The sequence below is a fragment of the Crocodylus siamensis genome, chromosome 6 (genome assembly GCF_052110815.1).
Source record: "Crocodylus siamensis isolate JL-2025a chromosome 6, ASM5211081v1, whole genome shotgun sequence".
NCBI lineage: Eukaryota > Metazoa > Chordata > Crocodylia > Crocodylidae > Crocodylus > Crocodylus siamensis.
The window spans coordinates 7,885,016-8,162,880 of NC_143400.1; the positions used below are offsets into that span (position 1 = coordinate 7,885,016).

Below are 277,865 nucleotides of genomic sequence, written 5' to 3' on the forward strand. Positions count from 1 at the left end.
CCATGGATGTCAGAGCTCCCCAACGCCGTGGGGAGGGGGCCACCGAGCTCTGCCATGTGGTACCAACAGCAGTGCAGTGCCGGGCCCGGGGGAGGCCTCCCTGCATCCTTTGTCTGGCCCCAGCTCTGGCCGCGGGGAAGGGACCCCTGGAGCATCACCCCAGCCCCCCCCACCAGCCCAGGGGGGTCCTGTGGGCAGCTCACCACCCCCCGAGCCCAGCTCAGCACCTGCAAGGACTAGGAGAGGGTCAGAGGGCAACAGGGGTCAAAAGGCAACAGGTTGCCCCAGCACAGCCCCCGCCCCAGTTCTGCTCCACCCCACCCGCACATGAGCCCAGGCTCCCGCAAGGCTTCAAGGCCCCATGCCCTGATTGGGGGGCACCACGCGGGAGCACCCTGTGTCCCCGCCTGGCCACCCACCAGCCCACTGCCAATCGCTTTTTTGTTAGAAACCCCCAAAACGCTGGTTTTTGCAGTGAAAAAATCTAATGGGGCCAGGGAAGCCGACAGCATTGGATGAAGGGCTCTGCCCAGGGGACTGCCCCTGCCCCAAGACAATGTTGGCAGCTGGGCCGGTGGCTGAGTCTCTACTCTGTGCCTCAGTTTCCCTGCCCTGCCCAATGAGGCTTCTGGGGCCGGGGGGTGAGAAGTGCTGGCTCAGGGGGGTCTGTGGAGACTCTTGGCACCTCCAATGTGTCTTCAGAGTCCCGGAAAGGCAGGAGCATCACAGTTTGGGGGTGTTTGGGACTTTTCCAGGGCCTGATTCTGGCCTGGGCTTGCTCAAGCCTGGGTGGTTTCCACCCAGCCCCACGAATGTTGTATCCCGTGGGGTTGGCAAAGCACCTGGTGGGGCATCTCCGGCCAGGGAGGGGCCAGGGGGCAGTGTCCCTTGCTCCCCCATCTCCAGCTCTGTACCCACCATATGACCCCCCACCTTTCTCTCCCTGCCTCAGTTTCCTGTAGCTGCTAACTGCCCTTGGCCCATAGATGTCCCTTGGCAGGGATGAGGGGCTTGTGTATGGCCCTCTCTTGCTATGCCTGCCCTTTGTGCCTCAGTTTCCCCCTCTGTCCAAGGCGGTTCGAAGTGCCTGCCTGTCCCCATCCACCCCTCCCTAGCCACAGTGGATGACAACTTCCCCTGGATCCCCCTCCCCTCCCAGCAGCAAGTGTTCAGCTGCCCCCACTTGCTCAGGCCCTGTCATGGGCTCAATGGGGTGGGGGCAGCTCTGAGGAGCCTGGTACACTGGGAATGTGGGGGCTTTGGTGGTGTGGGGTCACCAGGGTGCAGCAGCCACCAGCTGGTGTCTTCCACCATGGCCCAATCCTCCAGGCTTGGATTGGGCCCCGCAGGGCACTTACCTGCGGGGGGGGATCCAGGGCAGGCTGGATTCCCACCCCCCTCTGCCACAGCCCCCTTGGGGGACCTTGGGTGGGGCCTGGAGGGCCTCGTCTAAACAACCCACCCCCTGTCCTAAACAGAGCACGCGCGGTGGACCTTGAACCACCTCCACTGCGCTCCACCCCGGAGCCAGCCACATTCACAGGGCACAAAAGGGGAATGTGTACAGCCTTCCCTCACCTCCGTGGCATGGTGCCCATAGATGCCAAAGCCACAGTAGGGAGGGCCCGGTGCCCCCCTCCTGGGGAAACTGAGGCGCAGAGCAGGACCTGCTGCACTACACAGGCAAAGAACCCAGGAGTCCGGCAATGCGCCCCCATCCATCCCAAGCAGAGGACAGCTATGCCCTCCACCGGCTCTGAGCCCAGGAGGTGAATGAACGGGCCCAGGGTGAGACCCCCCTCCCCTCCACCCCTCCCACGCCAGCCAGACCAAGTCCAGAACAATATGCCGGCGTTTAAATCTGAATGGCAGCGGGACGCTTATTGTTATGCTAATTTCCCCATGATTTAAAGGCAACATTTCGCGGTCTCCCGCCAATCACTCAGCCCCTGGCCGGGGCTTTAATATTTGTAATTGAAGATGATGAGAGGCTCGAGCTTCTGTTTCCACTGATAAAAAAAAAAAAATCCAAGGGGGGGGTCTAAATTATAGGCCCCCGAGCAAAACATTATTAATCACAGATTTGAGCTGTCGCTGTATTAGGGCGCCTGTAAATCTCCCTGGCACGAGACATGTTTCGAAGGTAGCTCTTGCCGGCTATTAGGAAATAAATCCAGGCCGGCCCCTTTGCATCCCACGCGCCTCTCCGCAAGTCAATTAATCCAGTAATTGGATTTGAAAAGATGTCAAGAGATTACGGGCGAGGGAGAAGGAAGGAGGATTAGGGTGGGGCGGGCAGGGTGGGCTTGGTACGAGGGACGGTCCGGCCAGGATTTTCACGGGGGGTCGGGAGGCATTTGGGATTTATTTGGAAGTGGGGAGAGGGGCTGGTTGTGGCCTGGAAGAGATGGATGCATGCATGGAAGGATACATGGAGGGATGGAGCACTGGTAACAGGACCTCACACATGACAGTCGCACATGCATGTGCAAGCGAGTGTGCAGATACACCCGTGCCAGGCTCTCCAGGACAGCCCAAAAACTGCTGGAAGCCCTCCTGCTTGAGACCAGGGCAGGAGGCTGGGAGATGAGGCTCTGGCCGGGAGGGAGATGCCCTCTGATGGGCAACACTGGCATGGACAGCCCTGCTTGGAGCCACCCAGAGCCCCCAGCCCTGAGCACCTGCAGGGAGCAGAGGCCTCTGGGTCATCTCCAAAGTGGTGCATTCTGGGAGTGGGTCCCCCCCACAAGCTGAGATGCATGGAGCCAGGGCTCGGGGTCCCTGCTAACATGCACACGCTGGAGCACCCATATGCTCCCTGCTCTCAAGAACAAGGATACGGGCGTGCATAAATGCAGCCTCAGGCTTGCACATGTAGACTGCATGCGTGTCACTGTCATGCACACACACTGCGAACTGGCACCCAGGGGGTACCAAGGGTGTACGCACCGACCTGCTCATGCTGCACGTGCCAGGAGTACACCGGTGTCACTCCATGCACCACGCCGCAGCCTCTTGTGCCTACACATGTGTGATGCATGCCCTACGAGACATGCGCTTGCATGGCACACACGTGTGTGCATGCCCGTGGGCACACGCGCGCTATGCTGCTAGCTCTCAGTCCCCACTTCTCTCTTGCAGGCTGAGAGCTGGGCAATGCCCCCCGAGCCCCCACCCAGAGCTCAGTGGGGCCTGATCCTGCCAGGGGCTGAGACCCTCCTGTCTATTGCAGAGTTCAGCATTGAGCAGGCACTGGAGCCAGCCCTGCCGCCCCTGCCCCAGCTCCATCAGGCCGTGCGGCGCAGACAGGAGGCTGGGGGGGCTTGTCTTTCTTCCTGGCTCCCTCCAGCCCTGTTTGGGGGTCCTGAACCCCCCACAACACAGATGGGAAATCCATCAGGTCCTGCCCAGCCCCGCTCCCCTGGCAGCCCCCACCCTGGCCAGCCAGGCGTTGTCATGCCAACCCGACCTCTGACCCCCTTAATGGCTATTTCAGATGGTTATTTATGGCAGCGATTAGGGCCTGGCCAGGATTTACGGCTGGACCCCACCCTCCCCCGCGGGCCCCCCAGCCTGAGGCCTCGAAGGACGTCGGCTAAGGGGGCAGACAAGGCCTCTGGGAACGGCCCCCGCAGCCCAGGAGGAGACGGGACCGGCTGGCATGGGGGTCCCCGGGGCCTGGACAACGCCAGGGCCCCTGCGCCAGGCGGCCCCCCCACCCCAGCCTCCCACGAACACCTGCGGGGGGCAGGGCTGAGGGACGGGGGGGGCAGGTCGGGAGTGAGCAGCACCAGCAGGCTGGGGGGCAGGGGGCTGTGGGTCGGGAGTGAGGGGCACCAGTGGGAATGGGAGGCAGGGGCAGGGGTGAAGGGCACTGGTGGGGCTGGGGGCGGGCAGGGGACTATCGGTCAGGAGCAAGGGGCACCTGGGGGCTGCAGGTCAGGAGCGAGGGGCAACTCACAGCCCTCCTGACCCCTATGTGTCGCCCCAATCTGCCAGCTGCCACCCCCCCAGCTCTCCTGCAAGAAGAAGAGCTCCTGGCCCCACCGCTCTAACCACTGCCCCCCACACCCCTCCCAGAGCTGAGAACCCAGGAGTCCCGACTCTGCCCCCGCCATGCTCACACCACTAGGCCTCTCCTCCCCCCCAAAAAGTGGAAGCAGAACCCAGGAGTCCTGACCACAAGTGTGGGACAGATGAGCCCCGCACCCCAGCGCCCTGCTCTAACCATTGCACCGCACTGCCTTCCCCTGCCAGACACAGAACGCAGGAGTCCTGCCTCTGCTTAGGATGGACAGACAGGGACCCTGCTCCCAGCCTCCTCAGTAGCCCCCGAAGCAGGAGGGCTCATGGAGCTTGGTGGTAAGCGTGGGATCCACGGTGTGCGCAGGCTCCAAGCATGTGCGTCAGGACACGGGGCCTGGCGTATCCTTAGTGACCTCCTCACCCAACTTGGGGAGGGGCCCAGATCCACCGGGGCCCAGCCCAGCTGCTGCCCCTCTCTGCATGCCACATATCCACCTCTGGGGTGGGGTACGCTCCAGCTGCCCCAAGCATAAGCAGCAATGTCCTGGGTCTAACAGAAGGGGCTGAGGCCTGGCACCCCCAGGAACAGCACCCCCTTCCCACACAGTGGGGAGAGAGCATGGCACCCCCTACTGGCCCCCCAACAGTCCAGCTTCTCCCCACAGCGGTCTCCCATCCAGGCCCACAACAGGCCTGGCCCTGCTTAGTTGACACTGCCACCAGGGGAGAGGGCTACTAAATTCCCTGCTTCCCTCCCTCATCCCTGCCAGCCCCACTGGCCCCAGTCTGGGCCCAAACAGCTTGGGGGTCCTCCAGATCCGAGGGCTGATCCAGCATCGGATTTTACAGCTACCCACCCCAGGCCCTGCAGCAGCCCTGGGGCTGCTCCAAACTACTCCGGCCATACCCCCTTCCAGGACATGGCCCTCAAGACACACCCTTCCCTCCAGCCCCTCCTGTAGGGGTGGGGCTTATAGGCTCTGTGGAGTTGGGTGGAAAACCTGGCAAAGGATCTGGATGGAGGGCATGCAGCCGGGGCAGCTCCCCCAGGAGGAGGAGCTCTCCTGCTGAGTTGCCCCTCGGGGTACAGCCCTGCTCTTGCCCACCCCCGAGCACTCCCCAGCCATGTGAATGACCCTTCCTGCATCTTCTTCCCCCTCCCGCTTTGGCCCAAGGGCTGGGGTCTGCTCTCACCACCCCAGACCCAGCCGCAAAGCCAACCCAACCTGCCCCCAGCAGCCTCTTCTGGCCCCCAACCCCCTCCCCAGCTCAGTGAAGCAGCCGGGAAGGCCACGGAAGCGCCATCAAAATGCAGATCGGGGCTAGGGATGAAATAGCGCGGCGTATAAATCCCTCTCCGGCGGGTCGCAAGATGAATCGGCCGCATTGAAATTCCACCGCAGCGATAATTAAACCCCGAGCAGCTCGGCGCTAAATTACATGCCAGGCGCGTGGGGCTCCGGGGCCCGCCAACGGCTCCCCGGCCGCCAGCCGTGGTTTTATCGCCCACCTGGGTGTGACTACGGCACAGGGGTTTTTTTTCTTTCCTCCGAGACCGTAAAGCTGCCCCGGAGATTTACAGCCCCCTGCTCCCAAATCCGATTCGAGGCAGGGTTTCTGCAGGGGCCCTGGTCCCAGCTTCCTGGGGAGGCAGGACACGGGGGACAGGTACAGCCTCATCTGTCCCCCCACCCCCACACACACACACACATGCCTCCATGGCTGTCTGGGGAGTCTGGCTTCTACCCCGCACTCCTACACCAGTATGGGACCTGCCAAGCCAAGGTTGGTGGGGGTGACCTCCAGCATGGGGGCTTCCTGGCCACCCATGAGCCTCTATTTGCAAGCCAAGGGACACAGGAGATCAGGAGAGTGGGCAGATGATGTCTGGGGGGGTTGGTCTGCCTTAGCCCTGTGCCAGCCTGCCTTGGCAAGGGGTCGGGGCATGTGGTAGAGATGCCCAGGTGCCCTGGAGCCAGCAGCAAGGGCTGGCACAGGGCAGAGGGAAGGGTCAGCTCAGCCTGGCCCCCGCAGCGTCGGTGTTCACCCCAATCCCCTACAGACCACCTGCAGCACCCGCCTCCCTCCCACTGGCTGGCAGGACTCAGCACCATGGGTATGAGCCCACATGTGTGCAGGTGTGTGCTTCTGTGCAAGCACGTGTATAGGTGTATACGCTCATGTGTGCCTGCAAGTGCAGGTGTGAGTGTGCATATGTATGGGCGTGTCCGTGTATGTGCCTTTGTGTCCATGTGTGTGCTTGCAAATGTGTGCTTCTGTGTGTGCACATGTAGGGGTGTGTATGCTCATGTGTCTGTGCTAATGTGCATGCATTCTGTGCGTGCATGTGTGTGCACATGTGTATGTATGAGCCTCTGCGTGCAAGTGTGTCTCTGTGTGAGCACATGTATGGGTGTGTGCACCCATGAGTGTGCTCACATGCATGTTGTGTGTCTGCATGTGTGTGTACATGTATGCACATATGCACCAGTGTGTGTGTGCAGGTGTGTGCCTCTGTGTGAGCATGTTAGTGTGTGTGCACTCATGTGTCTGTGTGTGCTTACGTGCATATGTTGTTTGTGTGCACGTGGCCATGTAAGTGCATGTGTGTGCATGCATACACACAAGTAGTCCTGTCTGTGTGTTTGTGTCTGCATGCCCATGTGGGGAGCAATGCACACGTGTGTTTGTGGGGTGTTTGCACGTGTGTATTTGCACGTGCATATATTCCTGTACGTGTGTGTGCATGTGCATGTGTGCATTCGTGGGGCATTTGCATGCATGTTTGCATGTATGACGATTCCTATACATGTATGTGTGCATGTGCACATGTGCATTTGTGTGGTGTTTGCCCGCAAATATTTGAACGTATGAAAGTTCCTGCACACATGTGTGTGCACACGTGTATATTCATGGGGGTGTTTGCACATACGAAGTCTCCTGCACGTGTATGTGTGTTTGCACATGTGCATTCATGGGATGCTTGCACACGTGTTTGCACATATCAAGGGGTGTGTGCGTGTACACGTGTGTGCTGTGTACCTGGGAACCTGCCTCCCCCGAGAGGCTGGACACGGAAGCACCAGTCCTCCTACGCCTCCAGGCGGATGAGCGCCCACGAGCTGGCTAGGCCGTCGGTTGTTTGCATTCCAAGGGGGCAGCCACAGTGCCCCCAGACCCATTTGGTCCCCCAAGGCAAAGCGTCCTCGGCGACTGTCTTTCTCCAGAGCCTTCGTTGGGCATCTGAGTCCAGTGCAGAGAGAGATCCTGGCCAGTCCTTGCCCATCATTGCTCTGGGCGTGCGGGGGGCGAAGGCTGCATCAGTGGGGTGACTTCCAGGCTGGACCCCAACCCTTTGGGGTCCCATTGCAGGACCTCCGGGTATGAAGTACCTGGGCTGTGCTCAGAGCGGAACAGGCCCAGGCCAGACCCAGACATGGAAGGGCCTAGTTCAAGGTCAATGGCACAGCTGGGTGCCTCTTCCTCTGAAGGTGGGGGGGCTGCACCCCCACCCTGCGTCCCCTGAAGTTTCACCTCCCGCCACCAGGCGGCGCTGCCTTCCCCCGGGCGGGGCCCTGCTGGCGGCGCTCTGCTGCACTGCCTCATCCACTCCAGCGGGGGGCGGTGAAGACGCCGCGGCCGCCCTAGCCGTCGCTGGCCTGCCTCTATGGCTCTTCCGGCTTGCGGGTTGCTCGCCGGGGCCTAGCTTCTGGTGGCGCATGCGCACAGGCCCTTCCCCGCGCGCCTGCTTCCCTGCGCGCCAGGTGGGGCGGCCGTGGGCTGGGCTTGGGCCAGGGTCAGGGCCCGGCGGGGTGGGGGAGCGGCGAGGGGACCGCATTTGGGCTGGGACTTCGGTCCCCTGGGAGGGACCCCATTTGGACTTGGGGGGGACTCGAGCCCTCCTTGGGGGAACGCCATTGGGGCGGGGTGACCCCCATTTATGCTGGGGGGCCCTGGACTCTCTTGGGAGAGAGGTGGGGAACCCGATTTGGGATGGGGGCTTGGACATGGGCCTCTCTTGGGGGGAAGGGTTGCGGGGGCTGGGACCCCGGGGTGGGGGGAAGGAACCACATTTGGGCTTGGGGGGCTTGGACCCCTTGGGGAAAGGGGCTGGGGGATCCCCATTTGGCCTGGGGGGAGGGGCGGGCTGCCCCCCACCCTGGCTGCAGGGTGGGGTATCTGGCTTGGGGCTGCATCCCCTCTCCTGACCTGGGCTTGGGGACTCCAGGCAGCAACTCCCATAGGGGCTGGAAGGGGGTTGTCGTGTCTCATCTTGTCCTGGGCATCCCTAGCCTGTCTTGGGCCTTGAGGGGAGCAGGAGTCTCCTGGAGCCGTCCCAGGCTTGTGGAGGGCCAGGCCTAGTCCCCAGCGCTGCTCCTATGGGGCCTGGCCCAGCTCCGTGCAGGCCCCTTGCAGCTCCCCCCAGGGAGGTTGTGGGTGTCTGGTCTGTGGGAGCCCCGTGGCGCTCAGGGATGCAGAATTAGCAGATGCTCATTCCCCTCCAAGCCCTGGTGTCTGCGGCCCCAGCTTGACCCTCCCATGCCAGAGCCCCTCCCTGACGTAGCACGTTGCTTTCTCTTGCAGTCCTCACGTGTGTCACCCCGACCGCCCAACCATGTACACCTGCACCAAGCTCATCACTCTTCCTGTCCTGGTGAGTACTGCCAGCCACAGCCATCTGGAGAGCCCTCTCCACAGCATCGGCCCGTCTTCCCAGCCTGGTGGAGTTGGGCTGTCAGGGCAGGATCCATCTGGCTAAGCCTCTCCAAGTGCTCAGACCTCCCATGAGGGAGCAGAGTGTGCCATGATGGGGGATGTGGACTTGAACCCCCAGTGTCAGCTCTAGGAGCCCCTCTGTGCTACTGGCAGGCCACAGCTCTAGTGTGTGATTAGGGAAGCCAAGGCACAGATGCCTCCTGTCTTGCCTCTGAAATTGGTGGTAAAGCCCAGCTGGGAACCCAGGAGTCCTGTCTCCATCCCTGTCAGGTAGATTTTAAGTCAACTTCTCTTTGCTTATTGTGTGGTCCAGGAGCCAAAGAAGGGGAACATTGTGAGTACTGGAGCCCCTAGGCGTGCTGGGAAATGCAGCCCCAGAGCCCCAGGTGCCTGCATTGTTGCAGCTGAGCCAGTCCTGGGGAAGGCACCCAGGCAGCACCTCTACAGCATCAGCCATAGGCAGGACCCCAGCCCCCACACTCAGCCCAGTTCAGCAAGAACTGGGAGGGGGCAAAGGGCAACAGGTTCCCCTTGACACAGATACCTCCCAGCTCTGTTCCACTCTCCTCCAGCCACTCCTCTCTCCTCCCCACCTGCACATGAACCCAGGCTCCCCCCAGGGCTGCAGGACCTCATGCGCTGACCAGGGGGCACCATGCAGGGCACATGTCCTGGCCTGGCCATCTTCCAGTCCCTTTTTTTTGTTAGAAACCCCCAATACACTGTTTTGTGCAGTGAAAGAATCAAACAGGGCTGGGGGGACCGACAGCATTGTGGTTAAAAGGCTCTGTCCAGGGGCAGGAGTGTGTGTATGGGAGGAGTTATTGGACTATCAATGTTCCAGGACACCTGGGTTCTGTTCACAGCTGGGCTGGTGGCTAAGTACTTTGTGCCTCAGTTTCCCCCTTTGTTTGCTGTTCTCTGAGGCCATGTTCCTGTCTCCAGGGCTTCAGTACAGCTGCATCCTGAGCCAGTGGTTTGATTCCAATTGGCCATAGTGAATCCACAGCCCTGCCAAGCTGGGTGCACAGGGCACTGGAGCTTGGGGTCTGCTTTACCCATGGCCAGGGCACCCATGTTCCAGGAACTTGTATCTGCCATGTGAGTTCCTGCTGTGCTGCCTGGCTCCCAGGGAATGCAGCTGTCAGGCCAGCTCTGGGGGCAGCATAGTTGGGGCAGATGCAGCATTTGCACAGTCCCCATTTGTGCCCTTTTGGCACAGTCCAGGTGGGAAGGGACAGGAGAGCATGGAAATGTGCTCCCTTTTAGAGCTGCAGGGGTCTGGCTTGAGCAATGGTTTTGTCTTTCTGCAGGTGAGGACTGGCCCCAGGCTGCTGTACAGACCCCTCTCTGCCTCCCTGCTGAGCAGGCCTGAGGCCCCAACACAGGAGGTAACAACCATCTTCCCATGGACGGGGGGAGGGTCTGTGTCACCCGCATGTGCCTGGCATGCCAGCAGGCTGACCTCGGAGCAGGGGTCATGGCCCGGCTGCACCAGGCTGGCTTGCCCCTTCCCTGGGTTAACCTGAAACCAGGAGGGGCTGGGGTCCAGCAGGGGGCACTCTTCCCCTCAAGCCTGAACCAGCCCTCCCCCACCTAGTGCCAGGGGGTGCTGGGCTCCATGGGCTGGTTTCACCTGAGCCTCCAGCACCCCGGCGACTTCAGCAAGGTCTAACTGGATCTGTGGGGCTGGGCTGCTAAGCAGCTCCTGTGTTTCACCCCAGCAATGGCTGCATTTCAGGGAAGTTGTAGAGGGCTTCCCCTGAGGTTAGATGGTGAGCAAAGCCCTCTGGAACCTGCTCCTGGTGGGGAGAGAGTAGGCAGTGGGCCCCTTTTGTGAGCTCAGGACAAGGCCCAAGAGGTGGGGGACCATTGCTGGGACCATGGGGATCCCAGGTCCGTGGCCTGCCATACAGACTCACACTGCCTCCTCCCCTCCCACCTCCACCTTCTGGCCCAGGTTTGTTGTCAGCTCTCATATAGCTCATCTTGTTCCTCCTCCTTGCCAGCTCTTCCCAATGCCTCTGAGCTCCCCGCTCCTCCAGGCTGCGCGCCGGGAGCTGCATGCTAGCGCTGTCTGCAGGGACATTGACACGGCTGCCAAGTTCATCGGCGCTGGTGCCGCCACCGTGGGCGTAGCTGGCTCTGGTGCTGGCATTGGCACTGTCTTTGGCAGCCTCATTATCGGCTACGCCAGGTGAGGAGGGGGGCTCTCTGCCACCAGTCCAGTCCTGAGTGGGGCTGGGTTCTTGAAGCTGCTGTGGGGAGGCAGCTGGGAGGAGCTGACCAGTCCTCCTGGCTGCTGCTTGGCATAAGCAGGAGAGGCCAGGCCTTAACCCAGGCCCCAGCCTGGCACTCAAGTCCAGCCTGCACCAGAAGCTGGTGAGATGGGTCTGGTTTATGTATTTAATGGGGTGGGCATGTCCTATGAACCCAGATGGGTTTCCATAGAATTGTACTCCTCCCAGGGCACTTATTGCTAGGAGATGGGGTGCTGGGAGTCTGCTCTGGTCCCCACTTAGCCATATGGACTGTCCCGTGTGCCTCCATGGGTGCCATCTAGTGGCTGCAGGCAGCATTATGTTGTCCAGTCCATCCCATCTCCCTGGCTGGGGGGGGCCTGCAGCCAGTCAACCTGTGCCCATCACATATGGAGCCTGAAGCAAACCCTGCTGGGTCCTGGAGCCTAGCCCCCCCAGAAGTTGGGGCTGGCTGAGGTATCCCTTGTAGCCTCCCCACCAATAGCCTGGGCCCCCCTGATCACAACCCCCCAACAGGAACCCATCGCTGAAGCAGCAGCTCTTCTCTTACGCCATCCTGGGCTTCGCACTCTCTGAGGCCATGGGGCTCTTCTGCCTCATGGTGGCCTTCCTCATCCTCTTCGCCATGTGATGGGCCAGCTCCGCATGGCCTGGGAACATCCCCCTGCGGGCCACACCCCTCAGCACAGCCGTCCGCTGGTGAGGGGGGCAATAAATACTGTACGGAAACCAGCCATTGTGCGGGTGAGTTCCTGGTGCCCTTGTTTGGGGGGGGGCTCTGCCATGAGCTGTCAGTCCCTGTGGCCAGGGAGCACAGCCTGGCATGGAGGGGCCTGGTGATCCCTGGGGTGATTGGGGGCAGTGAGTGTTCCCTTGCAGCCTGAGGCCCTGCCCTATACTGGCAGCTGCTGTCCCTGGGTCTGGGCTCTGGCTGCCCCATCAAGGCATCTGGACATCCCCTGATATCCAGGTGGTGACTTCAGCTCCCCAGTGCAAGCAGTGCTGACAGTGAGGGAAGAAGGGTCGTGCTCTGCTGGAAGCAGGGTAGTTCTCCCTCTTGTCTGACTGTCCCCACAGTGAGGGTCCCTGCCCAGCACAAAGAGGCCAGGGATACCATTCATAGGATCCAGCTATGGCTCCAGTTCCAAGGCATCTGTGCTGACGGAGGCTATATTGCCATCGGTCACTGCACCCTGGGCCTGTCAGCAGCTCAGGCTGTGTCAGAGCAGCCTCAGCCAGAAAGGAAAACACTCAGGCAGGGCCTGGCTAGAGAGGGTCCCACCCTACACAGCCTGGTGCCCACGCTCAGTCTCAGACCAAGGATCAGCTGCTCCACTGAGACACAAAACCAGCCTGACTTGGGCCTGCGAGGACCAAGTGGAAGCAGGCTTGGGGAAATCCCTGGTGGGGTGCAGGGAATCCAGTTGCCAGGGGGGCTGTGCTCTTCCAACCAACACTCTGATGCCTGCAGGTTTCCCAGTTGCTTGGCACAGAGCCTGGGTGGGTGGTTGGTTCACACCTCGGGTTGACTGGCCTCTGCCCTGAGGAACCTGGCTGTCAGGGACAGGGCAGGAGGCTGCTCCCATCAGAGGGAGCAAAACTGGTGCTGGGCTGTGGCCTCTGCAGCCAACCTGAGCTGTGCCAGCAGGGGTGCTGGGAGGGTCTGGGGCAGGCCTTTTCCATGGGCATGTACCCCCCAAGCAGCTCCTGGGTGAATTCCAGCTGGGTCCTGGAAGCCAAGCAGTCCCGGGCTCCTAGTAGCTGCCGGTACCCCTCTGGTTGTGCTTCTACCACCCTCTGGTGACAAGTATGAGGTCGTGGCCTGGCTGGGTCTCCAAGGCAAGGGCAGCTCCCCGCCTGCAAGAAGGAGGCTGCAGGGCAGGGGATGTTGCATATCCTTGTGGTTTGGATTAGGGCTGAGCGGAGGCAGGCTCAGCAGCGAGGAGCTCTGTCTGGGAACCTGATGGTAGGTCCCTTTAGGTGGGGAAACCGAGGCACAGAGAGTGTAAGCTCGGGGTCCGGATGCTGCCATCCTGATGCAGACAGACAGGGTGAGTCTCACTGTCTGCACAGCTCCTCTGTGGCAGCGCCCAACTCCCACTGCTGCACACGGACCCCCCAGGCCCTGTCCCAGGGATCCCAGTTGCTCAGCCCTGAACAGGCCTGGAGGGACGGAGGAACCCGTACATTGCTCTGTTCCAGGCTGTAGGAGCTCAGGCAGGCAGCCTTGACTGTTGGAGCAAAGCCAAGTCGTGGGCAGCAGGAGCAGGCCCTAGTGCATGTGGGGCATCCACACTGGGTTTGTACAGCGCTGAGCACGGTCGCCTAGCAACAACTCCTGGGCTGTTCCAATGCCAGACCTTGTGTGGGTCTCACAGGATCTGATCGGGGCACCTCCTGGGACCCATGGAAGTGCACCAGTCCCAGGTGCAGGGGGGGGTAAACTAAGGCACAGGCTAGATTCACCCATGAAAACGGGTAGGAGCAGACCCCTCTTCACAAGCCCCAGTCTGGATGCCCACCCCCCCACCTTCCTCCATCAGGCACAAACAGCGTTGAGCCCCACCCCCCTTTCCCCTAGCTGTCCCAGGGGCCCTCAGGAGCACCTGCTGCTGCCGGCAACCCCAGCCAGCCATACGCCTGGTGTGGACGTTGCTAGGGAACAGGTGCGGGTGTTTGTGACAGCTGGGCCTGTGTTGTGGAAACCCAGGGCCTGTGACAAGAGCCCCCAGGCTTGAGCAAGGGGCGCTGCAGGTCGGGGCCCAGCCAAGTTGGGAGTCAGATGGGCAGTGCCAAGGGGGAGCTACACCCTAAGTGCTGGGGGGTATTGGGCAGGCCCCAGGCAGGGGCAGCTGGAGTTGACCTCTCCGTGGGGCTCAGCAGCGTGCACATATGCTGAATCTCAGCTCCCATCCTCCCTGCATCTGTGCCAAATGCCTTGGGGGAGGAAGGGGGAGTATCTAGGGCCCAGCCTAGCTCCAGTTTTGCTACGATGGAAGGAATAAGGCAGGTTCAGAGGCTCTTGCTGCTGTTCCAGCCAGTAGATGGGGAGGTGGGGGGAAGAGGAAAGTTGACCATCCTCCTGATTCAGAGGCCTTGCTGAAGGCTGATCTGGCCCTGATCCTCTCTGCACTCCCCCCGCCCCCAGTGAAACGGGATTAATGATCCACCTTCAGCATCTGGGGAAGCTGAGGCACAGAGCAGTCAGGTGACACAACCATGGCCACAGCATGATGGCTTGAGCCTGATTGTGCACTAGCATCCTGTCTCCTGCACCACCTCTCCACCTTGCTGTAGAGCATTCCAATCCCCGTGGCCAGGACCATATTTTCTGCGTACCACGTACCCCCCGTGCTTTGTTTTTGCAAGACAGGATGAAGAAAAAAGATCTCCCTTGAAAACACTGGCAAGCGGTAGTGGGTAGCAGCCTCTAGACAGCATTACTTCGGCTTCCACAGCTGAATGCCAGGGCAAGAGGTGTGAACTGATCTGTTCCCACAGTTTTTTCCAAGGAGGATTGTTCTGTCCAGAGCTGGCTGGCACTGGTGCTACTGGATCTAGGTGCAAGGCTCTGGATAAGGTGGCAGTAGGCAGCTGGGTACAGTCATTAACTGAGGTGCACCCAAGGACAGGTGATTATGAGAGTCCTTGGTGCTGTCAGGAGAGTGACTGCAATACTATCATAGAATCATAAAAAATGAGGGTTGGGAAGGGACCTCAGGAGGTCACATCTAGTCCAATCCCCTGTACAAAGCAGGACCAGCCCCAGCTAGATTATCCCAGCCAAGGTTCTGTCTATCCAGGGCTTCAAAACGTCCAAGAATGGAGACTTCACCACCTCTTTGGGTAACCTGTTCCAGTGTTTTACTACTCTCCTAGTGAGAGAGCTTTTCCTAATATCCAACCTCAACTTCCCTTGCTGCAATGTGAGCCCCTTGCTCCTTGTTCTGTCATCTGCCCCCACTGAGAACAGTCCTACTCTGTCCTCTTTGAACCCACACTGCATGGAATTGAAGGCTGATATCAAATCCTCCCTCAGTCTTCTCTTCTCCAGACTAAATAAGCCCAGTTCCCCCAGCCTCACCTCACAAGTCCTATACTCAGACCCCGAACCATTTTTGTTGCCTTCTGCTGGGCTCTCCAATGTGTCCACATCCTTTCTGTAGTGGGGGCCCCAAAATTGGACACAGGACTCCAGATGTGGCCTCACCAGTGCTGAATAGCAAGGAATAATGACTGCCCTCGATCTACTGGCAGCACTTCTACCTGTGCAGGCCTGTATGCTCTTCACCTTCGTGGCACACTTGGCTCATTCAGTTTATTGTCCACTGTCAACCCCCAGGTCCTTTTCTACAGAGCTGCTGCCCAGCCTGTTGGGCCCCAGCCTGTACTGGTGCATAAGATTGCTCTGTCCTAAGTGCAGGACATTGCACTTGTCCTTGTTGAATCTCACGAGATTTCTTTTAGTTCAATCCTGCGATTTGTCAAAGTCTCTGGATCCTAGCCCTACCCTCCAACATATCCACTACTCCCCACAGCTTGCTGTTATCTGCAAACTTGCTGAGAGTACACTCTATCCCATCTTCCAGGTCACTGAATAGAAGCAAGAGGCCTCACAGAGTCTGGGGCCCAAGGCTGAGCTGGCTCAGCACAGAGTATTTGGGAGCTAAATCTATTTGAAGCTGAGTATCTTTTTTGTTAATAAATGTTCTATGGCAGTGATGATGGAAACCAAACTCCAGCCCAGGAGAAACCTGAAGGAATCCCTCAATCACAGCTTTGTAAAGGCAGCTTTGCAGCAATCATTCTATCTATGTTACCTCCCAACAATCAAAATGATTCAATAAATAAATGTAACATTGAGTCCTGTTCACTGATATTCAGTCTGGTGAAAGGCTCTGGCTTTTGACTTGGCTTCTGAATAGGTCAGGAAGAGAATCTGCATCTGTGTATCTTATATCTCCTTCCTGGAACTAAAAATCTGAATGTTTCAAGGCTAAATGAAGGTGAAAGTCAGCAACTTTCTTTATGGAACTGTCTGAATCTAACCAAAAGAAGAGGCAGGAAATTCCCATTGGTGTGGAATTGGGGAATTTTTCCACCTACCGTGAGGAATCTGTCCTCAGTAGCGTTCTCTGTGGAGCTGATACAGTGCATAGCCAGGGACAAAAGCAGGCAGTGGTTTCTCTCAGAGGATCGGTGCCGGTGGATGCATCATCACAGACAGGCAGGGAGCAGAAGCGGGGCCTATAGCTGAGAGCCAGTCAGGTTTGGAGCCCTCCAGGCCCAGATCTCCTGTGTTGAAGCTATCTCGTGATGAAGCAGGACAAGAGCATTCTGCTGTGTGACCTCAGGGCAAAACGCAACTCCATCTCTGTGCCTCAGTTTCTCCTCCTGTCCCCACTCAGCCACGGACCTCTTCCATGGGGCCTGCTTCTTGTTCTGTGTCTGTGCAGTGCCTGGTGCCGTGGGGTGCCAACTCCAGGCCTCCTATCAATAGTACCCAAGAGCAGCCCCTAGGAGGGCCCAGGCTCCCACGGTGTCAGATGCTGTACAAACTGAACCAAAGGAGACCTCCCAACCTTTCCCCTCCACCCAGGTTCATGCTGCTAGTAACACTGTGCCAAGCCTTTCCATCCACCCCCTTTCTCCCTGTGCTATGTGCAGGACCTGGGGACAAGGGGCCAGTACTGAGCAGGTCTCATTAAATGAAAGGAAGCGATTGCAAGCAGCATGAGCCCCGTACAGATGAGGGGCTTCATCTGCTTCAGTTTGGAGCCTGCTGGTCCCAACACAGGCCTCCCCATCAGCATCACCTCTGATGTTCAGGAGGTGAAGAATGGGCCTTTGTTTTGCTGGGTCAAAGCCTACAGCCACATTTGGTTTGGCAGATTCTCTTGCTAGGCCCAGACCTCCCCCATGCCCCATCCCAGAGGCTGTTGGCTGCAGGGGTTGAATCTGTGGCCCACAAAGCTAAAGCCCCTGTTGCTTGAACTGGGGAATCCAGGGGTAAGAAAAGCGTGGGGCTGTCCTGGATGCCATTAGTAGGGGCAAAGTGCCACTTGGCATAAGTGCCATGTGGCTGGCATAGGTGCCATGTACTACAGCCTCCACACGACAGTGTGGGTGGAGAGTAGTCGCATACAGTTGCTTGTGTCCCCATAGCATTGAGTGGCGTTGGTGTGAGGCCCAGTGCACCACAGATGGGCATCCCGGTATTCTCAAGGCACACAACACAAGACATCACATCCCAACCTGCCACAGGTAAAGCAGGCAGATGGCGGCCACCAACATCCTGCTTCTATAGAAAGTTGTTCATACGCGCTTCTGCAACATGGCTGTGCTCGCTGTTCTTGGTCGTATTGCTGTTTCACAGCCCCGCAGACTGGTTTTGCTCTAGCTAAAAAACCTTAACTCAGGTGTGGTCCTATCAGCTTGGGTGTACAAATGATTGAGAGTGAAGGAGACACTGCTAATCAGCTCCAGAAGGCTATCTGGGGGCCTGCCACTGCCCCTGGGTGTGGAAAAGTAGGCTGTCATTCCCCCCTGGGGGTATGTGTCAGGGCTGCCATTACCCCTGGGGGCATCTAAGCTCTCACTGTCCCCTGCGTGCATCTGAGGCTTGCCACTGCCCCCTGGGGGTGTCTAGGGGTTTGTCACTGCCCCCTGGGGAGTATCTGGGGGCTGTTATTGCCCTTGGGAGGCGTCACTGCCTGCTGGGGTATGTGGGGACTGCCATTGCCCTCTGGGGAGTATCTTGGCGCTGTCATTGCTGCCTGGGGGGTGTCACTGCCCCCTGGGTGGTGTAACTTCCCCCTGGGGAGTGTCTGAGGCCTTCCACTGCCCCCTGGGGGGTATCTGGGGGCTGTCACTGCCCCCTGGGAGGTGTTATTACCCCCTGAGAAGTTTCTGAGACCTGCCACAGCCCCTTGGGGTGGGTATCTGGGGGCTGCCATTACTCCCCTGGGGGGTATCTGAGGCCTGTCACTGTCCCCAGGGGGGTGTATCTGGGGGGCTGTCATTACCCCCTGGTACATGTAAGCTGTCAGTGCCCCTGGAGTCTGCGGGGGTGCTAAAGCCCCCTGTGGGGTGTCACTATCCCTTGGGGGGTATCTGGGGTCTGTCACTGGAGGCCCCGCCCCGCCCGCTCTCCTGCCCCTTCCCTTAGCTCCGCCCCTTCCCCTCCGCCGATTGGTTCTCCGCGCCCCCTCGGCTCCGCCTCCCCGGCAAGTCTCGCGAGAGCCCCGCGCGCGGGGGAGGGGGGAGGACACCCTCAGCGCGAGACCCGGGGGCGGCTGGACACGGCGCTGGCGCGAGGCCCCGGTGGCGGCGGCGCACGGCGGAGCGTGGCGCTGAGGTAACGCGGCCCCGCGCGGGGGCACAGGCCCGGGCCCCCCGGCCCTACCACCGCCGCCGCCGCCGCCGTCGCAGCCCAGCGGGGCCCCCGCCTGCCTCCCCGCCCGGGCGGAGGGAGCGGAGCCCGTCCGCCCCTCCCCCTCCGGGACGGACGCGCCGCGCGGGCCAATGGCGGCGGGGCTGGAGGCGGAGTGACGGGGCGCGCCGCTAATAGGGAGTCGGGGACAGACTGCAGGACACGCCCTTAAGGGGAGTGGGTGGAGCCAAGGGGCTGGGGGGCTCCGAGGCAACCGGGCGGTGGCTGTTGGGGGGCTGAGCCCCTTGGGGGGGGCTGAGCCCCTTGGGGGAAGTGATGAAGGGCCAGGGTGTGGGGGTCTTGAGCCCCTGGGGAGGGGGGGCTGAGTCCTTTGAGGGAAGCAGTGAGGGGCAGAATGGGGGATAGGGCCTGATCCCCCTGGGGGAGCATGAGGGAGAGGGCGGGGGGGGGCTGAGCCCCTTGCGGGGATGAGCCCCTTGCGGGGATGGGGCAATGAGGGGCAGGGCTGGGGACTTGTTTCAGGGGGCTCAGCCTAGGTTAGAGGCTCCCTGGTCATGGGGACTCGGGCTTGTGGGGCACAGGGCCTCTCTGATGCAAGCACTCCTGGGCAGTGAGGGCAGCTGTGGGTGGCTTGGGGGGATCTCACTGTTTGGGGCTGGGCAGTCCCTCCCCATGTGTCCCCACCACATCTCTGGTGCTTCCGCCACCCCTTTCTCAGCTTCAGTTCAGGGTTGGGCCAGGACGTGTGAGTTCGAGAGTTTGACCCATCCCTGGGTGCCAGCCCATCTCCTCGTTCAGCTTGAGGCACTCGCTGGGTCGCTTCTGAAACGCCTGTTGCTCCCCCAGCCGATCCCGTTTCCTTCTGCCACTGTTGGCAGTAGCGGAGTGGGGAGGAGCAACAGGATGCTGTGCTACTCCTTGCCTATCAAATCGTCTTATTGATGTTCGTTATAATCACCCTAGATCATGCAGCAGCAAACTTAGCGGACCAGACTGTGCCGTGACCCTTTGTGAAACCCAGCTGACTACTAGGGACACTATCCTATACCTGATTTGTTTTCTCCTCTAATGCCGTCTGCGTCTTCTTGACCACCTGCATGCATGGAGTGTCATCTCTGCCCCTGTTTGCACTGTCACCATCTCTTCCATATTCAGGTCTTTCCCCAGCCTTAAAGACCAAATTTCAGGGTGATGCTGAGAAGTAGTGAACAAGAATCACAGGTGCGTGTCCCCCTTTGGACTTCCCTGTTTGTTTGGTCTTATGGGAACAGTGACACTCTAACAGGGTGCCTTTGCAGCATTAGCACTATTAGGTGTGCAAGCTGGATTCAGAGATAGCAAATAGGAATCCACTGTGTTAAAAAAGTTCAGACCTCTCGTGATCCTTCTCAATTCTTTGCACTAGAAGAATTGCTGTAATTTTTCTGTGCTCAAAAAATGAGTGAAAACTAAGAGCTGGCATTTTCCGAGGCGTTTCTCAAATCTTTTGAGTGGTGCCTAAAAAAAGCTGAGAAGCGCTGTATTAACTCAGTGGGGCAGGGGCACTCCCCCTCCCTTCCCTGCCCCCCCCCTTAGTATTTTTCTAGTAAAGCGCCCTGTCAGCTGTTATCAAGTAGTACTGCCTAAAAGGATTGTGTGGTATTTTACAAATGACTTTATTATTGCCCATTCACTTATACAGAGTCATTTCTGGACTGGAATGCAGCAGACGTTGCGAGCCACCAACTTTGTAAAATGGTTGTGTTGGGGTTTTTTGGTGGGAACTAAGAATAATCCACCACTGAACACGGAGGGGAAATATTGGTGAGGTAGAATGTATAGCTCTCCAAATTGGAGTCTGGATGTTAGTGGAGTTAACATTTACACTCTCCTCCCCACCCCCCTTTTTTTCCTTGTAAAATGAAAGAAATCATACTTGACTGCTTTGACATGAGTATGCAGTAATCGTTCTTCGTTCTTGCCAACCGTAATCAGTCTCAGGGCTGAAGCGTAACTGTTGCTGAAGGACTTGTTTGCTGTTAGTGTATGAATGGAAAGTTGAACTGGTGGAAGAAACTTGCCAAAAATCTAGATACAGAGTCTGGCATGGTTAAGCATACTTGTGTCTGCAGTAGTCTCTTGTAGGTGGAGAGCGATGGGTCTAGGACCTGCTATTTGCAATCCCAGAATCTGGTTGGGAGAAAGAAATGGAAAATGTTTCCAGTACCCAACAGCTTTCATTGTTGCGCATCTTTGTACTTGGCCAGAGTTTTCCATTAACTTCATTCAATTTTTTTCTGGTTATATACCTACTTGTACTATGCTAACCATTTCCTCTCTTTCATTGGGATTTATATCCACCCTAGTCGCCACACAGCTAAGCCACACTTGAATCTTTCCTTATAAATCAATCTCCTCTAGCAGTTTAATATTTGTTCACGAATGTCCTTCCATTTATCGACTGCTTTCTGATACCCAGTAGCTTAGATTTGAATCCAGTTATACTTTACAGATCAGAATACTGCCTCTTTGCTCTGTGTGCAGCCTAGAAGTATATTAGTGGATTTTTTTCCCTACCGTGTCACATAACAAACTTCTAACATGCACATGGGGCCATGGCTGACAGACTGTCTCCCTCCTGTCACTGAGTTTATTCTCTCCAGGGTATAAAATGCTTTTTTGTTTTAAGATGCATCTCTGTTTCTTGCCTATAGTTGTAATTTTACTAGGTTTATTTGTTTTTCAGCCCTCTGTAGTGTTTGCAGCATCTCCTGTTTTTAAGGGGGTTTTAATGCTATAATTCCTCCTCCAGCCATGATTGAGGATGTCAGAAGAAAATCAAATTCATATTGAATCTTGCAGCACTTTCACTACTGTGGCATGCTGCAATGCTCATTAGCATTTTTAATCTGTCTGAAGGGCTGTAACAAGTCCATGTGACAGTGTCCTTATCAAGTTAATTTGGAAATGCTGTACAATCCTTGTGGCTTGACTCCTACTCTGATGGCATTGCACGAAACATTGAATCAACATGTTGAACTGATTTGTACTGTCAACTTAAATAATTAGCAACTGGTGGTGAGCTTCATTGCTATGACACATGGCTATAAATTCACGCGTGGGAAGGAATGTTTAGAAGTTAGGACCTGGACTATGAATTTGAACCTCTGGGTTCTATTTCCCAGCTTGACTGTTCTTTTCCATGTGAGATGAGTCATGAACTATGCAAGCCTCAGTTGTTCTGTCTGTAAAATGGCTATAGTAACCTGGCAAAGTGGCTTTTAGAACCTGAAATGAAAATGGTAGTAAGTGCAAACTGGTATTTAAAAAGCTAAAATGGGGAGAGTGGGGATATTAAACCCAGTACTTTGATTTAAAGCTCCATCTTTGGATTGGACTTCTTTATTTTCTAGATCTTGATCTCCCTTAGGCCTGGATTGGTGGAGGTGGTGGTATGGGAGGCTAGACTGGGAGCATAATCTTGAAATGGATGAAGGAAGTGGGCTAGAATGGGTCCACTTAGGGGCATGAACTTTCCCTCCTGTGTTGCTCTGGAAGGTGGGGACATGTGGGAGAGGAAGCACAGGGGATGGCTGTGGGAAGGAAACTGGATCTCTGCTCCTAGCCCCTTTGGGATGGAGGAGGTAGGTTATGAGCCTTGCTTGTACTGAGCTATAAGCTGGAATATTAGCTCTTAGGAGAGCATGTAGCTGTGATCAGAGTAATACTCAGCATATGTCCAGACTGGGGTCTGTAGCCACCTCTCTTTGGGGAACAGCCTTGACACCTTTTTCACTTCTGCAGGTGAGGACAGCTGTTTACAGGTAGCACGTGGTGTGGGTTGTTTGAGTAACTGCAAGGGTATTACTGCTGCTTCTGCTGGCTTCTGTTCTGCTATTAAAGCCATTCCTTTTCTCATATTTTCTTTGAAGGAACTTGTAATACAACAGGCAAATGCTGAATAAGTTTGAGTACTGTAAACAAAGGTAACGGGATTCCCCAGGGAATTAGAAAGTAATAACTGTTCAATGTAAGATGCGTGTGGGAACTGTCTGTAAGGAATAAATCAGAAGATCAATTATATTGCAGCCTTTCGTTTGAAATTGTTCCTAGACTTCAGTTCCAGTATTTTATGGTTGTTGCTAAAACCTTAGATCATGGTATCTGCACAGAATTGTTGTCTTGCTGACAGATTTCCTATGTCGTGTCACTTAAACGATCAGCAGTGAATCAGTAGTACTTTTGTTCCACCCTTCCCCATTTCTCCTGGTGGTTTTGGGCTACGTCTGAAAAATAAAACTTTGTATGATGAGTTCTTCTGCTTAAACAAAGAGGGGATTTTTAAAAATCAAGTTAGTTAAACCAATACGAAAAGTTGTGTATATGCTTGAAGGTATAGGGTCCCCTAAGCTAAAATGGTTTTTACACAGAAAGTTAGTACCAGATTAACTGAACTGGTACAAATTTGCATGTAGACAACCCCTTAAAAATGGTGTGATAGAGTGAAAGTACCATAGAGGACACTGCATTTCACAGGTGCTAGGCTCATAACTATTAAACGTTCTTGTTGCCAGTAGCTTTATCTCTGTCCTAGTGGCTCTGTTTTTGTTTGTTTTATTTTATTTCCTTTTTTTAAAGGATTGAGATGGGATAACTCTCTTTAAATTTGGAACCTGGTCATTGGCTTTGCTGCAGTCTCTTGCCTCTTGTAAGAGAGAGAGAGAGGCTTGGCTTAGGTTTTTTTCCCTCCTGGAAGTTTCAGACTGTGGTTCCTCGCATCTCTTGCCGAAGCATTTGGTTGACAGAACGCTGGCCGAGATGGGCCGTTTGGGTGCTAACATGTGGCCATTTCTCTGTAATTGAGCACGTGCTAAATGATACAGAGTGTTTTAAGAATCAGTGGCTAAATTTGAGATTCCTCTGACTCTAATGCCTTGAGCAACTTCAGTGGAGTTTCACCAGGGAGGAACTTGGCCCAGAGAGTTTTAATGGAGCTCATGGAACTCGAACTTGGACAGCCTCCTCCTTCCCCCCCACCCCAATCCCTCTGTATTGCTCCAACAGCATGTAGGCATGGTTGATATACTGCTAGCCAAGAGTGGTCTCCAGGCAAAGGCTTAGCATAAGGAGAATCACAAGCAACAATATGCCACCCCCTGGAAAGGCACAGCATACTCTGGTGAGTATATCTCACCCTGGGCTGACGGGGCAGTCTGAGAGAGGCTGTCATAACTCAGGGTAGTTGGTGACTCTAGGAGGAACAGTGGTGCAGAATTGAACCCTCAGTATGTAGAAGCTGTTTACTGCAGCTCCCTAAGGAAGGCAAAGCTATGCAGTTATACAGAGAACATTATGTGGATTGCAGATAGCAAGTAGCGCCACCGCTCATGTTTCATAGACGGAGATGCAACACTGTCAGGAAAGCAGTGCAGGAGCCTGGAATGTAACTCTGCCGTCCCACCCTTACATGAAAGAATAAAGTGGTGGTAAAGCTTCCCTGCCAGCCATTACAAGCTGATTCATGAATAAACAAAGGATTTCAACCAGTTACAGGCCCTATTAGCTCCTGGCATTCTCTTGCCGTACATAACAGCCTGACGTTGAAGATCTTCCACGGATCTGCTGTGCAGTCTTTTGTGAGGTGAAAAGGATAGTGCTGAATAAAACCTAATGTCCTGGTGACCCCTTCCCTGACCAGAAGGACAAATGTTCAATTTGCCTTGCTCCCCAATAACTGCCTGTGAATGTAGTCCCAGAAGAAAGCTGAGCCTGAAATTTTCCATTTTGCTGCATTTTGAGGATGTGCTGCCACCAAAATGGGATTTTCGGGGCTGCTTGAAAGTTCCTCTTCTACTTTGTTTTCAGCTCTGTGTTGGCTGATGCTCCGCTCTGAATGCCGTTGTTGCCATAATACATACCTGCTTACTACCAGACAACTTTGAGGTAAAAAAACTTTTCCAACTTTTCTCTGAGCCTAATCTGCGCAAAAGGAACTGTTCTGAACTGGAGACTTTACCACACCTCCAGTGCTCCTGTGAAATATGAATTTTCATTTCTGTCCAAGATAACTTTTACAATCTTTGCAATCTCCTATGTCTGATGAAGGGTGCCTGTGCCCAAAAACTTGCAAATAAAAACTTTTTTTTGAAAATATCTAGTTGGTCTAATTAAAGATATCACCTCTGCCACAACTTTTGATTCTCATTGTTACCATAAAAAAGCTGTCTCCTTTCACAATTTTAGTCAGGTGCTTTCTGCACAGTAGATCTGATGCCATTAGAGGGAGAAGCTATACCCAGCTAGGTATACTCATACCTTTGCCCACGCTAGGGATTTGTACCACTTTAACTGTACTGGGGCTTCGGCAGCTGGTACTTCGACACTGATAATCAGCTTTTACACTGGGGTAAACAAGGAAGCAGATGATGTATGGCCTCACACTGGTGGGGTGGGGGGAGGGGCGGCATTTCAGTAAAAGTACACTTGTGTAAATTATGCTGGCCCTGGTTGCGTCTGTCTGTGTCCATCCTGGGGTAGCTGTTACTCGGGGCAAACAGGATATTACATGCTCCCTGCCACCTTGTGGCAAAACTGTGTGATAGAACATACTGCAGACAGCTAATCCAAATGGCTACTCACCTGTCTTTCAGTTGTGTGCGAGGTACAAAACTGACAACAGTCACAGCAGGGTAATGGCCTTGTGTCTAAACCAACCATTTCTAAATCTAGCAGACCAGGTGTAAGGTGAAATGCAAGCTTCTATATGTGGTGGTAAGCATAAGATGCTGAAGGTTGGAAAACTGGGAGTCATTACTGTAGCAGGCATTATAGACAGGCTTGGTTTGGGTATTTCAGGTTCACATGATTGGGGTTGTACTAGAGATGCTATTGAAGGGAGTAGGGGTGCTACTGAAACAGCACCCAAGATGTTGAAATTTGTTTATATTTGAACACAGCTTTAAGCAAGTGAGCTGCTCCCAGTAAGTATGTTTGTCCTAGCAGCAGTAATTTCACCGTAGGGGGATCTGAAGTTTGGCTTTACTCAGCATCCCCCCTTTACATCACTCTGTGTTAGATTGAGGAGTGTGGTTGTCTTTTGTTTGCAAAGTCGTGTAACATTGAACTAGAAAAGGAACGGGTGAAATCAAATGCAGCCTGTCACTGTGGTGTTCGGCCGACTAAGTTTTGCTGATGTTACTTGCTCAGTTCTTGGGTCATGAAAGCTGCCTCCGCGTTTGTCGCATGTATTCTCCAGTATACCTAAACCAATGATGGTGGTTGTCAGGGAAGGCATGAACAGGGTGTACCCTGGTCATATGCTCTCCCTCCAAAGCATTTGCTGATTGCAACTATAGGAGACAGGATGCTGGGCTAGATGTGCCATACTGATCAAAGCAGTAGTCCAGTTTGTCTTTATTGACAAACTTTGAAGGGAAACTGATCTATGTAAATCCGTTCTACTCCTAGTCACTGTTGCAAACCCAACAGAACATCTTGTGTTAAACTTTCCAGTTCCCTTTATAGACTTGCTGTCCAATCTAGTTTCACTCTTCAGACTGAGCAATGCAATGAAACCTGTGTTGAATATAATTGAAGGACATTTTTAACTCACCAGAGGTAAAGCTTCAATAACCTAGTGTGGTATCAGTGTATAACTGTGGGTTCTCTTCATAATTAGCTTGAAATTCGATGTGATTCAATCCTCTTTAATTGGATGTCTGCACAAACTTCTGCACACGCGTCTGCACCAACCTTTTGTTTTAAACTCAGGTTTAAAATCTGTGCATTTATAACATCTTATGGAATATGTCAGCATGTGCAATCCATATCCAGCATATCTGGAAGCTGGTGTCTTTCAAGTGTACAAGGTTTTTAGTGCACTGAGCAAATGCAAAGATGCAGCAACTCATTTTTTCAACACTAAGGTGAAATGGTGCGTTTTAGAAGCTAACAGCCACTTGAGAATTGTTGTCTGTGGGCACTTCCTACGCCTCTATCAGCTCTAGAGAAAACATGCTTGCTTTTGGATTTTAAACTAATATAAATGCTCACATTTGGTATAAATAAAAACATGTAGGACAATATATTTTCACTTTGCTGACCACACAAAACTGCTTCTAACTGCATGTCTGTACTGTTTAGTCATCCTGTCTTCAGATGACTTGCCTGTAGTTGAGACTTTTGCCAATATTCTGTTCTCCACTTGTGGGGAAAAAGCAGAGGCCTCACAGTCTCAACAGCTGTCTTAAGGTGTGAGTGGTGGTTTTAATCAAACAGTGTTGTTCAGCATCATGTTTTCCAAAGCTTCTAAGTGCCATTAATGAAAAGCACTTGTGCATGCGCTCTCTCTCTCCCTCTCTCTCTAGATAGATAGATATATAGATAGATATAATATATATCTATATATATATATGAGATTGCAAAGGTCATAAGAGTTCTCCTAGGTAGAAAGGAAAATTCATATTTCAATGTGCTGGGACATATATATTTTTTTTTTTTGCTGGGGTGGGTGACTTCTTGGTGACTAGTTGAGTTTTTGAAAGTGGGGCTCCTAGGGCACCTCTAGTTACTAAATAAATAAATAAATTACTGGGTTTATATAGCTTCTTAGAATCAGGCTTGGGAGGGACCTCAAGAGGTAATCTGCACCATTCCTAATGGTGCCTATGTCTTGGAAAGCATATTTATTTGATTATTGAAATCAGTAGCATAATTATATCTTAAGCCTGCTGGAAGCGGCCCCACATTTTCTAACTCGCTGAAGTCCTTGTTTAGTGTGCCTTCTGCTTAAGGTGACAAGGATTCAGTGAAGTGGTGTGCTGACGATTTGGAGTCTGGTACCTAACACATGATAGGATAATCAATAATATAACAAGAAGCAGGCAAATCAGTTATTTAGGTTTTTAGCAACATATTTTGCAGCTATATTTTCATCACATGTTGGATACCAAGATACCCTGCATCTCCTCAGCCTTTCTCTCTTTGGATTAAGGCTTGGGTTCCATGCTCATTCATTGCTTTGGTAATTGAACTTTATCCTAACTCCAAAAATTGGATCTCTGCTGATACAGATTTAGCTTCAGTGTACAAAGTTTGTATGGTGGTGCTGCCTTGCCTGTGTCCTAAGAGAAGAAAATGGGTTTCTTTCTTTGGGACTTCTGAAACAGCCCTGTTGCTGGAACATATTCTTCAAACTAAAACCTGACGCTTGTTCCATGGGTTCCCTGTAGCACTGATGTCCCAGCACATTGAAATATGAATTTTTCTATCTACCTAGGAGAACTCTTATGACCTTTGCAGTCTCCTATGCCTGATGATGGGTGCCTGTGCCCGAAAACTTTCAAGTAAAGAATTTTTTTTTTTGCAAATATCTAGTTGGTCTAAAAAAAGATAACATCTCTGCCACCAGTTCTGATTCATTGAACTCTTCAGCACCGGTATGCAATCAGAAGTGTTTTGAGCTGAGTCTCTCTGGCTAATGCACAGGAAGCTGCTGGCAGGGTGTTCTCTGAACTGGTGCTCCGAGTTGGAAATACCTTGAATTTGTTGCTCTGTGGGGTGTGCTGCAAAGCCTTTCATTCCTTAGGATTTAGAGGGAGGCAGGAACTTGAGGTCTGGATAGATGTACTGTGAATGGGGGCTAGAGGGAGGTTTTTCTCCCTTCTGGTTTGGGGAAATTGCTGAGTTGCTGGCTTAAGTTGGATTGTATTTTTATGTGTTTTTTCAAAGGCTCCTAGAACCTTTGAATCCACGCCTCTTTTTAGAGAAAGCTAAATATCTCTTGGCAGTTCTGTGGGTTAGGTAATGCTGCTGTGCTTATCTCTCTAGGCGGCACGTTTCATTGAGGCCCTGTGGGAACTCTGAATGTCTTGGAGGTACTGAACCTGCGAGGCCTATGCAGGCTGCTTGCCCACCCTGTATTTGCTAGCTTTAGCAAACGTGTCCCCTGGAGATGGTCCAGTTCGTCCCAGCTTGCAATATGTTCACTTGTATTATGGCTCTTCCTTTCCTTTTGTGTTTTGTCAGTCTTCTGGCCAATTTAGAGGAGAGAACCCATCACCACAAACCTAGATATTCTGTACCGTTTGGTGTCCGGACCCTGTTCTGGCTCTGGACGTGTTTTACCATTCCTGCTTCAAAGTTGATGCTTCCTTAGCAGGGAAATACATTTGCCACTCTTGGTGGGTTCTTTAACTTGGAGAACTGATGGCAACTCAGTGGGAAAGCACTCTTAGTCTGTCATGGTTGTTTCTAAACTGGGAGGACTTGCTGATGGCAGTACTTTTCTAGCATGTACAGTAGATCCCAGATAGCTGATGAGCCCAGCCTGTATCACTCCTTTCACTGGAGCTCTTCTGCTCTTGGCTGAGTGTGTTATACACGTCTCCCCTCCTTGTACTTCTGAGAGGACAGGATGGAGACAAGTTTCTTAGCTGTTGCACTTATGTAGGGATTGATGAAGTTGAACACTTCTCCTCGTACAGGCCCTTTAAAATAGACTGAATTGTACTCTTGGATTATTATCTGATTTTTTTTTTTTATTATTATTATTTTTAAACTGAGGAGCACTGCTTTTTTAAGATGCGCCATAACTGTGAGCTCTGGATCTGAAAGATCATTGTCTTAGCAGCAATGGCTTCAGCATGAGGGGAGTTCAGACCCATTTTATTTGAATTATTCTGAGCAACTGCTGGTCCATGTAACCTACCCTCCAGAAGTAATGATGCGGTTCCGTCTCAATGCACCCGTCCTCCTGACGTCTGCGCCCTGAGAAGGGCTTCACAAGCTTGCAAAGGCTTCCATGTCAAAACATAGGAAGTTTTGGTGCTCAGTATGGTGCACAGTAAAGCAGAGTCTGCTATTAAATTGTTAGACTCTGCATTTCCTCCTGCACCATAGGTTAACTCCAAATGACTGGTTAAATATACTGTGTGTGTTGGAGTTTTTACCTCAAGTAAGTTTCTTGCCAATATTCCAGTTTATACAGTTGGGTTTGCTTTATCAAGCTTAAAGTGTTATGCCTCTAAAGCAGTTTTTATAGTGCTGGCTTTGGGTTTTCTTTCCCAGATGACTGTTTGAAACTTTCTTGACAAAGCAAACATTCACATTCCTTCCTCGTACCCCAAAATAGCTCTAAATTGGAAGTGTGGTGCCAGGTGGGGTCTGTACAAGTTTTACCTTAAGTTCTGAGAGAGGATTTTTCACAGAAGAGCTTAAAAGCTTTCTGAGGGTTGTTCCTGGGTGAGAGATAAAGGGCTCTGGTTACATCTTTAGCACCCAAATCTCTGTAGAATCTTGTAGCCCTATTGGTCTAGAGGCCAAAGGACTTGGAACTTATGGTAGAGGTGATATCTTTTATTAGACCAATGAGATTTTTAACACTATAATTCTAGTTGGTCTAATAATGAGTTCTCTGCTATGAGTTCTGATTCCTTTTGTACACTGTCCTTTTTGTAAATGATTTTCTAGGAAGAGCACAGACCATCTGCAGACACTTCCTCAGCCTGACACAGAGTGTTCGTGCCCAACAGCTTCCTAAGAAGAATTTTTCCAACTATTTGAGTTGGTCTAATAAGAGATATCGGATTTACCCAAAGAACCTTGTCTGCATGTTCCTGGAGGAATTTGTGTGCCTACCTCCTTGTTGATTTGCACAGGTACCTAAATTATCTTTGGCCTGAAGATATGCTGGATAATAACCTTAAAATGGCTAGAAGCCTGAAGCCACATCTGTCTGACAGTGATTCTCAACCAGGGTGCCATGGCATTGAAATCCTTTCAAGGGTGCTGCAGGATTGCCACACAATGTTAGCACAGGTGTGAACACCCGATCCCCAAGGTAAACCCAGAGATTTCAAGTAGGGATCCACAGTGTTAAAATCATTCAGGCCTGTTGTGGTCTTTCTGAGTTCTTTGCAACAAAAGAGTTGCTCTGTTCTAAGGGGTGTTTTGAGTCTATAGAGGTTGCATCTAGTCTGTTGAGAGGTGCCTTAAGCCTAAAAAGGTTGCGACCGTGGGTTTGGTGAAGTTACCATGTGCAATGATTTTGCTGACAGCCATATGGGAATTTGGACAGGCATGGGAGTGAAGCTACAGACAAATCTTGATAAGGCTTGTCTGCCACTTACCTGTATTTTTGAGTGGATCAGCTGCTTGTTGCAGCTGGTTTTGTTGCCCCTTTGCTACCAGGGTATTTGGGGGTCTGATGCATTGAACAGTGTTTTCAGCCCATCACAATGGACAGGCTTTTGTGTATGTGTGCACGCGTTTTTAAAAAAAAAAAGCTCCTTTCCTGAAACTGTCTCAGAGCAACATGTTTCCTTCCTTGCATTTTAGTGGGAAATCTCTTACTATTTTTGAAAGCTTGGGGGGAAGTGTTTTATACTTCCTTCTTTTTTGGATAGTGAAGTAGAAATGCCTGTTTTTATTCTTTTCCTGCTTATTATGCAGTAATTCCTCCCTGATTACAGCGAGCCCAATCTTTTCCACGTGCTAGTTCCCACTGGTAATTGTGGGGTCTGCGTTGGCTAAGAGGCTGCCTGCATTTCTGCATATCCTTCTGGTGTGAGGGTATGTGCCACCCCGCAGATTTTGTGCCGCCATCTATAGTAATCTAGCTTGTTGTGGTTTGTCTGTTCTTCCCAGTAGCTGCGGACTGTCTATCCTTAGGGTTTGGCCTGGTGTCTTGAGCATCATTTGTGTTTGAATAGGCTTGTTTGTATCATGGATCTAGTTGTTAATGGTGTTGGCACAGCTCCCAGGTCTCAACAAAGTTACTGAAATCAAGCTGGGATGGCCTTGCGACTCGTTAGGCTGTGAGAATTAATCCCGCACTGCTCAGCCTCATGAAAAGTTAACTCCTCACTCAGTCTCACGCTTTTAGTGTGCCTTTGTAATATAGCACAGTGGTGAAATACAGGCCCAAGTTCTGTGGTCCAGCAGTATCAAAGCCTAGCCTGCCCCCCTCTCCCCCCCAGTTTCATCTTTTTTTCTACTCTGTGTAGGATCTCCGTTATTTTCTAAGAATCATTACGTTACTTCAGGCAGGCTGTGTTTTTGTGCAGATAACGTTGCAAGATCGTTATTTCTAGCTCTCTCTTCTGCCTCTGCTGTTGCGAAAGCTCATCTTTTAAACCCCTCCCGTATTTAGTATGAAAGCAGTTTCTGAGAAGCCTTTGTATGGAAGAGTGGCCTATTTAAAGCATGTGTAGCAACTGCAGATGAGTTCTGTGCCATGCATCCATTGAAAGGCATCTTCCCTATGAATCTTCATTGCAAGCAACGGAGGAAAATTCCATGTCTGAGCTTAGCTCTGACGTGTACCTGCCTACGTCTGGTGTCCATAATGGCTTTTGAGTTTTAACTACAACTGCTCTATTTATACTTTTAAATAAGTCTCCTGCATAAACCTTTGTTCATGCTAGTACATATCCTACAGTAACACAGGAAGGCATAATTGTACTATATAGTTTGGGCCACCTCAGGCTGAACTTGCCTCTGTTTGCTTGTTGCTAGCGTGTGTGTGTGTGTGTGTGTGTGTGATCTCCCCAGCCATTGCTTTATTCCCCTGTTTTTTACATGCAAGTTGTGCCTCATTTGGAAGGTTCTCCATATGCTTCATAAACTACACAGCTCCTAGTGAAATGCAGCAATCTCTGGGGGAAGGAGGGTAGCAGGCAACTGGCTCATGCTGTCCAAGACAAATAGTGTGGGGAGGGGATGTTTTGGCAATGATATCTCAGCAACCCCTTACTTCTAGCAAAGGTCCCTTCTGGTACTTTGCGTTAATGCTAAGCATGCAGATCTGGTCCTCTACAGTCCCCTTCAGTTCCTAGGAAGGATGAAGAGCTGAGTCTACTCTCCTCCATCACAAAACCATCATAAGCGAACCTTTGGTATTCCAGGATCAGTGCTTAAACACCCTGTCCCTTCATCGAGGGTTGGAGTATTGTCCAAACTCTGAGGATCAACAAAATGCACAAGAGACAAGTGTACTTTTTGTAGCATCTTTCATTGAACCAATTTATTAGAAGGGCATTTGGTGCCCAAAAGCTTGTCCAACATCTCTCCCAACTATCCAGTCAGTCCAGTAAAAGAGATCACTAAAAAACCTCTTTGCCTCTGGCACGTTTTGCCAAGGTAGTTTTCAAGCACCCACAATTGTTCTTGCCCTCAGCTTCAGACATGCGTGCTGTAGAGAGCGACTGCCATTCCTTCCGCACCTCATAAATTTGTATTAAAATAGCAGGCTTGCAGCTGCGGCTCTCAAAATATCCTTTTATTTAAAAAAAAAAAAAAAAGGAAAGAAACATGGCCTTAGCTAACATTTTTGTATAGGAAGAGAATGTTGAGGAAGAAGTTTCTACTTCCTGCAGTGAAACCCGCATGAGTGGCATATTTTGATCCAGTCTTGTTCTTGGTATGCCCCCAGTTTTCTTTCCCTCCCCGCATTTAGATGTGCGTTTTGCACCTCATTGTCTTCCCAGATCTTACCAGCTGATGTAAATACTGGCTTCTTAATAATAACGCTTTTGGCAGCAAGAGTGCCTGCAGTTTGATTTTTGGGGCTGGTCAGAGCTCCATTTTTTGGTATTGTTTCAGTTAGGGGTTGTGTGGGGTTGGTTTTTTTTTTACCAAAATAGTTTAAATGATACCACCTCTAGAGTAGATGACCTACACTGATGTAAACATGCTTTATTTAGTCCCTAAATTTTACAGGAAGAAGCACCGTTATACCAGCATAGCTATTTTCATTCACCGTGTTGGGGTTGCCATACTTTTGCTGTACCAGTATGTCTACAAGTACAGGCTTTTGTATGTAGACAAGCACCTACTGAAGCAAAGAACCTCTCAACTGAAGCCTTCCGAGCCACACACAGTGTGGAGAAGTTGTAAGGTACAGCACACGCAGTGTGCAGTCCAACAAGACTAGTTTTAAAAAAATTTTTATAGAAGTTTTCTCCCTCAAATTTTCTGTAGGTTGATGAGGCATGAAAGAGGGAGAAGGATGCTTTCAGTGAAGACTTGTTGAGGTGAAGAGATGCAAGGAAGCTGTCTTATCTACTGGTCTAGTCAACTAAAAAACTTATTTCCAGTAGGGCTAGATTGTAGGCAGAGCTCAAGGTTAGGGCAAGATGGGCAAGAGCTAAGAAAAGGACCAGGCCAATGTAACGTTAATGCAGTGATGAGCGGGGTCCTGGTTTTCTTTGATTTAAAAAAAAATAAAAAAAATCCCCAATTTTGGGGTTAAAAAAAGTAACCCCAAAGCCACATTTTTCAGTGATCAAAATGAAACACCACTCTGCCTGTCTGCCTATGATGTTTCATTTTAATCGTGGAAAAATGTGGAATTTGGGTTACTTTTTTTAACCCCCAAATTGGGGGGTTGTTTTTTTTAAATCGGAGAAATCCAGGATCCCTAGTGATGAGCACAGTAGGAACCTGAGTGCCTTGCACTATACTAGGCAGTGCGACTGACTGGTTCTCTCATCCTTCCCCTGCGGAGGAGAAACGTGCGATGGAGGCTTGTTTTGGATTGCTTAATGCACGCATTTTGATGCGATAAGGAGATGAGGTAATACCAATGGGCACGCTTACACATGCGCTTTTAATGCATATTAGCTTATTTTAATGGGCATTAAAGCGTCACAGAAAACTGTGCTCTTTAGCCAATGTGCGTTAAAATAGGCTAACACGCATTTTTTTCTAGTACCCTACAATGGAGGTACAAGACTTAATGCGCATTACCTAAAGTGCATTCATTGAATGTGTAAACGCGCCCAGTGTGTCCTGTGTTTTTAGAGCAACAGGCGGTAGGATTTGTGGTGGCCCCTTTTTTCCCCATAGGGCTCCGCTGGTTTGGGCCAGCTCCCAAGAAAGATTAGTCTGTACAAGGGAGACTTTACCAGCAGTGTTATGCCAGGGGAGCAAAGTTGTTGGTGACAGTCTACATCTTCTAGATAACCCAACCCCAGATCATTGAGCTCCATCTGCGGGACTTGGGTTTCCTATAAAATATCAAATGAAGTTCAGTGTAGGGAGTGAAGTATGATGGGTTTATGGTTATAGCGCTGCTGAGTTGCACCTCGCCATTCTATACCACGGTCCCTCCGCAGTAGTGATCTGGGATATTACTAACAAAATGACTTGCTCTGTGTGGATTTGGACAAATTCCCTGCCTTGGTTTCCCCACGCACAAATCTAGGGTAACTGAAATCCCTTTGAACATCTTGAACTAAAGAGATTGTAAAACATTTCACACTTAAAAGAAAATACAGCAAGGCAGACCAGAAATTGTCTTCAAACAGGACTTTTTCTTAAATGGATTCCATCAAGCCTTTACTAAAAGAACATTCCTTGTGCCAGGCTGGTCTTTCATTACTGCTGTCAAATGCTGCACATCTAATTCTGTGTGAAGTCCTGCTTAACTGTTGCCCTTAGGAGCCTGTCTGGTCTGGGACAGTGTTTGGCTTTTTTTAATGAATTTAGCTAGTGCAGTTTGGGACCACAATAGGGACTGAAATGCAGCAAAAGAATTAATACTTTAACGCACTAATGTCCGAATTTATGGGCTGATTTAATACCTGCTGAAAGCATTAGACTTAATTGCTCAGACCTGAAATAAGGAAAACTGACTCATCGCATCAGTCTCACAAGCAAAATCCTTCTCAAAAAGGAGTCCTAATAAGCCTTTCAGTTTGCTGCACCCTTTTCCCTCTGGTTGTGACAAGTAATGTGCAAAGCCCTCTTTGTATGCAGATATGTATGTATTTTAATTAGATTAGCGGTAACTTAAATTAATGAATTAGTGGTATCAATTCCAGCCTCTCCCTGAGATCTGCAAGGTTAAGATGCAGTCTAGGTGTAACAATCTTTTTTTGTAGCGCCTCCAAGACCAGTGTTGCTACCCATACAGCAAAAACTGCTATCTAGGTTCTTATCTCTTGACTCGTGTATTGCAGCCCTGTATTGCTGATACACATCCGGGCATTGCAGCAAAGATTGCTCTCCTAACCCCTTGCTTTAAGCATGTCGCTGCTCTCTCTTCATCCCTCTGCATCACGTCTAAGTTACTTATCTGTGCAGCACTTTGGCACTCCCTGTGTCATTCAGCAATGAAGTCAGACTCCCACCACTGACCCGGCTATGATGCTGGCTGCTGCCACCGCTGACATGAAGTTCTCCAAAGCAAGCTAGGCTGCGACCTGGCATCTTAACCTGTATTGTCTTATGGATCCCTTGCACTCCCCATCTGTAACTTCATCCACGTGTCATGTCTTGTCTTAACCCACAGTTTGGGAACTGCTGCTTTTTGACCCCAGATGGGGTTGCAGGGGTTGGGGGCTGTGGGTTGGCAGTGAGAAGCCATGTTGAGGAAACGGGGCCATAAATGGGGTCATGCTGAGGAAGTTTGGGAAACAGTGTCTTAAAGTTATATAGTTCCTTTGCTAAAGAACTTAACAATCTTTTTCTTGTTTCTTTTGTACAGCACCTGGCACAGTGAGGTTCTCTTCCATAACTAGCACTTCTAGTTCCTGCAGTAATACAAATAATAAACTAGGTTAACTTCATTGTCTGACAAATCTGTTTGAACTGATCATGTTTAAAGTACAGAGCCAACTTTTAGAGTGCATGTGCTAGCAACCAAATAGCTGGAGAATGGTTCTTCTTCTGATACGTGGCAAGCCCCAAGTCACAGGCACTGAAATGGCCAACAGACATTTAAATGCCCATTGTTCTTATGTTTGTCCACTTGAATTTGACTTGTTCAGGTGCCCTGCCTGTGTTTCTATTCCTGAACAAGGGCCTGCTGCTTTTGCATTGTAACCTTTTCACTTCTGAATTTCCTGAGTGCTAACACCTTGGTTTTTTTTGAGTAATTACAGCATCCCTTTCCTATTTTTCCCCCTTGCAATATGGATCTGTGTTCTCAACCCAAACTCCATCATTTACATAAATGTTTAGCTCCAGTCCCCTTGGTTTAATTAAAAATAAAACTTTGTTGTGAACACAAAAGAAGAAACAAAAAGGTAATGCCACACATTTGATGACATGAAGATGTATATCATCAACTTTAGAACTCCAAGAGCCGGATTTACTGGTGTGAGCTGAGTGCCAGCTCAGCACCACCAGTGTTTGAATCCCGGAACCATAGTTGGAAGAAAATAGTGGCTGAGCAAAATTCAGGCTGGGCAGTGGGGTAGAGCTGAGATGTAAAAGAGAGTGATGGGGAGAAGTGTCTGTGAGGGGATCAGTGTGAGTAAGCAGCATGTGTGCGTCAAGGGGAGTGTCCAGCACCAGTTGGAGAAAGCCAGGTGTGAGTATGGGGCCTATGCAGGGCTGGGTTCTGTTTGGCAGAAATGAATGCTGCAAATCAGGACAGAGCCGCTGATAAAAGGATCCCAACTCCTTCCTTGTCTATATGCCTTACTTTCACCCTCATTTTCCTCCTCACAGAACCTCCTCGGCACTTTCCTGTGCTCTGGCTGCCCTTACAATGTGCCTTGCGTGTGTTTCTCTGCTATAGGAAAAGAACAATTAGCAGCAGCAGAGGAACCGGAACCAGTATCTGAAAATCTGAAGTGCATTTCATGCCCTGGGCTCAAGTTGTACTGTAGCCCTTAGATCTGTTGATTGTCACTTTTATATAGATGAATCGCCTCCCTCCTGCAGCTGTCTGAGAGCTGCTGGTTGTGCTTGTGGTTGCACCACTAATAAATCGCTTTCATTTGTGGGTACCTCTGGTGATTCTGAAAAGATCTCATTCCAAAGTAAGTTTGTTGGGTGCAGAACATCTGCCTGGTTGATGTTCACTGATACTAATCTGATACGTCAATTTGTTTGAAAACTTTCAGTTCCCAATCTTTAACTTTGCTGGCAGAACTCACCTTGCCTACATTGCTGTTGGGTTGGGTGACTGAATTCTTTAAGGAAGCTGCAGTGGGCTTGATACAGGTTAGATGAGCAAAATGGATGCAATTGCTGCTACCACATTCAGACTTTTTTTTCCTGAGTCCTCCTGAAACCTAGCTTAGCAGATCCTTTAGTTTATTGTCATTCTGCTAATCTACAAGCTATTAATTCCCACCAAAAATAATGGATACCACAAATACAATGAAGAATGCCTTCCCCAACTATCCCAGCTGTGCAGTTGGTCCAATAAAAGATATCATCCACAAGAATCCTTGCCTCTTGCATAACTCCTGACCCATCATGGCTACAGCATCACTCCAGCATTACAAAAAAATATAATGGCTATTTCTTGCAAATCTAATAGCAGTGTTTTTCAAGAGGGTTGTCTCTTTTACTAAGCCTTCCTTAATATGTTAACTGGTGCATTCAGGAGGCTTCTTTGGATGGTATGTGTCAGACTACTTGAGCAAAGTACATTTTAAAATGCAGTAGCCTTGACTTTATTTATCATCTTAGCTTTAAAATGTGCCTAATATGCAACAGATCTCCTGATTAGGACTTGTTGAACTGGTGAAGGTTTTTGTTACGGAGACAAGGCTTAGAATTTTCTTGCTATGGTATAAGAATTGCTAATGTAGTAATGCTGCTCATAATATATAAAGGTAGACAGAAAGCAGGGCAAGGTAGCACCCTAGAGACCAACTCCTAGGCAAACATCATCCCTGTTAGCTACAGAAAATAAGACACACAGTGGAAGTGATTTGCCTACTGTCCTGAAGCCAGTGGCAGAGCTGAGAATAGGACTCAATTATGAGCTCGTTTTGCACTGAGGGTTGTTTCTGGTTCAGTTGAAGGCTGTCCACGCACAAATTTTCTGGATCAGCCTGGTGTCTAGTGGCCCATCTAGCCTTCTGGCAAGTGCACAAACCATTTTATCTCAATCTTATTTATATCCATGTCAAAGATAGCAGGAGGCGAGAGCCCCTAAGAACAGCGAGTCAGATTCACTACAGAAAAAAATGTCCACTGTTGTTTTTTGCCAGCACTGAAATCCTTGGACGAACAGTGTCACAGAAAGGTGAAGTACAACCATTGTCCAGCCTCACAAACTGCTGTTTGAATGGTCTGGGTGCAGAAATGCTGTTGCTGCTTAAGTTGCTGACTAAGTGGGAGAATAAGCATCTTTAAGGAGCACATGAACTCTCCACAAACAAAGCTCCTTTTTTATGTGTTATAAGGGAGGTGGAAGACGGGAGTAAGAACATACACCATCTGAAAACAGAATCTCTTTCCCAGTGACATTTTTTTTTCCTCCTATGTGATGGCAGCTGCTCTTCAAATCTGCACTGGCAGAACTTTTCATGATTCAATAATCTGTCTACATTTCTTTGCATCCCCTTGCAGTTTGCAGCATGCTAAAAATCATCAAAACCATAAAATATTATCTTGCAGCTGGGGTGGCGAGAAGTGGTGTTCTCCCAGTATCCAATCATCTGCTTATTCTGCCTGTTCTTAAGAATAAAATTTATTGAAGCAGTTTATCCTGGCTAAATGTGGTATAAATCTGTGCACATATATGTACCACAAGTCATGTTCTGTAGTGAATGAGTGGTTAAATGGGTCTCTCTAAAGACTGAATCCTCTTGAAACCTTACAAGATCAGTTAGACTGCAATTTTCAATGTGCAAGCCCCACATTTTTTAACAGATGCCTGTTACGCCTTCAGACATGGCTGGGTGGGCAGTCTGAAATGCACCCTCTCCCCTTTAAATTAACATTATCAAAGCCAAAGAAGTAACAAATGACCTTTTGGTAAATTTTGCAGGCTGTTTTAATATGAATTTGAGGCATAAATGCCAAACAAGGGAAGCCCCACAATCTTAAACATTGGTGGAGGCATCAAACTGCTTAAATGGTAATATTTAAGGGCAGTTCTCTTCTGCTTTGTATACTAAAAGAAAATAAAGATTGCTGCTGTATAAAAATAACTAATTCCCTTTTATGAACATTATCCTGCATGTTTAATAATAGCTTATCAGTAGAAAACAGTTTGCTAGCTAAGTACCCCACACAGTATGAAACCCCACATTATTAGATTTCTAAATTTTCTAATACTCTTACTCCTTTTCCCCAGCCCTGTAAAGTCTAAGGATAACTTTAATGCCAATTTTCTTCCAGTTAATCTGCCACTTTTCATGTTATCACAGTGACATAATTCTTAATCACTTAAGTGGCTCTAAGACCTTCTGTTTGGAGTAGGGGAGATTTTGCCATAGGACTGATGGGACTTTGGTCACTGGCTGCCTCAAGAAGAGGCCTACTGCCTGGGGAGTAACACCACCCTTCCCTCCTTGTGATTTGCAGTGTACCGAACACCCAGTACTGTCTGAAAAGGGAGCTCGGACTCTGTGACCCATACAATCCTTGGTGCTGAGGTTGCCAGCTGTAAGACTTGGCACTCACAGCAGTTTCATCCTTAAAGTGCTGTTCTGACATTAATCTGCACAGACACGTTGTCCTCGTTTTATAGCAAGAGAAACGTGTGCATGAAGAGAGGAAACAACTTGTCTAAGACCACACAAGTCATGGGCTAAATGGGTTAGAAATCTGGAACAGTAGAAACCAACACTGATTTCCCCTCTCCCACCGTTCGGGCTGGGAGAATGGACTAGATGACCTCTACCCCTTCCCGTCTGATTTTTTTTTTTTTTTTTTTTTTTCCCCCCTCCCTGTGATTTTGTAATTGCTCACCTAGGTTGTGGAAGTGCTGAGGAGCTTTGGCATGCCCGTTAGTCCAAAGTCTTCCTTTGCCATTAAAAACAAAATGGAAAAGTAGGACAGTTGTAGGTTCAGACTTCCAAGGGCTTTTTAAGTAGGCAGTTGTGTTCAGTCTCTACTCGGTGTATCTTCTGTTGGTATCACATCCCACCAGAGACCTGGAGAAAGGATCCTGATTTGGTGCAGCATTGGGCAGAAAGAAAAGAAACTGATTACTCTTTTAGATATCTTGGTTTCCTTTGATGCATCTGAGTGCAAGGGTTTGGGTAGAAGGTTTTGATCTTTAGCTGCTGTTGGTAGATCTATTTAGAATGCCTTGCTCAGCTCTCTCAGAAATTGCAGTTATTTTCAGGAGCATTTGTTCTTTTCACCCTTTGTTTTCATTGAGTGGCACAGTAAGCTTATGCACTCGGAAATGCGGTATGTGGTGCCGCAGGTGCCGCACGTTGCGCTTGCAGGTGTTCTCAATGCTGCAACCTTGCAGTGTGGGGTTTGGTTTGGTTTGGTTTGGGGGGGGGGGGGGTTGACCCTGGGAGACCCAAAAAAACCCCCTACGCTTAAAAAAAAAAAAAAAAAAAAAAAAAAAAAAAGTGGAGCAATACATATGGCTACAGTGCACATTGCTGGCCAGGCTTCCTGCCATAGCTGTAGCCCCAGATCCTGGACCCCCAGGATGCCAGGTAAGACTACTGGCAACAGCACAGTTGCCAGCCCCAGCCTCACCTACCCCACCCAGGGTAACCTGCCGCATGCTAGCGCAAACTTGCACAGGTGTTCTCCGGGGACAGGTAGCAACGACACAAGGTGTGCCGCTGCTATTTATCCCCGAGGAAACAAATGTCCATGCTTGTCTGGATGCACCCTCAGTGTGCTGGTGATAACCAGGGATCCTGGTTTTCTCTAGTTAAAAAAAGAAAGACCCCCCGCCCCCAACAATTTTTTTGGTTAAAGTAACCCCAAATCCACATTTTTCTGTAATCAAAAGATCTCTCTCTCTCTCTCTCTCATATATATATATATAGATAGATAGATATGTATATTATTAGATAGATATGTATTAATGATGTTTCATTTTAATCGTGGAAAAATGTGGATTTGGGGTTACTTTTTTTAGCCTAAAAATTGGGGATTTTTTTTAAATCCGAGAAAACCAGGATCTCTGGTGATAACACCGTGCCTGGGATCTCCATTTTGCTGGACTCTTGATTTATGTAAATAGGTTTCCCCCCATTTCTGAATGAGGCTGGATCTCGGCTGAGGATTGCCCAGTTGAGACTCATTCTGGAGGAGCCCAGGTTGATACTGTAGACTCTGGTTAGACATTTGGAAAGAGTGGTGTGAAACTCCTCCAGCTCGATGGAGAGAAAGCATTTACTTTGTTCACAATTTAGGATCTCAGATTGAAAAAGCCACATTTAAGTTTCTGTCTGTCTGTGCTTGTCAGGGCTTTAACCTCTATAAGACATTCATCTTGTTATCGACCATGCTTTGCCATCTCGGACTAAAGCCCCGTAATGAGCTCTCTAGGGCTAATCTTAAGAGCCTTCAGGAAACAGGTGCCTCAAGCCAAAAGCAACTACATGTGTGTCCTGGGACCTGCACTAGTTTTATAGTAAACTTACGGGCAGAATTTGAGGCTCTGCTGTTAACTTGGTTGGATCCTGAGTACTTTGCTTCCCAAGGACCTGTCTTTGCGGGGGTTGTTATCAGAGACCCTTCAGCTAGATAGTCTTGTGGTTTCGGAGACTGCCTGCAAGCTGGACCCTTTCCATAAGGTGCCCATGGCATCGAGACGTTTCTTGAAACCTTGGGCTTTTAGTGCTCTCAGTAAGGCCCAGCTAACTGAGGCTGGACTTGATGATCCTCTGGGGGCTGGACTTGATGATCCTCTAGGGTCCCTTCCAGCCCAAATATCTATGAAATCTATGAAATCTATGAAATTCCCTATAGGTTTTCTGGAAGGATTGGAGGCTGGGGCTGTGAATTGCCTTATTTGCTCTTCAAGCTTTAAAATTATGCTTGATTGTGTTAACAAAGCATCCTGGTTACTATTCTTTATTTTTGTATGAAGGCTATTTGTCAGCTGTGGTTTCATGTCTGCATAGGCCCTCGATCTCGCATGCAAATCTAAACATAGTTCAGTACTGTGGTACAAGTTCTTCAAGAGCCACATTGCAATCTACTCGTAACGCACAACTAACGGGCTACGAGATGGCACCCTGCCAGATTTGAATTGGCACTTTAGAGGGGAAAATGTCCACATCTCATCAGCTCTTTCAGCTTTGCAATTGCCCTTCTGTGCTGCAGTAGAAAAAATGAAGTCACTTAAAAATAACCTTAAAAGAATCGATGCCTTATGAATTTTAATGAGCTAAACATGTCTGTCTTTCCACAACGCACATGAATGTGTGTATGCACATGGGATGTGCACGTGCATACTTTTGCTGTTTGCTGCATGCCTTGGAGCACATTCCCAGATTAGCTCCTAAAAATACCAGGTTTCTCTGCCCTCTCAGTCCTACCATGTGGCTTTTTTTTTTTTTTTTTTTAATGGCTAGAAATATGGAAAAGCTGATCTAAAAGAGCTTGTATCTTTGTGAACCCGTTTTGGCTACATTCTGGTTCCATTTCTGCTCTTGGCTTGAACAATGCAGGCTGGCTGGCTCACCACGGCCAAATGCCGAACTTGGAGTAAGTGAGACTGGAGGCAACACGAGCAGCCAGAACATGCTCACTCAGTAAACCTCCTGAAGAGATAACATTTGCTTTATTATAGCTTTTTAAAATCCAGCCATAAAAATATCAGTGGGTGGATGGAACCATTATTCCTAGAATTTGAGGTGGTGGGGGTTACTTTATTTACTCTTATTTTTTATTAATAAGAATAGCTTCACTTGTAGTATAATAGGACTGAGTGCTTTGTTATCCTTGGCTATAATCTGTGATAAACTATCCCTGCCATCAGCTTTGCAGTTTACCCACTAGGGAGCCGGATTATTGCCTTGTAAAACGGAGCACCACTCCTATAATCCCTTAATTAATTAAATGACAAATTTTAGTTCTCTCCCATTGAAAATATAACTTGTGCAGAGAGCAGACTTGGATTTATCTCAGCGCTTCTTGGTTGCCCATTCTTTCTGTCGCGTGTCACTGTCTTGTGTATGCGCGTGTATGCTTTTTTTACTATATTAAATAGTAAAAGAAAAACAAACCCTTGAATTAATACCCTGTCCTTCTCCAGCACCTTCTGTTGGAGAGATTTATTAAGCCTGTGAAATACGACAGAATTGTCCCCATTTTGCAGATGGTGGAACTGAAAAGCAAAGAGTGGAAAGTCACTTGCCAAGGCCAGACAGTGAGTCGTGATTGAACCCAGGAGTGCAGACTGCATAGCCCTTGCCCTGTTAGCCCATACTGCCTGGAGCTGTCACAGTGCCTAATGAGCTGTTTTAACAACTGGCCAAAACTTTGTCTTTGCAAAATGCAAAAATTACTGGGTCATTTGAAATCTAATTTAAACTCTGACTGGAATTCCTCTTCCCTACTTGTGACCTAGGGGCATAGAAGAACCTTCCTTCCCCATATCATCCGCGCTGATTAATTACGTTCCTATAAAGAGCTGCTTTTCCTCCTGATATTTTGATTTTTTTTTCAGCTTATTTAACAATTTTTCCCCCTCTTTCCTTTCTCCTCAGCTTAGCAGAGCTGCATGAAATATGGGAGACGACAGGCCGTTTGTGTGCAATGCCCCAGGCTGTGGACAGGTACGTTTACAGTATACTTTATTGTGAATGTGTCGTTGTGAATCAAAGTGGCTGTTTTATCGCTGAGGCAAAGAGTTTAAAGCTGGTGTTTTACGTGATCACTGGAGGTAATCAGATCGGAGGATTTGCAGTGTGTAAATCCAAGTTATGAGCAAGTGCAAGCACTCCAAAGTAATGAAATCTGCCTGCCTTTGTGCTGGATTGTTATTCTGCTGGTGTTTTTCACAAGACCCGCACAGCCCAGAGAAAACATGCTGATCTCCAGTTAATGTTTTCTGATAGCATTGCTCATCTTCTTTCAAGGCTGTTTAACCAAAGGACAGATATTCATTCTCTGTCAGGATGAGTTAGCTGCTATAACATGTTTGGCAAGGCAGCTGAGAATGTGACAGTTGATGGTTTGTGCTATGTGAACCCCAAACTGCTGGGGTCTATTTTGAGCTTACCAAAAAAAAAAAAAAAAAAAAAAAAAGCCAACCCCTATAGAGAATGTCTTCCTCCAGAGGCTACCTGCTAGGGGTAGCTGTGAAATTCTGTTGTGCTTGTGTGCTCAAGACAAATGCTACTTTAAGTGAGTAACAGCCTCTTTCTTCATGATAAAGGGCAGGTGAGTAGACCCATATGTGAGCTGGTAAACTTCCACCACGGGTATTTTTGCAGCTCAGTTAATGCTCCAGGAAAAATCTGAGAAGCATAATCTCTGTGAACAGACAACACAGCTTCCCCTGCATTAAACCAATGCCTCTTCTTACAATCCCACCTTTAGGCAGCTCACATGCTCTCTCCTTTTTTTTAAAAGGGGAAAAAAAAAAGGAAGAGCGAGACACACATGTATTTGAATGATCAAGCTGTTCCATTGGGGAGAATTGGTAAATTCCTACAGAAATTTCATACCCTGATGACTGAAAGCTAATGAACTAAAAGCCCATGTGTCTTGAAATTTTAGTACCAGAACAGTTGAACAGGCCTCTTGGTGTAAAGGTTTTGTGCTGTGCTTCTTTTTTTTTTTAGATCTTTAATGATCCCTACATGCTTCACTTTTCTGGCTGTGGCTGTTGGATAGCGGGTTGCCAAACTGTTATGGCTATGGTGAACTTGGGAGCCATAACTGATTCCCAGAATGCTCACCCAAAACAATCTTAATGTTTTAATGCCTCTTGTGGGTGTCTCAATTAAAAAGGATAATTCTGTACCCTTGTACAGGCTTTAAGACAGCACAGGGATTTTTTTTGGTTGGTTGGGGTTTGTTTTTTGTTTTGTTTTTTCTTTTTGTGGGAGAAGGGGGTTGAGATTCATTATTTGTGGAGTGGAAGAACTGATGAAAGTCTTATTAACCAAGCATTCTAACTATTTAAAAAAGACACGGCTGTTTGGTTGCTTCAGATTATAATCTGCAGCATTTTCTGCCCTACCTTGGTAGATGTGTGGACTTGTTTGTGTAGCCTGTTTCATCTCAAACTCCTTTGCTCCTGAAATTGTGCAAGTCATTAAAAATGGCACGTGTGTCTGAGAACCTAACGATATGAGGATTTCAATCCTATACCTCTAAATCAGACTTATAAGTAATTAAAGCAAACCAGAAATTTATTTAAATGCAACTTTTAAACAACCTTCACCTATGAGAGATACAAGCATCTGCTTCTCCCTTTTGCTATTTCAGACTTTGTAGGCACAATTCTGAAAAAATGTTGATTTTAATATTCCAGTGTTAGACTCCAGGTTGTTCCCACCAGCTTCATCCATAGAAGGGACCATTTGTGATCTAGTCTGGTCTCCTGTATAACACGCAGGCCATAAGATTTCCTGGAATGAATTCTTGTTTGAAGTGGCGACATACATTTTTAGAAAAAAATATAAGCCCGCTTTCATGGAGAGCCTATTACAAGTCTGGGTAGATTGTTCCAATGGCTTACTGTTTGTCCAATTCCCAGCCGTAGAATCACAGATCACCACCCCAGCTGGATGGTAGTAGGCCCCTTATTGCCCATTTTCAGGTAAGGCCAAGGTTAGATGGGGAGAGAGGTGTTCTCTCTGGGCCTGGTAGCTAGGTGCACTGGTAAAGGAAGACTTCTTGCTGCAACTTTTCCTCCATATCTATCAATCTCACCCTTCTTGGAGACCCCACTACATGCTTACGTGTGACGTGTCAGGCTGCAGCCCCTTTCTAGGCTTCTCCAGAACTCCTCGCTGAGTTTCTAGTTGCCCTTCTTTCCACGTATCTCCCTGTATGGTCACTCCTGTTCAGAGCCTGACCAAAACAGCTATCAGTTGGGAGAAGGAAGTTTCACCAGGGAGGATGTGGGGCCTACTTTTATCTCCTGTTTCTGGATAAACTTCCACCAAATGGTATCTACTGACTTAACAGACCTTGTCATGGAAGAGAGGGCACCATTCCTTGGTGTCTACTCAGTGCCCCTATTGGTTTCCCTTATATTAATGCTTTGACACACACTCCCATTCCTGTAGGTGGTGGTGGTTTAATTTCTGTAAAAATAATTAAAAAATAATAATAGAAAAATGCTCTGTTACGAGACAGTAGGGGGGCTGGGCACCTAAACTAGATGAGAAGCTCTTGCTATACCCACTATATAATTGAAGCTAGCGGGCTTTCAGTAGGTATGTAAACATGTTTTGGTTGCTAGGTCTTTAATGGCTGTTATTTTTGGATTAAGTACACGATCACTTCCCAACAGTGAGTCTGATGCGACACAGCTGAGTTCTAAATGTACTGCATATACTTTTTAAAAAGATTCTTCTGAAGGTCGTTTCAGCGGCTTCTTTTCGAAGAGGACAGATGACGTACTTTTTCATTTTCCACCCCGCCCCTGCCCCCCAACCCCCTGTTGCTGTGGAAGGAAAGAACTATTCTCCAAGCAAGAATACATGTCTTGGCCCCACCACTCTGTTTAAAGGGAACGAGGGATACGGAGGCATGCTGCTGTACTGAAAGGAACAGATGGACAGCCATGTCTCAAGGCTTTTGTTGGGCATGCCAGGTGAAACTGCCCCACAAGATCTTGTTGCTGAAGGTGACAAGCTAATCATTATTAAAATATAACAACTCTATTTCAAAACGCACGCTCACTGATGAAATACACCCAGAGCAGAACTGAATGCTGTCACTCAACTTGAGCATTGTCATTAGAGTTGAAAAGTAATGACGAAAAAAGTTGTAATGACACAGCACTGACTCATTAATGTGGAATAATTAAAAGTGCTGACATCTCGGTTGAGACATTTAGAGCAAAGGTCTGGGAGTCAGCCTGTTCTATTCACAGTGCTGTCACTTAAGTGACTTGCCCAGCATCACAGTAATTTGATATTATTGCCTGTTTTCCCCTCCTATAAAAATGTGCAAGGGTTGGAGGGGGGGGAAACTCCGCCACCTTTCTGAAGTGTTTCAGGATTCTTAAGAGAAAAATGGAATCAAAGCATTGATTGATTTTGCAAAGCATTGTTCTTTGATAATGCAGGGTGGCACCTCCAATACTCATTGTGGGAACTGGACATCTGGAATTTGAGCAAGTGTTTATAGTGAAAGCATTCAGAGGTGTAGGCTGTAGCATGAAATAATATAGAGGGGGGCAACTGTCGATCCTCCTGGATCGTGTTGTATGCATGAGGGCCACCCAGACCTTCAAAGCATATGCCTGGGGCAGGAATTTTTTATTTATTTATGGTTTGAGAAATGGAGGCTATGAAATAATATAATAAAAGCATGTCCCATAGTAAATAAGGTTTATCTGGTATAGTTGCCTAAACTTAGCTGCTTTGAAGGGAGCTGCAGTAATATTGAACATATTCAACAATGAGGATTTCAGCCAGTTGCACCTCCCAAAAACTGAACATTCCCCGATTTTTAGATATATATGACACAAACGGTCATTTGGAGGCTCTTCCATCACTATTTTGATATATACAATTGCCTCACACAGTCCTTTGCTTTTTAAAATCCACCTTTAATTTAGCAATTTACTCCCTTTAAGATGATGCCATTGTGGTGAGGCACGTGGAACATTCAAGAAACTAGAAGCCCAGAAGTTTCACGAGGCCAGAAAATGATTTTTCTTCTTTGTGGTTTATTGTGTCCTCTTATCTTGTCATATAATAGAAATAATGTTTATGGCATTGAAGCTTCAGCATCACTTGGCATTTAACCAACCTCAAAAGCAGTTTATTGCTTTGTATACTCTTCCGCCATGACCATTATCTCTTAAATCTCTATTGCTTCATAATATACGAGGCAACAAATGGCTCCTGTGATTGGTTAAATGTGGAACCGAAGCTAAGGTGTGTTTTATAGCCTGTATAATACAAACGAATATAGATTATTCCTGTTATACAAGCCCGGATATTAAAGAGAAAAAATGGCTCTCTCCTCTCTCCAAGAGTCCTCCCTGTGGCAGGCTGTCCTCAATAGGATCTGTCTTGTGCCAAAACCTCAGCTACCCTGGGAATTGGTCCTGTGATTTCAGCTGTCATGGCTAGCCTGTGATGGAAGCCATCCTTGTTAACAATGCAAACAGTACAGCAAATGGCACCATGCTGGTGCTGTTTGGTTTTGAGTAGGTGAGAGCTACACCAGGTCAAAGAGCAGCTTGGTTTGCTGGTTTGAAAGCTTGCATCAGCCCAAATCGTTAACCTTTACTGAGCCTGAGAATGGGGTGGGGTCCCAAAAGCTTGCAGAAAAATATATTATTTTTTTGTGATTTCTCAGTTGGTCTAATAAAAGGTATTATTTCTGAATCAAGAGTTCTAGAGTTTTGCATTTCTTTTTGTCTCATACCAACATAGCTATCAAATACAATCCTTGTATCGGCCCAGGTGGACCAGTAGTTGGAAATCCCTAGGGTACTCAAGTGTCCAGGCTGTAGCCGTATGGGTCTAGAGGCAAAAGGAATCAGAACTCATGGTAGAGGCGATTTATCTTTTATTAGACCAACGCTGTATTTTGATATATATATATATATATATAATATAATATTGCAAGCTTTTGGGCACAAGGATCCTTCTTCAGGCATAGGAGACAAGATTGTAAAAGTTCTCCCAAGTAGAAATAAAAGTTCTTATTTCATAGGAGAGTTAAAGGTGTGATAAAATCTCCTGTTTGGCACAGTTCAGTTTTCAAATAATTTAAACTGAATTCATACACACAAAGCCCTCCTGAACGACTAAGTAGATACCTTGTGTGCAGTAGCTTTGATGTGAAGGGTAAAGTGGATCGACTCATAACTGGGTTCATGTTTCAGTTCCTTGCTTTTGGGAAGGTGGCGTCAGGCTTGCCACCTGCACACCGCATGACTGACTTCCTCACAACAAAGTAGTATATTAATTTTCTAAGATTTTCCTAAATGCTTAGTTGGGGATGGGGCGGGCAGTAGATGCTCAATAAAAGATAGTTTTATCCAGCTGTGTCTGTGCCTGAGCCCTTCTCTGCCATAAAAACTAATGGGAACGCAGAGGTCTTTGTGGAGAAGAGAGGGATATATATCTGGGGGGTGCACATGCCAGACCTCAGTAACCACACTTGTGGGCACCTATCCTCACCGATCAGTCTTCTGGTTGGGGTTAAACCACCGTGTTAGTGCCAGCAGCACATAAGTGTTTGATTATAATGTCAGTAGCAAAGAAAAACTGATATGACCAGCTTCTTTTAATGCTCCCCGTTAGATTGGTTCTCTGCAGGTTCTACCTGTACTAGATTTTGTGTAGATTTCTGGCCAGTATTATATTTTAAGTGGTCTTTGTTGATACAGAATGAATAGAAAAATCAAAGGATTAAAAAAAAAAAAAAGCCCTTTGTGAAACATTTATGCTGATTGGTCACCTACTTTCAAAGCAAACAGGATCTTGCCTATTTTAAGCCCAAATGTATAACTCAGCTTGAATTGTGTAGTTGTTCTTGGGATCCTACTGTAGTATCTACAGAACTGGGCTTCAAGACGCATCAGATTTTCAAAGGTATTTAAATTCCTAGCTGCCATTGATTTCAACTGAAGGCAGTGGGAGTTTGGAGTATAAGTGGCTTTGAAAATCTGCCAGGTATTGATCAAAGGGAGTGGGTTACTTGGAGAAGGAACTGAAGGGATACGTTTATGAGAATAATGTATGCTCGGTAGAATCTGGGCATGGCAGGTACACCCTTGTCAAAGAAATACCTAATAAAAAGTTGTGGATACTAGTAGTCCAACCAGAACAACACAGACAATTCAGAAGCAAAATGTACTCATCTTTCAAGCTTTTGTTGTGCGTGGACAGATGCCAAGTGCATGCATATGGTTATGAACTGTACTGAATCCCTGCTGCACCTGTGACTTAAAGATCCAAGGCACTGAATGCAATTCCTTTGTTTTTTGTTTGCAAAATCCTCCAAGGAATCAATGGGAGGAAGGAGGAGGGAGAGATTCCTAGTGGGATAAACTAATGTCCATCACGCCTGTATTTGAGGCTGCCATGCAGCTGAATACAACTTAAAGCAGAGAAGCATCTTGGTTAAAGGTCTTATTGCTATATTAGAGTGCAAGCTCTCAGAAATATTTTTTTTCTTCAAATTGCGTTGTTAATGGCTTCAGTGCCTGTACAGCAAGCTCAAAATGATAGACATTATATAATGTAAATGCTTGGATAGCTGTGTAATATATGTCCATAGGAAAATAGGTATCTGTTGTGTATAGTAGCTCCTTTTTCAGCATTTAAAAATGCATTAATTTCTTGACAACCCAAGAGTTACATTTTGCAGCAAAATGACATGTCCCACCTCTTTGCTGAAGGTATTTTTGGAAGTGGGGAGGGGAAAGCTAATTTTGAATAATAAGCTTGAAAAGGCATCTGAAACCTGTAAATGTTTGTTTTTTTACACTCCTATAACTTAAAAACGGCCAAACCAATTTAAACAAAATTGGATAATAAAAAAAATTGCTCCTAGGCTGAGCCCCTCTATGCCAAGTTCTTGCCTAGAATGAATTTTTATGACCAAATTATAAACCCCCTAGAAATGAAGGTTTAAAATGGAAATGTTGACAGACCTTTAACTACAAAAGCACTATAACGGAGCTTCTTTTTTATAAAATGGCTGTTTTAAAATATAATTAAAGACTTAAATATTATTTAATAGCAGCATGTCCTGTAACTTGAAGACTTAATCATCCCTATGAAGTTTGGAGAATACCATTTCTGCTTTACATTTGAAGCACGCTTGTGGTCCTATAGCAGCACAGACACTTGTCTGTCAAATGGAAATGGGCCTGGCCAGCTTTCCAAAATTCCCCTTGTCTAAATAAGAGTGCAGATGCCAACCAGCGAGATGGGCTTTTGCATAAATGCTGCTGAGGGTATGTGAAGAAACCTAAATATATATCAGCCCCCCACCCCCAGTCAGCTTTTAATAAGAGCTCTACAAAATAAATACGAATAGGGTTTTATTTTTGGGAGAGAGTATCTTTCCACTCTTCCCTGGTTCAGCCCTAAGTACAAATGTCACTTTTTAATATGAGGACTGCCATCAACTCCTCAGCATATGCCTTCTGAGCAGTAGCTGCCCTTGGAAAAACTTGTTCACAGCAACAAGCCTACTGATATCAGTAGTCCTGAATCTGAGCCTGCAAGCTTTCCACTTGCAAAACTCCTGGTGAAGTCCGTATGAGTCAAGTGCCATTGAGATTTTGCCTGGTGAGGATCTGGGTTGCAGAAATGTCTAAAAAGGTTTGCATGTCATTAACTCCTTTCTTTTGTCTCATAGTTGCCAAAAACTAGGGTTAGCCCTAGCCCTGTGAATTTTAATGGGGCATATATAGGATTGCATTGCCGTTGAGGCAATATTTCCGTGTTGTTCAGGCTGCAAATGTTCTTTGCATTGAGGTAGATGCACCTACCCCTGAGGTTTCCTGGTGATATGGTGTAGTGTTAACATTCTTCTTTTTTTTTTAAGAATAGACGGGAAAGGGACTCTCCAAAGTGCCACCTCCTAATTCTGCTTTGTGGATTTCTTGGGAACTGCATCATATCTGCAGTCCCGACAAAGCCAGATTCCTTTCTGCCTGGGGCAAGGAGAGAAGACCCTTGCCAGATCAGTTCTAATGACAGAATTGTCATGGTGATGGTGATGGTACTGCATGTAGAGAGAACCTGGCTTGATCTTCAACCTAGGTTTAAGAGGTGATGTGTGTCCAGCTTTAAAAGAGCTCATGTCCTATGAGCCAGCTGCACTGGAGTGTGAAGGGATTCTGTACCCAGGTGGCAACATGAAGAACAAGAACTGGTCTACCTCTGCCCATGTATGAATGGCCAGGTCCATAAGAGCAACCAGTTTCTGCTGTCTGCAGACAGGGACAGGCTGGAGCACTGGTAACCAGAGGTCATGTAGGAAAGTAACAGGCCTCATCCCAAAACTGGTTTGCGAGCCAGAAAGTATCAAGAGGTTTTAGCAGAAAGTCTTTGCAGTGTGTCAATTGTGGCAGAACATAAAACCCAGGTGTTGGTAGCTGTCACCTAGTTTAATGGAGAATGCCACCATACTCCTCCATCGTATGTGTATTCTGTGCACAAAGATGCTTCATAAATGCAATTTCCAATTTATAGTCTCAGCTACAGCATTGCCACCTGCATGTCTGTCCCTTCTGTGGGTTCACCTGCATATGTTACCATCAGTCCTGCTGTTCAAAACAAAGGTTCTCCTGGAGACGGAGCAGATGTTCAGCTTGATGCGGTCTTAGACAGAGCGTTCATTCTAAAATATTAAAAATCACACTCAAAACAGTCTGACGAAGGGTATTTGTGCCCAAAAGCTTGCTAAGAAGAATTTTTCCAACTATTTGAGTTGGTTTAATAAAAGATACCAGATTTACCCAAAGAACCTTGTCTGCCTATGTCCTTAGATCAGTGTGGCTACAACCAAAACCCCTGAAACGGTGTGAGATAGCAGTCAGCTCTGTCGCTATCTTCTAGAGACACACAGGACAACTAAGTACACGGATCTGCTCACAAAAGAAGTTGGGTAACTTAAGCAGTGTTGTTCCTTTCTGTTTTAATGGTTAGTTCAACAAGAATAGAAACTGCCAAGGGGGAGGTTGAGGTTGTTATCTAATCTTGCTACAGATGAGAGAGGAGGCCCTTGATCCTATCACAGCCATGATTTTTATTTGCGGAATGGCTATCTGTGCCAGTAAGCTTTCATCTGAACATAATCCCCCCTTATCAGGCTTTCTCAGCCAGGTTTGGTTGCTGCTGTAAGTTAAGGTTGCGATGTAGAAGTTTTTATCCTGGCTCCCCACGGCTTCTCCTCTCCTCCCTTCTCCATCAGGAGTCTTGGAAAGGGCAAGTTGCAGCTGTAGCCACCTGATTATCTAGAGATGGTCTTTAAAACATGATCTTTTTTGTGGACAACCAGGACTGACACGGAGGTCACAAAGAGAAGGTAAATGTGTTGCACTTGACAGTGGAGTAATTGAGGATCTGGTTGGCTCTGAATGCCTTTCTGTGGCCCCTATTATCCCAAAAGACACCCCAAGTTTCCCAGACAGAAGGGCTATAAAAGATACTGAAATACAGCTACTTCTGGGGTGAAGGAACCAACTGGTACTCAGTATGCTCCATGGAGATGCAGTAGCAATTTAGGAGGGTTTTTTTGTTTTTTGTGGGGGGTGGCCACCATTGCTGAGATTTTTGCCAAGAACAACAAGATAGAGCTTAGCCCTTCATCTTTTCAAAGGAAATATGCTGAGACTATTGTTGGTGAGGGTGAAACTTCTGCTGCTGGGGAAGAATAGATAGATACCAGTCGACCATCCACTCTTCAGCTCCAAGTCCTATAAAAGAGCTAGGTTTTGCTTTTTAGCTCTTGTGTTTTAAATGCAAGGGTATTTTGGCATGTGTTATTATCTGGTCAACTGCTGCAAAATAAATCCTGGCTAGGAACCCTCCTTTCTCTAAATTTTCTGATGCCATCTCTCGCTGTCTGAGGGGCGGGGGGGAAATGAAAGTCTGCTTCAGTAATGTAATTAGTTTGGATGCTGATCAAGTAGAATGTCCCCTGCTTGGAAACTGGGCTTTCCACGACGCGTTGGGCTGCAGATTTAGCAGGCATACTAGCCAATGCATGCGCTTGACTCGGGGCTTAATATTTTAAAGAGGGTATTAACATTCTTCCCTCTTTCCCCCCCCCCCCCCCCGTACAGGGGACTGAATGCAAGTGATCCCACCGCACGCATTTCACACCTGCGGTGCCAGTTGGTCGAGCTGCAAGCACAGCTCGAGCTAATGGAACTGAGTTTGGAATTTCGCGTGTGTTGCCAGGTTTCTGGCCACGTTAATTTTTTCTTACTGAGCCATATCCTTGTTTGTTCTGGTACCAACGTAGCCAGGAGACTGTACGGCGTTTCCCCTGCAGTTGAGTATCCCCTCTCTGTTTGGAAATATAATCAGCTCTGCAGAAACACATGGCAGTTTCACTCTCCGAGCGGTCTCAGGGATGTTTTCTTCAGTGCTAATTTTGAGCAGGTTTCATACCCACTGAGTTTTGCTTTGAACAAACCCCAAATCTCAGCACAAAACGCAATCAAAACCCCCAACAGAGTTTCTCCTCTGGTTCCATATCATAATTGCCAACTTCTTCATATTCTGCCAGTGTGAAGCTGGGTATTTGAGCCAGGATCTCTTATTAGCTTTAGCGGATTGCTCTGAATCTTGAGTTGATAACAAAGCCAGACAAGCCTCTGATGGCTTCCAGTTACTTTGCTGCTTGGGGCTGATACTTTCTGTATTGAATGCTGCTCCTGAGCTTGTTAACCTCATGTGATCCAACTGCAACCTATTCTTCATTCTTGATGGTGGAACTGCTGATCTACCCTAACGAAATCCGAAAATATAGCACCGATTTCAAGGGAGGGCCGGATGAAGAAAGGAGGCTTGCTGTGAAATCACAAACTGATCAAAACTTGTATGATTACTTCTGATATTTATGTTAGCAGGTACCTCTTTCTAGTCCAGATGCAGCTTTGGTTTGGTCATTGTCTTTTCTAACCCAATTGCTGTGGTTACTCTAGAGAGAGGTACTACCTGCTTCCATTGTAACCACATTATTAGATGCTTCTGATGTCTCATCCCAGGCAAGTTGTGGTTTTACCACAACATAGGTTCACTTGGCACTGGTTTTGTTTTCTCTAGTAAAAAATAATCCCAAGGAGAACAGCATTGTTGGCCCACAAATCTCCCCTTTTTTATTAATTGGGAGTGGAAGTCATGGTCTCTCCAGCATCTCCTATCCTGGACTGTAATGGTCTTGTTAGAAGCCAGCATTCTTGCCCATGTTTTGCACTAACAGGAAAATGCGGCTTTCTGGTTATATTTAGCTTCTTGGCCAAATGATATGGTGAGGTTATGGGAGTGATCAGCCTTTAATGTTGTAGGTTCTACCTAGTGTGAAAGCCTGCGGTCACATCACCATCAATGAGAAAGTAAAGCTTTTCAGAGCAGGGAGTTTTAGTTGTGCTATTTTAAACTGGGGGGAAGAGGGCTGTTAAAGACATACCCAACTTAGTAACACTTTGAATAAAGAGCCTTCAAAAGCCCTCTTCATCCTTTCAAAGAAGGTGTCAAGAGCTTATGATAAACAGTGACCTCCCAGGGATTTTCTCTTTCAAATCCTGAGATTTCCAGGGGTTTGTCCTCATTAGGAGCCTCTGCCTCTGGGCAGGCCCTGCATGGCTGCAACTTGAGTACATCATTGGGTTGTTGCCTTGGTGTAGGCATATGGAGGAAAACACTCCAGCAATTTTCTCCTGCCTTTAACTTCTTCAGCTCTTTCTTTGCATTGTGTAGGAAAGGTCACCCAGGCAATCTTAGGGGAGAGGGTTTACAGCCCACCCTTAAAAATGGGGTTGTATCTTCTGACAGCTAGTAGCATTAATAGGAGGAACTTAGGGCAAGGTTCCTAAACCCAGGATAAAGGAGGTACTGGGGGTCTTGGCAGTGGTGTAAAGGACTGCAACAGTGATGCCCAACCTTTTTGCCCTGCAGGCTGGGTGGCTGGTGCCTGGTCCATCCACTGGCCAGATCCAGCTGGCAGACCTCAGTCTGGCCTCACAAAAGGAAGTGGGGGTGTAGCCTAGCTCTGACCCAGCCACACAGAGGTGGGGACATAGTTTGGGAATTTGGCAGTGGAGGAGGAGTGGCAATATTAATTGCCACTGTTCCATCCCCACCAAATTTCCCAACCTGTGGAGCGCTCTGCACAGTGGATGCCATGGCTCCATGAGTCGGATTTGGCCTGCAGGCCAGTGGTTGACCACTCCTGCGCTATAGGGTTTTCCGAGAGTTATAAAGGACGATGCAGAAGGGTTTTGATCATTTCCTCGACGTTCCTAAAAGATTCCCTGCACAACTTCCTGCCCCCCCACCCCAATAAATCTCGATAGGAACACGGCATCTTGTTTATTTAACACCTGCTTCCAGAAACTGCACCACCACTTTGCAAGCACTTGTACCAGCTGTTTCTCTCGAATAATTTTTTATATGCTGGATTAAAACAATAAAAACATTAAAGGCCTAAAATCCCCCCTGAGAGCAAACATTGAGACAATAAAGAATTGTGTGCGCAGAGGGGGTGGGAGAATCGTGCAGCAGCGCAAAACAAGCTATAAATTAATCTAGGCAGTAAAGCTTGCTAAATTAAACCACTTCATAAGCTCTTTCAAACTGGAGAAACTCTTGGAAAGTTAAGTTTTCTGGCTTCTGAACTTCTTCAGGTTATTTATAAATGGTTAGTGCGTCTTGGGTAGTTATGTCACTTACTCATCTTGGGCAGATGAGCAAGGTTTATTTTGGGGAATAAACAAGTGAAGTGTTTATGGTCACTGGTATAATTGCCTGGAATTCAAACCCTCACCTGTTGCCTTTTATCCACTTTTCCAGCGAGTGGGTTTAGTTGGGACTGGAATAGCATGCTTCCCAGGGAGCACAGTAGGACAATGCTGCTGCAAGGTATTGACATGTTCAGGGCTTATAAAAGCGATCTCTTAAAGGACTAGCTTGGCACTGTGAGCTGGACTTCAGTGTGAAATCATGGTGTGTATTCATCTCACTGTCACGCTTTTTTGTCGATTTGCATGTGGCAATCGCTGGCCCACTTGCTTCCTTTTCAAAGCAAGGTTTTACCTTTGATCAAAGACTTTGTCGAATCACGTTCTACTGACGTGGTTCAGGCAGGCGCACAATATGAAGCGTCTACATGGGACTCATTCATAATGATCATACAAGACTCCCAAGCCTTCCCTTCTACTGCCAGCATCCTAGAAAACTGCTAAATGGCCATCCAGCCTGTTACCAGATACTTTGTGGCCTGAAGATACAGGTGCAGTTTCTCCGCTACCAAGTCTCATCTCTTGACATCTTAATTCTGTGCTTTCAGCCCTTAATTTGCAAACTCAAACATTTGCATTAGGGGATATTCTTTCAAATTGGTGTTTGGGGGAAACATGTTTCCTGATCATGTTCTTGCATTAATTACGAACAAATTGCAGTTGTTGTGTTGGCTTGTCTCTATCTGAACACAAGTCTCTTATGTTCTATTACAAACCTAAAATCCAGAATGATTTCACTGACTACAAGTTGTTATTTTTTTTTAAATCGTATTCTGAAGCTGATGATACAGAAACAACTGAGTTTCAGGTCCCCAGAGAACACGAGCAATTTGATTTCTTCTTTTTTTCAGTGACTTCAGCTGTATTTTTCTGTTGCAGAAATGCTACACATTTGGCACTGCAGCTAGGTCATTTCTGCTTAAGAGTAGTTTAGGAACAGAAGTGTGGTAGGCGAGAAGGACTATAGATCAAAACGAACGTGCAGCAGCAAAGCTACATGGAGAAAAGCTTATGCATAACCTTGCATTATGTTAGGCTCTATCCATTCTAATTTCTGTAGCACTTACAGTTTATCCACTTAATTTTTACTAAGGGGTTGCAGCTGGAAAGTTAAATGTTAAAAGGCTTTGCCATTAGGAGTAGCTAAGAAGGCAATTAGAACTGTATGTTAGTAGAAGCCAGCCCCAGATGAATTGCATATTGGGAGTTTGAAGCAACAGACACACACAAAAAAAAGCTTTTTTTTTTTTTTTTGCTTTTGGTGCTTTTTATCAGGTGACAAAGCACATAGCTAGGACTAGAGGAATGGGAGTTCATGAATGGACTTTCCACACTTAATTTCTACTATCTGCAAAAAAGGATTTGCCCAGAGTCTCCTGAAACCTGCAGACGAGCTAAGGAGTGCGGAGGAAAACATGAGAACAAGGAAGCTCTAATTTACACCTGCAAACCTGACTTGACTTGTAGTTATGAGGTTGGCAGCTTTTAAAAGGAGGCTAGATTGCATAACAATTACAGATGACTAATAGAAAGGGCAGCCAGGCTGGACCAAGAGATGGAAAATTGGCTCAGATGTTAGAATGCTTTGGGTGTTTTTACTGTAACCATTTACAAGAGGAAGACCTGGGTGGGGGGTGGGGAAGCTCAGGCTGGAGTGTGAAATCAGTCTGCTGCACTATAAAGTCCTAAAGCTTAAAATACTTAAGACCAGGGGATTCTTTAATCTTGTCATGGTTTAATTCAGAGATCCCTTTAATGGGCCTTCTTAATAGAGAATGCCATGTTCACTGATGCTTTCCAGGACCACCTCCTTTTCCAGGAGCGATCACATAATGCCACAGGAAACACAGCAGATCTATAGGTGGAAAATCATTGGGGGAAATTATTTAACATTTTGTAGCTAGTCGTCTTAAATGCAATTTAGAAGTTGGGAATTGGCTAGCACCACGTAACCGATTCAGTCCATGCACATTTGATGGGTACTGACTGCGGGTTTGAGAACTTGTTGCTACTGATTAAATAGAAGATAATTCCAGATACAGTTAGGAAACAAAGGGTAATTTGTTTTTAATGGGAGATGGATGCAGTGACAGATCCATAACTTCCCACCTGCCATCTTAGTGCAACCAGGATATCAACTGTCATGACAATGGGGGGCTTGGGGTGATGGGTGTGTTCTGGAAAGGAATGACAGACTTAAGGATCATTGCAGATAACCAATTGACTGATGTACCAGGAGATGCAGAATCTGGGACACATTGTTTTCTTCTCGGCAGTTATTTGCAATCCTTTAACATTGAGAGACTAAACCACTGAAGGGGCTTGCTGAGGGGCCTACTAAATTCACCATCTTTTGGACTCTTTATCCTGAGATCACTTGCCTAGAAGTGATTTGGGCTTGATTAGCATTTGTTTGCCATGGAGTAATTCCTTCCTGGAGAGACTGAGCAAAATTTGTTGCCTTTTACTAGGTTGGAACAGCCAGTCTCAGCGATACCTTTGGCCCATGAGGTCTCTGAGGTTGTTGCAAACAGAAAGAGTACTCCAACTCAGGGACAGGTGGAAGTTGGAGATCCCAGGGCAAAAAATAGCCCAGCAGCTTGAACAGAGTAACGTGGGCTTAATATTTTTAATTTTTTTTAATCATGTGTTTTGTTTTGTTTTTATCTTTGATCTCTATTTTCACCTCTGCGGGAATTAGAGAACCTCATCAGTTTTCACTAAGCCTTGACAGATTCCTTCCATCTCTATTTCTTTGTTATCTAGCAGCTCTCCCTTCAGAGGCCAGAGCAGCATCACTCCCTGCAATACGTTGCTTTATTCAGTCCAGCTCTAAAGACCCCAAGCAGCAGGGACTTGTATGCTGACTCTTTGAAGACAAGGTCCCACAGTATTAGCCTACCTTCCCATCCTGTTTTACTCAATTATGCTGCTGCCTTCTACCTTAAGGTACCTTCTTCTGGTATTTGTAGTAGGCCAGCGTGGATCCTCTGGATCATGATGTATACATAGGTGGTCTAGTCAGGTGCCTGATGATGAGCAGGGATCCTGGTTTTCTCTGATTTTAACCCCTTCCCCCCACCCTATTTTTGTTTTTAAAAAAGTAATTCAAAATTCACTTTTTTCCATAATTAAAATGAAACGCCACTAATATACATATTAGTAGCATTTCATTTTAATTATGGAGAAATATGGATTTTGGATTACTTTTTTTGGCTTTTTTGTTTTTTTGGTTTGTTTTTGGTTTTTTTAGTCAGGGAAAACTGGGAGCCCAATTTTGTATAGTCCCATGATCATCACACTAAGACCTTCAATGCATCTTCTTAGGCATGAGTAGGAAGGAGAGGTTGCTGAAGACCTCCTGTCCCCCGTGTAAGACCACTGAGACCGAATCCAAAGGCCAGGCTGAGTCCAGCTGTCCAGTGCCTTGGTGGCTGTAGCTTCTGCTAGAGAGCTATGGATAAGAACTGCCGCTGACTGCCTAGCGCCCCAGCGAGGGCACATTTCTGTTGGGGTGTGATGTCCCTTAGCTTTCTTCCAATCAAGAAGTGCCCATAAGGCAGTGGGGGATAGTAGCCCCACCACATTGCCACATGGCCCTCCAGTCCAGTGCAGTTTTGTGGTCATACTCAGGACCATCTAGTATTTATAGCCTTTTGATAAAAGGATTAATTTTTTCCTCTGCCTTTTTGGCCACTTATCCCTATAGCTGCATATTTCCCTTTTCTTTCCCCCCATCTCTTAATCAGGGAAGACCAGCAAATGCAAATTCCTTCTGCTGTGCCACCTTTGCGCTAACAAGATACCACTGTACATGGCATAGAGCATCAGAGACCCGCAGGCAGTCACAGCATAACACAGTAAAAACAGTCTGCGCAATAATTGATAGCGAGGAGCGGCTGACAAATGCTCAGGATGCTTGCAGAAAGTGGGGGGAGCGAATCTGGCGAGGTGTAACCTTCTGATGCATAAAACCATTGCTTGGGATGTCCTGCTGTTGTTCAAAGGACAATGCTGAGCTGTTTGGAGCGATTACCAAGCGCACAGTAGCATAAGAAATAAGCTGGTAGAAGGAATGTTGTTTTTTTCCCCCCCATTGCCCCATTAGTTTTGTCAAGAGGAGTCAATTTTGAGGATAAAAGCTTTGAAGCAGGTTGCTGATGTAGTAGGACATCGGGTAGGCTTTGGTACGGCGATGAAAGGAGATCATAACCCCAAACCGTGGTGGAAGGACACCAGCTCCATCACCTGCGATAGAAACTTCTACTTTTAGGTAATAATTAACATGATGGCTTGGATTGAAGCTGAGAAGAACAGTTTAGCTCCAGAGCAGCACCTACAGGGTAATGAAGTGGACTGGCTAACAGCATGTAAGAAAGGGAGGGAGCTGGGGGTGTCCTTATGAAGAGCTGCTGGCCCTGGATTTTTTCATTTGCACAAATGAGAGAAAAGATCAAAGGAAAAAGTCAGACTGGAAGAGACATCAGGAGGACACATATAGTCCAACCCCCTGTTCAAGGCAGGATCAGCCCTGTCTAAACCATCAGAAACAAGCATATGTCTATAAATAGTGGTTCTCAGCCTTTTTTAGACTGTAGTCCCCTCTTCCCCCCCCTTGTTTTTTTTTTTTTGTTGTTTTTGTTTGTTTTTTGTTTGTTTTTTTTGGAAAATGCCAGCTTTTAGCTTTCACTTCATTTTGACTATAGAAAAATGAATAGTGCAATCCTTCTGCTATAAAGACCCCAGGAAGACTTTAACAGGGCAGAATGGTTTTACCAGTCTGGATTTCTATTGGAAATCTGGGTTTATCCTGTGAATTATGCATAGGTGTTTGAGAAGCACCTTGTAACACCCATATAGCACCCCAGGGCACTGTAGGGATCACGCATCCAAAGCCTTTGCACTGCCCTCAATGTGCAGATTGCTGCTGATGCTGCTTTCACCTCCGGGTCGAGAATACTGCCCTTGATTCTTGCTCAGGTGCGTGATTGGTATCTTTGGATATTTAAGGGGGAAGGGCCCTAGAGCCTGAGTTCTTGTTCTTGCTCTTTCTGAATCAAAGCTGTGTTTTCCCTTCTCCTTAGCTGAAGAATCCAGCTTGCTCTCCCCACATTGATGAAGGACTTTTTTTGGCTACTGGCTACAGGACTTTTTGGCTGTTTCTGTTAAGCATCGAGGCATCCCCCTCCCAGGTGCAAGTGCCTGCTCGCTACAAAACCCTCCATTGTTACCACGGGGTGAAGCCTTGCATATTGAATGAGTGCGAGCACTTAACTTAAATGTACGGTTTGGCAGGGAATCGGAAAGTCAGAATGACTTGAACTAGTGAGCAGTCTTAACTGCATGTGCTAGCACCTGCTGCCAAAATCCTTTTCTTGCCTTTACATTATTGACAGACCTGGCTACAAGCCAGAGCCCTTTTTAAGATCCCTATGCTGTCTCCCACAGCACAAATCCTCCACCCTGCAGACAAATTAATCGACTCCAGTTCGGATTTAATTATTTTTACACACATTCTTGATTCCGCAGGGGTGGGGGAGAGTGTTGGGAAGGCATTTTTGTTCTTTGCATTTCACTGTATAAATTCTCTCGTCTGCACGCACATCGCGCATAGCTTGCCACCGATGTTGCTTGTTTGCCCAGAAAGATTCTTCAGTTCCAGATTATTCATTCAGGAGCCGTGGAGCGGTCTAAGCAGGAAGTGTGACTCACTCGGTAAACAGCAGAGCCTTGCAGTGGAAGGCGGGCACCCAGGATTGGATTCCTGCGGTAGATTGGAAGGATGGTTTTTTGGGTCCCCCTTTCTTGCCACTATCACTGGGGTCTCATGATGCTTTGCGCTGATTAATTCATGGGGCCCTGCCCACATCCGTGCGATTATACAGCCATCTGCGCAGCCGCATAGTTTACCCCCTTTCCCCCTAGATGCCACATAATTTCCTAAACGATGTGAGAGAATAACATTGCTGTGGGGCAAATTAGGAACTTCATTTAGTGATGTCCTTACATTCCCCGCTTGGAACGCTGCTGCTGTCCCTTTTCTTCATTCCTCACTTACGGCGCTGCTGAGCTTTGAAATTAACTTTAAGTGCTCTCTTAATTTAATGGGGCCTCCATAGTTCCATTTCAGTATTTATTTTTATATTGGCTTTTGTATAATGTTAGTTCTGTGCATTAGCATTTGCACATGCAAATGAATGTAGCACCCTAATGAAGTAGGAAGTAATCTCATTTTATGTCAGTGAGGTATGGAAAGAATTGGTGGTAACCCATGGTTCGGCTGGGATTAAAGCCTAGAGAACAGTAATTTATCTTTTACCATGCTATTGTGCATTTTAGACTAATTTCAATAAAATTAAAGGCTACTGAATAGCCTTTTAATTAGCTTCCATTGCCGAGTGACTTTAAGGTTATTACTTCTTGCATAAAAGTTGCAGCATTTTGCTATAGATGGAGACCTAGCTTCCAGGTGAGGATGCCAGTCCTCCTGTCAGCTGTGCCAGTGACTTGCTGTGCAACTTTGGACAATTCACCATAATCACCACTGTCTCAGCCTTCCCAGCTGTAAAATGGAGTTAATTTGACCCTCCTATATAAGAATGCTTTGGACTCCACAGGTGAAATGTGTGAAGTAGCACTGACCAGGTTTGTTTTGTGTGTATGTATTAATAGGTACCAAGGGTTAGACTCCCAAAAGCATTGAAACAAGAAGCTGCCTAAGGTGTTTATGAACCCAAATCCCTATCTGAATTCCTGGGAGGATTGTGTGCACAGTATGGTAGCAAATCTGTCTGCTGTTGTTGAGCATAGTAATTTAGCAGCCTAACCTTTGTTGCCTCAGCTTGAATATTTTGGCTTGTTTGCAAAATAAGGGGATCTTAGATCCTCAGGGTTTCTGACCTCTCCATTGTTTTCAGTAGGGGTTTGGGTGCCCAAGATGCCTTAATGCCAGGATCTGTCACAGGCCTTACTGCCTTCTGAGACGCTGCTTTCCTTGGAGCTTCTCGAACCTCATTTCTCTTTCTGTACCTCTTGCAGAGGGTAGCAGACTGATGATAATCTGTACTCAAGGCTCCTGAATTCCTTCTTTTACAGGAGAGTCAGTTTAGCAGCCTAAGCTTTGTGCACTGAACATGGGTTCAAAGCCCAATGGTATAGGCACTGTGCTGTGTTGGGAAGTTGCTGCCCTGAGTCTCTGCTCTGATTGCTACCGACATAAGGAAGTGTCAGATGCCTTAAAGAGTAGGTACATTAGCATGTGGCTTTTTAATCAGTTCATCAACTCTCTTCTTAAAGAGCATGCCTCAGTGTCCTTGGCCAGACATTTTCCTTCCTAATTACCGCTACTAGTAGTGTGCTGCAGACCAGATGGTTGCTGCCTTCCTCTAAAAACACCTGCATTTCAATGGAGGCGCACGTATATGGAAAGCCCATGGGGATGAGATAAGCTATAGGAATGTAAATTAAATTATGATTTACCCATTCTCATTCAGAGGCACTGCCCTTCTGGCCAAGGAGGAGATGTCTTGGACTCTCTCCAGCATCTGTTAGCTCTTCTACTTAAGCTTCCGGAAAGTTTGCACTTGAGCAATGCAAGGTATTACGTGTTGATTCCTCCTACTTTGTATTTTTAAAGACTGCCTTTTAAAGGTATTTAGGTGTTCCCTGCTGGTGAATTCAATGGCACTAAGGGCCCCTATAATATATTTTAAAAGATCTGTCCCCTAGGGCCTTGTCTTGACTCTAAAAAGTCACCCTGAAGTAAAAATGCACTGGAGGTGGGGGGAGCCCACACCTTTTTTTAGCAGGGAAGGCAGGGCTTAACTGTGCCACCTCTGTGGTGTTTCAACCTCTGCCAGCTGGCAGAAGGAGAGCTGCTTCTGGGAAGAAACCTGGCTGTCCTCTAGTGGCTACCGCTACCTGATTGACTTCTCTCAGTTCACATCTCAGCCTCCGAGTGCAGCTTGTACAACACGGAGAAGATGCCATGTTGTGTAATACAAATCTAAGAAGCATGCCAAGATGCAGAGCTGCCCAAGGAGAGTGGTACATTCTCTCGGAGTTGGTCGTACCGCAAGTGGCAAACTTCCCAGTTCTTCGCAGATGTTAAACCCAAGGAAAGCAATTTGCTAAATGGCTCTTTGGACATTTCAGACTCGGTTTCCTAATAACAAAAATGAGTGTTGCCTGTGAGCGGAGCCTGAAGTTTCTGATTATTATTATTAAACAAGGAAAGGAACGAGAATTAATCACAGCTCAGGATGTAAGCACATTTTTAAAGTAAAAGGCATATATCCACTTGGGTCCAGGGAGCTGCCAGAGCCAAAAATAACATTTCAGGGTTTAATGTAGACGCCGTTTCAGTGTGTGTTTGTATGTTCTCCACAATGCATCTAACACACTGTTCTCCGAGAAGACTTAAACTGATGGTTGGTTTTTCTGATTATTCATGAGACCCTGCTAGACAGGAAATACTTTGTTCTGCGCTGGTCATTTTAACCTGGGAAAGGTATCAGGTACTTTGTGCCTAAACATCTTGCGGTACAGACATCCTGTAATGATGAAGACAGAAATAGCCATGTTCTGGCAGCAACAGAAAAATGACTTAAATGCATACCCTTGCCTAGACTCGTTTAGATGCTGAATGCATAATTCTGGTCGGCACCCATGCGCTGTGATGCAGCATGAGAAAGTGGGGCGGGGGAGTCTCACGCAAACTTCTCAGCTCTGGGTTCTCATCGTTATTCGCATGACTGATCCTCTGTCAGACAAGTACCGCAAAGCACTTTACAGGCATCATTTACATCTTGCCATAATGCTGTGCGATAAGTCACTGTCCCCATTATACAGAAGCAGGAACGAAGCCATTGAGTAAAGTGACCTTGGATAAAGATTGTGGAGCATGTCAGCCGAAAAGCAAGCACAGAAGGGAACCCAAGTGCCTTAAATCCTCCAGCCCACGCTGATTAAGTTTGCCATGTCTGTCTAGGGATAAGATCACATACAACTCTGTACCAAAAAAATCATCTCTGGGGTGACAGGATGAACCGCTGTGCATTTTGGGAGGAAAATAAGATCTGGCCTTGAGAAATTCCTTTGCAGCTAACCTGGTCCATTTGCACATGCAGACTTCCAAGCTTTCTTTCATTCGCCCCTGTTTCCCTTTGCACATACGATGCCGATCAGTCCATCCATCAAAGTCCCCCCTCCCTGCATTGAGCCAGTCTTTGAGAAGCGCGCCGCTCCTTCCTAAGTGCTCCTTAAAGTGCAGATCAGAACAGCTGTGGTTTTTTAAATGGTTACTTCTAAAAACATAGCCACAAATCTCCACAGGAGCTGCTGGGCGCTAAAAATCCAGCCCCACGTGAGTCCTGCCTGCGAGACTTGGCTGCTACAAACACAGCGGGAAGGAGTTAGTGTGCAAGGCAACAAGCAAGCTCTGCGGAGAGTCTTGCACGATCGCAGCTTTGCAGATCTTACAAGCAGAAAAGAAATATGCAAATAGGCGTGTTATTGTTGATGTAATAAATACCCCGAGTCTTTCCAGCACCGGCTATGTCATTGCCCAAACCCCACCAACTTTGCAATGAAAATGGTGCATCTGGGCCCATGCGTGGTTCCCCGCCCCCCCCCCAGCTGTAACAGTCCCACCTGGCCTTTATATTCCATGAATCACTCCATTAGCTGAGCACTTTGCAAACATTAGCAAACAAATCTGCTCAGCCTTCTTGGGAGGTAGGGAATTCTCCCGGCCGCCATTTTACAGCAGGGGAAACGAAGAGATGCACACTTAAGTCTCAGCTTTGTAAAGAGACTTTGGCGCCGCAGTTCTGCATCGCACCCAGCATTGGCACCGCATCACGTAGGGGAGTTCACCTGTCTCATGACTTTTTGGGCTAAGTTCCTATACTCCTTGAGTAGCCTTTGGGGATTGAGAAATGAGAAACAAAACAGTCACAAAAGACCATTGCTTTGAGCTGGGCTTATCTGCAGGACATTGTGCTTGCAACCAAATACATCACACATCCCTGGGAAGGTTGAGGCATCCCTGCAATTTCCTCATGTTAGCAAGGATTTATTAACTAAGCCATAAAAACTTAGTGTGGGCCACAGCTCTGTACAGATTTTGGCTCCCAGTTCTCTCAACCCATTGAAACTCTTCCAGGAGCTCACACTTGCTGCAAGGCAAAGCCTCCCCTTTTCAGTGTGTTGTGTTTTTTTTTCCTATAGCTTAATTTTAGTGCAGCGTTTGAGCTTACCCTGGTTTTATGTCGAACCTGAATTTTGACCGAGCAGATCATGCATGTCTGGGTTGGCATTTACTTGCTTTTAAAATCTACTCTCAAGGTTGAAACGTGGTGCTCTGGAGCATGTGCTGTAAACATTATTAAAACTTACGGATTGTTGGGTTCACACGTGTAGCCGTTAGACTCGATGCAACAGATTGAAGCACTACCTTTGTGCCAAAAATAGATGGTAGCCACTTTCCTCTGTCGTAGAGGCACGACCCATGCTTTCAGTGGTAGTCTCCCTTCATTTTTTGGCTGAACCCTAATCTGGGAGCCACAGGTTGTCCTTACAAGTGTTCTGTGTTATTGAGCGAAACAGAGGCTCCTGTCCCTTAATTTGCATCAATTTTGGACTTTTAAGTACAAGCCACGAACCTAATCCTCACTTCCCCTCCTTTCTTGTTGGCCAGCAGGAGTTCTCTCTGCCTAAAGATCTAGGATTTAGCCCCATGCGTGTGTTCTCTGGCTCATGACTCCCCGAAATGTTGGATCAGTCCATCTGGCATTTTTGTAGCCTGTTATATAAACAGTTTTAAATGAATTCATTTACCAAAATGTTTACTCCATGGAGCTGCCACGGCCTGTTGGGTAAAGAATGCAAACTTTCCGGCCTCATATGCCCCAAATCAGTCTCCTCTGAAAAGCTGTTAGTGTCTCTTGGGTAAATAAATCCAGATACATGTTTACCTAAACCCTAAATAACAGTTCACATGATAAATACATTGTACCGGAGGCACTGCCTGGTTCTTCCTTATTATAGCCTGCCAAGGCTAAATGCAGCTAGAGGCAGCCTAAAATGGAACCACTCCACGGTCTCTCTCTGCAGTGATTTCGACCTGCTTCTCTCAAGAAGGAAATAAAAACAATAAAATGATGCCTGCATGCATTTATTATTAAAAGTAATTGCCATCTGGGTTAGCAGAGGCCCAAATTTGAAGCACTAAGGGGCAAATTTCTCTCCCCATAATATTTTCCCACGTGCCAGCTCCTCTAAATGCAGGATCTTTGCCCCAAAGAGCTTACAGTCCATATTGCCTTTTTAATATGGAGCAAAAAAAAATGGGAAGCAGGGTGGAGGAGACGCTAAAGTAACACTGGGTAGATGACAGATGCTGATGGAAGGAAATTAAATATTAAAGCTGATGCCTTGGTTCTAACTCATTCTATTTGTTTTTGTCTGTCCTCCCTCACTTTCCCCTCTGTGTGCAAACGGACATGATTTAGGACCAAAGTGCCAGCTTCAGCCTCTAGGTTTTGGTGTATGTAGGAAGATATATTGTGTCTGTGAGCATTTATGTGTAGAAGAGAAAACTACAAAGCCAGCAAGACCCCCATAAAGATGTTAAATAGAGCTGTAACGCAGAACAAAAACAGGAGAAGTGCCCTAAAAAAAAAAAAATCCCTGCAAGGGAAGAAGATGCTATAACAGAAAATTAAAATAAATTTGATGGTTGCCAAATGGCAGAAGTCTGCCCCTAGTTTGCTGATAGGCTTGATTGGCATGTGGCGTGACTTATAAATGGCCACAGAGTTCTCATTACCAAAGCCCACTTTCTTTGAAACTTGCTGTCACAAATCCTTCCTTAATGGGAACTATAGACATTTGGTTCTTGTAGTCCTCTCTCTACTGCCTGTGATCTCACCAAAGCTAAAAATCCCCTATACTTTTATTCTTTTTTTTTTCCCACCTAGCACCAGAACTAGGATTGTTCCTGTAGGTTTTCTTTTGGCACACAAGACAGAAAGGGCGCGTATACTACTCCGATTCAGTACCGAAATAGCACCACTCTACATACGTGTTTGAAACCTGCTCATCTTCTGTGCTCACAAAAAGTGACATCTTTCTGCTTTGACCCACTTGTTTCTTCACACAGTGGCTTATTAGCCTGTGGCCGGGCAGAGGACTAAGACTGATGGCATTAGAAGCACACTAGCAAAAGCGTGCCATCTCTGCCCCCTCAGCTTTGTGGAGCAATGTAAAAAAGAAATGCAATATATATATATATATATATATATATATATATATAATTTTTTTTTTTTTAAGAACTAGCTGAAAATGTCCAGCCCATAGCAGTTGTTTAGCTGTTTAACTAACTGAATGTTTAACTGAATGCTTGCAGCGCTGCTTAGAGACTTAGGTTTCAAACAGGTTTCTCAGACTGCGGGGAGGACACGTAATTTTCTATTAAACTATTGAGCAGTGTTGTTTAACATTCAGGCATGGACTGAATCCTGGGTGGCGAACGGGAAAATAAATAAAGTGACATCCAGACTTGTAAGTCTAATACAGCCATTCTCAACCTTTTTAGACACAACCTTCCCCCCCCCCATGTCAGCTCTTAGCTTGCACGTGTTTTTTGACTGCAGAAAAATAGTAGAACAGTTCTTCCATTGCAAAGAAGTGAGATGGCAACAAGGCAGAATAGTTTGACATTGTGGATTTAATTTTCGACTTGAACCTTCCTGGATTCATCTTTGTGAATCTTGCGCTGCTCTTTATGCACTTAACCACTAATATTGCTTGGCACCCTTAAAGAGGGTGACACCCCTAGGTGCTATGGCATCCTGGTTGAGAATCACTGGTTTAATGTCATGGAATTCCAGAGGAAGCAGCCTACTTCGTGAACAAATGCTTTCTAGCCACGAGCCTCCGCATGTACACTTTTACTGTCCGCAAGCAGTTTGTTCAAGATACGCTTTCCATAATTATATGAACATGGATGCTTCTAGTTTTGTGTAGACGTTGATCTCTGGCTGCTTTCCCCAATAGCTGCAAACTTCCTGATCGCTAGAGCGTCAGCATCCAGCTTTTGAGAGACACATGTTTGCTTGTAAAAGAATCTGGATCCAAATGAGCTTTGGTGAGACCAAGCTCCAGTTTCATGCATTGGCTGGTTCACAAGAAAAGGGGCGGGGTTTTATATAATATATATATATATAAAAACAGAAAGAAAAAAGGAGAATTCTCTGCTGCAGCAGCTCTTTCTAGAAGCGAGAAAATGTCAGAGCCAGGCTGCACAGCTACTGGAAGCATAAAAATCCTGCAGTAGGGCTCCATGAAATGCTCTGAACCTCGCAGTTTGTCGCAGTCTATTTGGAGAGGCACAATCCATCCTCTGGTTATTATTTTTATTTAGCTTAACTTTTTCCTCCCCGTATACCTACCTACTGCCTCTACTCTCTTCGTTTAAAAGTGGTGGGAAATGTGATACGGCAACTCAAAACCGAACTGAGCCTGCCAGAATGAGAGGGTGGGGGGAAATCCCTCTTGCTCTGTTTGAAATGAGCCTGCTGTCTTCCCAACCCTGCCCGCCTCTCATCGGGCAGCAGCACCCAGAAGCCCTTGCATGCATTTTTATTCTGTAATTACGCTGCAGGTGGAATTTAGATGGCATCTTTACGGTGCGTGAAATGCTTCCTCCCGGTTCTGCGGGAGCAGCATTCGCGCAACTGCGCTCCCGGGCGCCTCCATGCCGTTCCAGAGAGCCATTGGGCAGTGATCTCCAGCAGCCCAGCTCCGTCCCGCTCCATAAAACCCGAGCCTGAATTGCCTTGCGGGTGCCAGTTTCATTCCACGCGATCCAAGAAGTTAACTGATCCCCCCCTAATAGTGAATAATTTATCTCTCCATTAGCCAGTAATAAAGCGGCACATTTCACCAAGCACTGCAGCAAGATTAATTTGTATCTCCTACTTCAGTTGTAGCCTCCGCGTGGCCCCCACCATTTTTTTTGCCTGTTTTTGAATTTGATTATTAAAAATATTTCCCCCTCTCCACCAGAACCCAACCTAATGGCTTTTTCATTTACAGCAGTGTGTTCACACACCACTTCTCAAACAATCTGTCCTGCTCTGATTTTGCTTAACACTACATAGCAGCTTCTCTCGGGGTGACTTTCTCTCTTCCCCCACCCCTCCAACACACACTCCCTTCCCGCCCCCATCCCTACTGCAGGATATACCATAAAAAATAAATGCATTTATTCACTTTTTTTCTCCCCCTAAATTGTTTCATTTCAGAGGTTTACGAACGAGGACCACCTGGCGGTTCATAAACACAAGCATGAGATGACATTGAAATTTGGTCCTGCCCGAACCGATTCAGTCATCATCGCAGGTATGTGCAGCTCCATCCAGGTCAGCTCTGCGAACGGGACACATTTAATACAGCCTGACTGTAAGATTGATACCAGGGACCAGATGTACTGAAAAATGTCTCTGCCTCCCATAAAAGCTCTTGTGATCTGCATTTAATCAGGAGGAAAGGAAAGCCAGAGGCTTCCAAGTTTCTACTTTTTTTTTTTTTTTCTTTTAATTTTTTTTTATGGTAGTATCAGGTTTTGTGGGACTTGAAAAAAAAACCTCTCACCCTTTTTATTAAGACTGGAAGATTTACAGACAAAAGGTCTTTCACATTTCTTCATGCACTTTGAGGGCGATGAACAAAAGCTGACAAGCCCAGCTTCCTCTCCTCAGCCCAGGTGTCAGTTTTCTTGAGCTTTTAGGCTGGCAGTTAATAAATTAAAACTCCATCTCATGCATTGGCTACTACCTCCGGCATATTTGTGAAGCTCATATGAGTTGCCGCAAAGGTGAGCAGTCAAAGCTGTCTTTATAAGATTTGGAGAAAAATGTATATTGTTGTCTGGCAGCAGATCCTTGCCAGTTACAGATATTCCCTCGCCTTGTCAATCCTCTAGCATTTTGGTCTGTTAAAAGGGGGCAAGGTTTGTCTCGGCCTTTGAGTGGAATGACTATTGTACTGAAAGCCAGAAGGAAGAGGGAGATCTTTTTTTTTATTAGTCTTAAGAGCCCATCATGAGAGTCCAGCCCCACTTTTCACTGGGCAGAGGGGAGTTCCTGGAAGAGAGGGGTGGACGCACTTGGAAGAGGTTAGTCTCTGGAGTGAATTTGGCATTTCTGCCTCGGTTGACTTAAAGGTTTCAGATTAACCACCACTGAGTGTACAAAGTGCAGGAGGATGCTGCTGTAATGGCAGAAAGTATTTCCTTGTAGAAGATGCCTCAGTGAGGGAGTAATCTTCCCAGGAAAGCAGTGGAAGCCCTGTAGCTGGGGCAGTGGTGAATCAGATGGGATAAAATCCTGGCTGGAAGTGACAAATATTGCAAACACTAAATTAGAAATGGGATCAGATTCTGTGACAGTGGAACTGGGGGCTTTCTTTCCCACCCCATGCCTAAAAGATGGGGAGGTAGCTTCTAGTTTTCATGTGATGGATCTGAGGTCTCATCTACTGAACCTATGCAAACAGTCTTCTGTCACTCTGAGCAATGTCCACTTGTAACATCTCTCTTTCTTGCCTGCATGGGTAGAAAACCAGTGTTGTTCCCTTATGCTGAATTGCTGATACAAGGCAGCCTGAAAAGGGATCAAAGTTACACCTTCTGTAGAAACCCCTGCCATTAAGCTGAAGAGAGCCAACATTTAAACTTCCATCAGCAAAGATGCTTAGTGTTGCATACTAAACTGAATGTGAGCTCCCAATACAACACCGTGGCCTAAAGGGCTTATGCAGTCATTGGATTATGTGAACAGGGGAATGATGAGTAGGGATAAGGAGGTCCTGTTAGGCCTATATTTGGTACCGCATCCCCCTTTCTGCTGCTCACAATTGAAGGAGGAGGTTCAGAGAAGAGCCACGAGAACGATGAATGCCTGCCTTGCAGCAAGAGGCTTATGGAGCTTAGTCCCCTTGTAGAGAAAGTGACAGGATTACTTGATCACAGTTTGACAGTACCGACATGGATAACAGGGATTTGGTAATAAAGGGCTCTTTAGCCAGGAAGTCAAACTGAACGATCACGGTGATCCATTCTGTCCTTAAAGTCTATTAATCTTTCTGCCTGGTGGCTTCAGTCTGGAATATATATTGGTCATAAGATCCAGTCAAATACTGACTAATATCACAAGCAAAAATGACTTGGCTAGATGTGCGCTTTCGGACAGTAGGGAGATTGCACTTCAGGTATGAATCAAACCGCAGTCTCTGTGGACATTGGTCAGGTACCATGTTTTCTAACAACATACTGTTTGTTGACAAAATTGAGCTGGAAATTTTGAGCATGCATTACAGCAAGGAAATACAGCAATAGCAGTTTCTGCCTCTGTTGAGAAAGCAGTGTTGCATGCTGGGCTCCCTAGCTGCTGACTTCGGACACTTTCTCACCCATTCCCTAAGGAAAGATCTCTTCTTCCTTTATTGTGATTGTGGCAGGGCACTAGGTGTGCCTGCCACTTCAAGCCCCTGGAGCTGGCAGCCTCCAGGTGCCTAGTGAGGGCAGCCATTTTAGGCTCAGGGCTGCCTATATAAACGAGGCAATCTGGCTGCTGGAGGGCAGGCAACATCGCCTGGCCTGAAGGCTGCTGAGTTTCATCTGGAGATAAGGGAGGAGCTGTAGGGGATGGTAGAAGGCTCCCAGTCCTGGGTACAACCGGAAACTACACCCTGCTGGGAGTGGCTGGCCTGGTGGGGCTCCCAGTGGCTTGGGAGCCCGCAGGAAATGCCATGCCAGTGATCACCCCAGGGAAAGGCGGGTCGGGGCACCTTAACCCCTAGCCCTCACCTTAGGGTGGGTTGTGTAGTTGTGGGGTACAAGCCCCGAGGAGGACAGGTGGGGGCCAGATGTGGCCAAGGCCGCCTGAGCCCTGTGGGGGTTCGAGATCCCAAAGAGGAGAGTTGGGGCCAAGCACGGCTATGGCCACTTGAGCCCACCTGTGGAGGGAAGCCCCGAGACCCCGAGTAAAGGGGGTGTTACGAGCAGTGTGGAGCCCCCAGCGTGAGGGGGCCAGCGTGTGGAGCCCAGTGAAAGGAGAGGGGGCTCAGCCAAAGAGAGAGAGCTGAGTCCTGACCCCAGTAAGTCCTCCTGTGCTGGGAGGCAGAGCTTGGGTCAAGTATAACATCTGAGCCCCAGTTGAGAGGGGGGCCGTGCTGAGGGGGCCAGCGCTGGGGAACCACAGCGAGAGGGGGCAGTGATCAGAAGCCCCAGGGAGAGGGCGATGTGGAGCCCTGTGAAGGGAAATGGGGCTCAGCCAGAGAGGGTGAGAGCTGAGCCCTGACCCCAGTAAGTCCTCCATCGTTGAGAGGCAGAGTGTGGTTCAAAGATAATGGTTGTAGCACCACGACCTGCTGCCCAGGAGGGGAGTGAGAGTCCCCTGTGAGACCCTGAGGCATCAGTCATGGTGTGAGGTACCCCAGCTCCCCATTTCTGTAAAGGAGCACCCAGAGGGGGGGACCCTGGGAAAAGAGTATGGGTCATACAACGAGGCCTGCCAGAGCTTCCCCTGACTGGCCCAGGCGGGGGCCAAGACCAGGAGGGTCAGAAGGGCAAGGAGGCCCACTGAGAGGGATGTCCAAGAGCCAGGGGCCTGGGGTCCCAACTGGCCTGGAGGTGGGCCAGGGCTAGTGTGAGCTGAAGGCCCCAGTGAGGGGACCACTCCCAAAGGGGAACTGGTGGCAGGGAGATATGTGGCCCAGTATGATGGTGGCAGTGTCCACCTGAAGGGAGGAATTCAGGTGGGGGTCCTACAGCAGGATTCTGGGCCCCATCGTGGGGGACTGGCGCATTTGAAAACATCATGATGTCATCAGCGAGGTTTGGACTGCGGTGCAAGGGAGGAATGGAGCTGCAGATAGCGTACCCTAGCTGCGGGGCAGTAAATGGGCAGCCTCCTGTCTAATTACATCTATCAATTAAGACCAAGGTGTGGCAGGTGGTTTGCCCAAGAACAGGTGGGCGGGCCGCACGGAGATCAGCTCCGGTAGGCCCCCTGTTACAGTGATTTTCAAAAACAAGGTGCATATCTTATTTGGGGGGGTGTGGTACTTGAGGAAATATGGTCTATTGTAGCAAACTGGCCACTTGAGTCCTACAAGGAGATTACTGTACCCATCTCAGTTGGAGGAGGTGACCATTATTAGCACTTCTGTATGTTTTCTGTCCAAGGATCATGGAGAAATACCATTCCCGCTAGTTATTGCTCAAGAATTCCTATCTCGAGGAGGGAATGAAGTACAGAGAGGATATACGACTTGTCTGAGATTATGCAGGAAGTCAGTGGCAGGGAAATTCCTTTAAACTGTCACAATACCATGAGCTACTTCCTCTCTCAAAGTCATATTTCTAAAATCCACTGGCTTGAGGATACTCTCAGTCTTACAGTCTATTTGAACACCCCAGAATTGCAGCTCCTACCTCACAGCAGAAGTTCAATAATTAATATCATTCCAAGAGTTGTGCATCTAAGCACCTTTTTTAAATAAGAGGCCACTGAAGTTATACTTGTCTCAAACCAGCTGTTGTAATCTTGGTGCACTACGATTTTTCATTTAATTTGCAATGTTTGGTGAGAAGACAGAATTGGCAGGAGAATACTTCACCTTTTTTTTTTTTTTTGGATCACATTTGCTTTACAAATGCAAACCAAAAAATAAAATCCCTAGATGAAATGCTTAGTGGAATAACACAGCTGAATCTAGATGTCAGATGTATGTTGTGAGGAAATCCCCCTAGGCCTGCAAGATGATATTTAAAATGAATTCTGTAATGTATCTTTGACTGTTTTGTGTATTGCAACCTGAACAGATCAGACCCCGACGCCAACCCGTTTCTTGAAGAACTGCGAGGAGGTGGGGCTCTTCAATGAACTGGCCAGCTCCTTCGAGCATGAATTCAAGAAAGCCACGGAAGATGATGAGAAAAAGGCAAGAGGCAAAAGGCTACCATTCCCATAAAATCCCAAACGTTCCCATATTATGGGGGCTGGAGAAGGGGGCTCTGCTGCATTGATGAAAGACACATGTTGTAGGATATCAAAACGTTGTCTCGGTTTTGATATGCTCACTTACATGGTACTTAGCTCTTAACTTGTGTGAATTTAGCTGGCCAGCTTTGAGTCTGATGCTGAGTTAGGTCAGATTTTTAAGTTATTGCCATAACTTTTTGTGGCTTGGGGGTGGGGAGGAATTAATATTCCAAGTATCTGATGTGATGCATGTTGGCAAAGATGTCAGAGAAGTATCAAACCCCTTGTTAACTGCTTAGAGCTTGAATAAAAAATCCCTAGGAGTTCTCTTGATCATTTCAAGACCCTTAGTCTCCAGAGCCACAACGTGAAGACAAGAACATGTGACAGTAACTCCTTAACAGTGTTTTCCACTCATCAAAGAGGCTACAGACTGAGCTTTTGATGGGTACTCCATGGAATTAGTGTACATGCTAAGGATGCTTCCTGATGGACTGAGGGTTTTTCCAACAAGGACCTCCACCATATGTGAGCAATATCTAGTCTAGAGTTCCACCACGTATCTCCCTGAGCACATCCATGTGGAAGACAACAGACGCCTGTCCATATAGCAGCTAGTTAAGGGCATTCTTTCCATCCCTTCAAAGACCGAGTAATAGCAGACACACAATGGACAACTGCTTTGGGTTTCTAGACCAGCCTCCAAGCTTGCTAAATGATCTGTGTAAGTGCATACCCATACAATCAGAGCTCATGCTTGGCTCTCAATTCCCTGCCTTTTGTTAGCTGCAGCCCAGAACCTTAATACTACTTGAAGGCAGCTTTTAGTTTGTGGTTTTATATATAAATGGCTGAGCAGCCCACAGTCTAGCCAGTCATTTTATATGTAGGACCACCCATATCCTGTGCTGTGCTCCCTAATAAGCTGTAGCTAGGATTCGTAGACTGCTGGATGTGTTTACTTTTTTTTTCTTTTAAATATGACTGCAGTTAAAATATTTCCGCCATCAGCCAGGAGAATACAGCAACTCTGAGCTTGGGCTGTTTTCAGGCACAGGGAAAGAATTATTCCTCCTTGAACGGCCCTGCGCGCACACACATCATTGGGCCCAGATGGTTTGTCACTCAGTGAACCTAGCCAGAGCTGCTCAGTGCATTTGTGAGATGCTTTGAACAGTTGGCAAAGCTGAGCCCAGTTGCTGCTGTTTTGTTTTGTCCTCCTGTTCCAAGGGTGGTCCTGACACTGACAGACTAATTAAAACCATTGGCATAGTGGGGGCTTCCCAGGAGGCATTTTAAGTGGTTCAGACTTTCCTGAACTCTAATTCCTTCTCCTCTGTGACTACCAGTGCAGCATCCCCGCTGAAGGGAGCAGGTAATTTATTACCTTGTTTATTGAAGACGAGGCTGCCGCATAAACCAGCCAGAACAGAGCTGCTCTGTAGCAAGCCTGTTCACCTGGAGAGCTCTCTTGTCGGCAAGAAGTGCGTTAGATACTCCTTGCAATACTGTTGTCACTTCTGCCCTTCCTGCAATGATGCAGTATCCCACAATATTAGTCTTATTTGTGAATTTGCTTCTGTGCCACTCAGACACAGTCTCTCTTCTCCTCTTCCCGTCTGAAAGGGAGGGAGGAGCTGTTTGAGTTTATTGGCTCAGCTGTCCCCTGCAGTTCCACATAAGAGCTCCTTCTGCTAGTTTTATCAGAGCTGCAGAGCCCTAAGAGCTGTTTTCAAGGTGCTAAGAAGCTGTATACATCTGTAGAGCCACAAATAGCAGACACTGCCTTTTAGACAGTTGCAGCATACACAGCAAGGCCTCCACCTTCCCACACCCAGGCAGTCCACCTTTGTTAGGCCATCAAAGTGCTTATTCCCTCCTGTTGTCCCAGTTGGGAGAAGCTAACAAGTTGTTGCTAATCTCTAGTTAAAATGAGGCCCACAGTGCTGTTGAATACTGGTACGGTGGCAAATTGCCAGGTTCAGGCATATGGTTGGGTTTTATTTTAATGGGGCGCACGTAGATATTTAATAACTTTCATGAATCTTTGTTTGCTTTTGATAATCGGGCAGTAAAATAATTTTGCCTGATTTTATATTGTGCTTTACAGCTCCTCTGTGAACGAAAGTGCCTTCTGTGACTTGCAGGCATTTGGCTTTGTTACCTGTTCTACATAAGAGCTGCGCCTGTTTTACCAAGAATTGAACCTGCATGAGTTCATTGAAGAACTACAAAGCATGGATCCCATGCAGCTGGGACTGTACTGTTTTCCTTTTTGTTCTGTGTCTGAAAAGGCCCCTAAACAGGATAGAAACCTCGTCCCTGACTGGGGCTCCCACAAGCTCCAGTAGCACCAGTCACTAGGTGGAGCTGTGCTTTTGCCCATAAGAATCAGCTGAATGTTTTGCTAGCAGTATGAAATGGTCATCTTAATGCACAGATGTTTTCCCTGTAGAACACTGGACCCCTGGACATGTCTCTGCCTTCAACCCCAGACATCAAAATAAAGGAAGAAGAGCCAGTTGAAGTGGACTCATCTCCTCCAGACAGCCCTATATCCACTCCACAATCACCACAGAATAAAGAGAAGGTAGGGGTGCAGTGCTGTTGCCTGCCTCTGTCTCCAGGTGAATAAGCTCTGAAAGGGAACATGCTCTTTCTGCTCAGGGACAGTCTTTCATGTCTGGGATCAGGAGGGAATTCTCCCCTTATGGTCAGACTGGTGTGGATGGGGGGCGGGTGGAATGCCTTCCTCTGTAGCAGGGGGCAGGGCACTCTTCCTTGGATCTCTAGTGCGTTTTAACAACTCTTTTAACTGTGGGACACAGACAGCCCTTATCCCCCTGCTTTACCTAGGGCAGGTTAGGGTGTTTTGTGTCTTTGGGCAACGTGCTTTGTAGTTGTACCACAGGTTTGATTGTGGAGTTTTTGGATTAGGTTAGACAGGGACTTGTATGGATAGGGCTAATCCTACTTTGAGCAGGAGGTTGGACTAGACACAACCTCCTTGAGGTCCCTACCAGCCTGACTTTGCTATGATTCTCAGATTCACTTAACTGCCAAGACTTGAGCTGAGGGTTCTGAAGTTATCCCTCGTGTTTTACCTGGAAGAACTTATTTTCCTTTAAAACAATTCGTTTTTTAAATAATCATTGTCCTTAAATCTTCACATCAATCCTAATCAATGAGAAAGAAAGCTTTTGTCTTTTGCCTTGATGGGAGCACCCAGTATCCTGGCACTTGGAATCAAGCTGAGAGGGTTCACTGAGTGAGAGAGAATTGTTAGAAGAGTAAAAACCATTTTCAGTCATGACCACTCTGCTCTGGGGATTTCTCTATTGGCCCAGAGCACGCACCTGTAACGGTGTGGGTGACAACACTTCTAGGTGGATAATTCCTCTTTGAACAAATTCCTACTGGGGTTGGGACCTGTAGTCCAAAGAGAAGGATTCAGGCTGTATGATTGCTTCAGGGGCCCGGGAGTTGAAATTTATGGGTTCTCTTCCCATCAGAGCTTTCATACCATTGTGACTTTGGGCATGTCTCTGCCCCTTTCTGTGCCTCACAAATGTTATAGAGGTTAATGAATCCAGTGAGAAAGATGGGTGACAAGGGCAGGTTAGCATTAGGCTGCAAATGGTACTTGTCCTCACTCCTGTTTTTCTTGATTCTCTACAGGAGATTGCTCCCAAGCCGGTGATAATCTCAACACCTACTCCGACTATCGTGCGCCCAGGGTCGCTGCCGCTCCACTTGGGCTATGACCCACTACACCCCACTTTGCCCTCCCCAACCTCTGTCATCACCCAGGCTCCACCTTCCAACAGACAGCTGGGGTAAGTCGGGAGGAAGTGAGGCTTGGACAGAGACCTTCCAAAATTGGTGCCACAAGGCTAGCTGCCTGCTTTGTCCTGAGCTGCCTAAACTGGTTGCTCAGTGGTCAGAGTATCTGAGCAGCACCCACTGATTGCCCTGTTGCTCCATGGTGTTCAGAGCTTTGCTGTGAGCTGTGGGGGCTTTTAAATCTTGGCAGAATTACAGAACATAGGAGCTAGCTGTCATCTTGAAATGTGAGAGCAATGCAAGGAGATCCTGCAACCTCTTCTGTGGCAGTGCTTTTGCTGTCTGTAATGGGAGCAGCAGGTGATGCTGGTGCTTGCATGAATTGTTTTTTATGCAACCTGGTTAAGAGGATGAGCCCTGGATAAAGCTTGGTTATGAAAGGGTCTCATCCCTGAAGGGATATGGGTCCTTCCGAGACAGCGCCTGCTCCTGAAGTAAAACCTCCTCTACAACCTGTTAGCTGTCTTCAAGATCAGGTTTTGCCTCTACTCATATTTCATAGACATTAGCACTGGAAGGGACCTCGGAAGATCATCGAGTCCAGCCCCCCGCCCGAAGGGCAGTAGGTCAGCTGGGGTCATAGGATCCCAGCAAGACAAGCATCCAATTTCATCTTGAAGATGTTCATTGTAGGTGCTTGAACCACCTCCGATGGCAGGCTGTTCCAGACCTTGGGGACTTGGACAGTAAAGAACTTCTTCCTTATGTCCAGCCTGAAACGATTTTGCAGTAGTTTATGTCCATTCAACCTCGTTGTCCCTTGGGGTGCTCTGGTGAACAAATGTTCCCCCAGATACTGGTGGTCACCCCTGATAAACTTATAGGTGGCCATCAGATCACCCCTGAGCCTGCGCTTTTCCAGGCTAAAGAGTCCCATGGCTCTCAGCCTGTCATCGTACGGTCTGTTTTCCTGACCTCTGATCATGCATGTGGCTCTTCTCTGGACTCTCTTAAGCTTCTCCACATCCTTCTTGAATTGTGGGGCCCAAAACTGGATGCAGTACTCCAGCTGCGGCCCCACCAAGACCGAGTACAAGGGGAGAATGATGTCCCGGGATTTGCTTGAGAAGCATCTATGGATGCAAGCCAACATTAAGGCAACTTCGTGAGTAGCTCCTTTTTCCTCTATAATGGGGGTGCCCAAACCCTGGCCCATGGGCCAGATCCAGCTCCACTCTGCCATGTCATCCAGCCCTCAGGGCTCCCCATGGGTCTGTGGCGCTTCCACTAGATGGGGCACTTAGGGTGGTGTGAAGTCCAATCTTGAGACCAGGTGAATGCAGCGTGGGGCCTGTTCCTGGTATGTGGAAGTGACATGGGGCCCCAGGGCCCAATTGCAGCCTGCAGACCCACCCCAAGTCATTCATTTTGTCCACAGTGCCAGAATGTTGGCCAGCACTGCCTTATAACAATCTAGACCTGAGAGCCTATAGCACTCTGGTGCATTGTGGGATGGTCTCAAGCCTACATATAAAAGGAAGGAGTCTGAATGATCCAGGAAATACATTACAATGGGCCCACAAAAGTGGTATATTTAGCCCTTGCTCTATTCTTTGGTGTCAGGATGCTTTTTCTATGCCATGGTTCTGGCTTTTTTTCTAATTGCCGCCTTTGGATCTGACTCTTTGCATTAGCACGGTCATTTTTTGGCTGTCTGTTCGTTATTTTTTTGGTGCGTATTCTGTTTTGATCCCTTGGCACCGTCTCTCCAAACTTCCTGATGGAAAGTTTGAGATCCTGGCTCCAGGCACAGAAAGGGTTAAGGGCTCGTCTTTGTGTGTTCAAAGTGTATTGTGCGTGTACTTTCCATAAAGTAGGTCAGGCAAAGGCTGAGGGATTGTTCCATTCTGGAACAGGGACCCTGGGTACTGTCCTGTATGGAGGCACGAAGAATCAAAATCAGGATAGAAATAAGCTCTGTTCCTCCTGTGTGCGCTGACTGCAGCTGTTAAAGGGGTGCAACAGAATGAAGACTGCCTCCTAGGGCATGAGTGTCAAGTGCAGTCTGTAGAAGGGGCCGTAATGTGTGTCGAGAACCGTTAGTGGGACAGACATGGAGGGTTGGTAGTGACTGAATGCTTAGGCCACGATTTGTCTAAGCCACCCAACAGGTTTGCAAAGCCTGTTTGCATAAGGAGTGAACGAGAGCTGAACCTTCACGTTCCCTGGGCAGCTTTGAAAATTCCACCCTGGCCGTTCAAGTTACAAACTTGGATGTGACCCAGGTCCCTCTCCCTGCTCCCCACCCCACTGACCTTTGCCTCCCATCACTTTTTGTCTTTTATCTTGGCTTTGGCTGCAGAGCTCTGTCAGCTCAGTCAGCCTCATCTCCCCCACCACCCCTAGAGCTAGAGACAGGGGGAAGGAGCCGCTTCTCTTCTCCCCATTTCCCAGATCCTGGCTCAGCCCCAGCCCTTCATTTCCTCTTCTAGCTGTTCTCTCTGCCTCCATTCTAGCTCCCTGCTGCCTTGTCATGAGCATGGGAGGAATAGGAGAAAATCAGGCCTCTAATGCAGAGCAAAGAGCTCCTTTCCTCTCCCCTCTGTCCTGAGCAGGTAAGGCAGATGCAGCTCTTTCCTCCTCTGCCTCCTTCCCTGTCTCTTTGGTCCAGACCCTGGGGAGTTGTGGGGAGAAGAGAGGACATCGCAGCAGGGTCTTTCTGTTGGATGGTGGTGTGGTGTGACACCCGAGGACATACCATCTTGGTTCCTTATTTGGCCTTATGTGAGGAAGCTGTGTGAGCTGTGTTCTTCTGCAGAAACATCTTCTGTGGGGGGAAAAAGCTTTTGGCTTTTTTTATCTGTAAACAGGCTTCGTGTCGTTCACCCCCTTGAGGTGGGCAGTGCTGTCTGTGTTCTTCAAGCCTCTGTTTCAGGCCTTCTGCAGACACAGCGGCCAGCCCGCATCACTGGTTAGAAATGTTTGACAGGAAAGTTCCTGCAAGAACTCCTCTGACATGGAGGCTGCATCACTGCATCTGGCTAGGCAGGAGCTTACCACGTCAGGGGGGTTTGTGCATATACCCCAGCTTGCCTTGTGCTGGTAGGGGATACCAGAACAACAGCCAGACATGATGGACTAGCTCTCAACCCCTGGCCTGCATGCCAGATCCAGCCTGCAGCCCCGTGTCATTTAGCTCTTGGGGCTCCCCATGGATCCAGAAATTTTGGCAGCAGGAGAGTGGTGCCACTGCTCCTCCACCACAAACTTTCCAGACTCCTGGAGAGCCCCTGGCCCTGCCTGTTGGATCTGGCACCCCATCCCAGGGGCAAGGGCAGTGCCAGGCCTCCAGGGACCAATCCTGGTGGGAGGTGGGGCTAGGCCAGGCCCCCAAGGACCAATGCTGGTTTGCAAGGCTGGGAAGTGGCGGGGCTGGGCCAAAGGTGCACAGGGCTCAGTCTGGCCTGTGGACTGGTTGCACCCCACTATTCTGGCCCACAGGGCCAAAAGGTTAAGCACTACTGGACCACCTCCCACGGCCTTTTCAGGTGCCACTGGGCTTGTCTACATGTTCATTGCATAATGAAGTACTAACTAAATGCACAGTAAGTACAGTTGCTACACAGTAGTGCCAATACTGTTATTTTGTAACGCTTACTGTGCATTAGCCTAATAACACTTCTCAGTAACCTATTAGCATGGTTTTTGGCTGCCATGCTACTACTGCACAGAGTTGTTAGGCTAATGCGCTGTAAGCATCTTGTGTAGACACACCCTCTGAGAAGTTCGTTGCTGCCCTGAAGGAGGTGAATAACACTTCAAGGGTTTTGTTTGCCTAGCTGTGTGCTTTGGAGAAGAGCTGCTCTTTGCCTTGGCACAAGAGAAGCTCAGGTTGGTTTTCTGCTCCTCAGTCAGGGAGCCCAGTGTGCACTGTTTCCTTCCCCACCCACCTTAGGGGCATCTTGTTTCTCTGCTTTAAGTGTGTTATGCTTTTAGGTAAGCCAGGCCACCATTTGGCATTGAAGAGTTAAATACATCTCCTGCTAGCACCACAGTTGTCATCTCGTGTTGCCTGGGATGGTTGTCTGTTAGCTAATGTGTCAAGTCTGGTGTAGACAGGGGTGCGTATGCTTGAATTGTGCTAAACTACGCTGGCAAGGTTCTTTGGGCAGATGTGATATCTCTTATTAGACTAACTGAGTAGTTGGAAAAAAGTTCCTCCCCTCTCCTCCCCTCCTTTTCTGCCCTTTGTCTTCCTAATTTCTAGCTATTTACTTTTTCACAGACAGTAGATTTCCAAGATAGAAAAGATGCTACTGTAGAGTCTCCCTTACTCACCTTTGGCTTCCTACCCCCTCGTTTTCCCCTCCGCCTTCCCTGCTCTACCTTTATTTGTTTTCCTAATTTCTACCTATTTACATTCTTACTGACATCCTGTCATACTTTTAGCTTCTTTATGGAGTCTCAGAACAGCAGACTTCCTATGCCTGAAGAAGGGTGATTGAACCCGAAAGCTTGTAAAGAACTTTTTTCCAACTACTCAGTTGGTCTAATAAAAGATATCACATCTACCCAAAGAACCTTCCCTGCCTATGTCCTTATACCAGCACAGCTACAAACAAAAACAAAGCTGTGCTGTACACTGAACCATTTAGCAAACATGGTGGGCAAGATAAACGTACAGATCTCAAATGGGGATTCATAATATTAAAAACATACTGACATGCTGTGGTTGTCTTGCATTCTTTGCAACGGAAGAATTGCTCTACTATTTTTCTATAGTCAAAAATTGAGTGAAAACTAGGATATATTCCAAGGGGTGCCTTGAGTCTGAAAAGGTAGAGAACCACTGTTAGCAGCACCAAGTTGTGCCTATGCTAACTGCTGAAATGTGCAAATTAACCCAGGCTTGTTAACATGTGTGAACATCACACGTGTTGTGAACCAGCTTAGAACTGACCTGTATCTTGGTGGGCTCAGGCAGGGTCTCTAACCAGTGTCATGACTGTACCACATAAACTTGAGTTAACATATGAACACTCAACTTGTGTTTCTCCAGGTCGCCCACGGGCTCCCTCCCACTCGTCATGCAGCTCGCGAATGGACAGACGATGCCTGTCCTGCCTGGCCCTCCCGTACAGATGCCTTCTGTTATATCGGTGAGAGTGGTTTCCAGTACAGCAAAAGAGGGGACAGCTTTTTCTCCTGCCAAACATACTTGGGCGCTACCATTTGCAGAATTAAAATCCATCTACCCCTCTGTGAGAGAGAAGCCTGGAGTAGAAGAGGAAGCGGGGGCCAGGGCTGGCAAGGTAGTCCTCACATGGCAGTCATGCCAGAGGGCAGTGAGGCTGGAAAAAAACAAAGCCTTGTCTGGACAGATGGCTCAGGGCTGGGGATGGTAGGATTCCTGATTAGCTAGTCCATTTGGAACAGAGGACCTGAATCGAAACCGTTCGAGCTTGCAAAGAACATGTTGGTCTTTGCAGGCCAGGAAAGCTGCCCTGGCTTCGGCAGTGAGCTAAATGACAATTTGCAGCTAGTGCTGCAGGGTTTGCTTCTGCGTGTGGAGGGCTGCTTTTTTATGGTACAAAATTCACAAACCGGTTATGCTGGGGGCAGCTTGTCTGTCCTTGGATTGGTTCAGTTACTGCCTGTGCAAACAGTGCATGTTGTGTGCCTCCCCACATGCTCACCCCCAAGCCTGAACAGCTGATGGGCCGTAAGTTCAACAATTGGTTGTCTCTGGCTCTTGGCATTCTTGAAATCAAACTCAGGTTCCTGTTTCTATAGCATATCTCATGAAAGTGAACTAGATCTTCATTCTCCCACTGTAGGTGAGATAGATAAATATACCTGTTTGCTAGATGAAGTAGCTAGGACTTACCCGCTGTGTTTCAGCAAGTCTGTATAGGCCTGGGCATACAACCTCAGTGTCCTAGTTCTCATATTCCCTCTCCAAACCATCAGCACTTAGATCCTGTTAGATCAAGACTTTCTGGCTATGAGGGGGTGACGGGGAACCTTTGAAATTACTTGCTGTAATGAATGCTTCACTTCCTGTCTCAGGCTGCTGGTTGGCTTTGCTGTAATGTGAGATGTGACTGCCTGCCTTGCAGTGACTTGTATGTTATGTCATGCCATGTGTTTGACAAACTTTATGGCAGGGCTTTGTCGAGGCATTTGTATGGAACTGCCTTGTGGAGACCCTTCTGGTAGCAGTGACTCTGCTTCCAAAAACATGTTCTCTCTTCTCCACGTGTAGCTTGCTCGGCCACTGTCCATGGTTCCCAACATTCCTGGTATTCCTGGTCCACCCATCAACACCAGCGGCTCCATTTCGCCATCGGGACTTCCAATGCCCTCAGAGGCTAAAATGGTAAGTTGCATAAGAAGGAAAGCTTTGACCTGCACCTGTCAGATCCTTCACTCATTTGCACTCTTCCCCAAAATGGTTGTGGTGGGATCTTTGTGCCCGTCGCCTTATCACCCTGCTAAGAGATTCCAAAAAATTTTGAACCGAAGGCCAGCCTAGAGCAGTGAGCTTAGACTGTTCCCCTCCCCAGAATCCTTTGCAACAATTGGAGTATCAGTGTGAGTATCGAGAGCAGGTGTTATGAATATGCAAAGGAATAGTAGGTTGCTATTCACTGCCAAGCTGTTCAGCAGTGCAGGTCTGGCATATGGACCATACATCCTGTTGTCGAGACAAAGATTCCCAACCTCCATCCTAAATATGGGACACATTATAAAGCGCTAGATTTCATTTCCAGCGTAACAGATGGGGTGGAGGTGGGCACAAGAAGGGGAAAGCCAAGAGAGGAGATGCTGTGCTCTGTCAGTTGGGCTAGGAGGCCTGGTAATAGTGTTCAGCAGTAAGTTCTTCTAATTATAAGCTTATGAAGGAGTCTCCTCCTTCCCTGGTCTTACCAGAGTAGATCCTCTTGAATGCAAGGAGCACACAGGAAAAGGCAGAAAGAGTCGAGCTGTGTGCAGGCAGATCTTACACAGTATTGTGAGGATGCTGCTGTCCAGTGCTAGAGTGACTTGGAGCTCATAGCAGCCTTGACTAGCATTTCATACTAGTTAGGCTAGAACCCATGGTGGGCTAAGTGGTCTGTTAACAGCCATAACCTGACTCATTTCATGTTGGAGGGAAGTGGTCATATTTCAGCCCATAGTCTTTCTGCAGAGCCTGCCATTTGACCAGCTGATTAGTACCAGCCACTGTAGCAGTTTTGTGGTGTGGACACCACAGGCCTGGAGTGAAGACTTCTCTCTAAGTTTACAGAAGCCAGATAGTAACAAGTTTCAGCTGGATTTGAATCAAGCCCTTAGACTGCGAGGAACATGTCCTCTTCAGGCCCACCTGCCTCCAGTGACTGGAGAAGGCTGATTTAAAAGCATTACCTGTGCAGAATGCAGGGGACTGAACCCAGTTGACTCTCCTGTTTTCTTCTTTCACAGAGGCTGAAGGCCAGCCTGACGCACCAGGCTTCTTCCTCGTTGAATGGAAGCAGCATGGTGGTGGGATCGGCAAGCACAATGGTGACCTCCCGCCCAGAGCAGAGTCAGATCCTTGTGCAGCACCCCGATGCTCCTTCTCCGGCCCAGCCCCAGGTCAGTGGTGGAGGAATGAGGACTGTTGTAGGATGGGTTGTCTCTTGGGGAAGGAGAGGAACAAGCGCTTGAGCTCTGCTTAGACCTCTATGCTTCTCACCAGGGCTGGATTCTCTTGTTAGCCCAGTCAGACAATGCAGCTTTAAAAATGTAGGTACCAGGCACATTTCCTTGACAAGGTCTGGAGCATGGAAAGAGTGTTTTTAGCTATCTTTTCCCTGTTCAATTACGAGGGTTAAACACTCCCTTCTCAGGCAATCAACTCCACTTGCTCCTGCCAGCTAACCAAATGCCAGCCTTCCATCAGAAGCACCACCTGCTCCGTCAGTTAGACAGCCTTCCAAAAGTTTAATATCCATATGCTGCCTGACAGTGAGTAGCGAAGTGTAACTGTGCTTCCAGACTGTGGCCGTGTAATTATAGAGCCTGGGCAGCAAAGCCGACAACGCAGAGTCTGTGGGACAATTTGCCCTTGTTAGTTTTGCCTTTGTTCCCTCAGAACAAAACAGGAAACTGCAGTGCTAGAAAATGCTGCTTAGGTAGGTGCCTCTGCAGGCTTCCGGGCAAGTCAATCCAAATTAACATAGCAAGCGGATCACTTAAACTGTTGTGTTTCAGTCGTCTCTTGACCATTCTTAATCAGAACTGACACAACAGTAATTTGGTTCAGTTTTGGAAGTGAATTAAAGTCACTTTAATTGTAAATGAGTTGCCCGCGTGCGGTTTTAATGCAGTTTTAGCTAAGCACTTTGGATTCACACCTTTAGTTAGTTCATGGGGCCTCCCCTGTGGTCATACCCTGAATTTTTAATGTGTTTGGAGAGCGCAGCTGAAGACCAATCGTGTCCTAAAGGCTCACAAGGGGAGATGCACAGTAGCCTATAGAGATTCCTGTTGGGAAAGATAGCTGTGGGTAGCCAAGCTGCCTTTCTGCACTGCAGCCTAGGTAGATTCTAAAAGGATCAAGCACAAAAGTGTGGTATTGGCTGCTTTACTCTTTGAGGGCAGATGCTAGGGGGTGAATTCTAGTGCACTGGGATTTAGCCTGCAGTGAGTGGATTCAATCCACTGTAAGAAATACCAGCTACTCCCTTCCTTTCACCCAGTGCAATGGCAACCTCCATCCAAGTGATGTGTCTGTTATAAATATTTAAGTTATCATCATGCCAAGATTGGGCCCTGAACCAAGACCACCTTGTGCATTTAACATGCATTGATTGTTCTGTGACAACTCTCTGCCCTGGAACAAAGATGGCAATCGGAACAGGGTCCACACCTGTGAATCAGGAAAGCTGAGTGTCAAACTCCCTTCCTCCTTGGACAAGACGCTTGCTTTCTCAGCTTCATTTTTCTCCTCTAGTTAAGGCTTGACAAACCTATTTAGCACCAACTCATTGGTGTCTGAAGTGCCTGAAGTTGTCTAGAAAATCCAAATGGTGTTTAGCTTCAGAATCTACACCTGAGAGTGCCTGTGCTCTGCATATATCCAGCAATTGGAATTTACTCTTTTTACAGGCTTCTGGCTTTGGTAAACCAATGTGACCAACTGCTCGATTTCATTGCGTGTAGGTGGACTGTTGCTTCAGTAATTCTCTTCCTTCCCCTGTCTCTCACCCCAGGTCTCCCCTGCTCAGCCCACCCCCAGCACTGGGGGCCGGCGGAGACGCACATTGGACGAGGACCCAGATGAGCGCAGACAACGTTTCCTAGAGCGGAACCGTGCTGCGGCTTCCCGTTGCCGTCAGAAACGCAAACTGTGGGTATCTTCCCTAGAGAAGAAAGCAGAGGAGCTCACAACACAGAACATCCAGCTGAGCGTGAGTATGTAAACGGGGAGCCTGGCAAGCCTCCAGGCCAGCCTGACTGCACCACAAGCTCCAGGATGCCTTTTCAAGAGGGGACCAGAGGCCTTGCACACTTAAGCATTGTTCCTTGAAAAACCAGAGTCTGGCTGGAAGAATTGTAGGGTGTTTCTGTAGCCTGTTCAATTTTTCTGTGTTTGATTCATAAGGACTTTTATGGATTTTTCCAGCAATGGAATAATACTTATAAAAGAACAAGTCCTGAATAAGCCAAAGATATCAGAAAAGAGGTGTTATTCCAGTGTATCACACTTCCACCCCCTCACTCTCACACAGTAAATAACAGCCCCTTGCCCACCATTAATGTCTGGGTCTTGTCCTGAATGAGGTATGAGATAAAGGAGAACTGGGTATTGCTGTTTCTTATTTCCCTCCCTTTGCATGGAAAACCCTGCCAAGGCTGCTCCCTAGAGCAATCAGTAGCTCCATCCTACATCTTAAATGTAAATTCAAGAACAGCATCAAGGCCCTGGGGAGCAGCTGTGTTTGCAGCCTTGAAAACTCTCCCAGCCTGAAGGAGAACTTTCAGCTGGTATTGAGTCAGTATAACCAGCCCCTGCTGTATCGCCTTTTATCTGGGCCTGACACCACAGGTGAGCAAGGAAGAGGGGCAGCTATGGCTTGTGGCAGTGCAGAGTCCCCCTCTTCTGCTGTGCCCACCAGAAGAATGACACATCGAAGACTACAGACCAATGAGAATATTTCCACTCCTGTAACAATTCGTCCACTTGTTAATATCCTTAACGGAATAGCTAAGCTTTGAAAGGGTCATGAAGATTGAACTTATGTCTACTCTGGGCATTCTCTCTTGTTGGGTTTCAGTAATTTCTGCAGTGTTTTTTTTTAATAATCCAGTGTATGGTTGTTTTTTTATTCTCTTTAGGTGATAATTATAGCTAATTTGAAAGCTCAGATGACTGCGTTTTCTGGATAGGGGAATCTGTTTTAAGCATTTCTCAAACTTCACTCAAAGCCATCGCCCTTCCCCCCTTCCTCCTTAAAATAGTTAAGGGCAAAAATTCAGTTAATGGCAGTATTGACTTTGGAAGATTTTGAAAATAGAAGCATTTTTCTCTTCGAGTCGAGAGAAGATAATGTAGATATGAAGTGGAGTTGAGATGGACGGGTAAAGTGAGTTCTGAAAGGAGAACGGCACAGTGGTTATGTAGGTGGCTTAAGGGACCAGAGTTTAGTTCCTTGTCTTCTGTCAGACCTCCCACGTGGCCGTGGCCACGCTATCTAAATCTCTCAGTTCCCTGTCTACAAAGTGGAGGTGATTTATGAAGTCCCACGGATGACTAAAGGTCCAACTAGTCTCTAGTCATATACATAACCAATTACTTCACATGTTTAAGACTGGATGCAGTATTCTGCACAGCTTAGCACAAGTCATGTTGTTAATGTAGCCCTTGACTGGGTAAGGATTGGACACCCCAGACATGGTTTTCCCGACTGCTCACAGCTAGATGCATCCTGGATGGCGTTCTGGAGAGAATGTCCTCTGATGTACTTGATAGGCGTCAACTGACTTTTACCTCTCCATCAGGATGTGGGCATGAAGTCTACTCTGTCCAAGTTTGGATGATACTAAGTTGTGGGGGGAAGTGAACACTTCGGAGGGTAAGGAACGATTGTAGGCAGACCTAGACAGGTGGGATAAGTGGGTAGTACACAATAGGATGCAGTACAACAAGGACAAATGCACCCAGAGCCTAAAAATATCCAGCATACCTACTGACTGGGGAATGACCCTCTCAGCATCACAGAAGTCCTAGTGGACTCCAAGATGAACATGAGTCATCAGTGTGACAAAATCATCAGCAAAGCTAACCACATGTTATCGTGCATCAGCAGATGCATGACAAATAGATCCAAAGAGTTGATACTTCCCCTCTATGTGGCATTGGTCAGACCGCAATTGGAGTACTGCATCCAGTTCTGGGTGCTGTACTTTAAGAAGGATGTGGATAACCTCGAGAGGGTCCAGAGGAGAGCCACTCATATGGTATGGGGTTTACAGGCCAAGCCTTATGAGGAGAGACTAAGAGACCTGGACCTCTTCAGCCTCTGCAAGAGAAGGCTGAGAGGTGATCTTGTGGCAGCTTAGAAATTCATTGAGGGGGGCGCAGCAAGGAACCAGAGATGCTCTGTTCACCAGGGCGCCTCTTGAGGTAACAAGGAGCAATGGTCACAAACTGCCAGGGAGCAGATTTAAGCTAGACATCAGGAAAAACTTCTTCACAGTAAGGGTGGCAAAAACTTGGAGTGGGCTTCCAAGGGAGGTGGTGCTCTCCCCTACCTTGGGGGTCTTTAAGGGAAGGCTGGTTAGGCATCTAGCTGGAGTCATCTCACCCCAGCACTTTTTCCTGCCCAGGGCAGGGGGTCAGACTTGATGATCTGTTGAGATCACTTCCGACCTTGGCATCTGTGAATCTGAATCAGGCTCAGAGTAGTACCTTCTGTTCTACTGTTCTCTGCTTGGTGGCAGGTATAGCAGTATGCACACACTTGCATCTAGAACCAGGAGGAAGACCTTTGTCTTCTAACCGGCAGCTCCCCAGCACCTGCCTATGAAGGTGTAGTTTGTGGCAGTCCAGATCTTGGTAGTGATGTGCTGCGAGCTGTAAATTCATATCTTGCTGTTGCTGAGGGTTGCTGTTATGAACTCACATAACCCATAGAAATGTGTCCTTCTCTTCAGAATGAAGTTACACTACTGAGGAACGAAGTTGCTCAACTTAAACAGCTGCTGTTGGCTCACAAGGACTGCCCAGTCACTGCACTACAGAAGAAAACACAGGGGTATCTGGGTGAGTGGAGACTTTCACTGTGGCTGGGCCCTTTTTTTGGGTGGTTCTAAATAAAAGATTTGTGTAGCCTTAGTGTTGATGAAGGGTATGAGATGCAGAGCCATGTGGCCAGGTGTCTTCCCTTCACCACATGGACCATGACAGTGGAGGTATCTCGCAGTGTGATGTATTCTGGTCTCAGAGAGATCCACTTGGAAGTGGGAAGAGGGGAGTTGGAGTGAGGTGTCCTCGGTTTTTCTGCTGACCCGGCCAACACAGAGGCCAATTAGTGCTAATTTCCATAGCAGTTTTACTGATGGGGGGGCTTAATGTCCACAAGAAACTAGACTTGAAGTAGGTACCAGATAGCCGGGTGGTTATTTCTGGTACTTCGGACCTGGCAGTGCAGACCAGCTGATCAAACCCTGCAATATCCATGGCTAGACAGAACCGAAGAAGTTTCTTTCCTTGGTATCTCTGTGCAGGATGAAGTGTTCTGTGTACACACAGAGCACAGACTCTTGTCTCTCCCCTGAGTCTGGCTCTGTTCCTCCACCCTCTCCCAGGCTGCCTGCCAAAACACTAGGTTTTCTCTTTGCCTGCTCAGTGCAGAGTTCGCTGGCAGTCAAAGTCCAGACTACATACATGACATCACAAGGCTTCATATCAGCGTTCCTTGCAATTCGCATCCAATTACCTTCCTTTTACAAGCAAGATTTTTTTTCTTACTAGTATTAAACTTCCTCCTTCACTGTAATCAACTTGGGATCTGAAAAACCCTAGTCTCAGTTCTCTGCCCATTAAGTCAGCCCTGGCAATAAAGATTCTGTGCTTGGGAATTTGTCTGACGGCCTTTGGATGGTGCTCAAGGCAGAATGGGCCTTGGCTGTCTATCCATCAGCAAGCAGCGTCTGCTTTTACAGAGCTAACATGAGCTAGAGACTTGTTTGGATGGAGAAAATAAGATGGAAGGTGCACCGAGCATATAGGAGAAGTAAGAAGGAGCCATTTTTCCACAGCCACGTGTCTGACAGCCACCCCATTTTGAGTCTCCAAAGCACTCTGCTCCTATGAACATGTGCCTTCCAGGGCCTGGCATAGCCAGTTTATTTTCACTCGTTACAGTGACTCATAGCTTGAGTTATGTGGTCATGAAAATCCTCCCTATCCCTCAGGCCTTGCAGACAGGTGTTGTCTCTGTGTATAATGCAGAGAGGCAACATGATTTTTCCTGTTAACTTCCAAAGTTTACAGTTCCTATTATTATTCCTCACAGTCAGTCTGCTATCCAATAATAGGAATTCATCGCACATCTGAATAATAAAAATGATATTCACACCTCCCTCCCCTCCCCCCTCCTCCCTGGCTGCTTTTTTATTATTGAGATTTGTGACTAAGCAGGTCCTTAAACAAAAATGCCAGATTCCCTCACCGGAATTACAGCTGCCTTATGTACAGTTGGGTTGTTTTATTTGTAATACCTTGTAAATCTCCTTTTTGGGATGCCAAACTATTACATGGCTCAGCTCGACCCTACCTCCCACCCCCAAGCCACTTTTAAAATCTGCTGTGCTAGTTGCATCTTTCAGTATGCAAAGTCCTAGCCAATGCCTCACTGATGAGAGGTAAAAGTTATTTGGGGAAGGGGGGGAACAGAGCAGTATGAAAGTGCCCAGAGGAAATCTGAACCCTAAAATACACTCAGCAGTGCACAATGAGACTATAAATTCTTCCCTGATTTTTCTGGTGACAGCAGGCTATATAGCCTTTGGTGTGTAAAAAGTATCCACCTCAGGCTGTTACACAATGCTTCAGAGAAAGGTGACCCTATCTTTGCTGTAATCCATCTTGCCCAGCTGTGCAGGAGAGAGTTTCTGTGTCCTTGGTAGATAATGAGCTTCTGCCCCCAAAGAATTCAGTTTGATCACCCTGTCTTTATTGTGTGTCTGGATTCCCACCTGCAAACAGACCCCTGCACATGAGCTGAACCTGAAGTTGAGAACACCTTGTGTGTGGTTTTTGAGGGGGGCGGCATAATTAGACTGTAGAAAAAGCTTGCTAGCTTTGTTTGCTTCCCATCCCATCCTCCATCATAGCTTCGGCAGGAGGAGACAGGCACAGAACAAGCAAGCAGTTCATAATGCACGCTAATTGATTTTAACGTTCCAGAAAACAATAAGGAGCAAAAGGGGTGATTTGTACAAAAACACAGGGAAGCCGCTAGCTGGTGTTTGCAACAGGGTTTCCATTAGGTACTTTGCTGTGCATTTGTCTGGCGGATGGCAAGGACTCCAGAAGAATCGTTCGGGCTCTGGGCTGAGTGGCTTTGAAACCACACACGATGCCAGGAAGCAACACGTAGGAAAGTGCATTTATTCTACTGAGGGAAGAGATTTAGTGTAGAAACAGTTCAGCAAGCCCTGCCATCCTGGCTTTGAAGTTAACGCTTGTCCGCTGGAAATCGCTTCCGAACACGAGGTCTATAAAATTCCTGTGGTATCTTTTGTAAATAAAAAGGGTTGGGTTAGCCAGGCCCTCGCTTGAGTTGTTAATTTTCCAGCTCCTTAGATTTCCCCCGGTTGTTGTAATTGGCTCCTGTTCCTTTTCACTTCCTGTCCTAACGTGCTGCATCATATTGGTGCGTGACCTTAGGCAGATGCATGTCAGCAGTGGGTGGAAGTTATCCACATAGCCGTTCCTTGAGTGTAAGGCAGCACTTTGTGTTACCTGTGACAAGTAGACTGGGTCTCAATCCCACGGCCCTGTCTAACTGCACCGAGGGGTCTTCTAACCATGCTGTTTTCTTCTTTCCTTGTCAAGCAGAAAGCCCTAAGGAGAGCTCTGAGCCCACAGGCTCCCCCGCCCCCGTCATCCAACACAGCTCCGTGACCGCCTCCCCCAACGGGCTCAACGTCCGTTCGGCCGCCGAAGCTGTCGCCACTTCAGTCCTCACTCAGATGGCAAGCCAAAGGACAGAACTGAGCGTGCCCATACAGTCGCACGTCATTATGGCTCCACAGTCCCAGTCTGCTGGCAGATGATGTCACCGACCATGTGACCTAGAACTAACCCATAAGAACTTGCAGCCGGAAAGACTGATCATAACCAAGTCCCTGATTTACGGGGGGCTGATGTGGATTTTTTAAAGTGAGTTAAGGGCAGCTATGGAGCTTCTTATACTGCATATCCTATACAGAGCCTGGCCCCAATCCATATCATGTGACCACCGGTCCCTGCAGGTCAGCTTCTGATTTGAGGCCTCTCTTGAACCTTTAGTGGTGATCGAGCAACTTGCAGTCATCAGAACACAAAGAGCCTCCCTCCCACAGCAGCTGGCAAGGTTCACGTGCACGTACCGGTTCCATTAACACTAAACCTCCCATGGTTGGTGGTTACTGTTGGCATATTCACCTCCTTGGTTTTTTTTACATTCACCCTCTAGCAAAGGCAAGTAGCTCTGGGGAGGCCATGACATTTCGTGGTGCTGTCATTTTATTTCTAACAGCATGTTGCTTCCAATAATCTCTGTTCTCCTGTCGCCGCTGTGACTGACCTGACATGTCAGACCTTCAGACGTGGAGCCCTGTCTGAGCTTTTGATTCGGGCTGTAGCCGTTAGAAATGTTGAGGGCAGCCCCAGATCTCCGAGATGCCAAAGCTCTGTGTGTTTCGAGCCACTTCCAGTTGCACACAGGTGACCGTTATTCGCGGCTGCCATTTGGGGAGGAGGGGGTTAAGTGCATGTTCACAGCCACTTCTGCAGCAGTGGGACCTAAAAACCTTTCACGTGCTTCTCTCTCTTAATGGGATGCTGTAGCTGCTAGCAGTGCAGGTACCTTCATTCCAAGCGGCAAAGGGCCTGTGATAAATCTTCCTTACAACGGGAAGGCAGGCTGCCCGGGTGAAGCCACTCTGTGCTATGTATAAGATGAGCCGGAGCAAATGCAAGCCGTGGAATTACCCTGCTACAGAGTCCCCTGCATATCTCAGCGAGTTGTGAATTTTAAACAAACCCCATGCATTTCAGAGGATCATCTTGCTTATGTTTAACCTAATGATCTTACCAAGCGGTGGCCTTAAATCATCGTTAGTTGCCTGTTACAAGGGGAGGGAGGGTGAAACAATATTCGCTCTTGCCTGGCTTTTTTACCTCTTTTTCTTAATGGCTGTCTTCTGCTGTTGGTAATGGGCCATCCATTGCTTTTCATCCTGAGCGAATGAAGGATTCATAAAGCTTTCAGTTTCACAGGGTAGGTTAAAAACCAGCCTTGACATTTTAAAGGCACTTGGAATTGTGTCTGCTTATTGCCAAAGCGCGTATGCTTGTTTCCTCAGGCTGTCAGGGACCCTTTGCTACCCGAGCAATAGTTGGAGGTTGTATTTCGGGAGAAAGGAAGAGGTGCCGCGTGAGGTTGTGCTACACCAACAAACCCGTCAGTCTATAAAACTGTCAGCGCTTCATCTTTTTTTTTCCCCTTGAAAGAGTCTTCTCCTTCAGTTGGCCTTTTCCGCATGTCTTCAGGTTGCACTTGCCACTTTTGACCCAAGTTTGTTTGTCAAAGTCGATAGTTTGGCTTACTTAGACTTGGAATACCTTCCAGGGACAACAAAATCCAAACCAAAAAGGGAGGGTGGCATCTGAACCCATAGTGAGAGGATCATTCCACTTGCTGTTTCTCTAATGATGGGGTCTGTCATCTTTTCTCCTTCAGGTTTCTCTAGATTTCTCTGCCTTACTTTCCCCTGGGTTTTCCTTTTAGATGTCCTAAGACAGTGCCCAGCACTCTCATACTCCTGTTATTTTCCCCTCCTGCATTCACAAGGACATTCAGGAGGCAGCAGCTCATTCTTCTCCGTTCAGAAACCTGAAGCAGGCATTCTGGATCCAGTCCTTTTTTTTTTTTTTTAAAGCTGTTTATATATAGAATTTGCATATAGACAGATGCCTTTGGCATTGCTATCCCAACAGCGTGTCTGTTTCCTTGGTGACGAAGAGCTGCGGTAACGTGTGGCAGATTCTTTTGAAGGCCATACAGATGTCAGCCCGATTGGACAAGGTGTAGGGGGATAAGGACCTTTATCCGGAAAGGGGTAGGACAGAAAGAAATAGCGGCAATGTCACGTTACAGGTCTAATACAACAGCAGGAAAGCTATCTGCTTCTTGTTTATGTTTCACTGTGTGGAGAAGTAGTTCCTACAGGCCCCGTGGCTCCTACAGGAAATCATTTGCAGATCTGGGTTCATAGTTGTGACTTAACAGTCGTCAAGTCAAAGTTGTTCTGTGTCTGCTTCCAGCCAGGAGACTTATGTTAGCACTCAAAGCTAGCTGGGTCAGTGCTGCCTATTGATAGCCCAACACGTGAACAGAACAGCCTTCAAAGACCCTCAACTGCAAAGGGTCTCCAACAGCTCGAGGCTGCACAGCTGTATATACCTGGGGGCGAGGGTGGGAACTGGACAAGCATGCAGAGATGTGTATCCATGATGGGTTTGCTTTGGCTTTCAGAAACCGCTTTGCTCCTCTTCTGTGGAGATCAATACAAATCCCCTTCTGTTGTTCTGTGGAAAGCAACTCTGTCCAAACTGCGTCTGCATCACGATCAGGGAATTAACCTGCTTCCTCTTCCTTGCTTGAGGCAGGGAGTTGAAACAATGTACATCCTGGTGTGGAGAGCAAGCAGTCAGAGCCTCATAGCATCTCTTCGCTTGCAAGCCTCAAATGAGCTGTAATGCAGCTGCATTTGAGCACCTTGGACTGGCACAGAGGTTGGTGCAAATGTGGTGATGCTGTTTTGGATGAATTGTGCCCTAAAGAGTTCGTCCAGGAAATACTTGAAGAGGATAGAGATGACACAGCAGCCCACTCTTTTGTCTTATGCCCTATTCTACAAGGCATTTCTCTGCTCTCTGAAGGCAAATAGATTTGACGGGTAGGAGGGACTGGTGTTTTTGCTACACATTTGGTCCCCAGGGGGCTGAGCAAGAGGGGGAAGAGTGTAAGGCTGTAGGTACTCCAGGCTTAAGCTGCTGCAGCTGGAAGCACATCCATCATCCCACTCATTAGTTACTAAAGTGTGGAACGGATTGGAGAGGTGCACGAGTCTGTTCCCATGGACATTGGGACATTAGTGTAAAATCTAGCTGCTGCTTTAACTCTGGATTTTAACCCTTTGGGATTAAAAATTAAGTCTGAGATCTTGGCACTTACCAGCAAGTCCTGGATTGCTGCCAAAAAGCCATGGTCATCAGAGGGGAGCGGTGAGACAAGCAAGGAGCTAAAAGCACATTGCGTGTCGTTGAAATGCTGGCATACAAAGACTGGTTCCCGCACTCACCAAGGCAGCTGACACAGGCCTTAAAACCTCATCCCACCCTCCCCCAGGTTGGGCCTGACTCTGTGCCTCACAGTTTTGAGCTTCCCAAGCTGGGAACAAGAGCTTTCCGCCCCCTGGGAAGAGCTTGCAATTCCAGTTTCCAAATGGTGTATAAAGCATTAATCTTTATGGTGCTTCTCGAGCAGCTACTAAACACCCCGCCAGGAGCTCGGAAGTGGGGAGAGCTAGAAAGGAACTGGTGGGACATGATTTTAAATGCATGCTGCAGGGTTAGTTGTACTGGTTCTCTTGTTACAGGGGGCGCCTCACATTGCTGGGACTTGAAGATGAGAAATTTTTCCTCCCCTCACCCCATTTGTATTTCTCTATTTGGCACATCTTTTGAGTGGTCTGTTTCAGCATTTCTCTTTGTTATTTAGTCAGTTCTCATATATGCTGGGGTCTTCAGCATGTAAATCAGAGGTGTGTTTGGTGCAAATCAGAGCCCACGCCTGTTAAGTTCCCAAAGCTGGCAGGAGCACTGGAGCTGGTGTTAGAAGCAACCCTGGTGGCTTATAGTGATGATTGTGAGGGTCCAAGCTGCCTGTGCTTCTTCAAGGGTGCACGTTGTAGAACTTGATAAAGTAACGTTCACTTTTAAACGTTTTTGTGGTGTTTAAAGGAGTAGCTCTTTGCTGCTCTCCAGAAGAGGCGAAAGTGAATTCAGGCCTCCACAAGAAGTTATCCCATCTCCCAGGGAAGTCCGAGCGTGCAGCTGGTGAAGTCAGAGTCCCTCGTCCTGCGGTCACAGTCTGCTCAAGACTTTCCCTGACCTCCTCGGAAATGGGGCATTCATCACTGGCACCAGCATATGACTCAGGCCATGAACACCTTGAAACCAGGAATGACTGGAGATGGAGTTGTGCTGGTGAAGACTAAGTGCTTTACCTTCCCTGCAAAGTACATATCCAAGGTCAACCGTGCACCCACCACTGGCGCTGGCCTCGCCTCATTCACTGCGCTAAAACAAAAGTGCCTTGTCTCAGCACCATGGTGTTACCTTGGGATTTCCGAGTGCCTTAGTTGCAGCTTTCTGAGCAGTGAAGACAGGGTCCCAGACTCCTGGGGGAAGGAGGTGCAGAAAAGAGTTGGCTCCCTGACTTTACAGGGCCACTCAGATGTGTGCAGGCCACATAGATCGAAACTTCTTTTAATAAACTAGGAGTGACTGTTGGAGGCCCAGAACCTTTCTACCTGCTACTTCTGGCTTCGCTGGCAGGACCAGTACTACTAGTCCCAGCACCAATAAGCCTCCACCCCAGCCATGGCTCCTGAACCAGTTATCAGCATGAAAAAACGATGTTCTCTTCCTCCCCAGGGTCCAGTTCGACTGGGACTTGCCACTGAGTGAAGCCATTTGCTAAGAACTGTTCAACCTCCAGCCCGTCTCTCGAAGTCCTTTGCTTCGATCAGCAGCAAGCTGATCTGAGCCTGGTCGGATGGAAACAGGCAGTGCTGGGACACTTGAGGTTTGGTTGGTCCAAATGGCTGAGTCCCCTTGGTATGTCCTGGGCACGGAGTTAATCTCTCTCCCAAATGAGAGAGCAAAGATCTCTTTAAAAGCTAGGAATCCCCTTGTCCACAAGCTTGAGTTCATTTCACATCCTCCCACTCTCAGTCTCTTGCTGGGAAGCAGCCTGAATGCTGAGCATCATGAGAAGGTTTGCTTCCCTTTGGTTTTTGAACACAAAGCATCTCTAGCCATTGGCACCTTCCTGTCCCACTGCACAGAACACCCGGTCCCGCGACGAGACAGCAGTCCTCATCTGTTGAAGCTGATCTGAGCTAAGGGAGCCTGGCATCACTGTGCCACACAAGTGAACTCCAGCCTCCACTGCCTCGCTCCCCCATAGCAAATCCGTTCAGGCCCCGATGTAGCAGGACAGTGAGCTGCACGCAGAAAACACTTCTTGTGTGAGAAAGTAACTATCTTAGAGGCTTTCCAAGCAAGTGGCTGTGCCGGCAGCTCTTGAGCGTGTTCGTTAATCACCTCAAGGGTTGAAGGACTCAAGTCAGAGCTATAACCTAGGGGCCAGCTGGGGCTCCTGAGACTTGCACAGTTGTGAAAAGCCAGACAGTAGCGTTATGAGCATTTGGGTTGGTTTGGCCTGTTGCGGCATTCCTTCAGTGCTGTTAAGGTCTGCATTGGAGGCAGGGTGGGAGAGATGGTTTTCACCAGGGGCTGCTTTAACTATGGAGGCGTTGGTATTTCTGGGCAGCGCTCGGGGAAGTAAAGATCACAAATGTAATTACAGCAAGCCCACTGGTGAGAGGTGGCCTGGGGAAAACACTAGCCCAGAGCCAAGCCCAGTTAAGAGCTCCTGAGAAGCCTTTATGTCCCTAGCAGCATAATGCATTTCATCATCAGTGAATGGAGAAATGCAAACCACCAGCTTGGTTCTTCCTTTCAAGCCCTCAGCTGCTTTCTCACCACCTGTCTCCCTCTCCCAAAGCAGTTCCATACAGACCTGTTTGGGCAAAGGCTAATAGCTGCAGATGAGGTGCAATCTTTGTATGGTCTGGAGAATTGTTGGTAGCTTGGGGACAGCAGAAGCCCCAGGCCCTGCACGTGGTTCTCGTCCCCTCTTCCCAACATCTTTGGACAGCTTTGAGGAGCTGAGGGTGGATCCTGTTATCCCCCCTCCACACACATACACACAGCTCCCAGGCTTTCAGAAAGGAAGCCCAGACTGGGGCTAGCACCAGTTTCAATCCATCCCCTTCCATCCCCTCTTCCATGCAAGAATCTGTCCTCGGTAGGATATAGAGCGTTGTGGATTGTGCGATCTTTAGTCCTTCTGCCTGGCCTGCTTTATAGTTGTTTGGGGCAACGCTGTTTCTGTGACTGGTTTCACAAGACCGGAGAAACTACAGCATCGAAGGCTGCATTTCAGTGCCAGGGTGAGCAGGGACTAAGCAGACCCGTGCGAGGTCTGTCTTTTCACCCATCGCGGTTTGCTATCAGCTGTAATGGCTGCAAATGTCTAATGAGTGAGCTGTGGAGCAGTTATAGCAGGCACTGCCCCTGCATCCAGCGCCGCGTTCTCAGGAGGAAGGAGCGGGTCTTGCCCTCATGACTTGTTGCAGAAGGAAATGCCTCTGTCCTCTCTCTCTCTTCCCAGCGCATTCCAGTGAAGATGGGCAATCAAAGTTGGGATCGTTTTTTGGATGCGACTGTGTGTCCAAGGTAGAACTTCAGCCAAGAAGGCTGCTTCAGCTTCCCTTGTCGCTGCAACTCGACAAAATGTAAAAATCCTGGAGCACGTCAGAAAAAAATCCCCGGGCGTCCAACAGCTGGCTGCTAGGAAAGGAGCAGGCCCCGTTTGCCTTTCCCTTGGGCTCCCTGTTGCTTCATTTCCTGGTCCACTTTGTTTTTACAGTGCACACGGCAAGGAGGGTAACTTTATCCTTTGTAGCGGTCTTCAGGGTCGGGTTTTTTTGGTTGTGAAATGACAGGCTCATGGGGGGCCTTTAGGGAAAAGATCGCGCTGGGCACTGGCCAGCGTGGATGTGTTCAATGCAAGTGTCCCGGGGTGGGGCTGGGTCAGGGGTACAGCAAAGTCCTGCAACCAGGTAGGGTGGAGAAGTCCCCCACTCAGCTCAGGCCTGTTGGTTCCTGTGTGAGTTCAGGGTAGTAAATGAGATGCCTCAGATCTCAACCAGGTCTCATCCTGATTGCAGTGTAGTTCACAAGGATGCCCTTGCCAGCCCCGTGCTGGCACAGATCAAGATCGGTCCCCGGCAGAGGGGAGATGGGACAGAGGAGGGCTGAGCAAGGTGGAAAGTCTTTGGGGTGGCCTGGGACCAGTTTCTCTCAAACGTGCTGTCTGTTTTGGGGGGTGGGGGACCGAGGCCGGGCGGCTGGGTCCCACATCAGGTGGACGAGGCACTACCAAGTCCCACTGCTTGCCTGGAGGATGCAGCAAGCCATTGCCTTGAGCCACTTCAGAGCCAGGGATGCTCCCACTTCCCTCGCCGCCCCCCCACACTAACCACTAACCAACCCAGCCCCATTTCAAGGGGTCTTTTTGCCCTCCTGTGCAGATGGCTCGTGCCCATCCCCTTGCTCCATGACCTAAACCACTATACAAGGGTTTTCTTTTCCCTTCTGGTATTTTTTTTTCTCCTCTAACCTGGGCTGACATCTGCAGCGAATCTCTGCTTCAGGGACATGCCCCTCAGCTCCAAAGCAGCAAGCTCGAGGGGAGGGGAGGGTTACAGTGAAGGGTCTGGCAGCATTTGCGGGGTCATGAACTGTTTTTTCTCCAGTAATCAGTGTTTCCACTAGTGAAACACCTCGCTCTTTGCCTCTAGTTTCCCTCTCCCCATGGCCTTCAGGTTCCCTAGCAGCGTCTAGATGCCTCAGGCCTCAGTAGGCTCCGGACGGGACGGGACAGGGTCTCCTTTGCCCCATGCAATTGTTTGTCCTTCGGCCTGATTTATCCACCTCTCCTCCTGCAGCAGGTGATAGAGGATCCCTGTGCTGCCACTGCCCTTGGCAAAGGGATGCATTTTTGTTGCAAGGGAGCATGTGGTTGCATCCTGGTGGGATCAAGGGCAGGGGCTCCATCACGATGCTTCTGTTTCCAGCCTATGCTGCGGGCACTTCTGCACTGGAGCAGGCGGTGAAAAGGCAACAGGACCCATCTCCAGCACCAGCTTCATATCTTCAGCTCCAGTGCAGAGCCTCAATGCCTTGGCACAGACCAGGCTGGTCCTGCCCGTGGCCCTGATGCCCCTGCTGGAAGGAGCCTCTGCCGCAGCCCTGTCCATTGCAAGGTGCAGAATTGAGCGGGGAGCAGAGCCCATTTTCCCTGAACTCTTCTCTTGTGGGGACAGCACCGAGGGCACCAGCATCTGGGGCTGCTCGTAGCCCCCCCCCCCCCGGACGTTGCTTTGCACGTCGGGTGCTAGTGCTTAAGGCACAGAAAGGCTCAGCATATCAGACCCAGGGGGATGTCAGGGAGCGATGATGAAGGACTGGAACAACCCCGTCCCCTTTAAACACCTGGGTGTAACGGGTGAGTAGTGTCCATCCCCTTGTGTTTCAATCGGAGTTGCGTCTTAGACACTCAGGGTGTGGAAAGGGCCAAAGGCAGGGCTGACCATGTGCCTTGCATGGCTTTGCTGTGGCTTTTAAAGGGCAGGGAAGAGAGGAGAGGATCGGGAGCTCAGTCTGGCACCGCTTCTTGCAGTCACTGTACAGTAGAGGGTGGCAGGACTGGGAAGAGGAGGGCCTTCGGCCTTAAGGCCAGGGCAGGAGAGGGGCGATGCTTCCACCAGAGGGTAGTTGCATCAAGACGCAGCTGCATGTTGGGAAAGGAATGACTCGGTGCTAATAGGAAACGTGGGTCCAGGGCCAGGTGGGCCCAAACCCCAGGCCCAAAGGGCTCCCCCAAGCCCTGCTTGTTTGCTCTAGCTCCAAGATACTTGAACCCAAACAGCTCCAATGACTTCGCAGGGGAGAAAATCCTCTTTCTGAGCCCCACAGGCTGCAGTAGGGAGTCGGGCTCTCCTTGAGGAGAAAGGCCCAGCCGCCAGGCCCAGGGATTTGGGAGGAAGAAAACCCTGGGTGGAGGAGCGCTGAGCAGGGTCAGAGCTAGGGCTTCACCTGGGCCTGGCTTGCTGGAACCTGCAGCCTCGGGCCTCAGCCTCCGAGCAAAGCCAGCAGCAATTGTACTTGTGGCACTAACCCCATCCGCTCCGTCAGGCCAGGGAGAAGAGCATTCTCGCCTTCTCTCTTAAGGGCTCGGACAAAAGTCCCTGGATCCCTGCCTGCTGTACCAGAGCTGCTCAGGGTGCACATAGTGGGAGAGGAGGAACCAAAAAAAAAAAAGCAAACAAAAAAACTGAAAAAAGGAAAAAAAGAAATAAAAACAAACAAAGCCAAGGCACCCCCCAGCGCTTCCCCGGGTGTAGTATCTATAAAGCAGCCGCATATCTATGAGTATATATAGACTATATAGCCGTATATCGCCTTTCCTCCAGACACACCATCCTTCAGGCAATGGGTGGTCCCCACCGGCACCCAGGCCGCCCACAAGTCCCAGCTCCTTCAGGCCTGGGGTGAGGGGGGACCCGAGCAGACAGACCTCTTCACCGAAGTGCTCCTGTGAGCGGGTCCTCACGAGCTAGCGTGGGGCCGGGAGCCAGGGGGGTGGTCATGGTGCCCTCGGCTGTATGAGAAATGCCCCCCTGCCCCGACCCTGGGCACTTCCCGCTGTGTCCTTCCAGCCACTGTTCTTACCAAACGTATAATGTGCCTTTTATTTATGCTGCAGATATAACATTAAACTATTAACGAGGAGCCACATGGTGCTGCCTGGGTCTGTTTGTCGCCGCCCTTCCTCCCCCCTTGCTTCCCAGTGCCAGGTGTCCAAGGGTGCAGCATTTGCACTGGGGTGGGGGTCGGTGTCTCCCATCCGGACAGGCCCCAACTGGCACGGCCCAGTCTCCTCCATCAGTTGGGTTTGTGGCCTGGATGTGGCAATACCCCCTGGCCAGCAAATGCCAGATGGGACAGGGAAGGTGCCAGCGCCCCAGGAGGGGAGGCAGAGTCTAGTCCCGGGTCACCAACCCGCTCGGGACTGGAGAGGCCCCGGGCACGGGGGGAACTGGGCAGTATCGGGGCAGCTCAGCCTGGCACAGGCTCTAGCCATTCCTGTCTATTTGTATCTTCCATATTAACGTGGGCCTTAAGGTCCACCCAGCTAACTAATAGCCCCTTTCTGGGGCCAAAGGGTGAAAGATGCAACTAAGCAAAAACAGGATAGCAGTAACATGGGGGTCAAAGGGTCAAAATGTGAAGTTCGTGGGGAACACCTAGCAAAGCCCCCCAGGCTGTACCCAGCAGCCCTCAAAGGCATCCAAGGAGCTGATGGAAGCTGCCCACTGGTGCTCTGCCCGGAAACGTGCATGGACAAGCGAGAGGAAAGCGACCCTGCAGCTCCGGGCACCTTCCCGGCCAGAGCCTCCTTCCTGGGCAAGTACAGGGCCCGCTTGGCCAGGGCCAGGAGGAGGTTGAACAGGAGGTCCTAAGGTTTGGTGGAGCCACGGATGGGGTGACCAAAAACAAAAAGGTGGGGGGGTGACATTCAACCAGAACCTCAGGAGGAGGTTCTGGAGGTCTGGCCGCCCCCTGAAGAAGCTGCTGGCCAGGGCGAGAGCTGAGGGGACATGGGCACTGCCACCCAGCCAGGACACAGGCACCTCCAGGAGGGTCCCCGGGGCCCTTGGCCAGGCACGGGCTGGACCGGTCGGCAGCACCTGCTGCTGAGTCCTGGAGCAGAAATGGGAACTGCCAGGTACATCCCCAGGGGGTGGGGTGACCCATGCCCACCTGCCTGCCCTTTCCGTGGGGGGGCAGGACAGGCCCCGGTTCTCAGGGGTCTCGGCAGCCTCCAGCCCCCAAGAAGTTAACTCCAGCTCCGGCCAGGCCTGGGCGCTTGGGGTGGCTTGGGGGACCCCTTGGCTCAGGGGATCCCCTGGTACCATGCACTGCCCCTTCCACTTGTCTCTCGCTGGCCAGGGGGCCTGGCACTGGCATCAGCCCTCCTGCCCCTGCTCCCAGGGGTGCAGCCTGTACCGGGGGGGGCACACGCCTGGCCCTGGGTCCATATACCACCTGGTGTGGGTCAGCCCAACCCAGGGAGCCTCTGCTCCCACAAGCAGTGCTGGGCCCAGCATGGCCAGCATCCCCATGGCAGGATGAGCCCCGCGTGCCACACAGGCTGGGCAGAGCCGTGGGCTAGACCCCAGCACGGTGCCAGGAGCTGGGCCAGCAGCGGCCTGAGTCCGCTCGCCTCTGCCTGGCTGCCCTTGACCCTGGACGTGGCTGCAGGCAGTGGCCGTGGCCACTAGATGGCAGCGACACTCCACCATGGGGGGGGGCCCAGAGCAGGTTAAAAATCCCCCCTCCCCTCCCCTTAATCCTGGGAGGGAAGTGAAGGGACCCCCAGCTCCAGGGGCGCCCAAGCCTGGGTCCACACAACCCTGCAGGATCAGGGCCCCGTCTAGCCCAGTTCGTGCAAGACCCCAGGGGCCACACAGGCAGCTGCAGCCTGGACAGGCATTGCCAGGGGGCCACAGCCCTCGCTGCCCCCCGTCCCCAGGCTTGGGGCCACCTCGTGCCCCTCCATCCCAGGCAAGGCCGGTCAGGGGCTGAGCAGATCAGCGCTCCTGGGACCGGAGTGAGGCGGGAAAGAGGCTGGGAGGGGATAGGGATGGATCTGGAGGTCTCTGCAAGGCCTGGGGCTGGAGAGGGGGCCCAGCCACAGCTCCCAGCCTGGTGCCTGCTACCCTGGGGACCCCCACATGGGGCTGGGCACAGGGCTGGGGGGGGTGGCAGGGAGGCAGCTGCGCTCCCAGGTCCCCACGGCCGCTTGTCGCTGTCACCGCTGCTAAATGGGTTTCATTAAAGCCGGGACAAGGCGCTGGGGGAGACAGGCCCTCCCAGCCCCACTCCCTGTGATGGATGCCCAGGCGCGGGGCAGCCACATCCATCCGGCTGCATCGCGGGGAGGGGTGGGGGGGGGCTACAGGGACCCCTTTCCCCCCTGGCTTCGCTCCGTCACCAGCGTCGCGGGGCCGTCGAGCGGATTTATCCTCGCAATCAGCCGCCACCACGGCCCCCAGGGCAGCACCGCGTCCTCCTGGGGAGGTCTTGGCTGCGCGCCCAGCACCGGCGCAGCCCCCCCAGCCCCGGCGATGACGCTGCCGTCCCCAGGCCCGGCCGCAGCCTGGGCACCTGCGTGCGGAGATATAAGGGCGACGCTGGCAGCGCGGAGGCAGCCGGAGCCATGGACGCCCGCCTGGTGCTGGTGCTGGTGCTGGCGCTGCTGGCCGCTGGCACCGCCCGTGGCCTCGGTGCCAGGGAGGGGCCCGGTGATGAGCTCCAGGGCTACACGGACAGGCTGGGCCGGCTGCTGGTAAGGGGGCACCGGGAGGGGGCCACAGGGCTGCCAGAAGGGGGCGCTGTGCTGGGCAGGGGCACTCTGACTCCCGGGCCGGAGGCTTGGGTCCACCCCCTGCAGCGGGAAAGTGGCCACGAGGAGCCGGATCGCCTGAGTTCCCTCCGGCCTCAGTTTCCCCGCATGTCCAGGCTGCGGCACGGGCAGCACTGTGCTGTGATGGTGCCCTCCTCTCCTGCCGCCCGTCCCCAGCCTGTGGCTCCTTGGCCGTGGGGGCTGTGACCCCCAGGGGCCCATCAGCAAAGCCCACCCTCTGTTGACCTTTGACCTGCTGCAGGGGGGAGGTAGCAATAAGGACCCTGGAGCAGTCTGTGGGGTGGGAGCTGGGGTCAGGGCCCCGCTTGGCCCTAGAGCAGCAGGGAGTGGGGGGGGGGCGGACTATCTCCATCCCTGCTCAGAGCCCAAGGCAGGCTCCTGCCTGCTCCCCTGGGCCCAGACAGGAGCTGGGGGTTTGGGGGGCGCAGAGGAGGTCTCCTGCCCTGCAGTAGTCTCCGCTCCCAGGAGCAGGGGCCGTGGCTGAGACTGCAGGGCTCCGCGTTGGGAAACTGAGGCACGGAGGGACCTCCCTACCCCTAATCCTAATGGGACTCCCCCAGGGCCAGGGAGGATCCCAGGTGTCCAGGATCCCTGGTGTTGTGTGTTGGGCATCGTAGTGCCTCGGGGGGCAGGACTCTAGAGCTGGAGTATGGACACAGGCGTCCGGGCTCAGTCCTCCCCCTACCAGCACAGGGACAGGGCCAGGGGCAGGAGCAGCCCCTTGGGCACCAGCTGCCCCTGAGGGCGGCATGAAACCCGGGACGCAGCCCAGGGAGCTTAGTCCTGGCTCGGAGCAGGGGTCCTTGAGGTTTGCTGGGCGCAGCCAGAGGTACCTGGGCCGGACTGGGGCTTGGCCTCCTGCCCCGCTGACCCCATTAGCACCTGTCCCACCCCTGCCTGCCCTCTGGGGCTGGCACTGCCCTGGCACCACTGGCTGGGCTTGATCCTGCCCTGCCTCCCCTCCTCGACTTGTGCCCCAGGGGCTTCAGCTGGCTGTATTTGCCCCCCAGGACAGCGAGGAGCTGGGGCCCTGGGCACCCCCCGAGGAGCCAGCGCTGGGCTCCCTGCTGCACTCACTGCTGCGTGGCCTGCAGAGACCTGCTCGCAGCCCAGCCTTCCTCTTCCAGCCCCAGAGGTAAGTGCTGCCCTCATCCAGCATCCCCCAGGCCACCCCTGGCTCCCCCAAACTAAGCAGGATCCAGCCCAGCTGCCAGGCGGATGGGAAACCGTACCAGGGGGTCGTATCTATATAACACCCCCACCCCCAGCACTTTTCAAAGCCCCATGAAACCACCGCTTGACTGGAGCCAGGGCCAGGCTGGATGCAGGGCTCCAGCCCATCCAGGCAGCTGCCTCCAAAAGAGCCTGGGTGGGGACTGCCCGAGCCACTTCAGGGGAGGAATAGAGCCCATGGACAGGGCTGGGGCAGGCTCTGGGCCTATCCCGGCGCCCCCATGCTGGGGCGTGGGAGAGACGACACTCAGCCTGGAGGTGGGTGAGAGGGAGCGGTGCCCCCTGCATCCCGGTGTTGAGCATCCCTATGCCTGCAGGTTCGGCCGGGAGGCACGGGGCAGCACAGGGGCAGGGGCAGAGGCCCGGCTCAGTGCGCGGGGCTGGGACTTGCCGGCCCCCCAGTTCTGGAGCATGGCTGCGCCCCAGCGCTTCGGCAGGAGGAAGTGATGCCGGCGCCACAGGACCGCAGCAGAGACACCCCCCACCCAGCTTCCCCCGGGCCATCGACCGCCGGATCCACCCCCTTGCCTCGGATTCATTACAGCTAATAAAGCCGGATGCCCGAGCTGGGAGTGCTGTGCTCTGCTTGCCCTGCGCCATGGGGCCCACAGCCCAGACCCCTGCCTTTGGCGGGGGCACCTGGGTTGGGCTCTGCCCCCATCCCCTTTTCTCCCTCCCCACAAAGGAAGGCAGCTGTGCAGCCCTGTTCCCACCAGGCCACTTTATTTCCTGGCTGCAGACTCGGTTGCTCCAGGGACTGCCCTAGCCCAGCCCCCACCCTGCAGCAGGGTCCTTGGGTGCCTGCCGGCCAGTCTGATGCTGCTGGGGGGGAAGCCCAGCTTGGTGCCCCCGGCCTGGGGGGTGGTTTGGTTCTAGCTCCCAGATGGTCGGTGGCTGCGAGGTCCAAATCCACTCCCAGGTCCCCTGGGCAGGCAGGAGCCACGGGTCAGTCCAAGGGAGGCGGCCGAGGGTCACCCGCACCGCTGTGCCCATGGCTGGAGGTGGGGGGCAGCCCCCAGAGATTTCCAGCGCAAAAGGCAGTTCCTTGTTCAGGCCTATATACTTAGTACCATGGGCATGGGGGGGGGGGGGCTGTCATTTGGCAGCCTGGCACGGCCAAGCCACGTTTTGGGCTGGGTAGGACTGAACTCAGGTTCTTCAGGACAGTCCCCCGGTGGCATCGACAAGAAGTTTGGGCATAGATTAGCTTTGAAAAAGGAACGAGGAGCTGAGAAGATAAAGACCTGGGGATACAGAGCCAGCTTTAGCCTCCTGGGGTGACCTCACCTCGAAGCTAAACCCCTTGTCAATCCAGGGCCACCCCGACTCCAGGGGCACCTTCCACCCCAGAGGTGGCCCCCTCCTCCCCCGAGGGTGGGCCCAACAATAGCAAAAGCAACACAAAACGGACGTGGCCTCCTTTGGAGCTTCCTGTTTCCCAGCTATCACTGCCCCGACAGGGACCAGATCCAGCCACACCAAAGACCGGCGCCGTGGTGCGTCTGCGTAGCGCTGAGCACCAGGCACGGCACTGGGCACGGTGCTGGGGATGTTGGGAGGGGGCCACAGGTCTAACGTTGGGACAGGAATGGGTCTGGAGCGGCAAGGACGGATGGCAGGGGGTCCCTGAGACCTGGGTGCAGCAAGCATCATAGGGATCCCCAGCGCCGGCCGTGACGCCAGCCGTGTGCCCGGTGGAAGTGATGGTGATGGCCGAGCAGCTGCTGCGGCTCCTGCAGGAGCTGGATGACGACGAGTTGCAGCGCTTCACGTTCCACCTGGAGCCCTCGGTCAAGTCCCAGGCGATCCCACGTGGGCGCCTGGCCCAAGCCTCGCGGCTCAAGACCGCGGAGCTGATGCTGCAGCACTACACCCAAGGCGCCCTGAGCCTGGCCCTGCAAGTGCTGGAGCGGATCCCGCGGCTCGACCTGGTCCAGCGCTTTCAGCCCCTGCAGGATGGAGCTGCGCCAACAGCCCCGAGCCAACCCCGGCCCTGGCCCCAGGTGGGTACCGGGGCAGGGAGAGCTGGGCTGCTGCAGGCCGGGGGGCAGGGGCAGCTCCCAGGGACCCCATCCCCAGGAGGGAAGGGCAGGGGCAGGGCACCAGCACCTGCCCAGCCGACTCCAAGCCTGGCTCCAGAGACGGGGCAACAGCAGGGCAGGGGCCTGGACTCACTGCTGCTGAGCCACCAGCTAGAGCAGATGGAAGAGGACCACGGGCAGCAACCTGGCCGAGGCCACGCGAGCGGCAGCAGCAGCACAGGCAGGCCATCGCAGCCACCCACCTTCTCTGCAGCCCATCACCCCTGCAGCCCAAGACCCTGACCTGCTTTTTGGACCAGACCAGGAGCTGGCACTTTGGCTGGGATGACACGTTGCTGTCCTCAGCTGGAAACGGCCTGATGGGGGGAATGGGGAGTGCTGGGAGCCTCCGGAGCCGGGATCCAGTGCTGGTGAAGCCAGGTGGGATGGCGGGGGGGTGAAGGCCACACCCTTCCTCCCCTAAACACCCCCCCTCCCGGTCTGGACTTGGCACCACTGATGTTTTTTTTTTCTCAATAACCACCGGGTTTTGTATTTGCAAAGTTTCTCTGCAGCTTCCCTCTGCGCCCAAGCGGGGGGTCCCATGCTCTGCGTGCAGCCCTGTGTTGCAGGGGGGCACCCGGGGTTGGGCTCTGCTCAGGCAGAGAAAAATCACAGCATGAGGGGTAGAGCCCCTGCCCCTTCCCCGGCCCCCTCTCCTGCCCCCACAAAGGAAGGCAGCCATGCAGCCCTGTTCCCTCAAAGCCACTTCATTTCTTGGCTGCTGACTCGGTTGCTCCAGGGACTGCCCTGGCCCAGCCCCCCTGCAGCAGGGTCCTTGGGTGCCCGCCAGCCAGTCTGATGCTGCCAGGGGACAAGCCTGGCCTGCGGGGTGTTTTGGTTCTTGCTCCTGGACGGTCGGCAGCTCCAAGGTCCAAATCTGGTCCCGAGGCAGTTCCTAGGCTGGGACCCCCACGCCCCCTGGGCGGGCAGGCGCCACGGGCCAGTCCAAGGGGGGGCGGTGCGAGGGTCACCGGCACTGCTGTACCCCTGTGGCTGGAAGTGGGGGGCAGCCCCCAGCGATTTCCAGACATAATCCCAGCCCAAAAGCCAGTTCCTTATTCGGGCCGATATACTTAGTACAGCGGGCATGGGGGAGGCTGGCAGGTAGCAGCCTGGCATGAACAAACCACACTTTAGGCTGGGCAAGACTCTGGTCAGGGATGTCCAGGAGCGTTCCCTGGTGCCACAGAGGTACGGCGCGGGAGGGGCAAGAAAGGATTTCCAACCATAATCCCAGCCCAAATGCCAGTTCCTTATTTCAGTCTATGTACTTAGTACAGTCACTGCGGGGGGGGTTGTCAACTGGCAGCCTGGCAAGGCCAAGCTGCACTTTGGGCTGGGCAAGACCAGTCAGCGATGTCTGGGAGAGTCCCCTGGTGGTCGAGAGTCACGGTGTGGCATGGCCCAAGAAAGATTTCCATCTGTAATCCCAGCCCAAAAACCAGTTTTTCATTCGGGCTTTCATTTCAGATCCTTAGTGCAGTGGCTGGGGTGGGGGCTGTCAGTCAGCAGCCTGGCATGGCTCAGCCATGCTTTGGACCAGGCAGGGGTCTTAGGATCTGGTGGCATTGACATAAGTTTGGGGGGTGGCCCAAGAAGTATTTTGCCCCATAATCCCATCCTAATCTGATCTTTGTTTCAGGCTCTCTGCTTGATGCAGGATATTTTTGTTCATCTCCATTGCTAAATGTAGGTAGCTGGTGAAAGTCTCCCTGTTCAGGTGTAATTCATTAATTACAAACTGTTGTTGGGTGTAGATGAGCTTTGAAAAAGGAACCAGGAACCCGGGTGAAGGAAGCAAGGAATAAGGAACCAACCCGGGCTAACCCCTCGTCAATCCAGGGACCCCCACCGGCTCCAGGGCACCTCCCACCCCTGGGTGACCCCCACTGCAGCCCTCCATGCTGAGGATGCCCCAGAGCCCCCGTTCCAGGGCCCGACAACAACAGTGGAAGGAAAGAAAGAAAAATGAAAGCAGCCTTTTTCTCCTGCGGTTTTGAAACCCCCTTTTTCCACCGACTGCTGAACTTGCTGCTCTGAAGCCAGGCCTGGCCATGCTTGTTGGAGACGCGCGCTGTGGTGCATCTGTGCAGCGCCGAGCACCGGGCTCAGTGCTGGGAATGTGGGGAGGGGAAGGCAGGCATGGGTCTAGCGTTGGGACAGGTGGGGGCTGGAGCACCAGGGAGGGGAATGGGGGCATCTGGGCCAAGGGACACTGAGGCCTGGGGTCCCCAGCACCCCCCTGAGAGCCCAGCCATGTGCCTGGGCAGCGACCTGTTCCAGTGCTTCAAGTTCCACCTGGAGCCCTTGGTTGAGTCCCGGGCAATCCCACAAGGGCACCTGGCCATTGCTTCGCGCCTCAAGACTGCAAACCTGATGCTGCAACACTACCTCCACAATGCCCCAAACAGCCCTGCACATGCTGGAGCCAATCCCCCGGCATGACCTGGTGCAGCACTTCCAGGCCCTACAAAACAGAGCTGCGTCCAGTGGGGCCAGCCAACAGCCCCCAGCCCCTGCCCCAGGTGAGTACCAAGGGAAGGGAGACCTGGGCTGCTGCAGGGCTGGCCTGGCCCAGCATGGGGGTGAGGGCAGCTCCCAGGGACCCCAGCCCCAGGAGGGAATAGTAGGGGCAGGGGCTGTGGGGGAGCCAGCACCCGCCCGGCTGACTCCACTCCTGCCTGCAGCCTGGCTCCGTATCTGCAGCTGGAGCAGATGGAAGAGGACCACGGAGGCAACCTGGCCGATGCTGCGCGACTGGAAGTGGCGGAACGGTCAAGCAACTACAACCCCCCCCTTCACTGCAGCCTGTCACTCCAGAGTGTGGTCCTGCTGCCCAAGACCCCTGGCCTGCCTCTTGGAGCTGGGCCAGGAGCTGGCACTTGGCTCAGGGAGGGCACATTTCAATTCTTGACTCTAGCCAGGCTGACGTGGCGGATGGAGGAGCACCAGATGCCTCAGGAGCTGGGATCCGATGCCCATGAAACCGGGGTGGCATGGGGGGGTGAAGCCCGCCCCCTCCCCCCACAAAAGTCTGGGCTTGGCCCCACTTACGTGTAAAGGTTTTTTATTCTTAATAAACGCTGGGTTTTGTATCTGCAAAGGATGGGGGCATCTCTCTGCACCTGAGCTGGGAGCACCGTGCTACTTGTCCTGCACCATGGGGGCTGCAGCTCAGACCCCTGCCTGCCAGGAGTACCTGGGGTTGGACTCTGCTTGGGGGGTGGTTCCCCACCTGGCCCCCCGTCCCTCTCCTTCCCTCCCCAACAAAGCAAGGCAGCCCCACAGCCCTGTTCCCACCAGGTCACTTTTTATTTCCTGGCTACTGACATGACTGCTCCAGAGACTGCCCTAGCCCAGCCCCCCAGCAGCAGGGTCCTTGAGTGTCCACTGGCCAGTCTGATGCTGCCGAGGGGAGAAAGCCCGGCCTGGGTGATCATTTGGTTCTTACTCCCAGACGGTTGGCAACTCCAAGGTCCAAATCCACTCCCAAGGCAGCTCCCAGGCAGGGGACCCCCAGGCCACCTGAGCAGGCAGGAACCACAGGCCAGTCCGAGGAGGGTGTCCGAGGGGCACTGGCACCACTGTGCCCCTGTGGCTGGAGATGGGGGGCAGCCCCCAGCGAGTCCTGGCCATGAGCTGGGGTCTCCCGGTCCTGCCCCAAGCCCCTCTGCTGTCCTGGGTGGCAGCTGCTTTGCTGGTGTCCATGGGCAGGTGGAGGGTGAGGTTGGGTGGCACTGGGCCTGGCCCCCCTCACTTGCCCCCGGCCATGATCTTGAGGTACTGCAGGGCGTTGCGGGCGGCATCGGCACGGGCAGCGTCGCGGGAAGGGGCTGTGCCGTGGCACACAGTGGTCGGCTGCGTGGACAGCTCCACCAGGCACTGGTACAGGCCGCTCAGGCTCTGCTCAGCTGTGGGGAGAGGCGGCGGGGGGAGGGGGAGGTCAGGGGCACTGAGAAGGGCAGAGATCTAGAGCGGCTGGGAGCACACTGAGCTGGGGAGGGCCCTGCTCTACAGGGGATAGGGCTTAGGAGAAGGGACCCAGGAGCTAGTGCTAGGGGCAGGGATGGAGACACAGCCCAGAGAGGGTTGGTGGGAAGAGAGAAAGGGTCCTGAGGATGGGGCTGGGAGGGTGGGGGGGAAACCTCACCAATGTCCAGGTAGCTGATGGCAAAACTCTGTTCCTCAGACAGCTCCTGCAGCAGCCCGCAGTAGCCGGGGCTGAGAGCTCCCAGCGGCTGCCTGCGCAGATGCAGGATCTTCTCGCCCACTGAGTTGCGCAGCGAGTCCCAGGTGCAGCCGGGCAGGCGGCCCCGTAGCCCGTCCAGCTTGGGCCCTGGCGCCTGGCACAGATAGAAAGAGGGGGGCATGAGCTGCGTGCCCATCCCTGCCCACTACCCCACGCACCCCACACCCTGCACTCACAATGGAGAACTGGTCGTCCTCGGCTTCGGCCTCACTGCCCTCGCGCTGCTCCATGGGCACATTGTGGATCCGCACCAGCATCTTGGCAGCCGCGTTCCTCTTGGCCAGCTTCTTGGAGGTGCCACTCCCTGCAGGGTTGGGGAAGGTGGGGTATAACATCACTGCTGTGCACCAGGCAATGCAGGGTTAACTCTGGTACAACGCATGCGGAAGGCCGGAGTGAGGGGCATCAGCAGAGCTGGGGGGGCAAGGAGCTGTGAGGAGGGAGAAGCAAGGGGCTGTAGGTGGAGAATGAGGGGCACTGGCAGAGGCAGGAGGCTGCAGCTTGGGAGTGAAGAGTAAGGGGCATTGGCAGGGTTGGCAGGGAGGTGTCAGGGGCTGCAGATCGGGAGGGAGGGGCGCTGGCAGGGCCGGTGGGGGCAGAGGGCTGTGGGTCAGAAGTGAGGGGCAGCGACAGGGCATGAGATCAGTACCCACGGGCCCCTAGTGAAAGGTCAAAGGATGTGGTCATCATGGGTGACCTGAACTTTCCAGACATCTGCTGGGAAGAACAGTCAGCCAGGTCCAACCGCTCACGTAGGCTCCTAGCCAGAATACAGGACCTCCATCTAACCCAGGAACTGCACAGCCCCACCAGGGGAGATGCCTTCTTGGACCTGGTGCTGGCCACGGGCAATGACCTGGTGCGGGGGCTGCGGGTGCTCGACCACCTGGGCAACAGCTATCATTGCCTGCTGGAATTCACCATCCAGCGCAAGATGGCAAAGGCCTGCAGCAAGGCAGCAGCCCTAGATTTCAGGAGGGCAGACTTCAATGAGCTAAGGCTAATAGTCAGGGAAGCACTGAGGTCCCGGAGGGGAGGGGAACCAGGTGTCCAAGAGTGGTCGCTCCTTAAGGAGACGATCTTCCAAGCCCAAAGGGAGGCAATCCCAACATGGATCAAAGGGGGCAGGAGGGCGCAAAAGCGCCCCATGGCTCACCAAAAGCATCCGGGAGTGTCTCCTAGCTAAAAGGAAGGCGTACATCCAGTGGAAGGGAGGGGCCATCACTAGGGAGGACTATACTGCAGTTGCTCGGGGATGCAGGGGGGCAGTCGGGGAGGCCAAGGCGGAGATGGGACTGAGACTAGCTTCCTGGATCAAGGACAAGAAGTCCTTTTTTAGATACAAAGGGGGCAAAAAGAAGCTACTGCGTAATGTGGGGCCCCTGCAAGATGCGCTAGGAAATTTGGTAGTCACACCAGACGACAAAGCTAACATATTTAACAATTTCTTTGCCTCCATTTTCCTGAGCAGGGACCAGAACAGTCACCTCCCTCTCTGGGCCCCCCTCAGACCCCAGGGGAGGCGCACCTAGGCCAAGGGTAAGTGAGGAACTAGTTAGGGATCTAGTTCAGACGATCTCCATCCTCGAGTACTGAGGGAATTAGCCGAGGACATTGCGGGACCCCGGCACGACTTTACAAGCATTCATGGTGCTCTGGTGTGGTGCCAGAGGACTGGAAGAGGGCCAGTGTGGTTCCCATCTTCAAAAAGGGAAGGAACAAAGACCCGCAAGCTTTTTGAGAGAATTATTCTGGCACATGACTACGAGAGGCCAGCAGGGGAGATTATGCTTAGGGGCAACCAACACGGGTTCATTAGAGGCAGGTCCTGTCAGACCAACCTTGTGGCCTTCTACAACCAGGTCACCAAATCCTTAGATGCAGGGGTAGCAGTGGACGTAGTTTTCCTGGACTTCCGGAAGGCCTTCGACACTGTCTCTCACCCAGTTCTCATTAAGAAACTGGGGGACTGTGGTGTCGACACCCACACAGTCAATTGGGTTGCCAACTGGCTGGAGGGCCACACCCAGAGGGTGGTGGTGGATGGGTGATTTTCGACCTGGAAGGATGTGGGCAGTGGGGTCCCGCAGGGCTCGGTCCTCGGGCCCGCACTGTTCAACATCTTCATCAGTGACTTGGACGAGGGGGTAAAAAGCACCCTGTCCAAATTTGCTGATGACACTAAGATGTGGGGGGATGTGGGCACTCTAGAAGGGAGGAATAGGCTGCAATTGGACCTAGACAGGTTACAAGGGTGGGCGGATACGAATAGGATGGGATTCAACACCTGCAAGTGCAAGGTGATGCACCCGGGGAGGAACAACCGGCACCATACCTACAGACTGGGGAATTCCCTTCTCGCCAGTACAGAGGCAGAAAAGGATCTTGGAATCATCGATACCAAAGATGAACATGGGCCGGCAGTGTGGGGATAGAGTCAGGAAGGCTAATCGCACCTTGTCATGCATCCACAGATGCATCTCAAGCAGGTCCAAGGAGGTGATCCTCCTCCTCTATGCGGCACTGGTCAGGCCACAGCTGGAGTACTGCGTCCAGTTCTGGGCGCCGCACTTCAGGAGGGATGTGGACAACGTGGAGAGGGTCCAGAGGAGGCCACTCGCATGATCCGGGGGCAGCAGGGCAGGCCCTACACGGAGAGGCTACGGGACCTGAACCTGTTCAGCCTCCACAAGAGAAGGCTGAGGGGGGATCTTGTGGCCTGTTACAAACTAGTCAGAGGGGACCAGCAGGCATTGGGGGAGTCCCTGTTCCCCCGAGCACCGCCAGGAGTGACCAGGAATAACGGTCACAAGCCGGCAGAGGGTAGGTTTAGGTTAGATATCAGGGCGCTACTTCATGGTCAAGGTGGCTAGGATCTGGAACCTACTTCCAAGCGAAGTGGTGCTGGCTCCTGCCCTGGGGGTCTTTAAGAGGAGGCTGGATGAACACCTTGCTGGGGTCGTTTAACCCGAGTACTCTTTCCTGACATGCCAGGGGATCAGACTCGATGATCTGCTCAGGTCCCTTCCGACCCTAGAAACTATGAAACTATGTCACCGGCCTGAGGCCGAGTCGGCCCCCGCACCCCCCTGCCTGGGGTTACCGATCTCCATGAAACGCTCGACGCGGCAGGTCATGGTGAACTCCTTGCGGTGCGCCGGCCCCGACTCCTGCGTCACTGTGTACTCAGGCAGGCGCCAGCCCTTCTGCACCACCAGCTCCTGGGGGCAGGGATGTGGGTGGGGTGAGTGGGCTCTGGCCCCTCCCTTGGACTCCCCCAGCCCCACTGGCCTCCAAGCAGAGCAGGAAAGGGAAACTGAGGCACAAAGACCTCCTTGTCCTCCGGCTCCACCTGAGAGACCATATTCTCTCCAGGAAGGAGACAGGGGAAGGTGTCCCCATTGTCTAGGCCAGGCTGGGACAAGAAGCCCAAGGGGATGAGGAACCCGGGCAGCCTCCCCCCCAGCCTACCTGCAAGGCACCCACAGGGTTACACTCGGACTGCTGGGGCGACACGGGTGCCTTCATCTCCAGCGGGGAGCTTCTGAGCGAGACAAGGGCAGGCGCTGAAGGGGCCCAGCCTGCCCGGGCAGGCCCTTCACCCCTGTCCCGGCAAGGGGCTGCTGCAGGGGTGGGGGACGAGCCCCTATGACAGACCACCAAGGAAGCCCAAGTAGTAGTGGGGGGGAAACCCGGCCCCCTGGAGCTGGGGGTGGGGGGGGGGGGCAGATTTAGTTTCTGCAGTGCCCTTACTCCACCCCTGAGGGTGCAGAGGGGCTCAGCACAAACCCCATGGCAGCACCAGGGGGCGCTGTGCTGCCCAGCCGGCTGAGGGCTGTGCTGAACAAGGGGAGCCTTTACCTGGGCGAGGCGGCGGGCAGAGTGGGTGCAGGGGGGGCCACGGCAGGGTCCAGCGGGGGGAGGGGCTCTAGGGAGAAAGCAGAGCTTCAAAAATAAAAGGTACAAGCATTAAAGCAGGCGGCGACCCCTGCCCCCCTGCCCCCACTTGCCCTCACCTGACAGGATGGCACCAGGACCTCACCCCCGACCCACCCTGGTGCCAGGGACACGGGCTGAGGCAAAGCCCGCTGGCACCCAGGACTCTGCCCACCTCTTCCACCCCCACGTCCCAGCACCACAGCTGGGGAAACCGAGGCACGGGGCAGGGAAAGGACCCATCCGATTTGCCCCCTGGGGCAGAGACCAGCTCGAAACCCAGATGTCCTAGGAACGGTCACCATGGGGCTGTGCTTCTTCCCCCTCCCCGAGACCTCCTGATCTTCCTGCCCACCCCCGGCTGGGTGGAAGGTGCTGGGGGGGGTCAGAGCAGCCCCCGCCCCCCCACAGACCCCTCACCTGGGCTCCTCCGGCACCGCCGGCTCCAGCATGTTCCCCCCTTTCAAGAGCTTGAGGGCCACCTCCGCTGCCTTGTGCTTGGCTGCCTTCTTGCTGGGGCCCTGACCTGCGGAGGGTGGGGACAGAGCTGGGGCGGGGGCCGGCACCAGGACACCCGGGTCCCAGCGCAGCCCTGTGGGGGTCACAGGAGCCCAGCCCCCAGCCCCCAGCGGGGTCTCTGTCCCGGCCAGAACCCCGCGGGCGTAGGCGGGGGGCACTGACCGGTGCAGCCGATGTCACCCACGGTGACGCGGAAGGTGAAGTTGGGCTGGTGCGCCTGCCCCTCGGCCTTCAGCAGGTCGTAGACGGGCGTCTTGCCTATGCGCGTCCCATACTCCTGCAGCAGGCTGATGGGCGTCTTCCCCGGGTTGGAGGCCAGCATCTGCTCTAGGCTGGGGGGCATAGAGGGGTCAGCTGGGGGCAAGATCCTCCCCCACCCGAGCAGCCCCGGGGGAGGCCCGGGGGGGAAGGGGGCTGCCCCAATGTGCCCCCCCAGCACAAGTTAAGCCCCGCCCCATGCTCTGGCCCCGCCCCTTGGAAAGCCTTGCCCTCATCATGGATGCAGCCCCGTCCCCCGTGCTCTGGCCCCGCCCGGGGGCCTCGTCGACCTCAACCTGGGAGCAGCCCCGGCCCCGCCCCCTGAGGACGCTCCGCCCACGTGAGGCCCCGCCCCCGAGGAAACCCCGGCCGGGAGGCCCCATCCCCCTGGGGAGGCCCCGCCCCCGAGGGGAGGCCCCGCCCCCGTACCTGGGGCAGGCGCCGCTGGCGGTGGCGCGGGGCTCCTCCTCCTCCTCGCCCTCGCTCATTCCCCCCGCCGGCCCCGCCCGCGCCGCCGTGCCTGCCCCGCACCCCGCCGGCCCCGCCGCCGCCCCCGCCAGCGCGCGCCGCCGCCGCAATGGCTGCGGGGGCCGGGGCGGGCGCGGGCGCGGGGCAGGCCGGGACAGCGAGGCGTCTTCGCGCCCGGCGGACTCGTCTGCCCGGCATGCCCCGCGCCCAAGCCCGCCGCCACGCGGCATGCTGGGGTGGGGTGGGCCGCGCGACCATTGGCGGAGAAGGGCGGGGGGGAGGGGCTCTCTACCCGGGATGCTTTACGCGGCCGTGGGGCATGCCGGGAGCGGGAGTTCCTCTCAGCCTGAGGGAACGTTGGGCTGTGCTCCCAGCATGCCCCGCGCGGCTTGGCTGAGGGGCACGTGCGACTGCGCTACCCAGAGAGCTCCGCACGCGCCGCCCCGGTGGATCCTGGGAACGGCAGGCTCCGGGTCCGCGAGACTGCCCTACCCACAACCTCCCGCGCGCCGCGGGGCCTGCTGGGAGGACTGCGTTGCCCACAATGCCCCGCGCGGCTGTAGGATGTCGGGATTGCGTCTTTCTTGAGCGAGCCGAATGGGATCGGGACTACGCCTCCCACAGGGCTTTGCGTGCAAGGGGCGGGTCAATGAAGGCGGAGCCTTGCCATTGGCTGCGCGCGACTGCTCCTCCCCTCCCCCCCGCTTCTTCCCCCTTAGTGTCCGGCTTCCTCCGCTGATTGGGTACGTCCCCCCTCGGGCCTCGCCCCCTGCGCCTCCCGCCCTTCTCATTGGCTGGCAGCGGTGGGGCCCGCCCCCTCGCCGCGCATGGATTGGCCGGCCGCGCGGCGGCGCCTGGGCCGCGTCTTGCGCCTGCGATGGAGGGAGCACTCCTGAAATGGACCAACTACCTGTCCGGTACCGCCGCCGTCCCGGCAGCCCCCGCGCCCGTCCCCGACCTTTGACCTCTGCCCCGCCCTCTGCAACATCCCTCAGACGGCCCTGACCCTTGACTCTTGACCTCGATCCCTGGAACTGAGCTAGGTCATAATACTCTGCTGCCTTTGACCCCGATCAGAACATAACACCCCCAACCAGTTCTGACTTCTGACCTTTTGAGTCCTACTGTCTCCTCCCGCAATTAACCACGAGGCAGTACTCCTCCCCTCCTGTCCCCTGACCTTTGACTCCTGCCCCACTACCCCAGTGCACCAGGACACCTGACCCCTGACCTTTGAGTCCTGCCCCCACCCAGAAACCAGGCCGGACTCTGGTGCTCCTTCCCCCGCAGGTTGTGACCTCGGGCCCAGGGGCTGGGACCTAGGTATCCTGGCTCTCTCTGCTCCTGGCCCGGCTCCCCTGTGGGTCCAGAGCTGATGCCCCCCAGGTAGTGTGGAGGCGCTTGGACTCCCTGCACCGGAACGTGACCCTCCTCTGCCCCCTTCCTCCCCCAGGCTGGCAGCCGCGGTACTTCGTGCTGGACAATGGCATCCTGTCCTACTATGACTCCCAGGACGACGTGGGCAAAGGCAGCAAGGGCAGCATCAAGATGGCCGTCTGTGAGATCAAAGGTAGGTGCAGGCCTGGGGACCCCTCCACTATCAGCCATTCCCACTGCTGCAGGAGGGGACCGTCATTGCATGGGGTCTCCTCGGGCTGCCACGTTCCGCCCCCCAGACTCAGCTGCACCCGGAGCAGGCCGCTGCCCCAGAGTCCAGAAGCACTGAGTTGGGTCCGGAGGCTGTCCCCAGGCATCCTGTCCCGTCCCCTGCTTGAGCTGTCCGTCAGTGCTGGGACGGGAGCCATGACCCCCCGGTGACGCCTTGTGCCCCACAGTGCACCCCACGGATGCCACGCGCATGGAGCTGACCATCCCCGGCGAGCAGTACTTCTACCTGAAGGCGGCGGGTGCTGCTGAGCGGCAGAAGTGGCTGGTGGCCCTGGGCAGCTCCAAGGCCTGCCTGGGAGACAACAGGGGCCAGAAGGAGAAAGGTGGGGCTGGGCTGGAATAGCACAGGGGGAAACTGAGGCAGAGTGGGGACATGCACTTGGTGCCTCCCCCTTGGATCTCTTGTTGGGGGGGTGGGGGGTGCTGCAGTATGGGGCAAAGGGGATTGGGGGGGTGCCTGACTGTAATACTGCAGCACAGCAGCAGGGGGTATTGTGCTACAGCAAGCTCCGTCCTCACTTATAGCTAATGAACCCCATCGGCTTTCCTCAATGTGTGGCTGAACTGCCCCCCTCCCCGCCCCTCCCCTCCCCTCCCCAGGACCGTTTCTACCCACTTGCCTTCCCGTTCTGTAATGCACCCCTTGCTACAGTTTGGAGCATTCCACCCCAGAAGTGGGTTCATCTCCACCCCTACAGCACGCCCCCTGGGAGGAGCGGGGAGGGGGGCCAGGCTCACTGTGTCCATCGCCTTCCAGACCCACCCCTGAGCACCGAGTCGCTGGGCCGGAAGCTGTCGGAGCTGCGGCTGTACTGTGACGCACTGACCCAGCAGGTGCTAGACATGCAGGAGTCCACGCGGCCCCAAGACGACGGCACGCCACTGGATGTCGAGGTACCCGGGGGCAGAGGGGTGGGGGCAGCATGCCTGCCACCGCTTGCTCTGTCGGGGTGCTGGCAGAAGCTAGGCCCAGCCACCTATAGCAGTGTTTGGCAGAGGAGCGGAGTATAGTGGCTAAAGCAGGAGTTTCGTGGGGGGAGGGTAGCATCTATTCCTGCTTTGCTCTTGAAAGTGGTTACCTGAGGCAAGCAGGCTCCCCTGCCCTGTGCCTCAGTTTCCCCATGAACAGGGGGCTGGGTTGGGGGTCCGGGTTCCTCTCCACGATGAGCTCTGTTCTCCAGAGGATGAACGAAGCCTCCTCCCTGCTCCGCGCCACCTGTAGCCAGTTCCTGTCCACGCTGGAGGAGTGTATGAAGTTTGCCAATGCTCGCCTGGCCCCCGAGCTGTACCCACCCTCACCCGCCCCCCTGCCTTCTGACTTCGTGGGCACCAAGCTTCCGCACTCCCACAGGGTAAGAGCAGCCCCCCCACCTCCGGGGATAGTTGGGTGTGCTGGGCTTCTGGGAGCAGGGTTTAGTTGGGGTACAACCCTTGGGGGCACTGGGCCAAGCAGTGGCCCACCTGGTTACCCAGCATGCTTTGCTTCCTGGGCAGCTGGTGGAGTTATGGGGGTCTCTCCACCTGCCCTGCAGGACAGAAGTCTCCCAGCAGCTGTTGGGGAGGGTCTTGGGGGGACCTGGATTCGAACTGGGAGGTGGGCAGCTTCCACCTCCCATTGGCTCTGGTCCAGGGTACTGATGGGCTCCTGCTGTCTCTCCACAGGTGCGGCGGTCCCTCAGCCACACAGGCGTCGCATCGCCCGACAGGTGAGAAGTGGGCTGGTAGAGGGGGGTCCCAGAGTGGGCAGCTGTGGGCATGGGGGGGGCGGGGGTTAGCAGGGCTGCGAGGCATCCAGTGGCAGCCCCCAGGAACCACCTGGTCTGGGCATGCCCAGAGAAGGGAGAAGAGCCCTGGAGTGGAGGTCCTGGCCCCTCGCACAAGCAGGGTGGGGCGTGGGGCACCCCAGACCTTTGTGTCCCATGCCTAGCTGACGTGCCCCCTCCTGCAGGGCACTGGAGCCAGCTCGGGCCCGGGCTGCGCCAGCCCGGGGCACCATGACAGTGCTGCGCAGCCTGGAGGAGATGGTGCCACTCCATGCTCAGCCTGGGAACCCCCCGGGCCCCAGCACCAAGGAGTGGGGAGGTAGGCCCCAGGCGTGGTCCCTGGATCAGCTGGTTTCTGACCCAGTCTTGGGAACTGGGGGGCCCTGCAACTCCTTCCCTGAGCATAGCTGCCCCCGGAACACGCTCATCTGTCTCCAACCCCATGGCCAGGAGGGGAGCAGGGAGCCGGGACTCCTGGGGTCCGTGCCTGGCTGGGATGCCAACCGGCTATGAGGCTGTGGGCAAGGTCTCTCCATGCTTCGGTTTCCCCTAGGATGGTGACCTGCTGGAGGCATGGGGGGAGGGGCTGTGCCAGCCCTCCAGCGCATGGGTCTCCCTAACCCCTCACCTTCCCTTCCCAGAAGCTCCACTGCCAGCGCAGGAGACATCAGCAGATGGTGAAGCCAAGCAGCCGTGAGCCCCTGCTGAGGACCACAGGGGTGCTTTTGGCCGCTGCCCCCCTGCCCGTATGGCAAACTGATGACCTGCCCCTCCCCCCAGTGCCTGGGGCAGTGCCAGGGGCTGCCCAGAGTGAGGAAAGGACTCTGTGTGCGTGCCAGAGCGGTCAGGACAGTGGGCACCACCAGCTCAGCGCCTGAGCCTGGCAGGCCCTGCAACCTGGGTCTTGGGGGCACAGCTGGGCCTGGCGCCCAAACGCTGCTTTCTACCTGACCTGGACCCGCACCACAGTGCGGAGGCCTGAGCTGGCTGCAGTCGCCCCCTGGCACCAGCACAGGGCCCCCCAAGGCGCCCAACATGCCTCGGGTGGCAGGGGGAGGAGCGCAGGCAGCTCATGGAAACAACTCCCCTCGCCTGCCAGAGTGGGGCCGGACCCCTGTGAGAGCTCACCTTGGAGCAGCTGGGGGCACCCTCTGCGTTCCTTGCCCTTGCCCCCAGCTCTGCCACCGTGGAGGCCTGGGGAGCTAGCCTGGTGCCCCCTGCCCCCCTGAAGCACCATAGGGTGGGGCCCAGTTGGTGCAGCCTACTTCCAACCAGCACCCCCCACCCAGGGTATAGGGACCACTGTGGGCAGGGAAGTGCCAATCTGCATGGAGGATGGTACCTGCAGGGCAGGGACAGCTCCCAGCCGCGCGGCACCTGCAGCTACAGCAGAGGACCCACCTGTGCATCCTGGTGCCAGGGGCAGGGGTTGCTACCCATGCTCCAGCTCCCTGGTGTCTCCCCAGGGGTTGTCTGGGCACACACAGGGCTGGGCCAGGCCCCCTTTTGCCCAGGGCAAGCGCCCGGGTCTCTGCCCCCAACAGGGCTGCAATAAACCTGGTCTTTGTGAAACAAACAGCTCGTCTCCTTGGTTCCCAGCCGGCACTGGGGCTGTTGTAAGCCCCCGGGGGCAGTCGCTTAGCACGCAGAGGCAGCAACTGACAGTCACTGCAGCTCTGGCGCTTGGCTGTTCCCCCGGGGGCCAAGCCCGCAGCTGGGTCCTCCCGGAGAACCGCGGGGCCAGGAGCAGCTGGGACGCGGGCCTCGGCGCTGTGACCACGAAAGGTTCCTGCTGTTCCCACCCAGCGCTGGCTGTCCTGATTTGTCCCCGGCTGCTCATTTCTACCCAGGATGTGACCGAGGGGCTTTGTGTTGGGCAGAGGGTCCAGGGTGTGGCTTTAGCCCTTCGAATTGGAGAAAGGGGTCAAGAATTTCCCTCTCCCCAGGGCTGGAAATGATCTTTCTGGCCTAGTTTCTGGTCTTGAGGCACAGGCCATGGGAATCCTTGTTCTCCCCTGCTCAGACCCTTCCAAGATGGGTCGTGGCGCTCCCGAGGCCACCCTGCAGGTCTGGTTCCCAGGGAAGGGAAGTTGGTGGGGGGGAGGACATTTTTTTGCAGCAGTCCTGGAACAGAGGTGGTCACTTAAGGGCGAGCCTGGGTGAGAAGCATGGTCCCAGGGCCCCGGGGCGGAGATGCGTGGTCGCTGATGATCCTGTTTCAAAGCAAGATCCAGGAGCTGAGAGCACCAGCGCAGGCCCTCGTCTCCCCAGGACCCAGCGCCTGCCACGTGCAAGAGCAAGGACCTGCGCCGCAGTGCAGCTGCCTTCCAAGGAAGAGGGCAGGCAATAGCATCTGCAAGAAACAGCTCTGTCTGGGGCAGGTGGGGGGCTGAAAGGACTCCTAGAGAAGCAGGGTGGGGAGGGACCCCTGCAGCCTGTCCAGTCTAGCCCCCTGCCCGAGGCAGGATCCGCCTGTCCTAAACCAGCCGGGGCAAACCCATCGTCCAGCCTCATCGCAGAACTATGGTCAGCCCTGGTGCAACACCGGACATCGCACTGGGTAAATCCTGGCTGCCACCCTCCTGCTGCTGCAATGGTGCTTAATCTGCGCGCTTGAGAGAGCCCTGGGCGCAGCTGTGCCCCCACTGCAGAGGAAGGCAAACCCCACAACCCCCCAGTCCCAGTCTGAACGGGGGGAAATTCCTTCCTGATCCCAATGCAGCATCAGTCTGACCCAAAGGGAGACCCTCTCGCCAGGAGCCCCTGGCCCAGCCGCCATCTGCACCCAGTGTCTCTGGGGGAGGCAATAGCCCCCCCCCCCGCAGCAACAGGTGGTGGAGGGGGGGCCCCAGGAGAAGCTGGGGAAATCCCTGTGGCAGCTCATGGGCATAGCTGCACCCAGGCCACCCCTGGTCTGTGCCAGCGGGTGCCCAAGACCAGCTCCAGGGATGGAGATTCCCCAGGCGGCCCCCGCGGCCTCCTGCCTCCAGCAGCAGAGCCCTTCGGTGCCCGAGCCAGGCGCCGGGGGTGCGGACAGGCCCGATGCCCTGCACCCCCGTGGGCCGCGCTCGCGGTGCCCGCTCTGCGCAGGGCGCTGTGGCAAGCAGCAGAGCGGGGCCGGGACCCCCAGACTCAGCCCTGCGAGCCAAGGGCAGGGAGATGCGGGCCCAGGGAGCGCCCCCCCCAGCGCGTGCCGGTCCGGGGGGGCACCCCGCGAGCCCGGGGGAAACTGAGGCAGGGAGCGGGACGGGCCGGAGCGCGGCGCGGGCGGCGGTGACTCAGCCCCGCCGGCTCCGGGCGCCTTTAAGGGGCCGGCGCTCCCGGCCGCAGCTCCGCTCCGCTCCGCTCCGCTCCCCCGGCGCAGGGCGGGGCCGGGCCGGGCCGGGCGGGCCGGGGATGCCGCCGCCGCCGCCGCCGCCGCGCCGCGCCTGAGCCCGAGCCCGAGCCCGCGGGGCCGCGCCGCGCCGGGGACCAGGCCAGGTAGGAGGCGGCAGCATCCCGGGCTGGTCCCCGGCGGGGCCGGGCCTGCTGCCGCATCCGCCGCGCGGGCGGGCCCGGGGGCAGCCGCCCACCCCGGCACGGAGGGCCCAAGGCGGCGGGGAGGCGGCTGGGGGACCCGGTGCCCGGGGCTGCGGTCGAGGTGGCACCGCTGCGGGGGACAGTGATGCCGGCGGCCCCCAGCCCTCCTGGGGCGCTCGGGTGGCATCTCCCGCTGCCCTGGGCTGAAGCCGGGGGGGAGGGTCGGCATGGGCAGGGAGACCCCATTACCCCATTTTGCACCCCCTCCATCCCTGGTCCAGGCCAGCAGGCCCCCATGCTGCATCGCAGCCCCCCGTGGCCCTGGCACAGGCAGCCCCCACCCCAGTGCTCACCCCGGGCTCCCCGGGGGGCAAGAGGGGCTGTGGGATCGGCTGGGGGGTGGGCAACAGGTCTGGGCAGCGGCTCTGGGGGTCACGTTTGGGGGGGACCCCGGAGTTGGAAGGGGTGGGGGGCTGTCCAGGGCCAAGTCCGGGGTCCCCGCGGCCTGCAGAGACCCTGGCAGGGCTGGGGGGTCAGCCGTGGCCCCTCACTGCTCCATCCTCCCAGACAGACCCCCCCCCCAATCCTGCAAAGGATGCTGGGATGCGTAGTGCGAGCAGGAAAGACGTGCTCCACGCTCGCGTGTGCAGCCGCGGCCTGTGCACACGCGTGGGCAGGCAGGTGTCCGTGCACACGTGTGTGCCTGTGTGTGCAGGCTTCAGGGGCATCCCGCAGCGTGCGGGCAGGGGGGCAGGGGCAGAGCGGGACTTCAGCTGCCCCCCAGGCCTGGGCTCAGCTCGCGGGCTGTGTTTCTGGGGGGGCCTTTGTGCCCGGAGCGGGGAAGGGGGGGGGGCAGGAGGTGGGATCAAGGAGTGCCGGATCCGCCAGACCCCCCACCTCCAGCCAGCAGGCTCAGGCCAGCGCGCCGCCCTGGCGTGCCTCAGTTTCCCTCCTGCACCCTGGCAGCCACAGCTACCAGGCTGCGGGGATCGACCTGGCTGGACCACGGGGGGGTCGGCCCATGACTGGCGCCAGCCGGGGGGGGGGGAAAGGCAGGAGCCCTAGGCATAGTGTGGGGGTCCCTGCCAGGGCTGAAACCTCCCCACCCCCACTTACTACAGCCTAGTTTGGGGCGAGGGTGGTCTCTGCTCCAGCCTGCTCTGTGTAGATGGTCCCAAAGCTATTCCTGGCTCCCCTGGTGCGGTACAATGGCCGTGGCCATGTCCCTTTGCCCCTCCCTGCCTCAGTTTCCCCCATGCTGGGGGTGGGGGACACTAGGAGCTGCTGCGGGTGGTGGTGGTGGGGGTCCTCTAGGCCCTGACGTGTGTTGTCTGCATCTGGGGCAGGTTCCCTTGAGCAGGGAGGTGAACTTCAGACCTTTTGGGGGCATCCATAGGGAGGACCCCCAGGCCTGAGAAGCTGCCTGGGGGACTCTAACCCCCCCAGTGGTTCAGCTTGACTCTGTTCCAGGCCAAGCTGGGATTTGAACCTGAGTTCATGGTCACCCAGTAAAGCTCTCCCCTCCCTTCGTGGGCTGGGGGCTCCAGAGCAGGTCCCCCCCACCCAGGGCTGCTCAATGAGGGAGGGTGAGGGGGGGGCTGCTGTATGTCTAGCCCCAGCTTTGCAAAGACCCCCTCCCCTGTCCTGAGCTGAGGCCCCGCAGCACAGACCTGGGCTGGGGGTGGCTGGGGGCACAAACAGGGGTCTGGAGTCTGGTGGGGGGGGCATGGGGAAACAGCTGAGATACTGTGGGAGCCCCCCTCCCCGCCCCCACGCCAAGCCCAGGCCTGGCAGAAGTGCCTGGCGAGTCCCTGGCGCTGCCCATCTGTGCTCGCTGGACCACAGGAGCAGTGGGGGGAAGGGGAAGCCGGCTCCATCCCTCCCCTCCCCCGCCCAGGGTTGGGGGCTGGGGGTGGGGGAAGAGGCTACAAAGCCTAATGGGAGACCTGATCCTGAAAAGCCATTAGCATCCATTAGGGCTGGGGGATGCGGGGCTCCCAGGGGCTGTGGGGGAGGGGGAGGGCTCAACTGGCTTTGGGGCAGCGTGGGCAGCCCCCCCTCCTCCCTGCCCCAGGGCTGAGTGGGGGGCTTTGGGGCAGGACCCCATGCCCGGCCTGGAGCTGGGGTCTGACTGGAGTCTCCCTTGGGTCATGGGGATGCTCTGCGGGGCTGTGCGGCATGTTGGGGAAACTGAGGCAGGCAGCCCGGCCTTCTCCTGGCCCTTCTGGTCCATTCGCATCCCCTCCTCTCCCCCCACATAAGACCCCCATCAATAGGTCTTCAGCAGCGTATCAGTGGGGCATAAAGGGCATATCACTGGGAGCTCATTAGCATCTCGTTAGCATAACAGTCACATCACTGGCTGCTAGTTACTATGGAGGAGGGGGGGAACATGGCAATGAGGTGTCATTAGGATAATGGGGAGCCTTATCAAAGGCCATGCCAGTGGGTCCCTATTAGCATACTGGGGCCCTCGTGGGGTGAGGCCATGGGGAAACCTCCAGCACATCTGGAGGCCAGGCTGGGAGCAGGCATCCACTTCTGTGCCAGCTGTGTGCCAGCTGCAAGGCTGGACACCAGGCTGGGGTACAGACAGGTGGGCAGTGGGTTAGATGGGGCGGTGTTGTGTGTGCACAGGGTGGGTGTAGAAACAGCAAGAGGGTGGGGTAGGCAAGTGTGGAGTGGGATGTGCATCACCCATGGGGTGGATGGCGCTGGGGTGCTGTGTGCATGTGGGTGTAGGGACAGTCGGACAGTGGGATCAATGGGCATGACGGGCCGTGAGCACCATCTGGGTGCAGGGAAAGTCAGATAGTGGTGTAGATGGGCACAGGGTGCTGTGTGCACGTGGGTGTAGGGACCATTAGGCAGGGGATAAACAGGCTGTGAGCACCATCTGGGTGTAGGGACAGTCAGATGGTGGGAAAAGCAGGCATGGGGTGCTGTGCGCACCAGCCAGGGATGGCTGGACAGTGCGATAGATGGGCACAGGGTACTGGGTGCATGCGAGTGTAGGGACAGTCAGATGATGGGATAAAAAGGCATAGGGTGCTGTTAGCACCATCTGGGTGTAGGCAAAGCTGGACAAAGGGAGAAGTAGGCACGGGGTATAGGGACAGCCAAGTAGTGGGGTAGATGGGCACATGGTGTGATGTGCTGTATGCACGCAGGTATAGGGACAGGTGCATGGGCACGGGTGCTGTGCTGCATCCATGTGGGTTGGGGAAGGTGGGATAAGCAGGCATGGGGTGCTGCAAGCACCATCCGAATGTAGGGACAGTTGAACAGTGGGGTACATGGGCACAGGGTGTTGCATGCTGTGTAGGGACAGTTGGATGGTAGGAAAAACAGACATGAGGCGCTGTGTGCACCATCCAGGGATGGCTGGATAGTGCAGTAGATGGGCACAGGGGGCTGGGTGCATGCAGGTGTAGGGACAGCCGGATGGTGGGATAAACAGCCATGGGGTGCTGCGAGCACCGTCTGAGTGTAGGCACAGTTGGATGGTGGTGTAGATGTGCATGGGGTGCTGTGTGCATGTAGTTGTAGTGACAGACGGGTGGTGGGTAGATGGGCACAGGGTGGCTGTAGGGACAGGCGGACGGGGGATCAACAGGTGTGGGGTGGGCGTCCCTTGTCCAACTTGTGAGATGCTTCTCACCATGGAACTGAGAAGACCTCACTCCCCCTCTCCTGCCCAGCCCCTGCGGCCCCCAGCTCCCGGCAGACACCTCATGCTTTCCCGTCGCTGTCACCGTCACCCGCGTTTATGGCCGACTGCGTTTTACAGCCCTGGTTCCCGGAGCTGCCGGCCAGGCTGTAAACCCGGTGTGTGGGAGCCTGCATCTGGGGTGGGGCTGAGCCATGGCATCGCTGCAAGGGAAACCGAGTCGTGGGGCTCCCCTCCTGCCTGCTGAGAAGCTGCCGGCATTTTCTCCACGCCTCATTTGCATGGGAGCCCCGACGGCCTAATGAGAAAGCAATTAATTTCCTAGCGCGCCCGGGCGCCGCCAGCGGCCTCACCCGTCTAGAGAACTCAAGGGCTAGGCAGGGAGGGGGTGGTGCCTGTTGGGATCCAGTGGGATCCACTGGCAGCAGGATCTGCCCCCCCCCAGCTTGGGGGCAAGGTGATCTCCAGCAGTGGGAAGACTCAACTGGGTGATGTGGGGTCCCTGGCATGGGGTGTAGGAATTCGACCCTCCACCGTGCTTCTTGTGGGACATTGGACAAGTTCCCATGCCTCTGTTTCCTTTGTCTGGGAAAGGGGTGCAATCGTCTCCTGCTGCCGGCTGCTCACTGCCTGGGTGGAGACGTACGCCGCCATGCATCGAGCTGGGCCTAAGTCATTACCGACGGGTTTCCAGGCCGGGGAGGTGTCTGACTCCCTCTCCACAAGCCTTGCTTTCTTGACAGGGGAGGAAGCCAGGACGCCAGAGGGCAGCTGGGGTGGCGCAGTGGGTGCAGGAGGAAGATGGGTCTCTGGGCATTTTCCCACCCCATGCCACCCCCTCGGGCCATCTGCTCCCTCGCTCTGTGCCTCAGTTTCCCTGCGTGCCCATAGCCTGAGCATCTGGCAGGGGGGACCCAGGAGTCCTGGCCCTGGGTTCCAGGGGCCAAAGCCGGGCCTGGTGGGAGGATGAAGGGTTTGGGGAAGGGGAACGAGGCCTGCTTGGAGCTGGAGGGAAGCACGGGGGGGTTCGAGGTGTGCGGGCATGGGTTTGTGAGCCCCTCACTCCTGACTCTCGGCCCCCGTCCCCCTGCTGGTGCCCCTCACTCCTGACCTGCAGCCCCCCCCCCCCCCCAACCCCAGCCATGGGGAGAATTGTAGGGGCAGGGGTGGGTGACACTCCCAGGGGTTCAAACCCCTTTCTTTCCCCCCAGGTGCTTGGTGGTTGGCTGCTCCAGTCCCAGGTTCCCCCAGCAGGGGGCTCTGTGCAGGGTGGGGGGGCGGCAGCAGTGCCTGGCATAGGGGAGAGCCCAGCCTGTGGCAGCAGGGGGCACTGTGGAGGGGGGAGACAGCATCTGGCTACTCCAGCCCCAGCAGGGGGCACAGGAAGGCCCTGGTAAAGCAGGGAGGGGGACATGGGGGTGTCCTCGGGTGCCCTCACTGATCCACTTAGCACCCCCCCACTGCGCCACCTGGATTTGCTATAGAACCACTAATCCCCTCCAAGCTGGGGGGGGGGGCGGCCCTTTCATCACTTCCACCCCCCTGCGCCAGATGGGGAAACTGAGGCAGGCAAACAAAGAACCGGAGTCCTGGCAGCACCCTGAGGCAGTGTGGTGGGACGAGTGCTTGCCATGGAGAGGAGCTGAGAGTGTCTCCCATCCTGTCGCAGCCCGGGCTAGACCCTGCTTAGCTTGAGCAGTGCTCACCAGCACCTGCTGCCAGCTGGCACCCGTTTGCCCCCCAGCCTCGCGGCGCCCCCTGCTGCTGGGGACGCACCTGGGCCACGTGGGGAGGGGCGGGCGCGGGAGGCAGGCAGAGGGAGTTGTGGGGGCAGGGAGCCTCCAGCACCTGCCCTCGGATGCCCCCGCCCCGCCGGCCCGTGCCGCCCCCCATGGAGTCAGCGATAATATTAGTGCTGACATCATGCTCCGCGCCTGGATCTGTTGCTACGGCAACGCCGCATCCTGTTCACTATTCATGTGACCTCCGGGAAGAGCGGGAATGGGGACGGGAACTGTCCAGCCTGGGGTTATGGTCCCTGGCACTGCCCCCCCATCCCCACCCCCATCCCCGGCGCCAGCCTGGAACCGGGTCTGCATGAGGCCAAGCCGTTGGGGTGGGGAGGATGGAGTTGTCCCCAGACCATGGGGGAGTCCAGACGTGGGGCTTACCCCAGCGCCTGGCTGAGCCTGGGCAACTCCATGCCTCAGTTTCCCCATTCCTATACTTCATCCCCTGGCCTGGGGGCCCCTGTGGGCAAGGCAGACCCATGTGCACATGCGTGTTGTGGGAAGGTGGGAGGGCACACCTGAATGCCTGTGCCCAGAGGTGTATACGGAGTGTGGCCCCCCCCCATGTGTGCCCCCACCTGCACCGTGGCTGCGAACACGTGTGGTGATCCGTGGCCCTGCTGGCAGGAAGCTCATTGCACTGGTTCCCGAGTTGGTCTCCTGGGGCACTATTGGCAGGAAGCTCACAGCTTGCGGCACCCCACTGGCAGGACTCGGGCATTGCTGAGTGCTGGCAGGAAGCCTGTCATAGTGGTGGGGTGGGGGCAGGATAATAGAGGGGCTCTTGCTTGGGACCCCCCAGCCGTGTCTGGTCTCTGAGCACCCTGGCACCTGCACAGGCCCCTAAAGTGGCGGGGGGGGGCAGTGGTCTGTGGGGCAGGCTGACCTGGCAAATGCCCCAAGCGTGGGCTTCTAATGTGGTAAACCCCCCAAGCTAGCCAGGGAAACTGAGGCACGGGGTGTTGGTAGAAGGTGACCCCAGGAACAGCCCCACCAAGATGGTGCTTGGGCCCCAGGCTGCTCAAACTCAAGTCCTTAGGACTACTGAGGGGCATGACGTGTGTGTGTGTGTGTGTGTGTACATGTATGTGTGTGTACATGCATTGTGTGCAAGTGTATCTATATGCCAAGTATGTGTGGACAGGTGGTGTGTGTATATGTACAGTATATGTGTACACATGTATATCTGCATACAATGTGCATGTATCTACATATGAGGTGTGTGTACACATATGCGTGCATCATGCATGTGCACGTGTATCCACAGGTGGTGTACATGTGTGTGCACATACATTGCACGGGGGTACATGTGTGTCCATGTCCTGTGTGTGCATCTACATGCAGTGTGTGTGTGTATCTGTCTGTGTACTCTGTGTGTGCGTGCCAGGGGGACATGGAGCTGCTGGCCCAGGGGCAAGGCCCTCGCTGGCCTGTTCAGGAAAGCCCCGGGTGCCATGTGGGGGTGCGGGGCAGGCCTGAGCCTCTGGCTGCTGCCCCCCGCCCTGAGCCATCACACGATGAAATCAGATCCGGCAGCTTAAAAGCCGACCCCAGGGGCTGGCTCCCCCCCAGCCCCGGGAAGCAAAGCCCCCACCCCATGATGAAGTCATCTCCCCCCCCAGGCTTCGGAAGTGACCTTTGACCCCAGCCCTGCTGCCGCCTCCACTATGCTGAGCCCTAGGGAGGCAGGATGGCAAAGGAGGGATTCCAGTCCCCCCCCAGCTCTGGTGCCCCGACATAGGGTCCCCTTTGGAAACGGGGTCAAGGAACAGGCGGCCTGGAGGTCCCTGGCAAGAGAGCCCTGGTGCCTGGAGCCAGATGCAGCCACCCCGGGCATGGGGGGCAGTGTCCTCACAGCTCAGGCCCAGCCAACATGAGTTTTGGAGGCTCCGGACCCCAGATGTTACCCCCCACCCACAGAAGAGGGAGGGTCTCCCATCCAGGGAGCAAACAGGCCGGATGCGACTGAGCTTCCAGGCCTGGCAAGGCAGGCGAGGGAGACGAGCCAGCCGGGCCCATGGCCATCTGTTCCCATAGCCCTGGCCGCAGCCACCCCTCCCCCAGTTCGGCGGGGCTTGAGGCTCGGGGCCGGGGGGAGAAGAGAGGAGCCCCCGTGGCTGCAGGATTGGCCCCGCCAGGGGGGCCGAGCAGGGCCCTGATGGGTGGAGGTCCTGTGGGCAGGATGGGGGGTGTCCTGGATGCCCGAGATGGCTCTGATCCAAGCCCAGAGCCATGCCGAGGCAGGGGCAGGCCCAGGCATATCTGGTGCTGGCAAGAATCCAGACAGCAAAGTATGTGTGTGCATGGGTGCACACATGTGCGTGTGCATGTGTGTACCTGTTCACAGGTGTGCATGCATGGGTGTGCTTATGTGTATTTCTGTGCCTGTGCACGCACATGCGTTTGTGCGGACATGTTGCTCCCGCCGTCTCCCCCATGCCGCCCTCGGGCCCTCGCCCATCTCTCACCTGGCACCAGGCCCCTGGCCCCTGGCAGAGATGTTTCCAGGCTCTTCCCTGCCCTCAGCAGGCTGAAGCCTCCGGCAGTCTGGGAGCCTGGGATTTTGGTCATGAGGGTCCTGGATTTGTCCCCGTGTCTCAAGAGGTGCCACTGGGGTCCAGGGTTAAGTCCATGCTTAGTGCTGGGCGCTGCACATGCCCCTCACAATGGCCAGTGCTGGGGGCTGGAGGCCTTACCCGCAGGGAAACTGAGGCGCAAGGTGATTCAAGTGATGTCATGGGGGGGATGTTGTGGCATCCGGCTTCCCCTCCCTGCAGAGCCAGCGGAAAAGGCGGCTCTGGTTTCACTCTGACCTTGATGCCTCTCAGCCCCCCCCCCCCCCAACCAGCTCCGTAATCCCGGCCCCATCCGGCTTCTGCCATATGGCGCTGTCTGGGGGAGCAGTGGCCGCGTGGGCTCGGGGTGGCTGTAGCCCAGGGGAAGGGATGGGGTCTTCCCAAGGTGTCCGTGGAGAAGGACGGACAGATGGATGGCCTTGCTGACTGTTGGAGGGGTGGGGGGGACGGATGCACGGGGAGCGGGGTGGGTGTAATAACCCCGAGCTCCAGCATCGCTTTGCAAAGCTCTCCACAAAAGCACCTGATGTCACTCTCCCCATTTTAGAGCTGGGAAGATTGAGGCACGGGGTGGGCAGAGCTGGGAATCAGGCTGGCAGCTTCTGCCTCTGCATCCGGTGGCAGGGGCTGGCTCTGGGCATGCCTGGGCTTGCGGGTAGGAGTATTGTCCTCAGTCTTTCAGGCTGCTCGGTGAGTGTTTGTGCCTCAGTTTCCCCATCTGTGCAGTGGGAGCATTGGCTCTGTGGGCTGGGGGCCAGGTTGCTCCCAGCGCCTGTGCTTAGTGCTGCACCCCATGGCATCAGAGGGGTTAACCCCCCCTCCCCCCCCCAACACCTTGGCCCACGGTGACATCACGGGCTACCTGCAGCTGAGCCGCCCCAGCGCTGCCCATTGGCTGCAGAGGGGGCATGGGGCGGGGATAGGGTGATTAGTTAACCAAATAAGGAGGGGGGGCGGAGCAGTGGGGACTGCGGCGGTGGGGGGGGGCAGCACGTGGGGTGGGCAGGGGGCAAGCGGGGAAGAGAGGGCTGGGGGGAGAGAGAATCGGATAGAAAAGGGTGGGTGGAGGGGGCGGCGTGGGGGGGGGGTGGATAGACAGCAAAAAGAGGGCGGGAGGGATAGGAGGATGGATGGATGGATGGATGGATGGATAGATAAGGGGATGGATAGATAGGCAGATGGCTGGAGGAGCAGGAAGGAGGGCTGGGGCTACGTAGGGAAGAGCGATGGGCAGCTAGGCAAAGGAACCTGGATGGACAGATGGACGCGTGGGGGTCCGGAGGGGTGCACGGCTAGCTCGGGAGGCAGCTGAGCAGACAGACAGAGGGACGGACCGGGGCAGGGGCTAGTAGCCCCCAGGAGGCCCGTGCCCGGCCACGCCGCAGAGGAGGTAAACAAAGCCATGGCCAGGGGCCACGTGCGGGTGGGCATCACGGGCTGGGGGCACCGGGGGCAGGTGCAGGGCACATGGAGCGAGCGGGGCTCTGTCCCCACTGGCTGGCGGATGGACTGAGGCCCTCCCCCCGGTGCGGCGGGGTGTCCGTGTGGGACGGAGTCAGCTCAGGGCCCTCTGGGAGCGAGCACAGACATGGGGGCACCGGGGCAGGGTGCCCGGGGTGGGGGCTGTCGTCTGTGTGTCCCACCCCATCCCTCCGTCCGTGGGCAGAGCTTTGCCCTCCCCTTTTTGTCCCACTTCCATCCGTCCGTCCACATCAGGGTTAGGGGGTTCTGGGAGTCAGGAGTTAATGAGGGGTGGAGGGAGGTTTATGGGGTGGGCAGGCAATGTCAGGGGGCTGGGTGGGCTGTGATGGGGCCAGGTTGTGTCTGGGGGGGCAGGCGGTGTCTGGGGGGCTGGGCAGCGTTTGGGGGGCCGGGCGTGGAGCCCACAGCTAGAGGGGCTCCAGGCAGCATGTGGGGGGCGCGGGGTGCATGCAGGCCTTGCAGTGGGGAGGCATGGGCAGAGGGTGCCCAGCTGGTACCTGGCATAACCTGCCCCCCCCCCAGCTCCCTCCCCTCGCTGGCTTGTTACTCATCGTCTGAGCTGGTTATTTTGGGAGCATGGGCACCTGGCTGCAGAGAAGTGTGTGTGTGTGTGTGTGTGTGTGTGTGTGTGTGAAAGGGACCCTTGGGGCTGCTCTAAATACCCTGGCTTCCCCCCCCCGAAAGTCCCCATCTTGGCCAGGCTGGACAGGGCAGCCGACACCCCCCAGCTAATGACAATGAGGGCAGCTCCAACCCCCCCCCCCTCCACCACCAAATCCCAGGGCAGCTCTGCCCACCTTGCTCGACAGCTGGGTAAACTGAGGCACAGGCGAGAACCCAGGAGTCCGGACATCCAGACCTGGAAGTCCTGGAGCACCTTCTGCTTGACTGGGACCCAGGAGTCCTGCTCAGCAGACCTGGGGGGTGGGGGCTGGTGATCTGGACCCCCCAACCCACAGGCCCCAAAGCCCCCAGGCCCCTGAGTTTGTCTGGAAGGGCACTGCAGCCACGTCTAGGGTGGGCAGAGCCATCCCTGGTAGCAGGGGGGGCTCCCCTTGTCTTGCTAAGCATGAGCGCATGCACATGGCAATGCACGCACACAGCGACACACTCAATGACAAATGCAAGCACACGCACAGTAACACACACACAAATACACAACCACACAGTGACATACATGCAAGCACATGCACATGCAGACACACCGGCACATTCACCCACATGCACGCGATGACAGTCTCATTCACAGTGACATGCATGCACATACACTGACACACACATGCATAGTGACACTTGCACGCAGCATGACATATACATGCACACACCCACAAGCACAGTGACACATTCACCCATATGCACGGTGACACGTGCATGCACACTTAGTGCACTCGCACATGCATACAGTGACACATTCACCCAAATGCCCTGCCACCTGCACACACACACACACACACACACAAATACACCCGCATGCACAGTGACATGCACACACTGCATACATGCACACAGTGACACATTCAGACACATAGTAACATATGGACATGCACACAAACACATATGCACACGGTGACACGCACACAGTGACACATGCATGCGCACACATATGCACAGTGAAACAGTCACCCAAATACCATGATGTGCGCATACACATACAAATGCATTTGCATGCATGTTGACTCACATATGCACATGTACAGTGACACATGTGCACATGTACACTCACACTCCCAGCATGACCTGCCCACTCTCAGCCTGGCACTACCCCTCTGCCAGGCCTGCAGTCTAGGCAGGCCCCACGTACGGCTATATGCATGTCCATGGGCTCGCAGGCGTGCATGCGAGTTTATCACTACATGTCCATGCTCACATGTGTGTCACCATGTGTGCAAGTGTGTGCCTGTGTACCTGGGCATTTGTGTGCCCATGCATGTCACTGCGTGTGTACGCATGCAAGTGTCACTGTGTGTGCCTGCACTTGCATGTGTATGTCATGATGCAAGTGTCACAGTGTACATGTGTTGGTCTGTATGTGTCCACATGTGACTGCATGCATGTGTATGAATGTGTGTGTGCTTGTGTGTGTGTCACCATGCAAGTGTGTTGCTGTGTGTGTGTCATGATGAGTGCATCACGGTGTACACACGTGCATGCATGTGCAGGTGCGACTCAGCAGGACGCCCCCTCCCAACCCCCTGCTCCCTCCAACTCACCCCTCCCTCCTTCTCCTGCCCCAGGCCCCTCACCTCCCGCCGTGCCCCCCCCAGGGGGGTCCCGATGCTCTGCGCCCGCCATGGCCTGCCTGCACGAGACGAGGACGCCATCGCCCTTGCTGGGCGCGGGGCTGGGCGCGGCAGCGGCCGGCACACCGGAGGAGCAGGAGCTGACGCCCACGCAGTGTGTACTGCGCGACGTGGTGCCCGTGCAGGGCGGCGGGCACAGCCCCACCCCCAGCGACGATGCCCGCCAGCCCTTCGCCAACAGCGTCCTGGCCCTGCACGAGGCTGACGGCGGTGCCGGGGTCGGCAGCCCCGATGGGCGCCAGGGCCGGGCCCAGGCTGACCAGATGCGGCTGCACTGCCAGGCTGGCGGCGGGTTCCTCGAGGGACTCTTCGGCTGCCTCAAGCCCGTCTGGACCATGATCGGCAAGGCCTACGCCACCGAGCACAAGCAGCCCCAGGAGGGTGAGCAAGGAGGGCAGGAGGGGGAGGATAAGGGGTAGGAGTGGGCACGGGAGCTCAGTGCCCACCGCTGCCCCCGCAGACCCGTGGGAGGTGCCCTTCGAGGAGATCCTGGACCTGCAGTGGGTGGGCTCCGGGGCACAGGGCGCCGTTTTCCTGGGCCGCTTCCACGGCGAAGAGGTGGCCGTCAAGAAGGTGCGAGACCTCAAGGAGACCGACATCAAGCACCTGCGCAAGCTGAAGCACCCCAACATCATCACCTTCAAGTGAGCGTGGGGGGCGGAGCCATGGGGAGTGGGCGGAGCCATTGGGTACCTATTGGGGCGGAGTTATCTGGCACGGGGGGAGCCAGGTCAAGGGATAGCACGGGGAGGGCATGTGCATGCCTGTGTGTGTGCCCGCCTGGCAGAGCACTGCGCGTGGCACCCCCAGGGGTTTGCACCCAGGCACGGGGCCTGGCTGCTGAGCTCTGACCTGCGCCCGCGGTCCGGTCGCAGGGGAGTGTGCACGCAGGCGCCCTGCTACTGCATCATCATGGAGTTCTGCGCCCAGGGGCAGCTGTACGAGGTGCTGCGGGCCGGGCGCAAGGTCACGCCCTCGCTGCTGGTCGACTGGTCCATGGGCATTGCCGGTGGCATGAACTACCTGCACTTGCACAAGATCATCCACCGCGACCTCAAGTCCCCAAAGTGAGCACTGCCGGAGGCCGGCACAAGCAGGGGCGGGCGTGGAATAGTAGGCCTGGGGGCACGGGGGAGGCTGAGCTGGGGGTGTTGCCCCACTATGCCAGCTGACCCCGGCCCCCTCCAGCATGCTGATCACCTACGACGACGTGGTGAAGATCTCGGACTTCGGCACCTCCAAGGAGCTGAGCGACAAGAGCACCAAGATGTCCTTCGCCGGCACCGTGGCCTGGATGGCGCCCGAGGTCATCCGCAACGAGCCCGTCTCCGAGAAGGTCGACATCTGGTGAGCGCCGGGGGGGGGGGAGGGGGGTCTGGCTGGGGGCGGCTCATGCTAGGGGGAGGGGGAGCTGGGAGAGAGGGGTCCGCCTGCGGGGTTTGGCTGGGGAGAGGACTCAAGTTGGGGAGCTCGGGCCAGGGCTCCAGCTGGGAGTGGTCTGACCCTGGCCGGCCTCCCCCCTGCCCAGGTCCTTTGGGGTGGTGCTGTGGGAGCTGCTGACGGGCGAGATCCCCTACAAGGACGTGGACTCCTCGGCCATCATCTGGGGCGTGGGCAGCAACAGCCTCCACCTGCCTGTGCCCACCGGCTGCCCCGACGGCTTCAAGATCCTTCTGCGCCAGTGCTGGTGAGCCCCCCAGGGCTGCGGAGAGCCCCCCATGCCCTCCCTACCCTATCTGCAGGGTCTTGCCCTACATGTCTAGGTGGCAGCCTGCAGCAGGGGCCTTGGGGCACCGCCTGCGGGGGGTGACTTGCCCTGGAGCTGGCACACATCCCTGCCCCCCCCCCCCCCCCATGTCCTGCCAGGAACAGCAAGCCCCGGAACCGGCCGTCCTTCCGGCAGATCCTGCTGCACCTGGACATCGCCTCCGCCGACGTCCTCTCCACTCCCCAGGAGACTTACTTTAAGTCCCAGGTAGGTCCTGGCCCCCTCCCACCTCACTACAGAGCCTGTGAGCTGGTGGCACGTTGGGGGAGCTCTTTGGCACCCTGGGGTGGCACTCAGGTGGCACCCTGTGGGAACCCCTGGGTGGAGTAGGGTCTGTGGGGGATGACAGTGTGTGTGTGTATGTGTGTGTGTGTGTCGTGTCCCCCCCCCCAAGGCGGAGTGGCGGGAGGAGGTGAAGCTGCACTTTGAGAAGATCAAGTCGGAGGGGACGTGTCTGCACCGGCTGGAGGAGGAGCTCATCAACCGGCGCCGTGAGGAGCTCCGGTGCGTGCGGGCGCAGCAGGCAGGGGGTGCTGGGGGGGCAGAGGGTTGGGCCCACACCTGACACCCTCCCCCCCGCACCTGGCAGGCACGCACTGGACATCAGGGAGCACTATGAGCGCAAGCTGGAGCGAGCCAACAACCTGTACATGGAGCTCAACGCCCTCATGCTGCAGCTCGAGCTCAAGGAGAAGGAGCTGCTCCGGTGAGAGCCCCCCCAGGGCCTGAGATCCAGCCCCGTGCCCCTTTGCTGCCTGCACTGGGGGCATACACATTGCCCCCAGGCTACCCTGCCCAGCCCTGACTGCTGCCACGGGGCATGGGTGGGGGCTAGCTACTCCATAGAAGGGACTTACCTGGGTTATCACTTGCCCCCAGATCATACCCTGCCTCAGGCTACCGGCCAGGTCGCAACACAGAGGGGCAGGATTGTACCCGAAAGGCTGGCACTGTGTGTTCAGGGTGGTTGAATATCCCCACCGATGATTTGGACTCTGGGATGACAGGTGTGCGTAGTGGATTTGCACCCAACACCAAGCTGGGTGGAGCTGTTGATACTCCAGAGAGCAGGACTAGGGTCCAGGATGGGCTGGAGAGATGGTCCCTGGGCATGAGATGAGATACCACAAGCTGCAGCTGGGGAAACTGAGCCTGGAGAGAAGGAGGCACTTTCTGACTGGGGTGCTCAGACATTGGACCAGGCACCTGGGGGTGGGGGTGTGAGGGGACTCTCCCTCCCTGGAAGTCTCCAAGGGCAGTTTGGGCAGACACGTGGCTGCATGGTTTGGTCAGGGCTGGCCCTGCCTCGAGGTGGGGCTGGGCTAGAGGTCCTTTCCAGCCTGATTTCCCTGGGATCCAGGTTGAAGTTGGGACAAATAAGACCAGGAAGGTTTCTCCCCCTTCTCTTCCGGCCACAAGCTCATCCTCCAGTATTTCTCAGTGGAGGCAGGTGACAGAGCAAGGAGCAATGGGCTCAAGCTGCAGCAAGGGAAGTTGAGGTTGGATGGTAGGGAAACCTTTCTCCCGAAGAGGGTGGTGAAGCACTGGAACAGGTTACCCAGGGGGGTGGTAGGATCTGCATCCTTGGAGGTTTTGAAGACCAAACTAAACAGAGCCTTGTCTGTGATGATGTGGCTGGGGCTGGTCCTGCTTGGAGCAGAGGGTTGGACTAGATGTGACCTCCCGAGGTCCCTTCCAACCCTCTTGTTCTAGGATTTCTAAGAACCAGACTGGCCACTGGCTGCTTCGATCGCCCCAAAACCATGACTAACTCACAGCTAGTTCCTAAATCCCCTCTGCCCCCAGCTACCCTTGTCCTGAAGTCTCCTCCAGAAATGTTGCTCCCTCCAGAAGCACCTGGCTTGCGGCCCAACGGGCACCAGTTATGGATGGTTCCCATTCCAACCAGCCATTCCCCAATATCTCGGGGGTCCTTTTGGCCCGGGCCAGGGCGTGCCTAGGAACAGATGTGTTTATCCCAGAATGGAAATATCCCAGGATTGGCACGTCCACACCAATTGGGTTTAACGAGCAACTAACTGCTTTGCTGCCATGGATCCCAGGAGAATCGTTCAGATGCACTCGGTGACATCCTGAGACAGCTGCGAGCGTGTCTTATCCCCCAAACCTTGCTAGGTTTATCCCAGGACGATGGACGTAGATGCCTGGCTGCACCTTGTCCCGGGATAAAATGGGAGAAACGCGACATGCTTCTAGCCTGAGCTGTCTTCTGTCTTTTCTGGGGGTCGGTGTTGGGTGCTGAAACGGCTCTTCACTGGAGATCTGGCCCTGGCCTCTGACGGAGCTGGGTCCCCAGATTGTCACAGCGCTGACAGGTGGCCTAAGATAATCTGTGCAAGGATCAAAGGGATATGTCCGGTCTGGGCATCGGAGGCAGATGGGGTAGTGAATCACCCTGTTTAAGCAGGCACAGGAGCTGACCCCAGGATTGGCAAAGAGGGGTGTACCCTGCTTCTAGCTGCCCCCCCTCCACACCAGGAGGGGGGGTTCTCACCTGCGTGGGGGACCTTGTGATCCAATATGAAAGGGGGGGTGCAATCCCACCCCTGCCTGACACGCATTTCTCTCCAGTTAGAAAGCAACGACAAGCTTTACTAATCTGCATCATCCCGTTTAAGATCAAAGCAAAACCGATTATAACCTTACTGAAATGTTCCCTCATTTGTGGATCACAGCTTAAGTTTAACAAAACATACCAAAACACAAGAAACTAGGGAAAAAATGGGTCCAACGCTGTTGTTTCATTAGCCCCGTAGTCGTTCTAGTTCATTGCACGTCTCTCATTCAGCGTCGGAAAACCAAACTGAGCCTCCTTGAGCGGCTGGAGATATGCCTCCAGTCCTCCCCTGTCAGCCATTTCTGCACCTGAGTTAATGTGATCACACCTGAGTTCAGGTTTTTTAACTAAAAATAGTCTTCACGGCTGTGAAAGGGAAGAGAGGTGTTACCCAGCTTGGTGAAGAGACAGCAGTGCTGCTGCGGGAGAAAGGAGGGTTTGAAGGGGGCGGGAGGGGGTGTCAAGGCCATCAAAAAAGAGAAAGGGGTGTTAACGTCTTGGAGTCCGGAGAGATTAGCAGGAATCCCTCACCGCTGCCTGGATAGAAATGCCGCTGTCCCTGCCAGGCAGTTGGATTTAAAGCTGGGGTAGGGCGGGAATTGAAGGGGTGGGTTTACAAGATTCTCTGAGGCCCCCAAGTTGGTCCTACTTTGGGGGGGTGGGTCCAGGCCCACAATGCCCCCGCCCCCGACCTTGACATGTTGCTCCGTGTCTGGCAGGCGGGAGCAGGCACTGGAGAAGAAGTACCCAGGGCTGTTCAAACCTCACACACCGCGCGGGCTGCTGCATGGCAACACTGTGGAGAAGCTCATCAAGAAGCGCAATGTGCCCCAGAAGCTGTCACCCCACAGCAAGAGGTGAGGGTGGGGCGCGGGGACAGGATGCCTGGGCTCTGTCCCTAGGTCTGGAGGGCAGTGGGCAGTTTAGGAGCCAGCACACTTGCGTGCTCTCATGGGCTGTGTGATTTTTTTTTCCCCCCCTGGGGAGCTGGGGGGGCATGTGTCCCCCTAGGGCACAGAGGTCTTACCCCACCCCACCCCACCCCACCCTTGCCACTGCCCAGGCCAGACATCCTGAAGACAGAGGTGCTGCTGCCCAAGCTGGATGCAGCCATGGCCCAGGTGTCACTGCCCAGCTGCGCCAAGGGCCCCACGTCGCCAGGCCGCAGCCGGCGCGCCAAGCCCCGCTACCGTAAGGCCAATGCCAAGGGCAGCTGCGGGGAGCTGGTCGGGCCCCCCCCGAGCACACCGGCCTGCCCGGAGCCCGGAGCCCCGAGCCGGGGGCACCTGGAGCCCTGCGCGGCGCTGCGGGGGCTGCAGCATGACCTGCTGCTGCGCAAGATGTCGTCGTCCAGCCCTGACCTCATCAGCACCACGCTGGAGGCCGAGGCCCGCAAGGGCTCTGCACCCCCAGGCCCCGAGTCGCCTCCGGCTGAGCAGCCACGCAGCGACACGCCCAGTGAGGACACGGCCTCCGTGCCCTGTTCCAGCAGCCCCGACTCGCCCTCGACCCGCACAGGTGCGGCTGGACCCCCTGCCCGGGCACCCCCTCCCGGGCTCCTGGGCCTGGCACCGCGGCCGCCCCCAGGCCCCGAGGAGGAGGCGACTGCTAGCAGGGGGGGGCGGGCACCAGCCGCGCAGCCCCAGCATCTGACGCCGGCCGCCCTGCTGTACCGCGCTGCTGTCACCCGCGGCCAGGTGAGCTGGGGGCAAGCGTGGGGGCAGGACTCCTGGGTCCCGTTTCCAGCATTGGGGGTGGGGGGGAGACAGGATCGCTGGGCTTCGTCTCTGGCTGGGGGAGGGGATGGGGTTTTAGGGCGTTCAAGTAGGGACGGAGCAGGACTCCTGGGTTTTGTTGCCTCTGGAAGCGGCATAGAGTCCAGCAGGTTCAGGTTGGCAGGGATGGGTGGTCATGGGCTGAACAGGCCCAGGGTGTCGTGTCTGCCTCGGGGGGGGGCGGCGCGAGGGAACTGGGTGTCCGGGTCTGGGCCCTGCTAATGCTGGTCCTCTTGGCTCCCAGAAACGCGGCGTGTCGTCAGAGGAAGAGGAGGGCGAGGTGGACAGCGAGGTGGAGTTGCCCCCTAGGCAAAGGTGGGTGTTTGTGCCCCTCCCCCGGGGGGGCTGTGTGGAAGCTTCCTGCATGCCCCCCCCCCCCCCCACACACACACACACACACACTGGGCGTGAGGACTGAACCAGCTGGCTGCAGTGTGGGGGCAGCCCTGAGTTCATGTGGTTGGAGCCCTCCACGTTGGCTCCAGGCCACTCTGGTTGTAAGGGGAGGATTGGGAGGATGCCTACACGGGGGTGGGGGGGGGGTGTAATATTGTACATGTGCATGCGTGTGCCTGGCTTGGGGGGGGTAAGACAGGTCTGGATGTGGGGTGCAGGTGTCCACTTTGCCCCAGCAGTGCTCTCTGCCCCCTGCCACTCGGCTTGCAGTGGGGAAGGTGATGGGGGGGAGTCTGGGCGGCAGAGACTGAGCCTGCCCTGCTCCCCTCCCACCCCCCCAGGTGGCCGCAGGGCCGGAGCAAGCGGCCCTCGCTGTCGACGTTCAGTTCGGAGAACTGCTCGGACGGGGATGGGGACGAGGGCCCGGGCAGTGCCAGCGAGGCCTCGCCCAGCGCGACACCCGATGTGGGCAGCACCAACACGGACGAGCGGGCAGACGACCGCTCCGACGACCTGCTGTCCCAGGGCTCCGAGCTGCCCCTTGACCTGCCCCTGGGCCTGTCTGACGGGCTGTCCGAGAAGGAGGCCGCCGTCCGCCATGTCCGCAGCCAGCTCGGTGCCACCGAGGTCAGCACCGCCCTCCTCCCATCCTGACTCCCCAGGGTACTTGGGGGGGGGGGGCGGGGGAGGCAGTCCTAGCACCCCCTGCTGGAGGGTTCAAGCACTTTGTGGGGGGTGGGGTAGCTCCTAATGGAGGGTTTAGGGGCATTGGGGTGTCATCTGGGGGGGACATGCCTGGTGCCTCCTGCTGGAGAACTTGGACCTTGGGGAGGGGTGGGAGCAGGGACACACTGTTGGAATTAGAGGCATTAGCCCCCCCCCCATCCTCCAGGGCTGCTTATGAGGGGGGCATGCACTTCATCCCCTCCTGCCCCCCCACCTTGATGCCTTGCTCCTCACCAGGTGCTGGACGGGGACATGGGCGAGGACTCAGACTGCGACAGCGCGGAGCTGGACCACTCGGGCAGCAGCGAGGCGCACAGAGCAGGCGCCCCCGGGTCATGATCCCCCTCCCCTGTCTCACTGCTGTACAGACCCCTCCCCCAAATATTTATATACATCCTCTATAAAGCTCTATATAAAGCTCTATCACGCAGCAGCACCCCCCCCCAATCACTCCCCTGCACCCAACAGGTCCCACCCCAGCCAGGATTTTTGGGGAGGGGAGTACAAGGAAGGGGGGCAGTGGGGTTCAGTCCATGTGTGCAACACCCACCCACCCACCCAGCCCAGGGCAGCATCTGGGACCAAGCGGGCTGCGTGTTCCTCCTCACCACCACCCTTGATCTTTGCGGGGTGGTGGTCAGCCCCTCCATCTGAGCCATGCGAGCCCCTGCTGGGATCCCCCACCCCAGTCAGAGCCAAACCTCTGTGCCCACCCCCCAAAGCACTGCACTTTTCAGTTGTAATTTATTTCTGATGAATGATGATATGTTGCACTTGTGGGAGGGGGCTGCTTCCATGCCCCCCCCACCAGGTGAAAGCTGCTGGGGAGCAGGTCACTGGGGGACAGTTTTGTAACCCCCCCCCCCACCTTGCATTGAGTTTGTGGGAAAGGGTCACCGCAGACAGCGCCAGCGCCCTGCCCTGCCCTGCAGATTGCCCATTGGAAGTGTGGCTGTGCCCCGCCCCCCCCAGCACCATCATACCCCAGTGCCCCAGGCTGGCAGCACTGGACTCACCAGCACCAAAGCACCCCTGCTTCTTAAAGCATGACCCCCTATTATCCCCAGGAAACCAGGCACAGAGGATGTCCCCCCCCAGTCCTGTGCCCTTCTTCCTGTGGACTGGATGGCCAGTTCGGCTCTGGGGCTAAGCCATACCTCGCAGCAGCCAGGCTGGGCCCCCTGCCTCCTGTCCCCTCCCTGTGGCGCAGCCACGGCTGTACTATAGCCCATGTCTGTAGTCCATCTGTCTGGGTGTCACACTGCTAGCGCATCCCCACACACAGGGTTCGATTAAAGACCGTTTTGTATGGAAAGTGCTGTGGGCCTCATGTGTCAAGCTGGGGGGGCGGATGGGGATGGGGACAGAGGCCAAGCCTCCATCCTCAAGGGGCAGCCAGTGGGGACAGGCCCATGCCCAAGGCCCCACGGCAGGGAGGGTAGCTTGGCCTGCAAGTGGCAGCCAAGCTCTCTGTTACCTTGGGCAGGGGCTGTGTGCTCACCTGCACAAGGAAACAAGGACTGGCACCTGGCCATTTATGTACATAGTCATTAAAGAACAGCCAAAAATTGGGAAGTAGGTTAACCCCCTGCCTGAGGCAGGACCAGGACCATCCCTGTCCAACCAATCCCAACCCTGCCATAGCAGACCCAACAGCCAAACCTGCTGCAAGGCTACCACAGCAGCTAACACCCTGCTGCAAAAAGTGGTCAAGAGATACCATGTAGGTGCCACCCACTTGGCTGCAGCAGAAAGGAAACCCCCACTCTGTGCCAATCTGACCACAGGGTAAAATCCCTTCTTGCCCACAGCTTTGGTGAGTGGAAGGGCCAGGGACTTGCTGGTAGCAGAAGTCAGCCTACCCTTCTTGAAGTCCCCAAACTTGACTATAGCCACTGTAAGGAAAATGTATGTCTGTAAAAAGGAGAAAGCCTGGAGCTCACATCAAGACATGCCGGAACTGAGCTGCAGGGAAGTGTGGATCCAGGACAAAGCAGAGCAGCGCCTCCTGGTGTCCAAGGGGAAGCATGGCTCAGAGCTGAATGCCACTGCAGCCTCCTTCCCACCTGAGCCAAGTGGTGCCCACTCCCCAGCCCCTGCCTGCTCCATGATCACCAGGGGTCCTGGGGTCTTTGAAGCTGAAAGTTAGGGATCTTTTAAAAACAAAACTAAAATCCACATTTTTCCAGTTTTAAAAGCATGGGCCAAGGGTGGGTGGAAATACAGGAGTATAGCTGGGAGGGAAAAGAAGCGAAGAGCCGCTGCTGCAGCAGCAAAAAACACTACAACAGATGAGTGGGTTTTTGTTTAACTGTGTAAAAACAGGCTAAAAACAACAACAGAAGTGTATTATAAAAAAAAAAAAAATTTTTTAAATTACTGACAAGCAAAGTTTATCTATCTATAAAAACTTAAATACTATATAGTATTTAATATTTTTCAAAATCTGCTTATCAATAAGAAGGATGTATTGTATTTTTTTTTTTTTTTTTGGTTACCGACAGTAAAAAGTTTGCTCGTCTCACAAATGTTTTCTTGGGTTGACAGTGCTGCTAATATATATTCATTATAACGTTGCTACTGTATATTAGCAGCACTGTCAACCCAAGAAATGCTGCAAGACAGTAAAAAGTTTGCTTGTCATACACACACACGTTTAATGCTTTTACTGACAACCAAAAGCAGGGGTTGTGGTGTGTGTACCATATATTATTTTTACTGACACTCGGCAGACATGAGGGGACAAAAACCCCCTTCCCCTTTAAAAACTGGCTGGAACAGATGCTGTAGACTTGGCAGCCCCAGCCCACCCCGTAACCTCCAGTTCCCTACTGAAGTTAAGGCCAGGCAACTCCCCTGGGTCTAGAAGCAAGTCAAACCTAGCTTGCATACAGGGATTTACCAGGGAGTAGAACAAGGAGCACCCAAACCCCCACTAGCCACCAGCGGCTACCGAGCTCAGTATCCCACACCCTAAAGAAAGACGGGAGACACAGCAGATCCATTAACAAAATATCCTCCAGGTTCTATTCACAAGGAAAAGCTCCAGTCCATCTTTTTATTTTTTTTTTTTTGAAAAATTTTCCTGACATTACAGAACTAAACGGAAACGTATTAATATTCCACTCGTACATTTCATGACATCAACAGAAAAAAAAAAACCCAAAAAAACCCACAAACTTGGTGAGCCGAAGGAAAAAAAATAAAATAAAATAAAGGAGGGAGGGCGGAAAGCTTACAAAACTAAAGGGATGGATTCTCAGCATTTTAAACAGCTGAACAGAGAGGAATTAAAATGCTGCAATTAAAAAAAAAAAAAAGAAAAAAAAAGGAAGGATCATGAGTGGATGGGGAAAGCGTGTAGGAACTGAAAATTTACAAACTAGTTAAAACCTGGACTCTGACTGTTTCCAAACTACAGATGGATCATGGTGATGAACAGTAGAAGGGGTAATGAGGGAAGCCTTTGCATTCTCCTAGCTGCTTCCCATTCCACCGGTCTCCGAGGAAAGCCTGCAACAAAACAGAGGCATGACGGCCAGCTCAGTAAGAGAGCAAATCAAGGGTTAAAACAGACAGGGAAGCTGATTTTGGGGGCAGGGGCCTTGCCCCATCAGCCTTCCCCAGTTTGTGGGGCCTCCATGGCAGAGGCCAGGGGTACTAGGTCCAATATGGAAAGCCGCAGCCTGGTTAACCCTCCAGGACATGCGCTCCCAGTGTCACACATGGGTCTACACACCTTGGGGGCACAGATGTGGGCGCACTGCCTCCCCACTGTCCAGCTCTAATGGTTAAATTGGCCTCCAGTAGCTGCCCTAGAGCAAGGGGAGCATGGGGGGGCTGGATGAGGCCCCACACCTGCTCAGGGGCAGAAGGACCCTCCCAGGCTCAGTAGACCAGGGTGCCCCACTCTCAGCCTTAGCAGCTTGCCTGACACTCAAGGGATTGAGGGCACAGAAGAATGGGGTTGATGAGGAGCACCCACCACCCTCACCCTACTAAGGGTGCTTGGCTCCCAGCCATGAGGAACTGAACCAGCCCAGCTGTGGGGGAAAAGAGCCAGGGGCAAGGGCTGGGCTGTGGGACCCAGGCCAGCGGCAACTCCAGGACTCACCCAAAAAGCCAGCCACAAGGCAGCTATCGGACCCAACAGGAATGGACATGTGTACAAACAAGACACTCACACCACCCCTTCTCCCCCCCCACCCCCCAAAGACACACAGGAACAAAGAAGCACAAGCCAGAGCTCCCCATCCCAACCCTGCCTCAGCTCCTCCAGCCACATCAGGCACCTGGATCTCACTAGGACTGAAGCCCGATACATTGGGGCAGGGGATCCAGAGCTGCCCTTACCCCTAGACATTTCCTCAAGCAGCTGCTGGGCTCCAGACCCTTAAAAGAAGGCCCAAGGGCCACAGCAGGGAGCAAGGAGGCTGGAGGGGCAGAAACTGAAGGGTCAGTGCCAGGATGGTTCAGTCAGGCCAGGAGAGACTTGCCTTGGCCTGAAGATGTCAGTAGCTGCAACAGCAGCAGACCCCCTTGCCTCCCCTCTATAGAAGCCCTCTAAGGATGGGTGGGGTCTGAAGGGGAAGCCCCAAGAAACCTGCCCCCTGAAGGCCTCATCAAGCACACAGCTCTGCCCTACTCCAAGCAGGCGAGGGTGGGATGCCAAGAGCAGGGGACTCTGATCCATGGGGGCTTCTGGCAGGGCCCAGGCCTGGATGGAGGGTGCAGACTCAAGAGCCCCAAATAGGCTGAACATTCAGCAGCAGAGACCTGTGGGAACAGACCCCCGCCCAAACCACCACCACCCTGAACCATTTCCCATGCCAGCCCAGCCAGCCAAGACACCAGCCTAGCCAGGGGAGCTGGATCAGGAAGCCAAGTAATTTGCCCACGGTTACAGAAGTCACAGGCCCCAGCCCAGGCAGCTGAAGTAAGATTACCAAGAGCCAAATTTCCAGCCCCAGAGGAGAAGAGGGAAGGGAAAGGGACTGAACAGCTAGAATCCTAGCCAGCACTAGTGGGTCTGGAAAGCCACAGTACAAGATAGGACCTGCTGAGCAGAGACCAGCTGTACCCAACATAGACAGAGGGCAACAGCAACAGCTCCACTACTGTAGAAAAGGAGTTTCCAGGAGAAGGGAGGGCTGTACGGGGGGGGGGGGGGCAGGCTCAGCATCTAAGCCAGCAACTACCACCCTCCCACCCAGAACCAGAGCCCCATGCCACTCCACTGCCAGAGAAAGCCATGTGACCCCCACCCTCCATAATAAAAAAAAAAAAATCCTACTACATTGGCTCCCAAGTTGCAATAAAAGCTAGCCAGTTCCAGCCATTTCTTAACTCAGCAGAGTTATCCCTCCTGATGCTGGCTTCTGCAGGGTAAAGGTAAGGGCAGCAGCTTAAGCTACATGATGTGCCCTGGGTAGGGCAGAGGGGTGAGAGAGAAGGGAATCTCTACCTCACTGGGCTTCTGGGACAGGCCCTGCCCACAGCTCAGGGCCTAAAGGGGCACATACCTACACATGTGAGGGAAGAGCAAAAGCTCCCCAGCTCCCCACCCCACCACTGAAGGAAGGAGTCCTACCAGGATGGGCAGGGTTCTGGGGCCCATCTTGGGGCAAAAGAAATGGCTGTGTGCACCAAAAACTGTCCTGCCACCCAAGGGACTGCAAGATGGCAGCTTCCTGGGCAAGCCTGATGGAAAAGAGAGACAGGCACCAGCCCTCTATGGAAGAGCTTCAGCCACACCCCCCCCCCCCCAAACTATTCACAAGCCTGTCAGGCAACGCTGAGCTGGCTCCATCAGGGCACCTGCCTGTATAGCTCCAGCATGAACACAAAGGGCACAGGCAAGAGAAGCCCTGCCCAGACTCTTTAAGCTTCATGGAGCTGTTCTGCTTTCCCATGGACAGCTGCAGGGAGGGAATGGTTCAGGGAGATGCAGGTCACACTGGGCAGAGCCTTTACCTGCCACCCTAGGGAGCAAGCATGGTCAGAGGGCTGGATCTAGGAACCACTGGGTTCCCTGCCACAGAGAGCCCAGCAGCTCTTGCTTTTAGTGGCTGCTGAGACCAGTGGGAAGGAGGCAGTTCCCACCATCTCCCACTGGAGGTCCAGAAATGCCTCTCCACACCCAAAAGGGCAGAGGTGGGGGTGATCCCCATGGCTTGGCTCTACTGGGGGGGGGGTGTCAACAAGGGTTGGCAGTGGGTTCCCTGTCCCAGGGCGAGAATGCCTGGGCTTCAGCCCTCGCTAGTCAGCACAGAGCAGCGCAGATTCTCACCGTGGCAACTTTATTACAAGTACAGACATCAAAAGTGACAGCAAGGCCCAATTGCCCCTTCCGCGACTCGGCCAAAAAGAAAGATGCAGCGACGCGAGAATCATTTATTCGATACAGTCCCCCCACCCCACCCTAAGCTTTAGTCTTCGGGCAGCAAGGCAAACAAGCTACTAAAAGCAACGGCTAGGACTATATAAATCGAGAAGGAATTAAAAGACAGATCACTAGGCTCCAGGACTGGTTAGAATACTTTGTTTGAGTGTCTCTTGACTTACTGAAGCTCACCAGCAAGAGAGAAAGAGACAGAAAGAGAGAACCACTCCATTCTAAAAAAATCACAAGCTCACTTCTGAAGTAAGGAAAAAAAAAAGAAAAAAAAAAAAAAAAAGGCTCTTCCAGTCTCCTCTACGGGATCCCCACGCTGACACCAATCTGCTGTTCCGCTAAGTCACAAGCAGACACTCAGTAAGGAGAGAATCTCTGCTTTTCCGCTTTCAGTTTGTTAGTAACACAGGGCACAGCTGAGGTGGTGGAGGCACCCTTAGCAGCAGACACAACATTTAGAGCCAGGAGAGGGACGGGTTTCATGCCAAGCAGACTGGAGACACAAGGGGCGGTCGGAAGAGGGTTGGGGAGACTGGAGGGTGCGTCGGAGACCCCCGCGGTGGCGAGCGAGGGGGTGGTGGTGGAGGAGGAAGAAGAAGAAGGGGTGGAGGGTTGAGAGAGGTTGATGCTGAGGTGATCAGGGATCGTGACGGAGGCTGTCTGGGAGGAGGGTTTAGCGCTTTCTAAACTGTAACAGAGGAAAAAAGGAACAAAAGAACGGGTGGGTGGATGGGCACAGCACAGAAAAGCAAAGGACAAACAGCTTCAAAAAAAATTGCCTAGCTTCGACAATGTGGGGAGCGGGGCTGGCCACGGCACGACCTCAGCTGAGCCAGCACCCTGCTACGCCCCCACCCGCCCCAGCGCCCCGGAAACTGGGACTGAAGACTGCTCTATTTATTCAAAGTGTCCTCAAAAAGGCAGCAAGAAGTCAGACGGGTTTACAACTGGGAGCTCAGAACGGCAGCTACGCCAAGGCACTGCAGCGTTAACTCAACTGTGCTAGTTACACTGAGGCTACAGGCCCTGCACCTTGCGTAGATTGTCAGGGCAGCCTTACCAAACTACACTCATCTGCTAGCTGAGCAAGCCCGGAGGCCTGTTCCAAGTAAAAAGATGCCTCCGAGTACTTTGCAGGACTGGTTTGGTCTCTGCAGTCCAATGTAGACAGCTTCGGTCCTCAGCTATGGTAATGCTGATCAGCAGAGTAGGAGTAAAGGCAGAGGCATTTGGATAGATTAAGAGCACAAAACAGGCAAGTTAGACTAGGGTTGGTCGTGACAAAACAACCAGGGGAAATGCAACTTGTGGACAGTAAGCAGGACTCTGTCCCCAGAAGGTCAGAGCCCTGTGCACAACAGGGGAGGGAAAGGGGCCACACTGGCCCCTGACTGCCACCTCCAGCTGCCTGGGTACTCTACCACATTTGGGGGATGCGAGCACTGCAGGACACTAGCTAGGCCCGCAATCTAGCATCATGGCCCCTAGAACTCACCTAAGTTTTCCTGGTCAGACATCAAGAATGCACTTAGCCCTCACTGAACAAGGCAGGCATGGGTATTTCAATAGGTTGCTGCCCCCTCTACTTTACAAGCCAGCTCCTAACCCTTTCTGCCAGCTCTCTGACCCTAGTCCTTCTTTTACCCAAAATGGACTATTCCCACCCACGGCATAGCTCTGGTCAAGCCAGGGCTATGGCCTCAACCTGATCACCAGGGCACCTGCAAGTAGGTTACTGCCTTTTGCTACAAATGCTGCTGATCTGGGGAGGTGGAGCACTATGGTTTCCCTCACTGAGGGGAATGCATGTCAAGGTAGCAAGAGGGCAAGAATCTCCTCCAGGCTAGGATCAAAAACCTGGCTAGTGTCATGGTCAGCCCACCCAATGTCACCAACTAAGCCAGGACCCAGGCTACAGTCCACAGAAGCCCAGGAAGAGCCAGGGGCTGGATGGACGCTGCCAGAAGTCATCACTTCAAGCCTGCAGGCAAGAAGCCTCAAAGCCAGGCTCCAATGCTGCCCAGCCAGGCACAAGCCTGCGTTGCGGCAGGACTCCACTGCAGCAGGCTGCGTGGTGGGCAAGGAGCCAGCCAGGCACGCCCCAAAGAGCTGACCTCACCAGCTAAGGGGATGCTTTGCGCCTTATGAGATCACCTGCTCTCCTAGCAAGCTGCGGACAGCACAGCACAGGGGAAGGACATGGCTGGGGAGCCTACAGCAGCCTGCTGCAGCGTGGGTGCCCGCCCACCCAACTGCAGAGCTCAGCAGAGAGCTCATCCCTGCTGTGAGCTTACAGTTTATCATGTGCCTCTCCCCATAGGCAGAGTTTAAGGGTTCAGGGGCCACTATGCAGAGAGGTTGGACTCCACAGCAATACTACAGTCCCTGGTCTCAGTTCTCAGCATTGCTGCCAGCCAGTCTTATGGAGACAGGCAGCTCCCAGGTTCCCCCTATGTCAAGCAGCTACTGGCATAGGACAAGCAGTAGGTTGCTTTCTCAGACTGGTCCATCCTGACTGGAAGCCTTCTCATTAGCCCCAGAAGGCTCATTCTGCCCTAAATTAGACCTCAGCCCTATTTATTAGCTAGGAGGCTAGTTCTCACTTTTTTTTGGTTAAGATTTATGGGACCTCTTGAAAAAAGCATTAGCTCTTGGTTTTCACTCAGTTTTTTGCCTACAGAAAAAGAGAGGTTTGTCACACAGAACTCTGACCACAAGAGATATGGGAGTTTTCATTCTTCTGGACTCCTCTTTCAACCCCCTGGGTCCATCTTGGGAATCCCTTTGCACACCTAGCAATACTAACATTGTGAGACACCCCTGAACAGCATTTAAGGCACCCCAAGGTGCCACAGCACCCTGATTTGAGAGCCACTGGGCTAGGAGGACATGGATCTGGTGAACAACTTTCTCGCAGTGCTCCATGAAAAAAAGCACCAGCTCATCTTAGCCCCCTTGATTCAAATCTTCAATCCCATTTGCTTAGCAGTGCCCTAAAAGGCAGTTCCATTGTTGGGAGCAGGGGGCTGAAGCAGGTGGGTAGGTTAAGGGGTGGGGAAAAAGAACAAAAAAACAAAACAAAAACCAAAAACAGTATGGGGGGGGGCAGGGAAAAAGCTCATCTCATTTTCACTAACATACAAGGAAGACAGTGGAGTCCTGTGAGCTACAGTGCAGCTGGGCGAGCTGCCCAGACTTCAACGCTGCCCTAGTTTCGGCTGCTGCACCCATTAGTCCTCCCCACCCCCCTTCCCCCTCCCACCACATGCACTCCCTCCGGCTACTCGGAGACTTACCTGACATTAATTAGATACTGGGCCAGGCTAATGCTGGCTGCAGATCCAGTTATGGTAACCTGCCTGTCAGTAGATCCTTCCACTGGATTGGCAATTTTGATCTGTGCCCCAGACATCTGACGGATCTCATTGATTTTGGCGCCTTGACGCCCGATGATACAGCCAATCAGCTATGGGAGAGAACACTCCTAGTTAGAAATGGGCACAATGCAGCCCAAGCCACCCCCATGAGAACTTCAGGCTCGCTGCCCACCTCCCAGTAGCCTCAACTTACACCCGGGGAGATGCTACTCAGCAGGGAAACTGAGGCACTGTGGAAGCCTCAGAAACCCCAGAATAAGAGACATGCATCATGTCTTGAGCGCCAACTGGTACTCCAGGGAAGCCAAACCCAACTACTAAAAAAGCTGATGCCACTCAACTAGAGCAGCTGGGCTGAACATACTAGGCTACAGAGGGAACAGTCAATCAACACGATTACCCTGGACACCAAAGAGGAAGGGCACGTTCCTAAATCATCTTGTGCATAGGTAACATGTGCTGTTCCCTCACTTCAGGGCATCAAGTGATGGGGCCCATTTATTTTGGCATCTAGAAGCAGCTGCCAGACTGAACTCTACATCTCCCAGCCCCTACCCCTCCACTCTGGGGTGCGGGGGAAATACTCACATCATTTGGAATGGTGAGTTCATGAGAAGTAGTTTGAGCAGAGGCATCCAAACCTGCTGAAAGACAGAGAGAGAGCAGGACATGCTCAGTGCAACGCAATGGGGGCTGCAGGAAGATGTAGAGCAGACCAGTCGAACCAGCATTTGCCGCTGGCATCATTGCTGAGTTTTTACACAGGAGGAAGGGGGTGGAGGGGGTGGGAAGAGCAAGCAGTGAAAGGTTACTCAACCCCTGCATGAGTCCCCAGCCCCCACCACACTCCTGGTCCCAGAGGTCTGCCCCCTCAGGCTCTTCCTTCCGGTCAGGACAGTCCCAGAGCAGCGCGCCGTTACTGCGTGGGCTCCGGCCAGTGCCCAATGGAACCAGAACACTTGGATTGCCAGCGTTGGAAGCTCTAAGCCACCCTTATCCCAACCTGAGGACCCCAGCAGGGCATCACTATAACGCCAGCCACTCAGACAAGCCGTGTCTTTTGCCTGCTCAGCATGTACAGATGGGGCCAAGCATATCCTCACCAGGATGCCCCCACCCCCCCCAGTGGCTCCCCGTTTGACACCGATGAGGCTAGGAGAGTTTAAAACCAAGCTGCAATTAGCTGTTGCCCTTTGCTACATGGCACTGGGGGAGCTGCCTTCTTAGCTGCAGGGAAATTTTGCTCGCTGCCCTGGAAAGCAACAGTTAGCCAACAAGATGAGATGCAATGGGCCTTCTACTGAAGTGTCCAACTGCGCTCATCAAGCCTAGCAGCTCCTTCAGAACAGCTGTCTCCCAGCCCACCCTCATGCCCTCTGTCCCCCACTTCAGCCCTAACAGATTTGGCCATCTTGAGCCCCCTTGCTTTCTGGAGGAATTAAGACACCAACTGATCGTGTCAAAAGCTTCTGCTCTCCACTGCAGATTCCAGCTGCCTCCATCCAGGTGGGTGCAGTCAAGCCAGTCGGTACCTACAGCCCTTTGCCCCCACCCTGCCACCCCTCATTGCACATAGCTGGCAGCATCTGACAGGACCCGCAGACTGTGTTCAGTATTAATACACAATAGAATACTACAGATTTTGTTTTTTAAAAATTACCCCAATAGCCTTTCACCTCTGGAGAGCTGGAGTCAATGCCTGTTAAGATACAAGTGAAAATGAGTTTGGTGGTCTCGACCCTATGGCCCTAAAATGGATAGTCAGCTACATTTATTACTCTACAGCAAATTTGGCACAAGTCAAACAGTCGCCTGCTCAGGACTGGAATAGCCGGAGGGGAGAGAGAGGGGGCTGCAGGTCAGGAGCTCGAGGTGCATTGGCAGAGCTGTGGAGGATGGGGTAAAGGACAGAAGCATGAAGATCCTGCCTGGTTTATACCTCTAAAGCCCTCAGCTGCCCACCCGGACTGGCGCTGGCGGCAACGGGGGGGGGGCCCCCCCCCCGCGCCACAACAAGCATTACCTGATGCGGGGTTTGTTTGGTTTGGTTAAAAGACACCTAAGTGAAGATGATGCCATGAGGCTGCGTTACAGAGAAGCCAAGCAGCGGTTCCCGGGCTGGGTTTTGGCCCACGCTAGCTTACAGAGGGAATAGCCGAGTGTCCATACCACTGAATCCAGTGTTGCCATGAGACATTGGAAAGTGTGACTGTTGCATTGCCAACTGGTGCAGCTTGGTCAGCTGGAGAGGAGAGAGAGAAAGAAGAGGGCTGACATTAGGTAGGTGGGGACTCAGGGCACACCTAGGAATCAAGAGCATTTCAAAGAGACCCTGCGTGGCATGCAAAGGAGACCCCCCCCATCCCCCCCAGAGGGAAGTTGGGGGGGGGGAGAAGAGGGCAAACAGGAGAGAACCAGGTAAGCAGCCCCCTTCCCAGAGGAGTGGGGTGAAGAAGAGAAAAGCGTTAGGGTGCAAGGCCCAACCCTGGTGCCCAGGAGACAGTGAGGGTGGCTGCATAATGCTAGGAAGGCTCAGGAGAGAAGCAAACAGGCAAGGGGAAAGGGGTAAAGAGAGGCTCGAGGCAAGGGTGGAGGGGGGGGCAGGGCTGTCAAGCATCCACAAGGTAGAGGGAGGTCATGAAGGGAGACCAGGATGGAACTGGGTTCTGTTCTCTAAATCAGAGTAGTTCCTAAGCCAGTCTAGCCATCTCTTGCCTTGCCTAGCATCAAAAAACTCCTCCCTCACTGCTCTAGCATACCATGAGCAGAGATGAGCTTCTGACTAGCCCTGCCTTCAATCACCAGCCCCTGCACCTACAGGTATAAGTGGGGGTGATGGGTGTATAGCCACCCAGGACAGCCCTGGAGCATCCTACAGCCCAGTATGAGCCAGGGTCAGCTCTGGAGTCAATCCCCCTTCCACAAACAACCTGAAACGTCTATGCCGCATCCGGTACCACTGCTAGAGCACGTGGCACTGCTCTTGCCTCTGCCGGCAATGCCAGGGTCTGCACCAAGAACCCCAATGACACAGTGAACCACATTTTGTTCTGCTCCCTCTTTCAAAGGCTTTGCTTCCTAGCAGCTTGGAAGGGGGAGGGGGCAGCCTGAGCTTGTGTGAAAGGGCCAAGCTCAGGGAGTGTGCGCGCATGTGTCCTGGGAGACAGCTGGAAGACTCTGATCTTACGACTGGCTACAGGAAGAGCTAAAGGTCAAAGGGGCCTGTCCTGGTTTCAGTGACTAGATTGGATTTGGGACCAAAGCTGACAGCTAGCTGAGAAAAGCCCCGAGAATTTTGGAAGGGAGAAGGGGATTTCAAGACAAGAAGTGTAAATAAAAATAAAATAAAAAAACCAAACCAAACAAAAAAAAAAACTTACATCTGGCTGTGGAATGGCATACTGTCCTTGAATGGTATAGGCCTACAAAAGGAGGAAAACAGTCCTAATTAAAACCATCGGACAGTCACCCAGTGACAGACAGATTTCAACTAGCCAGGAAGCCAGAGAGCCAAGGTGGAGAACTCTCAGGGGCAAAGGGGCTGCAAAGCTCCAACAGGACAGATCTATGGGAGGGGATGGCTGCCTGTGTTGGCCTTAACATGGAAATAAAAGGAGGGGGCAAGGGTTGAAAATTGAGTGTGTGGTGTTTCCCTCCCCCACAAGAAGAGCAGCAGACAAGAGGTTGGTCTCCTGATGAAGATGTATGGTGTGTAGTGGAGTCAGACAGCGGTTTTAACTCTGTGCACGCCCCTGCCCACCCCCGAGGACAGCTTGGCTCCGCCCACCCCCTCTTCCAGGTCACTGGATGTGGCTTTTAGTTCCCCATCAACTGCTCGCTGCATCTATGCCCACCCGCCCCCCACTTTGCCCATGCACGCCTGCCAGCCCCTGCAGTCCACTCCAACTCTCTCCCTGCTCCACACACCTATGAAACTGCGCTGGACAACCTACTGCTGCTGAAGGCAATGCTGGGAGCTGGCTAACCAAGCTAGTCAATGCAACAAGGCAAAAACCTGACCTGCCGCTTCCATGTCTTGATTAAAGTGGGACAAAAATCAGACTTCAGGTTCCTAAATAAAGCTACCCAGAGTGGGTCAGCTGCTGTATGGAGACTGGCTGGCTAGGGGGGAGGCAGGAATGGGACAGGGGAGAAGGGGAAGTGGGGGAAGGGGGTGGCCTTGGGTTTCAGAGCCTCTCACTTCTAGGTCACCAGGAGACTTGCACGTGGTACCATGCAGTGGCTGCAGGGAGGTGGGGGGGGAAGGAGATGGGGGGAGGGGGGAAAATGGGGGAGGGCTTGATGCAGGTCCCAGCGGACAGGAGTCCGCAGCACAAAGAAAAAAAAAAAAAAGAAAAAAAAAAAGCCACCGCCACAAGCTGTTGGGGGCGGGGGGTTGCCACCCTTGCTGGCAGTCTCAAAGAGGCCAAGGATTGAGCGGGCCATGGAGACTGAACTCCCCTCTCACCTCTTGAGGTGGTCCCTCCAGGTCAGAGTTGAGGCACATTGATGGGGCGGTGTGGGGGTAGCTTGCACTGCCGCTGCTGTACCTGTCCTGTGGATAAATTAGAGGACTTCAGTCTCCAGGGCTGTCAATCCCAAACCTTCCGCTAACACCCAAGGCACATAGACATCGCTCTGCTGTAGAGGGCTGGCCCTGGGTCAACAGGACCCACCGGCAAGCGCAGCACTGCCGCCAGCTCACTGCCAAGGCAGCCCCAGCAGCCATATGGTGCTGGCTGCGGCATGGGGAAGAGAGAGGGCAGGGAGGGAGTATGTGGCCATGGATAAGCCTGCTCCTCACTGCTCTAGCCATTGGGCAGCCTACCTCACCCCAAGGGGTTAACCTCTGGTGACAGGCCTCTGCTTGGAAGCCAGCAATCACAGTGCTTCCTAGTCCCTTCCCCACAGGCCACTGCCCTAGCAAGGAGCTGTGACAAGCTGTCCGAGTCTGAGTGGGAGCAGGGGGCAGGGAGGGGGAGAAGGAAGGATCGAGTGAGGCAAGGAACTAGAACGAGACACATCTGTTCCAGACAAGGGGGAGAGAGTTGCGGGCTGAGGGAACAGCAGGCCGGGCCAGGATGCACGGTCTAGTCGCCTCTTGCTCTGGGCAGTTCTTCCTTGGACCCACTCAGCAGCTGCTACTATCTCCCTGGTTTGGCTAGGGCTTGCCAGAATCCTCTAGTCTCATGGCACTGCTGCTATGTCCCAGCTCCCACTGAGTGAAGAGGCCCATGGCATCAGGGTAGTGTCTTAGCAGACATGGGCTGTGACCCTGTCCCCAAGTCAGCATCAAGGTAGGGCCCAGAGGCAAGCAGCCTAGTCCTGCAAGGGTTATAAACTGTGGCAAGGAATGCCAGGGGCTCCCCAAGCCACCTCCTGGCTAGGGCTCTATGGGGTTTGTCCTGCATGGAGCTACGTGGGTGGCATCCCTGCTAGGTAAGAGCTGCCTGCTCAAAACCACTCAGCATGACAGACATCACAGGAGTCAGACCAGCTGAGGCTGCAGTCCTGTACCTGTAACCAGCAAGAGACCCCATTTCATGGCTATGGGGAGAATCTGGCTATACTGTTCTGTGCCATCACCTGTCCTGCCTTGGGGGATGCTAGGAGGTGGCACTGCACTACTCCATGTTCACACATGTCAGTTTGGTCCAGAAGCCACTAGAGCCCTAGGGGCTGGGGCCTTCCCCACTCAAAGCCCAGCCCTTCGGAGTCCGAGCTCTCCCCTGCAGTCCCACCAGCTGTACCTACAACCCCCTGGCTACTGTGGGGAAACAGGCACTGACTATCCAGCTTGCCACTCCACAAGCACCCTACCCAAAACAGCCTACATGGGCCCTGCAGAAGGTGCCCCTCTGCACTCAACACCTTGCTGCTGAAGGGGTCCTCCTCCTCCTCCCCCAACAACTAGCCTCACATGACCTCTCCCCCACCCTCTGCAATCAGCTTTCAGCACCTACTGGAAGTGAAGAGTCTGCTGCATGTTTGGAGCAGCCTCCGGCCAAACTGACCAAAGCAGCGGAGGAAGCTCTATGCTGGCTGGGCAGGCAGCACAGGTGACAGGCATGCACGGTGGGCTGATGTGTGCTGGCGGTGTTGCCTCCTTACCCCGCCCCCCCACCCCCCACCCCATGCCTGGCAAGCAAAGGAGCAGCCTTACCTGCCCGCCTGCAAAGATGACTGGAGAGCTGGATGGCTTGGGTCGGTAGGGAATGGTGACACCCTTCGGGGGAGACTGCAGTACGGGAGCCAGAGAAGAGAGAAGTTAGATGCCAGAGCCCGGAAGTCCTTCACCGCAAAAGGACACATTCACTAGTGCCTCTACAGGCCGCAGTGAGGCTTCTCTCCCAGCCAGCTCTCTAAAAGAGCTATAAAAATAGATGCCAACAGGCTCAGGCAGCTAAGACTGCACGCTAACATTTCAAGAGCTGCAAAGGGCAGATCAGCTTCTACGCCTTCCAGGCACTGTGCCCAAAGTGCGCCACACGCTCAAAAGGGGAACAGGGAGCTGGCAGGAGTATCGCATGCCGAGATGGGCATGGGTCCGAGGACACTTCTTGGAGGATACTGGAGGCCTTAGGAAGTAGAGCCAGATTTGGAGTAGGAGGTGCTACTGCCTGGCAACCAGGCTTTTCTAGTCTTGATCTAAATCTTCCAGGTTAACCCCCAAGCCAAATCTCCTTCCAGGCCCCTCCACCCCTATAAGGCCTTGGCCTCCATCTTGATCCAGTTCCTCACAGGCTCAGCCCAAGGCAAAGGTTTCTACATTGGAAGACAGCTGGCTGCAGAGTCCAGCACAACAGGAATGGCACCTGCCTTTCCTCACTAGGCTCAAGTGGGTTTTGTCACTTTGGGAGCTGACCCATACCTACTTGCCCACCCGCCGCCCAGAGTTAGCAGGGAGCTTACCTCCAGCATGACCACGCAGATCTGCTTGACGCACTCAATGATGGACTGGGGTATCCCGGCAATAGTGATGGCTCTCTCAGTTGAATTGGGCAGCATGTCTCCTGCCACCTGGACCTGTGCCCCCGTGCTCTTAAAGTTTAGGAGTAAAAATAGCACATCAGGCATGCCAGGCAGGATGACTACAGCCTCTGTTCTAAGTGGTAGGTTCTGCTCTGCACTCCTGCCCCCATCACAGCCTCAAAAGAAAAAAGATAAAAATGCCTAATCCCAGGTGGAAATAAGTTTGGTTATTGGGAACCCAGGGCCAGAAAAAGCAGGACCTAGATTTCAGCTTTCCTTCCAAAAAGAGAGACTCTCCACAGGGCAAAACCATGTAGAGTTAATCTGCCAGCATCCATGGGACAGCCACGGTGCATGCCTTTCTACACAGAGTGCCTTGCAAACCTTAACCCTCACATTCCTGCATCCCCACCCCTCGGGAAAGAGGAAGGTAGGGGTTGGGTTTCATTACCTCCAGGCACTCAAGCAAGCGACAGATCCAGGAGGTGGAACCCAGGAGTCCCAACCGCTCGCACCAGTCCAGCTGAGGGGACTGGGGGGGGGGGGGGGAGAAAGTCATGGACACGGTCTGATTACGCCATGCCTGGCTCCAGACATAGCCCCCATCTCAGTTTCACAAGCACTAAAAATACAAGCTGCTTTCTTAAAAAGCAGCATGATGCCACAGCTCTGCTATGCTTCCTCCAACCCTTGGTGCTGCAGCTGGGGAAGGGCAGGGGCCTGCTCTGCCACTGTTCAAGTGTAGTAGCTGCTCGCTCTCTCCCAGGAAACAACACCCAACCCCCCACCCCATCACAGACCTCTCTTATCTCTTTGATCTTGCAACCTCCTTTTCCGATGAGGGAGCCACACTGGCTGGCAGGTACCACAAGCCGCAGGGTGACTGGGGGCCTGCTTGCAGCTGTGCTGTTGGTCATGGAGCTGCTGATGTCCTGCAACAAGAGGTGGCATTCAGGAGAAACCCCTGGGAACAGCCCACCTACTACAGCCAGAGCCCAGCAGTGAGACAGGACAAGGCTCTTGGTATGGCCCAGAGCATTTTGGGAATAAAACATGGGAGTTACATTACAGCACTGAGGAGAGAAAGGTCTTTTTCCCCTCCATGCCAACAGGGGGTATGGTTTCCCAAAGCTGATGGATCTCTACTAGAAACATGGGAATCCCAACCAGTCACATGGGGCACTGCTTCAGATGGATTAACTACTGCAGGAATCATCCTGGCTTTCTTACTTTGCTCTGCCGGAGGCAATACCTGGCACAGAGGCCACCGCCAGCAGTAGCTGCCTTCCAAGAGCCACCCTGACACTGCTAGACTGTCCTGTCACAAGCTCCCAGCTGGGAACACCATCCTCCAGGTGGAGAGAGGTACATGCAAGGGCTGCTGCTAGCTATAAACTAGCTGGATTCATGGAATCATAGAGAAGTTGGGCTGAAAGGGACATCCTGAGATCAATGTTTAAAGTCCAACCCCCTGCCAGAGGCAGGATTCAGGCAGGCTGCAATCAACTCTCAGCTGTCTGTAGCTGGCAGGGTATTTACTGCTTTGAGTAAAACGGGAATACAATAGCATGTGCCTGAAGAGTTAAAAGGAGGGAATTAATCCATGCAGATATAGATTTAAAGTTTCATCATGAAGCCAGTCACTGATAAGAGGAGAAAAAAAAAAAAGAGTCAAGACCACAGTCCATTCCCAGGACCACAGCTATTCTGGATGAAAGCTACGTGGGGAAGGGGAGCTACAGCGAAGACCACGACTCAATCCCCATGGGATGAAATCCAAAGCTAACTCCAGGTTCAGACAGTGACAGGATAGTGCTTGGCTTTGTTTGTGCACCCTAGATGCTGGGCTGAGGACAGTCCTGTGGCGTGCTCTTTTCTTGAAGAACGCAACCCTCTGGAGGCTTCCCATGAGCTACATCTGACAGTCTAGGAAACTGCTCGGGAGCTCCCACATCAACAGAGCTTTGCAGGCCCATGCCAACAACCCCTGGATGCCTGCACTCCTCAAGGGCAGAGCTAGTCCGGTCACAGCGGCGACAGGCTCAGGTTACCAGCACCCTCCTCCCCTGCCAACCCACTAATGGCTCCAGGCTCAGCTGCATGGTTCAGGCATTGATCCTAAGCTTAAGCCACACTGAGCATCTGCCTAGCTTTGGCAATGCTGGACAGACTGGGATGTGGTGCTCGCTCCCCTCCAGCAGCCCTCTTGTCTTGCTGGAGGGTGCCTATTCCCTCCATTCAGATAAGGCCCAGCAAAGCCTTCTGCCTCAAGGCTCAAGCCAAGTGCAGGATGCCAGGAAGGGATCTCACTTCCTCACAGGACTGCCTGGCACAGTAGGTGTGGGGCTGTAGGTGGCCGAATTAAGTTGGAGCCATTGGTCATTCATCCCCGCAACAGTGGATTCCAGCAAAGCTTCACACTCATCAGTCCCAGAAGGCTGTTCTGATGCCAGTTACCCAAGAAGCCTCTAGCTCAGGCACCCAGCAGTCAACATGAGGCCAAGGAGGGAATAAATGCAGAATTAAGAGCCAATGCAGCTCACCCAGCTGCAGGGTCTATAGCCCAGGACTGAACTAGGGGATTGATTCAACATGGTCCCTCTGTGCCATAGGCCAGACAAGAGCTCACCCCTCTTCCCCCGACACAAACACAGGACCCAACAGGTAATGCCAACTCTGTGCCCTTCCAGGCAGGCACTCATTTCCACTGCCCCATAAAGGCAGGGGGCTGGCACCAAAGCCAAGGCATGTTCTTACCCCTTGTTTCCCAACATGCCCCTCACCCGAGCAAATGTGGTATCCAATGAGGTCACAAACTACCTTGTGACATCAAGCAGTAGGTATTCCCAGCCATGTGGCAGTCAGCCTGTGGTACAGGCAGCTTCAGCATGGCACAGGGCAGGGCAAACGGGGGAAGGAGCAGAAAACAGGGCAGCAAAAATCAGATAAGGAAAAGAAATTGGAGTGGCATCTGAGGACGGTGCAGGGGCCAATGTGTGGCATGCCTGCTAAAGAGACTGCCCCCTTCTCTACAGCATGGGGGCCCACAAATATGGTGCAGAGGCAGCAGTTCTGGCAGGGTGCCAGACCCTAAAGGGTTAATGCCACCTGGTCGGCAGCACTGTCTCTATAGCATGCAGCAGCCCTGATTCCAGAGCCTGCCCAGGAAGGTGCCACACACCTCTTCCAGTTTGTCAATGATCATCGCAAATGCTTTGAAGATGGCGTTGGTGGGCCCGGCAAGAGTGATGATCCGCTCTGGGCAGTTCCCTTCTGAGATGTTGATGCGAGCACCACTCTGGAGGAGGAAAGGACGGAAACGTGAGCAGCCAGGCAGGCGGACAGCATCGGTCCTATCGAACGAACAGGGTCTCTGGATAATGTTACAGCACGATCAAGCGTTTCATTGTGTGAAGTATTCAACACAGGAGAGCCACCAGGCCTGACTGCAATACACACAAACAAGCCATTTCATGCTGCAAAGTCCACCCCTCCCTGCAGTTCTGCTCTGGGCTGGGAGCAGCCATCTTAGTTTCCATCTGCCAGATCAGCTCTGAGATTGGCCAGGAAGAACTACATTTCCCAGCATGCCTTGCAGCCCACAATGAGCTTGTTTGTTTCCAATCCAACCGCAGTCAGCAAAATCCTGGAGTTTAGAACTCCTTCTAAGGCCCCTAAGTTTTGCTTCTTTTCTGCTGTAACTCGATTTAAGGAGCATCTTAACCCAAATTATGGTCATTTGCTGCCCAGAACCTACCTCTTCACGCATCTTCTTTACAGATTCTCCTTTCTATGTGGAGAAAGAGAGGGATTATTACAGCACTGCCGATTCACAGGGGTTCCAAAGGAAGAACAGGGAGTTACCTAGTCACTCACCTTCCCAATGATGCTTCCAACCTCCTAGAAGGCAAACAAGAAGCACTGGTTAGGGGTTTACAGAGATAAGAGCAAACTGGCAACACTGGTTTCTTCCTTTGCCAAGAAGGAAGTTATCCACCATCTCATTCTACGTGAACCCCAATTGGTAAATGCTGACAGTTCCACAATTCTCATATCCAGATACCAGCTTGCAATGACTACCAGAGTACGGAGTCGAAGCAAATTTGAAAGCAGCGGTACATTGTACTGGGGAGGAAGTGATTTTCCAGTCCAGTCCAGTCTTTTCTTTCCTCCCCCCAGTTTCCATGATATTCTGAGGTTTAAAGCCTCCCTTCCAAAGGTCACAAGATACCAGTGTAACCAGAATAGGCCATGTGCCAAAAGTAAATTCCTAGCAGCGAAGAGACTAATGCTTGTATAAACGAGTCATGCAGAGACACTAGGTCCATTTTATTTAGTAATATTTCAGTTACCACACTTCCATTTCAGTCCCAGTAAGAGAAGCCGCCCCAGAAAGACACTAATCTGATGGGACCAAAGGTTTCAGAGACATTCACCGTGACCCAATTCCACCCGGGGTATAAAGAAACAATATAGCAGGTACCTTTCCATGCATAAGTAGCCGAATGGTAAGTGTGACATTTAAACCACCTTCAATCACACCGGTGTCCATCTTGAGCTGTGTTCTGTTGAGTCAGGCTTTGTCAATGGTCAAATCTTTGGTCGCTGGGGGGATAGAAACTGCAACAGAAGAGGGGTTGTCTCAAGTCACGCTGGAAACATACATCCAGTCAATGCCTGATCTTTGTTATTACAACAGCACATGGCATTTCTGGGTGTTCCCTTCTCCACAGGGAAGAGCTGGCTATTAATCTGATTTGGGGGGGAGGAGGTCTTCCGACAAGCTGTCAAAACAGCAGACTCCCATTTAAGAGGGGTCAGCATTCACCATTCAGGACTTTACACCTTACATATGTTTATTCATATGGCGCCGGCGGCTTCCAAATGTGTTCATTTCTACATGAACACTTGCTCAAGCAGATCTGCTGAACATGCATGACACCACCTGCGCTCAGCAGCTAGGCCAACTTCCCTACCCTCTGGCTGCCAGGACCAGAGGTTGTAAAGAGATCAGGTGTCATTTTCCATCCCGGCTCCCTCCCACAGCGCCTGCCAATAGCTTCCATGGCAGAGTGTCCACCTTCAGAGTAGGCTTTGTCCATGTACAGCCTGCACGCCTTTGAAGGCTAGCCTCAAAATTTTAATTCAGATTAAAAATAAGATGGCAAGTTTAAAGCCCAACTGCTTTACTGGGTACGCTTCTATTCCAGACAGAGTGCCTTGTTCCTGTTTGTCCTAATCCACTTTCAGAAGCAGGGCTAATCAGGAAGCTGCATTGCTGATTAACTCTGTGTAGCAACAAGCCCTGGTTTGTTTTAAAGTTCACTTAGCTGAGCTGGCTAAAGACCACACAGGCACACACTTTGATCAGTTTGAGTCGCTTTTGGATTGCAGGCATGACCCCAGTCACCAGACAACACAAGTGTCTGCACAAAGGCTGCCACCAGTTAATTTAGTTGCTGGCTTAACTTTAAAACTAAGTGTGGGTTAAGCTAATGCAAGCAGGGAGCTGACTGGCATGTCACGGAAAGCACAGCGAGTTGGAAGTTGCTGTAGTTAAACTTTGCCAGGAGGAGAAGCAATGACCTGACCCAAGTAGGCGGAGGAGAGTGCACTGAATCCCAAGTCAGAACTTGCCAACTGAGATCCACAGCCACACGGCAAGAGCTGCGCGTTAAAGACAGGTGAACTAGCTGCAAGGCAGCCTCTTGGGCCACAACAAAGAACAAGTGACTTCGGTGAGCGTTTCCTCGCTGCATTCAATGTGCACAGTGCTTTGAGGGCTCCCGAGGTTCAGGTGGCATTCCTACGCTCTACTTTGGAAGGTGGTCCCATGGATCTTACAATCTCTGGGCGAGCTAGTTGCAAAGCCAAGAGAATAAACCCAGGAGCTCAAACTCCTCTCTTGTTTTAACTATACAAAACTAATTTCCCCCCACTTTTTTTTGGGGGGGGAATTAAGAGCCTCATATACTATCCCCCACTTCATAAAAATAAAGGTGTATTTTTCCCCCCCTAATTAAATCCCGACAAGTTGAGTCCCAGTCAGTTCCAGGTAATATGAGTACTCTCCACCCTCCACGCAGCTCTGGGAAATTAATAAACTTTTCATAACTTTTTATTTTTTAAACCAAAAAATAAAGTCTAAACAACCTTTCCCCCAAACCAAAAAAAAAAAAAAAAAAGTCAAAAAACCAGAAACACCCAAACAACCCCCAAAAATGGGTGTGGGGGGGGGGGGGGGGGCGCGGCACGACGGCGCACCAGGAATCAAAGCAACCAGTAAGAGGGGGGAAAAAAAAAACACCCAAAAAAACAACTTAGATTTGGGAGAAAAATTCCTGAGGGGAAAAAGCGCCTCCAACAGCTCTTGGGCAAGACCCAATGAGCTGCGCTGGCGATCGATGATTGGAGATACAAGCCCCAATTACAAGATGGTTATTGGGGGGGGTGGGGGGGGCGCGCAGGGGGGCTTTTCTTTACAGCCCTCCCCCCCAAAATATCCCCACTGCCTCACTTGAGGCCCCCCACCCCGACACACAGATAGAAATAAATCTTTTTTTTTTTTTTTTTTTTTTTAAAGTATCTCTTCAGCACGTGGGAACCCAAATTCGTCTAGTTAATTTATAAAAAAATAATGTTCCCGTCGCCCGTCTCCCCCCCAAAAAAGTCCTGCGTCACCTCCGCTTCCTGCGCCCTCGGGGGGTCCCTCCCTGCCCTGGCGGGTTTTTCCGCCGCGGGCCGGGGGGGGTCCCGTCCCCCCCCTCCATGTGACGCAGCGCCCCCCCCCAGGCCTGCTCCTCCTGCCGCCGCCTGGCTGCGCAGCAGCGCCGCGGCCCCTCCCCCAGCCGCGCGCCGCACCCGCCCTCCGACTAGGCCGCACTAGGCCGCGGGCGCAGCCTGGGGCTCGCGTGATGGCGGCGCCGGGTGGAGAGCGCGGGGGGCGGGGCGCGCGCGGCTACGCGAGGCCGCGGATGCGGGTGCGGGGCGAAGGGGAACTAAAGGGGAGGGGGGATGAGGGGGGAAACTTACCTGGCGGGCGGGCCGCTCGGGGACGGGGACGGGGGAGCGGGAGGAGGGAGGGCGGGAGAACGGGGCGGGCGCGGGGCTCCGGGGCGGGCGGAGGGAGGGAGGAGGGGCCCCTCGACGGGGGGGGAGGAGCGGGGGAGGGAGAGAGCCGGGGCGGGCGGGCGGGAGGCGGCGGCGGGAGGAGGGCGGAGGGGCTGCGGCTGCTGCTCCTGCTGCGGCGGCCTCGGCGGGTCTGGGAGGGGGAGGCGAAGAGCGGGGCGATTTCAACCCCGCCCTGACCCGGAAGCGGACCCCGCCGCACCACCGAGGCGAGCCGGGCAGAGCGTCGCCACGCGGGCCACCATAGAGTGCGCGGGGGAGTTCGTGGCTTCCGGGGGATAGAGCGGCGCCAGGGGGTGGCGGGGAGGGTGGCGCGCGCGGCCGCCCCCTGCAGGAGTAGCGTGGCCAGGCCGCCGCGTGGTGAGGAAGGGAGGAGGGGTACAATGGAGGCTGCAAAGAAGAGGCAGATCTCAGGCCGAGCGGGAGCAGGAGCAATGGGTGCAGGGGAGCGGGGGCTGGATATCAGGGGGAAGTTTCTGACTAGGAAGTTGGGGGGGGCGGTACTGGGACAGGCTTCCCAGGGAGGGGACTGCTGAGGAGAGGCAGAGGGAACTGGGCTGATTGAGTGTGCAGAGGAGGAGGGGGAGTTGAATGTCAGGCTGAGGGGGGCTGGAGAGGGGATGGAGCTGGGCTGTGGGGGCAGGTGATAGATGGGCTCACGTTGCAGCTAGGGAAGTTGAGGTTGGTTGTTAGGAAAAAACTTTCTCACTAGGAGGGTGGTGAAGCAGGGCACCCTGAGAGGTGGTGGAGCCTCTATCCTTGGAGGTTTTTAAGACCAAGCGTTGGCTGGGATGATGTAGTTGGGGTTGGACTAGATGTGACCCCTTGAGGTCCCCTCCGGCCCTCCTGTGATTCTGAGTGGGGAGGGCAAGAGAAGCAGAGCGAGCGGGTGCAGCAGGGCAGTGGCAGGAGAAGGAAAGGGGAGCGGTGATTCTCAGCCGGGTACCCAGAGATCCTTTCAGGGGTGATGCCGCATCATCTTAGCTCGGCGTGATTCATAAGGGAAACCTGGGAGATTTCCAGCAGAAATCCCCAATTGCGGCGTGCTACAGGGCTGCACCTTTGGGATCTTTCCCATTTTCCGCAAGTGGAAAAGAAGGGCTGGTATTTGCTGAGGGGGCTGCGAGTCCATCCAGGGTAGAGAGAAAGCCACAGGAGTGGGATGGAGGAGGCCACGACCAGGGCAGAATCACAGAGAAGTGGGGCTGGCAGGGACTAGTCACGTCTAGTCCAGCTCCTTCCCTGAGGTAGAATCAGCCCAGTCCAAACCATCCTGTGCAATCCATACTCTAAACAAAACAACCGTCAATCCTGACACAACACAAACCTAACACCCAAGCCTGCCACGGGGAAAGTGCTTCTGTAAAGTGTTGTCACTATATCCTCAAATTCATATGAAGGTGATGTGCTCCAGGGTGGGGAAGCCAGAGGGACAAGTCACCACGCACAGGACCACAGCCCCAAAGCCAGCCCTCAAGTGTGGAGAGTCACGGCCCCACGCCTGCCCCAAATTCACACAATCAACTGAAAAAATCATTTAGGTTTTTAAAGTGCAATATGTGTGCCTTCTCGTCTTTGTGTCCTGCTGCCACCTTTCCCATGCCATCACAAGGCAGGAAACATACTTTCTCAGTCCATGAGAGCTGGGAGTCTTTTCATCACACAACTCCAGAACTGGCGCGGGGGCAGGTTAAGAAAAAGCACCAAATATAACAAGTACAATAAAATCCCAAGGGCCAGCATCATTATATGTCTCAGTCCTCCAAGATTCCAGTAAAGATCCCAAAGCACAAATGTACTCTCTTGAGACAGCAATCTAGTGCTCCGTGGCTGCAATGAGAAGGGGTTATTTTCATATTTTATTTTTTTAATTTTCAGTATTCCAAGCCAAATTTGCCAAATCATATTCCAAATCTGTGAGTCCAGAATCATTAAGGGGCCGTGCTACTAGGAAACATCCTCCACCCCCCTCTGGGGCTTCAGATGTTTCCAAATCCTTTGGGGGGCTTCCTACTTGCAGGCCCAAGCCTGGAGGCTTGGGGTTCGGATGTCCCCAAGTTTTTCTTGCCCTCAGCCAGATGGCTGCAGAAAAAAGCTAAGGAGGAGTCTCCCCTTTCCATAAAGTGGGCATAAAGAAAAGATCTTGATTTATATTAGTTTCATATTAAGCCATTGGTTTCTGCTCTGAACTGGGAGAGGACCGGATGTGAGTGTGACAGGCACAAGTAGCTTGAAGGAGAGGGGAGCTCTGAAGAAAACCCATAGTGCTACCAGCAAAGAACACAAGGGGTTCAAATGCCAAAAGGCAGGCTTTCCCCCATCCCCACAAAAACCCCACACCTAAGGAAAACAGGCAAGCAGCCAGACATCCTCAGAGTTCAAAGCAAGCAAGCAGGAGGGTCTTTGAACACCATAAGCTCTTGCAGTGATGGTTTGGAGGAGGCAAGATGATTTAAAGTACTGTTACAAAGAGAATTGATTGTTCCCCAGGTCCGCAAGGAACAAGGAGGGGTGGATATTGGATGCAAGCACGGAACCGGATCTGCTGGAAAAGTGGTAGACTCTCCATCCCTGGAAGCTTTCAAAAGCCGGTCAGGTAAACCCTGGGCTAGTTTAGACAGGGCTGACCCTGGACTAGGTGGGACGTCCCGAGGACCCTGCCAGTCCGACTGATCCAGAAAGGGGACGGACCACTGAGCTGGCACCTCGGACACATGGGTTTTATGCAAGATCTAGCAGATTGAGGTACTTAAGCTGTGTGTATAAACAAGCAGAGCACCTGCCAATACACTGTGGTGCTCTGAGCGGGCTGCTCTGGGAACCTGACACAGCATAGCTATGTCCATGCAGGGTGGTGGGAGAAATGGGAGAGTAGCCAGAGTACCTAGGTGGAAAATCAACAGGCCTGCTTTTGTGGTAGCATTCTTGCCCACCCTGTGGGAGATCTGGGTTTGATCCCCAAATGGATATATATGCCCTATCTCGGGTGGGGATTGGATGAGATGCTCTCCGGAGGTCCCTTCCAACTCTGTGGCTGTGACTCAGACATGTTGCTGCCTTTGGAGATCTGAGCCAGTGGGTTTGCACCTAGTCAAAGAGTCAGGGATGGAACCCAGAAGTCCTGACAGCCACCCCTTGACCTCGTCTCCTTGCTCCAAGAGTCCTTGGATTGAAATAAGCCTAACAAAGTGCAGACAACTTTTCATCTGACAATGGGAACAATGACAGAAGGGGGAGAAAGTCTGGAGGCTGGTGAATATCAGACTAAATTCCCTTCTGAACAGCGCGTTGTGTGGACAACAGGGGCATTTTCAAAAGTGCTCAAGTGATTTAGGAGCCCAAATCTCATTTTCACAAGTGGGAGGCTTAGTGACAGAATTCCCGTGCTACTCAGACCCCTCTGGCCTTGCTTCCCAAAGGCATTAAGGCCTCTATTGAAGCTCAGTGGGAGCAAAGCAAAGCCTGGGTCTAAGCAGGCTTTGAAAATGGGCCTCCATCAGTGAAGTGCTTCTGAGGTGCCTGGTGTCTCCACCCTTGTTTATACTCAGCTGGCTGGAAGCCTTTTGATTCTCCGCAGAGGGAAGGGGAAAGCAAGATGCATGCAAACCACCCTAAGGCATGTGACATGGCTGTGGACATGCAAACTCATTGGGCAAACATCCGTAAGGCCTCGCATCTGTGTCACTGGAGGGACTGTTGATTTTTTCCAGTGCCGGTCTCCGAACAGGGACAAGTGAAAGCAATGTAAGAACAGGCACGGCTTGGCAAATCTGCTCTAAATCTCTCGGCTCTCGCCAAGCTCCCACAGGAGAGATGCTCAGTTTCTTATTTAAATCCAGAATTGAAGCAACTTCACTTTTACAAGGCATCCACAATTCCCCAGTGTAGACAAGGTTTGAGCCAACTACAACCCGCATCACAGACGAGCCCTTTCTCCCTCTCCCTGTGCCCTGTGGCTAATCAGAGCCTGTATCTAGGCCAGTCTGAGGTGCATCAGAGCTAAATGCACTCTGCTTTTCCTTTTAACCCCTTCAGTCCACTGTGGCATCAAAGCCATGTCCACGTCTCCCCATCTAAATAGAGGAAGGAGAGAGGCAGCACCTTGGTTTGCCTTGTACCCTCTCTTTCAGACCCCAAGGCACTCCTTAGACAGGAAAAAAGGGCATTCTGCAAGGTGAGGGCAGAGCTCAGATGTGCACAGACCTGGAGGAGTTTAACACTGGGAGGCTCAGGTTTGTGTGGGTCAGTGAATGTGTCCACCGGTCTATAACACATTCGCTGTCACTGTTTAATAACTGGGCCCTTTTCCCAGGAGAAGAGGGGAGAACTGCTCAAGGAAAGCAGCCAGCTGACATGGGAGATGGACCATGATGACACCAAGACCTTAACTCTTCTTCCTCAGTGATGATGACCCTCATGCCAAGAGACATGAGGTCACGGCCTCTCTGTATAATCCAAACTTGGGGCAGTGCTATCACGGATTAATGGAGGCCTGTGTTACATACTTTATTTTCCAACTGTTTAAGTTGGTCTAATAAAAGATATCAGATTCACCCAAAGAACCTTGTCTGCCTGTGTCCTTGGACCAGCACGGCTACAACCTACACCCCTGTGCTACATACTGGCATTTTATGGGTATGTGTATAGTTAGTTATTCCTGGACAGCTTCCAGTCTGGATACATTTATAGCATCCCATGCACCAGTATGGGCTGGGGACTGACTGTCTGGGCAGCAGCTCTGCAGAAAAGGACCTGGAGGTGACAGTGGACAAGAAGCTGAATAGGAACCAAAAGTGTGCCCTTGTTGTGAAGAAGGCTAACAGCAATCTGGGCTGCATTAGTAGAAGCGTTGCCAACAGATCAAGCAAAGTGAGTATTCTCCTCTGTTTGGCCCCTTCCAACCTTCACGTTCTATGATTCAGTGATTTCATACCAGCATAAAAGGGCTTTGTAGCCAGACACCTCCTATGCTGGAAGAAGATACTCCTGTATGGATTCTCATGCCAGCCAGACTACTGGTTACAGTGACAATGCTTCCTAGAGTAGAAAAGCTAGCGGTAGTTTCCTCTGAAGTGGATTCACTCCTCACTTTGAAGGCTGGATCTGGATGGGCCAATGCCTTTGTGCCAAGAAGTTTCCTTGATGCCCCAGGTGGAAACCACAGACCCGTCAGTCTTCAGCAAGGCCGATGGATTGCACTGGCAAGTACAAATGTGCCCCTCGAGGCCTCAAATAACAGGATTTTGTCACCCTGGGGAAAGTCAGTTTGATTTTTCCTGGGAGAACGAGGGACAAGGACCCAGGTGGAAGACACAGGAGGAAGGAGGGGGAACTTCAGCTTTGTGTCCCAAAGGACTGGGGGCTCCTGCCTTCAGCGCTGGGATGCTCCTAACATCTGTGGATCTCTGAGTCATTTTGCTGTTTATCCCAGCTGATGATCTGCTTTTGCCACGACAAAGGCAGCACCTCCATCCCGACCGAGCAGGGCTGTCTCCTTGGGGAGACCACCCTGCACCTCGTTACTGTTGATGGACCTGACCTGTCCCACTTCAAGCTGTGAGAAGGAGCACCATAGGGTGAGGGGGCCAGAGACAATGGAAGGTACTGCCCAAGGTACTGGGCAAACCTGAGCAGGCACGGGTTGGAGGGAATGATAGCAGGTGTGAGGAAGAACCAGCTGGGGCTGATGTTGGGGCATGTCCAGGGCATTTGGGAGCTGGCCCACCTTGCACCAGGGGATCAAAGTGATTTAGGGCCTGGTCTGTCAGCCCCTGGCTATGACCATAGTCCTGGAGGGAGCCCAGGTGCCTGGTCTAGCACTGGGGGAAGAGTAAGGTTCATGGAACCAGAGTAGAAAAGGAATTGGGGTAACCCAGCCGACCTGTTTTTGGCCTCCTGAGAAGCCCCTCACCCCGGATGTCACGGAGGTACCTGGCCCAGGGGTCCGGATGCCTCTGGAGAGACCCAGCCTGTGGATATGGCCATGGTCAGTGTTGCAGGGCTCTCTACAACACCTTGCACTCATGGACCAGAGGGCTCCTCTCTTCTCCCAGACTCCTGCAGCCAGCGCTCCCCGTCCTACCCCGTGCAGTGGGTACGGCTGCAGCCCGACCTCTGCAGCCAACACCAGCCCACATCCCAGAAGAGCTGCATGTTCCTGCTGAAATAAATTAGCAGGTAAGCACCAGCAGTGGGCAGAGCAGGCAGCTGCCAGCACCTCCCGCCCCCATCCGGCAGTGGGGTCACAGCCCTTCCTGGGTTACGCCAGCGGCAGGTTGACCCTGGAGGTACCCGGGTCCGGCCCCACCACCTGCCCGCCCGCCTCCTTGCTGCAGCCTGAGCTGAGTGGGGCTGGATCTGCTCATTTGCCTGGCTCATGGGACTCCAGGTGCTAGGGATTTCAAGGCAAAGCCAATACTCTGGAGTAGGACAGTCACATCCACCAGGAAGTACTGATCCCACAACACAGCCCAGCCCACAGCGGGGGTCTGGTGCACCTCGTGGGTCAGGGGCTCCGCTGACCATGAGCCCCCCGGCCCTGGACACTGGCTACAAAGGATTCTGGGAAGCCGCCGGCACGATGGAGGCTCTGATACCAGTGGGGGGGTGTTGAAACCAAGAGGCTTTATTGAAAGGCAAGTGCAAGGCAAGCACTGCGGAGCCCGGAAGGAGCTCGCGCCCCCGCTGCAGGTCTGGGGCTGAGAACCAGGCAGGGCCTTGTCCTGCCCAGTCCTGGCCATGAGGCAGGCAGTGTCCAGACTGCACTAGATCACTGGAGTGAGCCTAGGATTGGTCAGTTCCCCCCACCCCCCTCTGTGACCCCCCACCAGGACCCCTAAAAAGGTCCCCTTGACCAATCCAGGACCCCCCTCCCCCCCAGCATCAAAGCAGCCAATCGGGTGAAGCTGGACAGCACAGGGAGGAAAGGATTGGCTGGGGAAGGGGAGTCTGGATTTCCCTCCAGCTTGTGAGCAGGCCCCAAACTGGTGAGGCCACCAGGGATCGAGTGGATCACCCCAGATCCTGGCTGGATCCTGGCTCTGGTGCCTGGCGCCTGCTTTTAGCCCTGATCCCAGCACGGCAGGGCCCCAGGGAGCGGGCTGATCCAGGGGTTTGGCTCTGGCAGGCGGGCAAGGGTTGCGTCTCCTGGCAAGCTGTGGCAGGCGGGCAGGCAGGGCAGGCTCAGTCCGAGGAACTGCTGGAGGACGAGGAGGAGCGCTGCGGGGAGGAAGAACCTGGGTGTGAGGCTCATGGGCGGGAAGGCCAGGCCCCACCGTGCCCTGGGCGCTCCCACAGGCCTGCAAAGGGGCAGGGGGGAGAAACCCCTGGGGGCAGCCAGGCTGAGACCCCTCCAACTCAGCTCATGAGACACCCCACCGCCCGGCTGGGCTGGACCCAGCGTTTAGGAAGGGGCGCTCCCCCACCCCGGGTTGTCCCCAGGACCCCCCGCCCCCTCACCTTCCCATGCAGCTTGTGCGGCTTGTGCCCCTTGTGCGCCTTCTTCATCTTCTTCTTCATCTTCTTTGCCGCTTTCTTATCCAGCACGTGGGCCCCGGGCACCAGGGGGGCGACAACGCCCATCCCCACTGGCACCCCGGGTCCCATCGGGGGGTAAGGGCCCCCGGGGTAGGGGGGAGGCACCGGCTGGCCTGGCAGGTAGGGGGGCTGGCCAGGCCCAGGGGGCATGGGGTAGGAGCCGGGGGGTACTGGGCCTGGGGGGTAGGTGGGATTTGGCCCCAGGGGGTGAGCTGGGATGGCCCCAGGGGGGTAGGCGGGGTTCGGCCCCGGGGGGTAGGCGGGGCCCGCTCCGGGGGGGTAGGCGGGGCCCGATCCGGGGGGGTAGGCGGCTCCGGGCTGGCCTGCAAGGGAAGCAGAGCTGCAGTGAGCGGGGAAGGGGCGATCGGGATCGGGGCCCCGGCCCCGGCCCGCTCCCACCTGCGCTGGGGTCCCACATGGCCGGAGCACAGCGCCCGCCGCCGCCGCCGCCGCCGGGACAGGGAGCGGCCTCCCCCCGCAGGCCCCGCCCCCGGGGTGTTAAAGGGGCAGGAGCCGCCGGCCCCGCTCCGGCAGCGCCGCCCAGTGGTTAGAGCGGCTCCCGGGGGGTCCCCGCGGAGGGCAGGCTTCAGTTGGGGCGGGGGGGAGCTCCGCCCCAGGGAGGAGCCGCTGCCGCCTGCCTCAGTTTCCCTCGGGGGCCCTGGCAGTTTCCCCTGCCAGGCCTGGGGGGAGCGGGGCCAACACCAGGCCCTGCCCAGCTCAGCTGAGCACCGGTGAATTCATTGCTCCCGGCAGCACTGGGGCCACCGGGTCTCTGCAGGTGCCCACTCGGGGGGCCTCCAGCCCGGGGCTGGGGGGTCTCAGCCCTTTATTCAAGCCGGGGCACTCGCTGGGTGACTCGATCGCAAGCTTTTATTAACGAAGGCGCGTCGCAGATGAAACCCGGAGCCTTCAGCTGGCCCCAGTCCTCAAGGTGGCAAGGATGAGCAGTGAAAAGGGAACTGGAAATGAGGAACCGTCTTCGGCCTTGCACCCGGGCGCCCCGCCGGCTCAGGGCCCCCCTAAGGGTGGCTCCGGCCCCAGGCGCTGCAGGCGCTGGTGGGCGCACTTGGCCGTAAGCCGGGCCTCGGGGTCGGGGTCCCAGCAGTCCTCCAGCAGCTCCTGCAGGCAGCCGGGGACCTGGCAGGGGAGAGGGGGGCATCAGGGGCCTCCCTGGGTTTCAACCTTGCAATGGGGGGGTGCAGCCCCTGTACCCGCCCTTGTTCTCCTTACCCCTCTGGTGCCCATCCAGGCCTGGGGGATGGCTGGCCTCCGCTGCTGCTCCACCACCAGCCTCCGCAACGCCATGGGGCTGGGGCTGCTGCCCAGCTCTGCCTCATAGGCCAGCTGAAACTCAGGGACGCTGCAGCCTGGCGGGAGGGCACAGCCAAGGGAAGGAGCCGATTCTCCCGCCAACCCCACCCTGGGCACTGAACGTGCCCCCTGAGATCTGCTAATGTCACAGTCCACTCCATTATGGCTATGCCCCAGGTGCCCGAAGAAGGGGGGGCATGATGACCCCCAGGCTGGGCAATGCCCCCTGCCCCCAACTCAGGGCACTCAGGGGCTCCCATCTGGCCCCTGCTCCCCCTGCCCTGTACTCCCCCCACTGGTCCTGACTGCACCCCCCAGGCTGGGGGAGCAAGGGGTGAGTGTGGGTGCTGTTCCTCTGGTGCCTCAGTTTCCCCTGGTGCCTGCCCCCACCTGCCTCAGTTTCCCCGGTGTCCCCAGTTTCCTCTGGGGCCTGTACCCGGGTGCAAGTTGGAGGCTTGAACCCAGGGCCCTCACCTGGGAAGAGCGCAGGGCAGCGCGTGAGGATCTCCCATAGCACCAGGGCAAACGCGTAGATGTCGGCCTGCTTCAGCGCGCAGCCCCAGCGCCGCAGGTCCAGGCTCTCGTCCAGGATCTCGGGGGCCATGTATCGCTGTGTCCCCAGCTGCCGAAGCACGTGCACATGAGCGCACGTGCACTGGGCTCTCATGAGCACATACACTTGTAAGCGCAGGGACGTGCGCATGTAAGTGTCTGGGCATGGCAGGCTCTCGTGAGCTCACGCACATGCAGGCTGTCATGCACACGCAGGTTCTCATGAGCACATGTGCATGGGAATGCACACACACATGCGCCAGGCTCTCGTGAGCACATGCACATGTAAGTGCATGGACATGTCAGGCTCTCGTGAACACATGCCCATCCCAGGCACTTGTGAGCACATGCACAAGTGAGCACATGCACACACGAGTACACACAGTCATGAGCACACACACACACACAAGCCACATGCTCACGAATACACACCCACACGTCTCAGCCACTTACCCGTGCACATGCCCAGCCCCATACACATGGTATCCCCACATTTGGACATGGCTGGATGAGGGCTGCACACACTAGTGCCAGCCTGGCACACCCCAGCAACAAGGCTTACACGCACCAGAGGTCACTTCTGGTGCACCCTGGGGTCAGGACTCACATGCAGCTCTACCCCAGCTGTGAGGCACATGCCTGGGCTGAGATTTGCACCCACTGGTGCCCATGTTTACAGCTCTGGATCATGGCTTGCACATGCTAGTGCTATGGGCTTGCACATGGGCTCTTCCCTGCCCCGCCCCCTGGCCCCTCTGCCAGCCCCAGTACCTTCCTGATGGCGGTGGGGGAGCGACCCCTGGGCCACGCCTCGGGGCTGGTGGGCAGCACCACAGCCAGCCCAAAGTCAGTGATGGTGCAGGCCCCGTCGTCCCGCACCAGCACATTCTGGCTGCTCAGGTCCCGGTGGGCCACGCTTGGCTTGTACAACCCTGGGGCGTGCGGGGGAAGAGGGGAGGGGTGGTGAGTGGTGTGCCAGAAGTCTCCCGCCCAGGGGAAGGCGAGCATGGCAGAGACCCCCCAGCTCAGCTCAAGCCTGGGCCTCCCTCAGCCAAACTCGGTGTGTAGGGGCTGGGCGGGCAGGTGGAGGGGGTCTCACCATCATGCCACAGCTCATCATGGAGGAAGGCCAGGCCGCAGGCCAGCGACAGCGCCAGGCGCAGGGTGCCCTCCCAGGGGCTGGCATGCTGACTCAGGAAGTACCGCAGGGAGCCCTGCAGATGGACAGGGATGGATGGACCCCTCTTGCTCCCGGCCCCCCGGGGCTGGCAGGGCCTGGGACCCCCCTCTGTCACTTCCCCTCTGCCCACCCACCCTGTCTGCCCCATAACAAGCTCTCAGATCCGACAGAGCCCCCCACCGAGACACCCCTGCTCCCCCCACCTTCCCTGTGCTGAAGGGGGAACCCAGCGTCAAAGCCCATGCTCTAACCCCTGCCTCCGCTCCCAGCCTAGATGGGATGAGAACCCAGGTGTCCTGGATCCAAGCCTCCTGCTCTGGCCACATGGCCCTGTCCCCTCCAAGCCAGGCAGAGAACCCAGGTGTCCTGGCTCCCAGGTGCCTAGAGGCCTCCAGCCCCCTGCTATGCAGCCTGGCCCCCCACACCTGCTGACCCCCGCCTCCCGCCCCTGCAACCCCAGCCTTGCCCCCAACCCCCTGTACTGAGCTCTCACCTGCACAATGGACGGATGGATGTATGGGGACAGACCCAGGACCCCAACCCCAGGCCCCAAGACCTGCCCCCCTACTCCAACCCCCCATACAACCCAAATACCAGCTTTGAGGCTGTGACTCACTTGGGCATAGAGCGGCATGACCAGCAGCCCCCCTCGCCTGCTGGGCCCGTCCCCCCGCCTGGCCTCGAGGAGCTGGACCAGGTTCTCATGGTTCATGAGAGGCCGGCTCAGGACACCCCACTCAGCCGCGAAGTGCTGGGCACTGGCGGCAGGGAAGGCCTTGATCACCACGGGCACCCCCCGCAGGGAGCCGCGCCACACCACCGAGAAGCGCCCGGTCTGCAGTACCTGCGGGCACAGACCCCCTGTTTAATCCAGGGCACTGCTGGGGGAAAGCTTGCAGCACTAGGGGTCAGGCTAGGGCACTGCTTAGGGGAAGCTCCCAGCACCGGACCCAAGCCAGGACACTGCTGGGGGAGGGGAAAGCTCGCAGCACTAGGGGCCAGGACCCTGCACTGCTGTGGGGGAAGCTCCCAGAGCCACGGGGTGTAGGTCAGGGAACTGCTATGGGGAAGCTCACAGTGCTGGGGGCCAGTCCAGGACACTGCTGGGTGGAAGCTTGCAGCATTAGGAGCCAAACCGGAGCACTGCTGGGGGGGAAACTTGCAGCATTAGGGGCCAGGCTGGGGCATTGCTGTGACGAAGCTCACCATGCCAGAGGTGTAGGCCAGGGCACTGCTGTGAGGAAGCTCACAGAACTGGGGCCAGGCTGGGGCAGTGCTGGCCTATAAACCTGCTTCCCCTCCATCCCGCTGGTGCCAGGGGAGGGGGGGACACATGCCCGGGTCAGCCCCAGGTGGCAACCCACCCCAGCCCAGACCTGCAGGAAGTGAAGCGCCGGCAGCTCCCGGCTGGGGGGGTCCCTGGGGAGGGCAAGGCTGGGGCTCGGGACCCCCTTGGCGTGCTTCCCCCGGGCCCGGCAGCTCAGCAGTGTGGAGCAGACCTTCACCCGCCGCAGCCCTGAGGGGAGACACAGGTCACTGGGATCCCCAGCACCCTGGGGCCAGGGCCAGAGGGCCACAGCACCCCAGCCAGGGTTGCAACAACTGCCCCGTGCCCCCGTGGCCCCCCGCCCAGTGCCCATAGCAGCATGGTGCCTCCTCCAGCCCCAGCAACCAGGGCAGGGCTGGCACCCCACTTGCTGGGGCGGGGTGTACCTAGGAGGGCCAGGCAGCCCAGGAAGAGCAGGACGACACCCGCGATCCACAGGGGCCCGGAGGGAGCGGAGGCTGAGGATGCTGCGGGAGGCAGGGAGAGGGGTGCAGAGAGGCACAGCCCCCAGCAGCCATGGCCCCTGTGGCATAAGCATGGATCCCCGAGCCGTGGCTGCCCCCACCCCCTGCCGACACCTCCCCCCCTGCTTGCAGACAGAGCAGCTTGAGTAGGGACGGGCAGGGGCTGGGAGCCAGGACATCTGGGTTCTCATGCAGAGTCTTAGGAGGCAGCTGGTGGGGCCTGGACTCCAGCGGAGAGAAGGCAGAGGGGCAGAGGGGCAGGGGTGTCTCAGGGTGGGAGCCAGAGGTAGAAAGGGATTTTGTGCCTGGGAGGCAGGCAAGGTGGGGGGGGGGGAGAATTAACACCCCCTGGGCTGGCCCAGGCTGCAAGCCTCCAGGGCTACCCCCTTGGGGGACAGACATCATCCCTTGGGGTCCAGCTGGACCAGGTGAAAGCTTCCCTGGAAATAAGCCAGGTGTCTGGCCCCCAGCCTGCAAGAACTGGGAAGAGAACCCAAGTGTCCGGCCGGACCCCCCAGGGCCCCATGGCAGGGGGCTCCATGGGCCAGGCGGGGCTGTGTGAGCACCATGGCCCTGGCTCCTGCGGGTTTATCAGGCTGGCTCAGCCCCCTCTGCCTGGCGCCCGCCCCAAGGTCTCGGCAGCTGGGCCCAGAGCTCAGATGCAGACTCCCCCGTGGGGCAGGCGGGGGCTGCACCTGCGAGGAGGCTGCACCATCCCGGCAGGGCAGAGGGGCCTGCTGGGAGGGTTGTGGGGTGCATGAAGGTGAAGGGTGGGGGGTTGGCAGGGCCTGGAGGCCCCCCCCAGACAACTAAACCCAAGCCAGCCCCCTCTCTTGCACCTCTGCATCCCTGCCCAGAGCCTCCTGTGACCCCAGCCAGCCCCGGCCCCCTAAACAGAGCTCATCTTTATGTGGGACCCCTGCCCCACCCCCCCTCAGTGCCAGCTCTGCCAGGATCTGGACCAGGCCCCTTGGGTGCCCCTTGGGGGGGGGGAGGAGCAGCCTGAGGTGAGAATGGGAGACCCCCCAGATCTCTATAGTAAGTGGGACCCAGACCCAGGCCCACTGTGGGGGCTGGGGGGTGGGGGTGCAGGCTGCTCTCATGACCCCAGGGGTAACCCTGCCCCCCAGCCCTGGTCCAGGGGACCTTCACAGGCCCCTGTGCACAGAGGATCCTCCAGCTCTGCCCTGGGGTGGGGGGGGTACGTACCCCGTGGTGTGGCCCCCAGGGTGCTGATGTTGGCGTTGCAGAGATCGGCACGGCAGAGGCAGCGCAGTACATTGGCGCGAGGGCTGGGCACACAGGCCACCGCCTCGCAGCCGTCCCGGTCGCTGCTCCAGCAACCTGCCCCAGACACACCGACGGACCAAGGCGTCAAGGCACCCCCACCCCCGAACACAACTCTGCTCCCCCTAGACTCCCCCACCTCCTTCCGAGACACCGTGGTTCTCATACCCTGACTGCCTGGTGCCCACAAGTGCCTCCTCTTGGGCACGGGGGTCTGGTAGAGTTGGGGTGGGGGTGCTGCCACCCCACAGCACCCAGCTGGAGCAACCCCCACTTCCCAGGGCACTGTGCACGAGTTCCTACAGCCAGGTCAGGGATGAACCCAGGAGTCTGGGCTCCCTGCTCCTCCACTAGACCCACAGGACCCTGCTCCTTTCCCAGGAGGGAGTCCTTGACCACTGCTCCCCTCCCACAGATGGGCAGAAACCCAGGCATCCCGGCTCCTGGCCCCTCTGCTCTGCCCCACAAGGCAGACCCCGCTCTCCTCTCCATGGTGGAATTTAGAGCTCCGGCATGGGGTCTTGCCACCACCCAGACCATGCTGGACCCCGGTGTCTGGGTGCCTCACCTTGCATGAGGATGTGGCTCTGGTTCCAGAGACCGAAGCAGCATTCGCTGTTAAGGCACTGCACGGCGCCAGGCTTAGTGCCCCTCAGCGTGCGGCCCTGGTGCCGCAGGCTGCCCCGCACACTGGGGTGCTCGTAGAAGATGCAGCTCCTACCCAAGACGCCTGCGGAGACACGAGGCTGGGCTGGGTCCTGGGTGGAGAGACCCCCCAAGTGCCGTCTGCCCTGGTCCGTACCCGCCAAGCCCAGGCTCAGCCCACCCCGTAGGCTCGTGGCCCCGGAGCCCATGGTGGCCCCGGCCCGTGCTCCGTCTCCTGGCACCTAGAGCATGCGTGCGCGTGCGTGTGTGAGCCCACCCTGGGCTGCCTGCTGGCCCTCCCTGGGGGCCGGCACAGGTGGGAAGGACTTGGCCGGCTGCATGCGGGGGCCGGGGCTGGGATGCTGTCAACAGCCAGAGGCTGGAAGAGAAACAGGCAATGGGACAGGCGGGGTACCGCACCCTGGGCCACCTGGTTCCAGCTAAGATGCAACCCCACTCCATGTGCTCCCCAGCTCCAGTGGCTTCTGGATTAGAGTGCTGTGTCTGTGGGGCAGGCAGCTCCCCAAAGCCTGGCTATCCCCAGCTGGGCCCTCAGTGCCATTAGGAGTCTGGCCTCCCCCACAGCCGCAGCAGGATCTGCCTCCCCTCAGCCTGGGCTCATACGCAGCCGTTGATTTGCTCCATCCCAGAAGCAGCTGCATTCTCCCCCACACCAGACACACATTTCAGGGGGAGCTGGGCCTGGCTCTATGTAGGGACCCCCCAGCATTTTACCCGCTCATCTCTGGACCCTTCCCTGAGCCCCTACAGATCTGTCAGCCGCAAGGTCTTGGAGAGCCCGAGCTGGCCCCAAAATTAAGAGTTTGGCTCCAAAATCCTGTGATTTTAGACCACCACCACATCCTGCCCGATACGTTTATGTATACATGTGTATAGATTGCCCGGCTCCAGCTCCCACCTGATGTGGAAGAGCCCAGCCTCCCCCTCAAAGCCCAGGTGGCAGCTAGCTGCCTGCAGGTCCCCCCAGGTTACTGCCCGTCAGCTCCCGATCCTGAGATCCCTTCTGCTGTTAGTCGCAGGCTGGGGCAGACCCTCAGTGAAGGATTTTCTCCAGGTCGTGCAAGTTGCTGGGGTCTGCAAAGCTCCCAGCCCTTGGAAAGGGAGGCAGGTTCTCCAAGCACACAAGGCTCTTTGGTGACTAAGGTCAGGGGAGCAAATCTCCAAGAGACCCCAAGTGATTTAGAACCTGCCTGGCTTTGGGACTCTGACACTGAAGTCAATTCTCCACCACGTGCCTGTTTTTTCTGCTCTAACATGACAGCGAGGACCCAGTCTCTTTTGTAAGGGGCTTTGGGACTGGCCACAGAACAGTGCAATGTCAGAGCTAAGGGTATCAGGACAAGGACAGCAGGCATGGGACATGTACCGGCAGATGGGATTCTGCAGCCAGGACCTCTGGAGAGAGATAGGAGAGACATGTACCTTTGCCTGTCCTCACCTGCACTTAGAGGCAGCACATGAACTCCTTGGAAAACATATCCCACAGGCCCCTAATGTAACTTTGCTTTCCCCTATTCTGACAGCACAGTAAAACAAGGCTGGAGCAGGGCTGCATTTATGGCAGCAACCCGAGAAAAGAAACAGGTGCCAGAGACAACCAGAGGCAAGGACTTGGCTTTGAGCACCCACCTACAAGCAATGAAACAGTCTTAAGTACGACACTGGGCATGCTGGATTTGAATACAACTCCATAGACACTGGTTTATTACCTTTAAAAAAAAAAAAAATTGTCATCCATTTACAAAGGAGCCAAACTACATTTAATATCTAATCTTTGTACAAAAAAAATAGCACTTTTAAAATGTGTTTCAGACATCATTACATCGGCAACTGGATTAAAAAAAGCACAGAGACATCATTACAAGATAAAAGGGTCTTTACATGGATACAGAGGATTATTGCCAGTGTTACAGAAGGTTGCGCGCGGTGGCGATGGGCACCCGGCCCCGAAAACCCCGCCCCGAGGGAAAGCACGGTAAGCGGCAGGAGGCACTGGTGAAGTGTCTCCATGGCTCCTCGAGGGCCCCACGGCAAGGTCCTTCCCTCTCGCCTCCACTTTGTAATGCATAGAAGTAGTGGACACGTGCCTTTTCCCCAGTGGGTGGTGGGAACAAGGGGTAATGGGATTCTGGGAAGATTAAAGCTAGGCCATTCCCAACCATCTATGGCGTCGAAAATTGCTTCGAAAACGAGATGTTCCCGGGACGAGGCCGATTGGCAAAAGGGGACTCCTGTCTGAACATGGCTTTGCTGCGTGGAGCCCCTGTATAAAAAAAGGCACATTTGATCCCGCAGGCACCTGCGGGATAGGGACTATACAGTGCTCCCACAGCCCCGGCCTAGGGTCCCCCAGGCAGCGGCCGGCTGGTGTGTGCTTGAAGGAACAGTGCAATTTAAGGGGAGCAAGACCCTGGCGGCAAAGGGAGGGCAGGGGAACTGGGGTTCACCTACCAGGTTGGAAACCACCGCATCGCTGCCCAGACAGCTCCAGGCCAAACCAGGCTTTTTACTGTGGATACGAGGCAAGGGTCCCCAGGCCTGGTATGGATGGGAACCGGTGCCTTGGATCTTTACCACGGTGGGATGTGGCCGCCTCGCACCTGCTGCAAGCCCAAGGCGGCTGCAGCTGTGCCAATGCCAACAGAACTAGCCAGCTAATACAGTGATGCTAGCAAGAGCTGAGGGAACTAAGCCAGGAGGCGGAAGAAGCCCGGTGCTATCTTCAGCCACGAGAAATCGGTGCTGGCAAAGAGGTCCCCACGGAAAGGATCTCTGCACCTTCAAGCCACTAGAGCCTTTGGTGGCCCAGGCGAGCCCCGCCCCTCTGCCCTGCTCCCACTCCTTGGAGGCTGGGCTACATACGGGTAGCTCAGCTCTGCATATTAGCTGGCCCTGGCATGGACCAGGCTAGCTCTCAATATCTCTCTCCTGGTAGCTGAGGCCGTGTCCTGCTTTTGGCTGGAAGCTGCTGCCCTGAAGCTAGCGAAAGCAAACCCTGGACCGCAGGCCAGACAGATCAGGAGGCTGCTGCTTTGCATGGCACAGGCGCTGCTGCTGGGAGCAAGAAAAGTCTGCAAGGCCCTTCCTGCTGGGTTTGTTTCCATAGGAAAATTAACATTTTGGCAAACTGCAACAGCAGTTCTGGTGCCCCAATGGGCAGAGCCCCCCTCCTCTAGGGCACAGACTCCAGTGCTTGCGTTTCTGGGATGCCACGAGACCCCGTGGGTTCCAAACAACCTCTCCCTCTCAGGCCTTGCTCGAGAAATGCACAATACTGTCCACTCCTTCCTCATCAGATCCCCCAGCCCTGCAAGGGAAAAATTTGGCACCTAAATCCTGTCATGTCCTTTCCAGACACATCAGGCTTCTGCACTGACAAGCTGGGGTGAGACAGCTGCTAGGACGGATGGACGAGGGGCAGGACAACATGCTCTCGCTAGGGACATGGGCTCTCCCAGATGGCACATACTGGGCAACAGTGCTGAATGCCAGCCACACACCATATTGTAACCTGCAAGGATCTCAGAGCGCTCCAAATCCCCCTGGATACATCAAGGCAAGTGACAGGGAGGAGACGGTAGTGCTCTCTCAAGGAGCTGCCTGAGACATAGGAGCTGACCTACCCCAGTGGGGCAGGGAGACTGAACAGTGTTGAAATACTGCTTCCTATCGAACCCGCGAACTTCCCAGGTGGGCGAGAGGCGGAAAGTCCCGACGCACGGGCAGGGGTCTGCGTCTGGGATTCATAGTGCTTCACAGATTGGTACAAAAATACAAATGCTTAACGTTTCCTCTATAAAAATATACAAATGCAAAAAGAGAGAGAGAGAGAGAGAGAGAGAGCGCGAGCGAGCAGAAAGATGTCAGCCAGAAAAATGTACAGCAGGAGTTCTCCCTCCCTCCCTGCAGCTAGGTAAAAAACACTAGGTAAAACATGTTGACACTTCACAGTTTGGCTGGGCTGGGCTGTGCCCACGGCCAGCACCTGCCGACTGCAGCCCACAGAGCAGGAGGTAAATGGATCGACAAGGCATTAAGATCCCGCAGCAGAAACGGGTGGAAAGGGAGAGGGCAGGGTGAGGGCTGCAGAACAGCCTTGCACTGGTAGTTAAACCCCCCCACCCTGCAAATGCACAAGACAGCAGGGCTAATGCTGGAGCCCGCACGGCCCTCAGGGCTAATGCTGGAGCCCGCACGGCCCTCAGCGATCCCTTCTGGCCTTCTGTTCGGAGCCCAGCTAATACCTAGTGGCCAGGATGTACTATAACTCTCACCCCAGCCTGCCTCAGGGATCTGGATCATATCCAAGAGGGGAGCAGAGCTGGACCTCAGAGGAAAGGGCACCGTAGTGGAAAGGGAGACAAGCTGCCCCTCTGCAGCACCAGAATTATGGGGGGAAGAGACAGAACGCAGCAGGGAACTCTGATCATCTCGTCCTCTCCACAGTACTTGCTCGAATCTCTTTGCCTCAAACCAACACAACTCAGCGCAAGGAGCCTGGCCAGCCGGACCATGCCAAATCCCAGAACCATTCTGGGCCCAGTCACTCCCGAGCAGGGCACTGTTCACTCCTGCTGATGGGATACTCCAGCTTCTCCCCACATCCTTGGCCAAAAAGGCTTTACGCCCCATCTCCCCCCATTTTCCAAGCAACAGAAGATGAGAAGCAGCCTGTTGCATTTGGCTAAAGCATCTCTCAGCATCTGTGCCCTGGGGCTGGGTTCTCATCCAGTCAGTTCAGGATTCTCTGGATCTGGTCAAGGATTGCTAGTGAGAGTTAAGATCCTGCATTATTCTTCCTGAGCCTGCTAGAGAAATAAGACGGGGTAACTTTCCTCTGCATGGGAAGCTGATATGTCAAGTCTCCCCGTTTTCCTTAGGTAGAACAGGCCAAACACAAATGCTCATGTGAACCACATGTCAGCATCACATTCCTTTTTCACTAGGAAGAGCCAACATGGTCACCAGTTCTGAGTTAGGGTCTTAGCAAATTTGTTTCATCTAATGCTGTTCGGAGATCTCCCAACCAATCTGTTTTTGCCCCTGCAAGTCCGTACCATGCGCACACAAACCAAAAGCCTTCTGTGGAGTTTTCCCAGCAGAGAGAGTCCTGGGCGGGCAATTTCCTAGAGTCCAACCAGTTCTACCCACGTGCTGAAAAGTCAGTGAGAACAGTGGGACCGGGACATGAAAACACACTGATTCCACTGTATGGATTTGCACTTCCACCTGCAATCTGCTTCTTTCTTCCTCAATCCAAGAGGCCAAATGCTGCCCTGCACAAGCAAACCTGGATTTGGTTTTAATATGCTGTGATACATATTATAAAATTTGCTATAAGCCACAGCCCCACCCCACAAAGGGATTTTGTTTTCAAACTTTTCCAACAGAACTTGCAATATAAATCTTTGTGGATATTATACAGACACCCAGACAAGGGTATTTATCCTATGGCAGAGTAGCTGCAATGCTATCTAACACTGACTCCAAGATTCCTATGATTCCCTGGCATAAGGGCAAATTGAAATCAAAGCACCTGCCTGCACTAAAACGATCAGCACGACAGGGGGCCGGAATACACAGCCATATCTACACTTATTTCTTTTTTATGAAAAAAAATAACACGCCAGAACATCGCTTGTCGTAATTAAATAAAGTTCACTCTACTCCCCAAGGAGTCTGCTGTCTCCTCTCTCCATTGACTGCCTCTAAAGACGATCCACTAAAGAAATCATGAAACACTAAAGGCCACGGGAGAACCACAGAGACGCAGCTGTGTTAGACACGGTAGAGCCCTAGATGCCTCAGGGCAAGGGAGGCCGGGTGATATATGCTACTGCCGGGATCCTTTATCATCTCCTTCCTGCACCAGGGGATCTCTATTTGCAGGGACAACTTGCTCTTTTTCAACAGGGCTCCACAAAGGCTGCAGGGGAAAAGGGAGGATTGTTTTATTGTGGCTACAACAGGAAGACAAGGGTGGGGAGGAAAAGAGTAGGATGTGGTCGCCCAGTGCTGCTTAGGACTAAAAATGCCCCCACAAACCCACCCAGCTAGTTTAAGAGGACTCTGCCCCAAGAAAAGGTCAAGGAAAAGGCGAGGACCTGGGGGTAAATGTCTCTACTTCTAATTGCCAAAAAACCTGTGTCCAGGAGTTAAAGGGGGAAGCCTTTGAGCTCAAAGCCATGTAGTATTGGGGGAAATACCCTGCAAGGCGTCACACTGGTGCCACCTAATGAAGCTGCATGGCTCCTACTAACCACAGTGTGCTCAGAGGCCTTGTCTATGCCCATCTGACTGATCCAGCCTATGGTCTGCCCATTCCACCAGCTCTCTGAGCTGCCCTGCTTCTCAGATGCACCCTGGCCTACAGCTCAGGGATGAGAACAGACACACAGTTCCTTCCCTCCCGCCCCAGGGGGACAGAGTGCTACCTGGCAGTTTTTCTCTCCGGCGCATCATCCACACGCTTGTGGCTTTCAGCCACTTCAAAACCTGAGGTGAAAATGACCCGGGTCCCTCCGACTGGCCCTGGAAGTGCTGTCGCTCATGTTTGGTTTTTAAGACCATGGACTGCTGAAAAAAACAAACCTGACCCAAACATTTCATGTCCCTCTACCTCCTTCCCTGTTTCTACCCATCCCCAAAATGTGAACATGCTACGGGTCCCAGCCCCTCCTATGGTAAATAGCTCAAGTGAACCCGCACAATGACAACAAACAACTCCCCCTCCCCTTACAATCCATTTAACATGTACACATATGAAAAAGCACGGATTAAAATAAGGTGGGAAGAAGAGGGGGACAATTTAAAATTAAAAAATAATCACGGAGGAAGGCAAAGGGTGACTGTTTTACAAACTCACCCAATAATTAAAATAAACCGAGGGGAGAAAACAACAAAAAGAGGGAGAAACCCAACCCATAGAGCCTAAAAGCAAAGCATATGGAACGGCTAAATGGTTTCCGGTTACAATGTAAAATGTAATTCAGCGTCTGAACAGCAGCTTGGGTGCTGCAATGTACAGCACCTTAGGGCGTTGTCTGTTCAAAGATAAGGCATCCAAAAAAGAGAGACCAAAGGAGTTTGGTCGCAGCAATTTCTCTCCTCTTGCCAATGGACATTTTATATTTTATATATTTATATATAATAATAATAATAATAATAATATAGAATCTGATTTTTTTTTGTTTTTTCTTGCTAAAAAGTTATTTCGATGATCATATACATTTAACCAAGGCATGATGGTGGCGCGGGGGACTGACGGCAGGGAACAGAGGGAGGCTGTTTATGGGGTAGGGGCTGGGAGGGGGAAATAAGTTGAGTCAAGATCTCCGGCCTCCCCACATAGTCCTGGGCAGAGGTCTGCCAGGCTCTGGGGGCTGGAGTGCAGGGAGCGCTCCTGGCAGAGGGGAGCTGGGTTTGAGTGCTGGAAGGCACTGCTCCCCCACCCACTCGGCACACCTGGCAGGACAGATTGATCTGCTTCCTCTCCGCGCGCCTCTTGGACCCACGCTCGCTTGAACCCCTGGGTGCGTGCACCGCACCCAGCATGCCGTCCATGCGGGCCTCAGAAGCCATTGCCGCTGATGTTGATGGACTGGAGGTCTCCCACCTGCATAATGCCACCGCCAGCAAGGCGGGCGATACCCTCAGGGCAGATGGCTTCCATGGCCACCATGTTGGTGGCGATGAGGGCAGACTGAGCGGCCCCACTGCTGCCCTCCGAGGAGGCTGCCGTGTCCATGGGGACGCTCATGGCCACATTTCCGGCCGGGCCGCCCTTCTTGTTCTGGTGTGTCTTGATGTGTTTGGACAGGTGGTCGCTTCTCATGAAACGCTTGGGGCACTCAGGGCAAGCAAACTTCTTCTCACCTGGAGGAAGACACAAGAGGCAGGTGGATCAGCTGGGCCAGCAGGGGCTCACTCAAAGCCCCTGAAGGAAAGCCACGTCCTCCCCACTTCCCCGGGTGAGAAGCACCTGGGCTGGGTGGCATAACAGCAAGGGGTGCAGCCCAGAATGGCCTTTCAGGCCTGTCGCAATGCTGAATCCCACTCGCACGAGCCTGGAGGCCCATGGGTTTTCCAACCTTCCTGTTCTTTGTCACAGCCCATGGCCCTCTGGCTGCTGCTTCTAGCACAGGACTTTGAAGATCCTCGGCAAACAGGCTCTCACTATGCTGGGTTCTAGTCTGTGACAAATGCCTTCACGGGATCCAGCAGGAAGGATTTACCTACCCCATAGCCTGAATCTGTTATGTGGAAATGCCCAAACCCTCTCCCCCAAAACACAGTGGGACCGGATGCTGCTCTGTAATACATAGACAGAAGCTTTGCCCCAACAAAACCCCAGATACTCCTCGGCAGGGCTCTGCAGAAAACTCATCCCATTTGTATGTTAGGAAGAGCAGGATCAGGCTCTGGCTCAGTTCTTTGGGTAATTCTACGACATGTGCTCAGATCCGCTCCTGTTAACTGCCCTGCCAAAGTCTGCTCCTTTCATAAGGGCAGCTAAGGAGCAGAGACTACCTCAGCTGAAAAGCCTGGGGAGGACTTGCTGGGTGCTGTTGCAATGGAGCCAGCAAGTAGCAGCTTCGTACAGCAGGTGGTGCTAACTACCCGCAGCCCCCAGTCCAGAGCTGAGCAGCAGGTGAGGAAGCACAGGGATCTGGCCAGTGGGAGGACCCTGGAAACCGTCACAACCAGCTGGAGTGTCACCTGGCCGGTCCTGCCCCAAGCCTACCTGTGTGCGTGCGCTTGTGCCTTTGGAGCTCGTCTGAGCGCGTGAAGCGCTTGCCGCAGAACATCCAGCCGCACACAAAGGGGCGCTCGCCTGTGTGCCAGCGCAGGTGTGCCCGCAGGTGCGAGGTCTTGCCATATACCTTGCCGCAGCCTGGCATGTGGCAGATGTGCTGCTTCTTTTTGCCTGGATCCCCAGAGGCTCTGAAAGAACCAAAGGGACAATGAAAGTGTTACACAGAAGAGCCCATCTGCTCTGGAGATAGGGCAGAGAACAGCCTCTCAGTAAGGAGCAACACAGGCTTACCGAGGTGACAGATCCCAGCTCAGAGGGTCAAGAGCTGCCTCCTGACCAGCTTCTAGGCAACAGGCCTGCTTGGCAGGGCAGTCTAATGGGGAGAGGTACTAGGATCCCTCCATCCTGTTCATGGCTCTGCACACACGTTAGCAAGTTCAGTGAGCCTGAGCTCACTCACATGCAAGACAAAGGAGGCCCCTCTGCCCTCCCTGGAGTCAGGAATCCAGGAGGCATGCAGAAGCTGCCATGCATGATTACGTGGTAAAGCAGCTTCCAGCCCTTTGACAGGCAAAGGTTATAGGGTCCAACAGGCAGTGCGTACTGAAAAGCCCCCCTAACCCAATCCAGGTGGGACCTTGGACCAGGAAGGTGAGGGTACTAGAGGGATTGGATTGGCCGGGATTCAACCACGAGCCGAGGCAGCTGGTCACCGCACACAAACTATCATGGCTGGCAGGTGGACCTGTCCCAGCACCCAGGGACCTGTCCCAGCACCCAGGGATTACGACACAGATGGGCAGAGGTTTCTCCCCACCTCCCTGTTGTAAAGTGGCTGGAGCAGGTCTGGGGTGGCCCTGTCTTGCTCTAACCATTTCCTCTGCCCCGGGCTCCCTTTCCCAGGGAGACCCCTGCATTCAGATCCAGGCTCGCTCCAGCTGTGTATTTAATGAGCCGCTCTCCCAGCAGCAAGCCATGTCTGTGCACCTGACTGCTCTCAGCAACAAAACCGCCCCAATCTGTAACCCCATGCCCATAAACTCAGGTATTCTCTGTCTAGCAGTGATAACAGCCCCTCATTACTCATGGGTGAAAGCAGCTGCTTGATATCTTCCCTTTATGAACGCAGCCTGGTGGGCACTGGAGGACAACAGTGCTAGCTCCAATTGACACAGAGTATGGGGAGACCTAGCATGAGCTCCCCACCCCCAGCCCAGCTAACGCTACCCAGCCTAACATGCATCCAGATCTTAGTTCCTTCTACCCTATGTCAGGTCCACAGGGCACTGACCCAGGCAGGCCAAATAAGCTGTTCCAGCAAACCATGGGCACATGACCCTCAATCACTGTTACTCCCCTGTCTGGCCTCCTGGGAGAATGATGCAAAGTTAGTTATGGCAAGACAAAGCATCCTGCTTCCCTAGGAGCCTGACCTAGATTTGGTTTGGTTACAGAAGGAAAAGGCTCCAACCTTCCTCTGCTCTCCGTGCCACTGAGCCCTGGCAGCACTGTACCCGCCTCCTTATTGCCGCTGGCAAATCCTACCTCCCTTCGCTGTCTTTGCAGTATGGACAAGTGCAGGCTTCTCGCCGCACTCTCCGGCTTTGCTGAGGCTGCGGGTCTGGACTTGTCTCCCCTTCTTCCACAGCGGCGCCATCATCTGCCAGCCCATCACCACCTGCCCCGTGGAGGCCCAGCTGAGCAGCATGGTCACCTGGAGGGAAAGAAGACTCCATTACTACTGGAATCTGCAAGGAAATCAATCAGGAAAGGAATGTGAATGCATGCTCTAATTGCCTCGGGCGCACTGTATGAGGCGGGAGTTTTGTGGCACGCATGACCCGAGGAGCAGCTAGGAAGCAGGCACTGCAGATGACAAGTAGAAGGCAGGTGACAATTCCAGAGAGAAACATCTGCAGCACAGCAACCTGCCTGCGCTCAGCAGATGCTCCGTGCACTGTTCAACGCAATGTGAAAGCTCTATTCAGACATGAACAGCACAACTGAAAGTTCTGCCATGGCTCCTGGAAAGGATTACGAGGATGGGCATCTCGGACTCCACCCAACACTCATCTCCCTGCCCTGTGTTCCTGGGGGCAGGAATTAGCTGCCCCTCTGAGGACCCTTGTTCCCTGGCACAGATAGTCCATGGGAAGTCACTGTAGTCACTGTCCAAATCCAAGACAACTCCCTAGTAATTAGATTCTGGACATGGAAAATTAAAATGTTATAATTTTCCATGCATAGTATCTAATTATTGGAGGATCATCTTAAAGTTGTGCCCTACATGCCTGTGGTGGGAAAAGCAGCAGAAGTGGTAGAGAAGGATGGGAGGGGAAGACAAGCCAGTCCGGGGTAGGCAGCAGCTCTGGCCCTGGGCCTGGGTCAGAGCTAGAACAGGAGCTGCCACCTGCCCTGGGCTGCTGCTCAAATCCAACACAAAGCTTCCCCCTCCACGCTAAAAGGCGCGCAGGGCGGGGGACACTATCTTGGCTCGAATTCAAGTAAATACAGTACTGGTTCTGCCTCAAGCAGCTTTAGCAGCACGAAGCTTCCTCATGCCATACGGTCACAGAGGACGGTGCCACCCCATACTTGCTCCCATGAGGAAGACTGAATAAATTCCTTTCCCTTCCTTTCCCCCACGAGCACATGGCACACATTTACACACTGAAACGGCCTTTATTACCCCGTAGATTTGCCTGCACTATCAATCCCACCACATTATAGTTGACGTGTCTTTTTCAAGGAGATAACTAGTTTAAGGAGTGGGCTGGTAATGGTATCAATTCATCCTGTTAACCAAGAGGGGAAAAGAAACTAAAAACGCCACCAAAGGTGTTGTCCAGTCTGAAAGAACAGCAGGGGCAAAACAAGCTCCATCATCTGAATGAAGTTAATGGAGGCTCTGCCTCTGACCTCACTGGTCCAGACCTCACTCTTGACATCTAGATTTCTGCAGGGGTTCAGACAACTCTCTCTTCCCTTCCCTGCTTGTGAATCTGTCACCCTGTTCTACTGCATGGCTTCCTGTTCCCCACGCACCAAGCCTAGGGCACACCTGGCAATGCCAATCAGTGTCAAGTCCAACCTGAACTTTAGACATTCATGTGTTCCCACCCCAGAGACGATCTACGCTGTTCTAAGGCTATTCAGAATCAGAGGCAACAACACAGTCCTGGATTAGCACAGAGCTCAGGCTCAGAGCACTGAAACGTTCTGCTTACAACAGAAGTGCGCACAGTACATTTGTGGATAGAAAAGGTTCCAGCGATGTTACGTTTATGTGCCAAAGCCTGCGTTTGAGTGGGGAAAAAGGACAGAACCTGGGAAGTTTCACTTGGCACAGTTCTGAAAGGGGCAGATGCAGGATTCATAACCCGCTCTCCACAAACCACAGCCGGCTCCTACCAGGCTGGCCACTTGTACTGGAGGCAGCAGAAAGCCAACCAGGGCATATCAGAGACTGCGTTAGCTCCTCTTCTCACCAAGGTCACTCACATTTATTAGCTTGCATTCCTAACTCCAGCCAAAGGCTGCGAGTTGAGAAATAAGTGAGAGGAGGCAGATAACAAACGTGGATGATTCTCACCCTTCCCAGACAGAAATGCATCTGTTTTTCCACTACAAAGAGGCATTTCGGAGCCCTGCCATGGCCACATATGGGGGATAGAAACCCACATTATTTCAGGCTCTGGCCTTAAAAGGAGCAACAAGGAAGACTGCTTTAGTGCCCAGCCAAAAAGGGGGCCACGCTGTGAGATTTAAAAATAATCGTATAACCCCCAGTTTATCCCAGGCAAAAGTTTCTTGCTTGGGAACTCTGCTCAGACTGTCAGGCCGAACAGAACAGTTTTTCCCCTTTAAGTATCTGCTTAGTTGAAAATAATGAAAGCGCCAATCCGGGAGCAAACCCAGTGAACAGATGCAAAGCCTCCCAACAATAAAACTGAAGCGCAGCAATAAATAAAGCAACCGGGGAGCCTGTCATTCGAGAAGCGTCTATCAGGGAAGATGTTATTGGAGCGCGCTAGTTGGTTAATGACTGTGATTACAGGAAGGGATGTATAATGTTGAAAAGTCATCTGGAGCATTTTGTGCACTGCGTTCCCGCTCTCAAGGAGCGCGCCTAATTAGAAAAGCCATAGGAATTACAGAGCAGCATTGACAAGCTTCCAAACCAGACACACATAAACCATTTGTAAAGGGGGGAGGGGGATAGAGGGGCGAGAAGCTTTTAGGCCTATCGGTTTTCATTTCCGTTTTATTGCTCCACGCTTATGCTGTCATTTAATTGCATCTTCAATAACCTCATCTACACTCCTCAAGTGTTTTATTTCCCTTCAAGCTCCACTGCTTGATTATGCCCATGCTGAAAGCAGTAACTGGTGTGCAGACAGCAGGCTGAGTAATCTGTTTTCAGCTGCAATTAACATATGCCAATAGGTCCAACGACAGATTTAAAATGCATGTGGCTGCGTCAAGACTGAGGTGCGAAGCCCTTCTGGGGTGGGAAAAGCCACCTACAGCAGAGGTAAGATGCCAGTGGGTTTCTATCTACCCCCCTCCCCCCAAATCCATATGGCAATCTGGGACGCTGCTTCAGAGGCCTAGGGGAGTTTGCAGCTCAAGTTTGGGATTGTTTGGTCATGGGGCTGATCAGCTACAGCCATCCTCTGCCTCCCAGAAGCCAAGACAGAAACAGCCCTCTCCCGTTACGTGCACAGGTGCAGATTACGTTGCTGGGCTTCGGGTTAAGCTGCACCTGTGCTAAGTGTGTTTCAAAGTGGTTTGGCCCCATCTATGCTCAGACTGCTGCTGCTGCTGCTTCTGGCACGGGCCTGTAGCCAGCTGCAAATGGCTAGAATTTGAGCAATGCAATGCTCTGAAAAGCCACCCGTCGGCCAGGTGCTCTGGGATGGGATCAGGGCTCTCACTCCCTGCTGGAAGGAAAGAGGTAATGCCATTTATCCCACCATAATCCCTTCTGAAAAAAAGGTGCTGCTGAGGGCACTCTCTTTGAACAGGAGTTAGTTCCAGGTGTAATGGAGGCATCAGGAACCCACCGTTCCAGAGCTGTTTTCCTATCCCTTTCGACACCTGAGGCTTCTGCCACCACAGCTCTGCTGGTCAAGGACCGCCGTGCAAAAGAGGAGGCAGTCCAGACCCCACCTGTGTTTGGTACTCCACTGCGTTGAGTGCTTTGCAGCCTTGGCTGGAGCTTCAAGGCATTATAGCAATACAGATAAGGGGGGGTTGGAAAGGGTTGTAAGTTTTTAGAGCTGGTGTTTGGAGCAAGCATACATATACACACCCCCATCAGGGAACTACTGACCCACAAAACCCTCAGTACATGAGAAGCCAGGCTGAGATTTCTTTGAAAGATCAGTCCTTGCTGTGGGACATGGCAGTCATTGTGGAGAACCAGAAGGACAGAGATTACATGTTCCCAGACAATAAAGGAAGCACCGAAGCAAAGCCTTTATAAAAGCTGTGCTGCAACTTCCACCGAGCAGTTAGTTCCTCATAATTCTCTCTGCAGTGACAAAACTCCTTTGCAGTCAATAATTACAGCGAACAACTGGCAAGCGTTCTCTACTTTTTGATATGCAAGGATCCCCTTGGAAAGGGCCAGCTCGTTTTTTTTTTTAATAGCCAACAAACAAGTGAAAGCTAAGGAGACCTGTTCTGCTGTGGCAAAGAACCCAGAAAGCCCACAACAGCTCAGAATGGTTTTGACACTATGGATTCCTATCATAATCTCTGGGTTTGCCTTGTGAAACTTGTGCTGTTTTCACACTTCAACTGCTAATAGTGTGGGACACCCTTAAAAGGATCTCACCGCACCCTGGTTAAAAAAAAAAAAAAAATCACTGAAGTAAAGCTTAATAAACCCAAGGAATAAAGCTTCTCTCTTCACACCTTGGGGGACCCCTTCAAAGGATCTGGCAGCATTCCAGCGTGTCCTAGCACCCTGGCTGAGAATCACTGCTGCAGAGAGACTGCGTGAAGAACAGGATTTCAACCCCGGCCACTGAGATATTTCAGCAAGACACCCTGAAGTATCCAGATTGCTGCCAGGGCACAGCCACTGGAGCAGTTAGCTGCTGGGATTCTCCAGCTGCCCTGCAGCCCTTAACAATGAGCATCACACTTTGTTGCTGCAGTCTAAGGATGATACTGAGAGGGTGGGAGGTGAGTGATAAACCCAGCTGCCCCTGAATAGCCTCTCGGCTCCTCCGTGGATTAATGGGTCTGCTTTCGCCAGCAGGTGTCGCCCTTCTCCCAAGGAAGTTGCATCAGTACCAGGACGCCTAGAGATTGAGCTAAGAACAAAAGCTGTTAAAAATACCCCAGCGACTCATTTCTGATGTCCAAGAGCAACTGAGGCTTGTTCCATGTCCCAGCTGGGTGCTGTTCCTGTACAAGCTACATGCACATTTGATGGAGGGCAAGAGGCTATACAGAAAACTCTGCCCTACTTTCCTCCCTCTCCTCCACCCATCTCTCCACACCCCCAAGGGCCAGGCCCTGCCCAGGGAGGGGATTGCCCTGATTAAAGCCAGCAGTACAAGCCCAGCTGTCCCTGGTAGAGATAACCACTGCCTGAAAGGAGGGCAAGCACCACCATTTCACATGCTGGCTTTTTCTGTCTGGGTGGGGGGTGCAGGCCAAGTGGCAGGGGAATCTCCCCTGGCTAAGCAAACCCTCTGTTTTCTGGGGCTCTGAGAACCAGAACGGGACCAAAACACTAGCCACAGCCAATGGGGAGGGGGACACGGAGAGAGGGGACCCACTTACCTGACACTTGATGCTGCAGGATTAATGCTTGTTAATCCTTTTTTTTTTTTGTTGGGGGGGAGGGGATAGGGGAGAGGAGCAGTGGATGGAAAAAAATCACAATGTGCTATGTTAAAGGACACGTTTGCCAGTCCATTCATAGCATCTGATGAAGCAAGCTGTCGCCCATGAAAACTTGGGCCTCTCTCAACCAGTTAGTCTCCAAGGTGGCATCTTGCCCAGCCTGTTACATGACCTGGAAGCAACGCAGAGTATAACCTCTCTGCTGCCTGCTTGGGGAAGGCCCCAGGTTCAGCCCTGTAAAATGGGCTGCGATGGACTTACACAAGAAGCTTGCTCAGAGCAGAGGAGAGCAGATGATCGCCATACCTCGGGGACTCCAGCATCCCTCCAGGTGATCATCCCAACAGAGCCGAACAAACCACTCAGCCCCTCTCAGCCATGCCCCCTCCCCCTGTCCCTTTCCCTTCTACAGAAAACCCTTCCTTTTTGGCAGGTCATTGCCAGCATCTGACCATTACATTACTGCTACGAAAACTCATACTTCTCTAAACCAATTTGTTTTTCCAGTGGCATTGTCCTGCCTTCTCTCCCACTAGCATGGCAGACTACCTCTCCATATATTAGGGAAGAGATGGATCCTTCTCCATAAAGGAGTTTTAATTGTGTGCCTTGTGGCAGCATCATGAGTCCCCACGTCATGACTGCACGGCCTAATACTGGACAAACACAGAACGAGAGGATGGAGCTGAGGAACCACATGGAGCTGGTTCCTCAGAAAAGCCGAACCCTCCCTTCCGTAGAGAGATGTAAAACAACTGCCTCATACGCACTTGGGGGGGCGGGGGGGAACGAAGGGACAGGAAATGACAGACGCCGCCCAAGCCGAGTCACTAGGCTGGAGCCAGATGAATAAACCCACATGACTAACCTGTTGGGGGCGAAATGAAGATCTCAGCCATTGTCTGGAACCACAGAAGCCAACTCCAATGCAGTGCTAAGACAATGCGGACGTTTTTAACTATATTTTTGACTGTAAGTGCAGTCTCTTGCCCTAATATGCATCATTCGACTGCTCAAAGCAGCTACTCCCAGGAACTAAGTGCATCTTTCGTTTTCATTTAGGGACTAGTGACCCAGGCGACATCTCAAGAAGCTTTTGGCAACACAGTAATAGAGGGTCGTAGAGTGTCATCGTTGCAGACAGGCCCAGAGCTGCTTCTGAAAGTACAGCAGGTTCCTTAAGGGAACCAAGATAAGCTCTACCCCAGCAAGCAGCCCCCAGCCCCCTCCTCCCAGTAGGAATCTATACTGGAAACCCTCTTAGTATAACTGGCCTGAGTTTTTTTTAATATCAGACCACTTCAAAACTGCCCATTCTGTGACATCAGCTCCCCTATTAAATGCTGCATTTAGATCGGCTTGCTGAAAACAGGAGTGTGCAGACTCTCACCGCTCTTGAAAACCTTGGCTTTGAGCTTCCTGTACCTAGTCAGCCACATCCCAATGCCACGCACAGCGCTCAGCAATTTAGGACAAACCTTTTGTACTACTCTGGCTCTTGCAGCATATGTTTATACTCCAGAAGTAAAACAGAGGGAAATATGGCTCTGTACTTATTTTACTTAAAAACTGAAGAGGGTGACAGCCTGCCTAGTACTGTCTGTACATACGAGAGATTTCACTATTATCTTCTGCGCTGTGCCTAGGAGCTGCTGCAAGATGAGTCAAAATATGCACAAGGGATATGTAAAACAGCAGTGGGACACCAATTTCCTGTCTTTATTGGATTCCTGGCCTTGATTCAGTCTTCAAATACGCAAAAGACTGTGTCGTACTCTTTTCTACTGGTATTTCATAAACAGAAAAAAAAAGCAGTGCTTTTTCTAGTAAACAAGGGCTTGAGTCTAATTCTGGTGCAATTGCTGCCAAAGAAGATGGGCCTCAAAGAAAAGGGCACACTTTGATCTCTGCATATCAGAACGGACTGAGGTCAAACACTAATGTTTCAGTGGGGAATGTATGGGGTGAGGAGGGAAAGCTTGGTAACTTGCTTTTATTGTATTTATCAAATCATTTTGCAAAGCTGCTGCCCATCCTTCCAAGATTGGTGCTGAAGCATGTATTAATAACTATGCTACTGTATTTTCAGCGTAACGGGGACCAAACACCTATGAATCCTGCCGATGTTTCCATGGAAATACAGCTCCGATACCTGCTAAATAAAACTGACCTAATTCTTTCAAGTTTCACTTTGCATCAAGGGCACTGTGCTTTTGTGACATCTCTACCACTCATTCACCTGACAGGGCTGCAGCAGGGGTGAAACGCAAAGGTTTTGCTGTCCAGTGGTGTGAACACGCATGGCTTTCCTCTGTCCTGTGAAGACAGGGCATAACATAGCCAAGCACCCTTTTGCAGCTGCTGAAGCATGAAGTCAGTCTGAGTGCACCACAAGACCAGCTGTAGAATACCTTGACCCAGGTGAAAGCAAAAATCAGAAACAGGCATGAGCAAGGTAAAGATCTCATCATTTAGACAACTGTTACCAAACTATTACCTCTTGGAAGGATCATGAATGAGAAACACAGGCCAATAGGAATTTCTGATGCAAAAATGGTAAATAGCCAAGGCACTGCTTACAGAGAAGGAGAAACTTGTAAGAGCTGTGCTAATTCTGCCAGACTCCTCTTAACAGACCTGAGAACAAGAGTCTTTGGAAGATTATTTTTTTTAAAGACAAAATGTTTTTTGTCTTCTTGCTGTGAGTCTGGGCAAATTGGAGTTTAGAGGTTTTATGGAGGCTCCTAAACCTGGGTAAAGAATGCTCCCAGCACACTAGGCAGGATTATTTTGGAGTCACCTCCCCTGACCTTGGGAAAAAAAATCCACATTATTCACTTCTTATGTAGGCCAGGGACAAAAATACAGCTTGGGTTAACCAGGCAATATTTGCAGCCACAGTCCATACCTATCCTAGTGAAGGGAGAAGGAAAACAACACCCATCTAGGAGAAAAATATTTTTAAACATGCAAAAATTTAAGGGAAAAATACACACAGGCTAAAAATGAAGGAGAAATTATCAAGAGAAAGGGACAACACTGACTGAGTGCTAAAGCACTCAAGAGAAAATAGAAAGAACCACAAGACACCCCCCTCAAATCCTTTTATACCTGCAAGAGTTCTGTTTAAGCGAGTTTCTGTTTGGTCTATGGGTAGCTTCTGAAAAAGAAAAATTAACAGAACCTTTTGTTCACAAACTCAGTCAAGCATTTTCTCTTTCTATTTCTCAGCAGTGATTTTACAGCCCAGCTCTCAGATCCCAGGCCATCGAGCCTTCATTACTTCTCCAAAGTACCATGCTACACAGAGGATCAAGCTAAATGAAGCCCCATTCGCTGCACAAAGAAACAAAGTACATTTTGCAATACAAGGCTCTTGAATTTTATTGTTCACTTTTCTCACTAATTCGCAAAACGCATTAATCTGCAATGGAAGGCATTCATGGAAATGAGCAAAGCTCTATCTTAATAATTCTTCTGAGTTATGGACAGTTGAGCAGGGAACACATGGTACTGGCGGTATAAGTGTGTGCTGTTTCAAAGTTATACTGCCGCATATTGAGTAATTGTATTTTAATTTGGTGTTTAATGACTTGAAGCCATACAGCAAGTTCTACGATATCCTTTAATTGTCAGGGTTTTTATGCATCATATTAAATTACATTTCCTTTTGAGAAAACTTGGAAGTTTGTTGGCCTACCACAGTAGTTCAATCAGTTTTGCTTGCTGCAAGGGAACAAGTTCTCCTCTGAGAAGGCAACTAAGTGATATATATTCTAAGCCCACATTAACAGATGATTATATGGCAGTTTATGGTCAGATACCCTGATCGTTTGGGGAGTTTGCGTATACAGCTCACCACCTCTTTGACGTGGGGCACCTTCTGTGCCACCCTCTGCTAGACTGCAACCCCAGCTGCCCATGGGACTGGTGTGTTGTCCTTTTATAGCTGTGTTGGCTGAACTTCCAAGAAATGGCCTCCAACAACAGAGGATGGGTAAAGATCTAATCACACTGAGCCTTCTCACCTTGGCAAAGGGCTGGCCATGCCACTGGGGTAAATCAGCCTGCTGGGAATGCCACACTTCCAGAGCTAGCTTGGGGTTGTTCTATGCTGCCCAGAAGGGATAGTTGGTGCGGGAGCATAAGTGTGTGCACTGTGCGTGGTGTGGATCCAGAACCAGCCACTGCATGCCGCACATGGGTCAACACAGACCTAGAGACAGCATCAGGGGAGAGATGACAGGGCTCCATGGGCTGTATCATGGACACCCCTGCCTTACACAAGAATCATGTGGTAGGAGACTAGTTAGCTGGGGTGACCAATTCCCTGATGCTGAAGCAAGAGAAAAAAAACTAACAGATAGGGGCCATGTCCCAGAGCAGAAACAGGAGGGCAGGGAGAGCAAGCTTCTGACTTCAGCTCAAAGGACACTCAAAAACCATGAGAAAATTGAGAGAGACACATGCTGGGAGCTTATCTGTCTACCACTATTTCTCATGCTGGCTGAAATCAAGACCGATTGGTTCCTTGAACCCCTTAAAATTCTGCTGGCTTCAACTATCATGTCCCTGAAGAAACGAACAGTAAATTCAGGGTGCCTAGAGCACTGAGACATGGGGTGTGAGAGCTATAGGCCTCAGGGAGGTGGGGTAAGAGACAGGCTCTACCTTGGAGGTGTGTCAAAGAGGGCAGGAAGAGCCAGCATCACTGCCATTCCAACTGTGCCTTCCGAAAGGGCCAAGGGTGCTGGGAGCTGACCAAAGTCACGGGTGGAAAACCAGGGCTTGAAGACAGACCCAGCACAAGGCAATTACAGGAACAATGCAGGGCACTTCTACAGAACAGCAAACCTGTCAAACCAGTACCTGTGCCAATGCCTTCCTGAATCTCACGTCAGACCCAGCAGCTCCAAACAAGGAACAAGCTTCAGTGTGGCCCAGTTTTCAACAGTGATAGCAGGGGCCAGGGCTCACTGATCCACATGGGCCACTCCAGTCCTGTTAAATGAGACAATTCCCAAAAGCCTCTCTCGAGCTCAAAAATGAGCACAGCAATAACAGCCCTAGTTGGTGACAATTACAGCCTCAAAACAAACACGGAGACACTGTTTCTTGCTCTATTTCATGCTACCCTGCCACCTGCACTGGTCCCAAGGCACACTGCTTTCAGCATTTCTAATATACCCTTCCTATTATCAAGGGGTTAAAAGAAATGTAAAGTTGAGAAGAAGCTTCAAACTCTGATGAAGTCAGCTGCCCTAAACCAAGTTTAGCGCTAATAAAGTCTCCAATGCCTGGAAACAGGAAGCCGGGGGTGCTCAGAAGCAGTCAGTCAGTGCAACAGAGATTCCTTCAACTACCCTTTTTTCAGGAAAGTAGAGAGAAAAAAAGGTGACATACTGTTTAGGTAGTGATTAAATTGTGTAATTTCACTATCTCAAGTGATGTAATTTGATGTAATCAAATAAACTAATTACTCTACGTTGAAGAAGGAGCTTGTCAAGGCTTGTTTCTCTACATTTTATCCTGATTCTCTTCCACTGTAAACACCATACAGAAATCTCACTGACTAGATGAAGTTGTCGCAAAAAAAGAAGAAAGAAAAAACATGAATATATTTGCTTCAAGCGCCTAGCAGCTTCAAGGAACAACCCCCCACCTCCTCAAACACAGCCACGGAGAAGTTTAGATAAGTTTGATAAAGAAGGGAACAGATTTCAAGGGGTTGTTTCTTTGATATAATCTTCCCAATTCCATTGCCTGATCCATTCAGAGGCTCTGCTGAAATGCTTCTGATGAGCAGGGATCCTAGTTTTCTCTAATAAGAAAAAATCCCCAGTTGTGTGTTAAAAAAGTAACCCAAAATCCACATTTTTCCATGACTGAAATGAAAATCCTCTAATACACAGATGTATATATAGTCAAGTTTCATTTTGATCACGGAAAAATGTGGATTTTGGATTACTTTTTTAAACCTGGAAAAAAAACAACAACCACCCCCCCCCAGTTAAGTCAGAGAAACCAGGATCCCTGCTGATGAGGAAGGGTAAGGAGGTGTCGGGGGGACTGAAACTGTCGTGGTTCAACTGTGGCTGAACTTGAACACCTTTCAGTGACAACTAAGTACAGCTACCCTGCTAATGAATCCAAAGGAAGTCATGCACTTGGATTTGAAGCCAGGCGTTAAAAAAGAAAAGAAAAGAAGAGATGAGGTAGATAAGGTATAGCAAGAGATAACAAAGAAAACCACGGAGTGAAAACTTGACAAAACCCTTAAGACATTGTACTGCAAGCAGATGATCAGGGCAAGTCAATGTGAACTGTGCAAGAGCACTCCAGTTTGGGAGGTGAGAGGAGAGGACTCTGGGATAACTCAGGACAACGTAATTGCTGCCTGCCGGAGCATAAAGGCCTTTACTTGCACCAGCCCTGCTGCTGGAGCAGGGCCCAAAGCAGTGGCAGTGCCTCCGGCTGAGCAACAGCCAAACCCGGGGTCTGGAAGGGCGTTTGTTACTGAAATGACCTGCTGGGGGATTTTCCTAGTGTTGCTTTTTAAACAGTAAGTTACAGAGCCCAATTTTCCCAAAAGCTGGCAGGAACACGCTCAGCCAGGCAGTTCCTTTGACAGAAATGACCAGCTGAGAGCCCCTGGGCCCATCTCAATCCCAGTCCAACACAGGCTGCTGCCCTCCAGAGCAGTGTTTCTCAACCAGCGGGTCTCAAGAATATAGGGAAGGGTTGCAAACAAGCTTTAAAAATAGATCAAACTTTAAAGATGGATTCTCCTTTAAGGAAGAGAAATGTGGGAAACTGGCTTTTCCCTTGCGGGCTAGCAAAGTTCCTGCTTGGGGCCCCCTGTGACCCACCTCCCTGCCCTACACACTGGGAAGATGGGGCCTGGAGGCAGGAGGCAATGGGTCGGGAGTGAGGAGGACTGGGGCAAGACTGGCCATCGATGTTTACAAATAAGTCCTGATACAAAAAAGGTTGAGAACCACTGCTCATTTAGCTTTGCTCCAGCCCCTGCCCTGTGCTGGAAGCTGGGAAACCCTGGCAGCTCCTCTCCATAGTAGCACCTTGGGTATTACCCTCCTCTTGTGCTGGGCTCCTTTGCACTACAAAAAGAGCTCCAGTGCTTTATCTCAAGCCCTCAATTCAGCTCCTGAATAGCCTGAACACAGCACCTGATGGGAATCCATTACCAGCAGCCTATTTACCTAGCAGGTACTTCAGCCAGGCAGGAGCTTATCCTCATTTTCTAGGCACTCCACACCAAAAGCCACTAGATTAATGCAGTGAAGTGACTGGAGGCAACCAGCTTCCCATCTACTTCACGCCCCTCCTCCCAGATGTTGACAGTTAAGGGCCTCTGCCAAAAAGGCCGATTTATTTCTCTTTTAAAAAGGAAAGAAAAGAGGAAAAGAAACCAGGGGTCTCCGTGTCTCTAAACGTCCTATGGCCCAGTACATCTCTGAGTTCCCTGTTGCATCAGAAAGCGGCTCCCCCCCCAGCTTTGCAGGGGGGCCTCTTTGCAGAGGGGCTGGTGGGAAGGAAGTCTCTTTTGCCAGGCCTTGGAGGTGGCACGGCTGTGCAATGGAAAGCCAAACTGAAAGCACACACAGAAAACCAGGAGAGTGCAACGCTTGGCCCGGATGCTATTAGCACTTGAGCAATGGAGGTAACTGCAGTTCAAGCGAGGCTGTTCCTCTGAGGCACTGCTGCATTCCTAATGCCAACCCTGGCATGAATCCACATGTTCGACCTGGTGCTCTGCACACAGTATCGAGCACCTTGGAGCCAGGGAATGCCACTCCGGAACCCGATTCCCCCGGGTCCCACTGCAAGATTTATCCTCAGAGTAGCAGAAGCCCCACCAGGCAAGCAATATGTGATCGTGTCAGTAAACATGCGCAACGCACAGGCAGAATCTGAATGGCCCAAATAGCTGTTAGAAACAGCAGCAGTCAGGTTAAGTGCTTGACTCGGAACACCAGCGTTATTAAAAAAATGCAAGGAAGTAGCATCCAAAAAACACCCAGAAGAAAAGATGCCTGGAAATTGCATCGTGCACAGCTCATCAGCAGGGCTGGAACCCGGATTGTGAGCTCTACAGCTCAGACCCACATCACTAAGCTAGAGGAGTCCAGCTGAGGGAAGGGAACAGCAAGGATGAGTCATTACAGGGAAATATAGGCAGCATGTTTCCCCAGGGGCCTACTCCTTGATTTGCCAACAACAGTGAAATATTTGGGATCAGTGTCCTGGAATGATTTCCTGCCCTTGGAGATAAGCAAGACCAGTAAAGATGAACAGCCTCACACACTCCCTCCCCAAGGCACCCAGGCTGTTGAAAAGCTTATACTCTGATTCAAAGCAGGGCTATGTCCTCAGCTATCTACAAAGTGATCTTGTGAAACCCCCTGGTTACCTCATCTCCTTCTTGGAGAAAACAAGATCCTTGCTCAACAGCCAGGGCTGCCAAGTGCACAGGATTAGCAGCAGTTCCCAGAAGAACCAAGACAAGAGCTCAGTTTTCCTGCCACCTGCAAGAAAGTGGTGGGTACCTGGGGGCAGGGGCTGCTCAAGCACTGTGGGGAGCTGGGCAGGGGTCAGCACACTGGGTGGGACAGCAGACCCATGAATATTCTCAGCAACAAGCTTTTAAGCATGTGTGAACCAATGCTCCACCTACCAGTGCCCTCTAATTTAGCAAGACAGGGAGGGATAGCAAAAGGCACAGCCCAGCTCTGATCAGCCCTGGCTCTCCCCTGCCTGTTTCTGTTTGATTTTGCTTTCCATTCCCCTGGAACAGCTTTTGCCAAAACTTACAAAAAGATCAGCCTCAGGCAAACGGAGAGGGTGGAAAGTTCCAGCACAAATGGTTAAAGTTTGGCAGAGCTAATAGCAATTGAAGGCAGGGGCTCAATGGAAAGTGTTAGGTAATTCTAGGCGGAGCTGAGAGCAACTCTGATTGTCCATGTACATAATCTCTGCAAAAGCTTGAACAAAAAGCATCCTGACAGTTCAAACTAAATGACATCTGCCACCCTCCAAATGTCCTATAGCTCCAGTTAAAAGCATAAGGCAGGGCAAATCTGCACCTTGAAGACTAACTAAATCAGAAATGTAGCGCATAGGTTTTCAGTGCCAGTCATTTCTGCCGCAGCACTCAGCACAGCAGCCAATTCAGTCGGCATCAAAGCAGTCGTGTCAGCATGGAGCGGGGCTGCAGGGTGAGTGAAAGGAGTGCGGCTGCTTATGACCAGCCCATGCGATGGGAGGCCTCCAGAGCAGTTCCTCCCTGAACCACCCACCATGGGCAGAGCCACCGCATGTTACAGGAAATAGAGAGCATGGAGCAAAGCACGTGGGCAGCTCCTATCTCCACACATTCACGGCAGGAACACGTTGACTCGGCCTGCAGGCAGCAAAGAAATGACTTTGGAAGGCTCCAAATGCCAGAATACTGTACACAGTGCCAGAGAATCTACCAAATCTACCCTGCCAGAAAGATACTGGTAATTTAATCAGAAGCATTTCTTAAAAGACTTGCCCCAGTTCAAACAAGGTATTTGTTAAGGGGAGACCCACAGCCAAGGACAAGTAGGTCAAACAAGATGGTCAAACTGTCCCTTATGGCTTTGTGATCTATTAATACAGAATCACAGAAAATGAGGGTTGGAAGGGAGCTCAGGATGTCACATCTAGTCCAACCCCCTGCTCCAAGCAGGACCAGCCCCAGCCAGACCATCCCAGCCAAGGCTTTGTCTACCAAGGTCTTCAAAACCTCCAGGGATATCTTCCACTTCACACAGCAGTACCTAACAGTTATAATTAAAAACTGGTATGAAAAACAGTCTGAAGACAAGCAACACACAAACCAACATAACAGCAGCTCGGCAAGTTGCAGAGGGCTGCAAGACAATTCCAAGTAAGTGGCTTTATTTGCTTTCAAGGAGGAAACAGAAGTTGAATTGGGTAACATTAAAAACCTTCATTTAAAGAACCCCACCAACTTGAAGGGCTGAATTTTTTAAGGGTGATACCCAAGCAGCCACTCTCAAAAGAAACAAGAGTTCAGAAGCATTGCTTTTGAGCAGTCACTTCTTTCACTTAAAGCAAGTCTCACATTCACAGTGTCAAAAGGGAGAACAAAATTTCCACACGCCCAGACTAGCAATGAGACCATTCACACAGCATTAAGACACCACACAGCCATACAAACTATAGTTTGTTTCTACTGAATCAATGCAGTCTTCTTACAAATAATTGTCTCAACAATCAGCATGCTTTGTGCCAGTTTAACTGTTTGGACCTCTCCAGAGTGATGAGATCAGGACAGCCTAGACCCACCCCTGACTTGATTCAAACAGGCACATAAAGAAGCCAGCATATTGTGCAATCTGGAAATCCCCGAGCAAAGGGGTTGTGCATACATGCATGCCAGTGGCATCAGTGGCAAACTCATCCTCTGGAAGCTGTTGAATTATCTAGGATGCACACTATACTCCATACTGAAAGAACACTTCTCCTAACCCACCAGGGTCCTGCCCCCAGCCAATAAGAGTTTTATGCTACGATGATCAAGAAGAGAATATGGGCTTTATTTAAAATCTGCCCTTACTTGTTCCGTGCCAGGTTACTGTATCAACACTGCTTAGAGCACAGTTATCTTCCTTTAGGACACATGCTATTTTTGCCTTTTCTCACCCTGCTGTTCCTCCCCTTCTATCCTGTCTGTTCACCTGTCCTCTGAATTTCTTTGCCATCAACTCCCAATTCTCAAGGGATTCACTTACAGCTCCCATCTTTTAATCAATTAAAGTCACCAGCAATGAAAGAGTTACTTAGGCTCCTAACTGGAGCTAGAGTTAATGCCTGGGGCAATCAACAGCAAGTTGTTAGTTTCTAGGTCTTTGCAGTCAAGTTTCAGGTCTTCTGCAGGTTTCACTCAGAACCGCTTTAACCCCACAGCTATGAAAGCTAGAAACTTAAAATTTAAAATGGAAACCTGGACTCTTCAAAATCTAAATAAGGCATACGTGCAACAAAGCAGATCTGATGAGCCCTGCCAGCTGTGGGTTTGACACCTCTGTCCTAGCTGGGATCATAGAAAATGAGGGTTGGGAGGGACCTCAGGAGGTCATCCAGTGCTAGTCCAAGCCCCTTCTTAAAGCAGGACCATCCTTAACTAGCTCATTCCAGCCAGGGCTTTGTCAAGGCAGGCCTTAAACACCCCCAAGGATGGAATCAACAGCATGATTTAGTTCAGCCACTTTGGTTTCATAAGAACAAGCAGAACAATTCAGAGGGCTGGTTAACCAAACGTCTCACTTACCAGCAGCATTGGCTATAGCCAGTGGCAGTCCTTGAAGCTGATGGACCTGGATGCCAGATGCTCCCAAAGCGCTGAGATTAATGGTCTGAAGGCCTGGCATGGAGGAGAGCTGAGCGGCATTCACGGTGACAGTACCACTAGGGGCAAGAGTTGTGCTGGTGCTCCCAGTTTGCCCCAGCGATACACCTTGCAGTGGGGCCAAGGTGATTGTCTGAGTGGCTGGGTTCTGCAGCTGAATTGTCTGCCAGCTGACCTGCCCGTTGGGCCCCATGGTCGGTGTTCGGATAATAATTGGCCCAGTGTTGGGGACTGCTTGGAGCTGAAGGTTCTGCAGGGCATCCTGGGAGATGGCTTGGGCAGTAAAGGTCTGGCCAGAGAGTGGAGCAGTTTGGAGGGCCTGAATAGCTTGGCCTCCTTGGACAAGCTGAGGCTGTATTAAGATCTGCTGCTGCTGGGACTGCTGGTTTTGATCAGCCTCCTTCTGCTGACCTGGCTGAAGGGCCACCTGGTTCTGAACAGAGTCTGAGTTCTGATCGCTGCTAGCCCTTGGGGGTGTCTGGACCTGCACATTTGTTCCCATGGTTCCACTGGTGGAAAAATTCACGATGCCCATGTTACTGGTTGTGGTGGTCGTTGAGAAGCTATTGGCATTGGTGAAAAAAGCGCCAGAACTAGTGATGGAAGTGGCCAGGCCAGAAGAGCTGATGGCAGCACCGGAAGTGACTGGCTGGGAGCTGCTGTCTGGAGAACCCGAGCTACTTAAAGTGACCGTCTGAGACGTGGGAGCCAAGCTGGCTGCCACGCTGTTGACAGGCAGCAAGGTGATATTGCCATTCAAAGCCACAGGGACATTGGCCACATACTGTGTTTGTCCCGCGAGGCTGTTATTGCCTAAGCCGACACCCTGGATGGGCACAGCCTGCTGTAAGAGATTTGGCATGGCTGCTAAGATGTTGCCCGTGCCAGCTCTACTTGTAATGATCTGCTGGTTCGTCCCTGGGATGAGCTGAAGCTGCCCAGAGGCATCCTGCTGGACGTTCACTGGGGTCGGAGTGGTGGCAAACTGTAACTGCTGCCCGTCCACAGTTTGGAACTGTGGGATTACCTGGTACTGGATGTTAGGGATCATACCGGGCAAGCCAGTCAACACCTGCTGGTTCTGCAGATTGGGGGTGGCAGCGACCACATACTGCCCAGCACTCACAGGGCGGCTCTTGGATGACGAGTCACTGCCATTGTTGCCGTTGCTCCCTTGCTCCTTAGAGGTGGCAGGCGTTGCTGAGCCAGTGGAAATGATTTGCCAGCCATTGGCGCTCTGGGCAAGCTGAGCAGTGGCAGCTGTGAGGTCCAGCTCGCCCGAGCCTCCTTGCTGGCTCTGGGAGCTGTTTGAGTTCTCATTGGGAGACTCAATCCTACTGCATGTGGCTGCCAAGAGAGCCAAGGGAGAAGGCTGGGATTCCTGACAAGCAGAGAAAGGAGGAGTTAATTCACCAGAACCCGCCTAGTGGGCAGCGCGCATGAGAGCAAACAGGGAGGAGCTGCTGCCCACAAGATAAACACTCCTCAGTGACAAACACCCACCCGCAGCTCCAAAGCACCCCAAGCAGACATGGGCTTGACAGGGCTTAGGGGTTTCTGAACACAAACTGTGGCTTTAAAACTACCTCTGCAGCTCAGCCCAAAGCAAGGGGGTTTCCCCTGTATGAACTGATATGTCCTAAGAGGAAGTGCTGCTGCTTCTAGACACCCATCTGAGCATGCTGGAGGCTCCTCTATTATAAAGATGTGTTTAAAGGAGCAACTGTGCTAAGTATTTCTGGAAGGGGTAAGACCAAGGGTGCCGGATATGACCCTGGCGAGGCAGCCACTGCTTTTTGTAGGCTGTGTTCATACTAGAGGCACCCGTATACTGTCCAGAACTGCTTTAGGCAATGTCTGTTGGGCATTTATATTCTTCTTTCCTCTCCCTGGGGTGACAAGCACATGCAGTGGAGAGCTTGGTCAGGGATTTATTTAAAACTCTGTACATACAGGCTTACACACTAGAGCTACTGTGTGTGTTAGAAAAGGGAGGTCAAGGAAGCAACCAGCAGCCCCAAACTTAAACCTCCTCTCTCTCAATAAGATTCCTAAGCTTGGCTGTCAGAGAGCTACTCATCATGATGCTAACACAGGAAGTCCCAGGACTCAAATCAAACATATCTGTGGGTTCACAGGGCGTATTAGTACTTCAGCAGGGCCCCCAAACGGCTATCCCCTGACAAAAGCAAAGCATGGAGCTAGCCCCATTTGGATAGCTGCCCACTCTCCAGCACGTACCCATGCGCTGCTCACCTGACCCTCCCCATTGCCTTCACTGATGCTGTTGCTGCTGCTGTCACCACCTCCTTCTATTTTCTCAGACTTCACCACAGCCACTTCTTCGGGGCTCTCTTGGTCTACAGAGTGGGGAAAAGGAATGAGGTCAAGTGATAATCAAAGCAAGAAAATGTTCACCAAAAAGAGAATGAGGAGAGAGGCTGAGTAGGGTGACAGTGGGGGAAAGCAGATGCATATTTGGGAATATGGGGGCGAACCCACAAAGAAACTTGTATACCCCCCCCCCGGCCCATTATTTGAAAGGGTCACTATGTGCGCTCCAACAGATTCTGGGGGACAGGGAAAATAGGGTGGGCGGATCAAAGGTTAATGACTGCTTCAAGGGGGAATACTTAGCAGAGCACATCGCATAGCACCTGCTGGCTGGCCCATCCACAAGTCCATAGAAGTGAAAGCAGACAGGAAGGAGGGCGAAGAACAGCAAGAGAGAGGGTTGGGAACGCAGAGTGGGTGGACAACACGGTAGGACCTGCCAGGGCCCAACTCCCTCCATTTGGGTACTTTGGGGCCACAAGAAGGGAAGCAGGGAGATAAATGGGGGGAAGGGGGGCTGGGACACGGAGAAACTGTAGGAAAAGGGAGCTGAGGCTGGAGGGTGGCACAGAGCCCAGAGATCCCCTCCCCCACCCTCCTGTCACTCCTGCCTCCCTGCCCAGCCCTACTCCACCACCCCCCTAAAGCCTCCTTCATTCCCACCCCACGGGAAATCCCTTTGCCCAGCAGCAATTCCAGCCTGTTCCCTTGGGACCTTGCCCAGGAGGCTTCACCCTCCCTCCCTTCCCTGGCACCTCCCTTAGCCCTGCCCTCAGATCTGGGTGGGGGGTCAACCCCTCCCTGCCAGCTCGGAGGGAAGGTGGCAGGGAAGAGCTCTCAGAGCTGTCCCCCACAACTTGCCCCTCAGGGATCCCAGGGCCTTTGCCTCCCCACACCTCGGAGCCCCCAGCCCCCATTACAGGGATCCCAGGCCCTTCCCCCATATTTGCCCTCTCTCTCATGGCCCTCACAGCCCCCCCTCCAATCAGGACTGCAGCTCCTTTCCCTCAGGGATATCCTCATGATGTCTGCCCCGCACCCTCTCCCTTCAGGGATCCCAGGCCTTTCCCCATGATACTTGCACCCCCTCCTCATGGCCCTCAGTTCCCCCCCAACCCCCCTGTCAAAGCCCTTCAGCCCCCCCCCACATCTGTCCCCCTCATGACCCTCAGCCCCTTCCCCCATATTTGACCCGTCCTCAGCCGCCCCCAACCCTGTCAGAGCCTCCAGCCCCTTCCCCCATGGTATTTACCGCCCCATGACCCTCATCGCCCCACCAGGAACCACAGCCCCCTCCCTTCGGGATCCCAGAGCCTTTCCCCGTGACATTTCCCGTGCTCCACAAGGATCCCAGGCCTTCCCCCATATTTGCCCTTATCCTCATAACCCTCAGCCCCCCCCACCCCCCCGTCAGAGCCCCCAGCCCCCTTACAGAGCCCTCAGACCCTACCCCTACGATATTTAGTCCCTCCACCCCTGTCAGAGCCTCCAGCCTCTTCCGCCATGATATTTGCCCCCCCCCCAATAAGGACCGCAGCCCCCACCCCTCAGGGATCCCCGCGCCTTTCCCCGTATTTCCCCCCCTCCTCATGGCCCTCAAGCCCTCCCGGGGGTTCCGGGCCTTCCCCCCGCTCCCCTCAGGGCCCCGCTCCACGAGGTCGCCCGCCGGCCCCTCCCCCGGGCCCTCCCTCGCCCGCAGCCCCCTCCCCCGGGGCCCTCCCCTCCGCGCGGGCGGCCGGGCCGGGCCGGGGCGGGGCGGGGCGGGGCAGGGCCGGGCCCCCTCCCCCGGGCTGGGGTGGTCCGGTCCGTACCGCTCATGGTGGCCGCGGGGGGGCGAGTCCAAGTCGCTGCCGGGGGAGGGGCGGAGGCCGGCGCGGTGACGAGGCAGCCTAACCCCGCCGGTGACCGCCAAAGGGCTGGCGAGGGAGGGAGCGGCGCGACGCTGCCCCGGCCCCGGGCCACGCCCCGCAGCCCGGCCGCACCCAATCAGGAGCCGCGGAGCGGCCGCGGGGGCGGGACGCGCGCCGAGTGGCACTCCAGCCCGCGAATGAGGAAGCGGGCGGAGCCTGAGGGGGGGGGAGAAGCGCGCCCGAATCCCCTGCCCTGAGATACGCCCCTTCGGGCGGCTCCGCCCAATGAGGGAGGGGGGAAGGGGGAGTGACGGAGACGGCGACCAATAGGAAGCCCACGGGCCTCCTCCGGCGGGGTTGGGATGAGGGGGTGAGGCCCAAGGGTGAGTGGCGTAGCGGGCGCCCAATCGACGGGCACGAGGGCTCCCAGGGAGACCCCGTAGGGGCGAGGCTGGGGAAGTGTAGAGGGAGGCAGCGATTGACACCCTGAACAACGAATCGAGATTTAGGCGGGCTTCTAAGACGGCGCCTCGCGGGGAAGGGCGGGACGAAAATTGGATCGACGTCCAGGTTCTCCAGTCAGCTGTCAAGCAGGCCCACGCCCGCTGACGTACGGCAGGCCGGATTGGAGCTCGGCGTGCACAGTGAACAATCTGAAGCCAGGCGACTGGCGAGGCCGCGGATCCCCGGCCAATGGGACAGGCGAGCCCCCTCAAACCGGCCAATGGGACGCGCGAGGAGGCGGTGGGTTACGCGCTAGGAGGAGAGGCGTTGGGGAATGTGGCGGAGCGGCGCCATTTTAGCTCAGTCCCCGCCCCTGCCTCTGCCCCGAGGAGGTGCTTCTGGCCCAGTCGTCCGCACAAGCACCGCACGCGCGCACCGCTCTGGTACCACGTGGCGCCCAGCGGGGCCTGTCGCCACGTGGCCTCCCTCGGGCCAGGTCCGCCCCCTGACCTGCCTATGGCTTGAGCTGCGTCCCCGGACGCGCCGCGGCTTCCCGAAACCCTCCGAGATGCCGTCGTGATTTCCCGCGAGGGGCCTGCTACCACCTGCACAAACGAGGCCCCCTGCCGGCGCTTGCCAGATAGTTGGAGCCTCAACATCTAAATCTAAATTTAAATCTAAACTATTCGAGTTGGCCTAATAAAGGATTTACCCCAAAACCGTGTCCCCTTCTCAGTCATGCGTTTGGCTTGAACGTTGTCATTGCTCTGTCGCCCTGCTCGGCCTGCCCTCACTGCCAACACTGCTGCGGCCACCTGCGGGAGCTCACCGCCATGCCGCCGCGCCCTCAGGAGGCATGCGGCAGCACTCACCGTGGTGGTGAACAGAGGTGCTGTCCTCTATCCTTGAGGAACCTCAGTGGCTTCCCTAGTCCACACCCACCTGGGTTCGGAGGGCTGCTTGCTCTCACCTCAGTCTGCCATCAGAAGCATTAGAAATTTACTGTAAAAACCAGGTGGAAGTCAAAGCTTCCCCTGTCGCCAGGATGTGGGGATGAGCTGATGTCTCCCTTCCCTTTCCGGGCCCCGAGACGGCCTCCGGGCGGAATTGCAGCATTAAAATCAGATCAGAAGCGTTTTACTGGGGGTTTGATCCCACCCCAGGGAGGATCTCGACAAAGGTCATTCCTAGACTCCTGGCAGCCCTGGGTGAGCTTTTAGTATTGGGTCCCTGTTTGCCAGAGATGATGATAATTTTTAAATGACCATTTTCAAGGCCCCTTTCGGTTCACTCACCCATGTCTGGCCCTAGGAATGGGTCAACCTGCACCACTGGAGTGCGTCACCCTGATGATTTTTGCAAGTGCATTTTGCTGCTGGGGCCCATCAATATTAGGAAGCAAATGGGTGGGTGCAAAACACGTGCGGGGCTGAACTTTTGGAGGAGTTTGGAGCCAGGGTTTTGTGGGGACTGGACACTTCTCGAAGTGCCTGGCTCACAAAAGCAATTGTGGGGTGCGTTGCAGCAGAGCTGGGAGCAGAACGATCCTGGATGGGCTCCTGACGGGTTCTCGCGACACTGCTGCAGATGGAAAGTAAAATCCACCCCCCACTGTTGATTTTGGAGGCTGCAGCGAGATCAAAAGGTCGGAGGTCAGAATTCCACTCTGATCTATCCCCCTGGTCCTGGGCCGACCCTCCTGGGGACAGCTCTGAATGCGTTCTTAGGAGCAACGCCCAGTTGCCCTTTCTTTTCCCTCGCAGCAGCTGGAAAATTGTGCCGTCACCCAACACAACCTCCCTTTGCCTCCGACAGAACCGCTTCATTTTTTTTCTCTTCGTTCCCCGAGGTCAAAGAGCCGCAGTGAACCAATAAAGCTGCATCCTGGCTGGCAGGTTTGGAGAGCTTTCGTCATTAAAACAACCGCCGTGGGTTTGTAAAGCAGGATTCCCTCTGAGCAAAACACTCCAAGAGTGTTATTATTCAGAGGGCTGTCATATCAAAGAGCCCCCCGTAGAGGAGAAGGCCCCTCTAGTGCTAGATACTTGCACAGACCCAAAGCAAAACCACATGCTCTTTGCCCGGAAAAGTCTGCAATCAACATGTGAGATCAGAGACATCAGGTGGCTGCCAGGAGCAGCTGGGCCGAAGGGGGAATTACGGGAACTGCAATTTCAGCCTGCCAGCTGCCTTCTACTCCAGGTTTGTGAGCACCTGGGCAGAGGGAGGGATGAGGAGGAGAAGCGTGGGGGAGCCATCCTGGCTTTTCCAGGAAGCTCCTCCCGTGCATAATAGGAGGACACAAGGGTTGTTCAAGCTGGAGTCAGAACAAGCACAGGCCTGGATGGGAGCTTGCAGGTCAGCTAGTCTAGCCCCCCTGTGTGTCTGCTGGATGCGCTTGTCTAACCTGCCCCAGACACTCACCCTCCCACGTCTCCTCCTAAAAAGTTCCTCTTGCATGTCTCAAGTTCAGCAGCACAGCCCAGGACTGAGCACATACCTCCCCCTCCAGAGCCTCCGCATTTCAGAGGGAGTGTTGGTTCAAATCTGGCAGCTGAGCTGCTCTCCACCCTGGGCTGGTGGGTGCGGCACGGATTCTGCTTTGGGGAAGGAATATTTCAACCATGCTCTTTCCCAGCACCGCAAAGAGATGCTGACTGCCACTGCCTTCCAAATAAAAGCTCAGGGTGTTGACAGCCTCCCCAGCCCCAAACCACCCGCAGCCAATGCTGTCCATGGCAGGGGATTGGACTTGATGATCTGCTCAGGTCCCTTCCAACCCTACCAACTATGAAACGCTGATGGCCTGCGGCACCAGAGACACAGCTGGAGCATCTGGAAGTCCTACTCTGGAACTCCACCAAGGTCCTTAACTTTTGGAGCCAACCACCGTGAGGCTGACTAGCTGGACAGCAAATCCAACATCATTCTCCATAACATCCTTCAAACCAGCTATGTCATGGGAGGCCTGACTGCCTTCTGTAACATCCTCTGTTATTTGCATGATAGATAGTTAGTGCTGAGGAAAGGAGGGCAGCAGTCACTGGGTAGGAGAGGAAGTCAGGAGCAGCCTCCTCCCAGCCCTGTGGCATGGCTTGGGGAGCTCATGACATGTCTGTGCCTCAGTTTCCCCCATCTGTGGAACAGAGGAAAGTCACCTGGGTCAGTGGAGGGGGAGGGTCCTGGCCCATCACTGATGTGGCACCTCACTCCTCTTTTGCCCTCCTGATCATGCCCCGTGCCCTCCCTGACTGACCAGCTCTGCCTGCAAAAGTCTGTGGCATAGACATTACCCTCACCCATCCTCCTGCACAGACATGGACTAGTCAGTAACGGGGACAGGGTGGCCTGGATCCTATTCCCAGGTGATCTCAGACAAGTCCCTGCCTCCGTTTACCTGTCTGAGAAGGGAGGCAATGCTGCTGACCCCTCCTGCACAGCACTGTGGCTGCCAAGCCTGGCGGGGAGGGGGTTCTACTGTTGTAGCTGATCTGCAGTATCACCCCCATTAGCAACTGCAGTGCAGGGGCAGAGACTGGCAGGTTCCCTCCCCTACCCCTGGGAGGAAGCCGCCTGCCTCCCCAGGCTTAGAAAATCCACCCTGTCCCTTTAAATCCCAGTGCAATGGGTTGCCACAAAGGCAGACAACAAAGCCATGTGGAGCCAGTCCATCCCTCCCTCCTGGGCCAGCCTCTGGGCTGGGCTGGAGGATGGGCCTGCTGGGCTCTGTGCTAGGCAGGAGCCAGCACTGGTGCTATTGGCCAGGCTCTGCTACTCTGGGTTGCCCTCAGCAGGGCCCTCCTCCTCCTTCTCTGCAGCACAGAAGGGAAACTGAGGCACAGAGAGGGCCAGCAGCCTCACCTCTCCTGGAGCTGAGAAAGCACAGGAGTCCTCACTCTCAGTTCCCCCCCAGTAGGATCCAGGCCACCCTGTCCCCATCACTGACTGGTCCATGCCTGTGCAGAAGGGTGGGTGGCAGGAAGTCATGTCTGTGCCTGTGACCCCTGCCACTGATTCACCAGCCCTTCCCAGTGCTGAGAGGTGAACCCAGGAGTCCTGAATCCCAGGCACTAACCACTAGTCCACCTTCCCTCCAAGCTGATCTGCAGCCTGCCCTGCTGCTGGCCCATGGCAGAGCCCCGCAGCCTGTGAATGGGCCAGGAGCTGTTCAGAGAGGGCCCTGGCTGGGGTGAGCTGGCTGCCGGCAGCTGCCTGGGCCCTGGCCAGCTAAGCCAGGCAGGGAGGGGGGGAAGCCCCAGCCTTCCTGCAGCCTTATCTGCTTCTGCAGCCTATGGGTGTGGAGCCCTCGCCCTCAACTAACTCTTCCTTCCCTCCTAGGCCCCCCCACAAGCTCCCTCTCTGCCCCAGCTCCTGCTCCAGCCCCCCCCCCGGCCTGGCACACACACACACACACACACACTTTGCAGAAGAGAATCAGAGCCAGAGGCAACAAGCCAGATCCCGAGGAGAGGAGTGAGGCGGGGGCGAAGGTTGCTTTAAACAAGGCAGGGACAGAGCCAGGAAGAGAACCCAGGAGTCCTGATGTCTGGTTCCTGCCGCAACCAATAAATATTAGACCCTGCCATGGTAGAACTGGGAACAAAACCCAGGAGTCCGAGTGTTCAGGCAACAGCCCTTCCCCACCCCCTGAACGAGATGGCACTCCCCATCCCAGAGCTGGGAATACAACCCAGGAGTCCTGTCTCCTGCTGGCTGCCCCTGGCAGTGCTTCCACCGGGACAGGCTCCCTCTGCTCTATGCCGTGAGGTGTCACAAGGGGTCAGAGGAGTGGCATGGGGTTGGATCAGGCCCATAGATCTCCCCACCCCCTCGCCTAGCATACCGGATCCGGCAACTGCCCCCACCTGCCTGGGACCCATGCTGCTCATCGGGGTCCCAGACTGGCTGGAGCAGGCAGTAGTCCCATAGCTGCCGGGGCGGGTGCCATGTACGGCACGTGACCTGGATCTTGCCTGTGGGGCTGCTCCAGGCCCTGTGTGGGTCACTCAGACCTGCAGCCCTGGGGGCTGGATGCCAGGGCTCCACGGGGTGTATCCTGCCCCCAGGCTGTCCATTTGATGTCCCTGCCATACTTGTATGCAATGCCTGTCGGCAGCCCTGCAGAGGCAGCAAGCTCCTGCCCCTGATCACACCCCCATGACCCAGCGTAGCCCCTGCGTCCCTCCCTGATCAGTCTGTAGGATGTACCAGGTCCTCAGCCCCTCTGCTGAGCTGCTCCCAGACCCCCAGCACTGGGCTGAGACCCCATGGCTCATTCCCTGCAAGCACCCCTTGGGCAGGAGCAGCCATAGGAAACAAGTGACATGGCAGCCACTACAGTGGAGCTGCAAGGACATGTGCACACCTGCTTTGGCCACCAGCAGGGCACCCAGAAAGGCAGCAGGCACCTGGGGGGCCAGTGGTGGGCAGAGGGTCTGCATGTACCTTGTGCCAGCTGCTGGGTGGTGGCAGAAGCTGTGCTCTGTTCCCTGCCGGTGTGGGAAATCCCAACCCATTGCACAGCCCTGAGGCTGAGGCTGAATGAGGGTTTCCCAGGCAGACAGGGCTCATCTAGACTAGGTCAGGGGCTGGTCCTGGGATTTCTAGAGCTGCCAAAGATAGGTGCAGGGCATGACAGGTGCAGCCCACCCTTCTTCCTAGGCCTCCATGGGCGCTTGTGCATGCGATGGGGTTTAATCTTCACAAGTTCCTTACCTTTCAGTTGGCAGCAGGACAGGCACGGATGGAGCCGGGAGGCAGCAGCCCACAGGGGCTCAGGCCTTTGGTGGGGCATCTGGACCCTTGGAGGCCCTCTGAGCTCCTTGGACCAGACCCTGAAAGTTTTAAGTACCTCGTTCCCATGGACACCCAAGGGACTCGGGCACCTTGACGCCTTGGAGGCTCTGGAGCTAGGTCTGAGCAGTGCCTGCCACCTTGGGGAGGGCTCCCATGTACCAAGAAGCAGCGATGGTTGGAGGGTGCTGGGAAAAGGGCTCAGGCTGGGCTCAGGTGCTGCAGCCTCTCTCGGCCTCACCAAGTCCTTGAACACATTTCCCTTTGAAACCAGAGACAGCCGTTTTGGCCCCCGGCCCTTCCTCATCCGCTCCCCGGATTCCAGGCCCATCTCTCCCCTGCCTTTGATCTCCGGCCTCCTCTGTTTCATCCTTCCCCTGCCCCAGCCCAAGCTGGTGCTATCTCCACATCAGACATGCACTTCAAAAGCAGGAGAGGCCTGGGACTCGCCTCTGGCTCAGCCCTCGTGAGATGGATGGCTCTGCCCCTGCGTCGGGGCAGGAGCAAAGATGCATTGATAGTTCCCATCCTGAGTCCGACGTGGCGCCAAGGATGGGCTCCTCCTTCAGCCCTGCATCTCCGGAGCCTGCAGCCGTGCCAAGAACCGCTCAGCAATAAAGGGTTTGCAGGGTGGACCTTGTCCTGGGGAGAAGCGCCAGATGGGAGCGCAGAGGCCTCCACATAGCGGGGACGCTAGGGGCGGCTGCAGGGCAAACTCCCTGCACCTGAACTCACAGGTCTCCCCTCTGAGCTGCAGGGGTGAGGAAGGGGTCTCCTGGGGGGCAACAAGTGCTCCCTGCACGCCGGGGTAGTGCAACGTGGACACACACACATCTCCAACCATCCCAAACCAAGACTAGATCTCAGCCAGAGACTAGAGAATTTAAATGTCTGATTAGAGACACTTTCAAAGGGCCTGATATTCAGAGGATGGCGGACCCATATCTGGCAACAGCTGGCCTATCATGCAGCTGGGATGGAGGGGAACAGTGGCAGGGATGGTACAGGGGGCTTGGCACTTTCCGTGGAGACCCTGATGCTGGGGACCCATTCAAAGCGAGCCCGGGGGGCTGCCCTTCTGGCAGTAAGGATGAGAAAGGAGCAGGGCTGGCGGGGTGGGCCTGTTTTGCAGGACAAAATCAGATGAAGAGGAGTTGAAGAATCTGGACCTTTATGTGAACCAAAACAGTTCTGTTGCCCTTGATATCGGGCAAAGCAAAGCACAGGTTGCTTGGGGAAAGAAAACTGGGGCGGGTAGATAGATAGATAGATAGATTGAAGTGTATGGCAGATGAGCATGGATTGCCGCCCATCCGGCATTATAATAATACTCTAAATTCTTGTGACTCAATGCACGTTTGCACTTCCCGTGCTGGGAAGGCCAAACCGGCCTGGCCAGTTTCACTTCCAGTTTCTGGGGTAGGGCATGGGGCTCTCTGTTGGGGGGAACATCTTACAGCTGCCCCAAACCCGGCCAGGGACCTGTTAGAGGGGCTTGGGGCTGGGTGGGAGCACGTGTTCAAGTCCCCTGGCAGCAAAGTGGGGTGAGGGAGGGCTCATGCCAAACCAAGGCCACGGGGAGCCAGGGGCTGAGCTGGCAACAGGCCTGGGCTAGGGCTGCTACGTCTCTGGTATCTAGGCCAGCGTTTCTCAACACATGGGTTGTGACCCCAAAGCAGGTCGCAAGAATATATGAAAGGGTCATGGGCAAACTTTAATTCTCCTTTAAAAGAAAAAACTGTGGGAAATGGTGGCTTTTCCCTTGCAGGCTGGCAGAGTTTCAGCCTGCGAGGGGCTGCTTGGGCCCCCCTGCCCCACACACTGGGGGGCTGCAGCCTGGGCGCAGGGGCAGCGGGTCGGGAGTGAGGGGCACTGTGTCAGGACTGGCTGTCCATGTTTACAAATGGGTCCTGGTACAAAACAAGGTTGATCTAGGCAATAATGCAGCTGGAGGGGGTGGGGTATGGTGGCCCCCCGAAAACAGGCTCCTGCTGCCATCTAGTGGGAGACTTCCTCCATAGCCACGTTTTCTGTTCTGTGCTGTTGTCCTCTCTCCCTCTTTCCCTACACCCACATACGCCATCCCCCCAGCCTCCCATCAACCTGCCCATCTTTCTGCCCAGGTAACCATGAGGTTTGGGACCTCAGTCCTGCTCTGCCCTCCTCTGGCACTTACCATGGATCTAGGTCAGTATTGCTAAGGGGAAACTGAGGCACAGGGCAGGGCTGTGACTTGGTCAGCAACTCATCCACACTGCAGCTGTCCTGACCCAGGTGCTCAGTCACACTTCTGATCTCCCCTGCCGGTAAGGTACAAAGTGACCCACTGTCCTGGTTTGCCTGGACCATCCCGAGGCTGTCCCCAGTAACCCCCTGAATTGGGGCCCTGGCCTTGAACTGGAAAACGGCTCCTGCATCAGTATGAGGCAGCATCCTGCTGGGTCTGTGAGGGGATGCAGGGGGTGGAGGGACCCCGGAGCCTCCCCTGAGCCCTAGACCAGAAGCAGTACAGCCACATTCACATGTCCTCTGCCCCTCCACAGAGCTGTTTAGTGAGCAGACACCTTCCCCCCCACAACAGCTGGTGCCACCCCAGAGACTTCCCTCCCATGCCAGCTGGGCCCAGGACAGGCAAATCCCCTTGTGTTTCTGGCCCCGTGACCTGACAGCTGGATGCTGTAACAAGGTGAGACACACAGACAGGGCCCAAATAGACAGACGGAGAAACAGACAGACAGATAGGTGTATGTGAGGGTGATAGACAGGCAGATGAATGCACAGTTGTCCACTCACCAATCCTCTTTTCCAGCAAGATGCACCACCCCAGAAATCCCCCCCACCCCTAGCTACTGCCTGGGCTGGTTCCCAGCAGCGCGAAGCTCTGGGCTGGGCTGGCTCGGGCGTCCACAGGCAACAGCCAGCACGAGGCTGAGGGCTGCCAGAGAGGCAAACCCAGGGAGCATGGGGCTGTGTCAGGGCAGAGGAATGGCAGCAATGCCTGCCCTGTGCCAGAGCCCGCTGGCTGGGGAAGCACCCAGCAGCCAGCTGTCTTCTATTGGGAAAGTGTAAGCCCAGAGCAGGGAGCAAGGAGAGATCCCATCCCTGAGCCCAGCCCTGGGGGTGGGGAAGGGGAAGCAAGGCTGCCTCTCCCAGTGTGCATATATAGCTCCAAGCATCCAAGACCCCATCTGGTAGGGGCCCTGCAGGTATAGGTGTCACTGCTATTGTTATTCTTTGTTCCTCCACTGCAGACTGCTCTGGGGGAGAACACGGCTCAGGTGCATCCAGCACCCACCACGCAACAGGCAGGGCTGGGAAGTTCCATGTGTCCAATGGAGGCCGCTGGGAGGCTATTGACCAGGGCACCTGGGTTCACCCCCTGACTGTAGCACCCAGCTGGGGTATCAGCTTTGTGCTGACTGGAGGGGAGAGCATCACACCAAGGCACCCCCTGGTCCATACAATATAATGCCTCCTAGAACCACGATGTACCGCCAGCTCAGCACCCAACCCATATATGTCTGCGCATACGTGGGCATGTGCATATATGGGGGGGAGGTGTCTCTGCACTTCTGTACCTATGGGTCCATGTATCTGCATGGCTGTGCATACGTGTGTGTGTAGCTGCATGGCTGTGTGTACGTGTGTGTGTGTGTGTATGTGTGTACGCGCACGTCCCATCTGGGTTTGATCACTCCCCGGTTGGCGGCGGGAGCCCTCTCCTGTGGTTTCGGATACGGGAGAAGGTTCCAGGAAGCCGCTGCTCCTGGTGGATTGACTCAGGCAGCCGGATCGGAAATTGTTACAGGGACGCGGGGCCGGCGCCCTGGGCAGCCGCGTGTGCTCCTGCCTGCCTGTGGCCTGCAGCCCTGGCCTGCCTCGAGCCAGCTCCCAGCATCAGTGATGTGCTGCCGGGCTCAGCTGCAGCCTCCGGCCAAGCAAGGCAGGATGGACACAGGGCCTCCTGCCTGCTGCCTGGGAGCCCAGCCCAGCCCAGCCACGGCCATTTATCACTGTCTTAGCCTTGCGAGACCTTCCTGCACTGGCAGCCCAGTTACTTCCACCCTTCCTGGGACAGCGGGGCCCCAGCGGGGAGCTGGGGGATGCAGACTCCAGCAGCATATGCCCACCTAGACAGGGGCAGGGGGGTTCAAATGGAGGGAGAATGTCACACCACAAACTTCTCCCCTCCCCACAATCTCTCAGCCCCCAAATCAATGCAACCCCTGCTGTTAGCTGTAGTCTCAGAGCCCACCCCAGAGCCAGGAGCTTCAAGGGACCCTGCGTGGTGGGTGGCTGGGGTAAAAGTGTGGAGACAGATGGGGATGCCAGTGTACACAGGGCTGAAAGATAAGTGGGGTTGCCCTAGCGGTGGCAGATCCCTACCAAGCCGCTAGAGGACCGGGGGGTTGTCCTAGCCGCAAGCAGGGGTCACCTCTGCCCATGGCTCAGTGAATGCTTCTGTGATCCTGGCAGTGAATGGATCCAAGTGCTGTGAGCTTCCCTACAACAGTGTCCTCCAAATGCCCACTGGAATTCAAGGGCTGGGAGCTTCCCGGCAGCAGTGTCCTGTGGGTAGCAGCAGCACTGTGTTGCTGCTCTCTGCCCTGCCCTCCTGTCTTGGGCCCAGCCCTGAACACCTCTTAGTGTCCACATGCCGCACGGCACCTCCAAGGCATCAGTCGCCAGCCCTCAGGTGAGTCTCTGCTGCTCACTGTGGGAGTTGTTGGGTGCTGAGCCACCTAGCGCTGGGCCCAGGAGGCAGCCCCCTGCCTGGCTAGGGGGAGCAGCGCCTGGGACCAGCCACACGGGAATAGCAGTGGGCAAAGCAAGCGCCGCCGGGCTCGGCCACGGGACTCCCTGCAATTTTGGTTGGGAACCACAGAAATGCAGTGCTAGCTGTGCCAGAGCCGCGCCCCTGCCTCCCCCTCCCCCCCGCCCCAGAGAGGCGACACACATTCACGGACACATGCATATATGCACAGTCATGTGTGCACACTTGCACACACATGCACAGACACAGGCATACATGCACACTAGGGTTGCCTTCATAGAGGACAGTCCAGTGTCCTCTGTCCTCTATTGATACAAAACCTGATGTCTTTATGTCCTCTATTTTTCTCTTGAAGACATAAAGGCATCAGGTTTTGTATCAATAGAGGACAAAGGACAGAGTAGCAGAAAACCAGAATGTCCTCTATGATGGCCACCCTAATGCACACCAATGCACATATGCTCACCCTTGCATGCACGTGCATGCACATGCACACACCCACATGCATTCACACACATGCAGGGCTACCTGCACACCTCCACCCACGTATGCATGCACCACAGCCCCTACATCACCCACACGTTACTCCACTGACAGCGCACGTGTGTGCACCCCCTACCCCGTAGCACAACCAACTTGTGCACACCCTATGAGCTCTGTGTTGCAAGCACCCACACCCCTATGGCACAGACCCTCCACACCACACATGCTAGCACCATGCCTCCTGCACTGTACTGCACTGCCACCAGCACAGACACCCCTTGTGACCTGGGGGTGTGTTTTGCAATAGAAACACAATCCCTAGTGTACACACGCACACCCCTCCCCCCCCGGCAGGGCTAGATCTATCCTGGCATGATCAACTATACCCTCCATTTAACCCCTCCCATGCTCTGACCCTGCCTACTTAGGTTCGAGACCACACCACAAGCAGCTTGGTCATACGTGCTGGGGCCTGAAGCCCCCCATAGTTCCAGGGTTGGGCCTCGTAGCACTTTCAGTAGCTAAGGACGTCGGCCCCATATTGCTCAGTGCTGTATGTACATGGTGGAAGAGGCCCCATGGTGATGCCCAGCTAGAGCTGTGAGCTTCCCTGCAACAGTGCCCCACCATGGCAGCTCCCCACGGGGAAACAGGAGGCGGTTTTGCTAGGCCAGTGGGGAAGATGCAGCAGACACCCATCCTGCCCTAGTGCCAGGGTAAAGCCACTACTTTGCTCCCCAGGGCAGCCTTTTGTGCAAGGCCCAACTCCCCGCTGCCATCTCGCGGCCAAGTTATGTCACAGCAACCGCCGGAATTGGAGTTACTCCAGTTTAGATTCTAGGGTAAATACCAGTACCCCAGAGTGATAGTGTTATGTATCTGCACCCAAAGTGTGGGCAGGGAGAAGACCCAGGGAGGTGGGAGCAACGTGCTCAAGGTCCCGCTAGGAGCTAAGTGTAGAACCCAGGTGTCCGGGATGGTAAGCCATTGGACCTTGTCTGGGGTGACCTGTTTGTTTCTCCCTCCCTTGCTCTCCATGGACCCCTGAGCCCCACATGCTGGGTTGCCTGTCTTCTCCCTGACTGGCAGGCACTGACACAGCTCTGGGCAAGGGAGCTGGAGCCTGTCCTGGCTCATGCATTTCCCAGCGCTGGGAGGAGAATCCCGGCCAGTTTCTGAGATGCCAAGAGGAGTCTGTGGGACCCGGAGTTACAAAATCAGCTGACAATGTATGTAAATCAGGCCTGTGTCCTCCCTGTCTTGATGTTGGTAAAAGGCACTGCCACAAGGAAGTTCACAGCATCTGAGGCCAAGCTGGATACCAGTAGGGAGGGGACTCTTGTGACAAAGCTCACGGCACTGTTTTTTTTGGCTGGGCAGTGACAGGACACTTCTACCAGGAAGCTTACAGTTCTTGAGATCCAGCTGGGCACTGCTGGAGGGAAGCTCACATCACTGTGCTTCCTTCCTGGCATTGCTGTGGGGAAGCTCTTAGTGTTGGTCTCTTCATGGGCACTGATATGGGGAAGCCCGCAGTGCCGGGATCCCCACAGCCATGGGCACTGCTGCAGGGAAGCTCACAGCACCGCCTCCCCCCACTCTCCCCCCCAATCTGAGTCACATGCACAACAGAGACAGTGCCAGAGAAGTGGTCTGGACAAGTGAAACAGGCTCCCGAGGCCTCAGCGCAGGCTGGTGCACCCAGTGCTGCCTGTCCCTGTCACCTACTCTTGCAGGCTCTGCTTCCCTGGCATCAACCTCTTCAGTGCCAGCTGGCAGCTGCCTGCCACAGCACCTCCTTGTGCCTGAGAGTCACAAGGGAGCTCCTTGGCACAGATGGGGCTGCAGGTTGGGGGGGTGACAGCAGCCTGAGTTGGACCAGGCAGAGGCTGCTTTGCCTGGGGGCATAGGGAAATCCTTTACCCCTAGCTAGGTTGTGTGTTTATGTGTGTGTGTGCATATGCGCACACTGGGTATGCAGTGTGTGGTCTGGGTGCAGAGCACCATGTGTATGACATCTGCATGTGTGGAGCACATGTAGGGTGTGTTGTATGTAGGGTTCATTTGGGTACCATGTGTGTGCAGTGTGGGGTTTGGGGCATGCACAGCTGGTGCTGATGTGTGCAAATTGGGTGGGGGGGGTGTGCATTGTTGCGTGCGTGCATGAGTGCTGCTTGCCACGTGCACTGTGGACGTGCAGACTGTGTTGAATATGTGCACTGCATGTGCAGAGGGCTGTGTGTGTACAGGGTGCATGAGTGGCTGGTGATCCTGGGCAGGCACCAGCAGCCGATTGCTGACTGGAGGAGGGGGTCCCCCAATAGCCGATTGCCACTGGTGGCAAACCAAGTGATGGCGGTAAACCTGGAAGTGCCGCTGGCGCTTCTCTCAGTGCCCTCACAATTTCAGGGGGCACCAGCCATCACCCCCCACTCTGCAGCCAGCGAGGGCCAATCTCGGGGGGGTACATGCCCCTCATTTCCCCCCAAACATTGCCTACGGCAGGGTGTGTTGCATATTGTATGTGCAGGCAGTTGTGCCTGTGTTATGCATGCATAAGTTGTGCATGTACCTTGCGTGGCATTGTATGTGCTCTCTGTGGCGTGCAGGTATGTGATCTGGGCATTGTACTAGATATGTGCCTGTGCTTTGCCTTGCCCCTTGGGGTTGCTCTGCGTCCCTTGGGTCATACAGGCAGTGCGACGTCCAGGTGCCTAGGTCCTGGATGCAGCTCTGGGCAGCCTGGGAGAAGATTGCACTGCCAGACCAGTTCTCAGTCCTTCCTGGTGCTCAACAAAGGAGCCCATCCTGCGGGTCCCCTTCAGCACCTCCCTCCTGTTTGGAGTTACAGAGCTGCTGATGTGAGGAGAGCAGCTCTTCTTGGGGGCTGGGGTGGGGTAGGAGAGAGGGAAATAGAGCACAGGAAGAGGCATGTGCAGGGAGCGGGTGCTGGGTGGAGGAGGGATGGGTGCAGGAGGGCTGGGGTGCCAGGTAGAGTAAGGAGGGTGATAGGAGAATGGAGGGGGGAATAGGGGGTGCAATGGGTTGAAGGGTGCTGGGGCAGGGGGTCAGGTACTGGGGAGGGGATGGGGGTGCTAGGGATCCTCTTCCTTGCTGCAGGGGTGGATTCATGGCATGGGCGGGCCACACACTGCTGCCTCCGTGATCCAAATGCAAAGTAGATTTTGCCCTGCTGAGTGCTTATGGGGGGCCACAGGGCACAGTGCCGCCTCGCCCCACCCTTGCCCGCTTCTGCAGCCCTGCCTTGGGGTGTGGCAGGGTGGGACCTGGCTGCCCCCACCATTGCCCCTTTTGGCTTCTCCAGGCTGGTGATCCCGGGTGCTCTGCACTATGGCTTGCTCTCCCAAGTCCGGACGATGGGCCCTTTAGTGCCCAGGCCCTGTCAGCCTCCTGCCCCATAGTGCCCGGGGCCCCCATCGCCCCCGAGCGTAGCCAGGCCTCCTGCGGCCTGTGCGCTGCTAACCACGGCTTTGATGAGGGCTCCCACCACAAGCTCAATCGCTGCCACATGACGTCTGCAAGGGGCTGGGGTTGGGGGGGGGGGTGCAGGAAGGAGGCTGGGGGGGCTCGGGGGGGGGGGGGGGGCTGGCCCAACCCAGCCTCTTTGAGAGGCCGAGGAGCCTCCTCGAAGCCTGGTTGTGTCTCTCATGTGGCTTTCGGCAGCCTGGCCCGGCCTCCGCCGCTCGGAGCCTGCAATTAGGGAGCAATTCCCAGCGTGCGGTCGGGCTGGGACGAGGCAGGAGGAATGCGGCATGGAGCCGGCCTGGGGGTGGGGGGGCAGCCCCTTGGTGCCCCCCTGGTACCCCACCACACACACCTCGGGGACGCCCTGCGGCTGGGGACTGAGCAGAGATGAGGCCAGAGACACCCCCACCCTCTGAACTAGGGGGGGCCAGGCTGGAGAAACCCCCAGCGCCCTCTTCACTTCCTCCAGCTCCTGTCTCCCCCTCTCTTCTTTGCCCCTAATTCCCCTGTCCCATGCCCCCTTGCACCCCCAGCTCTCTGCTCTGCCTTCTTCTCCAGCCTCTCGCAGCTCCCTTCCAGCTTCCCCTGGACAAAGACCTGGCTCAGGAGACAGCCCTCCAGGCCTTACTGGGAGGGTTACTGGAACAAGCTGGTTGCTGAGCTGAGAGCTGCTTCCCTGGCATTAGCGATGGAGATCCTAAAATGACCTTTGCCTCCCATACACCACGGCCCTTGGGTTCAATGCTCTGGGTTCAATGTGCCCAAAAGCTTGCATTTAAAGATTTTTTTTTTTTTTTGCAAAAATCTTGTTGGTCTAATAAAAGATATCATCTCTACTACGAGTCCTGATTGCCGTTTCCTGTAGACCAATATGGCTACACTCTGGATGCCCTGTGACTTGCTTTTGGCTAAAGCCTCTTTTCAGAAGACATTGAAGACATCAGGATGACAGAGACTCCATCACTTCCCTGGCAGGGTTTTTTCTAGTGTCTAAATCACCCTTGTTTCTTCTTTGAGTTTGCCTGGCTGGAGTCCACTCATCTGTCCGAGTCCTTGAGCTAAAGTGCTGCTTTCTAGGGACAGGTGAGGTTCTTTGGGTAAATGTGATATCTTTGATTAAAATTGTTTGTTGCAACATTTTGGGTACAAACAACAGGGGAAAATTTATCCAATTTATTAAATTTATTTATTTATTTGCCCTTCCCTGCAATGAACCAGTGATCCTCCCCACAGCCCTCCCACAAGGCAACAGCCTTCCCTGGAGCATCTGTCGCCCCTGTTATAGCAAAGGCAGTTGCTTTTGCACTTCTTGGGGCTTTAGAAACACACCATCAGGGGGATCGGGGGGTTTCATGGTGGTCAGTCAGTCCAGCAAGTCCACGAGGGCACTTTGTACTGGTGTCCTCACCCCCGGTTGCAATAGTTGCGTGAGGGTCGGTCACAACCGCTGTGCACGCAGGCATCTCCGTCCACCAGCTCCTCAAGCCTCCTCCAGTGTTTTGCAGGCATTTGCCAACTTAAATCACCAACAAGCTTCTCACCCTTGTCTGCTGTTTTTTTCGGCAATCCCCATTGCTGGATACAACGTGCCTGCTCGGACACCCCAACACTGCTGATGTCTGCATATACCACCTGCCCCGAAGGAAGCGCTGGGTGCTGGGCTGGCCCCTTGGCTCTGCAGCCGGGAACACCTGGGTTTCCAACTTCAGATGGCTGATTTCTCAGCTCCATGCCTCAGTGTTCCCCTGTAAAATGGGACAATGGAGAATGTCCATTTCCTGGTGGGGGAGTGGACTGTGAAGGTGAAGGCACAAGCGCGTGTGAAGTGGGGTTAGGGGTGGGCAGAGGGTCAGGCTGCATGAGCTGCTCCTGAGGGGGTCTCTATTACTGATTAACACCCGGTCCACTGGAGGGATGAGGCCTTGGTGACACCACAAAGGACCATGGGGCCTCCTGACCCCACCAAAAGCAGCTGTGTGACATGGGGAGCCCAGTGGGTTGTGACTGTGTCACTGTGGGGCAGGCGGGTGGTGCTGAGGACCACGGTGGCTTGGCACAGCATGGATTGTACACCCTGAGGCTGCCCTGGGCCCATAGCAGTGCTGTCCCCTTGGCAGGACCGGCTCACCCAGTGGTGCCCCAGCTGCCTGACAGGACCCTGGGCCCACAGTGATGCTGTTGTCTGGGACAGGACTCTGGGCCTGTAATAGCACTGTCTCCTCAGCAGGGATCAGCCCCATAGCAACACAGCCCCCTGGCAGGGCCTGGCTCCAAAGCGACACAGACGCCTGACGGGACCCCAAAATGGCCTGCCTGACAGGTCCACAGTGACACAGCTGCCTAACAGGACCTTAGGCCATAGTGACATAGCTGCCTGACAGGACCCTAGCCCACAGCAACGGAGGTACCTGACAGGGCCTAGTCACGTAGCAACGCAGCCCCCTGACAGCACCCTGGGCCATAGCAACAGAGCTCCCTGCCATAGCCCCAGCTCCATAGCAACCCAGCCTGCTGACAGGACCCCGGGCCCATAGTTGACAGGACCCCAGGCCCATAGCAACACAACCCCAAAAGGCCCCTGGGCCCATAGCGGCAGCTGGCTGACAGGACCCCAGGCCATCGCAACACCACGCCCAGACAGAGCACCCCAAGCCCCCAGTGCTGCAGCCCCTGGGGCCGTCCCAGACTCCGGGGTCCCTCCAGCCTCGCTCTTCCTCTCCCCCCTGCCCATCCCAGCAGGGGACCCGTGGGCAGGAGCTGCTCTCGCTATGGGACGAGCCGGCTCGTGTTTCTCATTAGCAACGAGGGTCCGACTGTCCCCCCCACCCCGGGCGTGCTGAGCAGTGCTCCCCTTCGCCACCCCCTTTTCCATCCCCAGGCCTCCACGTCCCATAAATCTCCCTGGGCTTTATTTAAATAACTGGAATGTGAGGCTCTTTGTTCAGAAAATAGCTCTGTGGAGCTGCCCGGGCGCAGATAATGAGCCGGGAGGCTATATCGGTCGGTAACATTAGCGGAACTTTCCATATTTATATTCCAAGCCTAATTATGGTTTGTGTGTGCACTCGAAATGATGATTCATCTAAACCGAGCCCGGGCCGCAGCGTGATGGCAGGGCCGGCCGGGAGTGGGGGGCCGCCCCAGCCCGCTCCCTGCTGCCTCCACCCCCTGCCCTGGGCTCAGCCCTTGGCTTCCTGCGGCACGGCTGCCCCAGCCCGAGGCAGCAGGCGATGGGAACCGGGGCAGGTACTTAAGAGGAGGGTGTGAGAGATGGAGGGAGAGAGGCTTATTAGGAAAAGGGTGGGAGAGAAGTGTGGATGGGGACAGACAGACAGATAGATCCCTCATCTCTGTCTCATCCTGCAGCGCCTTCATCTCATCCATCCCCCACTTCGTCCTGGATCTCTCTTCTGTGATGGTGCCCCTCAGGCCCAGCCTGTGCCCTACAAATCCACCCCTATATCCCCTGATAACCCCTCCACCCCGATCTGTATCCTTCCCAAGCTACCGCAGCCCTGAGCACCTCTACCCCGGCTTTGGAGAAGAAAGTCCTCCACGTCATCTCTCAGCGCAGGGGCAAAACATGGTGTGAGCTCTGACCAATGAAGGTTTCTCCTGATCGCTGCAACCCATTAAGGCTTTCCTTTCCCAGTGCTCCTGGCATCTGCTGTGCTTCTGGCTGCTGAGGTCTGCACCCAGCACCCTCCAGGGTAAAGCCCAGGCAGCCTAAACTCAAGCCCAGGTAAAGGCAGGACAAGAGCAGGGATACAGAGAGCACAACAAGGCCTCTCCCAGCTGGCCGGGACCGCATGGGGAGCTCAGAGAAGACTCGCCTACTCCACGTGGTAACCACACAGCCTGGAAGACCAAACCAGGATGGAGAAGAGCCCTGCACCGGGGGTTATTTTTAGCCAAAGGCCCCTGGAAATGTGATAATTAGACAGTCGGTCAGAAGATAGCCAGCCCGGGGGTGGCCGGCATCGGCAGCTGCAAGAGCGCCAGCTGTGAGGCCCCTGCGGGCACTGCCCTCCTGACCCACGGAGACCCACGTCCCAGCTGCTGAGTCCACTGCCGGCTGAGTTCCTGCTGCAGAGGAGTGCAGCAGGGCCCGGGAGTGTGACTGTTTTGCATCTGCATGCAGCAGTGCTCATCAGGGCTCCTTGGCCTGTGCACTTCCATGTTTCCACACACGTGCTCTTTAGGCCACGCGTGTGCTCCCATGCATCGCAGTCTGGACAGGCATGTTTCAGTGCAGGGAGAGTGGGGTTCAGATAAATGGCCTCTCTCTCTCTCAGGTCCCTGGGGCTCAAAGGGTCACGTCTCACACTCTCTCCTACTGCCCCATCAGACAGTAACATTCACCTGCTGGATCAGATCAGGCAGCCTTTGCAAACCCCAGCCACTTCCAGTGTACCAATTGCCCCACTTTTTCTTGTTACCCCCAACCCCACCTCATCAGAACCTGCTTGCTTTGCCGCAGCTTCATCTTTCAGACTGCAGGGCCCAATGGTTACATACATTTGTACAGCACCTAGCACAACCATCCCTAGTAATGGAGCCTCCTCTGTTGCACTACTTGGGTTAAGACTGCTGCAAACACAGGGTGGGTCAGGGGCCGGAGCACTGTCCTCGAAGGAAAGAGGCTTGGGTTTTGGTCCCAGCTTTGCCACGACTTGAGTAAGTCCCTTTTCCTGCTCTGTGCCTCAGTTTCCCCTGTTACCAGCTCTCTATTAATCTCCAAGCTCTTTGGGCTGCGACTCACTCTCCCTGTGGCTGTTCAGTGCCTGGCATGTTAGGATCCTGACTTCAGTTGGTGTCTATAGGGACCACGAAGACTAAGATTATACCAGACCAATCCTGCCTGTAACATTCAAGCCCCCACACCCAAGTCTGTCTCTCCAGCAATAGGAGTCCAGCTGAATCTACGCACTAGCTGTAGAGCTCAGATCCTTCCAAGGCCCAGCCGCCAGGGGGCAATGATCCTGCATATGAAGCTGGCTCCCAGTGCCGTCCAGTCCTGGGGGCACTGGTGGTCCCCTGGGGGGTGGTGCTATGCAAGCTGCTGTCCAGGGAGGCGACATTTCTGCTGTCCTTATTTTTAGCCTTTGCAGGGAAGAAGCAAAGGGGAAAAAAAAACCCCCTAGGACAGCTAAAAAAATAGAAAATGGCTCTCAGAATTTCCTAATTAGAGAGCGGAAGGGGAGGCAGCTGGGCTGGAGGTTTGGGAGAAGGAGCTGAGCCAGGGTTGGCTCTACCAACCTGGAATGGGCTGGGGGGTGAGGGCAGCGCAAAGGACTAGTGACTAGAGCCCTGGCTTGTGACTTGGGTGCGATGGATTCTTGCCCTGGCTCTGCCCTTTGCTTCCCCTGCCCTGTACCTCAGTTTCTCCCCTTGCTTTTTGCCCACCTACGTTAGAAGCTGTTCAAGGCTGGGGCTGTCGCTGTGTGTATGTACAGCACCTAACACAATGAGCCCCCAACTTGCAACAAAACAGCAACTGGAGAAAGGGACCATGGCAGGGTGGTGCCAGGAGGGTGGAAAAGCATCTGGAGGGAAACAGGTGGTTTTAGATCTAGCCTCTGGTTTCCATCAGCCAAGCCATGTTAGGAGGAGGGGAAAGGGCTCCTGCAGATCTCCCAGAGGATGAAGTTGTGACGGATTGGCTGCGGCAGGTGTCCCCAGGCTGCAATGTTGCGTGAGACATGAGCAATGCATGTCCTTCCCAGGGAACTTCACTGTGCCTTGGAGCCTAGCCTCAAGGCAGCACTGGAAACCAGTTGTTAGCCTCTGGGTTGAGATCTCTGCCAGAGAGGCCCTGCCTGCATGCTGTTTGTGACCACTGCTGCTCCAGGACTGGGGAGGCAGTGCAAACAGAGAAGTGGCAATGGGAAGCCTCCAGACTCAGGGGCCACAGGCTCCTCATGTAGAACGTAGTCAACTTGCAAATTGCTAGGGGTTGGCTTCGACTAACCCCCCCCTACACACACACACACTATTAGAGCACCCTGGCAGAGATTATAGGGATCAATTTGCCTAAGAGGTTTAGACACACTGGCTGCAGGGGAGCCCACCAGGCCTGGGGCACTCTCAGGGAGGGGGGGGCTTTTTTCTGGCAGTGTCACCACCACTCCCCATCCCCCCTTTGGCAAGGGGGGGTGGTTCTGTGTCCCGCCCGGCATGCTTGTGGTGTCCCCTCCGCTCCTCGCCGCTGAGCCGTCTGGAGCCCAGTGGCAGCTGGCACGGGCGAGCCGGGCTTCGGGAGGAGCTTCTGCGAGCCGCAGTGCCGCACCCACACACCCATTAAGGCAGGGTTATTTCAGTGCCTGCAACCACAAGGGAAACATCCGGGGCCGCGGCTGCAGGGATGGAGGGGGAGGGAGCAAGGGGCATGGTGGAGAAGTGGGGGGAAGGAAAGAAAAGACAGAGGAAAAAGGACCAAAAAGAAAGAGAGAGAGATGGAAGATTGAAAGAAAGAATGAAAGGGGGGAAAGAAAGTTGGAAAAGAATGAATGAAAAAGAAAGAGCCAGGAATAGCTAGAAAGAAAAAAAAGACTGGAGAAGTCAGAAAAGTTGAAAATGAGGAAGCGACAGAAAGGAAGAAAGAAAAGCAGAAGAAAGGATGAAAAAGAAAGAAAGAATGAAGCAGGCACTGGGCAGGAGACCTGGCCCATTCCCAGTGTAACTTAGAGCAGCCCCCAGGCTGCACCCATGCCCCCCGGGCTCCCTACTAGCTCCTCTGCCCACCCCTACAAAGGCGCGGCTGAACAGGTGTGCTCTAGGCAATCTGTGTGCTCCTGGTACTGCCATCCATGCCACCCCAGTGCCCTCTCCCTCCTACCCCCCATCCCAAAATCTCTGCAGTGAAGTTCCATGGGCCGCCCCATGCCCAGGGGTGAGTTATTGCCAGCCCCAGAGAAATCCTGCTGGGTATTCGGGGCACAGGTCCACACAGGAGTAGCATGGAGTGGCCAGGGAGGGGGAAGGAAGGTTGTTAACCCTGCATGAATCCAAGGGAATGGAGAGGGGAGCAGAAAAGCTTAATGGAGAGAACTCTGTGCTGGGCAGGTTGAAGTGGGGGGGGTGTCAGTCTGATTCAGTAGGAGTCAGGGAACTATTAATAACTGGAGAATTGTGCAGGAAGTGTCCCTGGAAGCCACCGCAGGGAGCGGGGGAGGAGGGGGGGGTGCTGAGGTCCTATCATGGGGCAGGGAGCACCCTCAGAGGAGCAGGGGGTGGGGGCAGGGGTTGGGTGCCCCGGGCTGGAGCATGGGAAGTCCAGCAGCAGTTCCCTGTACCTGGGTCTCCTGCCAGGGCCTGATCCTCATGTGAGTGCGTGGGGGGGGAGGTGGGAGCCACGGAGAAGGGAAGCTTGGGGGCTGTCAGCGCTCCAGGCCTGCGGTTTAGTGGGGGATGAGTCAAGAAGAGCCCTGGGAAGGGCAGGCAGCGACTGGGCCTGGAGAGCAGGGCTCCAGCACGATGAGGCAGCCTTTCCTATGGGCCACAGCCACCCACTTCCACCCCAGGGAGCAAAGGGGGGAGGGAGGCTCTGTGGGGGCGTGCTTCCGCAGTGGTGTATTTACAGGCACAGCAAAGTGGAGCTCGGGGCACTGCTGTGGGGAAGCTCGCAACACTCAGGTCCTGACTGGGCACTGCCATGAAGACGCTTACAGCACTGGGATCCCCATCACCCTAGCTCAGAAGTGGGCAATTATTTTGAACAGAGGACCGCTTACTGAGTTTTGGAAAGCCATCAAGGGCCACATGACAGGCCACTCAGGGCAGATTAATATTAATTTTCTAAATTTTTTTAGGGGGACCACAGGCCTGATAGAATGGCCTGGTGGGCCACATCCCCCAGGCCTCATTTTGCCCACCCCTGCCCTAGCTCCTGTCCTGTGCCTGTACAGTGGGTGTGCAGGGCACAGGCCAGGGGCACAGCCTGTGGGTTCTGTCTCCAGGATCCAGCAGATTGGGGTTCCCTCCCCAGCTGCGTCTGGGGTGCCTTGGGGATACCACACCCCAAATACATGTTCCCTTCTACTCCCAGAGACTAGTAGCCGGAGCTGACTGATGCCCCTCTGGTGCATTTTGATAGTATTTTGCTAGGCACTTGGTCCAAAGCTCTCACTCCCCAAAAATTCTGTGCCTCTCTACAAAAAAACCCAAATGTTTTTTCCCTGTTTGATGTGAAACTTGCCACCAATTGTTTCCAGTTTTCAGCAGAAATTTTATTTTTGCCAACAGAAAAAAAAAATCCTTCTTTTTCTCCCTTTTTCTTGCCTTTCCTCCCTGCAAGAGGAAGGAGAGGAATGATTTTAAAAGCACCAGAAAGTGGGTTTTGTCTGTCACCAAAATACAATTTTTTTAAAAACTGGAAAATGTTGGGAGTTTTGTTTTTTGTTGAAAATTAAATACTTGGAGCAAAAGGAGTTGTTTTTTTTCAGAGAGAAAAAAGCAATTGCTTTTGAGTAAAAAGCCAGGTTTTCTGTGGGAGGGAGGGTAGGGAGGGCAGAAATATCTCTTCTGTTTAAATAGGTTAACTCTTTTGATGAGGATGATGAAGGGAGACCTCATCAGAGCCATTGTCTCTGCCAAATGCCCTCTTCCAGGCTCATTCAAGAAGCAATGAAGCCCTTTTGTGCAATCAATCTGCAGAGGGTGGCAACCGACCACCCAAGGACTAAATCACTTGCCGGGTCAGAGCTAAGCCCTTTGGGTGGAGGAGGCTCCCTAGATGCCAGTTCAGGGGCAGAAGATGCCATGTGTGTATGTTAGAGCAATGATCTGAGTGCCCTGACCGCAACAGCAGGTCTCTGATGCCCCAGGGAGATGTGTTGGCAGGGGACAAAAGAGGAGTGAGCCTTGACTGGGCAGGCAAAAACCCCTAGTGAAGACAGTTCCAGGCAGTGCAATTGCTGGCTGCACAAGTTGCAGGGGGTGGTAGTAGCCATCCAAAGTGTGATGAATGCTTTGCTGGCGGAGCAGACTGTCCCTGGAGCGTAGATGTAGCCTGAGCGGGAGCTTCTTGGGGACAGAGCTGGCTGGACGGGCAGACTGGGATTGGCCTTTTGGCTCAGATCACATGTAGACCTGAACGGCATTGTGTAGTGGAGGATGCACCCCTGTCCAATGCACTGCAGATCGGACACCCTACGAGAGGCTTTTAATTAGGTTTCCAGTGGCCAACTTCCAGTGGGAGGATCTCAGCTATACTCCCGCTTTATGGAAATGGGGACTGGGACTCCTCCATAGCTTGCGCATGTGGCCATTGGCTAAAAGCAAGTGAGACTCGGGGGCATCCGAACTCCAAGCCTCCAGGCTTGGGCCTGCATGTAGGATGCCCATCAATGGATTTGGTAGTATCTGAAGACTCAGGCTGAATATCTGGGGTGGAGGATACCTGCTGGCTGTAGCACCACATATGCTGTTTGAACGATTGAGTTTTGCTCAGTCAAGAGGATTCGGAACTGATTTGGCTAAATTGTCCTGGAATATGAAAATTTCCGCCCCCCCCACCCAAAACGAAAACAAAACAAAACGAAAAGAAAAAGAAGACTGGGATTGTCTCAGTGGGGAAGCTGCCTGGGGGATGGGACCTGGGGCACATATGCTGGGAAACAAACAGGGCTGCTCCCAGAAGAGACCTCGCTAGCTTCTCCTCCAAGTGGGCAGGACCTGGCATGGCCCTGGAGTCGGGCTGAACATCTGGGCCAAAGTGAGGTACTACAGCCTATTGGACTCTATAGACCCACTACAATCCCCTGCAAAACCCGTCTCACTAATGTATGTCTGTGCTGGGACTCCTAGATCCCACCCTTCTTCCCTCCCCCCCACCCCGAGCCAGAGAGAGAAGCCAGGAGTCCTGGCACCTCCTGCTCAGCCTGCTGGGCTGCTTGGAGCCATGCAGACCCCACAGCTTGGCACCCCCAGGGGACCCCACAAGCGCTGGGTTTGCTCAGTTTCCTTTCCCTTTTTCTTTCCTTCCCGCAATCTTCCTCCCCGGTCCCTGGGCGCGACGCGGCCTGTCAAACCCATCTTGCCTTTGATGCTTCCCCGCCTCACCGCTACCCTCAGCGCATGGCCTGGTCCAGCCCCTCCCGGCGCGCGCTCGCCTCCGACACATGGAAATGATTCCACGGTTTATTTTATTTTCCCCTTTGAAGGGGAAGTGCGTGTGCCTGCGAGGAAATCTGTCCGATCTTTGGCTCCCAGGGGGCATGGGGGCAGCAGGCTGGGGGTCCAACCCCAGGGACGGCGGGGGGGTGCGACTCTATTGTTTTTATTACCTTCGATTAGATTTGCTGAGATTTCCTTGCTCTCTTCCTGCTGCTTGGGGGGGCATGTGGCAAGAGCAGGAGACAGGCAGCCGGGACTCCTGGGTTCTCTTTGCAGAGTTAGGCAGCTGTGTGGTTTAGTGGGGGAGCGGGAAGCAGGACGCCTGCGTTCCCTCCCTGCTCTTGGGGAAGATGAAATCGAATGGGATGGAGCAGTGGGAACTGATTGTCCAGGACTCCTGGGTTTGCTTTCCAGACCCAGGAGGGGAGTGTGGTGTAGAGTAGGTGTGTGGAGGGGGCAGCTAGGACTCCTGAGTTTCTTCCTGGCCCTGCCACTGACTGCTGTACCATTCCTCCATCACTGCTTTAGTGGCAAGCCTGCTGACCGTCTGTCAACCATGGCTGTGATGCCCTTGGTACCCTGGCCTTCAGAGGGCAGCATGGTCTGGGAGTGGAGAGGAGACGGGATCTCAAGAGGGGCCGGGGAGCCTAGTGCCTCAGTCCCTGCAGGACTCAGGAGGATGAGGGACTTCCAATCAGGGAAGTGATGTTTCCAAAGTGATGCTCCCTGATGTTCCCAAACCTTCTGTCCTGAACCGGGACCAAACTATGAAATTTCTGCATTTCCAATGGAACCAAAATTCAGCAAAGCACTGGGGTGGGAACACCTGAATCTGAGCAAAGCCTTTCATGCATATTATATTATATTATATTATATTATATTATATTATATTATATTATAGCATTGTACTACAATATACCAATTATATTTTATTGCCATTGAACTGCCAGGCTTCAATAGTTTTTCACTTCAGATTCTGCCCCAATAAAGACTTGCCAGCAAAGCATTTTGATGCCATCTGAGCCCCGAGGCTCTGCCTCTCCCATCATACAAGCTGGGGCTCCCTGTCTCCTCCCTAGGAAAGGGCTGCCTCTGATGGGACAGCCTGAGTCAGCATAAACAGGAGCCACAGGCTGCCAAGATCCTGCTTGTGGGGGCCACAAGTACGAGCTCTGTGTTTGGGGTCCTAGTTCTTGAAGAACTCGACTGTATCTGAAAAATGAAGGGGAGATATGGGGCCCTTGTCTCCAGCTCAGTGCACCTTGGATTTGCCCCTCATATGCAGCCAGCTCTGAGGTGAGCCACAGTGAGTACTTAACAGCACTGAGCAACAGCTCATCCAAGTAGCCTGCCCAGAGCTACCCAGAGTTGTACATTGGTCTCCTGATATTAGCACCCTGAAGCCCCAGCAGAGACCCTGGCATCCCGGGTGCTGTAGAGTTGTAGCCCTGGGGGGTTTGTGTTATCCTAGTCCCTGCTCCAAAGGGCTGCTAGCCTCAGTACAGAAATGGGGAGAGGTGATGGGACCTGTCTGATGCTGTGCAGCAGAATGGAGACCAGGAGTCCTGGCGCCCCCATCCCCGCCTGCCCGGCTGTGTCATGCATGCTTATGGCATCCTATGGCCCCTCTCAGAGAGAGGGGGGTTAGTGCTGCTCCCCCTGGGACAGATGGAAGTACAGGAGGCTGGGGGACTCACTCAAGGCAGTCTGTGTCGGAGCAGGGGATTGGTGAGTGATATCCTCCCCACAGGGAGGCAGTGGGGAGGATATTTCTTCCTCCCTGGCTGGGCAGCACCTTGTATCAGCTTTTAGTAATCTTCCAGTGCCCTGCTGAGCCTGCCCAAACTCGTGTTATGACACTCTGTGACAGATGAGCAGGAGCCAATGGCGGCCCTGGGCCAGGGATCCTTCTGCAGCCCCCTATGCCTTCTGCATCCCCCCCACCCTCTATAGCCCTCCCTCAGGCCCCAAGCAGCCCCCTGCCGTCTGCTCCAAATTGGATTATGCCAGAAATCTAATTTGCAAAGCAGACATGGCGCAGAACTCACCCTCCAATTACACCCCCCAGGGCTGCACCCTCCACGGCCTGCACCCCCCAGCGAGACAGCCCATGGGCAGCCCAGGGGGTGGGGAAGGGGGATCAGGAGAGCCAGAAAGTAGAGGGAAACCTCATCCACCTTGGCTTTAAAGCTACAGGCAGTGGGGGGGAGGGAGAGACTGAATGCATGAGTAGACAGACCGTCTCCTATAGGACTGCCCCGCACCGTATTTTTCACAGACCCAGTAAGACCCAGTCAACTCCCACTCCATGGATGTGCACCATATCCAGGCCCTGCCTCTGACAAGGAGGGAGGCTAATGTGGATCCGGTGCAGTTCACTTAGTGAAGTCTCAGCAGCATGGGGGAAATCCATGCAATGGTCATATCTTTACACTTTTGCCTTTTCTCCATTCCCCTGGACTAGGCAGCCCCCCAGCCCCCCTGTGCTTCAACATCCATCCTTCTTGCCCATCAGACAGTTTTTCCTCCACTTAGACCAGTGAGATCCTTTTCAGGGAGCCACAGGTTGCCACACAAGATTAGCTTTGTGTGGGGGTGCAGATACCTACACATGATTCATACACAAACCCAGAGGAATAGGATTCAAATAGGAATCCAGAGTGTCCAAACCAATCTGCCCTGGTGTGATCTGAGTTCTTTGCAAGAGAAGAATGGCTCTAGTATTTTTCCATAGTCAAAAAATGAGTGAAAGCCAAGAACCAGCATTATCTGACGGGTGCCTAATGAGGGGTGCCTTGAGTCTAAAAGGGTGAGAGCAGTTGGTTTAAATCAGTGGTGCCCAACTTTTTTGCTCTGCAGACTGGATGAGCAGTGCCATATTAGTCCATGGGCTGGATCCAGTCTATGGGCCCGATTCAGTGCAGCCAGGGTCCAATCCAACCACATGGGGCTTAAAAATTCGGCAATGGAGCAGTGGCAGTGTTAATCGCCCCCACTCCCCTAATGTCACATTTGTGGACCCATTGGGAGCCTGGCAGGCTAAATGACGTTTCCAAAGGGAGATCTGGCTCATGGGCCAGAGATTGAACACCCCTGGTTTAGATAATCTCTGCATCCAAACTTCTAACCTATTTGTCTATCTATTGCTTTTTCAAGGATCCAGTTTCAGCTCTTTTATCAGCCCATCGTTACCATCAGATGTCATCATCAGTTCTCAGCACTCACTGTCACTCACAGTGAGGTTTCTAGACCATGGGCTGTCTTTTGCTCCAGGCTTGTACAGCACCTTGTACCTCTTGACTAATCACCCAAGATCTGGGGTTACACTGGACCGAGCATGTGCAGCAAAGACAAAAGGGAGTCAGTGCTTACAACAACATACTTGAAAGTTGGTCACCTCAAAGTGGGGAGAGAACTCAGTTACATTACAAACAACTGCTATTGCCTTGTGTTACTCCACTGCAGAGCGTGCATGTCCAGTAGGGGAACAATCAGTTCATGCCAAAAAACTAGACCCAGTTCTAAACGATAGCTGTTGTGAAATAACAGGATGTTTAAAGCCAACACCAAAAGATAGCCTGTACTTTCTGGCTGGCATTGCACCACCTGATATCAGAAGAAAGGTAGCAAGCCAAAAAGAAAGATCTCAGCAGATGGAAGACCCCAGGCATCTAGTCCATGGTTACACAGAAGTAACTAAATGGCTTAAAGCACAAACAAGTTTTGTGACCAGTGTTGCAGTGTTGGATGTGACGGATAACAGGGCACAACTGAGGTTATGTAAGGAAATATTACATGCAATCAGATGCTCTGAAATGGACCTGGAGCCCCAGAAGGACCTTCCTAGAGGCGCTGATCTGGACTGGCCAACATGGTGATGCCCGAATCGTCTATGCATGCGAACTGGAAGCATGCTCAAATGGGGCTAGTCTAATGGCATGAATACATGCGAGTGTGGTGAAGTGCAGCCTATGGGGCATCTGCTTGTTTGCCAACTCCTTGGTGAGACCTGTACAAAGGAGAACGTCACTGCAACAATGGAAAGAGCCATTGCTTGTGCGTGATTCTGGAAAAACATCTAGTTTTGTGAGAAAGACACGAGAAGAAGAATTGTGGCACACATGTCTATGTACCTTGTTGCTAATTCATCCCGTGCTCTTCATGAAGTACAGTTTTCCAATCCAATAATCCATTTCTCTCAGGAAGATCAATCAGTGTTTTATACATTGAGCCAACAGTGGTCTCTTATTGCAAAAAAAGCCAGTAGCACGCTGGGCCATATTAGTAGGAGAAGAGCTTTTCTCTGTGGCTGTAAGGGCAGGTCTAGGAGCAACGGCCTCAAGCTGCAGCAGGGAAAGTTTAGGCTGCAGACGAGGAGGAACTTTCTGACTCTGAGGGTGGTCAAGCATTGGAACAGGCTGCCTCAGACCTGGGGAAATCTCCATCCCTCCTAATTTTCAAGAGCAGGTTGGACAGACACTTGCCTGGGATGGGTTAGTCAAGACTGATCCTGCCCTGAGCAGAGGGTTGGACTAGATGTGACCTTGTGAGGACCCTTCCAGCCTGACTTTCCTCTGATCCTATGAGCAGAAGCTGTTGCAAGCATTGATTAAGGAAGCCCCAGAGCCAGCTGGAGGATGTGAGCCTGGACAGGACCCATTGGGTACAACCATGCTATTCCCAGGAGTGTACCTTCCCCCCAGCCCCTTTTGCAAGGCAATATGAAGACATCACTAGTGGTGATCAGCCCAGTCATGGCCCAGGACCCAGGTCACGCAGAACATAAGCTGCTAAAATAAGAGAGCGAATTTCCTGCGTAGCCAGACTCCGGCTCTGCCCTGTAATCAGCACAGACCGAAATGGCGTGTTTATTTATAACCCTTTCATTTCTCCCTCTCTCTCTCCCTTTGCTTGGGTGACCGCAAGCCTTTGAATGGGCTGAAGGGTCCTGCTACCCTCAGACCCATAATCTGTGCGGCTTCCGGGATTAACCCTTTAGACCAGGGAGCCCACCCCAGGCGACCTGTGGCCATCAGGACCCTCTGACGTTGCTGAACAGGCTCTTCCCCAGAGGTGAGTGTCTGATATGATGCATGGATGCACCCAGCCTGCTGGTGATACATGAACTCCATATACTCAGATGGGGGTAATGCCCAATCATGCCTATATGCAGACAGGTTTGCACTGACCCCCCCCCATGATATAACCAGCTTAATGCTGCTTCTGTGTCCACAAGCTGATGCAGTGCTCCAGGAGGAGGCCGGTGCCCCTCAAAGCCTAGCCAGTTTGGGTGTCCTGCTGCACAAGGTAAGAGGCCTGCCCACTTGCTGATGCCCCAGCTTCTTGGAGCCTCTCCATTGGGATCCTGGGAGCAGAAGCAGGCAGTGCCAGCTCCAGCTTTGTCTGGGCCTGCCCGCCCCCTCATTAAGGAGGAATGTGCCCCTTGCAAGCCCCTCCTGTGGGGGCTGACCTTCCCTGGGGAGCCTTTGTCTTCACCCTCCCCAGTTGCAGCCTGGGGATGCCCAGCTGTGCTGGATTCCTCTCTCCTGCCCTGAGCTGGGCTGGAGGGGTGGAGTGTCAGACCTCCCAGAACCCCTGTTGCCATGGTATCGACATGTTGCATCACCATGGAGACCTGGCAGGTGAAGCCTAGGTCTCCTCTAAGGCATCTAGGGCACACTCTGCTGCTTTTGCACAGGGGGAAACTGAGGCAGCAGCAGAGTCACTTGCCTGCGTCCACACCGCAGCCATGCAGCATGGATGCCCCAGCATAGCCACAGAGCCTGCTGCTTCAGGGAACAGCCCCTGCCATTGCAGTGACCCCTGCAGTGACACCTATGTGCTGCCCTGTTGTGCCAGGCTCTGCCCGGACACGTAATGCAGCCAGGGGGATGACCTCCAGCCTCCAACCGAGGTGTCCAGCCTCTGAGACCTCTGCCCTGCACCTCCTGCATCCTTCCCATAACCCTGCAGCGCTTGCTTGTCTTTGTGCCGTGTTGCCAGGGCCTTGGTGGTTTGTTCCTCCAAGCTGGGCATGCTCCTACTGCTTTCTGCAAATGCCCCCCGTCCTTTGCAAAGCCAGCTCTCCCTGCAACCCCCCCATGACTGGGGTATCAATCTGGCCCCAGATAACTGAGTCTATCAGGGATTCTCCCTCCCGGTAACTGCTCTCATTCGTGAACTGCGCCAGTCTGATTCTCCCCCTCTCACAGGCTGTAGGATTTCACCCAGCGATTCTTGTGCTAAGTTCAATCACTTGTGGTTAAGCATGAGCGTGGCGGATAAAACGACATCCCGTCTTGATTAAAAGGCTCTGGCTGACAGGGAATCCGTCGCCTCCCTTAGGAGCCTTGGCTAATTCCCCTCCCTGTTCAAAACCTGCACCTTGTTTCCTTTTTGAGTTGTTCTGCATCCAGCTTTCCTGGATTTTATTCTGCTCTTGTCTGCTGCACCCCATGTCTCATCCATACACAAAGGCTTGTCTAGCTGCAGATTCAAACCGTGGAGTTAAAGCGATAGGGCTTCTCTAATATGGATGCAGCATGTGTATGATTTTACTGGCATACTTCTGGGATGGGAAGTGGAATAAACTATTCAGGTACTAGACACCTTTATGCTGATATGACTGTGTATTTCAGTCCTAATTGATATGGCTATAGCAGCACAGGTAATGTTTGCAAAGAGAAGGAGCAAAAAGGAGTGTGTGCATGTGTGTGTGTGTGTGTGTGTGTGTAAATCTCCATTGAGAGCAATGTCAATGACAGGATGCTGAGGTCTTAAAAATTGTGTCCCGTTGGGAGAGGAAATTACAGGGATGAGATGAGTCTATTCTTGGGTCAGTCCTGTATAGTTGGAACATTTGTACCCAAAGTCCCATTTCTCTAAATCTAAACACAAGAGTAGCCAGCAGCGTCCTTGCTCAGAAACCCCCTGTCTGCTTCTCCAGCAAGCTCTGTATCCAAGAAGCCCTGTCTCTCAGCCCCCTCTCAGGCTATATCCACACTACAGCTGCTGAATCGCTATGGGAATACCACCATACCTGCCAAGTGCTCTAGGATGCATGGGTGCAGTTACAGTAGCATAAGCACGATGGACACCATTAGACAGGCAAAGCTGGGATTTGAAGCACTACAGTAAAACCAGTGGCATTAATAAAAACAACTACACTGCATCAACATAGAATCACAGAGAAGTCAGGCTGGAAGGGACCTCCAGAGGTCATCTGGTTCAGCCCCTGCCAAAGGCAGGATCACGCCTTTCCAAATCATCCTATACAAATCATTGTCTAATCTAGTGATTCTCAGTCAGGGTGCCACAACCCCCTGGGGTGCCTTGAGAGCCTTTCAGGGGTGCTGTGGGATGCCATGCAATGTTGGTGCTGCTAGGTATGTGAGTATAATTCACTAGATAAACCCAAAGATTTTGAATAAGAATCCACAGTGTTAAAAAAATTCTGACCAGCTGTGGTCTTTCTGAGTTGTTTGCAATAGAAAAGTTGTCTTTTATTTTCCATAGTCAAAAAATGAGTGGAAACTAAGAGCTAGCATTTTCAAGGGGTGCCTTGAGTCTAAAAAGGTTGAGAACCACTGGTCTAGCCTATTGGTAAAACTACAGAATCAACTCTGAGACAACCACAAGACACAGCATCTGAACCTGCCCCAGGTCAGGCAGGGGAGCCCCGGTGGCCAATGTCTTGCTGCTCGCTGCAAGGGTTGTTAAAGTATGCTTGAGATAACCAAGGAAGTGAACTATGCAATCCATTACAGAGAAAGGTAAAACCCCTACAGTCTGTACCAGTCTGACCTGGGGTAAAATTCTTTCTTGATCCCAAATGTGGCGTCAGTCTGACCCTGAGCGGAGGGGAAAGACCCCCTAGCTAGGAACTTCTGGGTTTGAGTCCCAGCAGAAGCACTGGCACACCCCAGTCAAGATCCCCAGCCTTGGCTGCAGCCAACACCCAGTCCCCCTGAGGGAAGGTGAACTCCCCACTCCTGACATATCTAGCAAAAAGAGGGGAAAATAATCCCTCCCTGACCCCATGTGGGAACCAGCAAAGCCCACCTGCCTCTCCAGTGGGACTAGCTGCCCAGGGAAGTGCTGGCATCTCCTTCCCTGGAGGTTTCCAAGCAGAGGCTGGGTGGCTGCGGGTCTGGGATGAGTTACAAACAATCTGTGCAGGATGAGACCCACTGACCTTGAGACCCCTTCCAATTCGAGGTCTAGGCTTAACCTTATTTTCTAGCCAAGCTCTGCTGGCTTAGTCAAGCCTGTGCTAGTCAAAGCTCACAGTGAACACAGAGCTCGATAATGGTCTTTGCTATCCTGGCCCTGATATAAACCAATAAGAATGGGAACTACGCTTGATCACACCGGCCATAAGCCCCCTTGGCTGTAACAGCAACCCCTACCTCCTACAGGCAAGGCGCTGCCTTGAAAGAGCGATCACTCTGCAAATATGATCCCTGAGACAGCTTTGTGCACATCCAGACCTGAGCTAACAGCATATTTCGGTATAAAAGAGCATCAGTGTGAACTCACTGCTCAGGGATCTGGCCCCTCCCCGCAGGGGGACCCCAGCAGCATGGTGCCTGGCGATGTGGGGAGGGAAGGGGCATCATAAAGGAACTCAGTACTCTGCGTTTTGCCCCACGCTTGCCCTTCCAGCCCTACCTCTGGTTGGTCAGAGAGGGAGGATCAAACTGAGGAGCAGATACGCTGTGTTTGCTGGCTATCAGCAGATGGGGAAGGGGGAGAAACATGGAAAGACCCCACCCAACCCTGAAACTATCTGGCTGCTTTGGTTATAGGGCACTGTTGGGGGGATCTCGCTTTTGCCAAGAGGGCACATTCAGGAGCAATGCTGCCTCCTAAGCCTCACTAGTCAGATCCAAACTTGCCCAGCCCTGCCCACCCCACCCCCCAGGTCTTAGGGATGCCCATGGGACCGTGGGGTCACTTCACTGAGGTCAGCAAAATTGCTCTGAATTACCCTAGAGCTGGTGAGCTCAGGTCTTACTCACAGCTGTAAGACAGCTGGAAAAGTGTGCCCTGCTAAAAGCGGGCAGCTGGGAGGAAGAGGGCAGAGTAGCAGGCACTTGAGAGGACAGGTTTAACATGCAAAGTGACCTCCATAAATTGAGGACATGGATTGAAATAGGGTGAAATTCACTGAGGACAAGTGCCCAGACCTACCCTGAGGCTGCAACAATCAAAGGCACCAAGACAAAATGGCTTGGCTGTGATCTGGAGAGGTCGGGGACAAGCTAGATGGGAGTCAACAATGAAACCAGCAACTAGGGCTACTAAGGTGAGATATTAGGAAGCACTTTCTCTGCCTGAGGGTGAGCGACTGCTAGGATGGATCTCTAAGAGGTTCCAGGGCCTCAGTCCCTGGAGGTTGCAAAGTGTAGGTCAGATCAGTGACCCCAGCATTAAAAAATCAAGATCCAGGACTAAGAAAAAGCATGAGATTGGCTCACAAATAAGGACATTTTGTAGTTATTTTTCAAAGTAATTATAAATCTGGTGTTCTTTGAACCTGTCTGTCTTTGAACCTGTCTTTTACACCTCCAGGAAACAAATATTTCAGCCTTCCCCTTGGCACCAGCAGGGCAAGGAAGCTAGTGACTGTTACTGTTACTGCTACTTTTTCTTTCCAATGGAAGTTGGGATTCTGATATATTCACATGACTCTTGCAGCTGGGGATTGGACACCAAACTCCAGATGAGCTGGCCATATTGATTTCAGCATCTCATTGGGCTTTGACTGCTGTGTCGGCAGCACAATGTTCTTCTCAGCAAGGAAAAAGAGAAAGGAAAAAAAGAGCCATTTTCTGCAAAGAACATTTTTTGCCAAACCAATTCATTATGTTTAGAATGTTCCCTAAAAACATTTGAATAGAACTTTTTTGGGTCCTTGCCTCTCTATTTCTTTTCTTGTCTTTTCCGCAAATTGCTCTTAGAAAAGGAAGGGGAAAATGATTATTTATGAGGTTTTTTTGGTCAAAAATGAAAATGTCTTATGCAGAAAAAATAACACAAAATCCAACCTTTTCTTCCTAAACCATTTTCTGGCCATCTCCAATGGGCCTAATTCTGTCCTGGGTCCCATCATAACTGGAGAGACGCTCTAGGAAAGCTCATAATCTCCCTGGTAGGCAGGATCAGGGCCTGTGTCAGAGAACTGAGATCCTCACGTGGAATCTCTTGAGCAACAGCGAGAGTTACATTTGGATGGTAATATAAGAGCTGCCACTCTCGTGATCAGACCCAAAGGTCTGCTCACCTGGGATCTCATCTCTGAGAGTGGCCCGGGCTTGAAAGACCCCTTGCCAGACAGATAAGGGTCAATCAGTCCCCACATTATCTCTCATCCAAGTCTCTAATAGTTAAAACATCAGCTTCAGCCCCGAAGCCGGAGGATTCAGATCCCTGCCAACACAAGTGTCAGCTGTCTGCTGTCTGTTCAGCCCTGCTCCCAGCAGAGCTGCCCAGCCCTGCTTGAAACCTCGCTACGGTTTTGGTCTCAGCAGTGATTTCCTGTGGCAAGGAGTTCTGCAGACTAATAACACGGTGCTTGGAACAGCGACGGCCTCGATCCGCTTGGAATTTGCCACCTTGGGATGAGAGGGGAAAGCAGGATTTATGACGCCTCATTTTATAGCGTTTCAGGCTGGCCAACCGCAAGTGTGTGAAAAACCATGGGTCAGGGCCCTGCAAAGTCATGGGGCTGCCTTCAAATAAGGAGATGATGTCTATTGTAAAGACTTTGGGATTCTTTTCATTTGCCTTCTGGAACGAGAGGACCAAAGTGATGCCTTCTGGCCTTTAATACCTGTAAAATCTATGGACGAGAGGGACTAGAAACATCCATTGTTATAATTATTACGCAAATGGGAGTTCAGGTTCTCCCCAAATCGCACGACATCGGCAGCTGCACGTTTATTTGTGACCGTCAGCCTGTGACGAGCTCTCTCGCAGGATCCACAGCACAACAGCACCTGGTCCACAGACTAGGTCCATCACACAGGCCAATGGAGGGCTGGACCCAAGACACATTCAGTGGCTCTTGTGGATGAAAGCAGAACAGGGGGGTTGTAACTTCATCATCTGTACTTCAAGCAGTAGATGACAGCTGCCACCTTGTCTGGCAGGCCATGCACTGAACCAGAGGCCTCAGAGCTAACGAGCCAGATGGGGCTAGCTCAACTCCAAGTGGGCACCTGTGACACACATGCCCTCCCAGCCAGCCAGCCCCGTGGCTTTGTGCTCTTCTCATTTTCTCTGCACACGCACATGTTCCACTTGGTTTCAGTGAGAAACTCCATGCTTGATTGCTTCTTTACGGGCCTGCGCGTTTAGCCCCTCCGAGGCAGCTTGGGGGCTTGCCGTTGCCCCAATAGGGAAACTGAGGCACAAAGGGCTTATCCAAATCCCAAAAGGCACAAGCAGGACTAGAACCCAGGAGTTCTCCTCTGATACTCCCTCCCTAACCACTAGAAGACAATGCCTTTGGAGAGGTAGGAGCAAAACCCAAGGGTCCTGTGCAACCCTAGTGTCTTGCTAGAACAACTAGCCCCTCTTCCCAAAGACAGGAATGGGGACCCAGGCAGCTTCTCTCCCCCTTGCTCTAGCAACCAGACCCCTCCTCCCGAAACAGTACCCAGGAGTCCCAGCTGTCTTCGCCAGCATGTCCATCTCACACCCCAAGGTACCATCTATCCACCCCAACGCCGTACGCCCCAACTCCCAGCGACACCAGGGGTTGTGCCCCCATGGCCCACCCAATCTGGGAAGAGGGGGAAAAATTCATTAACTTCCCCCGTCCTGTCCTTGACTGGCCACTCTGTCGACGTGGTCCCTTCTTTGGTAGGAAGTCCTCAGCTTTGCCATTCTGGCTACATGCAGTTTGAGAAGGTCTTTAATGTCATGTTGGAAAATCAATTTGAGGTCAGGAACACACGCCACTGCAATCTTTGATAGTTTTTTCCTCTCTTCCACCAATCACGAATTTGGCCTCTCCCCCCCCCCCCCCAGCCCTCCCCCCGGCCTCCTTTAAAACTTCAGATGCACAAAAAATAAATACTTCCAAATGTGCCTCTGACTGGGCAGCGAGCTGCTGTATCTTTAATTAGTGGCTTTCCTTCCTACTACCACTAACTAAGACGAAAATCCAGTCAAAAAAAGGTCGAGGCAGACCCCCATCACAGGCACGGCCGCTGCACAGAGAAGGGGCTGGGGAGGTCTCAGAGAGCCAGGAAGGGGCTTGTTTTGTGAGCAATACGCAGTCAAGTGATTGGGACATGCACATTGCCATGGCCATGCAACCGTGGTTGGGAGGGACGGAGCAAGCATTAGTCTGGGAGGGGGACGGGTCAGGACACCTGGGTTCAATTCATGCACGATGATGGGCGACTTTGCCGCCGCATGCCTCAGTTTCCCCCCTCTTTCCTTTGTGAGATCCACCGGCTTTTCAGACCTGGGGCTGTCTCTCATTGCGTGTTTGTTTGGAGTCCAGCACTGCAGGATTCTCTGAGTACTATACTGCAAATAATAATTAATGTTCTCCGAGCCCGTTCAAAGGCGAAGGCGGGGGGAGGGTGGGGGGACCAGGAGGTTGTGGGGCTGCTCTGGGGAACAGGCCAGCTAGTGCAGAGCAATTTATCTGAGGAGAAGCTGGGAAATTGCCGTTGCATCATACGTTCCAAAATGCCACATGGACCATGCATGGAACAAGCTGATGGGAGCAGATTCAGCTCCCGGTGACACCAGACTTTGGATGAAGTCCGAGTCCGGATTCACTCCTGGGTCGGTGAAGGCAATGCCATAGACTCTGATGCTCACCCATGCTAAGGCCGTAGCTCGTGTCATCAGTCACCTACCCTGGAGGTTTTCAAGGGGAGACTAAACAGTCACCTCGCTGGGGTCACCTAACCCCAGTTGTCTTCCTGCCTAGAGTGGGGGGGCTGGACCCCCTGGTCTGCAAGGTCCTTTCCAGCCCCTAACATCTATGAATCTATGAATCGTGCTAACCCCACTGAGGCCCAGTAGCCATCTCCACTCAGCTGGTCCAGTACAACCATTGATATTCCTGCACCCCAGAAGATCTCCCTCACTTCTCTTTACTTCTTTTCTAAGCTCTTTCCTTTCCCAACCCTGCTGTTTCTCCTTCCTCCACCTGCCCCTTGCTCCCTGGGGATGTCAGCCACTTTGAAACAGGGCCCTTCTAGGTCTGTCTACACTGTCACGGTGCTGCGCCAGAGCAGGTCCCCGAGTGCCCCAGCCCCCCTTCTGGGCTCCCTTAGGTGTTGTCCAGGGTGTGTCTAGGTGGGATGCCTAGCTAGATCTTTTCCTAGACACCTGGGCCCCATTGCCTTCCTCCAAGTGCCGCCATTCACACCAGTGTGAAGGCTGTGCAAAGGGCAGCGTGTACAGGGCACCATGGGGAGCTGCTGTCCAGGATGGCTTGGGGGGACAAGCAAAGGGCAAGTTAGACCAAGTGGGGTGGGATTAGGTCTGCGGGAGTGGTGCACAGCTTCCCTGCCTTGGGCCTTGGCAGAGAGGATCAGCCTGGGGCTTGGGGTGGGACAGGATCGCTCCTTTCTTCCCCTTTGCATTTGCTCCCCGGGGAGAGAAGGAGCTGCGGGGGGCTGAGAACGGCCGCATCAGCCCCGGGAAGCCCTGGGAAATCAAACTGGAGCTGAACCTTGGCCAAGCCCCAGCAGTGAGAACCAGGGAAGAGGGGACCAGGCGTCAGGCAGTGCCTGCCCCCCACCTCCTCCTCCATGGCTTTCATTCCTCTGTGCTTTCCCCCGCATCTTGTCTCTGCTTTCTTTTCTTTCTCATCTATCTCTTTTCTTCTCCCTTCTATTCCCTCCCTTGGTTCAGTTCTTCCATCCCCCAGTTTCTTCCACTCTTTGGCTTCCTTCCTCCCCTTCCCACTATTTCTTTGCTTGTTGCTTTTTCCCATTCTTTTCTCTTTCCTTCCCCTCCATCCTTTCCTCCTCCTTCTGTTTCATTTGATCCCCCTTCTCTTTTACCTCCCTTCTCTTCCCCTTTTGCTTTTCTCTCTCCCACCTCCTTTCTCTTTCTTCTTCCCTCCTTTCCTTTCCCCATCCTCCTTTTTCTCTTTTTTCCTCCCTCCATGTCCTCTTCTTTCTTTCCCTCCCCTCCCCTCTTCCTTCTTTTCTTTTCTTCCCCCTCCTTTTCCTCTTTTTCTCGCTCTTATTTCTTTCCTTTTCCCTCCCTCCTCCTTTTCCCCTTTTCTTTTCTTTTCTTAGCTCAGAGGGAGCCAGGATAAATCTGAAGATGTTGACTTCTCCCCCTCCACCCCCTTCCCTCCTCCTTTATTGGATACTAGCGGGTCCTCAAAGGCTCCTAGGCTGTAATTAGAGGGTGGATCCTAGAGCAATGCGAGGAGCTCCCCCACCCCCCAGTCCCTTCTAACTACAGATCAACTAGTTCCCTCTCCCTGTCTCTGCCTTCTCAAAATCTACTGCAACCGCCCCAGGCTGGGACACACTCAGAGATGGCATCTCCAGCGCTCGAGGTAATCTCCCCTCTGCATGCATTCAGGGGCCTTAGAGAATCCTGACTTAGCAGCAATTGGGTTTTCTCAAGCCAGGTGGAAGCTAAACCCCAAGGAGCTGATAAAAGTAAGAAGCGCTCTCTTTTTTTTCTTCTTCTTCATTTCTTTGCACTTTTATGGGGGTGGAGGGGGGTGGCGATGAGTTTGAATCCATTGGGGGATGCTCCCCTTGGGGTATCTGCAGAGGGTGGGTAACACTGGCCAAAAGACAGGGGCTAAACAGCAGAGATGAGAGAGATCTCCTTCCAGCTGGGGAGTGCGAGTAGCTGTGGGGAGAGATCCTGGCTGCCCTGCCTTGAGTGTCATCTGTATTTCGTTTGTGTGCGTGCATGGTGGCAGGGGGGAAGCCTTGCAAAATCAACCCAGGACTCTGTGTGAGTGTGTGTGTTTAGGGAAGGGGGGGGGGTCTTCTCCTTTTTTCCAATGCAAGGCAGAACTTGGAAGAGTTAAAATGAAATCCCTTGAAGTTTCTAGCTTCCCCACCCATCCCCAGCAGTGATAGCCGTTGGAGCAAAGGTTGGGCGACAGTCAGAAAACCAACTGCCCAGCCACTGTATTCACAAATATTTAGGTTTTGGTTGAGGACAAACTCACACTTCAGGGCTATTTTCAGGTTTTATTGGCTACGGATATTTCACAGTCTGGAGTTTCTATTTAAAGAGTTGTTTTTAAGGCTTTTAAAAAAAATAATCTTTTTTTCATGATCCTATGGGATTTTACAGAGAAATAGCATTAGACGGAACAGGGGGTGGGTTTTGGGGTTTTCTTTTTTTAGGGAATAAAGTTGCTTGAGAAAAGTTTTCTGTTTAATTAAGGGAGAAGATGATAAGGAGGGGATTGAATTAAGGAGAGGAAATAACTATTAGGCATGGCAAAGTAAAACCAGAGACAAACCCGAATGTTAATAATCAGAAAGGACCTGGTAATGAGAACAGCAACTAGTTTGAAATCTAATTTTTGGGGCCGTTGACCGATTTAGGGCTGGGAGGACATGCATTTCTCAAGCCATGATCTATATTAAAAGCCCCCAGATCTGAAGGGACCTTCCATTGGTTTGAGTCACAGCCCCAGAAGGAAAGACGGTGGTGGTAGGAGGCATGGCTCATGTTAGAGCAATGGTGTGTCAGCTTGCAGGGACCAGGGCCCGGGCCCGGGCCCGGGGCAATGGGTATGTTAGGTAGAAGGAAGGCTGTAAGTGGAAGTGGGGCTCAGAGTGGCACTGAACTGGTCCCAGGAGACCTTGTGACACAGGGGGTGTAAATCAGCATTGCTCCATTGAGGGCACTGGACCTAAGTGGCGGGCTGAGCTCAGTCATTGGGCCGGTGGCCCATCAGAGTCTATGGGATTGTGTCATTTTCTGTCACCCTATGCAGTGCCATACCTAGACTCCTGGCAGCCCTGGGTGAACTTTTAGTATTGGGCCCCCCTTTGCCAGAGATAATGATTTTTTTGTTGCAAAAATCTTTATCACACCTGTGCTATTAATGTCTTTAAACAGTTTTTTCTCAATTGCTAACATTGCCTGTCTTATATATGTGCAATATTAAAACTTGTTTTTGCAATTTTAATTTATTTTTTTCATTTCTGGGCCCCCTTTCTGTCCAGGCCCTGGGCGGCCGCCTGGTTCGCCCATGCCTGTGTCCGAGTCTGACCCCCGAGGGGAATCAATAGGGGAGATCCCAGCCAGGATGAAGGGGTCTTCATGCTGGACACGCTGGGTAGATCTCCAGCAGGTGTCTGGCCATGCCCCTCTGGGGAACTAAGCTTATTCATATTGGCTGAATCTGGCTATCGGAGCACCCAGAGCCTTGCAAGAGGTGGTCAGAGCCCCGCAGGATTGGCCTGACGGTGTTTTGAGGATTCCCTGTTTCCCTTTATGCAACTGGGAGGGAGCATATCCCACCATGGTCACTGCCACGGTGCCGACACAGGGGGCTTAGGGAGGGGGATCACTGCAGTGGGTATGAGCCCAGCCAAGACACAGGCTTGCAGGTGGCCCCTGTCTCCAGCATGGAGTAAGCTCTGCTGTGGGTCTGATCCTGTGCGATGCCGCATGCCCTGGACACACAGCAATCTCAGACTTGGGCTCCTGGGTGTCCCTCGCTGCTTGCCCTATCACAGCCGTGATCGGTGTCGTATCCAGAGCTGGCTTTAGGTGGGTCTTTGCTCTCCTAGGGCCCACCTACCCCATGCCTGACTTTCCACTGCCTTCGGTCTGCTCTGTCTGTACCTGGTCGTGTCTGCCTGTAAGGAAGTTACCCCAGTGCTCTTGATCTACGCTGCAAAGATTCTCCTGTGCCTGTAAACTCTTCTGAGAGGAGGAGTTAGATTAGGAGGGAATTACCAGGCTGGTGATCACAGGGGCCCTGTCTCTCAACTCCCCCACAAAACAGTTTCCTCCCTCCCAGCCCTGAATCCCCCACCTTCCATCCAAACAGCCCTGGGACAAAAAAGGGCTGCCCTCCTTGATGAGCAGTGACCTGTGTCCTGACCGTGGCTGCCACCCAGGCATGGGAAGCCAGGTCTCAGTAGGTGCCCAAAGTGGGCTTGTGTCTAGATGCCAACACAATTAGGCTTGGGGGCATGGGTACAGCATGGGCAGGTGGGTCCAGGGGCAAACATGTCCTCCTGGGAAGTGTCAGGCCCCTGGGTTCTGGTGAGTGGTGAGGGCAGGGGACTGAGACTCCTGCCATTTGCTCCTAGAGGGTGATTAGACTTCGAAGGAGTTTTTCCAATTCAGGAAAGCAGCATGATCTCATTGTTAGTGGAACAGGTGAAGGGGCTGATCCAGCCTGGACCATGCAGGGAGGTGCAGAAGAAGCACATGTCCTGCTGCCAGCACCATCCGAGGCACACAGCTGCAGGGGGAAACAGGCGGGGTGTGTGCCAGGGACCCATACATGGCATCACTCAGTGACTGCAGGACCCCACCTGGGCCAGCAGGAAGACTGAGGTCGGTGGACCTGGGTGCAAATGTCAGGGTGGGGGCAGGAAGGGGATTCACTAACATCCCAAAGCTGGAGGTGGAGATGGGCACATCTTTTTGGAGAAAAAAATCCCATTCCCCCTTTAAAAATGAACCAAATTTGATTTGGGAGCTGCAGTGGGTTCCACCAGAGGCCAGTGAGGCTCACATCCCCCCAAGTCTGGAGGAGCTCAAGGCCAGATGGCAATCAAGCTCTGAGAGAGCCCAGGTCCCATTCAGGCCCCTCAGCACGGGACTGGATTTCCCTGAGTGTAAACTCTTGATTGCTCTGCTGCATCTCCAGCCTGTGGGCTCTCCAAAGAGCCCATCAATGCATGCACTAAATCCACCCTCAGCTCAAGTCCTTCCCTCTCTGCTGAGTCTTTGTAGACTTGACTGCAGAGCCTACAACTTGTTGCATCTGCTGAGATTCTCCAGGAGAGACCGGCTCTTCTTGTCCCCCAATACAAAACACCTGCACTCTGACAACTCCTTTGCTCTTGGTGGCTGAAAGACCAGAGGTAAAAGGTCTTTTATAAGGTAGGGAAGAATTATACCATTGGATCTTCCCTGTAGATTTTTCTGCCCTGCAATGCCAGTCTGGTTATAATGGCTATTTATTTGTATCATGTTAGCACCCAGAAGACCTGATCCTGGAACAGGACCCCTTGCTGCACTAGGTGCTGTACAAACCCAGAGCAAACTGGCCTCCCCAGGGAGCTCAGAAGCTAAGAGGCAGGGGATGGGAGAGCATAAGGAAGCAGGGAGACAACGGGGCAACATGAAGGGCAGGGGTCTCAGGAGCCAATTTCCAAAGCTGCCTGGGGGCGGTGGGGGGGATGGTTATCATCATTAAAATGTCCCATCATCAGTGCCTCTTGCCATGACATCTTGGAGGCCTGAGAGGAGATCAGGGCTCTGCTGAGAGGCAAGCTGAAGGATGATGCCTGCCAGAGAGAGCTTACAGGGTGACTGGAACAAAAGGTGGGTCAGTGGCACAGCTGGGAAGAGAACCCAAGTGTCTTGAGACCACTGGGAAACATGTCTCCCATTCAGATGAACCCCCTAGACAACTCGGAAGCCCCTTCCTTTGCCTATACCAATAATGGCTTTTGCAAAGATTAACAAGCCCCTCCTGCCTAAGGTAAGGCAGAGGTCATAGGGCTGGGGAAACTGAGGCGCAGGATCTATTCATGAGGTGGGAACATTTGCAGCTGCTATCAGCACCCACTCTGTAGGCCTTGTCTTCTGGCTCAAATCACTAATACCTCAGAGACAAATTTTCCTATTTAATTTGTCGTGTGTGTCAAGAAGTGGTGTATAGCTCCAGGCATGCGTGGTCAAGAACTTGAAGAGGAGCTGGTGCCGAAGAGGAAGGCACAGGGGGATGGGGTAGCTGATCTGATGAGAAGAGGAGAGAAGAGGAGAGTTTGGCTTGTCCAGCTCCTGGGCAAACATAGGCAGAAGGTGAAGGCCACAAGTTAAGAGATCCTGTGGGTGCAAGCGCTGTTGGAACAGATTGACTGGGGCTAGATGAAGGCTGGAAGGGAAAATATTGGGGCAGTAGGAGCCGCCCCCTAGCAGAGCACTGGGGACAAAGAAACCCAGATCCTTGTCAGAGGGGACTTGGTACTTTTAGGAGTGGATGATGCAATGTCTGCGATAGCTGGGGGCTGGAGTCGGTGGCCTGTCCTATACCAGTCCTTCATGACTCTAAGGAGGATGTTTCAATTGGATCAAATCTAAAGGCACCACAGCTTTAAACTAGATCTGACACCACCTGGGCAGGGGTATTGCTAAGGCAAGGCTTTGACACATTTGGATTACGTGGATGCAGTCTGACTACCGGCTGTACTGCAAGCCCTGCATCAGTTTGGCTCCATGGGTTCTCAATTTTATGTTATTGCTTTATGAATTGTGTCGATTTTGGCCAGCTGTGCCAAGATGCCAGCAAAGAGAGGGGACCCCGTGTGCTGGGTGATGCATAAGCCCAGAGTAGCAGTGAATCCTTGCCCCAAGGTGGTGACAGTCTAAATAAATAAGCCAGATTCAGAGCAAGGAAGAGACCCCTGGGCAGAGTGAGCACTGTGATAGCAGCCAAAGATGTGGTGTGTGCATTGCGCAGAGGGTGTTGGAGGCTGTTAGAAGAATGTAGTGTTCAGTAATCACTCACAGCCAAAGGGGTCAGTTAAATGGAGGCATCTTCAAGGCCAAAGGGAGGATGGGAAGGGGTGATTTTACGATGGTAGATACACAACAGTTGCTTTTAGCTTCTGGCCTGGGATATTTGCACCTATGAAATTGGTACAAGCCCCATACATGGAACCCGCTCTATGCTGGAATCACAGAGCAGGGCCCCCCAGCTCCAGGGCCCAGTGCTGTGGCCCCAGATGTGGAGACCAGGGCTTTATGCTTCAGAGACCGGCTGTCCACATTGGCATCGGTGCACACTGGAGCTTGCAGCCACGCAGCACCTGGGCAGTGAGTCTGCGTTGGGCCATCTGTACTCCTCTTTCCTCGGGCCTCTGAGCAGAGCTGGCGCTATGGATCTGCTACTGTACAATACTGAGGGAGATCCAAGATCAGAAATCCAGGCTCTTGCCCCTAACCGGCTGGGCTGGGAGCTATCATGATAGAGTAGGTAAAGAGGTGGGGGGGATGGGGATGAAGGTAAGGAAGCCTTCCTCACTGCAGGTGTCACAGCCCTGCATCACCCTGTGAGGGGCAATGTCATGCCAGAGACTGTTACAGACTATGGGCCAATGCGTCCACTGCCCTGAACATGGCATAGCAGCCCTTGTCCCTGGGCAAATCCATTCCCAGGCTAATGGCTTTCACCCACACTTGCCACCTGCCTTGGCTTTCATTTTTTTTAAATGAGAAGTCAGTTTGTAGCTCTCCTGGTTGCAAAGACAAGGTTGACAAGTTCCTTGAAAAGCTCAGAAACCAGATGACAACAACAAAAGTCCCAAATGTTTCATTCAGTGTTAAAATCTCATGATTTTTAAGCCTGCCTTGTGATTCTTGAAGCTGGATCTGAAGCTTTTGAAGTTTTGAGGTGGTTGATGTTAGAAGGCAGCTGAACAGGGGCAGAGCAAAGTCCACAGTCTTGTACCTAGAAGTCTATATAACTTTGGGAGCACCAAAATTCAGCTTTGGAAACAACAAAGGCCATTACAGAGCTAATGTTTCAGAAGTCATCTGAGCTACGGGAGGACCCACCAAAGGAAGTGGATGAACTAAGTTGCTACATGATTGAGTGGAATAGGAAAGCTTTTCAAACAGAATTGAGAACAACAGCAACAAAAAACATCTCTATAATTAGTTGCGAAACTGGAGTGGCCAATGTGGTAGGATTTTATTTATTTTAATCAACTACTTATTTTGCTGGGAAGGAAGGAAGAAAGAACGAACGAACGAATGAATGAGTGAGCCAGAGCCACTGAAGAATAAAGCGAGAAAAATGAAAGAGGTTTGGTGCTCCAGGAAATGTGTTTCTGCTTTGAGGAAATTCTAAAGTACCATGAAATTTGTTTAGGTTTTTTTAAAAAATATTTTTCCTAACTCCCCAAAGCTGAAAATCCCCCTCCCCCTTTTCCCCTCCCCTCCTCTCCTCTTTCCCTCTCTGCTTAGCAGCCTGAATACAGAGATTACTGCCTCTGGGCTGGATTGGTCCAGAGATCAGCATCCCCATATGAATCAGCTAAAGAAGGGACTATCCGCTCAGAGGCACAAGCCCTGGATGTGGTCTGGTTGCTGTGATCATTCTGATCTCCTGTATAACCCAACACTCAGGGAGCCTCACCTACTCGGAGCCCATGTCCCAGTACATGATGGATAAATGCTCATTGAAAGCATTTATTTAAGTTGGTCTAATAAAAGATAATCAGATTCACCCAAACAACCTTGTCTGCCTGTGTCCTTACCAGGGGCGGGCAATTATTTCGAGTGGAGGGCCACTTACTCAGTTTTGGCCATCCATTGAGAGCCACATGGCAGGCAGCCAGGGGCAGATAAATATTAATTTTCTAAATTTTTAGGGGCCCCGCGGGCTGGAAGGAATGGCCTGGTGGGCCGCATCCGGCCAGCGGGCTGCATTTTGCCCACCCTTGCCTTAGACCAACATGGCTACAACCTACACCATTGAAAGCATTGGCTCTTGATGAAGAAGCGATGGAGAATCCACCCTAAGGCCACTATCCATCGTCCCTTGTGCCACCCGCTCATCACCTTCTCTTTTGAGGATATGCTGCAAGCCCCCTGTGCCAGGCCATTATGTCCCATACTCCTCCCATGCCAAAGTCCCGCATGCAAGGGGTTCTCTGTGTACCCGTCAAACTATGACAGGGGTTCTGCGTACACTGTTCTCCCCTGCTAGGATCCTCCATTCGCTACGCCTCTGAGGTCAACCCCCAACCTCTGGGCATTCATCCATGGGTCAAACCTTCCTGCACTTTGACCTCTGGGGAGCTGATGCACTGAAGGAAAAAAAAGAATAAAGACAAACGCAGGAGGTCAACATGTTAAACTCACCTGGGACACAAGAGCTAAGGGAGGTTTTGTTATGCTGGAATGTGCTAATTTCTGCCATCAACTCATTCTTTGATCTGGAGAGAGCCACAGAGGTGCTTCAAGCTGCTGCCTTTGGGAGTCAGATGCCAGGGGCTTTAGAAGATCCACTCCCTCTCCCCCCCCCCTCCCTTTTCAGATATTTTTGATTTTCTCCCAAATCAGTAGAATTCTGCCTAAAACCCAGCCTGACGTATTGGAATCCCTCAGCTCCTGCTTGCAAAAGTCATCATGTTACACCCGGACAGAGAAATACCATCAAATTAAATGAGAGAATTTTTTTTTCTTAGATGACTCTCGAAGTCTCAAAAAATCAGTGTTAGCTTAAAAAAAAGTAGGGGAACTATGTTTTAAAAAAAATAAACAATCAAAAAATTTCCATGTGGACATTGTCAATGGCCTTGAAATAAAAATGGAGATTTTTTCATTAAAAAAGAGTTTTTAGAAAGGTTTCAAGAACCCCTAAAGCGGAACAAAACATTTGGTTTAGGGTTAAATACATGGGAATAACCCTCCTCAATTTTTTTCCAGGGTTTTTGTTTGTTTGTTTGGCCAAAGAAAGGCCAAATTTTTTTATTCCTGTTTGACTGGAACAAAATATTTTTCAGAAATTTTGTTTGGAAGTCAAACAAACAAACAAAAAAAATCATTTGCCCCACAAGTCAACCCCTGACTTTGATCGTGATATTTCTACTGAGCTCTGGGAGTGGGTGAAACAGAATTAAATGGCTCAAGGAAAGAATCAAGGAACAAGGAAAGGACAGCACCCGCTTTATCTTGTATTAGCTCTTTAATGCTGAACATGGTACAGACCCCTTAGCAGAGAGGGACAGCCAGCTTTTCTCAGGCCTTCCTCCCGCTATAGTGTTGGTCACGTATGTAATGGAGTGTGGGTGAAGATGTGCTGGTTACACTGGGCTTTTACTGGGTTGCTCATAGCTGGAGGTTACAATACCAGTACCAAGCAGGTCTTTGCCAATATAGCTGCACTCTTTGTCAGGAGGGCTTTGTTGGTGTTGCATCTTGATGTTCCCATAAGAACTGCCATTGACTGGGTGAGACCACAGATCCATCTTGCTCACTCTCCTGTGTCACAGGGGCAGAAGAGGATGCTGAAAGGGAGAGCGAATGGGGTCTGACCAGGTTTTTTTCCCACTGTTCCTCTCATTTGCAGGCCTCCAGCATTTAAGGTCCAGGAAGATCTGATTCAGAGGCTGTATTTCTAACTCCCATGCTCAGTAGCTACTAATGGAGTCATAGCTCCATGCTGGAGTCATAGCTTTAGTCAGAGATTACTATGAGGTGCTTTGGGGGTTGCTGGAAGTCACAGGGAATGGGCATTTCAAGGTTAGGTGCATGGGCTTAACTGGGGCCTAGATCCTCAGAAGTTGGACAGGGCTGTCACTAATGCTTACTCTATTTGGAGGTGCTGTTGAGCCACAGCTGGCAGGAGCTGTTCCTGTATGGAGGGGCTCAGTGATCCACAGCTGTATGGAGGGGCTCGGCGAGCCACAGCTGGCAGGAGCTGTTCCTGTATAGAGGGGCTCAGCGATCCACAGTGGTATGGAGGGGCTCGGCGAGCCACAGCTGGCTGGAGCTGTTCCTGCATTGGGGGGCTCGGCGATCCACAGCTGTATGGAGGGGCTCGGTGAGTCGTAGCTGGCACAGCTGGCAGGAGCTGTTTCTGGATGGAGGGGCTCGGCAATCCACACCTGTATGAAGGGGCTGTTGAGCCACAGCTGGCAGGAGCTGTTTCTGGATGGAGGGGCTTGGCAAGGCACAGCTGGCATGGCAGGAGCTGTTCTTGCCCTTGGGCTCAGATTGGGCACTGCCTGGACATGTACTGCTCTCCCTGGGAATGCAAAAGGGAAGAAGAGGGGGGAGTTTCTGGGAGGCCGGGTGCTCCAGTGGCCAGGGGGCTTGGGTTGCAGCCTCAGGACATCTGCATCTGCTGTTAACCTTGGTCATGTCCTTCCCTCACTCAGTGGCTCCAGTCCCCCTCTTGGAGGCAGAGCCTGTCTTCAGGCTGTAACCCTGATTTGTCCTGGGCTTGTTAGTTGCCTTATAATAATTGCAATCCCGATGAAGCAAAATTCTGTGCCTGCTCATGGTGAGGACCAGGGCCTGGTTTTCATAAACCCTTGGTACCCAGTACCTCCCACAAGGGAGATCCCATCTCACTGACACTGTGGAGTGGATCTTCCCCATCCCCTACAGAGGGTCCTCTTTGTTGCCAGCCCTAAATACCTCTCCCTTTTGCCTTTGGGGCAGGCAGGGTGAAGCCAATGAGACCTTCACGGACCCATCACCTTCCTGGCTGCCCCCAGGCACTGCTGACCAGTGGCACAGGCTTTTGTCAGCCTGGGGCATGCCAAGCCATGGGGGCACCTCAGCCATGCCCAAGGGCTTTTTCTTCCTGCTACCTGACCCCCCCGCAGGCGGCGTCCCTCAGACTTTGAGGCGGCAGCGGCACTGGGGTCTGGCACTTGCCTCAGAGTAACCCAGCTGCCTCGGCGTCCCTGGGCGTTTGTGTGAATAGCTGAGGCTCGGGATGTTTCCGTCCGCCCTCCCTGCCTCTTGCCAGACGGCCGTGGTGTATGTGGGGAGCGGTGGGGAGCCAGGCAGCTCCCTGTCCTGTCACCCTGCCCAGACGGAGGGGCAGTAAGAGGCAAGGAGGGGAGCAGACATGCCCCTCTGCCCGAAAGCCAGGCACTTCCCTGGTCTAGCTTCTGCGCCTGCCCTCAGCCTGGGCACCTGGCACTGCCACGGTCTGTTTGTGTGGGAAAACCAGCAGGGAGTCTCCCCGTCTGTTTAAAGAGTCGCTCTCCGGCCAGATTTGGCTCTGCGCGTGGTGGTGCTGGGATGGGGTGAGCTTGTCAAAAGCTCAGTTAGGAAATTTCCCCTGGAATTTCAGGCGGAGCAGCAACAACAAACTCCTGCAACCCCGCCGGGGCCGGCTGCTCTCTGGAGGCAAGCGTGTGCCGGCACGGCGCCGAAACACTCGTGAAATCACAGGCCGTGGGGCTACAATGAGTGGTGTCGCTCCAAGCCCTGTTGATGATACGCAGGGAGCCCATGCGAGCATCCCGAAGCCCTGCCCCAGCTGGGACCCTCCACGGGGCAGTCTCCGCTTGGGACATTTCCACCTCCTACAGCATCTCTCACGGCTCATCAACATGCAGGGGTGACTTCAAACCAAACGCAAAGCCAAGGGCCACGTGGCTTTCAGATTAGGCTCACTTCATTAGGGGTTAGTTTAAATATATTGGGAACAGATCTAAGCCTAACTGGGTGCATCTACACCAGGGGCGGGCAATTATTTTGGGCAGAGGGCCGCTCACTGAGTTTTGGCAAGCCATCGAGGGCTGCATGGTAGGCAGACAGGGGCAGATAAATATTAATTTCCTAAATTTTTTAGGGGCCCCATGGGCCGGAGAGAATGGTCTGGCGGGCCGCATTTGGCCCCCGGGCCGTATTTTACCCACCCTGATCTACACGTTCATTAATGCACTGTAGGTAATGAGCATTAAATCTAGTGCCTCCATTGTAAAGTATCAGGAAAACAGCCTATTTTAATGCAATTAAAGACACTTTTGCAAAAATCAGGTTGGTCTAATAAAAGATATCATCTCTACTACGAGTCCTGATTGCCTATTTTAATATGCATTAGTGAAAGTGCAGGTTTTTTGTGATGCTTTAAGGTGCATTAAAATAGGCTAATGCGCATTAAAGCGCACATGTAGACACACCCGCGGATGGTTAATGTGGAATAAAAATGTCCGCACAGGCTCTTTACGCCGGTTTAATGAAACTGGTTTAATTTGGCAACGTTACATACAGACAGAAGGAAGGACACAACGGCTGCTGAATTAGCCATAATAACGAACTAGAATGAAGTAGAAACAAAGTAAAAGGACCCATTTCCTGTAGCCTTTCCCCTCAAACATGAGGTTCCCTGAAATAAAGATCATGCCTTGTGTATCCTAAAAATTTGCACCAATGCAGCTTTGAATCCAGCTGCTTTGAAGCACTGCAACCTCCTAACACACTTCCAGTTTTAACCCTTGCTAAAACTGACTTAGCCGCACTCAGCGATTTCCCCGCGTAAGCTAACTTGATTTATGTGAGGCTTACGCTATTTTAAGTGTGTCTACATTAGGCATGTCAGTAGTTTAACTAGACTGGTTTGTACACTGGTACAGCGTCTCTAGCATACAAGGCTGCGTCTTGTTATGTTTGGAAAGTTACTAGCACATTGTGGGCATAACCGGAATTCTAATAAAAATAGTCCCAGCTCAGAGAAATTAAAAAAAAAAGTTCAAAAAGCCACAAATAGTGAAAAATAAAGTGCTTAAAAACATGATTTCTGAGCTGACAATCACCCTGCAATCGTATCGTATAGTAACTTACTCCTGTATTGTCCCAGATGGAGCTCAGATCTGTCTGCGCCCAAAAGCTCATGAATACAGAGAATCTCCATCAGCAGTCAGCAGTACGGGACTTATGACACACAGCTGAGCAGCTATAGTTCTCTCCAAGAGAGGGTAGTTGTTCATGTCCCAAACCTTTCGAAGCTTCCTCAGCTCCGTGCTGCCCACAAAGCCAACAAGAGGGAGGCTGAGTAGTGTTAAAGTGTTTAGGAGATGCCCTGCTCTGCATTTCGCATTTCGAAGACATGACGGATAGACGCAACATGTGGGCCAAAGCCCCGTAGCGATTAGCTGGGAACGGGATTTGTTTTTTACGCGCTGCATGTCGGAATTGGCAAAGGCCAGAGCCCCCAGAGCAACAGATTAAAAACATAAAGGGAGCAAATCAAGAGGAAGTCGTTTAAGGAAGGGAAAGAGGGGGGTTTCGAATGCCACAACGTAATTCAATTAAAAGGCCATAAAAAAAAGAGAGAGAGAGAGAGAGAAGAGAGATTGGAAACAGGAGTCTCTCGGAAGCATTATGAGGAGCAGAACGAGGAGACAAGCGTGGGGGAAAGAAGCCAAGGGGTTTAGAGGCTTTTTATGCAGCAAAGCTGGATTTTTTGTCTTCTTGCTGCATGTCAGCGGAGAAGAGGGGTTTACTGATTGAACTCTAGCAGCTTCTCTGTGGTTGGAGTTTCAGCCAACCCTCTCCCGCCAGCCATCCGAGTCGGGGCCCGAGTCAGGAACATGCTGAAGCATGAGATGGGCCATTCGGTTGTGTTTCAAGGCCCTGCTCCTGGAGTCCTGTGAAAAGGTGATGATCACCCCTGCAAAGGCCTCAGAACCAGGAGCAAATACAACAAAAGAAAGCAAAGGGGCCTTTCTGTCTTGGGACCCAGCTTGTGAGTTTTTGAGTGCTAGATGAGCTCAGCCCATGCTAAGGTGCCTGAGACTCTGGCCTGTCTGAGTCATAGATACTGGGTTGAGACTAAGGAGAGGAGGATTCAGTTCTTCCTCCTACCACAGACTCTATGAACGCTCTCAGGCATGTCACTGAGACCCCAAGAAACTGAGCCTCGGTTTCCCACCTGTGAAAAGGGGAAAGTAACCCCATCTTTGTTGAAGACTGAACTCAGACTTACCGTGCTCGGCGCTGTACGTGTAGCCGCTGTGATCTCAGCGGATGCTACCTTAATGCAACTACTGCTGCAAAGAAAATCCCCCAAACTTTATGTAGGTGAAGAACTGTCGGTGTCTGTGCCATCTCAGCCATGTGATATTTGTGGCAATGCCAAGTCCTACAGAGACACGTCACCAGATACACCATGAGCTGTCAGAAGCTTTGCAAGTAAAGGGGTGCATTTTTATACTAAGGAATAAAAAGAGGACCAAGAAGGAACAATAGTTAAGTCTGGAGGAGAGAGAAGAGCGGGTGCATCTCCTCTTTAACAGACTGCAGCAGTGCAGAGAACATGATGGGTGATGTGAGTGGTCAGAAATGTTTTTCCATTTTCTTTTATTTTTTCTCCGAGTATTTCTGGGAAACTAGGTTTTCACTGTGACTTTTCTTTTTTCGCCTAAAGGTGTCTCCTTTCTGCCAGAGGCAAGGATTTTGTGGGTGATATCTAGTATTGGACTAACTGTATAGTTGGGAGAGACATAGATGAGCTTTTGGGTACCACTGCACCCATCCTCAGGTCACTTCTTTTCTGCCACTAATTTCAACGTTTTCGTCAAATCAGCAAGCGCCTGCAAAACAGAGGTGCCGAGTCAGCGCCACCGCCGCGGTGCCTCACAACAACTGCCATTCAGGTGCCGCATGCCCTCATTCCTTCCATGGACTGGGCTCCTTATCTCCCATTATGCACCACAATACCCAGCAGGAGGGAGACCAGAGTGCACTGTGGGACTTACAGCCCAGCCAATAGGAGAACATGGTAGCGGGGAGAAAAAGCATCTAAACTATAATTATTATTATTAACATTTCCAAATAGAAAAGTTTGGAGGGTTGGTGGAAATATGGGAAGATTGATTATTCACCCAAAATGCCTAGTTTTCCATGGGGGTGGGGGGCGGGAAATCCAGCCTGTTGTCACAGAGATGTTAAGTTTGTTAATGTGCTTTAGGTAATGAGGGGTGTAGGTTGTACCCATGTTGGTCTAAGGACATAGGCAGACAGGGTTCTTTGGGTAAATCTGATATCTTTAATTATATCAACTCTTTAGGTAATGCGCATTCAACCTAGTACCTCCACTGTGAGGTATTAGAAAAAAGGTGCATTAGCCTATTTTAATGTGCATTAGCTAAAGAGCACTGTTTGTCTGTGACGCTTTAATGCACATTAAAATAGGCTAATGCACATTAAAGTGCACATGTAGATGCACCCAAGATCAGGGTTCCAGAGCTGATCATTGGAGCTATACATGCAAGTCCTCCTAGATCATAAGGGGTTGAAAGTCATCATTAGATGTTATGCTGTATGTCACGGGGAGGGTAATTTTCCTTGCATTTGCAGTAGGTTGGGATTTCACCTCTGCCCACAATGCTATAAGCAGAAGTTTGCGAAATGCCTGGAAGAAAATGCGAAGCTTCTTGAATTTCAAGTCTTTTCACATTGTGTTCTGGACTCAGACATGGGGACTTGTTTCCATGTCAAATTTTGCCCAGGTGTATGAATTTTTCCATCCAAAAAAAAGAGAGAAAAACTCTAGAGGAATGTCTTCTCTCTCTTTCTTCCTTGCCCTATCCTCCCAAATGAGAAAACCCCCGTGAACAATGTGTTTCCTCCCAGTTCCCTCAATGTAAAAATAGCTCTTTTCCCCCCCAAAATGTGCAGCGTAATGTGTTGCAGGGCTGTCAAATTGCACGGAAGGATGAAACTGGCTATGCAAAATGTCCCAGATTGTGCACTCTCAGTCATACATATTAGTTGTCCTTCCACAAGTCCAAGGCAAAACCAACCATGCATTTCTTATGATACAGATTTCAAACAGGACATCTGAGACCAATTCTGACAACATGGGGCCATGAAGACCCTGATCCCTTCAAGACATAAACCCTTCTAACTTCAAGCGTGGAAATAATCCTATGGATGGCTACTCCCTTGCTTAAAATTAAGCACATATGTAAATGTTTGCATGGTCAAAGCCTAGCAAAACACATCCCTTTCTGGAAGTATGAGGTGTTAATCCAACATCCTGGACAAATTCCAATTCTGAAGCCATTATTAATGATAACCATATTGGCTTTATGATGTCTATGGTATCAGGCAGTGTGATAGACACGTTGCAAGTCCCTACTCTAAATCTCCCCTCTAGTGTCATTTGGAAAGTCAATTAGGAGAGCTTGTTAACTCCAGAAATGTGGCCGTCCTTTGCAGAGGCACAGAGAGAAGGTCTGTGCATTAAGTGGACTGAAAGTCCAGCATTACTCACTTCTGAACTATCCTGTCCGCAGACTGGAACGGCAGGGTGTGTGTGTGTGTGTGTGTGTGTGTGTGTGTGTGTGTGTGTGTATTCTTCAAGGGGCATCTGCAGACCTGAGTGAGAAAGCTGGCACTGGGACAGCAGGATTGAGAGGTGCCAGCGGACCAGAATAGGGAGCAAGGGCAAGACAAGTAGGGTGGCTGGGAGGCGACTTATTTGATGGGATGCTCCTGGATCTGCTTGCCTTTGGGTGATGGTCCAGCTCTTTTTTGCCCTGCCTTTGCTTCGCTCCCAAGGAGCAATTCGGTTGCCTCCAAATTCCAAGTACTTGTGCTGCAATGGACATAAACCTGTAGATACCCCCAAGCCCTGTGCCATTGCTCTGTTCAGTTGCCCCAAGAAGCCTCTGGCTGAGCTTGCCTTGAAGATAAACTATTTTTAGATCAGGAAGGATCTTGCCAAGCCAGGTGAGGTTGAGCGTGAGGTGCATTCAACCTAGATACTAATCATCCAGGATATCAAGCTCTGGTGGAAAGCTCAGCTCAGTGCAGGATTCACACCTCCCAGTTCCATCCCTGAAAGTCTGGGTTAAATACCAATCAGGACTTGTAGTAGAGATGGTATCTTTTATTAGACCAACAAGATTTTTTGAAAAAAAACAACTTTAATTGCAAGCTTCCTTAGGCATTGGAGAAAAGATTGTATGGATACCTGGGTTAAATACCTGCTGCTGAGTGAGACACAATGGCAGGCCTCTTCCAAGTTTGACCCACACTAGGGATTGTCCCCTGTGTGCCCCTGCTCAGAGAGTTCACATGTCCTCAAAATAGCGCTTCAGGATCCAGACAGAGCTTGCTCCATCGGCTTATGGTTTCAGTTTCTTTTGTGACCTAAAGCTCACTGGTGCCTACCTAGGGTTGCCAGCTCTGTTTGAATCCATCACATGATGCAGTGACATTAATGACTTGATTTCCTACCTAGGGTCACTAGCTGTTTGAATCTATCGCGTGATGTAATGACATTAATGACTATTTTAATGAGTGCCCTATCATTTGTCTCCCAGGTGACTCTCAGTAGTCTCCTGGAGATGTATCTCAAATTCCTGCAGACTTCAGGGCAATCCTGGAGGGTTGGCAACCCTATGCCTACCCTGCCTGCATCCACCCTGGCAGTGAGATGGGGAGGGCTCCCTAAGGGGTGCCCCAGAACCATGCTCAAGGCTCAGGTTTGCAGGCTGCTCAAGAGCAGCAGCTTAGAGCATCCCTCCAGTGGCTGACCAGGGAGCTGGCCGTAGCCTAGGGTGGCCATCACAGAGGACAGTTCAGTTGTCCTCTATTGATACAAAACTGGACATCTTTATGTCCTTTATTTTTCTCTTGAAGAGAAAAATAGAGGACAAAAAGGCATTGTGTTGCGTATCAATAGAGGGCAGAGGACAGAGTAGCAGAAAACCGCAACGTCTCCTGTGATGGCCACCCTACCATAGCGCCAGATGAACCCTGAATGCCTTTCCTTTCCTCTGCCACCTCTCCCTCTAACCAACTTGTCTCCGGTCCCAGCTGCCAGCTGTATAAGCACTTTCTGCTCTTTAGTGGGTGCTGTTTGGAGCAGTCTCCTCAAAGCCATCTGCACCACAGCCTTTCCTTATCCTCCATGCCTTGCCTTTTCTCCTCCCGGCCTCTGCCTGGCTAGACTTTAGTCTAGCGACTAGGCACAGGACAAGGGCAACCGAGTGAAATTCTTTGGTCTGTTTTATGGAGGAATTTGGATGATCTAATGGTCCCTTTCTTGCCCTTAAAACCCATGAGCGACTCCTTGCAGCGATGAGTCATGTATATGCATTTTTGAAGGTCGGGATTTTCAAAGGGGCCTCCGTGCTGCAGGGCCAGCGCCAACCGCTGGAGAGCCATGAGTCAGGCCCCAGAAAATCGAAGCTAAAGCTTTGTGTTCAGTCACAACTCCCAGCTCGTCTTTTTTAGTGACTGGCTAAGTTCTCCACAAAGCCTATACCTCTGGGCGCTGTGTTTTGAGTGCCTAATTCATATAGGCCCCTTGGAAAACCTGACGTGCCCCAGTGTGAAAGGTTTTTGAGGGGTACATGGCTATTGTGAACCAAGAAGAGCTAGCTGGTAACTCTCACTTTCTTGGAAAAGTGAGGAGAAAAGTGAAAAATTTTAGGGCCAATGTCAATTTTGCAAAAAAACAAAAAACCCCCAAAAATTAGAAGTAATTTTAGTTGGCCTGAAGGGGAGTCAGCCTGAGCCACCATGGTGCAGTTCAGGTGCCTCACGCCCTCATTGCCCTCGCCAGGCAGGCTGCCTGGTGGGACTACAACTCCCACAATGCATTGCAGTCTCAGCGGCAGGGAGCACATGGCAGCCACTGTCTGTGGAGGCAACCCCAACCCTTTGATATTTCCAGACACAAACACATGCCAAAAAAACAGGAATTCCCTGGGGCAAAACTGCTCCTTTTAAATCCACTGCAGAAATAGCAATAAGTACTTTCCACCATGCCACAGTTTGAGCCCAGGAGAGACACAAGGGTCAGGGCAGGAATATGGTGCCTCTGCTCTGAGTTCAGATTTCAAGCCAAAGTCTACAAGGGAAGGGGTTGGGGTAGGGTGGCCATCATAGAGGACGGTCCGGCTGTCCTCTGGCTTCTATTGATACGAAACCTGATGCCTTTATGTCCTCTATTTTTCTCTTCAAGAAAAAAATAGATTCATAGATTCAGTAGAGGACAGAAAGGCGTCCAGTTTCGTATCGATAGAGGGTAGAGGATGACCGGGCTGTCCTCTATGATGGCCACCCGAGGTAGGGGCTTCATTTGGAAAGAAGTAGGTGCCACCCAATTTTAATTCCCTGCTTTACTACAGGATCATTGTGTAGCCCTGGTCAAGTCACCTATTTTAATCATTGGATATTTTAATGACTGAAGCTGTAGAGCGGTGTTGAGTGGGATTTTCTAAAGCATTAGCTTCTCTGGGAATGAAACATTCAGGCACTTGGAAAAATGCGCCAAGCATCCTGCGGACCTAAATACCTTTAAAAATCTGGTAGTTCCTCACAATGGTAAGGTGCCTAAATACCTTGGATGAGTGGGGCCCTTATGCCTCAGTTCCCTGTTTATCTAATGCCCTGTGTCATCAAAGCTCCTTTTGGCTCAGTGCACCAAAGGCCCAGAGGTGCTGAGACGAGGGGTCAAACAGGTTTGGGCCCTTCTCGGCTGGCTGCCAGCTCTTGTGAGCTTTTCAGGAATCAGGCAATAGGGGCTGTCTGTCCTCAGGCCCCAGCTCCTGGCATCATGGGCATAACATGCAAAACTCAGCTTTCACTACCACCCCCTCCCAATTGAATGTGTTGCCTGCATAGCCGTGGAGCAAATCTGACCCTGCTCAAAGGTCAAGAACCAGAGGCAAATGCCAGAGGCCCTAAATACGTAACGCTTCTTGATTTTTAAATCCATTGTGTGTTTTTCTGGGGGTGGCTGAGTCATGGGCTTTGATCGTGTGGCACTGATGGTGTCTCAGATGCTTATGAGACCTCACGATGCTTCTATTGGCTGGGAGATAAACTGGCATCACACCTTTCCAGCAGAGGAAACTAAGGCAAGGGATGAGGAAGTGACATGCCTAAGTCCTCACTAGAAGTCAGTGGCAGAGCTGGGGTTTGGCAAGAGGAAAGCACTGGTTCCCAGCACTGAGGCCACAGTGCTATCAGATGCTCTGTCAGGCAGGCAGTATCTTGCTGCTCTGATTGTTTTAGCTATGGGTCATCTCCCGTCCCCTGTGACAATGTGCTTTAATTGCCTTGTCCCCTATAGAGCCCCACCCCAAACCGAAAGCGGCAGCCTTGCCTTCCTATGCTGACGCTTTATCCTCTTTTCTCTCCTCCTCCAGGAAGAAGCCCACTATGGCTCTAGCCCACTGGCTATGCTGACAGCCACCTGCAATAAATTCGGAGGCTCGAGTCCAATCCGGGATTCGGCCACTCCAGGGAAAGCAGGGGGAAATCCAGGAAAGAAATTGTACCAGTTGGGTGCCGAGATCTCCGTGCCCAAAGTCCGCGGCTCTGAGGCCATGGGGGAGTCCTACACCGCTGCCTTCCCCAGTGGGAACGGCCTGATGTCGCCTTCCACCAGCCCCCAGGCTTCCACCACCTACGGCAATGACTACAGCCCCTTCTCCCACTCCTTCCCGACCTCCTCTAGCTCTCAGGACCCATCGTCCCTCCTGGTCTCCAAGGGACACCCTTCGGCCGACTGCCTTCCCAGCGTCTACACCTCCTTAGACATGACCCATCCTTATGGCTCCTGGTACAAAACTGGCATCCACCCCGGGATCTCGGGCAGCTCCAGCAATGCCACGGCCTCCTGGTGGGACATGCACTCCAACACCAACTGGCTGAGCACCCAGCCCCAGTCGGATGGCCTGCAGGGCTCCCTCCAGTCCATGCCCACCCAGTCTTCCCTCAGCCCCCAGCTGCCTAGCTACAGCTCCGACTTCACCCCCTTGAATCCTGCCCCATACCCGGCAGTGGGCATCACCTCCTCCTCCCACCTACTCCCCTCCAGCCAGCACATGCTGTCCCAGGAGATGTACAAGCCCAAGCCGGTGGCCAACAACTCCCTGATGGAGAGCGGGATTGGACTGAAGGCCCCGCGGGGTGGTTCCTTTGGGGGCACCACCGGCCGCTCGACGTGCGACTGCCCCAATTGCCAGGAGCTGGAGCGCCTGGGTGCCTCGGCCGCCAGCCTCCGGAAGAAGCCCATCCACAGCTGCCACATCCCGGGCTGCGGGAAGGTGTATGGCAAGGCCTCGCACCTGAAAGCCCACCTGCGCTGGCACACGGGTGAACGCCCCTTCGTGTGCAACTGGCTCTTCTGCGGCAAGCGCTTCACGCGCTCGGACGAGCTGGAGCGCCACGTCCGCACCCACACCCGAGAGAAGAAGTTCACCTGCCTGCTCTGCAACAAGCGGTTCACGCGCAGCGACCACCTCAGCAAGCACCAGAAGACCCACACCGAGATGGGGGCCACCAAGCCCCCCGAGGGGGAGGCCGAGCGGGAGGAGGCGGCCACTGGGGGCTCGCCCGGTGCCACCATGCAGGAGGGCTTAGCCAGCGACGACAAGGACACCACCAGCCCCGAGCAGAGCAGCTTGCTGGAGATCTAAGCCGGAGGGTCTCCTCCGGCTCTTCCTTCTCCTCCTTTTCCTTCCTTTTTTAATCCCCCCCTCCCCCCCGAGATAATTTATTTCCTGGGGCACTGGCAGCTCCTGTGCTGCTGCAGGGGTGGGCGTAGTGATGGGATCGTCCCCTAGTCCTTGCCCCTCGTCCCCAGCTTGGGGTCCGATGAGGCTCAGGAAGATTCAGACGACTTTGGTGCCTGCAATTTGAACGTGCTGCCGTGAAGAGGCACCCTCAGCCCCTCGCCCTCCAGGACGGGGTCTCTGGGAGAGACATTGGAGGTGTCTACACCAGCTAGTGCCAAGGGCAGGGCAGGGAGATGCTGTCTCCCCCAACTGGTGCCACCCATTGTGGGCTCTGTCCTGCAAAGCACACTGGAAAGCCAGAGGGGACTCAGCCCTGTGGTTGGGGCGCAGTGACTGCCCTGCTGGATCCTGTTTCTCAGCCACAGGCAGGATCGGGCCCTCAATTCCCCAGAACCTTTGCAGCCAAGCCAGGGGAGTCGGGGGTCCGGGGGTGAGGACCTGAAAGCAGCCGTTCTCCTCCAACCGCTGTGCCCAGAAGGGCCCGCGAGTCACACTGCAAAGACCCCAGGGGAGATTCCCACCTTCCTGCCTTATCCCCAGCATATTTAATCAAGAAGCGTAGGAATATTTATGTCTTAAGTTATGATGATGCTTTAAGGGAGGGGGGAGGAGCATTTCCAGGAAGCCTTTGTATTTAAAACATAGGATGGGGGTGGGGTGGTAGAGGCCCCGGGTTTAACGAGGGTCTCTGTTAATTGGCAATATCAGTTGGGGCATCTATAGTAAAGCTGACGTGCTTTTAGCCCTGCTTCTTTATGATGGTGGAAAGCCACAATCCCAGTTGGTGTCATCCCCCGTCCCTCCCAATCAAACCTTTTTGGTTTTCTTCTCCCTCTTTTTTACCATCAGGAATATTAAAAAGAGCTCAGGGACAGGTTCCTGATTGGTTAGCGTTCGAATTGGAGCCGGATTTACTCAACACCCACGTAGGGGCATCAGTACAGGTGGAAGCTCCCAAAGAGCTTTGCAGTCGCACTGTCCCATCTCCCGAGGCGCCTGTTCGGGAGCTGAGCACATCGAAACACTGCAGCCGTTCTGTCGGCTTCTCCTCGCTTTTCCATCCTTTATGGCTGGGGGCTCTCTGGGTGTTTACTGTGAGCTGAGGCACGTCAGGAGAGGCACATCTTTAACAATAACTTCCTTTCTCCAGGGTGTTATTAGCCCTCAAAGTTAAATAGCTGTTCACAAGAAGATTGGCTAAGGGGAGGAGGGAAGTCTCTTCCCTCTCTCGGTTGCTCATTTTTTTCTCTCTGGCGATGTCGGTGTCTCACTCATTCTCCAGGCGCTGAGTCTTTCAGCCCAGAGAGGAGCTGAATTAGGTTTCCAGCCCTTTAGGCAGCTATTTGGCTTTTATTTTATGTTTGTTTGATATCTGTGCAACATCTAGTACAATGGGGCACCGGTCCAACCGGGAACCCAGAGGTACTACCACAATACAAATAATTATCATAATGACTTTAGTGTAAAAAAATAACCAGAATATTTCCCCCACTGCCCCCATATAGTTCATTTTTTTTCATCCCTTCCCCACCTCATCCATCATAAAGGGGCATGAGCCAGGGTTTTTTTTTCCCTTGTGAGTCACCTTTCCCAGAGGGTCTCTGTTAATGCTGTGGAAGTCTGTATAGGTTAATGGAGGAGAAGTTTTTGACTAATGAGCATCTGTTTGTTATAAGGGATGTATACAGGGATGCATCACTGGATGACGCTCAGCTGGCGTTGCTTCAGTGTTGGAGAGCTCTCGGTGCAGAGAGAGGGCCGTGTGTGCGTGTGCGTCACTTGTTCTGTCTCGCACACATGTGCCCCTGCGTGATCTCCCCCCCGCACACGTTCACATGCTTGTGCATGTCTGCGCACACTCGCTGGCCTCCCGGCAGCCCCTGTGATCTGGAACACACTGAAACAAGCTCGAGACCCTACACAGCCATTTCCCCAGGCCTGATTCTGACTGACGACAAGCATCTGCGTGATGCTGACCCAGCCCCCCGGGCCCTTCCCACTGCACCTTCTCTGCATCTGATGTGGTGCCCCACTCTTCCCAGGCAGATCTGTCCCAGTGAGCTACTCTAAATGCCTGAGATCAAACAGTCCCCTCTCTTCCCTTCCCTTCCTGACTGCCCTTTCCACACCCCCCTACCTCCCAGACAAACTCCAAGCATCTTCCCTTCGCCGCAGCCTTGGACTCCCCTGGAA

The 277,865-nt window shown here is 53.2% G+C and overlaps 9 protein-coding genes and 1 long non-coding RNA gene across 43 annotated transcripts in view; 6 read left to right on the top strand and 4 right to left on the bottom strand.

Moving 5' to 3' along the window:
* The first annotated feature begins 7,707 nt into the window (after nt 1-7,707).
* Nucleotides 7,708-11,735, top strand: ATP5MC2 (ATP synthase membrane subunit c locus 2). Of its 2 annotated transcripts, none has more exons than XM_090054283.1 (5): nt 7,708-7,790; nt 8,611-8,680; nt 10,056-10,133; nt 10,752-10,939; nt 11,520-11,735. In XM_090054283.1, the coding sequence occupies exons 2-5, from the start codon at nt 8,642-8,644 to the stop codon at nt 11,632-11,634; spliced, it is 420 nt and encodes a 139-aa protein (XP_089910409.1). In that variant the 5' UTR covers nt 7,708-7,790; nt 8,611-8,641; the 3' UTR covers nt 11,635-11,735. The 2 variants fall into 2 exon arrangements, with proteins under 2 accessions (XP_089910409.1, XP_089910410.1); XM_090054284.1 differs by lacking the exon at nt 7,708-7,790 and adding an exon at nt 7,924-8,000.
* Nucleotides 11,736-18,247: 6,512 nt separating this feature from the next.
* On the top strand, nt 18,248-104,471 carry LOC149860850 (cyclic AMP-dependent transcription factor ATF-7). 3 transcript variants are annotated; one of them, XM_090051980.1, is made up of 13 exons: nt 18,311-18,360; nt 24,241-24,318; nt 43,761-43,829; nt 70,993-71,089; nt 75,576-75,694; nt 78,191-78,325; nt 79,414-79,571; nt 84,578-84,677; nt 85,784-85,897; nt 86,986-87,138; nt 88,758-88,955; nt 91,702-91,810; nt 94,613-104,471. In XM_090051980.1, exons 3-13 carry the CDS (start codon nt 43,782-43,784, stop codon nt 94,828-94,830), a joined length of 1,449 nt encoding a protein of 482 aa, XP_089908106.1. In that variant the 5' UTR covers nt 18,311-18,360; nt 24,241-24,318; nt 43,761-43,781; the 3' UTR covers nt 94,831-104,471. The 3 variants fall into 3 exon arrangements, with proteins under 3 accessions (XP_089908105.1, XP_089908106.1, XP_089908104.1); XM_090051979.1 differs by lacking the exon at nt 24,241-24,318 and having other exon boundaries at nt 18,248-18,360; XM_090051978.1 differs by lacking the exons at nt 18,311-18,360; nt 24,241-24,318; nt 43,761-43,829 and adding an exon at nt 69,975-70,091.
* A 9,307-nt stretch (nt 104,472-113,778) lies between these two features.
* On the bottom strand, nt 113,779-120,082 carry TARBP2 (TARBP2 subunit of RISC loading complex). Of its 4 annotated transcripts, none has more exons than XM_090052997.1 (9): nt 119,877-120,082; nt 119,352-119,521; nt 119,091-119,196; nt 118,596-118,679; nt 118,206-118,440; nt 117,838-117,955; nt 114,911-115,038; nt 114,636-114,828; nt 113,779-114,396 (listed from the first exon to the last, which is right to left on the bottom strand). In XM_090052997.1, the coding sequence occupies exons 1-9, from the start codon at nt 119,933-119,935 to the stop codon at nt 114,239-114,241; spliced, it is 1,251 nt and encodes a 416-aa protein (XP_089909123.1). In that variant the 5' UTR covers nt 119,936-120,082; the 3' UTR covers nt 113,779-114,238. The 4 variants fall into 4 exon arrangements, with proteins under 4 accessions (XP_089909123.1, XP_089909124.1, XP_089909126.1 ...); XM_090052998.1 differs by having other exon boundaries at nt 118,206-118,380; nt 119,877-120,080; XM_090053000.1 differs by having other exon boundaries at nt 118,206-118,275; nt 119,877-120,076.
* On the top strand, nt 119,673-124,922 carry LOC149860852 (pleckstrin homology domain-containing family A member 3-like). Of its 3 annotated transcripts, XM_090053001.1 has the most exons (9): nt 119,673-119,787; nt 120,635-120,832; nt 121,369-121,485; nt 121,751-121,906; nt 122,341-122,477; nt 122,765-122,935; nt 123,246-123,289; nt 123,532-123,665; nt 123,988-124,922. In XM_090053001.1, exons 2-9 carry the CDS (start codon nt 120,793-120,795, stop codon nt 124,041-124,043), a joined length of 855 nt encoding a protein of 284 aa, XP_089909127.1. In that variant the 5' UTR covers nt 119,673-119,787; nt 120,635-120,792; the 3' UTR covers nt 124,044-124,922. The 3 variants fall into 3 exon arrangements, with proteins under 3 accessions (XP_089909127.1, XP_089909129.1, XP_089909128.1); XM_090053002.1 differs by lacking the exon at nt 119,673-119,787 and having other exon boundaries at nt 120,819-120,958; XM_090053003.1 differs by lacking the exons at nt 119,673-119,787; nt 123,532-123,665 and having other exon boundaries at nt 120,205-120,832.
* Nucleotides 124,923-126,574: 1,652 nt separating this feature from the next.
* On the top strand, nt 126,575-147,229 carry MAP3K12 (mitogen-activated protein kinase kinase kinase 12). Of its 3 annotated transcripts, none has more exons than XM_090053381.1 (14): nt 126,575-126,826; nt 138,618-139,064; nt 139,144-139,327; nt 139,559-139,750; nt 139,872-140,030; nt 140,212-140,370; nt 140,550-140,658; nt 140,846-140,955; nt 141,041-141,157; nt 143,749-143,886; nt 144,093-144,726; nt 145,049-145,119; nt 145,542-145,827; nt 146,164-147,229. In XM_090053381.1, exons 2-14 carry the CDS (start codon nt 138,674-138,676, stop codon nt 146,263-146,265), a joined length of 2,652 nt encoding a protein of 883 aa, XP_089909507.1. In that variant the 5' UTR covers nt 126,575-126,826; nt 138,618-138,673; the 3' UTR covers nt 146,266-147,229. The 3 variants fall into 3 exon arrangements, with proteins under 3 accessions (XP_089909507.1, XP_089909508.1, XP_089909505.1); XM_090053382.1 differs by lacking the exon at nt 126,575-126,826 and adding an exon at nt 135,999-136,291; XM_090053379.1 differs by lacking the exon at nt 126,575-126,826 and having other exon boundaries at nt 137,028-139,064.
* Nucleotides 147,230-148,926: 1,697 nt separating this feature from the next.
* On the bottom strand, nt 148,927-169,922 carry PCBP2 (poly(rC) binding protein 2). 20 transcript variants are annotated; one of them, XM_090050755.1, is made up of 15 exons: nt 169,702-169,903; nt 167,153-167,289; nt 166,546-166,569; nt 166,427-166,459; nt 165,851-165,967; nt 163,470-163,601; nt 162,610-162,738; nt 161,861-161,935; nt 160,166-160,252; nt 159,078-159,119; nt 157,867-157,939; nt 157,358-157,396; nt 156,286-156,338; nt 155,617-155,786; nt 148,927-149,439 (listed from the first exon to the last, which is right to left on the bottom strand). In XM_090050755.1, the coding sequence occupies exons 2-15, from the start codon at nt 167,219-167,221 to the stop codon at nt 149,403-149,405; spliced, it is 1,080 nt and encodes a 359-aa protein (XP_089906881.1). In that variant the 5' UTR covers nt 167,222-167,289; nt 169,702-169,903; the 3' UTR covers nt 148,927-149,402. The 20 variants fall into 20 exon arrangements, with proteins under 20 accessions (XP_089906881.1, XP_089906880.1, XP_089906883.1 ...); XM_090050754.1 differs by having other exon boundaries at nt 156,286-156,341; XM_090050739.1 differs by lacking the exon at nt 148,927-149,439 and adding an exon at nt 152,123-153,008 and having other exon boundaries at nt 169,702-169,919.
* On the top strand, nt 167,296-174,344 carry LOC149860855 (uncharacterized). The gene is made up of 3 exons (XR_016442871.1): nt 167,296-169,649; nt 172,288-172,393; nt 174,110-174,344. It is a non-coding gene; the product is annotated as an uncharacterized LOC149860855 (long non-coding RNA).
* Nucleotides 174,345-176,877: 2,533 nt separating this feature from the next.
* AMHR2 (anti-Mullerian hormone receptor type 2) lies at nt 176,878-184,308 on the bottom strand. Its single transcript, XM_090051643.1, has 14 exons — nt 184,257-184,308; nt 184,023-184,184; nt 183,320-183,511; nt 182,090-182,170; nt 181,753-181,892; nt 180,993-181,220; nt 180,296-180,410; nt 179,968-180,128; nt 179,119-179,266; nt 178,564-178,700; nt 178,349-178,470; nt 177,733-177,878; nt 177,256-177,656; nt 176,878-177,015 (listed from the first exon to the last, which is right to left on the bottom strand). The coding sequence occupies exons 1-14, from the start codon at nt 184,306-184,308 to the stop codon at nt 176,980-176,982; spliced, it is 2,121 nt and encodes a 706-aa protein (XP_089907769.1). The 3' UTR covers nt 176,878-176,979.
* A 1,549-nt stretch (nt 184,309-185,857) lies between these two features.
* Nucleotides 185,858-215,461, bottom strand: SP1 (Sp1 transcription factor). 4 transcript variants are annotated; one of them, XM_090052072.1, is made up of 6 exons: nt 215,304-215,461; nt 213,415-213,518; nt 211,081-212,539; nt 194,421-194,589; nt 192,864-193,063; nt 185,858-191,995 (listed from the first exon to the last, which is right to left on the bottom strand). In XM_090052072.1, exons 1-6 carry the CDS (start codon nt 215,308-215,310, stop codon nt 191,691-191,693), a joined length of 2,244 nt encoding a protein of 747 aa, XP_089908198.1. In that variant the 5' UTR covers nt 215,311-215,461; the 3' UTR covers nt 185,858-191,690. The 4 variants fall into 4 exon arrangements, with proteins under 4 accessions (XP_089908198.1, XP_089908197.1, XP_089908195.1 ...); XM_090052071.1 differs by having other exon boundaries at nt 213,400-213,518; XM_090052069.1 differs by lacking the exon at nt 215,304-215,461 and adding an exon at nt 213,816-214,484 and having other exon boundaries at nt 213,400-213,518.
* Nucleotides 215,462-254,336: 38,875 nt separating this feature from the next.
* The window catches only part of SP7 (Sp7 transcription factor), a 24,731-nt gene continuing 1,202 nt past the window's right edge, over nt 254,337-277,865 (top strand). The window contains exons 1-2 of one of the 2 annotated variants that reach the window (XM_090054493.1): nt 254,337-255,092; nt 274,299-277,865. The exon at nt 274,299-277,865 is cut by the window's right edge and continues 1,202 nt beyond it. In XM_090054493.1, coding sequence (XP_089910619.1) covers nt 255,003-255,092; nt 274,299-275,573 — 1,365 coding nt within the window. In that variant the 5' untranslated portion in view covers nt 254,337-255,002 and the 3' untranslated portion in view covers nt 275,574-277,865. The remainder of the gene's footprint in view (nt 255,093-274,298) is intronic. The other variant, XM_090054494.1, reaches the window with a different exon arrangement.

Excerpts from the sequence above, each read along its gene's own strand:
- ATP5MC2 (XM_090054283.1), top strand. The coding sequence starts at position 8,642 with ATGTACACCTGCACCAAGCTCATCACTCTTCCTGTCCTG. Across the intron at positions 10,134-10,751 it reads CTGAGGCCCCAACACAGGAG|CTCTTCCCAATGCCTCTGAG; the intron begins GTAACAACCATC and ends CCTCCTTGCCAG. Across the intron at positions 10,940-11,519 it reads CTCATTATCGGCTACGCCAG|GAACCCATCGCTGAAGCAGC; the intron begins GTGAGGAGGGGG and ends ACCCCCCAACAG.
- TARBP2 (XM_090052997.1), bottom strand. The coding sequence starts at position 119,935 with ATGAGCGAGGGCGAGGAGGAGGAGGAGCCCCGCGCCACCGCCAGCGGC. Across the intron at positions 118,441-118,595 it reads CTGCCCGCCGCCTCGCCCAG|CTCCAGGGGGCCGGGTTTCC; the intron begins GTAAAGGCTCCC and ends CCCCACCCCCAG. Across the intron at positions 114,397-114,635 it reads CATCAGCTACCTGGACATTG|CTGAGCAGAGCCTGAGCGGC; the intron begins GTGAGGTTTCCC and ends CTCTCCCCACAG.
- LOC149860850 (XM_090051978.1), top strand. The coding sequence starts at position 70,029 with ATGAAATGCTCTGAACCTCGCAGTTTGTCGCAGTCTATTTGGAGAGGC. Across the intron at positions 88,956-91,701 it reads CACAGAACATCCAGCTGAGC|AATGAAGTTACACTACTGAG; the intron begins GTGAGTATGTAA and ends CCTTCTCTTCAG. Across the intron at positions 91,811-94,612 it reads GAAAACACAGGGGTATCTGG|AAAGCCCTAAGGAGAGCTCT; the intron begins GTGAGTGGAGAC and ends CTTGTCAAGCAG.
- AMHR2 (XM_090051643.1), bottom strand. The coding sequence starts at position 184,308 with ATGGGCTCCGGGGCCACGAGCCTACGGGGTGGGCTGAGCCTGGGCTTG. Across the intron at positions 180,411-180,992 it reads TCATGCCGCTCTATGCCCAA|GGCTCCCTGCGGTACTTCCT; the intron begins GTGAGTCACAGC and ends GTCCATCTGCAG. Across the intron at positions 177,016-177,255 it reads CGCACAAGCTGCATGGGAAG|CGCTCCTCCTCGTCCTCCAG; the intron begins GTGAGGGGGCGG and ends TCCTCCCCGCAG.
- LOC149860852 (XM_090053001.1), top strand. The coding sequence starts at position 120,793 with ATGGAGGGAGCACTCCTGAAATGGACCAACTACCTGTCCG. Across the intron at positions 123,290-123,531 it reads GGCGTCGCATCGCCCGACAG|GGCACTGGAGCCAGCTCGGG; the intron begins GTGAGAAGTGGG and ends CCCCTCCTGCAG. Across the intron at positions 123,666-123,987 it reads CAGCACCAAGGAGTGGGGAG|AAGCTCCACTGCCAGCGCAG; the intron begins GTAGGCCCCAGG and ends TTCCCTTCCCAG.
- SP1 (XM_090052069.1), bottom strand. The coding sequence starts at position 214,149 with ATGAAGGAGGCTTTAGGGGGGTGGTGGAGTAGGGCTGGGCAGGGAGGC. Across the intron at positions 212,540-213,399 it reads GTCAGGTGAGCAGCGCATGG|GAATCCCAGCCTTCTCCCTT; the intron begins GTACGTGCTGGA and ends TCTGCTTGTCAG. Across the intron at positions 194,590-211,080 it reads GGCTATAGCCAATGCTGCTG|GTGACCATGCTGCTCAGCTG; the intron begins GTAAGTGAGACG and ends CTTTCCCTCCAG.
- MAP3K12 (XM_090053379.1), top strand. The coding sequence starts at position 138,191 with ATGCATGTCCATGGGCTCGCAGGCGTGCATGCGAGTTTATCACTACAT. Across the intron at positions 143,887-144,092 it reads CTGTCACCCCACAGCAAGAG|GCCAGACATCCTGAAGACAG; the intron begins GTGAGGGTGGGG and ends GCCACTGCCCAG. Across the intron at positions 145,828-146,163 it reads GCCAGCTCGGTGCCACCGAG|GTGCTGGACGGGGACATGGG; the intron begins GTCAGCACCGCC and ends GCTCCTCACCAG.
- PCBP2 (XM_090050738.1), bottom strand. The coding sequence starts at position 167,221 with ATGGACACCGGTGTGATTGAAGGTGGTTTAAATGTCACACTTACCATT. Across the intron at positions 160,253-161,860 it reads TCATCTTTGCAGGCGGGCAG|GACAGGTACAGCAGCGGCAG; the intron begins GTAAGGCTGCTC and ends ATTTATCCACAG. Across the intron at positions 159,120-160,165 it reads TGGAGGGACCACCTCAAGAG|GCCTATACCATTCAAGGACA; the intron begins GTGAGAGGGGAG and ends CTCCTTTTGTAG.